Source organism: Saccopteryx leptura, chromosome 2 (genome assembly GCF_036850995.1).
Source record: "Saccopteryx leptura isolate mSacLep1 chromosome 2, mSacLep1_pri_phased_curated, whole genome shotgun sequence".
Taxonomy (NCBI): Eukaryota; Metazoa; Chordata; class Mammalia; order Chiroptera; family Emballonuridae; genus Saccopteryx; species Saccopteryx leptura.
The window spans coordinates 359,373,690-359,614,579 of record NC_089504.1 but is presented as its reverse complement, the minus strand read 5'-3'; the positions used below and the strand labels follow the sequence as shown (position 1 = coordinate 359,614,579).

At 54.6% G+C, this 240,890-nt stretch overlaps 1 protein-coding gene and 1 pseudogene across 1 annotated transcript; one reads left to right on the top strand and one right to left on the bottom strand.

Annotated features, from left to right (window-relative positions):
• Window positions 1-2,729: 2,729 nt before the first annotated feature.
• On the bottom strand, window positions 2,730-203,130 carry LOC136392592 (netrin-1). Its single transcript, XM_066364869.1, has 7 exons — window positions 202,834-203,130; window positions 201,326-202,407; window positions 75,661-75,849; window positions 60,912-61,061; window positions 57,495-57,548; window positions 26,941-27,015; window positions 2,730-7,065 (listed from the first exon to the last, which is right to left on the bottom strand). Exons 2-7 carry the CDS (start codon window positions 202,341-202,343, stop codon window positions 6,737-6,739), a joined length of 1,815 nt encoding a protein of 604 aa, XP_066220966.1. The 5' UTR covers window positions 202,344-202,407; window positions 202,834-203,130; the 3' UTR covers window positions 2,730-6,736.
• Window positions 117,674-122,770, top strand: LOC136394496 (multiple coagulation factor deficiency protein 2 homolog pseudogene; annotated as a pseudogene).
• Window positions 203,131-240,890: the final 37,760 nt, after the last annotated feature.

Sequence of the window (240,890 nt, the reverse complement as noted above, 5' to 3'; positions counted from 1 at the left end):
GGACGCTGGGCAGGAAGGGTCCCCTGCTACTTAGCTTTCTTGGGGTGGGCTTCTCACACGGGGACAGCCACTGCACTCTGAACCAAAGGCCAGACCAGAAGTGGCAAGGCCACTTTGGGGGATCTGTGGCGTCACGGTTAACATGAAGTTGGCATTTCTAGCTGCGCTGGGTAAGGCCTGCCTCTCCCCTGCAGAGATGTCAGGCTCACAGCCTCCAGGGCCCCCTGCTCTGACTCGGTGTAAGCGTCAGACCTCACTTATCCTTAAGCATAAGGGGGCAAGACAGGGCTTCCACGCCCATACCTCGGGTGCATTTTCAATCAAAACACACCTTTATTAAAATAATAGGCTAAGTGTTGTTTATCTTAACTGATTATTCAGTACAAGCATTTCAAATCTGGATACCATATAAAGAAAGCCAGATACCCGCTTACAACTGGTACTTTTGTTCATTGAAATATCATTATTATTAATAACTATAACTACACCTTAGTTCTCATTAGCCCCAGGGCAATCTGCTCTCTTCAAGACCTCCGGGGCGCAGCAGAGCCCGGGGACCTCCTTCCACGAGGCTGCTGCAGGATCTCAGGCCTGTCTGCTACCGGCCTGGGGCCACGTATCCCTCCGCCAGCAGCAAGCGGCCTCGGCCCCTGTAGCATCCTCCCTCCCCACCGCTTCACCTTCGAGGTCACAGCTCTCTGCAAACACTGAAGCTCATCTTTTATCAGTGGAGTCTCTTTTCCCTTTTTATTTTAAAAAGTGGGCCAGGATTCATCCATCCTTCTTCCATGGTTGGGACAACTGTCGCTTCTTCCCCATTGACCTCTTTCCTAAATGAGCGGCTGTCCCGGCGAGTCTCCAGTCTGAGGGTCTCCGCCATGAGTAGGCAGTCCCCGTGCCGAGGCCCGGGCTCTGGGGAGGGCGGGCCGGGGACGGTGGCTCTGCACCGGTGAATGCACCTCTCCGAAAGGCGGCAGAGCCTGGCACGCCCTCTCCGCCTGGCACGCAGCGTCAGTCTGGGCTTCTGATTGGCCTGCACTAGACTCTTGACGGGCATTGCCCAGCTTCCGAGTGCCTAACCATTCCAGTCTCTAAAATGGGCTTTTCCAACCACCCGGGGCCAGTACTCCGCAGCAGCCCAGCTTGTTTCCTGCAGAGTTTGACAGCTGTCAATCAATGCCTTCTCTCTCGGGCTAGACAGGGCAGCGCCGCTGCTCCCAGTCCCTGTTCTAATGTGTCTGTCTGATCAATAGAGTTCTCTTCAAGCCTTGGGACCCGGGCTACAGCTGCCAGCCCCGGCCGGCAGGGTGGGGTCCCAAAGAATATGAGTCTCAGTCCCAGGTAGCTTTCTAATGAAGGGCAGAAAAAAAGCCCCACCTTGAGAGTCCTTGAGAACCCGACCCTTGAAAAGAATGACCAAAGTTGTGAGTCAGATTTTCAAGTGTAGCAAACACGTCTCAGCCCCAGTCTCGTGGCAGGCCCGCAATCAGGCAGGCGGTCCGGCTGGGTCAGAACCGGCCTGGGGAAGAGCCCGAGACTGCAGAAGCAGCTTTTTTTTTCCTTCTTCTTGGCAGGTGCAGTCACCTGAGACCTGCATTCTGTCCCCCAGCCACCCAGTGTCGGGAACTACCATTCCAGCAGGGAGTTGCACCAGAGACTGATTGGGACAGTGGAGGCCTTCCCTGTCTCTAATGGATCTGACTTTGGGCCCTGGTTCTGAGAACAAAGCCCCTGTCCTTCGGAGCCAGTCCCTTCAGGAAGGCTGGGCCAGCCCTATTTCTTCCGGAGGACGGGCGAAGCCAGCGCCCCGCGCCGCAAGGAAAGGGCCTCCACGCCTCCCCAGAGCCAGCTGCCTCTGCGTGGCGGAGGAGCCTGCCAGACCCATCACGGAGATTGTCTTAGAAACAGCTGGGTGCAGGAATTATAGCTTCCTGGTGACCATCGGCTCCACTTTGCATAGCAACACAACATGTCGTAATGACTGAATTGTTTATGTAATAGAGAAATCACAACCATTTGGAGATTTAAATACAGTTTCTCAGAAACCCAGTGAGCTCAGCCCCTGCTGGCTGCGTGGCGCTGGCCGCCGCCCAGTCCCTGCACCGCACCACGTCACTAGCGATGGCTAGAAGAAAAATTCTTGCGTTTCACTAACCCTGGTGTCTCTTCTTGTGAGTCTTCTCTTGGTTTTGAATAGAAGGAACCGGTTCTGTGAAAGGCAGAAACCCGACTTGTAGGTTCGGCATCGGATGGGGGCCCTGCAAGGTGCACTGTGCCCGCTGCTGGATTTGGGGCGGGTGGGAAGAACACGGCCTGGCCGTCTCTGCCCTGCAGCGCCCCTGACGGGCGCCCGAGGCGTGGCAAGGAGGGGGGCCAGGGACGGCTCTCCTTGGGCACTTAGAGGTAGCTTGACCCGTTTGAGAGACTGAGCTGAAAATCACATTTGGAACCAGCAAGCCCCTAGGACTTTCCAAGCGAAACTGCCCTTTCTTTCCTTCTCTCTCTCTCTCTCAATCTCTCTGCCTCTCTTCCTCCCCGCCCCCTTCTTTTCCTTTGGTATTTGGAGCTCCGTCTCAGGCTTTGTGAAACACCAGTGACTCTGTCTTGCTGGAGAAGTCTTAGACCAGAAGCTATATTCCATAAAGGGCATAAATACCGTCCACCCTTGTCTCTCCCTGCGTGCCCAACACCCACAGCTCAGACCCGCCAGTCAAGACCCGGAGACAAAGAACAGTGTACAAGAGTTTATTTAAATTGATATCTGAATTTAGTTCTATCATGTGGCGCCCACGTTACAAGTTCCATCTGGGTCCATTACAACTCTAACCGAAGGAAAAAAAAAAAAACTTAAAAAAATCCACAACTTTTTCCATGTCATTAAATATATTCATATATAATAACCATAATATATTAGTATGTATTGGAAAGGAACACTGACCCAAACAATATGTCATGGTCACAACTAAACATTTACCATTCTGACTGAACAGAATTCCGAAACGCAGGGGCACTTCAGGGGGACGGGTAGTGCACTTGGGGGCGGGGGGGCGGGAAGAGATGTCCAACGACACGGGAGGGGGCTGGCTTGGTTTTGGCAGAGGGCGAGGCCCCAGAGTACACATTTGGATACCCCTAGGGTATGGCATGGCCATGGCCATGAACTGTGGCCCAGAAACCCCACCAAGGAGTCTGGTCTGTCACTCTCAGTCTCTCCTGTGGGGTGGGATGGGGGCTTCCTCTGAGCATGGAGACTCCAACGTTTTTCAGTTTCCGGGAGGGACCATTTCCTGATCCCTCCGAGTCTCCTGGATTTCAGTCTCATTCCAACTTGGGGAGAACCCCAGAAAGTCTGCACGCATTTCCCGCACGCGCTAATATGGAGGCAGAATTCCAAGAGGTCACTAGGAGCCCTGGGGCAGCGCACGGCCTCCCTGGTTGGATGGAAGGTGCCCCTCCCTTCCACTTCCCAGACCCTGAGGACGCTGCCCCCTGCCCTGCCTTCTGGGGAGGGAAGCCACAGCCTGCAGGGGAGCCCAGGGCAGCCCACACCCGCCCCCTCCCGTCCGCTGGTCTTCAGCTTCCCTGTGTGGCAGCAAAGCAGGCACCCTGCTGTCAGGGGCTCTAGAGCACCCAGCAGGTGAGAAGAGGGACAACTGGGGAATCTGTTTGTTTTAAAAAATAATAAGACTAATCTGGTATGTTTTTTTCTTCAAACACCTACACATCACAATTCTGGTTAATACACTCTTCAAAATCAAAACCTAGTTCCATTTTACATCCCTTTCTAACTGTACAAATGGGCCCACCTCGGCTCCCAACCCCACCGCCGCCCCGCACAGGGGTGGGGTGGCAGAGGGTGCTTCCCCAAGGACGGGTCCTCACTGCTGAAGCTGGTGGCTGGACTCAGAGGAGTGCTGGGCGGGGTTCTGGCTGGGTCAGCGAGATGAGGAAGGCCGGTGGTGACTGATCCAATGTTCCCTAGAGGCCGGGCCAGTAGGTACACTGGCTGGCCTTTGCCCCCCGGGTGCTGAGTGGAGGGTGAGGCTGGAGGCAGACTGAATTGAAAGCAAGATGCCTTCATGCTTGGTGGGCTGCTGTCTCCAGCACTGGGGGGCCTCGGAGACCACCGGAGATGGCCCTTCAATGGGCCTGGGGTGACCCAGACCCAGGGTGGGAGGTGGTGGAGCTGCCACGGCCCTTCTGGGCGGGGCAGAGAAGCCAGGCCGGTGGTAGACAGAAACAGGACAACGGCCTGAGCAGGGCCTTTACCGGACTGCGGGCCAGCCAAATGCCAGGGCTTCGCGGTGTTTATGGTGCTCAGCAAACCACACGGGCATCAGAGGAGGGCCGGCTGCTAGGAGAGAGGCCCCTATGCTCCTAACCTTGGGCCTGGGTTTGGGGAAGACAAATCTCTCTTCCCAGGGCCATTCTGTCCTCTCCCCGCCCCATGGTCATCCCTGTCAGAGCCTCTTGAAACCCCTCCAAACACCCCCAGGCAGCCAGATGTCCTTTCTACTGCGTCTTAGCTCGGCCAAGGCCTGCCTTCCAGAACCCGGGGCTTCCAGGGGTTGCCCCGTGGTGAGTAGACAACCAGCCTCACCCACCACTCTTGCTCCAGCTCTGAATATGGTACTGTGCCCACCCCACCACCCACACACACACTTCTATCCTCTAGGCCAGAGGCAATAACCAGGACCAGGGTCTCCGTGGCAACCTGCCTACCCCCCCCCCCAGGAGCACCCCCTCGCAGCCGACTGTGGGAACCGAGTGTACAGTGAGCAAGGGGCAGCGTGGCCGTGGCCAGAGAGCCCGGCTCCAGAGTGTGAATCCAGCCCTGCCACTTGCTGGCCTGGTGACCTCGGGCACCTGTGCTTCAGTTTCCTCACTGGTGGGAGTGGGAGTGGGAGCGAGAACCCCGGCCTCAAAGGGTTGTCATGAGCGGAACAAGAGACCACGTGGGTAAAGTGCCATGCACAGAGCAGGTGCTCAGCAGACGGCGGCCTGATGCCGGCAAAGCAGAGGACGCAGAAGGAAGCCAGACCATGGGGGCCACGCTTCATACTTAGTGTAACCCTCCGAGCCCGCCAGCTCCAGCAGGAAAATGAAACCAATTTCCTGACTGAGAAGGAGCCAGGCCTCGAACTCAGTGTGCCGGGTGTGGCCTCCCTCTGGGCAGGGCGGAGTGCAGGAGCAGAGGCAGTAGGCCCCGGGGCACAGGAACAAGACTCTGTGTGAGGCCATCAGACCCAAAGGTTTGGGCTGCCTGCTTGAAGACAAGTGTCCCTAGGAAGCTTTGGAAAGGGGGTCAGGCCACACCTGGGGGCATGGGAGTCCTCCAGAAAGGGGGCTCTTGGGAACGTGTAGGCGAGGTGACGCCCAGGATAGACCAAGACAGCTGCTTGGAGGCAGCAGCGGCGAGCTTGCTTGGCCTAGCAGCTTCTGCTCCTTCCCTTGGGGAGCCAGGAGTGAGGGCAGCCAGCGGAAGTGGTCGTGGTTTCCTTGGTACCCAGGAACCTGGCGGTCGGGCCCTGCCCAGGGCTGCTCTGGCTCCTTGCTGAGCCAGCAGACCCAGTCCCGCAGGGCAAGCCCCTGCCCCCAGCCAGGCCCAGCCACCTCTGCGGCCTGCATTCCGTGCCCAACCAGGCCTTCCCCAGCTGTTGACACTGCGGAGGGGCCTCGTAGGAGCTGATGTCATTACACAAATAGTGTCACTGCCATAAACCCAGCCGGTGCCCCTTCCCCCACCCCTGGAAAATGTCATAAAGAGGCTGGTTCCAAGTTTCCAAAAAGGAAACTCTCTGGGAGGTTTGCCTTCCCAACGCCTCTTCCAACAGGCAGCTCCAGTGTGAGGAGGCAGTGGCCACCCGGCTTGAGCTGCTCAGGGGTGTCTTTGGGTCCCCTGCCCTCTGCGTGGGCCAGAATCCTGGGCCTGCACCCAAACCCCAGCGGGGTGGGCGTGGGCATCACCCAGGGGTGCCTGCTTGTCCAGCTCCAGGACTGCAAACCTCCTCACCCCACCCAGAAGGGCCAATTCAGCAGGTGGCAATGGAGACCCAGCCTGCACAGGGAATCCTGGTGGCACAGGCGCTTCCGCTGGCCCGGAATGCCTGCCTAGCCCCTTCAGATGGCGCCCAAGATGTCCCAACCAGGGGTCCTGGGACAAAGAAGGTTCAGGGGGAAAGGAGGGGATTTTCGGTCTTTTATGTTTGGGGTGATGGTGTGGCCGGGTTTCCTCAGCCCCCGGCCCAAGCGGGGGCCTGAGAATTCACAGTTCTCACGTCCCCTTCTCCCTCACCGTACACGGGCCCCCTGCGCGGTCCTGCGCCAGTCCCTGGTGCCCAGGTCAGGCTGTGCGTCCCCGCCACAGCCACCCCACCTGGCCCTAGGGAAGCCCGTCCCTGCTCTGGAAGGAGCCCGTGAGGTAGCTAAGTCTTGTCCTCATTTCTCCAGGGCCTGGCCTGCTCCACAACCCTCCCCGCGCATGGTGCTGCGGGCGGGCGGCGCGCAGAGTGGGGCGAGGGGCGGGGCCGCCAGGAGGGGGGCCGCCGAAGCCCCGCCCCGCGCTGGCAGCGGCCCCGCCCCTACCCTCCCCCCACCTGGGAAAGCCCTCGCGGGCCAAGTCCTCGCAGCGGCGGTGGCGCGCCGCCCGCTCGCGCTCGCCCGGCCTGCGCCCCGCCCGCCCGCCCACCCGCGTGCCCGCCCGGCGCCCGGCGCCCGGCGCGCCGCTACCTCCGCGCTAGGCCTTCTTGCACTTGCCCTTCTTCTCGCGCTGCTGGAACTTGCGCAGCCTCCGCGCCCACGTGTCCCGCCACTGGATCACCAGGCTGCTCTTGTCCGCCACGATGCCGCTCTGGTCCGGCGAGTCCTCTGCGTTGCCCAGCAGCAGGTACTTCTTGAGAGGCTTGATTTTGGGGCACTTGCAAGCGATGTCCCGCGAGCGGATCCACAGGCTCTGGTCACCGCGCCGGATGCGGCTGGTGCCCTGCTTGTACACGGAGATGATGTTCACCGTGAACTTCCACCAGTCCCCCGCTTTGTCTGCCTTCAGGATGTGGATCTGGACGGCTGCAAGGAAGCACAGACAGGCGGTGGGCCGCGGGGCGGGGAAAGCCTCCTGCACCCCCAGCTCCTGCAGCCAGGCCGGCCCTGTCTGCCTGGACCCTCTCTGAGGCTGCCGATCGGGCAGCCTGTTTGATGGCGAAGGAAAAGGACACATAGAGCTGGAAAGTAACTGCACAGAGTATCCCACTGGGCCGTGGGTGGATAAACTGGAACCCTACCTCCTGATACCTGGGCCCGGGCCACCGCTTCAAGACGACTTACCTCCTGACTACTTTGAAGGTGCCAGCCAGCCCTGCCATCGGAGACAAGCTCCCTCGGGTCCCGGAAAGCAAGAAGAAACCTACAGGAACTGACCCCTGTCCCCAGTACTCGTGTGGAGTTCACTTGCCCAGGGCAGGTGTCTTCAGAAAGAGTTGGCCGCTCCTCACAGGCAGGAGGAACGGACACAGTGGCCCTCCTACGCATTTCCAAAGGCCCCGACCACGTGACAAGCCTCAGGACACCCCCAGACACACAGCCTTGCACTTGACACAATGTCGGAAAACCCTATGGGATCTCAGTGCCCACCCCAGCACCGCTTCCGAAGTCCAGGGTTCTGGCACCGCCCACTTCCCCTCCCTGCCAGGCTGCGCTCGCTCCATCCACACCGTTCAGATTCCCCAGGTCATTCCCCTTCCTCCCAATTCTCCGCGAACAGTACAGTTCCCCTGGTACAGGGTTCTCAAACTGGAGGGCTTGTCAAAACAGGAGTTTCAATAAAATAAATCTGGGGGGGGGAGGGGTAGAAGATGCATTTCTCTTAAATTCCCAAGAGCTGCTGCGGTTGCTGACACAGGGAACACAGTTTGAGAATCAGTGCCCTGGTCAATGTTACCAAATATTATTTCCACAAAATATTATGTTAAAAAGACAAAACAAATAGACAAAAAAAAACAAATAAAAACCAAAACAAATAACAACCAAAAATGAGGAACTGCTTCTTTTTTTAAAAAAAGAGAGAAAATCTTGCCCAAATAGATATGTCAAATACTGTGTTGAGGCCTGCCCAGGCGGTGGCACAGTGGATACAGCGTCAGACTGGGACACGAAGACCCAGGTTCAAAACCCCAATCGCCTGACCAGGCGGTGGCGCAGTGGATAGAGCGTTGGACTGGGATGCAGAGGACCCAGGTTCGAGACCCTGAGGTCGCCAGCTTGAGTGCAGGCTCATCTGGTTTGAGGAAAAAGCCCACCAGCTTGAACCCAAGGTCACTGGCTCCAGCAAGGGGTTACTCGGTCTGCTGAAGGCCCGTGGTCAAGGCACATTTGAGAAAGCAATCAATGAACAACTAAGGTGTTGCAACGTGCAATGAAAAACTAATAATTGATGCTTCTCATCTCTCTCTGTTCCTGTCTGTCTGTCCCTGTCTATCCCTCTCTCTGACTCACTGTCTCTGTAAAAAATAAATAAATAAATAAATAAAAGAAAAAGAAAACACCGAGGTCACCAGCTTGAGTGTGGGCTCATCTGGTTTGAACAAGGGGTCACTCAGTCTGCTGTAGCCCCCTGGTCAAGGCACATATGAGAAAGCAATCAATGAACAACTAAGGTGCTGTAACGAAGAATGGATGCTTCTCATCTCTCTCCCTTCCTGTCTGTCCTTATCCCTCTCTCTGTCTTTCTCACACACACACACACAAATTTTTCAAATACTGCGTTAAATAAAGTCAAACGATTTCCTTATTGCAGGACTTTTGAGAGCTTTTCATCTACAAATGCTGTGTGTGTGTGTACACACACGAGCACATGCCTGTGTTTCCTAAACAACCCTGACTGCACAACCTTTTGGTTGGTGCACTGCAGGTCACCAGAGCCCCTTGGGGGCTACTCGGGGAACTGCTGCTGGTAGGGGCACATATGCATTCCCAATCCCACCCCCACCCCCCACCCAGAGGGTTCAATGGAGAGGCTTCCGCCACAGTGACCTCCATTCATGGGCTAGTCTACTCGGGTCCAGGAAGACTAGAGGCAGTCTGCAGGAACTGCCCGCGCCCCCAGCAATCTGGGCCAGGTTCCTCTGCCCAGGGCCATATCCCCATTCCCTTGGGCAGAACAGGGTGACTGCCCCTTGCTGAGCCCCACCCAGCACGCCCTGTACTCTTCAGCCTGGACCAGGCCGAACATTGCTTCAGCAGCTGAGTGGCCCTGAGCCCTCCTGAGAAAGGAGCAGCAGCTTGTCTCTCCAGATTACAGGTGAGGAGACTGAGTCACCGGCCAGCTCGGGGACTTCAGCAACCAGAAAGACATGTCCCCAGGGAACGCCTAGCAGCCATCACCTGCCCACCGACAGCTCCCAGCACTGGGCCCACCCACAGTTCAGCCTGATCCCCCATGCCGGCCAGCTTCCTTCAAGGGTTCTGGGTGCTGCTCTGCCGCCTTCCTTCCCAGGGCGCCTCCCTGTGCCCCCCACCTCCATGCTAGGGCGATGGGGAGGGGCAGGGATGCGGGGCCCAGGGGAGCATCAAGCACCATCACCTCATCCCTCTGGGGTGAGAGCAGTGGCGGACTTTCCCGGACTCTCACTGCAGCTGTCACTGGGCATCCTGAACTTTGCACTCCAGTCTGAGGGCTCCAAAGAATGGCTGCCATGGCAACCGTTTCCATGTTTTTGTCACCAAGGGACTCAATACTCAGTGTGAACTCTGGTGGGGAGGTGGGGAACCCTCCAGCCCGAGAGAAGTGGCTGGGTTGTGTGTGTTTGACTGTGCAGACAGAGGTCACCGTGGCAACAGAGTGCCCCTTAGCTAAGCAACCAGGAGCCGCCCCCACTTCCCTGAGAGCCCTGGTTTCCTCTCCTTGGGACTGAGCTGAATACAGAATGAGCCTCCCTCAGGATGTGGCTGTTTCCTTGCATGGGACCACAGACCCCCGGGGCAGCCACGGTGTCCCCAGCCGGGGGTGGGGTGTCGGGGTGGCTCGAAGAGGATGCTACAGAAGGAGCTTCTGACTGGGGCCCCTGGAGAATCTGACGTTGATCCTAGGCACTGAGCATCTATTGGTGTGCTGAACTGTGACCCCCAAAATTCATATGTCGAAGTCCTAACTCCTAGTCCTTCAGAATGTGACAATATTTGGAGACTGAGCCTTTTAAAGAGGTGATCAAATTCAGATGGAGTTTTTAGGGCTCGACTCCAACACGACTGCTGTCCCCATAAGACGAGGAGCTCGGGACATGAACACACACAGAGGGGCGACCACGGGAAAACAGCGAGAGCGAGAGCGCGCTTTCTGCAAGCCAAGGATGGGGGGGGGGGGTCTCGGAAGAAAGCACCCCTGCCGACACCTCCGCCCAGCACTTCCAGCCTCCAGAATTGTGTGGAATAAATGTGTGTTGTTTAAGGCCCCCGTCCCGCAGCCCTAGAGAACTAAGACAGCTGGAACCCGTGCCCTGAGATGCTGGGCCCCAGCCCTGAGCCAGGTGGGAGGCAGGGCCCCCAGCTCTCCTGAGACCTTCCTCGGTCTGGAGCCCCCACCACCCCTCAAGGAATGTGCTGGAGCACCAGGCAGGCCATCCAAAGCAGTGGCCACCTCACTTCCCCAGGCACACCCAGCCCAGCACTACCTGCTTGACACTGAGGACACAGCCCGCAGCCACCCACGGACACCTTGCTGCCCTCGAGAATTCAGAGGTCTAGGCAGGGGACACTGGTTAGCTGGGACAAAGCACTGGCCCTTGCCCTGCTCCCACCCCAGCAGCTGCTGACAGCCCCCTCGCCGTAGGGTGAGACAGCACAGGCCCCGGGCAGGGGCCTGGGAGGGTGGGGGTAGGATTCGTGTGATTATACTGGAAAAACTCCACGTTTCCACTGCCCTTGGCAACACCTCCGCACATTACACAGCCCACCAAGTACGAGCTGCACACGCAGTGCATGGGCCAAGTCCCGCAGTGCACATACAGCGGAGAATACTCACCATCCACCCCGAGACGGTGACCTCAGGCTGAGCTGCACAGCACGCCCCAGACACCGCACGGCACTGTGGGCTGCGGCCCTGCCGCTGGGAGCCGGGAACGACCAGGGTCTCCCTGGAGCCATGCGTTGCCCCACTGGGGCTGGGCACAGTGACCCCGGCAGCCCTGCCATCCCAGGACCATGGCCCCCGAGGGGGGGGGCTTCCACCCATGCCACACTCGCCCCAGGCCAGCCAGTCTCAGACCTTAGGCTGCCTAAACCCCCTTGGCCTGATGTCGTCCTACACTGACCCCAGTGAGGTCAGAACACAGGGCTTCGTGAGGATCCCCACCCTGTACTCAGAACTGAGGGAGCTGAGAGGACCCTCAGGAGGGCAGCTCAGAGGCAGAGTGGCCGTGCTCTGGAGCAGAGACGAGGGGGTGACCGAGGCAGATGCTGAACAGAAAGGTGCGCCTGGCCCCAGCCTGCTGTGCATTGGGCACCCTCAGTGGCAGGCAGCCCGATCTCAGGGTCTGCACCTCGCACAACCCCCCCACCCCGCCTCTGAGCCCTTGCTCACACAAAAACTGAGGACTCAGGCTGGACAGCTACTGTAAGTGTCCCACAGGGCTCTGCTCCCAGCGAGTGCAGATAAAAGCAGGCACTGCGGTGTGGGAACCAGAGGCCACAAGGAGGGGCGGAGGAGGCTGGCTCCACAAAGCCCAGCAGAGCTGGGGCAGCTCGCAGGGCCCCCAGCAGCTGTGGAGGAAGCACACCTACACGATGGGACAGACACCTCTGCAAGAACAAGGTGAGAGGACTCAGGCTCCAGAGAGCTAGGCCGCTAGGTCCCCGGGAGACAGCTGCACTTGCCCTCTGGCCACAAAGTCCCTGAGCTGCCCGTATCTGTGCAGTAAGCCTACCTTCTCTGCAGCTGGCCTGCGCGGGGTTCTCTTAGTGAGACTGCAGGCAGGCCACGCCAGGCCCCACAACACTACCCCCCCGCCACGCCAGCGTGCCCACCCCCCGCCACGCCAGGGCGGCCATCCCCCACACACTACCCCCCCATGCCAGGGCGCCATCCCCCACACACTACCCCCCCACGCCAGGGCGCCATCCCCCACACACTACCCCCCCACGCCAGGGCGCCATCCCCCACACACTACCCCCCCATGCCAGGGCGCCATCCCCCACAACACTACCCCCACACGCCAGGGCGCCATCCCCCACAACACTACCCCCCCACGCCAGGGCGCCATCCCCCACACACTACCCCCCCACGCCAGGGCGCCATCCCCCACAACACTACCCCCACACGCCAGGGCGCCATCCCCCACACACTACCCCCCCACGCCAGGGCGGCCATCCCCCACACACTACCCCCCCACGCCAGGGCGGCCATCCCCCACACACTACCCCCCCACGCCAGGGTGGCCATCCCCCACACACTACCCCCCCACGCCAGGGCGGCCATCCCCCACAACACTACCCCCCTGCCATACCAGCGCGCCCACCCCCGCCACGCCAGGGCGGCCATCCCCCACACACTACCCCCCCACGCCAGGGCGCCATCCCCCACAACACTACCCCCACACGCCAGGGCGCCATCCCCCACAACACTACCCCCCCACGCCAGGGCGCCATCCCCCACACACTACCCCCCCACGCCAGGGCGCCATCCCCCACACACTACCCCCCCACGCCAGGGCGGCCATCCCCCACACACTACCCCCCCACGCCAGGGCGCCATCCCCCACACACTACTCCCCCACGCCAGGGCGCCATCCCCCACACACTACTCCCCCACGCCAGGGCGCCATCCCCCACACACTACCCCCCCCACACCAGGGCGCCATCCTCCACAACACTACCCCCACACGCCAGGGTGGCCATCTCCCACAACACCCCCCTCGTAATGCCAGTGTGTCCACCCCCCATAATGCCACTGCTAACGTCACCCCCACCCCTGCAACACCAGGGCGGCCACGCCAAGGTAGCCATCCCGCGCCACACCACCACCCGCCACGCCGGGGCTCACAGGAAGGCTTCTCATGCGCAATCCTTCTCAGCCCTCAGGCAGGGCTCTAACTCAAGTCTGCCACGCTGGCTGGCAGGGGCACTTGCCTCTCTGTCCCTTGGCAGAAGCCTGTGCCTCGTTCCGGAGAAATGCTGTGACCCCCAAGGGGACCAAAGGGGAGCCCGACTCAGCAAGAACAGCCTGTGCCGGTTCTGGGCTGGTTCTGGCTGAGGGGCAGGGGGCTAAGAGGTGGGCACTGGACACTGGGAGCCTTGCCCAGCCCCGGAGCACCCTCTCGGCTGCTGTCTACTTCACCCCCTGCCACAGGGGGAGCACCTGTGAGGCCTTATGTAGGAACACACCTCTAGCGACCCATCCTAGGGTACCTTGACCTCTACAGAGTCCCACGCTGGGAAGTGGTCAGGCCACCACGGGCAATCTGGGCAGTGGGAATCTCCAGGTCCCTTTCTGTGCCTGGATTCCTCCAAAGCGGTACCTGCTGCCGTGTCCTCTGCCCCACGCATTCAAAGCCTGCCGCCCTCCCCAGCTCCAGCTCCAGCCCTGGCCCAGGAGACCTGGGGCCTGCTCTCACCCCCCCCCCCCCCAGGAACTGGCATTGTCACCACCTCAGGCAGTTAGTGGCAGGAGGCAGCTTCCAGCTGACTGGTGCCCCACATCTGCAGATTCTGGAGACCTCCCCTGCTTCTCTCCCCCACCCCCCGCCCCCCACTGGAACCCAGCTCCTGGCTGGCCCTGGGGCCAGGTTCTAGAAAAGCCAAGTAAGTACACAGTTGTTGCTCATTCATCTGCGGGCCCAGCCCACCTGAGACTGACAACCTGCCCGGCCTGGGGGCGTGGCCTCGGCGCGGGCTCCTGGGGGCGTGGCCTCGGCGCGGGCTCCTGGGGGCGTGGCCTCAGTCCGGCTCCTGGGGGCTGCGGGCTGTGCTCCTCTCCCCACGAGCTCTGAGTGCTGGGACACCTTTGTAGGGAGGCTTCCTGCCTCCTGGAGGTCTCCTAGATTTATGGGCTGCTTGGAGCAGGCCCCAGGGGCTTCTCAGCAGCTGCCCCTCCCAAGGAGGCTTGGGTGGTCAGCCTCTTGCCTCCCCCCACCCCCGCCCAGCCATACCTTCCTGTTGGGCCAGTCCAGCTAGGGAAGGCTTGTCACCCATCTGCCTCAGAGACAGCGGCCAGGATGAATGGGGGGAGGACACTAACCCCGCAGAAACCATTAAAACCATGCAGCCCCATAAATCTCCCGGCAGAGAAAGCATGTCATGAGCTGCAGCTGCTTTCATAAAATGCAGCTCTGACCACATGTTTCCCAGGCCCCGGGCGAAGGCAAGGGACCGCCGAGCAGGGCCAGGTCTGGTTCTTAGGGACGCTAACCTGCCCCAGGGCTGGGTGGACACAGGGGGCTTGTGGGTGGGGGGCAGGGCCCAGATGGGTGTCACAGCAGCACCCCTACCCCGGTTTTCATTAAATGAGGTGGACGGCTGGAGTCTCACTGTGGCCAGATCTAGCCAACAGCCACACGTCCCCTCCCACCCCCGAGTCCCCTCAGGAATCCAGGGCTGCCACCCCCTCCCACAACCCCAAAGGCCTGCCTCAGACCTTGAACAAAGTGGGAGCACTCCACTTAGAGCCCGTTAACGGGATCCTCCTTTCGTCCCCCTTGGCCAAAGGAGAACTGTTATGCCCCTCTCTCTCAAAACCAATAGCAACACGAGGCTGCCTCAGTTTCCCCGGCCCAGTCCTGGTGCTTAGGCTCTGTTCTTAGGGGTGTCAGGTGAGACCATCTGATTGCATGGGGCTCTGCAGAGGAAGGGACATTAGAACACCTGAGGATGAAAGAGCCACACTCCAATCAGCCCCGTTCCCTGGGAGAGGACCTTGGTTGGGCAGCCCTGCCTTGCAGAAGGCTCAGACAGGAGAGTGGACCTGGGTGGGCCCTGCCCTGCCCTAGCCAGGCGCTCTCAGAGCTTGTGGCCGTCCTGAGAACCAGACACCCAGGGAGGATGCCTCGGGCTGTCCCGTCTCCCAGTCAGGAGGGACTGAGACAGCTTGAGGGACTCCCCACCACCACGGGCATGACCAGAGCTACCAGGGTGTCACCCTGGAGGCGAGGTGAGACTCCCCTCCCCGAGGGCCTCACACAGCCTCACAAGATGCCCGGTCACCCACACCTGCTCCCCACCACACACACACACAGGGCAAGGCCTGCTGGCTATGCCGCTGAGGACCACCTAGCTGGGAAGGTCGACAATGAGCATCCCGCCCCACCCCCCGGCATTAATGGGGTCTCGGCATCTGGAAAAGAAGGGAAGAGGGTCGTCTCTGCCCACATGGCATCAGTCCAGAACCCTCAACACCCTGAAGTCCCCCAGGGCCCCTCAGCCTCCTGAGCTCAGAGGGGGTTCTACTGCTAAGTCATACCTCCTCCCCATGGGAGTGTGACTCTGAGCCTGCCCTCCCAGACAGCAGTCTGTCCACACTCACTTCCCCAGCAAGCCCTCCGCTCCAGAGCGCCCCTCTGCAGGAGATTAGAGAGCAGCCCCTCCCCCCAGCGGGGCTGGTGCTTCGGTGTGCCCCCAGGATGTCGGGGTGCAGCCCTGGCCCTGTCCTGAGAGGAGCAGCCCACCTCTCCACAGCTACTCTGCCCCTCCTGTGCCTTCTGAACATCCCACTGGGCTCTAGCTCCTCGGAGTCAACCCGTCCTCAAAGAAGGAAACTGCTTCTCCAAGGAAACCCAAAGGAAGGGCCTCTGGTCCAGACACAGGAAGCAAACAGAGCAGGGTGCAGCCCTGCCACGCAGCCCTGCAGGGGAGGCCGCAGCCCTGGGGGGTGAGCCCTAGCCTGCCCCTTAACCTGGGACCACCAGGTCACGTGTCAGAGTACTTGGAAAGGTGTTCCCGATCTTAAGTGCCAGCTGCCCCAGCTCGGGGAGGGGGGCCTCGGGTGCCCCAGCTGTGGGGGGGGGCCCAGCTGTGGGGGGGGGGGCCTGCCCGGAGCCGTCCCTCTCAGGCTGAGCCCCACGCAGCCCGGTGCAGCAGCAGGTGTGGAGACTGCCTCGCTCAGACGGCAGGTCTTGGGGAGGAAACCCCAGGAACAGTGACTGGGGTGCCAAAGGCACTCATCTCAGGCACTGGACCCCACTGGGGAAAATGCCCCCTGGAGCACAGCATGGGTGGGCCAAATGCTCTGTGACTCCGGAGGCAGGTCCCCGGGGAGCGGGGAGAGGAGCAGAGCAGTCTGGCTGTCCAAGAAGCACGACCTGTGTCCCCAGCCACAACGGCACCGGCTCTCCAGGCACCTTGGACAGACCCCCATCTCCCCCAGCCCCACTCTTGGCCTCAGTGTCCACATCTGTGAAATGGGAGGGATACCATTCATTAGATGGTTTTTGTGGCCCCTTAAAGCCTTCCCTACCCACCCATCTTCCTAAAAACAGGATGTTCAGAGGAAGGAAAACAGTGTGAGAACAAAGCCAGAAGAAAGCTGTGTGTGGGGGGGGGCAGACGAGGGCCGGGAGCTGCCAGCCCCCCAAGTCCCGGAGGCCGCTGGGAGGGGCAGAGGTACGAAGCCTGACCCTTGGCTCCTCTCTCCGTGACGATGGCAGTCGCTGCGCCAGGAAGGATGGCAGTGCACCCCACCCGCCCATGGCAGGAGGCCCCCTGTTAACGCAGCTCCCTGTGGGCTTTTGTGTCGAGCTGTCCCCAGGCCCATCAGCCCTCCCTGCCCAGCCTGGTGGTCACCCGCATTCGGAGACCCTAGGCTGATTCATGTGGTCCCAGCTCCACATCTGGCCTCCATATGGGGCGGCTACTCCCGGGGGAAAGGGGGAAGGTCACATCTGGTGGGTAAATCAGAGGACCCCAGGGGGCAGTGACCCCCAGGGAAGGGTCAGTGGGTCTCTGAAACTCCATGACACGTGCTGCTGGCTGGTCTGCACTCTGCTCCCTGGAGCTCGGGCCCTGTTTAGGAGTAGGGAGCTAGCCTCCCCTAGGCACTGTCGCCAGCTGCCCCCTGGCCGCAGCCAGGCTCCTGCCCACCGCCTGGCTCCCCAGGCGGACCCCCCTTTGGGAAACAACACCCCCAGAGCACTCCTCTCACCTAAGTCTTCACACCTCGGCCCTGAGGTCACAGCCTGCCGCCGACCACGTTTCCAGGACACGGCTGGTAACCACCCATTTCCCCGCTCTTCAAGGGATTGGTCCTGATCAGAACAGCTATTAACCCCGAGGTCAAGAAGAGGAAGGGGAAGGGGTGCAGAGAGGGGGCAAGGCCATCCCTTGTTGAGAGGCCCCAGTACCCGGGGCCAGTGGGAGGAAAGAAGGCCTGAGTGTGAGCCTCTCCCGACTGCACTGCGCATCTGAGTCCCGGCCTGAGTATCTGGACGAGGGCAGGGCAAGGGGGGCATCGTCAGCCGTCGCCACCAGCATCACACCCCTGACACCGGACAGCTCCCCGGCACCCTGCGGTCACTCCCACCACCAGCATCACACCCCTGACCCCGGACAGCTCCCCGGTGGTCACTCCCACCACCAGCATCACACCCCCGACCCCTGACAGCTCCCCGGCGGTCACTCCCACCACCAGCATCACACCCCCGACCCCTGACAGCTCCCCGGCGGTCACTCCCACCACCAGCATCACACCCCCGACCCCTGACAGCTCCCCGGCGGTCACTCCCACCACCAGCATCACACCCCCGACCCCTGACAGCTCCCCGGCGGTCACTCCCACCACCAGCATCACACCCCCAACCCCTGACAGCTCCCCGGCACCCTGCGGTCACTCCCACCACCAGCATCACACCCCCGACCCCGGACAGCTTCCCGGCACCCTGCGGTCACTCCCACCACCAGCATCACACGCCCGACCCCTGACAGCTCCCCGGCACCCTGCGGTCACTCCCACCACCAGCATCACACCCCCGACCCCGGACAGCTTCCCGGCACCCTGCGGTCACTCCCACCACCAGCATCACACGCCCGACCCGACAGCTCCCCGGCACCCTGCGGTCACTCCCACCACCAGCATCACACGCCCGACCCCTGACAGCTCCCCGGCACCCTGCGGTCACTCCCACCACCAGCATCACACCCCCGACCCCGGACAGCTCCCCAGCACCCTGCGGTCACTCCCACCACCAGCATCTTCACGCCCACCTCCCTGCTGGCTGGTGTCCCCTTGCTCCACTGTGGTCCTCCCATGACCTTCCTCTATCACAAGGCCATGCGCCTCACCAGAATGGTTGAGCCAACCCCACCTCTGCCACCACCACTGACATTCCTGCTGTGACACCCATCACTCGGCCCCATCATCGCCCACAGCTCCACCCCCATGAGGGTCACCTCACTAGCATGGTGACCCCAATGGAGATATCTCTGTGATCTGACCAGGCGGTGGCGCAGTGGATAGAGCGTTGGACTGGGATGCAGAGGACCCAGGTTCAAGACCCCGAGGTTGCCAGCTTAAGTGCGGGCTCATCTGGTTTGAGCAGAGTTCACCAGCTTGGACCCAAGGTCGCTGGCTCGAGCAAGGGGTCACTCGGTCTGCTGTAGCCCCCCAGTCAAGGCACATATGAGAAAGCGATCAATGAACAACTAAGGTGCTGCAACAAAGAACTGATGCTTCTCATCTCTCTCTCTTCTAGTCTGTCTGTCCCTCTGTCCCTCTCTCTGTCTCTGTCACACACACACACACACACACACACACACACACAAGATATCTCTGTGGTCTCCCTTCCGAGGCTTATCAGGAGCAGAGTGTCAGGGTCCCATGAGGGAATGAGTCCTTGCCGCCTCCTAAGGGACCACGGTGCCCACTCTGTGCTGCCAGAGGCTCGAGGCCCTGGCACAGGGGAGGAGAAAGGCCTCGGCTCTGGGGTGCCTGACTTTGGGCGAGTTATTCCATCTCTCGGAGTCTCAACATCCCCGGCCAGACAGCACTTTCTGCCTCACAGCACAGGTGCCTTTGAGGGCTCATTAAGGATGAGAGATGAGAGTGAAGGCCAAGGTGTCCCGTCCAGGGCCTGTGGGGGAGGGAACAGTCATCGGCCTGGCAAGGCTCTTCTCACGGGTTCCCACTGCCCCAGGAGGTGCCAGGGCACGTCGGGGTGGGCTGTTACAAACTGGAACTCCGCTTGGGTCCCCAGGCCCACCTCTGCCAGGGGACCCCAAGAAGGCCCACGTGAACCCACACAGCCCCACGACCTCGGCTTCTCCCTGCAGGGGCCTAGAGAACTCCCCCGGAGCTGTGCCCTGGGAGCTAATCCTTGTGGGATCTCGGGAGGAACGCTCAAGACAGATCATCTTGTGAAAGGCATTTTGATTTTTCCATCTGGTGGTGCCAAAATGTCTTTCAACAAAAGGGGTGACTAATAAACATTTCTGGGAATGAAGAATTTTTCCAAGAACTGGTAGAAATGAGATGATCTCACCTTTCAGAATGTGAGCTGTCTGTCTTCCCCCCCTTTCTGAATCTCGGGGGGAAGGAAGAAGCCGGAGGCAGCACCCGAGGCACCTGGCGCAGCGGCTCAAGGAGTGGCGGGAGCCCCCGGGGCCACCAGGAGCTGAAACGGACTCTCGGTGGGGTCAGGGCGGTTTCTGGACATGAACATGTCCAGCCAGGCCTCTCTCGGACTCTCACCCCTGCACCCCTGCGCCCCACACTGCTCTTCTCCCATTTCCTGGGCCCGTTTCTACTTCCTGCTTAGAGTCTTCTCTTTCTGCCGGGGCTCCCTCCTCCAGGAAGCCCTCCCCCCTACCCTGTCAGAGGACGGGCTATCTGTCCTCTGCCTAGACTAGCAGGCACTCAAGTGAGTTTACCAGGAGGGAAGGACAGGGGTGGGGATGGTGTGTGAGTGTGTGCGTGCGTGTGTGCGTGCGTGCCTGTGAATGGCAGCTGTGTGAGATGAGGGGAGGCCGTGAGCACCGGACAGGGCAGCTCCCACGGAGCACAGGGACACAGAGTCAGGAGGAAGGAAGGGAAAGGGAAGAGAGCTCACCAGGAGGCGGAGGGGCAGGACCTGGGAGGAGGGAGGAGGGAGACTGCGGGGCCACGGGGGCTGCCAGGCCCAGCCTGGGCGGGGTGAGGGTGTTCACAGCAGGTCAGGGGAACAGGAGAGTCAGGCCCCCTTCTGTCCCCTCTACTCCAGGCCAGCGGGGAGGCCACCCGGGGGTGTTTCCCGATCCAGCAGAGAGGCCTAGCCTGGGCGGGGTGAGGGTGTTCGCAGCGGGTCAGGGGAACAGGAGAGTCAGGCCCCCTTCTGTCCCTTCTACTCCAGGCCAGAGGGGAGGCCACACAGGGGTGTTTCCCCATCCAACAGAGAGGCCCAGCCCTTGCTCAGGCCTGGCCCAACCTCCCCACGCCACGGATGCTTGGGAACAGCGTGTCGTTCTGTCGTCCTCATCGCCTCGTCACCGGCGGCAGAGGTGCTGGAGCCTGGATTCCAGGCCCCGGGTCACGGAGCAGGCGACTCCCGCAGGGGTGGGCCCTGCCCCCGTCGGAGCGGCGGGGACTCTGACTTGGGACCCGCACACACGCGGTCACACCAGCACGCTCGCTCGGAGCTGCGACGGAAAGGCAGGGCCTCCTCCGTGGGACCCGCACACACCCGCGCACACGCGGTCACACCAGCATGCTCGCTCGGAGCTGCGACAGGAAGGCAGGGCCTTCTCTGTGGGACCCGCACACACCCGCACACACGCGGTCACACCAGCACGCTCGCTCGGAGCTGCGACAGGAAGGCAGGGCCTCCTCCGTGGGACCCGCACACACGCGGTCACACGTGGTCACACCAGCACGCTCGCTCGGAGCTGCGACAGGAAGGCAGGGCCTCCTCCATGGGACCCGCACACACGCGGTCACACCAGCACGCTCGCTCGGAGCTGCGACAGGAAGGCAGGGCCTCCTCCGTGGGACCCGCACACACGCGGTCACACGTGGTCACACCAGCACGCTCGCTCGGAGCTGCGACAGGAAGTCAGGGCCTTCTCCGTGGGACCCGCACACCCCCGCACACACGCGGTCACATCAGCACGCTCGCTCGGAGCTGCGACAGGAAGGCAGGGCCTTCTCTGAGGCTGGATGGCCCGAGATGTTGGCAGGCATCGCTAACACCCTTGAAAATACAAAGCGTCCCACACTGCGTTTCTCACGGGCGCTCTGTCGGACGTTTGCAAGGTGGGCCGGATTCCCCTAGGTGGCAACAGAGGGCTGAGGCGGCCCCCGGAGAGGGAACTGTGAGGACAGCGTCACTGTGGACCCCTGCCCTGGGGGCTGGCTCCTGGCACGGAGGAGGAGTCGTGATCTGTCTCGTCTAGAAGGACGTCGGGTCCCCCGGGCCACACCTCCACTCCTCAGCTGAGGACGCTCAGCTGGGGGGAGGGACTCCCTGTCCAAAGTCACAGAGCAAATTAGGAATCTGTATGTCCACATGTCCGGATTCTGGGGCCGGTGCCCCTTTCCCTACAAACAGAACGGGCCACCCTTCCCTGCACGGGGTCTCCCGGGATGAATGAGAAGCATGGTGGGTCCAGGCCCCGACGCCTCCCAAACCCCCCAATCCCACCCCAGCTGGGACCCCTCTCAGTGGCAGTCATGCTGGGAACAACACAGGCAGGACGTGCAACCCCCACTCCAGCCCCGGGGGGCTCCTCCCGTCCCCCGCGGCCCCAGTCCTCAGGTCGCTGGCGGAGACCCAGCTCCGTGCTCTAGGGCAGCGTCACGCCAGGACTCCCGCGAGCTGGCCTTCGAGGGGGGCCGGCTGGCTCTTCACCCAGCAGGGGCAGCAGGCCCAAGGTCCTAATTAGCAGCTACTGGAACGTCCCAGTGCCCTGTCTGTAAGTGAAGGGAATGTGTTTCCTAATTGGCCACCCGCCGGGTGTCAGTCAGAGGCAGAGATTAGGCAGTCCCTGTCCCTGTCCCTGTCCCTCCGTCCCTTTCCGCCTCCCGGCCTCCCCCACTCAGCCATCCCCAAGAGGCACCTCCTCATCCCCTTCCTGCTCATCCCCCCCCCAGTGGCCAGTGTGGGGGGGACTCCTCTGCTCACACTTCCTTCAGGGGCCCAGGGGCCCAACAGGATACAGGGAAGATTCTCCACAAGGCCTCACAGACCGAGCCCGGACCTGCGCGTGGGCCCAGCCCAGACCCGGTGGGAGCCCCTCACTCCTTCCTTACTGAGCCTGTCCCTGAGGCCTGGCCCACCCACCTTGCTGGGCTCTTTCTGCAGTCCCGTTTCTAATTCTTCTTTTGCCCTGCCTCCTGTCTGAATAAACAGGCCTCGATGATGTTGAGCTGGGCGGGGATGCTTCCAAATTTTAGGTGACTCCCAAGAGTATCAGGGACAGTCCTGGGGCCCAGAAGCCCCCCAATGCTTTGAGAAGAATGGGAGAGGCATGCCAGTCCTGCCCTCGGAGACCGGGGACCTAGCCGGACATGCAAGTGACAGCACAGTAGCTTCAGACCTCGTCCGCGCCCTGAGGGGCACTCCAGGTCTCCCCTGCATTTGGCGCTCCTCGAGTCTGGCCACAGAAATGAGGACGCTGGACCGGGCAGGGCGCCTGGCAGCGGGTGTGGGGGGCAGGAGCAGGTGTGGCCCCCGTGACGTCTGCAAAGGCGAGCATGTGAGGCCGTGCCTGGCCCCTCTTGCCCTTGAACAGGTAGGGCCCTGGGGCTCAATGTGATGCGGGGAGGAGCAGGGGAGGGGGGCCTGGGGACAGATCTGAGGAAGGAGCAGGAGGCTGGGCCCCCACTGGGCAAGGCACCTTCCACAGCTGGGCCGAGGTGCCACCTGTGACTTGAGGAAATTGAAGCCCACCTTCTTTGACAGCTGCTTCATTCCGATAACCCACGAGGGAGTCGAGGAGAGGGGAAGACAGGGCTGAGGCAGGGAGCAGAGGTCACCTGAACCCACAGACTGCGCCCCGCCCGCCGGTCGCCACCAGCAGGAGAGAGGCCCTGTGGCTGAGGGCGCCCTCTCGCACGGAGGTGGCTCAGGAGGGGCGGGGGTCCCGCTGGGTCTACGAAAAGAGGGAATCGGTCTCCCTTCGGCACAGAGAGGGGCCTGCCGGTGAGCTCTGGAGGGCCAGAGTGTCCCCAGGAATAGCAGGGCCGAGGGCGGTAGAATCCCATTGAGGACAAGAAGTCAGAAGAGAATAAAACAGGACTGAGTCAAATAGAACCAGGGGTCCGTTTTGGTAACTTAAATAAAAGTCCAATTCATCCTTTTTCTTCCCTTAACAAACAGAAGGGGGACTGTGGGTCAACACCTTACAGAAAGCCTGCTCAGTTCTTCTCCCCTCCGAGCCCTCTCTACATGGCCGCGTCTACTTGAGGATGCTTCCAGACTCAAGAGAGAACAACCCTTCCCGAGCAGGCCACCTGTTCCTTCTCCTTCCTGCCCTGCTCTGGGCAGGGGGAGGGGAAGAAGGGAGACATGGCGAGGGGGGCGGGGCCCTTCCCCGTGACTCTGGGCTCTCTAAGCCTGCAAGGATAGCCCCCAGACCCCAGCCTGTGCCCATGGCAGACCCCTCAGGCCCTCCTGCCTGAGTCCTCATCCCACAGGAGGCTCCCTTGAGGCCCCCAGCAAGCTCACACACCTAGGGCCACACAAGCTTCATCCAAAACCACCGGGGCCCCTCCTGTGGCTACCCCCCACCCCCAGGCTCAAAGACAGCGACTCCTTTATTGCGAATCTGCTTCAAAGTTTGTTTTCAAAATCAAGGTTTGCTTTCCAGTGTGTGTGTGTGTGTGTGAGAGAGAGAGAGTTTCTGCACCGTGTGTGTGTGTGTGTGTGTGTGTGTGTGTGTGTGAGTTTCTGCACCGCCATGGGACGCAAACCCTTTGAGGAGCTTTGAGGAACTTACTGTGGGAGCCCAGAGAGGTCTGAGTGGGAAGACCTGGCCCCTTCTCAAAATTCCCTTGAGTTCCTTTGGGTCTCATCATTCATTTCATTCTAACTGGTCCTAGTTATTGTCCTTATTAAAGAAAAAAGTCCTCACATTTAGTTCAAGCACTGCCCTGGTCAGGAAGCCCACGGGGCCAGGATTCTGAGGTCGGGCTGCTGGACCCCCTGGGGTCAGGAGGCTGGGAGTGTGCACCTGGGAGAACAGGCCTCCTCATCAGGGGGCCTCACTTCCGGCCCACGCGTCCCATCTCCATCACTGCCCTCCTCCCTTCCCACCCGGCTTCCTGTGGACTAACAGGTCATTCTACACTGGGAGCCTGCCAGACACCGGGCCCTGTGCTGGGTGCTGGGGCTGCCTGGGCGTGCATGCTGAGTGCGTCACGTCTGTGTTACACCCAGGTACGTACAGTACACCCATCATGTCTGTGTTACACCCAGGCACACACAGTACACGCATCATGTCTGTGTTATACCCAGGCACGCACGGTACACGCATCACATCTATGACACCCAGGCATGCACGGTACACGCATCACGTCTGTGTTACACCCAGGCACACACGGTACACGCATCACGTCTGTGTTATACCCAGGCACACACGGTACACACATCACGTCTGTGTTACACCCAAGCACGCACGCTGAGTGCATCACGTCTGTGTTACACCCAGGCACGCACACTGAGTACATCACGTCTGTGTTACACCCAGGCACACACGGTACACACATCACGTCTGTGTTACACCCAGGCACGCACGGTACACGCATCACGTCTGTGTTACACCCAGGCACGCACGGTACACACATCACATCTGTGTTACACCCAGGCATGCACGGTACACGCATCACGTCTGTGTTACACCCAGGCACGCACGGTACACGCATCACATCTGTGTTACACCCAGGCACACACGGTACACGCATCACGTCTGTGTTACACCCAGGCATGCACGCTGAGTACATCACGTCTGTGTTACACCCAGGCATGCACACTGAGTACGTCACGTCTGTGTTACACCCAGGCACACATGGTACACGCATCACATCTGTGTTATCCCCAGGCACGGACGGCACACGCATCACATTTGTGTTACACCCAGGCACGTACGGCACATGCATCAAGTCTGTGCTACAGACAAGGAAACTGAGGCTCAGATAAGCAACTGGACCTGCGGCAGGTCCCACTGGAGGGGCAGAGCCAGGGCAGAGCTGGGACACTGGCTAGAACAAAGAGGCCGCTCTACTTTCCAAGAGGAGTCCAGAGCGAACGTGGAGTTGGCAGGGCCACGGAGACCCTGGGGGGGAATTCGCCCCCAGGGACCAGTTGGAGAGGGGACAGGTGAGATCGGGCAACGTTCAGCCGAGTGCAGAGGTGGCAGAGTGAACTGTCAGGGGTTGGAAACAGGAGGGCCCAGGCCAGCCCAAACCAGCCCGACCTGCCAGGTCAGGAACAGCCCGCCCCCGCCCCCGGGGGACAGCACCAGGCCTGGGCTCAGAGCCCCTCGGCCTGCCTCTAGGCTGTGCAAGTCCTGGCTAGGGGAGAGGGCCTGGCCGCCCAGGCAGGCACCCCGTCTCTACCCGGGGCCCTCTCAGCTCTGCCAGCGGGCAGCTGGATGAGTGATCCTCCCGGGACTTCTGTTTGCACGTCCCACTGAGGTGCCCTCTCAGCTCCTGTGCCTCCTGCAGGCACCCCGGTGGCCTCCTGCCCGCCAGGACCGAAGTCACGCTGTGAGCACCCTCTCAGGAACCAGAAACTACACGGCTGGCTCCTCACCTCCCACGGGGCGGGGCTGGCACAAGGGGTTTCTCAGCAAGTGCTCAAGGCAATGGGGGGGGGACACCCCACGAGACAAGGGTGCTGAGAACGGGGGATGGGACAGCCCCTTCCTAGTTTAGGGAGCATGAGGGCTCAGGGGACAGGACTCTCTGAAGGTGGTTCACAAGGCTGTGGGCCCCTGAGCTCCCTGCTGGGAAAGGCCCAAGGAGAGCCCCCTTTGTTGTACTCAAATTCAGGGGCATCAGAATGACCAGTGAGCTGTTTAAAATGCAGATGCCCCAGCTCACCTCAGCCCCTTCTGGAGTCAACCCACCCCCAACCCCCACCTCATCCCACGGGAGGTCACTTCAGGAATCTGCATTCTAGACATTCCATGGACCTCACTGTGAGCAACAAAGACTCAGGCTGAATGTCCGCAGAACGGAGGGGGGTCACTGAAGGCCGGAGGCTCGCCTGGGAGTCCAGGGCCCGGGTGCTGCCCTCACGGGCGCCCTGCCTCCGAGGACTGAGTCCAGGGCCCGGGCGCTGCCCTCACGGGCGCCCTGCCTCCGAGGACCGAGTCCAGGGCCCGGGCGCTGCCCTCACGGGCGTCCTGCCTCCGAGGACCGAGTCCAGGGCCCGGGTGCTGCCCTCACGGGCGCCCTGCCTCCGAGGACCGAGTCCAGGGCCCGGGTGCTGCCCTCACGGGCGCCCTGCCTCCGAGGACCGAGTCCAGGGCCCGGGTGCTGCCCTCACGGGCGCCCTGCCTCCGAGGACCGAGTCCAGGGCCCGGGTGCTGCCCTCACGGGCGCCCTGCCTCCGAGGACCGAGTCCAGGGCCCGGGCGCTGCCCTCACGGGCGCCCTGCCTCCGAGGACCGAGTCCAGGGCCCGGGTGCTGCCCTCACGGGCGCCCTGCCTCCGAGGACCGAGTCCAGGGCCCGGGTGCTGCCCTCACGGGCGCCCTGCCTCCGAGGACCGAGTCCAGGGCCCGGGTGCTGCCCGGACAGGCGCCCTGCCTCCGAGGACCGAGTCCAGGGCCCGGGTGCTGCCCGGACGGGCGCCCTGCCTCCGAGGACCGAGTCCAGGGCCCGGGTGCTGCCCGGACGGGCGCCCTGCCTCCGAGGACCACGGTGGGAGAGAGAGACTCCTGGGCGTGGGATCGGCCCCGCTCAGCTCCTGTTCGGTCACGGGGTCTTCACTACCCCCACCCGCTTGGGGCCACTTGCACCCCAAGCCCGGCCCTCCCCCCCCTCCCTCACTCACCATAGTCCTTCTTGCAGTACTTTTTCATGTTAATCTTCAGCTTCCCTTTGGAGGCCTTGCAGTAGGACTCGCAGTCTGCAGGGGAGGGGAGAGCACAGACAAAACCTAATTAAGCGGGTGCTGAATAGGCCGGCGGTCTGGCGGGCGGGAGGCCGCCTCCCTGAACACCCAGGGCCTGCGATACCCACGGGCCTGGCTGGGCGGGCGGGCGGGCTTTCAGGCAGGCCTGGCTTCTAAAGAGGCGCTTGGGACAAAGGGCCTTGCTGACCCCCCCCCCCACGTCCTGACGAATGCTTTAGCTGCTGCCTGTAGCCCCCTCCACCCCCCAGCCTCCGTCAGGGACTCTGGGGACTCCTGTTCTGTGCCACCCAGGGCTTCGGAGCACCACACAAATCCCCCCGTTCTTAAGACACAAGTGGAGCCTGATTAAAGCCAATAGAGGCCTCATTGTCACCCCGTGCCCCAGGTCTGTGTCAGGCGCTGGCTTTCACGGCGCGGAGCCTCTGGCAGGGGTCAGCCCCCAACAAAAGAGGTCACAGGGGAAATTAGCAGCCCATGAAACATTAGAAAGCCCCTTTGGTGTCCACTCTACTGGAGTGTGCAAATAAAATGCCCCCCAAAGAACAGTTCAGTTCTAATGGGCCCCACTGCTGCGAGACGGGACCGGACGGCCTGGCCAGTGCCGCTGGGTATCACTCTGGGGGCTTCCCACAGTCCGAGTGTGAGCGGGCAGGGTGTGCAGGGCCCGGGGCCTGCCCCTCCTGGGGGTGGCTGTGGCCCCCCACCCCCGCCCTGGCCCATCACGCCCTCTGCTCCTCCTGGGGGTGCCTGTGGCCCCTCACCCCCCGCCCCGGCCCATCACGCCCTCTGCCTGTAGCGCTCTCTGCTCTTTAGACGAGGTGGTGGCACGACTCCCTCTCTCGGTCCACGCCTGGCGGCCAGCCTGCCACAGGGGCCTCGTTCATCCTTCCAGCCTGCTCTGCCCCGCTGTCTGCCATGCTGCGTCTCACTCCATTCTCACAACCATTCTTGGACGTGTGGGTGTGATTCCCATCCCGGAAACGCAAGAGCTGAGGCCTGCTGCCAGCCAGCACCCAGACGGGGCCGCGAACGCCAGGCCGAGATGTCGAGAGGCCTGCGGCCAGCCAGCACCCAGACGGGGCCGTGGACGCCAGGCCGAGACGGCGAGACCTCTGCGCTCCTGGTACGACACGCGGTGTCTCTGTAAACACCGACAGGCCCCCCTCAGTGTGAGCAGGGTGCTGGGCTCGGAGTTGGGGCGAGGCGTGTCCTGAGCTCCAGCAGCTCTTGGACCGCTCGCTGGTGGGAAGACCAGCCAGGCTGGCCGGGGCCCCCAGGGCAATGACACGACAGCGCGGTGTGGCGTGGCAGAAGTGGGCTGGGGACGTGTCCCAGTGAGGGCTGGGGACGGGGGACTAAAAAGGTCACGGGGACCCAGGCACAGACCCAGAAGTAACCGCCGGGAGCAGCCGCCAGCCACACATTCTGCAGAGCGGGACACCGAGGCCAAGTTTGGGGTAAGAAGTGATCTGCATGGGGGCCCAGGACGAAGCCAGAGGATGAGGTCAGGCCTCCCGCCCCACCCCCACCCCGAAACCATGGCCGAGGTCTGCAAGAAACATTCAGAGTTCACCCAAGAGTCAGTCCCGGAGCCCGCTGGTGCCTCAATTCAAGTCCAAACAGCCCCATCCCGCTGTTCTGGGCATCCGAGCCTAGCAGACCCCTAGTGCCTCCTGAGTCAGCTTCCTGGGGCACCGAGCGAGGAACCAGCCTCAGGAACTGACAGGGAAACAGCCCCCGGCCTGCTCTCCTGCGGCCCAAGCCCCCGACCCGCCTGGGCGCTGAGAGGGGACAGCGACCAGACGCACACAGACGAGTGGCAGCGTCACCATCGTCGTCACCATCGTGTCACCATCATCGTCACCACCGTCATCGTCACCATCGTCACCATCGTCGTCACCATCGTCACCATCATCGTCACCATCGTCACCGTCGTCACCATCATCGTGTCACCATCATCGTCACACCACGACGCGCCTTGCGGTTGGGAATGGCCGCTCCCGGCCGCGTCTCTGCCAGCTCAGCTCAGGGACAGATGACGCCCACAGCAGAGCCACCGCAGCGGCCGGACCCAGGCGGTGCGTCAGCCCTCGTGGTCGTGAGCAAGCGGCTGGAACCCGGCCCCGCTCTCTCCGCTCAGGGAAGCGGATTGGAATGCAAGCAGAGCCAGGTGACGTTATTACAGGGACAGCCCTGACTCCACTCTCGTTACCTTTTCGTCCTTTTTTTTTATGAAAGTCACGGGCCTACCCCCTGCCTCCACTGCATGGGTCGAGGCCTGTCCCTTCGTCTCGGCCCGGAGGTGGTCAGCCTGGGAGGGGAGACGGCCCTGCCACACGTCAGCTGTCAGAACCGCAAGGCAACACCCCCCCTGAGTGGGAACTGGACCCCTCCTCAAGGCAAGGAAACCAGAGGACAGAGAGGTTCCCGGGCGCCCGCCCCGAGTAAGCTCCGCACCATGGAGCAGAAGGGAAGGTGGCTGGGTCCTGCGACAACCCACCCCCGCCCCTCGGCCTCCCACTGCCGCTCCACCCCTCTCCCGGGCGGGTGGGTCCTGCGACAACCCACCCCCGCCCCTTGGCCTCCCCGGCCTCCCACTGCTCTCCCGGGCTCCTAGTGACATCGACAGCTCTTCTCCTCAGAGCCAAGTGTCCACCCGAGACAGACGTGGTGATAGACTGTGTGGCATCCGCCGCTGCCTCACTAGCTGCAGCTCAGACCCTGCCGGACCGATCACAGCCGCCCCCGCACACACCCAGAGGGCGCCCCAGCCGTGGCGCTAGTGAGGCCCTCAGCTTGGCTCTCTGTGTGCCCATGAGCCCCATGTTACAGCAGACTGGCTGCAGAGTCTGTCCTCCTGACCCCCCCCCTGGCTCCCAACCAAACACTGACACCGAGCCCCACCCCCACGACATCCGGGCATCCTTGGTTAAGGGGGCAGCCTGAGTGTCCAGACTGTTCAAGTTCCCCAGGTGACTCTAACGGGCAGCCAGGGTTAGAGACCACTGTCTGAACCTGCTGCAGCTATGGAAGGAGGGGGCAGGTCCCTGCACCCATGATTTGCACAGAGCACCCAGCCTGGCGGAGGAAAGGACCAGAGAGGTGACAGCAGACAGGTGTCTCACACAGAGGAACTGGCTGGTGCCCCCACAGAAAATGCTGCCAGCTTTCGAACACCGTGGCTATGCGTGTGCATGTGTGTGCGTGTACATGTGCGTGTGTCGGCCGTGGGGGGGGGCGGGGAAGTCCTATGTCTTTCCTTTCTATCTGGTCAGTGTGTGTTTGTCATAAAATGTCCCCTCCTCTCTCCAGATTTGCTGCTTCCAACTGAGCTGTGAGCTAGGACCACAGAAAGGCCCGGCTCGTTAGGATGACGCTCAACGTGGGTCAGTGGGCTTGGAGGAAGAGACTGAGACTGTCCCTTTGGGGACAGGGAATAACCCCCGGAGCGTGGACGCTGCGGCAGCTCTCGGGCCGCTGCTGGACTCTTTGTCTTGGTTGTGTTCCAGAGAACTGAGGTCATTGGACAAGTGGTCCCTGGCTGAGGAAAACGCGCCTGCGTTTTCTCTTTCTTAGCAAACGCACACAAAGCTACAGAGACTGCTTCAAGACGGACAAACCACAGCCTTCCAACGCAGCGTTGAGTCCTTCAATGTGGCATCTACTTGGCAGTCACCCATGCAGCCCCTCCTTGCTCTGTTCCAAAATAGCTATAAAGACAATGAAAAAAAGAAAGAAAGAAAGAAAGAAAGAAAGAAAGAAAGAAAGAAGAAAGAAAGAGAGAGAGAAAGAAAGAAAGAAAGAAAGAAAGAAAGAAAGAAAGAAAGAAAGAAAGAGAAAGAAAGGAAGAAAAGTCGCATGAATGCCAAAAACTAAACTGATAGATGACCCAATGTTGGAATCTGGGAGCAATCTCTATTAATTAAAGGCAGATGGTGGTGGAACAAGCTAAACCTGTCCAGGTTTTTACCTCTGGACACAGTTCTTTGTCTGATGAACAGAAAGAGCCTTTAAAAAAGGGGGGGAGGAGGAAATGACAGAGAGACAACAACCAGAAAACAAATGGGCAGGAAGTGGGGGGTGCACTGGAGGCGCTGGCCCCGCCAGGGAGGGGAAGCTTGAGGAAGGGCAGGGACTGGAAGACCGTGTTTGCAGGAGGTATCCGAACCCGTGTTTTCATCTCCGTTACTGATGCAGAGAATCAGACGCTCGGGCAGCAGCCACAGAAGAACAGCACGTCTGCAGGGCAGAAGCGGATCGAGGCGAGAGGCTGGACAGAACCAGGAGCTGGAGAAGGAGCCACACACATCGTTCTGCTGTGCAGCTCGGAGCGAAGACGGGAACCCAGTCGCCAGGCGGGTACAGGGATCTGCAACTTTGTTGTTGTTGTTTTTTTGTTTTGTTTTGTTTTGGTTTTTTTGCAAAGTGCCAAAAGTAAATATGTTAGGCTTTGCAAGTCATACGGTCTGGATCACAACTGGTCAGATTCTGTTGCCATGGCTGGAAAAACAGCCGCAGACAATATGGACCCGAATGAGCATGGCAAAGTAAACAAAAAAAAATAATTCTAAAAAGACGCGTCCTCTATGACATGGAAGAAAGTCGTAAGGGAAGACGAGGCTAAGCTGAACAGGCCCTAGGATGACACAGAAAAGGTGACACATAAGAGAGAGAAGAGCTGAAAACACAAACACCTAAACACGCAGTAGCACCATTAAAATGCACTTCGGAGGCTAACGAAAGGAAAACGAGGCTGTGGGAAACGGATGCAGAAACATGCAGAATCCACCGGAGAAGCTCTCCCCACACTCAGCGGCAAAGGGGAGAGACGTGGAAAGTATGAAGAGAAAACGACCAGGGTGTGAGGGGGAGGGGCGGCGAGGTGACGCCCAGTGGGCAGAGAACCGTGGCGGAGGCCAGCGGAATAGAAACAATAAGCAATGGCAGGTTCCTCAGCTAAAGACTCACCTACACATGCACAGGGGGAGGGCTCACTGAAGTGTTTTTTTTTTTTAAGATCAAGAAAAAGAGGCCAATACCCAGATACATCTTTGCAAAACATATGCAATAACAGGATGAGGGAAAAAAAATACATACAGATTAAAAATCAAGAGGAAAAATATACATACAGATTAAAAATCAAGAGGAAAAAAATACATACAGATTAAAAATCAAGAAGAAGAAAAAACTGGCCAGATGACCATGGGGCAATTGTCCACAGGGTCTTAAATGTTTGTGATCCAAGAATTTTATACCTAGCTAGACTGTTTTATATGTATGCGGGCCATGATAAACAAAACGCATTCTCAAAAGGCATAGGCAAGGGTTGAAACTATTCCAATCATGTCTCTTGGTTGAGAGAAATATTGGACAATATTTTCAAACCGTGAAATGGATCAAAAAATAAAGAGTTTCTGAGGGGAAAGTCATAGCACGAACAATACCAGTGGTGAGCACCGAAACCAGTGAATGTAGAGATTTCAAATTTGGTTCTAAAACTGAAGGCAAATATCAAAGTAATTTTCAAATGTTTCAAAGGGAACATCAGACAATGCATATGTATGTATAAATAATTGTGGACACTTAGGTCACATTCACTTTATGTTAACAACCTAAAAAGTAAAATGAGGTAGAAAATACAACTCTTTCTCTTAAGAAGGTAGAATGCAAAAGATGCTATTTCAAACTTTACTCTGACAACTAAGAGCTATTAGATAAAACAGTGATTCTTGAAAAACCACAAAACAGCAGAGAAAATAGCAAAGAAATAATAGATAATATGCCAAAAGAAAAAAATAAAGCAGAAAAGTCAATACTATATAAAAAACAATTGTGATGATATTAAGATCACAGAGGAGCAAGTATCTAAAAACAAAACAATGATTATAAATAGATGCAACTCTATTGAAAAACTGATCTATATATGAATATATAGATATATATATATTAGAGAGAGAAAGAGAGAGAGGAAGAGGGAGACAGGAAGGGGGAGAGATGAGAAGCATCAACTCATAGTTGCTTCACTTTAGTGGTTCATTGATTGCTTTCTATTATGTGCCTTGATGGGGGGGGGGAGGCCTCCAGCTGAGCCAGTGACCCCTTGCTCAAGCCAGAGACGCTGGGCTCAATCCGGCGACCATGGGGTCATGTTTATGATCCCACGCTAAAGCCGACGACCCCACACTCAAAAAGGTGAACCTGCGCTCAAGCCGGAGACCTGGGTGTTTCGAACCTGGATCCTCAGTCTCCAAGCTGATGTTCTATCCACTGCGACACCACCTGGTCAGGTGAAAAACTGATCAAAATATATTAAATAAGTTTTTCAGAGGGATATAACTGAATAAAGCCAAATTTTTAAGTTTACAAGTTTTAAAGAAGACATTGTAAGCTTCTTTAGAAAGTAAGTTTGTCACTAGGTAATAAAGAAGTTCACCCAATAATAATAATAATAATAAAAGAATGTTTTGTGTGGAAAAACATCTTATTGAAATATATTAAACAAATACTGTTAGAAATACAAAAATGAATGGACAGAAACATGTAAGTATAAATTAATATCAAGGATCTAAAATTGTTCAGGCCACACTTCCTGACCACAATGTAATAGTATTTATTTTAAGCAAAAAAGAATGAAAATAAATGAAGGGTATTCAATTCTAGAAGTTAGAAATGAGTAAAAAACAAACAAAACCCCCAAAGAAAGCAGGAAGAAAGAATAACAACAGATGTAGACATTAATAAACTAGAATATTATGAAAAACTGAAAACTTACAAATGCACCCTAGAACTGAGTGTCAATAAAGCCCCCAAACCAACAAACTAAAAACAGTAACAACAACAAAAACCAGATAGTACCCTGTCATGTCTGATTATGAATAAAAGAGAGAACACAAACCCACCAGGAAGGAAGGAGAAAAGGTGTACAACCACAGCTGAAAGGTTTCCTAAACTGTGAGGCTCTTGGACATAGTGTTAGGCTGCAATCTTGGACATCTGAATGAAACACATCACAGAAATGACCAAGTTGAACTACTTAGAAACCATCTCAAACCTGAACAGATAAATAATCTTAGGAAATCCGTTTCAAAGGACACGTCCATGTGAACAGTTAAAGGACCCATCCTTTTCCGGAAATTTGTTCTGGTGAGAAACATAGAAAAAGACAGAAAGCTATTAAGATGAGCCATATGAATGTGCCTAAAATCAATCACTTTTCAACTTAAAAAAAAAAAAAGTTTCACGTGGCTTCACCCCAACAGAAAAGCTAGCACAACCTTAGACACACACAGACCCTGCAGACCAGACGACTGACCTCCTTTACCCACTGGGTCTCAATATTTCATGCCCAGTCGGTTCCTGTCCTTGCTGGCTCGGCACAAGGGCAGTGAGGAAGGGGTGGGCGGGCAGCTCCCTGCCCCCTCACTCTGGGGGACGCTCTGGGGGCGCTCCGGGGCTCCCATCAAGGGTGCAGGTAAATAAATACTGGAAGACCTGCAAAGCCACCTGCACCAGTGTCACCTCCGGTCCCTCCTGCCTCCCCGACAAGAGGGAGCTGCCCGAGTGGAACCTGGGGACGCCTGGCTCCCCACTGGGATGGCTCTGTCCCGGAGAGAGCCACTGAGACCTGGAGGCCGCCATCTGCAGCTCACAGCAGGCCCATCCTGGCTGGCTGGCTGGCTGGCGTCCTGGCTCCTCCGGGGAGCAGCCAACCCTCCCTTTTCCTCCCCCCACCTGCTCCGCTGACCAACCCATAGCCAAGAGCCAAGAGGGGGCCCTGCAGGCCCAATCCCAGCGGCCAAGCCCCTCCCTCCCTTCCTCCACCATGGGCAGCCGGCCCCTCTGGTCTGTCTCCTGTGCCCAGGTGCCAAATCGCCCGCTGGGCAGCCTGCTCGGCTGATGGAAGCTCATCTGCGAGCATATGGCAGGCGGTGCCCAGCGTGCCCCGGTTGGACGGGGGCGCGGCATCTGGCACCTCCCTTGAAGCAGGGCGGGGAGCTGGCCCGGCCTCACTCTCAGCAGCACCCCTGCCTCTCTGCTCGGGGCTGTGGGGTTGGGGAAGGTGGGGCTGTGCGTGCAACGAGGAGCAAGGGACCCAGCTACCACGGTCCATCCCAGGACCGAGACCTGGAGGGCTGGGCGCAGGGGAGGGACCCAGCTACCATGGTCTATCCCAGGACCGAGACCCGGAGGGCTGGGCGAGTCTCAGACTCCACTGGCTGAGCGCAGGGGAGGGACCCAGCTACCACAGTCCATCCCAGGACTGAGACCTGGAGGGCTGGGCGCAGGGGAGGGACCCAGCTACCACGGTCCATCCCAGGACCGAGACCTGGAGGGCTGGGCTCAGGGGAGGGACCCAGCTACCACGGTCCATCCCAGGACTGAGGCCTGGAGAGCTGAGCGCAGGGGAGGGACCCAGCTACCACGGTCCATCCCAGGACTGAGACCTGGAGGGCTGGGTGAGTCTCAGACTCCACTGGCTGGGCGCAGGGGAGGGACCCAGCTACCACGGTCCATCCCAGGACCGAGACCTGGAGGGCTGGGCGCAGGGGAGGGACCCAGCTACCACGGTCCATCCCAGGACCGAGACCTGGAGGGCTGGGCGCAGGGGAGGGACCCAGCTACCACGGTCCATCCCAGGACTGAGACCTGGAGGGCTGGGCGCAGGAGAGGGACCCAGCTACCACAGTCCATCCCAGGACTGAGACCTGGAGGGCTGGGCGAGTCTCAGACTCCACTGGCTGGTCCTGGTCCCCCAGCTGGGGGGTAAAAGAGCTCAAGGCGCTGGGGCGAGGCGAGGTGCCCAGCTGGCTCCATCCATTGTGGCTGGGCCACTCTGCCCAGCAGCCAGTGACAAAAGACAGGATAGGCCGGTCTGCCCGGAGAGTGGGTTCGGCTCCATCGGACCTGGAGCTGCTGAGCTGCTCGGAACTCCTCAGGCCAGAGTCGGTTTTCCAGTGCGTGCAATTTCCACGACGCTAAGGGTATCCATAGGCTTCCCAGTAGCCATCGTAGGTAGGGATGGCGGAGGCCTCCTCTGTGAAGCCACCTCTGACCTTGTGGTCCTAGGATACAGGTGACTGAATGACTCTCCCTCTGGTGAGGTTACCTTGTGTGAGCACCCTCACCCATGGGAACTTTGCCCAGGGCACAACCACCTCTCTAGGAGAGCTGGGGTCCAAGGCCCCTCCTGAGCACCCACACATTTCTCCAAGCCTGTGCAGGTCTCACCCAGCCACTCTTATTACTTCCAAGCCCTACTTGCCTCCACAGCATAATGCCCACATCACTCTGGGCTCTGGCACAGAAAGGTCAAGGATCCCCCAAATGAGGCGGCCTCTATACCAGTTTACTGGCAGAGCAGCTGGGTGTGAGGTGCCTTGCAACTTATGGGGGCAAATGACTGGGGGGAAAAAAGCCCCAAAGTGTTTGCAAAATACATGGCAAAGGACTAGGGTCTTTCATATATAAAGAGCTCTCCTGAATTAACAATGACAATAATAAAAAAAGACAGTGACCTAAAATTGAATTGGAGAGGAACAATTTACAAGAGAGGAAAAAAGGGGGATAAGGAGGAATAAAAACGTTCTATCTCAAATGATCAGATAAACGTAACTTAAATCAACAGAAACTCAGGACTCCGTCTGGCGAACTGGCAAAGGCAAGCACACTTATACAATGTGGTTGGGGTGGCAACTAACACCAACTTGTCTGAGTGCAACGGGTACAGAAGAAAGTGACACTCCTAACATGATGACATTTGGCAGGTAGAGCACAGGGAGCAAGCAGGGGGAGGAAGCAGGGGGAGGTAGAGAAATACTGAGGTACAAAGACCAGAAAGGAGGTGTCCTTTAGGGTGACAAGGCATCAGACCCCTCAAACAGCCAGGGCTGGAAAGGGGCCAGGCAGGTGTGAGGAACCAAAAGGGGAACCTAGGGCTGGTGGTGGAGGTCGCGTGGTTTGCAGGGGCCCCAGGGGGCCGGTCAGCCATGGCTGGGGTTTTATTCTACAGGAACATACCACACACCGAGACGCTGGGTGGTGGGGCTATGTCTGGTTTTTATACTGTTGCTTCATCTTATCTCTATTTTTAATTTTACTGCAATGAGGACACCCTTGTTGTGTTTAAGTCCTGAGGGGAGTCTCTCCTCCGGTGAGAATGGGAACCACAGACTTAGGGGTGGCGAGGGCAAACGCTATAATGAGGTGATCTCTGTACCCCACAAGGGGACACTTATGTTCCTAACCCACGGGAAGTGCTGCATGCGTGTGTGTGCGTGAGCGTGTGCATGCAGTTTCACCCTCTCCCAAGTCCACAAATGCCAGTGCCGAGGGACGAAGGAAGAGGGAGCTGCCAGCCCCAGCGTGCACGGCAAAGGTTGGGAGTGAGGACACAACTGTAGTTAGGACGGTCGGGAAAGCTCCCTGGGACGCGAGGGGTAACACAGGACCGAGACCTCAACAGTGCGAAGGATGCAGGTTACGAAGGTCTGAGGCAAGAGGGTCCCAGCAGGAAGAACAGCTCGTGCAAAGGCCCGGAGGCAGGGTCAAGCCCGGCACAGTGCAGGGACTGAAAGAAGGCCGGGGTGTTTTGCAGAGTGACAGAGGCGCGGGGCAGAGAGATGGGTCACACAGCCTGAGTGGGCCGTGCGGGGCCGGATATGGTTTGGGTTCTTTTCTAAATAAAACACAAAGAGAGTTCTAGCAGGCCTGCGTCACTGGGGGCTGCTGGGTGCAGGGTCTGCAGAGGCATGGGCTGAGGGAGGGGGGCTTCCACTGTCAGAGATGGGTCCCTGGGCTGCACGGGCCCAGCGCACACCTGAGGTCACCGGGAACACGTTCTCTGCCCTGTCGTTACTGAGAATCAGTGTCCACGTTCTTGGGAAGCTACATCGCCATTCTGCCCCACGATCCTCATTCTTTCTCAAGGACCGCAAATAAATATTCCAGTGGAGAAGTAGGCATGTGTGCGCTTTAGGCTAGTGAGCCGGGCACTGGATTCTCTTCCCAGCTCCAGCAGGGAGCCCAGAGCTGGGCACTGGATTCTCCTCCCAGACCCAGCAGGGAGCCCAGAGCTGGGCACTGGATCCTCTTCCCAGACCCTGCAGGGAGCCCAGAGCCGGGCACTGGATCCTCTTCCCAGCCCCAGCAGGGAGCCCAGAGCCGGGCACTGGATTCTCTTCCCAGCTCCAGCAGGGAGCCCAGAGCCGGGCACTGGATCCTCTTCCCAGCTCCAGCAGGGAGCCCAGAGCTGGGCACTGGATCCTCTTCCCAGCCCCTGCAGGGAGCCCAGAGCCGGGCACTGGATCCTCTTCCCAGCCCCTGCAGGGAGCCCAGAGCTGGGCACTGGATTCTCTTCCCAGCCCCTGCAGGGAGCCCAGAGCTGGGCACTGGATCCTCTTCCCAGACCCTGCAGGGAGCCCAGAGCTGGGCACTGGATCCTCTTCCCAGACCCTGCAGGGAGCCCAGGGCTGGGCACTGGATCCTCTTCCCAGACCCTGCAGGGAGCCCAGAGCCGGGCACTGGATCCTCTTCCCAGACCCTGCAGGGAGCCCAGGGCTGGGCACTGGATCCTCTTCCCAGCCCCTGCAGGGAGCCCAGGGCTGGGCACTGGATTCTCTTCCCAGCCCCTGCAGGGAGCCCAGAGCCGGGCACTGGATCCTCTTCCCAGCCCCAGCAGGGAGCCCAGAGCCGGGCACTGGATTCTCTTCCCAGCCCCTGCAGGGAGCCCAGGGCTGGGCACTGGATCCTCTTCCCAGACCCTGCAGGGAGCCCAGAGCCGGGCACTGGATCCTCTTCCCAGCCCCAGCAGGGAGCCCAGAGCCGGGCACTGGATCCTCTTCCCAGCCCCAGCAGGGAGCCCAGAGCTGGGCACTGGATCCTCTTCCCAGCCCCAGCAGGGAGCCCAGGGCTGGGCACTGGATCCTCTTCCCAGACCCTGCAGGGAGCCCAGAGCCGGGCACTGGATCCTCTTCCCAGACCCTGCAGGGAGCCCAGAGCCGGGCACTGGATCCTCTTCCCAGACCCTGCAGGGAGCCCAGAGCCGGGCACTGGATCCTCTTCCCAGCTCCAGCAGGGAGCCCAGAGCTGGGCACTGGATCCTCTTCCCAGACCCTGCAGGGAGCCCAGAGCCGGGCACTGGATCCTCTTCCCAGACCCTGCAGGGAGCCCAGAGCCGGGCACTGGATCCTCTTCCCAGCTCCAGCAGGGAGCCCAGGGCTGGGCACTGGATCCTCTTCCTAGACCCTGCAGGGAGCCCAGAGCCGGGCACTGGATCCTCTTCCCAGCCCCTGCAGGGAGCCCAGAGCCGGGCACTGGATCCTCTTCCCAGCCCCTGCAGGGAGCCCAGAGCCGGGCACTGGATTCTCTTCCCAGACCCTGCAGGGAGCCCAGGGGCTCCGCTGGCTGGAGCAGGGGCCGGAGCTCCTGCCAGCCCAGTGCCCCCTCCCGCAGACCCCCCCTGGAGAGCCACCCACGGTGAGAGCTTCAAACCGCAGGCCCCGGTCTGCCAAGTCTACCGCCTCCTCAGAGTGTAGCCTCCTTTCTTCCCCAACGAAACCTGCACGTTTCCACTTCCAGTGCCCGTCTTCAAAGACCTCCTTGAGCTCATCCTGGCCACGTGCCCACCGAGGCCCCCGGGTGGAAGTCGACTTGAGAGGGGCCTCCAGAGAAAGTGGTTGTTTCTGGCATAAAGGAATCAGGTCATCAACCCGATGATCTGACCATTCCGAGCCTCAGTTTCCCCATCCGTGAAATGGGAGCAGTAATTATACTACATGTCTTACCTATTCATAAGGTTTAGGAGGACATACTATGGTGTGGTGACGGTGATGAGGGACGTCAGAGACGGTCTCTCAAGGAGATGACCTTGGGGCTGGGACCTCAAGGATGAGAAGCTGCTGCTAACTGGGTGGGGTGGGTTCCAGGGGGCCTCAGAGGGCCCCAGCGGAATGATGACAGGTGGAGGGTGAATGATTGGAGCGGTGGGAATGTGGGCCCAACCAGGGGCCTCACGAGGCAAGGCGGGGAGCTGAGACCTGAGACGGAGTGAGCTGGCCCAGGCCCTCAGCAGAAGCCAGCGGGCGTGGTGGGTCTGAGCAACGGAGCTCCCAGGAGAAGCACATCTGCCCGAGAGATCCTTTCTGGGCCACGCTGCACGCCCAGAGCAGGCGGCAGTCTGGGGAGAGAACGGTCCAGATGAAGAGGACAGCAGATCCACAGCTAGGACCCGGTCTGTCCCCGAGGCCCATGGCCTTGGGACATTTTCTCCGTTCACATTCCTCCTCCTCCACGCCAGCGAGTGGCACCTGAACCCTAGTGTGTGCAGGATGTCTGGGAAGGACAGAGCCACAGCCCCTGCGTCCTGGAGAAGGCAGAGATGCCACTGCCACTGATCCACCGGCTCAGACTTCAATGCCTCTCCCCACCTTGGCGACATTCCTGGCAACCCACTACCATGTCATGTCCCTGAGAGGGCTTCCTCCCTGCTCCCAGCACGGCTGGGCACCTCTGTGTTCTCACCACCCCACCTCAGGGTCTGGGACCATCTCTTTGCCTCCTCTCCCAGCAGGGAATCCAACTTTGGTTCCTGGCACAGTGTGGGTCACTTATGAGTGCCCACGGAACTCACTGGAACATGCACTCAGAGCCCCCGTGTGACCACGAATATGGTGCTGTAAAATACAGCTGAATGCAGTTGCTTCCGTGAGATGCTAAGACAGCTCGGACCAGCAAGCCCGCAAAGCCAAGCTCCCCGAATGCGATGCAGTCGGCCCACCCGGCACTCACTCTGGGCGCACCTGTGCGAAGGCTGGGTGATGGGCTTGGGCATCTTTGAAACCTGCTATGCTTTCTGGACTCGCACTGGACATGATGAGGTCCTGACTCCTAGGCGGGATGTGCAGCTCACATTGGAAGAGCAGCACCCTCGTGGTCTGGGTCTCGGGGCTTTTCTGCACTCAGTAGCCTGCTGTTCTGGGGGTCTGGAGTATCCACCTGGCAGATCGCCTCTACCGGAAGCCAGGATACAATCCACCGCACAGGTGGTAGAGGTCTGTCTCAGAATGGGGATGAACTTCAGGGCTGCAGGGGGCCGGGCGGCAGTTAGCAGACAGGCTATGGAGGAGCTCAAAACGCTGGTTCTGTGACTTGCACGCTGTGTGTCTGCGAGCACGTTACTGCACCTCTCTGAACCTCAGATTCCTCATTCCTTCAATGGGGGTGAGAGTGTGCAAATTCCCTGAAGTTCTAGTGAGATGAAGCCTGATGGGATAAGCTCTAAAAAGTGTTAGCTAACATTATTTTTACTATAATTTGGGAATGATGAAAGGAAGCCAATCCCGGAAAAAAAAGAATTTTTTTTAAAAATTTCTCACCCAAGTACGTATGTGCTGACTGAGCTTTGGAGGTCTTAAAAAGCAAACTCATCTCTAGGGGACCTGGTTCCTCCCCAGCACTGGTCACAGAGGGGCCACACATTTTTCAATTTCGTTTCTTTCCTCCTTACCTCCCTCCCGAAGACAGAGGCCACTCCCTGCCTTGTTCACTCTCCAGAGCCCAGGACACATACAAACTCTCAGCAAATATTTGTTGAATGAGTTGAATAAAAGGGGGACCCAGCTGCCACCATCTGGCAAAGGTGGCCTGTGGCCCTAGCCGTCCCCTAGGGCAGGAGACACCAGGACCCGCAAGGGAGCCCGCCCAGAGGAGCGAGCCTGTCCCAACGGCAGGAAGGCGAAGGCCGGAAGCGGGCTTCCGAAGAAAGAGAGGGTGGAAAGGGACAATTTGGGAAAAGGAGCGAAACGAAGAGCTGACAATTGGGGAGGGCAGCAGGAGCCCATACATCTCCCGTCTCCGGGGAGGTCTGAAGGGTTCTGCTGTTTTCTTTGGACTTTAATAACACAGATTCTAAATCCCTTGCCTTAATATGAAAATGCATTTGCAGATTTAACATACTGGGCCTGGAATTCCGAGGGCAGGTCTTACAGGACAAGCCAGGAAGGCTCTGAGTCAGGCGACCTCAGGGAAGGCGCGGTCCCTGCCAGGTTGTCTGCCTGGGAAGCCCACCCTGTCCCAGTCCCACCCAATGCCTGGGACTCCGGGGACTCGGGGGTGGGAAAGAACACCAGCAAGCCAAGCCTTCCCTCCCTTTGCAGATGAGAAGGGGTGGAGCAGCCCCAGGGCACTCCGGTGGGGCAGGGGCAGACTGCAGCCGGTCTGAGGGTAGCGTGGCCGGGCTGGGCAGGGCGGGGGGTAGCGTGGCCGGGCTGGGCAGGGGCAGCCTGCAGCCGGTCTGGGGGTAGCGCAGCCGGTCTGGGGGTAGCGTGGCCGGTCTGGGGGTAGCGTGGCCGGGCTGGGCAGGGCACGTGAGGGGGGACAGCAGCCCCTCTCCTCTCGGAACCAGAGGGTGCCGTCAGTCCCCAGCATGCTCTTTCTTCTTGCTGAACAAGATGGATTGGGAAACAAATTGGCTCAAATAAAGCATGTAATTAGATTAAAGCCTCTTGCCCAGAGCCTTCAGGACGGCAGAAAGTCCTCCTGACTAGAGGCAGGAGACCTCTGTGGGCTGGGCCGGCTCCTGGGCACCCAGAGTCTTCTCTTGACCCTCGGCTGCCAGCCCGGTCCTCCCCGGCAGGCGTGAACTAGGCGGAGGGAAGAGACCCCCCACGGAGACGGTGGCAGGCCCTGCCCCCCCACCAGCCCCAGCCGCGGGGCCCGCCCAGCGCCCTGCTTGCAGCCACCACCTCCTCCTGGGGGGAGACTGTGTCCCACCACGTGGCCCAGCTGGAGCTCAGCCCATCTCCAGGGGACACTGGTGAGCCTGCAACCGGGCAGCCCTCACCAAAGCCCTTTCCACCCACAACCCTATCTGAGCAGCACAGGGGCCGATGGGGAGGCCGGCAGGCGGAACTGGGACTGCCTCCTCCCTTACACATAGAGAAAACGGAGGCCCAGGATGTTCAGTGCCCAAGGTCACCTGCCAACGGGGGCAGCTTGGCCAACACCAGCGGCCCTTCATCTCAGGTCAGGGCCATCCAGAGGGGTCTTTGTCCCCAAAGCCATGAGCAACCCTGGCAGTCCTTCCCGAGAGCCCCTGAGGGGCCTAGGCACCGGAGGTCACCAAGGAACCTCATCCCTGCCCTGCACGCCCCACCTGGACACATCCTGGCTTTCACAAGATGACCAAGTTGATCTTTTATACCAGTCGACTATTTCTTAACCACCTTTTCTGTCTCCATGAACTCCCCGGATACAAGATTCCCAACTGGTGCTCCATCCAGGCTTCCGGTCACAGAGGAAACCCTGGGAGTCATGTCCCCAACCCTGCCCACCACCTGCAGACCAAAGGCAGCCAGAACGAGAGAAGGACGGGCCTCGGGAGCTCAGGCAAGGCCGTGAGCCCCACAGAGCGCCCCAGTGCCGTACCTGCCCCGCGGCAAGTTCACACACCGGGTCCCTGGAAACGCTTCCAGCACAATTCAGGTGGACAAAAACCTAACCAGCTTTCACCCCGAAAGGAGGCCGTATGTGTGGGAGAGGCCATTTAGCTCCACTCACATCACCCGAAAGCACCTGCTTCTGTTAGAAACTGCAGAACAGCTACCTGGGCCCCTAGGACAAGTGCCCTCCGAGCCTTCAGACTTCCGGTGCCCCTGCCCTTGGTGAGTCAGGCTTTATGGCAGCCCTGAGATTCAAATCAGCCCCCATGTCCTTGTCTCCACTATCACATGCTCATCAAAACTCTGAGCCACGGGACAAATTCAAACATCTTCCGTCAGAGTCAAAAATCAACACTCTTGCCCCAGAAACGAGCTCTGTAAGCCTCGGTGGGGAGCAGACGGGACAGAGGTTTCTGCTTGCCAGAGAGGCGCTGCCCAGCCCGAGGAAGGGTCTGACTGGGGTGAACAGGGGTGTCCCCAGCGCTACGAGGGGAAGACATGGAGACCGAATCTCCATCAGAACCCAAAGAGGGCAGCCCCCTAAGCTTTCTGCAAGATGCAAATCCTGGCCCATAAGAAAGACTTTGCAGAAGTTTTGCTCATGGATCCCAAATAATTTCTAGCTCCACCACTGTCTCTCCTTCCCTGCCATCCGTGCCGTGAGGAAACAGCAGCCTACCTGGAGAGGTGACGAGCCACCTTGGACTTAAGGCATCATGGAGTGAGGGCAGAACAGGGCTCGCAGCCATGGCTGATTTTGGGGAGCCCACAGGAGGCCACGCGGGCATCTACAGACATGTGTACGCCGGCTCTATGCTACCAGGTAACAGTCTGAACTAGAATCACCTCTTCGTGTGTCTCTCTTGCAGAGTAAATGATGGTCCCTTGAACTCAGGGCTCCATGTTCTAGAACAGGGGTGCCCAAACTACGGCCCGCGGGTCACATCCGGCCCCCTGAGGCCATTTATCCAGCCCGCACCACATTTCCGGAAGGGGCACCTCTTTCATTTGTGGTCAGTGAGAGGAGCATAGTTCCCATTGAAATACTGGTCAGTTTGTTGATTTAAATTTACTTGTTCTTTATTTTAAATATTGTATTTGTTCTTGTTTTGTTTTTTTTTTTTACTTTAAAATAGATATGTGCACTGTGCATAGAGATTTGTTCATAGTTTCTTTTATAGTCCGGCCCTCCAACGGTCTGAGGGACAGTGAACTGGCTCCCTGTGTACAAAGTTTGGGGACCCCTGTTCTAGAACCATCTCTTTAACCCCAGCACCTAACACAGGCCCTCAGTGAATGTGTAGCTGACGATGAACACATGATGAGAAAATGAACAAATAGACAAGGAGCAGAAACCGTCGGGTCAGAATTCCCCAGAAATGCTGAGAGCAGGGAGAGGGAGGGGGTGTCTCAAAACCACTACCAAGGCCGGCTGAACAAGAAATCCCCACTCTCAGCCCGTAGCCCGGATGAAGCCAAGAGAAGGATTTATAGAGCACAAGATCAGTATTTCATAAACCCTTCCAAGTTGCAGAAAAGGCTGCACCTGCTTCCATCAGTCTGTGGCCGCTAATCCGCTGTAGCAGCTCTGTGCCCTCCATTCTGTGTCCCACTCGGAGGGCAGAGTTATCCTGTGTAGTCGCCTTTAATAAGCTGAAGCCATTCGGGCGCTGTATTCACTGGTATCTGCTCCCACAGGGCCAGCCCCACGGGGTCTCCTTGTTGGCTCTCCAAGGGAACAGGGGATTTTGTGTTCAGTGGGGAAAACAAAGCGGTCCCAACGGGGATCCAGTTGGCTCTCGATATGCTTTTCCAGCGAGAGCCAACGATGGGCACAGCCTAGGGTTGCTGTCAACAAGAAAGGGTGATTCAGCGAGGCGGAGGGGAGAGAGAGGTTAAGCCGCAGCTCCCTGGGAAGGTCATGAAAGACAGAGATGCTTGTCACCCTGCAGCATACCCCCAGCTGCTGGTTGACCAGTTAGCCCAGCTGGTTGAGCCAGTGCCAGTGAGGTCAAGCCTTGGACCCTGGGGTTGTCTACACCTCAGACCCTCACAGCTGCCATGCTGGGCATACATCCCTTGGCCAGGACTGCTTCCTGCACGGAGGAAAGGCCCTTTGTTCACCACCATCACTTTCTGATGCCAATAACTGTGGCTCCAAAATGACAGGCCAGAAAGGTCTATGGCAAAGGCTATGTGTAGTTACCAAATACCATTTCATTGTCCTCCTGGGCTTACAGACTACATTACCCAGCACCCTTTGTGGTGAGGTGTGGTCACGTGATGACGTTCTGACCAATGGGATGTGGGTAAAAATGACGCAGGATCCTTTCAAAACTATGTTTTACTCCATGTGCTCTCTTTTCAAACCAGCATGAGTCCAAGGCCCTAGGGGACGGCAGAACCACCTGATGAGAGAGTCCTGAACCCCTGACTCGCTGCTTGGAACAGAGCCATGCAACCAGGACACCTGTGTTGCTGTGACAGACGGTTGGGGCTGCTTGTTACAGCTTGTAGCCTTCCCTGGCCAATCACGGAAAGGTACAGAGCGTCTGACTGAGGACACCACCAGCCGTGGTATGCACAGCAGAGGAGATATCATAAGACTGGCCGTGCCGTGACTGAGTGACTCATTGCACATCAGGAGGAGGACATGGGGCCCCAGAGAACAGCCACCAGGTCTCTCTACAGTATAGGGCTTTTGGAGAGTGGAAAAGTGATGGTCCCTAAATCCCAATAAAACTCGCCTTCCCCTCAGTAAGTTACCAAGTGGAGCAGATGTGGCTGGTGCCCTGCCCAGAGCCCCTGTCCCGGGCCAGCGTGCCTCCCGCCAGCTGCTGCCGGCCCTGGCGGCTAGCGGCTCACACCAGTCCTTCCTCTGAAGGCTTGCCCTTGGCTGAACAAAACCGCTCTGCTTGGAAATGTCTGGGAGCTGACACATACCCCTTCCCGGGAGGCAGCCCAGAGCCAACGGCCAGCTCCATGGACAGCCCTCAGTAGCAGCTCCATGGACAGCCCCCTTGCTTCGCAGCGGGACACTGGGGCGCGGCTACCTCTCCAGCTCCCCACGGGGTCCTGTTGAGACCTGACTTCTCCTGACCACACAGGCGTCCCTAGCCCCCCCCCCCCCAGCCCAGTCCTGCTTCCCTTACTCCCTTGTTTCTCCTGAGAACACCCCCTCAATAAATCATCTGCACAAGAGTCCCTGTCTTAGGGCCTCTGGGGCCCCTTAGACACCAGGGCCCCGGGCAGCCCAAATGAGTGGCTGGATTTCCTCCCCTTGGCCCGTCCACAGTGGTAAGTTTGCCACAAAGAGGAAGAAGGACAGGGTTGAGGCCCAGAGCCAGGGCAGCCCGGGACCATCGGCCCGAAGAAGCTCATTGCCCCCTCAGAGACCTCTTCAGCCGGTGAAGGCGGGAGCTGCTAGACAGACGTCATGGCCTGCAGCGATACTTTAGATGCTAAAGGACCTCTCATCCTGGGACTGGAGGCGGTGACCTCATGGGACAGAAGGCATGCTTGGCCAGGCAACCAGGGAAGTGTCCCAGCCTGCCTGGTGGGTGGGTGGGTGGAGCAGGGGAAGAGGGACGGCAGTGGGTAGAAGCCGAGCCCATTTGGGCTGGAAGAAAATTTTAAAGCAGTTTCACTAAAGTGGCTCCCACAAACATCCATGACCTTCTAACCTCATCAGCAGGAGGACTCTTTTCTAAGCCCCCAGCTCTGACTTCTCTGTACAACTTAGCACTTGCAAGGATGCTTGCCTGGGGCATTCTGGTTAACACAGCTGAGAAACCGGGTGCTCACGATGCCATCAACCCGCGGGCAAGTCACTGCTCTCCTCTGGGCCTAGACTACCCGTCTGCCAAACGTGCCGACCAGATCGTATCTCTAGGTTCCCTACTGGTCTCAAGATCCTAAAGCCCACTCCCAGGATGGCTTTTGGAAAAAATACTGACAAATAGTTAACAACCAGCTCTCTGGAAAAAAGAACCTTGATCTGTAGCATCTGCCAGTTTCCAAAATGTAAATATTCCCGTCATGGCCAATGTCAAGGTACCAGCACGACGCCCCGAAGGCAGAGCTGTGAAGAGATGCCCACAGGCAGCTATCATGAGCCGGTGTGAACAGGTGCATGCTGGCTCCAGCACACCACTGGCTTCCAGATACCTCACTGCACACAGTACATTCATTTTGGACCCTGGCTCTAATCTACAAACAAGAAGGCTTTCTCCTTTCCTCAACCCTACAATACACTTTACAGTTGGACAGAGACCACAGAACAGTGTGAACGACACTTGTCACCATCTGCCCTAGGGAGAAGCTGGCCTCCCAGTGGAAGGAAGAGGAAACAGACACGCCCCCACTGCTCTTACTGAACGAAAGCTCTGTGCTCTGCCCTGTGCCTGGACACCACATTGGTGCTTCCGACCCTGCAGGTCTGCATCCACAGCAGGGAGGACACCTGGCAAACGGGCAGGCGGCGTTCCCAGTCCACTCTCCTCTCCTCCTTCCCTCCCCTGGGCTGGGCACCCGTCCCGGTCCAAATCGCCCACAGTCCTCTCAACACAACCCTGAAAGAGCCTGTAAGGCCCGGGTTCTGTGGTCACCAGGCCCCACGACCAGTGGACCTCCCAACCAGCTTGACACTCTGAGCTGGGACGGGATCAAATCGATCATTTAGCCCAAATCCCTCATTTCAGAGAGAAGACTGAGACCAAAGCTACCGAGTGGCTTGCAGGACACTTTAACTGGGGTGGGGTAGGGCCATGAAATACTCCAAACCCATGCTCTTAAGTAAATGATTATATATAGGATTGTTGCTATTACTACTAACTGTGAACTGAAATGTGTCCCATCAAAATTCCTGTGTTGAAGCCCTCATCCCCAATGGGATGGTATCTGGAGGTGGGGCCTTGGAGAGGTAAGTGGGGTTAGATGAGGTCAAGAGGGTGGGGCCCATGAGGATAGAATTAGGGCCCTTCTAAGAGAAACCAGCAGAGATCTCTCCCTCAGCAAGAAGTGAGCAGTCTGCCAGCCAGGAGGAGGGTCCTCGCTAGAACCCAACGGGGCCCACAGCCTAACCTTGGACGCTGTCTCCAGAACAGAAATGATTCTGTTGGTTAAACCACACAGTCTGTGGTGTTTTGTTGGGGTAGTTCGGGCAGACGAACATTTTCCACATCCGGCAGGGTATTTAGGAACTCAAAGGGCCCACTGTGGGTGCTGCCAGCCCCCACCTCTGGGGTTGAGGACTTGATTCAGTCCAGTGCGGCGGCTGTTGAAATTCTCCCCATGACACGGTGACAGCAGTCGGACAGGAAGACTGTGTGCTGGGACCTCGGGCCAGGGCGCCCGGCACGGCCCGTTCACCGTGCACCCCTTCCCAGCAGCGCCCAGCCCAGGACCTCGGCAGAAACCCTCAAGGGAGGCGTCCCACACAGCTTTGGGCAGGGGCCACCTCCGGGGTGGGGCGGGGCGTGGCGGCCTATCTCTGCATCCACTATGCTTCAGCCTAGTTCTGCAGCCTGCCACCTCCCCTCCTCTGCCAACAAGGACCCTGTGACAAGTGTGTGACATGGGGCAGGTCCTGGGATTCCCATCCTCTCTCTCACTGACACCTGTCACTTGTCCCATTCCCATCAGTCACCCCCCCCCTTGAGTCCCCAGTGGGAAAGAGCTAAAGATTCCACCCCCATTTGCTCCTCTGGCCTCCCAGCTTGCCCTTTGTCCTTCTCGGGGCTGGTGTCAGCCCCACCTGCAAAGCCTCCCCCACAGGGACACAGCGGGGGGCCTGAAACACGCAATGCAAATGGCTCCTTTGTGCTCCCTGGGGGGCCGGGCCCCTGGAGGGGTGGGAGCCGCTGATCTGGCCCAGCCCTGCTCACGCCCAGCCTGACCTCTGCTCTGGCCTTTTGTGCAGCCCCTAAAAAGGGGACAGAAAGGCGGAGGGGGAGGGGACCCGGGAGAGTGAGGGAATAAGAAAGAAAGGTGGTGGAGAAGGGTGGAGACCAAGGACAGAGGGAGCCGAGGACACAGAGAAAGGCAGAGAAACAGTCAGAGAGAGATACAGGGTGAGGAGGGGTGTAAAGCCAGTGTCCACGGCCACCATCACAGCAGCCCGGCCCATGCAGGTTCGCACTGGATTCGGACAGTCAGTAAAGAAACAATGGAGCCAAAAGCTGGTGGGCCACCACCTTTAATCCTAGCTTGCACCCGACGGGCAAGTAAAAACACACACTGGGCTCCAAAACCCACTCATTCAGTGCTCACAAAGCCACTGACTTATCTGAGTTTCCTAGAATCAAAGGTTTCTAGCTCACCAGCCTTATTCACCTCTGTTCCTCATCTCCTTCCTTCTCCCTGCACAAACTCTGCACAAACTCACTTTTCCTTTAGCACTCTGCCATCTTGGCTGCTTCTCCTCTCCTCCACATGGCCTCTCTGCTCTCTAATGCTAATCTCAGGAACCGAGAAAGCAAGCTCCTGTTCTGCCCCCATTTTATAGTGTAGAAATCAAAACCTTTAATACAATATACAAAATAGGGAAGTCTCTAACACAAAGTCACTTATCTGGGGCATGATGGGATTGCACCCCCCCCCCATCAAAAAGGGTGGGAAAGGCTTAGTCCTAAAACTAAGCCCCAGGCTATAAGGATCCTGCCTGCCCACAGCCCGCCCCCAACACACATTAATATCACCTGGGTGATGGACTTCCATGTGGGCAGCACCATCTTTAACAAAGTGAGCATAATATATTTTATCTGCCCAACAAGGAAGGACAGACAGACCGCCCCTGCAGGCTGCCCCGCACAGGGCCACCTGGCCAAGGGGAAGTAAACAGTCCATTGGGCCATGTGACGCGGCCATTTCTGTAGGTCACAACTGGTCAAATAAAATGGCAGTTCCATTCAGCCCAACCTAATACGAATGGGATCGTCTGGTCTCCAGCCAGGGCAGAGTGAGCAGGTCCCACTCACAGATCTCTCGTTCCCTTGGCGAGGGCTCTAGCTCCTTTTCTGGAGCATTCTAGGGGGCTGGGTGATGCCAGGAAATCTGAGCCGGACCCAGTGGTTCCCAACCAGGGGCTGTTTTGCCCGCAGCGTGCATTTGTTTATCACAACTCTCCAGCTGCACAACATCCCAAATGCACAGGATCCCCCTCCCACCCCTGCCCCCCCCAGCTGGGCTGTTAGCAGGGCGGGGGGGGGGGAGCCCCGTGAGCACCTTCAGTCACTGCTGAGGGTCTTGGCGTCAGCACCCTCTGCTCCTCCCGCCGCGAAGGTGTGGCCAGGATTTACGAAGGTGTCTCACTGCCTTGTCCCCTCTGCTGTGGAGCTGCCCCTTCCCCAAAGGAAGCCCAGAACGTGCCACCCTCCACCCCCGAAACCAGAGGCTGGGCCCGAGCTGGGGCTGGATGTGGCCCCACCTCTACTTTAACAGCGTGAGATCAGTGACGGTCACATGTAACATGTGGGTAGCACGTTTGCATCTGGCATGTCACTCCGCGTGCATTCCATCCTCAAAAGCAGCCCCTGCCCGGGGACCCAGACGTGCTTCTCAGTATAAGGCTTTGTCAAGCACAGCATTGCCTAACGCTTTAATAATTAAACTGCCGAGCAAACTCGCTATAAAAGACGTTGCAGGGAGAACCGAGAACGCCTGAAGATGAACTCGTATCAGATGTTACTCCAGAACTGTTCCTTTTGTTAGGTGCAAGGACGCGAAGGAGCGGAGACGTAGGAGAGTGTTATTTTTCACGATGGCACTCTGAAGGATTTAGGGGTGAAGTGTCACGTGTCACCTTCTCTTTAAAATATTTCAGCAGAAGGTAAGTGTTGAAGCAAATGGGACAAAATGTCCATTGTGACGTCCAGATGATAGGCCTGGGTATCTACCACTATTCTCTCTACTTCTCTGAGTTCTTTTTATGATAAGAATTTTAAAGTTAGTTAAAGCAAGTTAATTCAAAATATCGTAACTTAACAATAAAACTTGGAATTTGGGATAAATTTCATCTTAGGTTGGGCTACATTTCACCATGGAAAGAGGACCAGGCAAACATGTCCTCTGATCACATAGGAACTGCTTCCTGATTCAAGAAAACACAGCTTTCTAAACCTTCCGCTACATCCGCGCCAATATGATCTGTAACTCCCCAGGAGCTGGTTATCTACGACCTCAGTGGCATTGCTCAGTACTGTTAGAACATACAGATTTTTACCCTGCATAACTTTGCAAGACTTCTCAGACTCAGCACTATTAACATGTGGGGTCGGACAGCTCTGTTGTGGGTGGGTGGTCCCATGCGCCCTGGGGTGGTCAGCAGCCTCCCTGACCTGGACGTCAGCAGCACCCTTCTCCAAGTTGAGACGAGCAAAAATTTCTCCAGAAATGGCCAACTGTCCCTTGGGTGCTAAAGAGCCACTGGCTAAGAATCACAGAAATGTATGAATATAATACAATGATTTCTTTGAATTACTCTGTGAACCAGTCTTTTCCCCAGTCAAAGCTGACCCAACTTTTGTCCTGTTGTGTCATCTGCTTTGGCGAGATACTGTATCTTTCCGTTTGCCATTTAAATATTCTCCTACAAGGCAACATCATGAATCCATGAATCGCCCATAACAGAGTAAATAAAAATCTTACTGCAAGATGTTTCTGCTGTTTCCCTCTTCTGTAAACAATGCTGCAGTGAGCAACTCTGTAGCTAAACCTTGGCACACACCGTTCTTTCCTTAGCCTAAATTCCTAGAAGTGAAATCATGGGGTCAGAGACACATTTTGATACATGCCAAATCACCTTTCACAAAAGTGGTACCAAATTACCCCTCCATCACCAGAGCAGGTGAGCGCCTATTTTCCCAACCCTGTGTTCAATGACATCAGATGGGGTGTCTGAAACCAGCCACGAGGGAGTGTTTACACCAGGAAAAGTGGCAGTTGCTAGACAGTGGGCTGTACCCCAGCCAGGTGTTAACAATTTACCAGCGTCTCTGCCCACAGAGACCTCGGCCATGGACTGCAGGAGGAGCTGATCACCAGGGGCAGAGGAGAGCGGGACGCATTTCTGAAGAGGAAAAAAGCTTACTAGGAGGAGAAATGTCGTTCCTACCCCGAGAAGCAGAGCAAGGAAGCACCCTCCCCACCCCGGGGGCCCAGCGGGCCCACCCCTTCCTCTTCAAGGGGTGTCCAAGGCCTCAGCCAGTAGAGAATCAACCCCAGAACCCCAGGTCCAAACCGGGACTCATCCCACTGACCCAAGGGGCCTCCACAAACCCAGACAACGTGCAACCAGCAACTACGGCAGAGCTGATGGAGGCCGAGGGAAGCAGGGGCCTCTCTGAGCCCAGCGGGTGGAGGTGGGTTTGGAGTAGGTGGTCCTTAGCACCTTCCAGCCCGGTCCCCTCCTGGGCCCCTGGCCCCAGACCTCCCACAGTCATGGCGTCCCTCGCCTCCCCGCCCCGTGACGGGGTTCCGGCCAGCTCAGACAGCAGGTGGACGGCATTCCCTAAGTGAGCTGGCCCTTCAAGGGGGTGGGTTCAGGGCGAGGTTATGTCCATCAGCTTTCAGGCCCAATTCTCAGTTTATTAATTCTCCCCCGTTACGCAGGCAAAAGTAAATAAGCTTTTCTCAGGCAGCCTGGCACAGAGGCCTTCCCTATTCAAACACTGCAAGAATTGACAGGCTTGGAAGGGCTGTGCTCCCAGGCCCGGCTTCCCAGGGGGCCCCCTGGCCTCCTGCCCACATGTCCCGCCTACCGAGACAAGGCAAGCCCGTGTGGTGGCAGGCCCAGCGTCCGGTGCCGAGGCCCCGGCACGGCCCCCGTCCTCTGGTGTGAGCGCCAGAGACCCTGGGCATCCGCAGACCGCCAGAGGGGACCCACAAGGGTCCGGCCGGAGCTGTAAGCGTCACACCTGCTCCACTAGCCCGTCTGGGAGCAAAGCACTTTGTAAGGATTTATTTATTGCTTGTTCCCCTTTAAATCATGTTTTTAAAGGTTCAGAAGGAAGAAAGGAAATAACCAGTTTACAAAACCAAAAGGAGTCAGAAAATTGACTAACCAAGAACTGCTTAAAAAAAAACAACTCAACAAAAAATGTTTCCAAGGAGGATGCTACAAGAGTTTGCTCAGACATCTTTCGTCCGGTTGAACCAAGGTCGTTGCATGCTGCACACCAGCTTCTTGTGACCTGGATAGAAACCTCACGAGGGGTTTTTCTTTTTCCTCCTTTATTATTTTTCCATTTGCCCATTTCTGATTTGCAAGGAAAAGCCAAAAACCACAGGGAGGAACGTGCAGTCAAGCCGCCCCGGCCCCCGGAGGAGCGGGGTGCACCGCCCGCGGAGACCGCCCAGCTGTCAGGACTCCGAGGATGCGTCAGGACTCCACTGAACGGAAGTGTCTCCTTGCTTCAGAACTGCTCGGCCCCACAGCTGAACCGGGGACGTTCCTTTGAACTGTACTTTCACAGAAAGAGTGTCCTCGTCCCCTGTGTTGAATGCTGTCCCCCCCCCCCCAGGTACCTGTGACGCACCTTCCTCCAGCACGACCCCTCCTGTCAGTGCCCCTCGCAGCTCAACCAAAGGTGACGGGAGACTCTACCCCCCTACCCAAGACCAGAATAGCTTTGGTTTCCCCGGTGTGGCCTCAGCTCGCCCCGAAATGCTTTTCTGTCCTCTCCTGTGTGGACTGACGGCGCATCTATGCAAGTTTGAAATCTGTTCTCTCTCGGGTTCTCGATGTACTTGCCAATACTCACAATGTTCAGTCTTTAGTCTAAAGCAGGGGTCCCCAAACTACGGCCCGCGGGCCGCATGCGGCCCCCTGAGGCCATTTATCCGGCCCCCACCACACTTCTGGAAGGGGCACCTCTTTCATTGGTGGTCGGTGAGAGGAGCATAGTTCCCATTGAAATACTGGTCAGTTTGTTGATTTAAATTTACTTGTTATTTATTTTAAATATTGTATTTGTTCCCGTTTTGTTTTTTTACTTTAAAATAAGATATGTGCAGTGTGCATAGGGATTTGTTCATAGTTTTTTTTATAGCCCGGCCCTCCAATGGTCTGAGGGACAGTGAACTGGCCCCCTGTGTAAAAAGTTTGGGGACCCCTGGTCTAAAGTATTCAGGCAACCGCCTGGGTGGGCAAGCCTCTCCCACACCTCCCGACAGTCCTACCTGGAGAGGAGCAAAGGGGTCCTCAGAGTGGGCACTGACGTCCATGTGGGGCAGCAATGTCACTCTCCCTGCCCCCCCACCCACTCCTACTCCAAGCACCAGTACACAAAGGCCCGGGTGGCCCCAGGACCAGGACGCTGGGGACAGCCTGGCCTGCTCTCCGCATGGGGCCACCCCCAGCCAGGCTGCTGGCCGTGTAACCTCTCTCGTGCCGAGGGCTGGCGGCTCCCACAGACCCTTTCTCACAGGGATATCTCTAAATACAAAAACAAAGTAGCCTGACCAGTGGTGGCGCAGGGGATAAAGCATCGATCTGGAACGCTGGGGTCGCCCGTGTGAAACCCCGAGGATGCTGGCTGGGGGCAGGAGCTTGTCAGTGCAGGGTCGCTGGCTTGGGCAGGGGGATCGTCCACACGATCCCAAAGCTCGCCTGCTTGGAGCCAAAGGTCGCAGCATGAAAAGCCCAAGGTCAGTGGCTTGAGCGAGGGGGACACTGGCTCTCTTTGAGGGTCCTCCCCCATCAAGGCACACGCGAGACGCTCAATGTGCAACTAAAGCAAAAGCAACTATGAGTTGATGCTCCTCACCCTCTCTCTCCCTTCCTGTCTCTCTCCTTGGCTCTCTCAAAATAAATAAATCAAATCAAGTACACAGCACAACTATAGATGAAAAAAGGGCCACACACTAACCCTGACAAGCCCGAGAAGGTCTGCACAACAGCCTTGCAAACTCAAGAGACCGAAAACAGCCACAGAGGATGATCTGAACACACAATTCCCAGCCCCAAGCGGTGGCGGCAGGTGTTTCTGTCCTCAGCCCGCTTCCTTGGAGATCAACCTTCGCCTTCAGGGGGCCTGCCTGTCGCCTTTTCACACCTAAGATAACAGGGCTTTGGAATATCAGAGTCCGCTCCTTTCCTTGACCCTGCCAGGGCACACCCACCCCGCCCGAGCCCACAGCACCCCTCGCTGTTCCCGTGCCCCACACACCGTCTCCGTGGGCTGTAGGCGTCCATTCTCCCTCTCCCGTGCCCCACACACCATTTCCGTGGGCTGTAGGCGTCCATTCTCCCTCTCCCATGCCCCACACACCGTCTCCGTGGGCTGTAGGCGTCCATTATCTCTCTCCCGTGCCCCACACACCGTCTCCGTGGGCTGTAGGCGTCCATTACCCTCTCCCGTGCCCCACACACCGTCTCCGTGGGCTGTAGGCGTCCATTCTCCCTCTCCCGTGCCCCACACGCCGTCTCCGTGGGCTGTAGGCGTCCATTACCCTCTCCCGTGTCCCACACGCCGTCCCCATGGGCTGTAGGCGTCCATTCTCCCTCTCCCGTGCCCCACATGCCGTCCCCGTGGGCTGTAGGCATCCATTCTCCCTCTCCCGTGTCCCACACACCGTCTCCGTGGGCTGCAGGCGTCCATGATCCCTCTCCCGTGCCCCACACACCGTCTCCGTGGGCTGTAGGCGTCCATTCTCCCTCTCCCGTGTCCCACACGCCGTCTCCGTGGGCTGTAGGCGTCCATTCTCCCTCTCCCGTGCCCCACACGCCGTCTCCGTGGGCTGTAGGCGTCCATTCTCCCTCTCCCGTGCCCCACACACCGTCTCCGTGGGCTGTAGGCGTCCATGATCCCTCTCCCGTGCCCCACACACCGTCTCCGTGGGCTGTAGGCGTCCATTCTCCCTCTCCTGTGCCCCACACACCGTCTCCGTGGGCTGCAGGCGTCCATTCTCCCTCTCCCGTGCCCCACACACCCTCTCCGTGGGCTGTAGGCGTCCATGATCCCTCTCCCGTAACCCCCAGTCCATGGAGCCTGTGTCTCTCCAGTTCCCTTTCTCCCCCATTCCAGAGACTCCCCGGGTTTGCTTCCCCCCGCCCCGCCCCCACCGCGGGGGTGTCACCTACCGCTCCTCAGTTCCTCTCCTCTGCTCCTCAGGGATAAAGTCAGGGGCCAAACTGCCCTTCCCCACTAAAGCGTTCTTGCAACCTGTTGGGATTGTGCTTTTCCGGCAACTGTCGTCTGTTTGGCTCCAGCAAACCCTTACAGGACTTTTTTTCTTAGGCTGGACGTCCCTTCACTGACATCACAAAGGAAACTAATATACTAAAGTACACTTATGCAAACATTTCCCCAAACCAGGATTGACGGGATAGCCGCGTAAGGTACGCACTTCTTTATTAAGGGTGATAAATCAGGGCGCAGCGCCCAGGTCTGGTGACCCCCGTCCTTTGGAAGCCGCAGTGAGCGCACACAGTATTTCATGCTCTCTGCACAACTCTCACAGGATGGGAAAGTAGCCGTGATTCCTGCGGGGGTTGGGGGGGGAGTCCCCAGGGCTGCGGGCCCCACCCGCCCGCCTCGGTCTGTGACCCACCTTTGCAACAGAGGGAATGCTCAGTGTCGGTGCGAGGGGAGGGGCAGAAAAGGTGGAACTCCCTTCCAGTCCCAGGTCACTGTCCCCCCGCCCAACCCTGATTTCTGTTTGTGGACCCCTGCCCTGTGCTTGTGCTCAGAGCTGCCTCTGTCGTCCCCTTCCCAGATCTTCTTTCTCGGCAACCCCGGGAGGGGCTGCACGGCCCCCCACTCAGGACGGTGCTGGGTGGGCAGGCAGCTTCTTAGCCTCCGCACATGAGCAAGAGGAGCAGCTCTGAGAGTCCTGGGCGTGAGAGAGGCGCACGGCCCACGTCTCTTCTACAATGGGAAGGGGCCTCCCCGAGAAGTGCCCTGTGGCTCCTGGGGGGCACTGCTCCCACCAAGGGCTCCCTGAGGGTGGTTCAGGGGGTTCTGGCCCCTCTAGCCCCCTCCCGACCCCCCCTCCCCACGGCAAAAGCGAGAGGTGAGTGGGAAGGGGCAAGCCTACCTTCGGGTTCCTCCACGCTGCTGGCTGCAGTGGTCGGCGGGGCCACGGGGATCTCTGCGAGGTTCAGGGCGGGAGGAAGGAGAGCAAGGTGAGACGACATTTCTGACCTTAGGGAAGGAAGAGCACGGCGCAGACCCCTCCCGCCCTTCCTGGGCCCCCACCGGGCACGGCGCAGACCCCTCCCACTCTTCCTGGGCCCCCACCGGGCACGGCGCAGACCCCTCCCACCCGTCCTGGGCCCCCCCGCCCCCCCATGGCCCCCCACAGCCCCCCAGCTCCGGAGGAGGCTGGTCAGGGCGGAGGAGAACGCTGGCGTGGGTGCCCGGGCACACGGCCTTGTTCTCCCACAGAGCTGGTCCCTCCACCGGGCAGGGACGTGCCTCCGTGTTAAAGAAGGACAGGAATGGGAAGGAGGCAAGACGGCAGACAGTGAGGAGAGCTGAGCCCGCCCCTGAGCCGGGGCCAGCCTTGTGTGTGCGCGCACGCACGTGCGCCTGCGCTGTGGCTCGCTCGACTTTCTGCTCAGCCCCTGGGGTGGCAGAGAGGGGCTCTGGTCACGGTGTGGCTGTCTCGGCCCTGCTCACATCCTTGGCAGGGGAAGCGCCCACAGCAGGGGTGGCACGTCCGGGGGTTGGGAGGGGTCTTACACACGCAAAGAGGGACCTACCCCCCTGCCCAGGTTCCCAGGGGCACACCTCACAAGCTAAGGCTCAGTCTCGGGGGGCAGTACAGACTGACGACACACGGAAGACCTAGGGGCCTGATGGGAGCGTGCGCTTATGGGGGTCGCTCTGTTTCTACCCAGAATGGCAGCTGGTTCCGACAAGCTCCTGGCTCCAGCTCTGCACTCCCAGACAGCAACGGCAGGCAGCACTGCCCAGTGTCCTCTGTCTGCAGGAGGCCAAACCAAGGACCACAGGCCCTGAGGGGCAGGGACTCCCCTGGCGGGTGACACGTGAACAAGGGGTCACAGAGCCCTCCCTCCACAAGTCCTGATGATTCTGGTCACCACCTCACGGTTTGGGTAAGCCCTCCCTTGGACCCCCAGATCAGCAGGGGCTGGTGCCTGGGGGGACGGAGATGGACACACAGCCTGGGTCAAACCTTGTTCTGGAGGGACACCTGCCCAGCAACAACAGCCCACAGCGCCCTGGTGCAGCAGCCCATCAAGAAGCCGGCCCTGACACCAGGCCCTCTTTTAATCCCTACGTGCTGCCCGGTCCCGGAAGAAACACTCCCTCCGGAGGGAACGTCCGAGTGGTCCGGCCTCACCCTGCAAGTCCACTAACGGAGTGCAGGCCAGCGGCAACGGGGCCACACTGTCCTCAGGCCTGGCACCCGGGTGTGGGCAGGGGGCCTGTGGCTCTCAGGGCTGTGACCGCACAGGGCACAAGGCCTCCAGGCCACATCTGGGCGCCTGCAGCGGGCGCCCTCAGGAAGAGCTCACGGAAACCCCAGAAGGGAGACCCAGGTCTGCGGGCTGTTGGTGGGAGAGCTCTCCTGGCCGCAACCTGCCCTTTGCAAGACGCCGGGAGAAGGCCCCGAGCGTGTCAGGAAGCAGGAGCTCCCGCTGTCTGTCTCTGAGTCCGAAACACGCGCTCCACTGCGGGGCCTGCCTCCAGGCAACTGGCAACATGGCTTCCCGCCACCTCTGAGCAGCCTGACAGCCCTCGGCCCCCTGCAGAAGGGGACCTCCTCATTTTTCCCCGTGTTCGTAATCCCGGATGGCGGCACTAATTTCCTCCCAGCACCCTGAAAGTGGTCACTTTGCAGCTTTTTGCATGTTTGGCAAAGAAGGATTTTTGGAAGTTGCGAGATTCTGGCAATCAGACGTTGTTGTGAAAACCAGTTCACCTGGGTCTGCCCTGGATGGACGCTGAGCTCAATTCCCCGGGGCTGGGACTCGGATTACCTGCCGTTACTGGATCCCCGTGAACACCTGCGGACACATGTCCTGAGGTAGGAGCTGGTCAGCCTGCTGGCAGGGCCGCAGCCCGATGTGTGCTGGAAGTGAAGGGCACACTGGCTCGGGCGGGGGAGTGCAGGGTGTCGAGGCTCTCGCCGCTGTGTGTGTGTGCCCGCTGTGAGTGTGTGTGTGTGTATGTGTGAGTGTGTGTGTGTGTGTGTGAGTGTGTGTGTGAGTGTGTGTGTGTGAGTGTGTGTGAGTGTGTGTGTGTGAGTGTGTGTGTGTGAGTGTGTGTGTGTGAGTGTGTGTGTGTGAGTGTGTGTGTGTGTGAGTGTGTGTGTGAGTGTGTGTGTGTGAGTGTGTGTGTGTGAGTGTGTGTGTGTGTGTGAGTGTGTGTGTGAGTGTGTGTGTGTGTGTGTGAGTGTGTGTGTGCTGGAAGTGAAGGGCACACTGGCTCGGGCAGGGGAGCGCAGGGTGTCGGGCTCTCGCCTGTGTGAGTGTGTGTGTGTGTGTGTGTGTGTGTGTGTGGCGGGGAGGAGTGTCCTGCAAGGTCCGTGGGGACCATGCCAAGGACCTCAAGGGGCTGCTGGGGTGGGTCACCCCAGCCTCCTGCTTGCGTGCACAGTTGTGATTGGACATGGAACTTTCCTGTCATTTTCACATGTCACGGAACAGTGTTCTCTGGGGGTTGGTTTGTTTGTTTGTTTCAATCATCTGCCACACAAAACCAGGTAGCGGCCGACCTCCCAGGCCAGGTGTGCTAACCCGGGTCTAGAGAAGCAGACTTCATCTCAGGATGAGATCCCGGGACCATTCTGGGCTCAGGACGGTCCCCACAGGGAATCAAGAGGCCGAGGCTGGGTCCGGCTATCAGCCAGGCTTGACGTCCGCCCAGGGCTAATTCTCGGCGTGTGCACCTGTGTGATCCTACCAGTTACAGGGCACTAGCCCAGTGGAGCCAGGGCCCCTGAAAGACCTCTGCCACCTTGCTCACTGCGCTTCCAAATCCCAGCACTAAGGGGCAGTGGCTGGCCAGACGGGGCCCCTGGGACCCTCAGGGCTGCTCCATCCTTCATCAGGCCCACGGGAACCCCGTCCAGCTCCCCTCAAAGGCTTTGTGTGGGTCAGTCCTTTCTGGTCTGAATCTGCCAGGGGCAGGGGTGTTGGAGTTCCCACAGCAGAAAAAGCCCGGGCGTGGGCCGTCCCCAGGTCCAAGGTCAAGGGGGCATACGGAAACAGGAGCTAGGCGTGGGGGGGGGGGGGGCTTGCTCCTACCCAGAAGCAGGAGACTCAGTTTTTGTCAGAATAGCCGGGCTGGCTCTGCTGAGCTCCGGCGGCTTCTGTAAGAACCCCACGGGCTCAGGGTCTCACACGGGGACCCACGGAGCACAGGAGCCGTGTCCATGAATGCTACACTCCCCGGGGGTCGGTGACCAGCCTCTGAAAAGCCCCCCAGCCCCGGCCGCCCGCCCCCAAGCTGGAGCCTCGGGGAACAGGGGCCGCGCACATACTTATGCAGGGGGCGATCGGAGAGCGGCTCTGCTGGTAGCCCTTGGCACAGCGGTTGCAGGTGATGCCCGTCACGCCATCCTTGCAGGGACACTGGCCGGTGGTCTGGTTGCAGGTTTTGCCAGCAGCGCCCACGGGGTGGCAATCGCAGGCTGTGGAGGACAAACAACCGGAGGGTCGGAAGGCAGGCAGGGGCCGGGGCACACCCTCCCCCGGGCCTCTCCCCAAGCAGGGGCAGCCCGTGCACCCCACCCCAGGGGGAGAGCAGGAATGGGGGAGCAGGCCCAGCCAAGCCCACACACATTCCAGCAGCTCTGGTCACTGGCCACCTGCCCACCTGGAACTGGGGAGTGGAAATCAGAATGGACGGACTTGAAAGGACTGTTCTGGTGCAGGAAAGTGAACTTGGGGGCCTTGCCAAGGGCCAGAGATGAAGGCCTACGTTCAAGCACGCCTTCAGGAGCCAAGGGCCAGAGATGAAGGCCTAGTTCAAGCACGCCTTCAGGAGCGCAAGGTCTGACCGTAAGCATGACCGTGGGCGGAGACTCAGAACTGGGAGGGGCACCTTCTCTCCACGGGCTAAGTTTGCGCCTTCTCACTCCTCAGCCCCTGCCGGCCCTGGGCCCCCGGGGAACTTCCTTGCTGTCCCTCTGGGTGGGAGGGACAGGCTATGGAGCAGAGGGAGCCCTGGGCTTCGCCAGGCCAGAGGGACTCACCAAGGAGGCTGCTGCCCGCCCCCCCCCAACCCCTGCTCTGCCCACCCTCCCTGCTTTGCAGCTGGGCTGAGGCTGAGGCTTCTGGATCACAAAACCCGTAAGCGGTGGGAAGAGTCACAGTAATCATTTATTTGAGCATCTGATTACATGTGCAAAGACCAGGAGGTGAAGGCATCCTCCCCCCAGGGGTCTCACAGAAAGGGAACAGCCAAGCTGGGCAGAGAAGGGAGGCCTTGATTCTCGGGCCAGTGGCCACTGCACCAAAGAGCAGGCCCCACGCCCACCCTCCTGGTTTGCAAAGGGCTGGAGAGCTAGGGCTGCACATTCTGTCACCCTGCACCCCTAAAGCTCCCTCCCTGTGCTCCGAGGACCCAATTCCAGTGATGCAGCGGCCAGAGGACACTAGAGGGACATCCCCACTGCTATAAACTGAACATCTGTATCCCCCCAAATTCATATGTTCAACCCCTAACAAATTCATATGTTCAACCCCTAACCCACTATAATGGTATTAGGAGGCAGGGCCCTGGGGAGGTAATTAGGTTTAGATGAGGTCACCAGGGCGGGATCCTCCTGGTAGGATTAGTGCCCTTATAAGAGGAGGGAGGGAGGGAGGGAAGGAGAGAGAGAGAGAGAGAGAGAGAGAGAAAGAGAGATGGGGAGAGAGAGAAAGACCTTCACAAGCACACAGCCAGAAGGCAGCCATCTGCAGACAAACTGCAGGCACCTTGGTCTAAGCCTCACTCCCCGTCTGCAGTGCTTTGTTACAGCAGCCTGAGCCAACCGAGACACCCACCCGCCTGACGCAGGACAAGAACTGCTGCAGCAGCAACACAGGACGGGAGTCCCTGCGGGTCTCGACCCCTGATCCAGGGAGCAGACTCAGTGTGAGTGGGGAGGGAAGACGGGCCAAGGAAGCAAATGTTCGCCTCGCCCCCCCCTGCCCCTCCCTCGCACCCCCCCGCCCCTCCCTCGCCCCCCCCGCCCCTCCCTCGCCCCCCCGCCCCTCCCTCGCCCCCCCCCCGCCCCTCCCCTAAGGGAAGGAGAGGCGGCTGTCTTCAGGAAGGGTGCCTCCAGGGAAGTGGAGGTGGGTCTGCCCGTGGAAACAGGGCCTCTCGCAGCCAGCCCCGGGGGCCGGGGTGGCCATGAGAATTAGGAAGGGGAAGGAGGGAGGAGGGGGGAGCAGAAAGCTGAGGAATGTGAGGAATTGTTTGTTGAAGTTGTGTCTGGACACATGAGACCTTCTTGAAAACTCTCGTAGGAGTGGCAGCCTGGTCGTGGTGCTCCCTGACAGGTGAGGGACAGGCCGGGGACACAGGTGCAGGACGGCAGGCCCTGCTGGGCTGTGTGTGGGCTTCTCATTGCTGGGTCCACAGGAGCAGGACGGACGGTCCAGTCTTGTCCCTGTAGATGCAGTGATGCTGCCCGAAATTCAGGTGCATCTCCTACTGCTGCTTTCTTCTTGGGTTTTTTTTTTTGTGTGTGTGTTCTTTTTGGGTTTTTGTTTTGTTTTTCGGTTTTGTTTGTTTGTTTGTAACTCGGTATGAAAAGACGCAGCCTGGATTCAGGCTGTGGGTGATGTGAGGAGGGAAGGGCTGGAAGACCCACACTGACCTTTCCCTCGGGGCCCCCAAACCCATCCCTGTGACGGGGACGGCGGTCAGCACGGGCGGCACCTCTCAGCTGGCCACCTGGAAGCAGATGGCCACTGCTCAGGACCCTATTATCCGAGCTCCTGACCCGGCCAGCACCAGCCGGATGTGGCCCTGAGGCTCCTGCCAGCCACGCCCCTTGGCCTATTTTCACAGGTTTGCTGGCAGCGCTCAGACGCACGCCAAGACGTCCTCCCTCCCAAGCTGACAAACAAAGCTGGGCCCCCTTAACTTCAGGATCCTGGGACTTGGCCGGACGGAGGTCACTAAAGGCTGCTGGGCACTGAAGAGTCAGACCGAAGTCGTCCACGAGCACCATCATCGGTCCGGATGATCTTGAACGTGGCAGAAGCTGGCCCAGAGCAGAAGTGGGGGGAGGGCAAGGGAGGACCCCGCCGCTGGTGACGTCTCAGCTGCACCAGCTGAGGTCAGGTGGAACTGACGGCCTGGCAGCTGTGTCCACTGGCTGGAACCTTCCTAAGGGCCCATCCTTGGATTCAAGGAGGGGATGCTTTCATCTTGGCTTCCAAATCTTCTTCCCAAGATTCTGCAAAGACTTTGACCAGCAGGCCCCTTAGCCTGGTCTACCGGAAGCGGTGAGCTAACTGTGCTTCCACACAAACCAATGTTCCGGGAAGAAAAGCCATCCAAGTCCCATAAGGTAGGTGGGTGGAGTGCTCGAAAGTTACTCTGGCCACTTCCAGGCAGTGGGACCATCAAGAGGCGGAGAATTTCTCCAGCATAGCGGCACCACCCAGACAACACCTTCCATGTGTCCACACTCTCACAGCTGTCAGCTCTGTGGGTCACATCTGCCTGTGAAACTGGCATGGCCACTCGGAGGAGGGGACGCGGGCTGGCAGGAAAAACTGCAGGCAGGAGGAAGGCCACATGGGAGACGGAGAGTGCTGATCTCTGGGGGGGGGGGGTCACAGAGGCCCTCGCCCTCCCTGGACGCCCCCTCTTACTGCTCATTCTGCAAGGAGAAATTCATGCTTAAACTTGTGGAAACCAAAGCTAGATGGTTTTGTTATGCACGGCCAAAAGCAATCCTAACAGGCAGACCTGCATTGCATTCCAAGTAAGGACTCTTCCCATGATCCTATTTATAAGGAACGTCCAAATTATCCCTTCGCGCCAAGAACTGATGGATGGCAGTGCCTTACCGTGGGTCCTGTACAGCCTGGGACAAGAGAATTTGGCAAACAGTATCAAAGGGGGAGGGGGTGGTTCTGAGGTACCCAACAGATTTAAAGGAGGCCCCAGGCCCTGGCCCCTAGGGACAGAATGCCAAAGGAACCCTGCTGTATTTCTTCAGCCCTGACACACAGACACACACACATAGAGGAACCCAGGTGAGGACAGAGACTCACACTTGCACCGTGGGGAGGGCCGGGGCTGGGGTGCAGAGAACGTGGAACTCAGCTGAGTGGAGGTCTTCCTTGCAGGGGGTCTGGGGAGGGGCCGGAGAGAGCCCCCCTGACTCCAGAACCTGGTCTGGCTCAGAACCTCTTCCGCCACAGGACAACGAGTGACTCCCATTTCTCCAGAAGTCGGCCACCTGTCTCGGTAGAGGCCAACCCCGGCACGGCAGGTCACCTTGTTTGCACAGACCAGGCAGCGCCTGGTCACGGGGAACAACCTACTCCAGGGTGTTTCCATCAAGAGGAAGGTGAGCCCAGGCGGTAGCTCAGGGCCCTGGGACGGCGGCAGGATTCGGTGTCTCACCAACGAGGCGGGCCGGAGGCCTCCGGGTGCAGAGCAGCCCGACTGCCCCAGCTCTGGGCCACCAGACAGGGACAGACGCTCGGGGCACACGGGGGGTTTCAGACGGGCGTCGGAGACCCAGGGCCAAGCCTGTCCTGCCAGAAATTCCGTGTGACCCTGGCTTTAGTGTGTCACTTGCTCGGGACCTCAGGTGGCACATCTGTAAGGACAGAGGTCTACACTCCCACTAATGTCACTTCCAACGTAACAGCCTAAGGCTCGGTGTCTCTATGGCTCCAAGGACCCAGGGCGGCGGCCCGAGCCCTGGACTGCCACCCCCTCAGCTGCAGTTCACGGCAGCGTCCTGGCCCAGGGTGCAGGGGAAGTGCTCACTTACGTCGCCGGACACGTCAGGCCTTCCACCCACACCCAGGCTCGCCCCCGGGGAGTGCCAGGACCTCCTCGCTGAGACTCGGTTTCTCCGTCAGCTGAGAGGACAGCCAGGGTTTCTGAGAGCCCTGGCGGAGCTGACCGGGCAGGCAGACGGTGCTGACCCCAGGCCGCTGGTCTCGATCCCGTTCCCCCCGACGCTCTGCTCCGGCTCCCCAAGGGCCCAAGGCCTCCTCAGGGAGCGACGCAGGCCTGCGGCTGGCCCCTCACCACAGCCCACACCGTGGCTTTTGGGAATCCATCCCGGGCTCCTATCAGGAGGTCTGGCTACTTTTTTTTGAAGACCTGGTCCCAGGGGCCTTTGGGGACAGGCAGGACTTTGAAATGGCAGTGATTCCAGGACATAAGAGAGGGGAGCTACCCCCTGGAGCAGGGGGGTGGGAGAGGGAACAGACAGGAGGGTGGGAGACGGAACCACCAGAGCACCGGTCCTCACTTCAGACGCCACCACCCGGACCGCCAGCCAGGCGTGACGCAGAGCTTTGGGCCTGAACTCGTGCTGTGGGCTGAAAATTATGTACCCCCAGAATTCAAGTGTCTCAAATCCTAACCCCAGTATTTCAGAACGTGACTCTATTTCAAGATAAGGCTTTTAAAGAGGTAATTAAGATGAAGTCATTAGGGTGGGCCCTAATCCAATTTAATTAGTGGCTTTCTTGTCCTTTAGGAAGAACGGGTCCAAACACCAGGTGCTGGAGGCAGGCCCTTCGCAACCACGGTCCCATGGGGAAATAGCCTTCCTAGTACTCGCTAAGACACCAAAGGGTAGAGGAGTTAGGCAGAGATGCTGCCCTGCCCTGAGTCCTGGGACACAGCTCTCAGTGAATGTCGCTGCTCCCTAAATCCTGGGACATAGCTCTCAGCGCATGTCGCTGCTCCCTGAATCCTGGGACACAGCTCTCAGCGCATGTTGCTGCTCCCTAAATCCTGGGACACAGCCCTCAGTGAATGTCGCTTGCTCCCTGAATCCTGGGACACAGCTCTCAGTGAATGTCGCTGCTCCCTAAATCCTGGGACACAGCTCTCAGTGCATGTCGCTGCTCCCTGAATCCTGGGACACAGCTCTCAGTGCATGTCGCTGCTCCCTAGAGCCAACCCGGAGGCTGCCTGGGACTCTGAGGCCTGCCGGTCATCCCGAGGTGTGTAACTGCCCGGGGAACTCGGTTAGGGTGCAACATCCTTCTCCGCTTTAAGTAAGACTGGTCTGCGTATCCGGACATCAGTCACAAAGAAAACAGGAGTGTGCGACAGCGTTAGGACAAATCTTCCCATGAGCGGGCCCCGCCCTCCCTCGACCCCCACCATCAGCCCACGGGCCCAGCAGCCCTCTCCTGCTCTGGACGTTAGCGCTGCTCTCTCTCTGCTCAGACTCCCCATCACTGTTTACCCTCAGCCCAGGTCTCGTCTCAAATGTCCTGTCCTGTCCTCAAAGAGGTCCTCCCGGCCACCTTGTAGAGCGGCTCACCCACTCACTCTCTCTCTTTCTGCTCTCTTCCCTGCCTCCATGTAACTCACCACAATTTATAATACTCTTTTCTTCTTCTTCTTCCTCTTCTTCTTCTTCTTCTTCCTCTTCCTCTCCTCCTCCTCCTCCTCTTCTTCTTCTTCTTCTTCCTCTTCCTCTCCTCCTCCTCCTCCTCTTCTTCTTCTTCTTCTTCCTCTTCCTCTTCCTCCTCCTCTTCTTCTTCCTCTTCCTCTCCTCCTCCTCTTCCTTCTTCTTCTTCTCCTCTTCCTCCTCCTCCTTCTTCTTCCTCTCCTCCTCCTCCTTCTTCTTCTTCTTCCTCCTCTTCTTCTTCCTCTTCTTCTCCTTCTTCTTCTTCTTCCTCCTACTCTTCTTCTTCCTATTCTTCTCCTCCTCCTTTCTCCTCCTCCTCCTCCTTCTTCCTCTCCTCCTCCTCCTTCTTCTTCTTCCTCTCCTCCTCCTCTTCCTTCTTCTTCTTTCTCTTCTCCTCTTCCTCCTCCTCCTCCTCCTCCTCCTCCTCCTCCTCCTCCTCCTTCTATGTTTACGGTCAACCTCCCCCTGCCCCCGACCAGGGAGCAGGCTCCGAGGGAACGTGTCTGTCTTGGCCTGCACTGTCAGCCCAGCTCCCGCATATAACAGGTGTTGGATAAATACTGGCGACCTGGATGAACAGTCGGGGCCGACATGCCATCCTCTCCACCCTGTGACTCTGGAGAGAGGCAGCGGGCGCGCGAGGAAGAGCGGCCCTTCCTATCCTAGATCAGCGCAGCCGAGCTGCAGGACACGCCCTGCTCCTAGCTTCTCCGTGCTAACGAGGGGCCAGAAGCATTCAGATCCGCAGGTAATCCACCAGCTTCGTCCCAGCTGTCTGTGTCCACCGCCTCCCAGGCCATGCTCATCTTTCTCCCAGCAGTTGCTAACGAGGCACAAAAGAATAAATGTTTCAAGTCGCCTGCCACTTTCCAAGCAAGATGCAGACAGCGGGAAGCAGAAGGGGAGGGGAGCCCCGGAACCCCACACTGGGTATCGGGTCCTCCTGTCCTAGTTCACGCTAGTCCTCCTGCACCTGACTTACAGCCGAGGGGAAGGGCGTGGTTCCTACAGCTGGTTCCCAAAGGGGCAGGGGGCAGGTGAGGGAGTGGGCGTGTGCCCACAGACCCACCCCGCGCAGGCGGGCAGGGGTTGGGGCTCTGGCACTGGCACAACCCCGTCTGTACACACACAGCCCTCCCCAACCTCTCCGCACGGGGCCTCCACAAGCGCATGCTGGACACTCCCCTCCGCTGTGCAACCCACTTCTCATGTTTGCTCCCAGTGCGTGTAACTCCTTCACCCAGAGTGTGCAACAGCATCAGGACCGATCCCGGAGGCCTCGCCCTTCACCCAGAGTGTGCAACAGCATCAGGACAGGTCCCGGAGGCCTCGTCCTTCACCCAGAGTGTGCAACAGCATCAGGACAGGTCCCGGAGGCCTCGCCCTTCACCCAGAGTGTGCAACAGCATCAGGGCAGATCCCGGAGGCCTCGTCCTTCACCCAGAGTGTGCAACAGCATCAGGACCGATCCCGGAGGCCTCGTCCTTCACCCAGAGTGTGCAACAGCATCAGGACAGATCCCGGAGGCCTCGCCCTTCACCCAGAGTGTGCAACAGCATCAGGGCAGATCCCGGAGGCCTCGCCCTTCACCCAGAGTGTGCAACAGCATCAGGACAGGTCCCGGAGGCCTCGTCCTTCACCCAGAGTGTGCAACAGCATCAGGACCGATCCCGGAGGCCTCGTCCTTCACCCAGAGTGTGCAACAGCATCAGGACCGATCCCGGAGGCCTCGCCCTTCACCCAGAGTGTGCAACAGCATCAGGGCAGATCCCGGAGGCCTCATCCTTCACCCAGAGTGTGCAACAGCATCAGGACCGATCCCGGAGGCCTCGCCCTTCATCCAGAGTGTGCAACAGCATCAGGACTGATCCCGGAGGCCTCGTCCTTCACCCAGAGTGTGCAACAGCATCAGGACCGATCCCGGAGGCCTCGTCCTTCACCCAGAGTGTGCAACAGCATCAGGACAGGTCCCGGAGGCCTCGCCCTTCACCCAGAGTGTGCAACAGCATCAGGACCGATCCCGGAGGCCTCGCCCAGCCCTGCGGGACGCTGCCTCAGAGCCCACGCTGGGGCCCAGCCCTTCAGGGGAGAGGGGCGGTTCTCCGTGCACCACGGCTCACTGGGAGAGGGAGGTGGCCGAGGGCCAAGGGAACGGCCTTTGCCCTGTGCACGCCGGCGACGGCGGGCCTCCCGGTGTCTCATTTTCTTCTGATTACACAAACAGCCGCACCAGCTGACAGGTACGGAGTGAGGCCACGTGCCAGGACCTCCTCAATGTCACGGCATGTCATTCCATCCACACCACAACCCTCGGAAGGGGTGGAACTATCACCAAGCCCATTTCCAGGTGAGAAAACCGCGGCACTGAAGAGCACGCGCCTTGCCCAGGGACGGACCTTGAACCCTGGCCTCAGAAACGCCATGATCCGTGCTTCTCAAAGCCAATAATCTTCCCAAGGCTGTTGCCCGGAGCCCACCTGCTGCTCTTCTGGTAGAAAACGCCATTTCCCAAGCGAAATGCCCTGCGTTCCTAGGGGAGTCGAGATCGGGGGCTTTCCCGCTCAAGACCAGGGGATGGGGGGCGAGCGGAGGCTTCAGAGGCGGGACTGGCACACGGAAAGGTGGAGAAAGGAGCCGTGGATGCCCCGAGGAAGGCGCCAAAGGGCGGGGCCTGCAGGTCTGGCTGTGGAGCAGGGCGCAGTGTGGGGCGACCTCATCTGTAACGCCCGGGAACAGAACCACGGCCGCCTGGGTCCTGCTGGCTCCTCCAAAGCGCTCAGGCCACACACTCCACTGATACAAGATTCTGTCCCGTTGCACCAAGAACCGATACAATGCTATTTAACGAGAGCACATGGAATGTGGAACAGCAAAGCTAGGCGGGACTCAGAGTCCATAAATTTGAGTACGATTCACAGATGCAGGGACTGCGGTCTAGGGAAGGTCACGTGTCTGGCCTGAGGCTCTCTAGTCTCTAAAGCTAGAGCCAAATCTGGAGGCTAGGATTTCCGGCCCAACCTTCCACCCCCCTACCCCACCCCCCAATTCTCCAGGGAACAGGAAAGGAGGCGCCCACAGAGGCCGGAGTTGAAGTTGAGTGTCATCGAGCTTCCACGAGGATTTTTTTCTTCCAACTCCCTCTATTCCCGGGGGTGCGTCTTAAGTGCACCCTCATCGAGGTCACTGCTTGAGCTGGTGCAGCCACTGGGTACCCTCCCTGCCTGAGGTAACCCCTCTTTTCCCTGCAGCTCCTAAAATGATGAGAGGAAATGAAAAGGTGACAGGGGACCCTCTCAGTGAAGGGGAACGTCCGGACACTTTTAGGCTTCCGTGAGTTTTACTGACACGACCTTTGAGTCGGGAAGGGGTGAAGTCCCGGGTTCCTAGCTCTGCTCTGACCGAACACAAAGACGATCAGATCTGGATACACACACACACACACACACACACACACACACACACACAGTCTAGCCGTGATGTCCATGTGACCCCATGCTGTCCTCTGGACCCTAGAGCATCACCAGGCTGCCCTCGCTAAGCTCCCAGCCTTGCCTGGTAAAGATTTAAATTAAAAAAAAAAATTTTTTTTTTAAATACACACCCGCCTTCCACCTACTTTTCATCAGGAGAGCCATAAAGAAATTTTTTTTTTAATTCATTAATAGTAAGTCTCTCCCTTTGAAAGAGTAAACCCTGGGGCCTAGAGGCCACGTCTCTCAACCCAAGAGCAGCTCTCTGTCCTCATTTCCTATGTTCCCTGGTTCCCAGCCTTGGCTGCACGTCTGACCCACCTCGGGAAGCTTTCCAGGTTCCCAGTACCCCGGTCTCACCTGGACCCACTAATTAAACCCAGATCTCTGGGGGCAGGACTCAGGCGTCAGCATCTTTGAATATCCAGCTGACTCCAAAGTGGGAGTTCTCATCCAAACGATGAGAACCCCAGGGCACTTTTGAGAAGAAGATCAAGACTTCCTCCATAGCTTCTGTGACTTTGAGTGAAACAGTGTATCACAAAACCAGTTTTACCGCAAGCTAGTTGATATAAGCAAGTCAAGCTCCTAGGACATCTCATCAACACTGTAACAAACATCATTGGAGGAGATGGTGTTATTGGACAACCTGTAGTACAGCAGCACAGGGGGGAGGCCCTGATCTGAAGGCAGAGAATCAACAGTGAGAAAGGAACAGAAAGCCACACCCAGCGGAGCCACACTCCAGGGGGTGGCCAGGAGGTGAATGCCTCTTCCCCAACCCCTGGCAGAGCTGCCTGAAAAAAATGGGGTGGATAGGAGCAGCGTGTCTGCACTGGACGTGACAGTGAGGACCATGGCGTTCCTCGGCTCTGCTACCGCCCGCGTCCTCTGGGTGACCGCACCTTCCCGGCCGGCGGCCTGTGTTCAGCCACGCTGACTGTGGGCTGGAAGGGGGCAGAGCACCGAGTGAAAGGAACAGGCTGCTGTTGAGAGAACAGGCTGCTGGGTGAGACAGAACGAAAACCCTTTGTGCCTGGATGCTAGGATGGGCCGGTTCACTTCCTAATGCTCATCGCAATTCGGTTCACGGGGAGACTCCCAGAATGTCTTTATCCATCACAGATGGTTTGGGAAGATGATAAATTAATATCGTTTAAATGGAGGCATGGGTTGAAATGGTTAAATGGCCATGTCTTCTTTGCTGGCTCCAAAGAGAAAGCGCTCTGCCCACCCCAACCCACCCCGCGGTCCACAAAGAAGACAAATGGTAAACAAAACCGCCTATCTTTTGACAGATTCCAGGACGAGTATCATTCACAAACCATTCCACAGAGAAAAGGGAGAAATTCATCTCATCTGACTTTGTATAGGACAACAGCCCACGCCATAATGAGGCCTTCCCAGCGCTGTGAAATTGCGCTGAATAGCGGGAGAGTGCAGCGGCCTGTTCCCCGGGCATGTTTATTACAGCCCTTTGTATGCACTGGCCCCGCCAGGCCCGGGTTGGTTCTGAACCATGACAGAGGAGAAAGAACCCAACAAATTTGTTGCTACGAAACTTCCCAAACGGGGGACTACATAATAACGTTTGGAATCCACTGCCCCTGCTCCAAGCTGTTCTTGTCTGGGTCCACCCCGGCTCTAAGCTGAAGAAGGCTGGGAGTCAGCCAATCGCCAGGAGTGTCTGGGTGGCCTCAGCCCCCTGCTGGTGCTCCTCCCAGACCCTGGGAAGGCAGGGGGTAAATGCCCTCCCCCATGCCATCGCTAACCTTCCTCAGGTCAACTGCCAACTTGAGCCAAGAGCCGCTGTCCATTGTCCCGGTTCCCCTGTAAAAAAGCATCTAAAATAGAGCATGGATGCAGCCTTCACCTGAGGGCTACAATGGGGCTCCCGGGGGTCAACCCCGGGAAGCCAGGGCCTGGGGATAGCTCCTCACGGACAAGATTTTGGAAGCCTCTGAGAGCAAACCATCAGAGATCAAAATACTGGGCCAAATGCTTCCGCTAAAGGAATCATTTCCTTACCATCCAGCTCTGGGAAGACAAGATATCGGACCCCATGGAGGTGATAAAGGGACTCCCCCAGCCAGCATCTAAATTCCTATAGCTGGTTCCGGACAAGATTTAGGGGTCTCTCGGTGGGAAGTGTCCTTGTGAGGACAACTGGGTATTCAAAGTTCCCATATCCCCTAAGCGGGTGACACCTGGCAAAGCAGAGCAGAGGGAAACAATCAGGAACCTTCAGGAGATGCCTTTCCTCACCAATGAAATGGCAGGACCTTTCAGGTCACGTTCTTCTTGCTCACCAATCAGAGAGCAGTTCTTTTAGGCAGTGTCTTTTCTCACCAATCACAAGGCAGGGCCCTTTGAGTAATGCTTTTTCCTCACCAATCAGTGTTAGGACCGGCCAGGTAGTGTTTTTCCTCACCAATCAGGTGGCAGGGGCCTGGAAGCATTGTTCTTCATGACCAATCAGGTTGCAGGGTCCTGGAAGCATTGTTCTTCATCACCAATCAGGTTGCACTGACTGGTCAGTCCCATCCTTTCCAGTCACATTTCCCCAGCACAATATGTAGGCATCCTTCTGAGCAGAATCCATCCATACACCTCTCCTCCTCTGTGGGTTCTTCCCCGGATGTCCCCACGAAGGCCAGGGCAGCTGCTGTCCCAGGCTGAGAGGGAAGACGCCACTAAGGCTGGCCACAGCATTAGAAATAATAAGAAAGCAACACGCCCTTGTCTGCCTGCCCCTGTTCCCTGTGGAAGCTGGGTGTCTCCATGTCATTTAGCCAGAGGGGCGGAGCCCCAGAGGATGATCTGCAGGTTCCTGGAATCCTGAGGCTTCCTGACATCCCACTGAGAGCTAAGAGGCCACACACAGCTAGCTCTCATCTCTCCTCCCCACTGCAACAGAGCAGAAGGAGGGGAGGTGAAGAGCCACATAGCCAAGGCCTGGCTCCTTCCTGTCATACCAGGGGACACGCCTTTCCCGCTCTGACAGCAGAAACTGGCACGACAGTACACAACCACTGCCCCTTCTACCCAGAGCCCAAATCTCACCCACCAGCGGATTTTGCCATTGATCCAGCTGAGTGGCCACCTTTGATTAAAATTTCTTGGCCACATCCCCAAGTACACTATGTGCAAGCAGTTGTTTACAAAACCCTGGTTTCAATTTCTTCTGTAAACGAAATACAGTGAACACTTGGACACAGGTGAAGGAGTAGAATTACCTTCCAATTATGTTCTCTGAAAGCGCAAAGGTCTCTCTCCCTGGTCATGTCCCTGCTCAGGCCTTCCTGCCACTGTAAGCCTTTCTTCCATCCCTTTGCTCAGGCCACCTTCTCAGTCTCTGTTCAAAGCCTCCTGGGAGATTCCCGCCTCCATGAGTTGTATTTTGATGTGGAAAGAGCCCAACGACCTTTATGTTTAAATTTCTCTTAACAACCACCAGAGGCAGCCTTAGGTCCACAGATGTGAAAGGAGAGCTAGCTTGGAGCCACCTGTTCCTGTGGAACCGAAGGGATTTCTCCTGGAAGATGCAGACTGGGAACATATTTTTTTAAAGGAAAATGTTCCGTATAAGCAAGGCCAGCTTCACGGCGCCGCATGCGAAAGGCCCCGGGTTTGGTTGACGCTCTGCTGTTGCCATTTTGAAATTCTTAGTAATTCCTAAAAAGAAACTCTATATTTTCTTTCTTTCTTTTGTGTGACAGAGACAGAGAAAGACAGAGAGAGAGAGACAGATAGGAACAGACAGACAGGAAGAGAAAGAGATGACAAGCATCAATTCTTTGTTGAGGCACCATAGTTGTTCATTGATTGCTTTCTCATATATGCCTTGGGGGGGGGTGACCCCTTGCTGAAGCCAGAGACCTTGGGCTTCAAGCCAGCAACCTTTGGGCTCAAGCCAGCACCCTTTGGGCTCAAGCCAAAGACCATGGGGTCATGTCTATGATCCCATGCTCAAGCCAGTGACCCAGTGGTCAAGCTGGTGAGCCCAAGCTCAAGCTGGCGACCTCTGGGTTTCGAACCTGGGTCCTCCGCGTCCCAGTCCAATGATGCTCTATCCACTGCGCCACTGCCTGGCAAAAAGCTCTATATTTTCTTTCCGCAATGGGTCCCACAAATTATTATTTGCGGAACCCAATGCACATGAGTGCCCAACATGGACTTCCTGTTAAGATGGTACTTCGGCTTCATCCAAAGGCTAAGCAGTGGCCACACAAGGATTCCTCTACTGTACCTCCCCCCGCCGCCCCCAGAACCTGTGTCTGCCAGGGCTGTGGGGCCTCTCAAGTATCACAACCCCATCCACGCAGGATTGTAGTCTAAGAGCCCTCAGAGACGCTGTCTTGGGAAGCCATGCGCGCAGCAAGCCTTGGCTCCAGGCCCCAAATTCTGGACCCAAGGAGCCCTAATGCCGAGAATTCCCAAAAGCTAATGTGCAGTGGGGTGGGGGCTCCACTTCTTCCCCAACGTCATTCAATTCCCTGGCAACTTAACCAGCTCCTGAGTCATCTCACAATTGCTTCATTTTCGTTAGTGGAGAAAACAAACAGCAGAAAGTTAAAATATTAGCATTTGCTTCAGTGCATGAAAATAGAGTCTCCCATCTCCCTCTAATTTTTTTTTTCCTGAGAAGGAAAGCTATTTGCAGGTGGATTAATTGTTCCTTTCTGAGACCCTGCCCCTGGAAGCTGCGTGCGACCTTGCAGTGTCTGAGCGATTGGGGTGGGGGTGGGGGTGGGGGTGGGCAGGAGGTGCATGCACACATCCAAAGAAATCTGTCTGCCTGGTTTTTGGTAAAATAGAGTCCTTTGTGCCCACAACGGTAAGCCTGGCGAACATGACCCCCTGGCCCTGTGGTATGCGGCACACCTGTGCGGAGGAACAGGCAGCTGGGAGGGGGCGGGGCGACGCGCCAGGAGCCCCGCACCCTCGAAGTGATCACACCTCCTTTCTTCTCCTTGGAGTCATTTCTCCATCGCCCCTTTGTTTCAGCCTCCCTGCATCTCCGAACACCAGGGAGGCCTGTGTGCCTGCGCGCGCGTGCGTGCGTGCGTGCGTGTGTGTGTGTGTGTGTGTGTGTGTAGAGAGAGAGAGAGAGATATTACAAAAAAAATAAATGCAAAAGGAAAAGCACCCAGGAAAGAGAGGGCGGCTGGTGTGCCGCCGGCCCCGCCCCCACCGCCTACCTTTGCAGGCCTTCCGGTGGGTGATGGGCTTGCCCATGTCGCGGTAGTAGCCCTCCTTGCAGTAGTGGCAGTGGCGGCCTGCGGTGTTATGGCGGCAGTTGAGGCACACGCCCCCGCTCTTGCGCCCCGACAGCTTGTACAGCTCCATGTTGAAGCGGCAGCGGCGTGCGTGCAGGTTGCAGCTGCAGGCTGTGGAGGGGGCAGGGAGAGGCGTCAGGAAGGGGCACGTGGGAGCCCGGGCAGGCTCTGCCCCCCGCCCCGCTCCCCCTCTGGCGCTGCAGCCCAGGGAGGCCGTCTTGGTTCTGGGGGCATCGCCTTGCTTCCCCTGTGTGTACCCACCTACGCGCTCATAGACCACCTTGCAGTCCCTGAACGCGGGCAGAGACTCCTGCTCCTCCGCCCGTGGAGAGTTCGTTCTGTCAGCACCCCTGCCCCTGGCCCACACCTCACACTGGGGGGTGGAGCTGGCACCCTCCTTGTTAGGGGCAGAATTGTGCCCCCCATTCACAGGCTCCCCAACCCGAGGACCTCAGAATGTTGCTGTATTAGGAGACAGGCCCCTGAAAGAGGTGGTTAAGTTAAAATGAGGCTGTTCAGGGTGGGCCCTAATCCAGTTGGGCTGGTGTCCTTATAAAAGGAAATCTGAACACAGAGAGACATCAGGTGTACATCAGCACAGAGCAAAGGCCACTGAGGACTCAGGGAGGAGGCGGCCACCTGCAAGCCATGGAGAGAGGCTTGATGGGAAACCTGCCTGCCAGCACCTTGACCTCAGCCTGCCTCTGCCCGCTCCTCCCCGCAGCCTGCTCCTACCTGCCCCTCTGGACTCAGCCCCCTTCTACCCTGGCGCTCTGGGGCTCTGCAGGTCGACCCCTCGCAGCCACAGGACCCCACGCTATTGACTCCCAAATCCCCATTCCATTTTCCGCTTTGGGGGTCCGCCCTTGGACCCTGAGGTGACTCCTCCAGGCCTCAGCCCCTCTGTCTCCTGAGCTGAGTCCTCTAGGCTGTTGTCAACACTGTCACCAGAGCGGAGTTCTAAGCGCTGATCTGAGGATGTCCTTTAACTACTGAAAGCCTTTCAGTGGTTCCCAGTTTGTGCTCTGGATAAAAATCTCAATCGTTACCCATGGCCTCCAAGGCTCTGGATACACTGATTCTGCTTCCCCCTCCAGCTTGTAAACTGCAGCTACAACAAACTTTTCCAGTCTCTAGAGCATCCCCCCCACCCCCCCGTGTGAGGACCCCTGCCTGCCCCCCGTGGCTTTGCATCCGCTGTTCCCTGCCTCCTAGGACCCTCTTCTCCCAGGCCATACTTCTCATCCTCCAGGTGGATCCCAACCACTCCCACGCCCATTTTCACCTCCCACCAGCCTGGCTTAGGCAAGAGGGCCAGGGGCTGCCCACACACCCAGCACGCCGCCCCACCGGGCCCCCCTCGACCACAGTGAACCTGCTGCCGGCCTTCTCCCCCAGGTCTCTAACTCCAAGATAACTGCAGTTTAGCTTGGGCCAGATCTTGCTCACCCTGTAACACAGTTTACCCTGCTTTTGTGCTAAGCTTGTTTTAAATTGCATTTTATGCAATTTCTAAGGAAATACATGTTTCATGCCAGACACTTGAAGAAACAAAAGCAGAAAGGAAAAAAAAAAAAAAACGGCACTGAAATTTCCACCAACTGCCATTAAAACCTGGAGGTCCCATCCTTGCAGGCTAATCTTTCCTACACACACGTGTCGTGGACTTGTACATCTTACATTCATAACCTATTCCCTCACCACGGCGAAGGCTTCTTAGTCTCGGACAGTGTTCTTCCTGATTTGGGAAGGCTGCCTAGTCCACCGCTGTACGGACCTGCGTAATGGGCTGCCTGGATCTGCAGTGGGCACTTTGAAAGGCAGAGCCTCCCTGGGTGGGGTAGTTAGGTTGTTTCCTGCTTTTCACTATTAAAAACAACACATTGATAACCATCTTTGAAGTCACAAATTTGTATTCTGCTCTGCTGACTGTTGAATAGTAAACTGCTCAAGACAGAGTAATTGGCACTTAAATTTTGACTCCACATGTTTTCATTCGGATCCAAACTGCCCAATTCCCCCCAAGAAAGGCTGTCTGAGCTTACACTCCCATCAACAGGATATGAGCACTCCTATTTTGACACACCCTTGAAAAGAATAACAATATGCATTTGGTATCAGCATTCCTTTTTTTTTTTCTTTTCTGTTTTTTACCTTTGCCAATTCGTCTGGAAAACACACACACACAGATGATTTTAATTTGCATGTCTTTGATCACCAGTGAGGTTGAACATTTCTCCATGTTTGTTTTTCTATTTATATTTCATTTTTTGTGCATTGCCTGTTCATGCCATTTGCCCAGTTTTGAATTAAGGTGGGTTTTTTTTTTCCACGATGTCTAGCGCTCTTAAAGATGATGGATTAGGCCCTGGTTGGCTGGCTCAGTGGATAGAGTGTCAGCTTGGCGTGCAGACTTCTCGGGTTCGAGACCCAGTAAAGGCATACATCAGAAGCAACCATCTGCTTCTCTACCCTTCTTGCCTTGACCCTTCTCCTCGCAGCTGGTGGCTCGGTGGGTCTGAGAATCATCCTCAGGCGCTGAGGATAGCTTGGTTGATTCGAGCATCATCCCTAGACTGGGGTTGCTGGGTGGATCCCAGTCGGGATGCATGCAGGAAGTCTGTCTATCTACCCTCCTCTCACTTAAAAGAATGGATTTAAAACCTTTGTCTTTTCTACTATACAAGCTGCAAATATTTTTAGCAGTTTCTTATTCATATATTACTTTTGTGAGAAAAAATACATATTTGCCCCAACCCTAGCCAGGTAGATGAGTTGATTAGAGTGTCGTCCCCAATATGACAAGGTTGCAGGTTCAATCCCTGGTCAGAGCTCATACAACGTCAACTAATGAATGCATAAATGGGTGGAACAACAAATGGGTGTTTCTCTCTCTCTCTCTCTCTCTCCCCCCCCTTCCTCTCTCTGAAATCAATAAAAAAATTTAATATTTGCCCTTTTAATTTTTCTCTGTGATACTATAATAAGCTTCTTTAAATGTTCTTCTTGGAGTCACCCTCCAAATCATGCACCCATTAGTCACTCAGTTGACAAGGAGAGGTAGACAAGTGCCTTAGAGGAGGCTCAATGGGGACACAGAAGACTCAGCACCCGCCCGAAGTCTGGCAGCGCGTGGGGTGGGTACCACGTTAGGGCCGAGAAGGGCTCCTGAGAGCTTCACAAGCATCCCTCAGCTCCTCCAGCCCTGCGACTGAGCTCAGCTAAGTGCACAGAGAGCAGCTTCAGCCCCCAGCCCTGGAGACCACCGTGCACACCCGAGTTCACTGTCCCTCTGGACTCGCGCAGGCAGTCCAGGATGACAGGAGACTATTCCGAGGGGTTGAGGGACCCAGCCCCGCAGGATCACCAAGCTCCGGGCCTGCTGCCCAGAGAGGACCTGCCTTGCGGAAGGAAGACCAGCGGGGTCTGGACTACAGCCTGGAACCGGGTCCTTCCGGCAGGCACAGAAGTCACGGGCCTGGCACACCTGCCCAGGGACAGGGATCTGGAAAGCTCGCCCAGACCGCACCTCCTCGAGCCTCTCTTGAACCAGGAAAGGCCTCAGGAGCTGCCTCTTCTTGGTCCTTCCTGGAGGCAGATGCTGATCCCGTGACCTCCTCTAGAAGGGTGGCTCCCGCTGCCCCCCGCGCCGCAACAGGGCCGCCCCAGCCTCTGAGCTCCGCCTGGGAGCTCAACTCTCACCCCCACTTTCACCCCAAAAAAACCTCGGGCTGGTATCTCCCTTCCTTATGCAACTTACACCAACACAAGGTTTTTCCCAAACAACTGGCCACACAGAAGAGCAGCCAGAGGCTGCACATCAAAAGGCAGGGCCCCTCCCGTCACCCTGCTCCTGGGCTGTCAGGGGACAGCAAGTGCCAATTGCCCACGCTCAACCTTCTGCAAAGGGTTTTACAGCTTGTTTTCTTTTCTCTTTGTTTTATTTTCTCTGCACAAATGGAAAAATGCAGCGGGCGAAGTAGCACACATCTGGATCCCGGGGCTCCACCCAGAGATGTCACCCAACGCCCAGCCTGTCCCCAGCCTCTTTCTCACAAAGACACCTTAATCCCTTGCACCTTCCTGTTTATCTCCTGCCTCTCGCGGAGGAAAAATATTGGGTATTAGTTTCATTATCGGATTTCAAGGCGGGAAGGAAGGGACAGCTTTGTGAGAACAGAGAGGTCGGCCCCGGAGGGAAGGGAGGGGGTGGAGAGTGAGGTGGGGGGGACACAATCTCTGAGGAACCAGCATGGCTGCCTCGTGAGGCGCTACATCCAGCCCAAGGGTCCCCCAGCCACCTAGAGGGAGCTGGCCTGGTCTAGACTCCGAGCTCTATGTCCCCCTCAACTGTCATGTGGGGATCACCAAGGATGCATCAGGTGTGGCTGCATTTCAGACGCAGGGGTATGACATGGGCAGGAGGGCGGGGAACCCCCCCCCACACACACACACACACGGGGAGGAGGGCGGGGAACCCCCCATACACACACACACACACACACACACACACACACACACACGGGCAGGAGGGCGGGGAACCCCCATACACACACACACACACACACACACACACACACACGGGCAGGAGGGCGGGGAACCCCCATACACACACACACACACACACACACACACACACACACACACACACACGGGGAGGAGGGCAGGGAACCCCCCCCACACACACACACACACACACGGGGAGGAGGGCGGGGAACCCCCATACACACACACACACACACACACACACACACACACACGGGGAGGAGGGCGGGGAACCCCCATACACACACACACACACACACACACACGGGGAGGAGGGTGGGGAACCCCCCCCCCCACACACACACACACGGGGAGGAGGGCGGGGAACCCCCCATACACACACACACACACACACACACACACACACACACACACGGGCAGGAGGGCGGGGAACCCCCATACACACACACACACACACACACACACACACACACACACTCCCTAACCAGAAACCCGACAGGAAATGGGGCCCAGGAGAGGAGCTCTGTTTTCTTCCCCCTGAAGAGTTCTTCTCGGTCCTATTTTAACATATACCAGTCACCACGTTCCTTAAGCTTTTTTTTCCTTCCAAATCTCTCCCCCCAACCTGGACCGTCTAAACCCTAACCACCCCCAGGCCAGTTCACATCAGCACACAGTTAGGCACCCCAGCTCCATGCCAGGCCCTGTGTCCGAGCCCCCAGGGAGCCAAGGATGGACAATGCACTCTCCACTGTCCAGGGCTCCTCTCCTGGCGGAGTGTGGACGGACAGAGGGGCACTCTCAGCAGCAAGCTCTCAGATAAAGTGGGACAGACGGCCTCCTCGGCGGGGTCGGTTCCTGGACCACAGAATCAAGTGTTTGCCCTTACCCCTTCCAGCCCACAGCAGACCGCAGTCTGGTTTTGTTGCACAAATGAGAGCGAGCAAAAGTAAGTCAGAGAGAGTATGAATGGATGGATAGCTAGATGAATGGATGGATAAGTGATGGACGGGTGGGTGGACAGATGGATGGATGATGAACAGGTGAGTAGGTGAATGGATGGATGAGTGGATGGATGGTGGGCGGGTAAATGGTGGGTAGATAGACAGATGGGTGATGAGCAGGTGAGTGGTTAGGTGAGTGGATGGACGGGTGGATGGATGGGCAGGTGGGTGGGCCCATGGGTAGGGGAATGAATGCACAGGTGCATGGCTAAGTAGGTGAATCAATGGATGGGTGGATAACTGATGGGCGGTGGGTGGGTAGGTAGTAGGTAGATAGAGAGGACGAACGGGAGATTGTGGGGTCTGCCTAGACTACACCCTGACAAGGCATGGTCTTGTGATATGTGACATTTCTTTTATTGTTGTTTTGAAGTGTTTAACACTTGTATTGCTGCTTTAACTCATCGATGTAGCTTCTGTCTGCTCAGGTAGACCGCAGGCCTGTAAGGAGCAGAACCCGTATCTAGCATGCCCTGGGCTCCTCCCAAGACCCTGAACAGGGCCTTGCGCACAACAGGCACCGAATCTGCATGGGTCGGTGTGATGAGTTTACCACACACGGGCGTTGGCCCTCTCTCCCTAAAGACCTTCATGCACTAACCCCCGATCCCACCAGAGTCTCCCAGGCCCGGGAAGAATTCGGCAGATACAGGTAAGCCGTGTCTCGATCCTGTCATTCAGGATATCCTGGCCTGCCCCCCCCCCAAGCTTCACGTGATCCAGGAAGGTCACTGGTGTGGCCCAGGGACCCTCCTCTGCCCTTCCAGCACACAGGGTCACCACCAACATTCTTCACCCCTTACCAGGGCAGTTCTCTCGAGAAGGTGGCCCCATGTTATTCCGGCAGCTTAACAGGGAGTTTCGGACTGGTGTATCTGTAGCTCTGCTGTCCAGGGTGACGGGCCCACGCACGCACCGTCCACAGGCTGGGGGCTTTGTGTGCAGGAAGTCAGTCCCCCGCCATGGGCTTCCACTCTCGGCCTGCCATGTCCACGTGTCCAGGCCACAGGGGCGGGTTAGGTGTGACAGGCACTTGCAAGGTTGGGACGGGTGCTGCTTCTCTAACCAGGTCTTCTGCTAATGTCACCTGTGGCTGCTGCGTGAGGACCATGAGACCGATTCAGCACACAGTGTTCCCAGCTTCTGGGGGGCAGTGAGGAGTAGAGCAGCGGTTCTCAGCTGAGGGTGACTTTGCACCCCCACCTCCAGAAAACATTTGGTGATATCGATAGTCACTTCCTTGTCACAGCTGGGGAGGGAGGTGCTCCTGGCATCTAGGGGACAGAGACTAGGGACGCTGCTCCACAGGGACAGAACAGCCCCTCCACAACAGAGTTCTCCAGCCCAAAATGTCGGCAGCGCCATATTTGTAAAACCCTGTGGGAGGAGACTGTGTCATCCCTGCCCCCAGGGAAGTGGCCAAGTTCTCACCTTGTTCCAGGTCTGATGCTTTCTCCACTACACCACCACAGGCCAGGCTAAGTTCTCACCTTGAACAAATGCTGATGGAAGCCTTTCAAAGGACCAGAGGCTGGTGTGAGTGCAGAGGATACAGTCAGTCCTTGGGGGAAGCCAGGCCAGGATATCCTGGTGTGACAAGTCAACAGACCAAGACCTGCCCTCAGGGCACTTCTGTCTCAGAGGGGAGGTGGACAGGGCTTCGACCGCGCAGTGATCTGGGATTGCCAGGTGGACCGAGTGCTGCTGGGACGGATGGCTGGAGAGGCCAGTGCTCTTCGCTCCCTCCAGGGGGGACGAGAAGAGAGTCCGAGCAGGGATGGGACAGTCTCATCAGCACTGCTCCAGCTGCAGCGCGGTCACCTTGGCAACCAGTGGACAGCAGGTTCTGATCCAGGAGATCTGGGCTGGGGCCTGGGGGTCTGCATTTCCAACAAGCACCCAGGCGACTGGCCGCTGCTGGTCGGCAGGCCAGCGTAGGTCAGTGGGATCGGAATGAACTGAAAACACGTCGCTGGAGAGAAAGTCCCCAGGAAGGGAAAGGGGGGAGTTTGTGGCCGGGCGTCTCGATGGAGCAGTGGGCAGAGGTCTGGTTTTCAAAGAGACATCTCCTTAAACGATTGTCTCGGAATAACAAAAATATCTGAGTTATTTTTAAGAGTTCGGGGTAGTTCGTACATCCTTTCATTTATTGCTCTATTTGGTATACCATTTATCTAGAGACGGTTTGACCCCTGTCTATGAACTGTAAGTGTTCCGCCCCCAGGGGTGTCCACTCTAAGCCCAGTTTGTAGCTTCTCCTGAAATGACCGAGCTGAGCCTGAGTCACCGCTCCCCACACACCCGGCTCCTGCCAGCACCCGGGGACACTCGAGCGTGGCCCCCACAGGGCTCCTTTGGGGAAAGGTGTGGAGGCAGGGCTGGCCCAAGCACCTCCGGGCCCGGACCCTTTCATGTCCACAGGGGAGGTGAGCATGAGAGAAATAACTGCACATGAGGACACACTGCAAAACAAAGGCTGCTTTACAAATGGCAGGTCTGGCAGCTCATGGGTTTATCTTATTCATTCAACAAATACTCACGAAGCAGCCATGTCCCAGGCGTCAGGCAAGGCACTGGGCCATAAGAGTGAGCACGACAGGTAAAGCCCCTTCCTTCCCTTACGGGGTCTTTGGAGACCTGGTGTGACAAGTCTGGGGAAGGTTGCTGCCACAGCCCCCTCACTCCGAGGTCCACCCCCGCTGCTGAGCGCAGGGCTCAACGTGTGTCAACAGAGACATCAACTGCCAGATACGAGGCGGTGGGGACCAGGCAGGGTGATCGGGCAGAGTGAAGACACTCGGGGCACCACACAGGACCAGTCTGGTTCCAATCCAGGCTCTGGGCTTTGTGATCATTTGATCTGGGCGTTTGAGTCGATTTTAATTTTAAATAAGCTGTACAAAAGCATCACCGAGACCCGGCCAGGAGACCCGGACACCTTGTTCGTCTGAAAGAAGAGAGGCAGTAGCCCACGCTGAGTGAGACAGAGCCCAGGTGGGGTTGAGGCTGTTCTCTGGGACTCTCGGGGGTCCCAGGAAAGACAGGGCACCTCCAGAGGAAGATGAGGCCGCCAATGACATCCACACAGGACCGGCTTCTGCCGGATAGCTCGCTTTTCTCTCATTCAATGCATATAGAGAGGGTCGCCCACCACAACAGGTCAGCTCTGACGGGGAAGCCCGGAGTCTGCAGGGCTAACACCCTGCATTTCTCTCTCAAAACTCTGTCCCCGTCCCCCTCCTCTCCAGCTCTGGTTTGCAATTCAAGTGGCCATCAAGTTTCTCTTAGGACTCCAACACCTGGCGGTTCTCCCCCCTAGTGCACAGAACCACCAGGTTTGCCCGTGGAAACACAGACAGCTGAGGCCCAGCCCCACAGGCCTCTGATCGGTGGGTTGTGCGTGGGCCACGAGATTGCACTGCTAACAGGTGAGGCCGGGCTGCCTGTTTGAGGGACACACTTCGAGAAGCGTCGGTAATAGCAACCGCTGATCACGCAGAGGAGAGAAGAGATGACGGCTGAAGACAAGGACCTCGGAGCCCACATGGGATTAAGTGTTATTGAGTCACAATGAAACGGCACACAAGGCGGCAAGGACGAGCGGAGAGAGAGCGGGACCTGGTCTGGGAGACCGGGGACCGGGACGCTGGTCCTGGCCGTGCGCCTCACCCGGGCGTGCCAACCCGGACAGCCCACGTGGTCTCCCTGGGCCTCCCCGTTCTCACCCGCGGAATGAGAATCGGGTCTGAGGATCTCCGCGTCCTCCTCTGGCCTGCAGGCCACCAACGCTCCTGGGCAGATGACAGCAGGGAGGCTCTGGGAGGGGACCTGGGAGTTCGGGAGGGGAGCTCCAGGTGCAGGCAGGTAGCAGGGCCACCGCGGTAGGACCTCCACCCGAGATGGGGCGCGATGACACCATGGCCCCGAGGGGGCGACATGCAGGCTTTCAATCAGCCAAGGTGAAGGTGATGGGGGGGGGGGGGCTTCTTCAGCAAGAACAGGCTGAGAAGGGGAGGGGCCGACCCCACTGGGGACCACCGGGGTCTTCCAGAAGGAGAAGGTGTGGCAAGGACACTCTCTAGGGTACTGGGCAGAGGAAAGCACTGTGAAGGAGAAAAAAAAGTGGTCCCTTTATTTAGGCATGTGGGAGGTGGGGGTGGGGGGGTGGGGAGGAGTGGTGAGAGGATTTCCCGGGGAGGCCCTTGGCGACAGGGAACGCCCCCAGTGGGCCTGCGGGCTCCTGCGGCCAAGCTCTCGAAACGGGGAGCCCCCTGACCCCTCTGGCGGCACCTCTCTTAGGAAGCAGCGGCCTGCAGAGCCTCCACATTGTTTATAAAAACTCCACCTTGAACTCGAATCTCTTCAACACCCCCCTGGACCGGTGCTTTGTATCTGAGATGAGAAACAGAATGGACAAGAGGCAGACGAAGGTGGTAGGGAAAACGAGGAAAGAACACACAAAAACCCCGGTACATGCTTTAGAAACCCAGTCCCAGGCACCAGGCAGGCCGGGGGCTCCCTGGCCACGGTGGCTTTAGATGGTTTCTGATAAAGTCCTGGGAGATAAGTGGCCTGTGTTTGTTGAGGGCTTAGAGAGCTTTGGCCCGGTCCCCACACAAAGGGGCCCTCTGTCAACAGCCCCTCAGGCCACTAAGAGGGCTGAACAAACACTAGAGTAACAAGCTCTTCACACCTGTGGGGCTTGGGAAAGGCCTGGTCCCTTTGTCAAGATGTCAGACAAAAGAGCTGCTGGGAGCCCAAACCCAGCCAGACCCTCTGGGCTTCTGAAGAAGGGGCTGGGGGGCGGGGGGGGGGGGGAGAGAGCTGAGAGGTCTGTGTGTTTTGCCTCCTTCCAGCAGACACGTGAACTCCATCCGGGCTGGGCTGATTGGTGGACAGAGAACATTCACCATTCATGGGGCTGGGATCAGGGCCACAGGAAGGATTAAGGGGAGCAGGGAGTGGCCGCTCTCCCCAAAGCACAGCCACAGCCTGGTGGCTTTCTCTCCCCGCCGCGTGGGGTGACCGGCCCCTCCCCAGTTGACTGCGGAGCCATCCCCCAAATCGGCTTGACCTCACCATCATATTTTCCACTGACTCTCTCTCTGTAAACATCTTAGCCTTTTCTTTTTCCCCTGCCCTTTTTTGGCTGCTGCACCTCCCCCTGAGGCTCTGAAACAATCCCCTCGGAAGGTCTCCCAGGCCTTTCCCTGGTAAGGAAGAACTCGGGGCTCCCGCTGCACAAACATCCCGCGCCTTGCCTGCCGGGTAGGCCCCTCCGGCGGCGGAGGAAATGCCGGGAAGGCTTTGCTAAGCCCCAAGCAGGCAGCCCTCCCTGTTCCTCAGATCCTCCCTCCGCAGGGCCCACCCCAGGCAGCCAGGCAAAGGGGGCCCTGCCCTGCCGCCTCCCCTGGGGGCTGCAGCCCTGGCCCACGTGGGCGGCATTCCCAACTCCAACCCACCCTCCACCTCTGCTCCTCTCCAAGTGCTCCTCTGACCTGGTCACTGCCCTGTCCTGGAGCTCTGGGTGGCTGTCTACTGACTACCAGATGTAAACTCTCTTGTCCTCAAAGGTACTGGTTTCAACACAGAGGTCCTGAGACGAGGGGTTGTAAAGCCAGAAGGCAGGGCCAGGGCCACCATCAGAGCAGCCTGGCCAGTGCAGGTTCGCATTGGATTCGGACAGTCGGTAAAGAAACAACGGAGCCACAAACTGGTGGCCATAGTCTTTAATCCTAGCTTGCACCCGGCGGGCAAGTAAAAACATACACTGGGCTCCAAAACACACTCACATTCAATGCTCACAAAGCCACTGACTTATCTGAGTTTCCTAGAATCAAAGGTTTCTAGCTCACCAGCCTTATTCTCCTCAGTTCCCCATCTCCTTCCTTATCCCAGATACAAACTCTGTACAAACTGGCATCTCACTTAGCACTCCACCATCTTGGCTGCTTCTCCTGGCCACATGGCCTCTTTCTGCTCTCTGTTCTGCTCCCTCTGCTCTCTCATGCTAATCATCCCAGGAACCAAGAGAGCAAACTCTCATTCTGCCCCCATTTTATATTGTAGCTTCACAACCTCTAATCCAATATACAAAATAGGGAAGTCTCTAATACAAAGTCACTTCTCTGAGGCATGATTGGATTGTACTGCCCCACATCAAAAAAGGGTGGGAAAGGCTTAATCCCAAAACCAAGCCCCAGGCTACAAGGATTCTCAACAGACATTAATATCACCTGGGCAATGGCCTCACGTGGGCAGCGCCATTTTTAACAAAGTGAGCATAATACATTTTATCTGCCCAACAGGGGTCTTGCTCCTTTCTCCTTACCATAGGACCCTAGGTGAACACCCTGCCCCCCCACCCACCCACACACAAGGTCTCTCAGCCAATAGGGAGGGGCTGTTGTCCTCCAGGGGCGGAAGGGGGTCTTGGGGCTGATGCAGGCTTCCACCGTTTCCAAGGTTACCCTCTTGTGGAAGAGATAAGATGAATGAGGATCCCAACAGGCAAGGCGACCTTGCCAAGGACCTGCAGCTAGTTAGGGGGCACTCCTCACTCGGGACTCTCCCCAGGCCTCCGCCCCGTGAGGTGAGGTGCGGGTAGCAGGGCCTGGGCCGAAACAAGTCCGGTAAACCCGCACGGTGGCCGGAACTCGTTTTGGAAGGCCGAGAATTTTCCAAGTAGAAAAGGTTGTTTGAGCAAAGCTCCCACCGTGGCTTGGGTGGCCATGAAATCCTCTTTGCCTGTGGCTTGTCCACCCTGCCCGGATGCCTGTCTGGCAGCAGGGGGCTTCCTTCCAGCCCTGGTCCCCAGAGGCGGGCACACGCTCTGTGTGCTTTATTCAGCAGACATATGAGCGCTGATCTGCCAGCCGCGCCGGCCAGGTCCGCCCCCGGCTCCCATCTGCACTGGGTCCCGTCTCTGAGTCTGGCTCGTGCCAGGCTGGAACTCTAGCACAAGTGGGCGCGGAGTGCGACTCACAGTCGAGGCGGTGCCCCTGACAACAGGCAGGAAAGCACGCCGTGCCCAGGACGCAGCTCGCTTCCTGCACGACTGCCTCACGCTCGGCCTCCCTCTGCGCCACCGGCTGCTCCATCCGACCCTGCCGTTCACTTCGACTTGGGCTTCTAGGGCTCGGAGACCAACCTAACCTGAGGCCCAAACTGCTCCAGAAATACGGCACCCCCCCCCCCCCCCCACACACACACACGCGCGCGCGCACACACACGCACACACAGCCAGGTGAGCCCAAGAGTTGGAAGTTCCTGCTTGTGAACGGAGACGGGCTGAAACCCGGATCCCCTGGGCCACGCCAGGTCAACACCGACATGCCTTCTCGTTTTCCTAATTCACGTGCCAACGGAGGTTGCCGGCTTTAGCAAATAAAAATACAGGACGCCCAGTGAAACCGGAATTTCAACAAACACGCTTTAGTAACAGTGCGCCCCAGGTGTTGCCTAGCAACCCTGCCTCCGACACCTCGTAGACCCTGCTCAGACGTGCGCTTGGCCTAAGAGGTGTGATTTTACACGACAAGTTTTAATCGAAGGAAACGCCAGTCATCGCAGCAATCTTCTGGACGTCACAGAAGAGGTGAAGAGGGCCCTCCACTGAAGAGGACCCCAGGAAAGAGGCCAGTTTGGGCTTTTCTGAACCCCAGGGGCTGTCTGTTCTCCAGGTTCCGTTTGGTCAGTGTCACCTTGTCCTCCCTTGATCACTTGCCTTCCTCTTTCTGCTGAATGAGAACAGAAATCCCTGAGACCACATGGAAATGTGACAGAAGGGGAAGGTCCTGCCCATCCGATGACCCAGAAAGGGTCCTCCTGGCTGCAAACGCCGCCCTCAGTGCTGGGCAGACAGACCACCTCACTGTCCCCACCAAGCTCTCAAGGGGCACTGATGCGCCCCAGAATGCCTCGGTTCTGCAGACACATCTCCCTCTGGACCCACACTGTTGCTCAGGGCGAGACAGAAGGAGTAAGGCAGGACCCAACATCTTTACCCCTCCCCCCCCCCCAAAAATAGGCCATTTTTATCAGGACATGCTTTGTGGTGAAACTGGTCCAACTCTGAACCCCAGTTCTGAACCCAGTTATTTTCATCGAACCCATAGGTAACATTTATTTAGATATCAGGAAGGCATGTATGAGACTACCACTAAAGACTTGAATCAAACATCACCATGTCACTGAAGACTGCAGGTGGCTAGCCACAGAGTTGAGAAAGTGACAGGGAAAGGCAGGTTCCAGCCGACCGAGAAGAGAAGGGGCCACCGAGAGAGAGAGAGAGAGAGAGAGAGAGAGAGAGAGAGAGAGATCCTGCCATTCTCAGAGGCATTCAAGAAGAGGGACACAGAACGGAGATTCCAGCCCTGGGGAGGAGGTCGAAGCGGATTGGCAGAGTCGTGTCCATCTCAGAGGGCCTCACAGGAGAGCCGCTGTCATCCGGGGGCTGTGCGAACCTTCCAGGTTCGAGGTCAGCACTGTTCTTGTTCCTTCTCCCATATCTGAGTGTGTGAGAAGGTTCCGAGAAGTCTTCCAGTCTATGAAGGGCCCGCAGTCCTAGGGATGGGGACTGTGTGTGTGGGAAGAAGACAGCAGGGGACGCCCTTACCCGTGGGCAAATGTGGGGGATTTATTTGCAGAAAATGAAATTCTGGAACAAAAGCCCCAAGTGACCAGCTACAGCTAGAGGATGCGGCCTGGGGGCCACAGCCCCACCCCCTCACGGCGAGGAGTCGGGCGCAGGGACCGCCGACAGCAGCGGCTTCATTAAAATACTACCCAGTCCTCCAGGGTTTCAGAGGCTTGAGGCCAGACCAACCTTCTACCAAAATGCACCGACACAGCTGGATGCCGAGGACCCTCGGGGGCTCTCAGGGGAGTCTGAGAACAGTGCCCAGCCTCGGCCTGCAGGGGGAGGTGGGCGCGTGGTGGGGAGCAGGGAGAGCAGAGGCCAGAGGTGAGGGCAGTACCGAGAGTTGGGCTAGCTGGTCATCTCAGCCCACGTTAGCCGTCCCACGGCGGTGGCGACGAGGTGACCCACCTAGGGGTCGTCTCTTTGCACCGAGGTGAGCACCCCACGTCCACGATTACATGTGCTCTTCACAACGCCCCCCCCCGCCCCAGAGGCGGGGTCACAAGTGTCTCACTTGCACCTTACTAAAACTTCCTCCCTTTCGTCCTCACGAAGCTGTCACCGCCGCCCTCGAGGTAAGCTGTGGACCACAAATGAGAAATGTGCGTGAAAGGGTGTGGCAGCCCCCCGAGGGGCGCTCCCAACCCTGGACAGCTGAAGCCCCCCAACCAGTGACTTCAGAAACACAAAACCCCACCCCTCCTCCTCTCCACAGGAAGCACTGATAAAAAACAAACAAACAACAACAAAAAACAGAGCAAACACATCTGCTCTTCTTAACACCAAACACTGCACAACTTCACATGATCCTCACCAAAGGAAGCCAAAAAGTAAATATATATATATATATATATATATATATATATATATATATAATAAAATAAAATGGAGGCACGAGGGGCCCACTCTGATACGCTCTATCCACCCAACCTTCTCACAGAGTGCCCCGCCCACTTTACAGGTGCAGCCGGCCAGGCGCGGGCTAAGCTCACACAGCTCACAGTGTGGCCGGGAGCCGGAGCCCCCCCCAGCTCTGCTCAGAACCCTGCCCACTCCCCCTCTCCCGGCTGCGCAGGGTGGGGGCGAGCCCTCCCCCCTGGACCTCCACTGGGGGCTTGGTTGGCTTTGTGACCAGAACAGAACTATTGAAGGCACAAGCTGGGCCAGGCAGGGGTTGTTTTATGACAACAGTTCCCCTCAGGTATAAAGTCTTTGGAAATGTCTTTTCTTGCCCTAAAATTAGGGGCTTTGGGAACCAGACAGGTTCCTTCCACGAGTGTGTGTGTGAGGGGGGAGAACCCACATGTGCACGCCCCGCATTTCTTGGCCGTGGTACTTCTGGCTGCTTTGGATTTGGCTAATTCCCTAGGCGTCCTCTGTAATTCCACAGTAATATGGCTTTAATTGTCCCCGAAGCAGGTCATTCTCCCTTTATTGTGCAGTAAACTCCCCTCCAGAGTTCAGATTGCATGCGCCTGCCCCAGCTGGGGGACAAGGGGTCCAGCCAGTCACCACTGTAGTCATGGGCAGCCACTCGTCCTGGCCAGCTAGCCCCTTCTTGTCCCTGGGCCCAGAGCTAGGAGACAGAGGATGGCCCAGGGCAGATGTCCGGGCCCCCAGGGGTGGGGCCCATAAGCAAGGAGGCAGGGACGCTGGTCTGTGGTTCTGTCTGGAAAACGAATTAACTTAACAAATGCAAACAAGCTGCAACAGCAGGATTCATTAGGCCCAGTGGGGGCTTGGTTTCATCCACTTGCTGGTTTGTTCCATCAGCAAACGCCACTGAGGCAGGAGCCCACGCTGCCCGGAGGGGCCTGTCCACGCTTCCACCTGTGCGAGCCGGGCCAGGTCTCCCGGCCTCCCTCGATCTCTAAAGACACGGACATTATTGCAAGCATCCCTTTGTCAGGCGAGACCAGGCGAGCGAGACAGCGCAGCGGGCAATCCCGGAGGCAGGACGCACGAGTTCAATGCAGTCCGTCACAGACCAGCACGGCGAACTTGACCTTGGGCAGGCTCCTTAACCTCTCTGCGCCTCGGTTTCCCCATCTGAGAACGAGGACGATGCTGGCGCCGACCTGTTCGCAGCAGCTGACGTAGGGGATCAGCACCTGAAGTCGCGATGATCATTCTTGACAACACAGTGCTGGGCACGAGGAAGGTCTCCACCGAATGCTGCTGACCCGAGGCTGAGCCGGCCTGTGTCCTGGGTGGGGTCCTCACGGGGAGACGGACCCCGAAGCAGAGAGCAGGCCACTCAGGACGCTCTGCCAGGGGAACACTACGAACGGGGCTCACCTCAGGGGGGCCCCTGGGCCCCTGCCGGCCTCTGTCCCTGGGAGAGCGTGACGGTCTCCAGGTCCACCCCCCGGTCGCAGAAGGTGAGATTGCCTCCTCTTCTGTGTGTTGCATTCCAGCGCACACGCACTTTACATATCTGCTTATTGACTGTGCTTCCTTCACTAAATGTAAGCTCTATGAGAACAGGGATTTTTTTATTTTTGGTCTGTTTTATTTACTGATACACTCCCGTGTCCTAGGCCTCAGTGGCTGATACACAGCAGGTACGCAGCACTGTTGGTGGGGATCAGTGAATGAACAGGACCTGAAGACTCGTCAACACTCCCTCCCACTCCCTGGAAGGACTCCTCCCTTTCAAATACTCTCCACCCTCCCCACACCTCCAGCCCCGGCTTCCTCCTCCTCGTCTCCCACGACTACAGTTCGTGGCCTCACCATCTATTTCTCAGAGAAAACAAGTCGTCACACGAGAGCTCCTGACCCCCGCTCCCAACCTTGAAGCCACCTTTCTTGAAGCCACCTTCAGGAGGGCTGGCAACCCCCCCCCCCTGTGTCGAGGGCTGGCACCCCCTCGCCCCCCCCCCGCCATGTCGAGGGCTGGCACCCCCCCCCGCCCCCGTGTCGAGGGCTGCCCCCACCCCCACCCCGTGTCGAGCCAGTCCTTCCACAGCTCTTGTACTCAACCCTCTTCTTCCCCTGCAGGAGAAATGAGCATCACCTCTCCCTCCTCGCTCAGGTGCGCAGCCTCTTCCCTCTGCTCCCCTGGCCCTCTCTCTCTCTTCTCTCAGCATCCTCAAACTGCTTCTCTCTTTAGAAGCCCTCCCTCCAGCCTACCCCCCCCCCCAGGCACCCCCTCTCCTGGTCTCCCCAGCTCAGTTTCTCCATTGCTTCACCTCCGGCTCACTCTTCAGCCCACACCTTCTGCCTCCTTTGTGCCATCATGCTACCAGAGTAACCATGCCAAGGTCACCCACGACCACCGCCATGCCAAGCCAATCAGACCTCTCCGGAGTTTTGAGAGTTGGGAGCGTCCATCTCCTCAGCGGCCCGCCTCCTTTGATGTGCACAGCGGCACCTGGTTTTCCTCCCGCGGCCCCGCCTCCCTCCCGTGCACTCCCCTAATCAACGCCGGGTTCTTCCAGGAGAACGCGGGCCTTCTCTCTCTGCTCTCACGTGGCTATCTCCCTTGATAATCTCACCCAATCCAATGACCTTCTGGCGGAAAAACGACTCCGAGATGGATGCCTCCAGCCCAGAAACCTGCTCTGAGCTTCAGACACGTGCCTCCAACGGCCTGCCCGCGGCCCGGATCTCTCAAAAGGCACTTCCAACTTGACGTGGTCCAAGATCAAAGTCGTGAACGTGCCTCCCAAATCCAGCCGCTGTCCAGGACAGGATGCTTTCATCTCCCCACCCAGTGCCGGCTGGAAACGTGGGAGTCACCTTCGCCATCTCCCACTCCCTCAAGGCTGTGATCTGATTCATCGCCAAGTGCTGTTTACTTTGAAATTCCCCAGCGAGTCTCCGTATCCCTTCACTTCTCCCCTCGTCCAAGTCGCAACCATCGTTGACCCGCAGGGGAGTCAGGAATGTGGGTGTTAAACCCATCCGAGAGCTGGCTTGTGGTTACGAACTGCCCGGAGACCATCTTTTTCCCTCCCTCCGGTCCAGGGAGAAGGTCAAAACAAGCTGGTTGGTCTCCCCGCCCTCCTCTCTGCACAGCAGGTCTATTTCCCCTGAGCCTTTATACCGAGAATGTAGCCCGTCAGGGTGGAAGCTCTCGTGGCCATCCCTGTTAGACTTCCTGCCTTTATCTCCAGCCCCGCGCCCCACAGAGCTCCTGCTCCAGGTCCCGAGGGTCTGACACGCGCCCTCACGGCTCCGGGTCCCGAGGGTCTGACGGGCGCCCTCGCGGCTCCGGGACCCGAGGGTCTGACGGGCGCCCTCGCGGCTCCGGGACCCGAGGGTCTGACGGGCGCCCTCGCGGCTCCGGGACCCGAGGGTCTGACGGGCGCCCTCGCGGCTCCGGGTCCCGAGGGTCTGACGGGCGCCCTCACGGCTCCGGGTCCCGAGGGTCTGACGGGCGCCCTCGCGGCTCCGGGTCCCGAGGGTCTGACGGGCGCCCTCGCGGCTCCGGGTCCCGAGGGTCTGACGGGCGCCCTCACGGCTCCGGGTCCCGAGGGTCTGACGCGCGCCCTCGCGGCTCCGGGTCCCGAGGGTCTGACGCGCGCCCTCGCGGCTCCAGGACCCGAGGGTCTGACGCTCGCCCTCGCGGCTCCGGGTCCCGAGGGTCTGACGGGCGCCCTCACGGCTCCGGGTCCCGAGGGTCTGACGGGCGCCCTCACGGCTCCGGGTCCCGAGGGTCTGACGCGCGCCCTCGCGGCTCCGGGACCCGAGGGTCTGACGGGCGCCCTCGCGGCTCCGGGACCCGAGGGTCTGACGCGCGCCCTCGCGGCTCCGGGACCCGAGGGTCTGACGCGCGCCCTCGCGGCTCCGGGTCCCGAGGGTCTGACGCGCGCCCTCGCGGCTCCGGGTCCCGAGGGTCTGACGCGCGCCCTCGCGGCTCCAGGACCCGAGGGTCTGACGCTCGCCCTCGCGGCTCCGGGTCCCGAGGGTTTGACGGGCGCCCTCACGGCTCCGGGACCCGAGGGTCTGACGGGCGCCCTCGCGGCTCCGGGTCCCGAGGGTCTGACGGGCGCCCTCGCGGCTCCGGGACCCGAGGGTCTGACACGCGCCCTCGCGGCTCCGGGACCCGAGGGTCTGACACGCGCCCTCACGGCTCCGGGTCCCGAGGGTTTGACATACGCCCTCACGTCCAAAGTCAGTCCCGCACCGGCTCCCAGCGCAATTCCACTTCCGCTTTCTGAGCCTCAGCGCGTGCCTTTCCTCTCTTGTCGGCTCACTGGTGCTTTTTTATTTTTTTAAGATTTTATTTATTGGTTTTACAGAGAGCGGAGGATGGGGGAGTGATAAGTATCAACTCACAGTTGCTTCACTTTAGTTTGCTCCATGGCTTGCTTGTTGCTCCTCACACGTGCCTTGACCGAGCAAGCCCAGGGGTTTGGAACCGGCCACCTCAGCCAGTTCGAGTCAACGCTCTATCCACTGCGCCACCACAGGCCAGGGATTGGTGCATTGTGTTTTCAAGTTTGTGTTTTTGTTTATTTAGAAAGTTTTGTCCTATAGTGTGTTCTTGCTATTTTCAGAGGCAGGCATGCACCCCACCACACCGGCGGGAGAGAGAGAGAGAGAGAGAGAGAGAGAGAGCAAGACACTCGGCTGGCACCATGCCGATCTCTGCAGAGCCCCGCCCTCACCGCGGTCCGCGGGGACGAGCCCCCTTTCCCGTGAACCCGAGCACGTGCGGCCACATGCCGGACGGCTCTTCAAGCAGCACGCAGCTCCCCAGCCTGCCTGCTACCTGGTGTACGTGTCTCTGCTGGCTCCCACTCCCCAGTGTGGTCAGCACTTAACAAAGTGAAGGTCATAGCCCTTTAGCAGGTCATGAGGTCATTGAGTGGGTTGTGGAGCAGCCTTTAAAAAAAAAAAGAAGTAGAAGCAAATAGAAAGTATCAAAGTGAACCACACATCGCAAGGGTTCACTAAAGTTTTATTTTGGATGGCGGGATAGATAGATTACTAGGTCACGGTAAATATATTTTTACTGTGTGTCACGGTCCAAAAATGTTTAATTTAAATTCCACTGAATGGGATTATGGTTGGTCCCCGAGGACAAGGGCCATGTTTTATTTCTCTCCGGTTATCTTACCGGACACAGAAGCACGCTGTGCTCACAGAAGTTCTTGGCAAACACTGGGAGACATGGGATTTACCGAGTTTCTGCGGAGAGTAAGGAAACCATTTCTCTTGGAACTGAAACCGGTCAGGTCCCAGCATGCTCTCTGCCTGGACCTTGCCAGGTGAGGGCCTAGTCTGTCCCTGCGACAGCCTCCCATCAACCCTGGAGTCGGCGCCTGGTGAGAGTTGGCTTCCTCCATACCACCTCAAGGGAAGCTGCTCTGTGGGGGTGGCAGGTGCCAGGTCTGAGAACTCGGGGCTGCCAACTGGAAGCTCCCTCTGCCCTCACTGTGCCCACGTCCTGCCCACGGGGCAGCAGGTCTGAGCTCCTGCCCCACGCGCCTTCCTCTTGTGCCCACACCACTGCCCAGCTGACAGGTCTGAAGTGTCTCTTTCATCAGTCCCCTTGTCTGATCAGGAACCTGCGCTGCCTCCACGGAGCCGCAGGGACACATCTAGACCCCAGAGCTCGGAGTTTAAGGCTCCTCACTCCTCCCCAGTCCCTGTGTCACCCCACCACTCCATAGCTCTCCCCTCCCCCGTGCTGCAGGCCGGGCTACGGCCCCACCCACCGGCTCGCTCTCCCTCCAAGACCTCTCTGGCTAAGCCCCCAGCCCGTGGCATCCACCGACTCGACTGAGAGCAACCACGTCACACGCCACATCAAGGAACAGCACATGCACGTCCAGCTGCGGGGCTGCAGCCCTGGACAGCTTGGCTCCTGCAGGAGGCCGGCCCCGGGCACATCCGGTGGGAAGCTCAGCCCCACCGAGCTCCTAGGCAACCTCCACAGCCCTCTTCCAGCCCCGCCTTCAGCCTTCAGACCAAGTTCTCCCCCATCCCCCAACCCCCACCCCCCACCCCAGAGCTCTGCCTGTCCCCCCCGGACTGGTCCCTAACACGGCTGCCTTGTCCTGTCCACACGGCCCCCGCAGAGGGGTCTTATCTCCCTGTGTCTTTCGCTTCTCCGTCTGCCCAGGGCGGCACCCAGAGCCTGGCTGTCAGTACCCCGGGGGCGCTCAATGAGCCGGCGCGGATGGATTGACTGATGGGGAGGGGCCGCCAGGGCCCAGGTGGGAGGGAGGGCCTGTCTGGCTCCGTCTCCCTCCTGGACAAGGACCTCTGGTGACACTGTGCAGAGAGTGGGGGATGGGTACGGGCCAGGGCCAGGCAGGGCCGGGGTCCCGGGCCTCCTGGAAGCAGAGTGTGGTCCTCCCTGGCAGCGCCCGCCCCGCGGAGGAAGGCACAGCCCACGGCCCACGGCCCACGGCCCACGCCCCCGCCAGGCCGAGCCCTGCCCGCCTCTCCGCCGGCCCATTATGAGGCTGATTTGCGCTTCCTAGGCCTGGGGCATTATCTCACCACTAAAATTATGCAAGTGGAATAATGAACAATTTGGGGAAAGGAATGAAATGCAGAGCAGGATCCAAACCGCCACAGACACCGCCGGCAGGGGCTCTCGAGTTGAGCAATCATTTCAAAGACGATTTAAAGTCACTCAACGGGAAAAAGCACACCGGGATTCCTGCACACCAGCAGGCCTTGCGGCTTCTGGAGGCTGCTGGCCTCGCAGTGGAGAGCGAGGGAGGCTGGCCGAGGGTGGGCGGACGTGGAGCCTGTCCCGGGGGCCCACGGTGCTCTCCGTGACGGGACCAGCGGGACTTCAGTGGGGCCCGCCCCGAGCGGACTGCAGGGACGCAGACCCTGGCCTGGGCATCCTGAAACACCTATTTCCTTCCCAGACCCCAGACACGGGGGAAAGCTTCGGGTCCAGCCCAGGACACCCAGCATGCTTACCAACTCTGCACAGTAGACGTCCTCGCCCTGGCGATGGGGCACGCGGTGTATTCACCCATTCGTCCATTCACTCATCCCCTCGACAAGCCTTCGTGCCCACCGGCCTGAGCAACGGGGGCGGAGGGGTACAAAAACAAACAGGAATAGACAGGAGACTCAGTCCCTGGCCCCCGGGAGTTTACAGTACGGTGGGAGGGAAGGACAAAGCATGCACGAGACTCAAATTCCAGCACCGACTGACGGTGTGCAAGGCGGGTCTAGAAAGCGCGGGGACCGTTCTCGGTGGGGCTGCCAGCGAAACCTTCACAGAGGAGGCGTCACCTGAGCCAGGCCTCCACAAAGACATCCAGGATGGACACGTGGGGGAGGGGAGAAGGGCGGCCCAGGCAGAGGAAAATACAGACCACCACGGGGCTCGGGTCACCAGCCTCCTGACACCTGGAGCAGAGCGTCTGCCGAACACAGAGGAACTGAATTTTTTTCTCACCACCCACACACATTCCTTCTTGACTCCTAAAGAGACAGGCCTCCCTCTGCCCTCGCTCCACCTGCTTTTTGCCCACAAGTGAGAAGGAAGGCAGGGACAAGCAGGGGAGGAAAGGTCGGAGGGACAGGGGTCCCGCCATGGAAGAACCCTAAATTCCCCAAGGGGCACGTGGCAGGCCCAGAGGGGAGGGTGTGGCCACCAGTTCCCGGGCCCTTTCCCTGTCTCCGCACCGCCTGTACTGTGCAAAGTGGGGGGAAAAGAATGAAACCAAAAATGAGAAGCATAGTGTTGCAATCTGATCAAGCTAGGGGTGGATACATAGGCGTTCTCTACACTATCCTCTTTATCATTTTATTATCTTGTAACTACTTCAGAATAAAATAAACTTCAGTCCGGTTTGGTAGACTGAAGAATTGGGGGCCAACGTTCATTTTACTGACCCCAGCCATTAGCCTGGTGACAGAAACCTCCCCGTCCACGCCTGTCAGGGTCAGCTGTCCCTTCTGTGGCCTGAGACAGCTTCTCCTCCATGGGGACCGTCTCTAGAAAGAGTCCGGAAAGCAGCATGGCTCAGAACCCCAGGAGAACGTGGGTAACATGGGCTGAGAGTCTGCAGCAGGAAGTGAGGAGAAAGGTGTCGTGTGTGCGGGCGCGCACGTGTGTGCATGGGCTGTGACACAGACTTGACACAGACTGCACGCTGATGGGGAGTACACGCTGAGTGGGGTCCAGGGTTCAGGCAACACTCAGTTATACTCAGGCTGGCACGGGTGGGCCCAGGGCCGGAACTCACATCTCCCAAAAGCAAAGCCAGCCCAATGCCCTGTAACCTCTGGGTGGCAGATCAGATGGCTGGGGGCAGAGCTGAGGAAGGGCAAGGACTCCACTGCCACCATCCATCGATGACAGGATGGTGCCGGAAGTCCGAGTCCAGTCTCTCCATAAAGAAGGGGCTCCACACACATGATCATAACCCACCAGTGTCAGGGGTCCTTACAATGCAGGAGGAATTCGCTGGGCCCCAGGAGCAGGGGAAAGGTGCACAGGCGGTGGGGTGGCAGCGGAGAAGGCACAGGGGTGGGCAAAGCCGTGCTGGTGGCAGGGGCACTCTCAGACCCAGGTGGCAGCTGATCTCACACACTTTCCACAGGACAGTGACCCCTGAATGGCCAGGAAAGACCACATCAGGGGGTGGTGAGGGTGGAGACGCAAAGACCTGGAGAAGGCGGGCAAAGACGAAGCCCTCAGGGCAAGGAGAGGGGACGAGGAGAGGGTGGACTGGGGGTCGGGAGTTGGGGGTACTGTGTCCCACTGGGTCCCGGAGCAGGTGGGGACGGCGAGGAGAGGGTGCACTGGGGGCCGGGAGTTGGGGGTACTGTGTCCCACTGGGTCCCGGAGCAGGTGGGGACGGCGAGGAGAGGGTGCACTGGGGGTCGGGAGTTGGGGGTACTGTGTCCCACTGGATCCCGGAGCAGGTGGGGACGGTGAGGAGAGGGAGCAGGTGGGGACGGCGAGGAGAGGGTGCTCTGGGGGTCGGGAGTTGGGGGTACTGTGTCCCACTGGATCCCGGAGCAGGTGGGGACGGCGAGGAAAGGGTGCACTGGGGGCCGGGAGTTGGGGGTACTGTGTCCCACTGGATCCCGGAGCAGGTGGGGACGGCGAGGAGAGGGTGCACTGGGGGCCGGGAGTTGGGGGTACTGTGTCCCACTGGATCCCGGGGCAGATAGGGATGACGAGGAGAGGGTGCACTGGGGGCCGGGAGTTGGGGGTACTGTGTCTCACTGGGTCCCGGAGCAGGTGGGGACGGCGAGGAGAGGGTGCACTGGGGGCCGGGAGTTGGGGGTACTGTGTCCCACTGGGTCCCGGAGCAGGTGGGGACGGCGAGGAGAGGGTGCACTGGGGGCCGGGAGTTGGGGGTACTGTGTCCCACTGGGTCCCGGAGCAGGTGGGGACGGCGAGGAGAGGGTGCATTGGGGGCCAGGAGTTGGGGGTACTGTGTCCCACTGGGTCCCGGAGCAGGTGGGGACGGTGAGGAGAGGGTGCACTGGGGGCCGGGAGTTGGGGGTACTGTGTCCCACTGGGTCCCGGAGCAGGTGGGGACGGCGAGGAGAGGGTGCACTGGGGGTCGGGAGTTGGGGGTACTGTGTCCCACTGGGTCCCGGAGCAGGTGGGGACGGCGAGGAGAGGGTGCATTGGGGGCCAGGAGTTGGGGGTACTGTGTCCCACTGGGTCCCGGAGCAGGTGGGGACGGGGAGGAGAGGGTGCACTGGGGGCCGGGAGTTGGGGGTACTGTGTCCCACTGGGTCCCGGAGCAGGTGGGGACGGCGAGGAGAGGGTGCACTGGGGGCCGGGAGTTGGGGGTACTGTGTCCCACTGGGTCCCGGAGCAGGTGGGGACGGCGAGGAGAGGGTGCACTGGGGGCCGGGAGTTGGGGGTACTGTGTCCCACTGGATCCCGGAGCAGGTGGGGACGGTGAGGAGAGGGAGCAGGTGGGGACGGCGAGGAGAGGGTGCACTGGGGGTCGGGAGTTGGGGGTACTGTGTCCCACTGGATCCCGGAGCAGGTGGGGACGGCGAGGAAAGGGTGCACTGGGGGCCGGGAGTTGGGGGTACTGTGTCCCACTGGATCCCGGAGCAGGTGGGGACGGCGAGGAGAGGGTGCATTGGGGGCCAGGAGTTGGGGGTACTGTGTCCCACTGGGTCCCGGAGCAGGTGGGGACGGTGAGGAGAGGGTGCACTGGGGGCCGGGAGTGGGGGGTCCTGTGTCCCACTGGGTCCCGGAGCAGGTGGGGACGGCGAGGAGAGGGTGCACTGGGGGCCGGGAGTTGGGGGTACTGTGTCCCACTGGGTCCCGGAGCAGGTGGGGACGGCGAGGAGAGGGTGCATTGGGGGCCAGGAGTTGGGGGTACTGTGTCCCACTGGGTCCCGGAGCAGGTGGGGACGGTGAGGAGAGGGTGCACTGGGGGCCGGGAGTTGGGGGTACTGTGTCCCACTGGGTCCCGGAGCAGGTGGGGACGGCGAGGAGAGGGTGCACTGGGGGCCGGGAGTTGGGGGTACTGTGTCCCACTGGGTCCCGGAGCAGGTGGGGACGGCGAGGAGAGGGTGCACTGGGGGTCGGGAGTTGGGGGTACTGTGTCCCACTGGATCCCGGAGCAGGTGGGGACGGTGAGGAGAGGGAGCAGGTGGGGACGGCGAGGAGAGGGTGCACTGGGGGTCGGGAGTTGGGGGTACTGTGTCCCACTGGATCCCGGAGCAGGTGGGGACGGCGAGGAAAGGGTGCACTGGGGGCCGGGAGTTGGGGGTACTGTGTCCCACTGGATCCCGGAGCAGGTGGGGACGGCGAGGAGAGGGTGCACTGGGGGCCGGGAGTTGGGGGTACTGTGTCCCACTGGATCCCGGGGCAGATAGGGATGACGAGGAGAGGGTGCACTGGGGGCCGGGAGTTGGGGGTACTGTGTCTCACTGGGTCCCGGAGCAGGTGGGGACGGCGAGGAGAGGGTGCACTGGGGGCCGGGAGTTGGGGGTACTGTGTCCCACTGGGTCCCGGAGCAGGTGGGGACGGCGAGGAGAGGGTGCACTGGGGGCCGGGAGTTGGGGGTACTGTGTCCCACTGGGTCCCGGAGCAGGTGGGGACGGCGAGGAGAGGGTGCATTGGGGGCCAGGAGTTGGGGGTACTGTGTCCCACTGGGTCCCGGAGCAGGTGGGGACGGTGAGGAGAGGGTGCACTGGGGGCCGGGAGTTGGGGGTACTGTGTCCCACTGGGTCCCGGAGCAGGTGGGGACGGCGAGGAGAGGGTGCACTGGGGGCCGGGAGTTGGGGGTACTGTGTCCCACTGGATCCCGGGGCAGATAGGGATGACGAGGAGAGGGTGCACTGGGGGCCGGGAGTTGGGGGTACTGTGTCCCACTGGATCCCGGAGCAGGTGGGGACGGCGAGGAGAGGGTGCACTGGGGGCCGGGAGTTGGGGGTACTGTGTCCCACTGGGTCCCGGAGCAGGTGGGGACGGTGAGGAGAGGGTGCACTGGGGGCCGGGAGTTGGGGGGTACTGTGTCCCACTGGGTCCCGGAGCAGGTGGGGACGGCGAGGAGAGGGTGCACTGGGGGCCGGGAGTTGGGGCTACTGTGTCCCACTGGGTCCCGGAGCAGGTGGGGACGGTGAGGAGAGGGTGCACTGGGGGCCGGGAGTTGGGGGTACTGTGTCCCACTGGGTCCCGGAGCAGGTGGGGACGGCGAGGAGAGGGTGCACTGGGGGCCGGGAGTTGGGGGTACTGTGTTCCACTGGATCCCGGGGCAGATAGGGATGACGAGGAGAGGGTGCATTGGGGGCCAGGAGTTGGGGGTACTGTGTCCCACTGGGTCCCGGAGCAGGTGGGGACGGCGAGGAGAGGGTGCATTGGGAGCCAGGAGTTGGGGGTACTGTGTCCCACTGGATCCCGGAGCAGGTGGGGATGGCGAGGAGAGGGTGCACTGGGGGTCGGGAGTTGGGGGTACTGGGTCCCACTGGGTCCTGGAGCAGGTGGGGACGGCGAGGAGAGGGTGCACTGGGGGCCGGGAGTTGGGGGTACTGTGTCCCACTGGGTCCCGGAGCAGATGGATGGGGACGGCGGCTTCCACACAGAGAGCTCAGAGGGTTTGGTTCAGAGTAACCGGGTTAGACATGCTGGGGGGGCAGGCGGATGGGGTGTTCGTTCAGAAGGATGTGCCTCTGGGCCAGGGACCAGGAGCCGGCCTCTCAAACTAGCCCGTCCAGTCCTGGAACAAGTTTGCTCAGCTCTGCGGGGACACAGTACCAGCGAGGTTCACTTCAGGTCTGCAGATATCTAGCAGGCAGCTACCATGCCAAAGACCCCAGGCCTCAGGCTTAATCTCGGCACTTCTGTGCCACGGGGGCTGTCTGCACAGTCACTGCACCTGGACCGACCCGGCAGGGCGGGAAGGGTGAGGATCCGTGCGCCACACCGGGACCCGAGAGCACAGGGCTGCACAACAGGGACCGGCTTTACCCGCGAGTGACCGCCTATCCGGACGGTGTCCACTCTGCTGCATGGAGGATGCACCTGAAAAGCTTTAGAAAGGAAGAAGTCTGCCTCCTCTACCCCGAGAAAGGGCACCGATGAATCAGGCCAAGGGGGGGCCTGGCTGGGCTGTTCTTAAAACTCCCTGGGTAGTTGTAACATACGAGGAGTAAGACCCCCTCCCCATAACGTCAACCTCTGTTCTTCAAATAAGATCCAGGGAGACTGGTCTGAGGAAGAGGCCGCTGCAACCCCAAACACGGGGAGCAGCGGGGGACACCCAGTTCTCACTGAGGAGGAACTGGCGAGAAACCCGTCTGCTGAGGCGAGGGCAGAGTTCTCAGCGGCCGCAGCACAAAGGGGCCCATGTTTCAGGGAGATCGCCATTTCTGTGAGGGGTGCAGCGTTCCAACACCTGCTCGGAAGGTCCTCTCGCAGAGTGGAGGGCCTCAGCCGGCCCACGTGTGTTTCAGCTCTGACGAGAATACAGCGAGGACCCCGGCTCACAGCCACGGGCCCTCCAGGTGCAGACAAAACCTGCGGAGTAGACCTAAGGCCCAGGTTCAGACACAGCCAAGCACAGGGACTCGGGGGGCAAGAGGCAGCTCTGCCCACGCTGGGCAGCCCAGATCCTGGGGCAGCACGGCCTCGGGCAGGCGCCTGACCTCCCGGCCATGGTCCAACAGGCCCAGCAAGCAAGGACTGCAGCCAGACCACCTCTCAGGAGGACAAGCTGGGTGAGGAGAGACCCCTGGAGCTGGAGCTGCCAGCTCGGTGCCCCACACCTGCCCTCCCAGAGGATGAAGTTAGCTGCACCCTCAGACTAGTACAGGGGAAACAGCGGACCTCCCCACTGGAGGGGTGCGCCCTCGGAAGCCCCCAGGGAGACACGAAGGGGCTAAATGGGAGAAGCTGGCGTGGCTCTGGGGAGTGACCACGTGCTCAGCAGGTTCAGGGGAGAAAGAACTGCTATCAGGGTGTGAGCGTTCACAGTCTGTGCAGGGGTGTGGCCACAGCCCTCACCAAGGGCACTGAAAGCACCCCGGGAGCCCCGTGGGCTGGCACTCACGCCGAGGCTGTCAAGTGGACATGTCATTCATCTCCTCGCTCAGTCACCTGACCAACACACAGGTCAGCCTCATGCCAGAAACTGCCCTGGGCCAGAGGGGCGCAGAGGGGCGCAGAGGGGCGCAGAGGGGCACAGAGGGGCAGAGGGCGTGGCAGCTGGCTTGAAAAGTCCATATACTAGTGCAGAGGTAGGCGTGCTGTAGGGAGACCCCTGCCAGCGGGCAGGGACCCCGGGGTGCACAGAGAGGCAACGAGGGGCGCGCAGGAGCCTCTGCAGGTGGCCAAGGGCGAGGGTGTTCTTGGCAGGGGGGAGGGAGGAGCAAAGGCTCGGGGGCGGGCGGGACTGTGGAGTGTCCTGCCAGCACACAGCTTGTCAGCGGACAAAGGGAGGGGACAGCCAGCCCAGAATGTGAGCCCGGGGGCTGGAGGAGAGAAGGGAAGTGGGCACACGGGTTGGCAATAAAAGGAAGAGTGGGCACCGTGGAGAAAACCCTCTCCCAACAAAGAGCCAGCCTTCCAGAGACCAGAGTGGCCTGCTCAGATTTCTACTCAGGGACGGAATTCAGACCGAGGCTGAGACAGCTCCCGCTCATCAGAAAGGAGCCCAGGAAACGCTACGGCCAAAACAAAGACAAACAGAACACGGCCCCGCCGTCTCGGGGGGCCAGAGTCTAGTAAAGGAGAGGCCAGAACGGACCATGGAAAAAATGGGGTACACGCTCTCCATTCATTCAGCAAGTATGTAATGAGAGCTACAGGCCAGGCACTGTGCCAGGCCCAGGAGACTCAACAGTGAACAGACAGACAAAGGTCCCCATCGCCCGTAAGCAGGGACAGACAACCCACAGGCACACATACGTTGCACGGCGTGCAAGAGCATGAGAAGTACTACGAAGAAAAATAAGGCAGCAAAGGAAGACGGGGGACTGGATGTCAGAGAAGTGTTGTGACTTTAAACAGGGCGCTCGTGGAGGCTTCACCGAGTAGGTGACATGTGAGTAAGAGACTAAGGGACAAGCTATGTAGACAGACTGGAGAAGAACCTTTCCAGAGCAGAAACGGACCGTGCAAAGGCCCTGAGGAGAGAGTGCGCCTGCCAGTGTGGAGACACAGCCAGGAGACCACAATTGTAATAATACACACAAGAAATCAAGTCAAAGGGCCGAAAGGGGGTGAACCTAACAGCCCCAGGCAGAGGGAGGTCAGGGAGAGCTCCCCGGTGGACATAGCGCACCCTGCCTCAATACTGATGAGAGAATCCAGAGCCCAGGACACGAAGATGATCGGGCTACAATGCTCACGGTAGGTAAGAACCGCCATGTGCCAGAAGGCTTTGCAAACTTGGGGGGTGGGATAGTACAGAGCTTGGAGGCCATTCAGGTGTGGGAGGGGGGTCCCGGTCAGGGTGGGGCCAGGGGGAGGAGAGAAGAAAACCCACTGGAGGGGGTGCTTAGTACAGAAGGGGAAGCCCCAAGGTATTTAGGGTTCAAGAGGTATTAGGGACCAAAGGAAAAAACCAGAGCGGGGGCGGGCCTGGGGGAACAGACGGACCTGACGCTGGCTGGCCAGGCTGGAGGGGCAGCCGATGGAAGCCGCCCTCTCCCGGGCAGCTGCCCCACAGCTGCGGTTTGGAGAAAGGAGAGATCGCCAGACAAGACTGGACGCTCATGGAGGATAGGTTCTGAGCCACCTGCTCGGTCTTGGATCACCCCCCCCCCCAGCACCTAGGAAAGGGGGCAGGGGAGTCTCCCTGCCACCTCCCTTAGTCCTCAGGGTCACCTCCCTCTTCCAGCTCAGGGGACAGGCACATGAAGACCTGAACTGTGGGAACGATTGAACCGGGAGAGAACCCATGTCTGACCCAGCCCAAAGCCTCCACCCTTCCCACCCCGGCCCCTGACCTCCCGCAGGTGAGAAATCCACACTTGCTACCGAGCTCACACGAAGGCAGAGAGCGGGAGACACAGCCACCGACCAGCCTGACCCAGGAGTCACCAGGCCTCCATCATGGGTGTTGAGACAAGCCCTTGATGGCTTTCAGGGACAAAGACAGACCGACTTAGAGATTGGGGGCACCCACATGCCAAGAGCCTGCTCCCAGAACACGGCACCGTCTGCTCGGACTGGTGCTCAGCAGCCACGTCACTGGACGGGGTGTGGACACAATCACTGGCCCAGCCAGTGAGGTCCCAGTTTCCAAACTCTTTTTACTGAACCGAGATGTCATCAGTCCTGAGGGGCACACTCTCTTCTACGTGTTGCCGTTTCTGGAACCTGTGAGCCGGGCCGTCGGGGTGGCACCGGAGCCTGCGGTGTGGGCGCGGACGGCCCAGGAAACAGGCACCGACGACTCGGTGTCAGCCGAGATTCGGGGCAGATGCTGAGTGTGACGTGGTTGGTGGGGGGGGGGGGGGCGTTCCTGATCTCACTTCTCTTTTTCCTTTTAACGTATGCACCAACCCCCCCACGCGGAAGAGCCCCAGACGGGATGAGATCCGCTGGGTCACGCAGAACACTGGCGCCCGGAGGGACGGTCTCCTCCCGGGAAGCTAAGGCGACCGGGGAAGGAAAGGCCTGGGCGAGGGGCCGCCGTCAGGTCGGAGGGGGCGGCCGAGACCCCCGGGGCGGCCCTGCTCCCGCCGCCCCGGGCCGCTGGCTGTGTCCTCTGCCGTCCTGACTCTGCCCCTCCCTCCGCGCGGACCGCCCGCCTCTCCGGGCCTTCCAGAGAGAGAGCCTTTTAAACAGGCCCGCCGGCCTCTGCAGCGAACACCCTGTAAACCCGATTCCACGCTGGCTGGAGCGTTTTTCAATTTCCTCAGGTCTGAGCTCTGCAAAGACGTAACCGGGGTGTTAATCTCGGTCCCTGCTTTCTCGGCCGGGCCAGGTAATGAGAGCGAGGAGCGCGCGGGGTAGGGTTACTGCCGACGGGGCCTGGAGCTGGGTAGGAGCCAGGCCTGCTGGGTTTGCCGGCGGAGAGAGGAGTCCCCGGCCCCGGTCGGTCCGGGCAGCGTCCGAGGTGGGGCTGCAGGCCCCCGGGTTCATTTCTAAATTCTCTTTCTTCTGTTCGACAGGACCTCGGATAAACCTCACGTGGGAGCTGGTGTTCTAGCTCGAGGGACCGTTGCTTCCGGTTCCCTTGGCACCTGGGAATTCCAGGCAGGTTCTGATCTGGGTCACGACTCGGCTCTCGGCTTAGGGGAACCTCATCCAGGCAGCCCTGGACGCGGGGCAGGCAGGGTCACGACTCGGCTCTCGGCTTAGGGGAACCTCATCCAGGCAGCCCTGGACGCGGGGCAGGCAGGAAACACACCAGAGGCCGGGAGAGCCGGGTCAGAGCACTCCCTGGTGATAAGCCGAAGGGACGGCCAGGCCGAGAGCCCTGGCTCCAAGCACCGACTCCAGGGACAGCATCCAGGTGCGGCCTTCGGTTTTAGATCAGGGGTCCTCAAACCACAGCCCACGGGCCGCATGCGGCCCCCTGAGACCATTTATCCGGCCCCCGCTGCACTTCCGGAAGGGGCATCTCTTCCATTGGTGGTCAGTGAGAGGAGCATAGTTCCCATTGAAATACTGGTCAGTTTGTTGATTTAAATTTACTTGTTCTTTATTTTAAATATTGTATTTGTTCCCGTTTTGTTTTTTTTACTTTAAAATAAGATATGTGCAGTGTGCATAGGGATTTGTTCATAGTTTTTTTTATAGTCCGGCCCTCCAACGGTCTGAGGGACAGTGAACTGGCCCCCTGTGTAAAAAGTTTGGGGGACCCCTGTTTTAGATGAAGAACATTCATCTAAAAACGGGAGTCTGAGGCCAGTGGGGTTAGCAGGAGAGTCAGGGGGTTCCCTCCACTGCGCACCGGGGACAGGAAGAGATGCAAGGGCCACGTAGAAATGTCCGGCCAGGGCGGGAGCACCTCCGCCTCCCTCCAGCTGGGCCCCTCGGCCCAGGGCCGACGCCCAGAAGTACCGTGTTCATGGCCCACCCTTCAGGACCCTCCCACTTCACTGGGAGCCCCAGGAAGGTTCTGGAGGGGGCTGGTGGATCGGATCAGAAGCTCCCGCTCCCAGACCAGAGGCCACGGTAGCCTAGGACATCCCGAGGTCAACTTGACATTTCTTTTCCCGATTCTTAGGAAGATAAACTCCACCCTGAACCACTCCTGTCTCAATGAAATTGCTGGTAAGAGCAGCACATTCTCTCGGGGGACTTCCCCCTTCCCCGGGACTGGGCTGCAGGCACAGGGCACTTGCCTCTCCGGCCCCCGGAGCCCAAAGTGGTGTTTAAGGCCCAGTGTGCCCAGGGCCGGCTGAGTGCATCCAGGGAAGTCAGGCCCTAGAGCCCGGGCCCCCCTCCTCCATCTGCCGCCACCTCTGAACGTCCCCCTCTCCGGCCTTATGCCATGCTCCCCAGGATCACAAACCAGGGACAGAAGCCATTGTTGTCACCCTTCACCACAGCACCCATGTCCTCCACCAAGTGGCACCAAGCTTCCGAGTTATAAAACCACTTGAGAAGAACTGAGAGTCATTTCTTTACTTCTGTTTCCTTCTGCAAGTGGCCCTTCTGCCATGTTGTGGCGGCACCACCTGCCACAAGGGTCCTGAATGTGCAAGTCCTCTCCATCACCTCATCCCTACCCAGCTCCACCAGCTCCGACCCGGAAACTCCCGTCCTCTCCCCGCCCTGACAGAGCAGCCTCATATCACAACTCAGCTCATCACACCCCCCCCCCCCCCCCGTCCTCCCTCTACATGCGGGAAATAAGACCCCCGTCCCCACCTCTGAGAACTCCTGCATCGAGCCCCTGCCCGCCTCTCTGCTCCCGTTCCCACCCCCCCTCCCTCCTCTCACTGGCCCCGCCCACCGCTGCTGTCCCCAGGTCCTTCTTCAGGATACACAGGGGACACGTGTCAGCCTGCTGTAAGCCCTGTCCCCCCCCCCCCAGATGAAAATAAGCCCAATGGCTCTTCACATAAACACCCACCCTGGCTCCCCACTGCCTAACACCAGCTCTCTGGCTGGCACCTCTCGCCCCACAGAGCGATGCCCTCAGGGCCACGGCTCCCGCTGTGATGTTCCCCAGTGCGTGCTCGCCTCCTGTGGCTCCCGCTGGTCCCTCTGACCACCTACCAGTCGTAGGAGCTGGAGCCCAAGCCCTCCTCCTTCCAGAACAGCCCCTCATAGCTCCAGGCCCCTGAGCCAGACAAGCCGCAACGGGCAGACGAGCACCCTGGGGGTCAGCTGAGGGTCTAGGCCCTTCTACGCGCCACCCGTGCTTTCTTCTCCTTCACAAACCAGATGTTGCGGAAGCCACTCGTGTCCTCTCCTGACCACCCATCAACCCTTCCCCGTTACGTCACCCACACCGACAGGTCCCGCTGACTTCCTTAAATGCTATGCTGTCCTCTAACTCTTTCACAGGAGTCTCCCTTGTCCTCCGTCCTAGTCATCACTTATTCATACTGACTCCGCTTTGGGGTCAGGCTGACTGGGGGTGACATCTGGCCCTGTCACTCGTTGGCTGGACAGCCTCTGGCCAGTTACCTAGACGCCCTGCACTCCGGGCTTCCCATCTGTGAAACAAACATCACACCTCATTTAAAAGCTTTCTGAAGATTAGATCCTATAATGTGACGAAGAGCCCAGTACCGTAAGGGATAATAAGAATTCATACATGAATATTATCAGTAGCAGATACTTCCTGGGTATCTAGTCCACGGAAGGTTGTGCAACGGTGACTACAATACAGGACCGTATGGGACTGGAAGTAGGGGAAAGAAATGCACACACACAACCCCAACCACAACCACAACCGCACCCCAAGCACACAGCCCGGGCCCAGCACTGTGAAACGTGCACGCATGCCAACTCATCTCATTCTCACCACGACCCTGGGAAGCATCATTCCCACTCGACAGACGCAGAGACTGAGGCACAGAAAAGTGAAGTCCTTTGTCCAAGTATCACAGGAGAGGTGGAGTCAGGGTTCAAACGAGGCAGTCGGGCCCCAGGGCCTGGGGGCTGGAAGCTCAGCCACGTGACCCCTGCCTGGTGGGTGGAAGGAGGGCGAGCTCAGAAACGTGGGTGTCGGTTAACCCCCCCACAGCACCGACTCGCACTCAGGGCACGAAGCAGGCAGGCAGGTGCTCAGGCACTCAACTACCACCTACGAACAGGAGACCTCGGTGGGATTTCCACTCGATCATCCGGCCACTGCCTGGCCGCCGCTGGCCTTTCCTCCTCGTCACTACCATCGAAGCATCCCTGGAAAAAGGGAGCAGGGCTGAGTGTGGTCTGAGGGCGGCCCGGGCCCATCGTAGGCCCTGGGTGTGGCCAAGGACGGCTTGGAAGTCTGGGCAGACCACCCAGCAGGCTTCCCACCCACACACTCCCTCTGAGCTCAGGAAGTGGAACCAGAGAGAAGCTGCAGGGAGGAGAGAGCTCAGGAAGGGTATGTCTGTCCGACCAACTGCCATGGCAACCGCCCAGCCACGGGAGAGAGGACCGGGGCATCGCTCAGGTGCCTGAGCTCCGTGCCCTCCACATCCCCACCCTGAATTCCCCACCTGTGGAAGGAAAAGGCAAGGATTGTGCCCGGCACACCCAACGATGGAAGAAAAAGAGGCAAAGCACGTGAGTCAGCAGAATGGGGTTGCTAACTGAAAAACAAAACAAAACAAAACAAAACAGGCCAAAATAAAATAAATGGACGCGATTATGACAAGGAGGTGGGACAGAGGGACCTGGGCTGACAGACAGACTGCCCGCCTGTCCTGGGTACCGAGCACGGTGCAAGGCTTAGGGACAGGGGCACAGGGGACAAGCCAAACATTTCCTAATAGAGCTGGGCACTCACACTCACTGGTTCCAAGTCACGATACTCAGGATCCCCGAATAAAAGCTTTAAAAAACTACGGATGGTTTACTCTCACCAGGGAGGACAGCGGCCCTAACAGACACGACAACTTGGAACGACAAGGTGAACAAGCCTTGCTTTCTCCGCGGTGCTGGGCCATTCACAAAGCTACCCAGGGCCCTCGTCATCAGCCACAAGAATCAAAACAGTATGAACTGGCCTAGGAACAGAGAGAAAATTTAATCAAATGCAAAGTCTGAAGCGAGACCTGTTTATTTCATAAAATGAGGGGGAAATTGGGAAGAGAAGGACGGACGGAGCAGGAAATGGTGCCAAGCCAACCAGTTTACTGCCCGAGAAGTGCAACAGTTACACTCTTCATTTCTACCAAGATATTTCAGACAGATTAAAAGTTTACATGGACAGAGCAAAACTGCAAAAAAAAAAAAAAAAAAACCCAGAAGAAAATGTAAGTAAGTATTTATATAATCCTGGGGATAATAAGAAGGCCTTTCTACAGGAAGGCACCAAAAACAAAGATCATAAAACATGGGTCTGGATCTGTGACAATTTTTAGACTTTCTATGTCAAAAAAGCACCACAAGTTTTAAAACTTAAGCAACAACGAAAGCAGTAACAATCTGAGAGAAGTATTGGTGAGACCAAAGATGGACAAAAAGTTACAAAGTTACAATCTTTAATATAGAGTTCTTTAAGAAAAAAAAAAAAGAACTCTTACTAGAAAAAATGGGTAAATACCCCAATACAGAAAATAGAAACTTATAAAAATAATCAACCTACCCTGCTAGTTTCCAAAGACATACAAATTAAAACCACCAAAATGCCACTTTTCGTCTTCCAAATTGGCCAATATTTTTAGAGTAACTAATGCCTGATACATAAAAGGAAACAGGGACAAGCATTTGGGGGATAGCAAACAATAACACCTGTATCAAAAGTCTTCAGCATGTCCTTCCCTTTGACAGAGCAATCCCACACCTAGGAACTGACCCTCGGGAAACACTGAGAGTGCCCCGGAGATCAACTCAGAAGGATGCGGAGCAGAGCGGAGCTTAGTGTGCCAAGGATCTGACGACAGCCCCCACGTGCACATCGGAATGCCTGATTAATTGAGTCACGGGGCCTCCACAGACGCAATGCTACACGGCCCCACCACAACCACAGGTTGGAAGACTATTCAGTAACACGGGAGATGACAAAACATACGAAGGAAAAGACGGTGACTGCCCACGTAATAGAAACACACAACGCGTGTAAGAGGTCTTCAGGCAGCAGACACTCTGGCTGCTGGCACGGTCCCTCGGGCTGGCGGCATTCACAGTGACTTGCCTTTTCTTCCTTTTTCTTTCTTTCCTAGCCTATTACCTTCTAAGTTGCCGACAACTAACAGGTCTTGCCTTTATAGCAGGAGAAATACAACAACAAAGAAGCTTGATCAGACTGAAACAAAGGCCCGAGATGAAGGGGCTGGAGTTCAGCGTTGATGACCGCCCCCCTCCTGGGTATGTGACCGTCCCTCCGGACCCTTTCAGTGGCTCTAGGTCAGACCTGACAGCAGTCCCGGCCCTTGGTCAGGAGGATCACGGCCAAATGAAAGCCATCGCCCTAACCCCAAAGCCTCTCGTCCAAGTCACCGTGCGCTGGTTATGAATCAGACGGGAGGGGGCGTCAGGGTGTGGGGAGAGGACTGCTGTAACTCTGAAACTAACTCTGTAGATGTGTCCCCTCTCCAAGTGCATCCAACTGAGAAAGACACGCCCCCTGGGCGCTGACCGGGGCACATTCCCGGTTTCCCACGTGAAGAAGAGGGTCCCTAACAAACTGGAGGGTGTCAGGGGCGGTGACTGGGACACACAGAGGTCTGGAAATGGCCACAGGAGGACTGGTTTAGGGACGCAGGTGTGAGCCCCTGATCGCAGGGGCAGGAAGAGACTGGAGGTGGGCGATGGAGGGTCCGGCGTTTTGTGGAAGTGGAAGGGCAGCTGTTTTGTGTCCGGGGACAAAACGTGTTACTGACCCGGAGCTGCCAATCCTGGGCTGGGCCCTGGTGTGGCTGACCAGATGGGGGTGGCGGGGGTGGGGTGGGGTGGGGGTGCTGCAGATCACATTGCTCAGGGGCACAGACGGGGTGGGAAGGGGGCAAGGCCTCCCCTGAGCGCAGGTGAGCCGGCACAAATGACCCCAGGGCCCGAACAGTCACTGTCGCAGGCTCGCGCAGAAATGCCGCGGGTCCCAGGGAGAAAAGCGGTGTCGGAGCCGCGCAGGGAAAATCTCAGAGGAAGCCTGCTCTGAGCAGGTGTGGGTTAATGGAAAAGATGGGAGAGGAAATCAAAAATAGGAGGAGGGGCCATCGCTAGAGAGTGTATCGTAGAAGGAAAAATCAACTGTCCCCTGTCCCCGGCACAGCGAGGAGAGGGAGCAGGGAAGTTCAAGGGGACCACGGTGAACTCAGCATCAATAGAAATGGCCGTTAGGAGAAGAAGGAGAAAACCATCTTTGGGGCGGGGACAGGAGTCCTATCACCGGGGGGGGGGGGGGGGGGTCATTAAGAAGCTGGCCGTTGGGACCCAGTTCCCTGTACGATCGGCTCATCCTCATGGGGATCTTAATGAGGACATTCAGCTATCTGCCCAGGGTGTCCGTCGGGACCCTTGCATCCTGATTTCTTCTCGCTCTTCATGACCCTGCACTGCCACAGGCTTGTCCGCCCTCCTCGTCCCACCACACGGGGTGACACAGAGCCTGGTCGCTTCACCCTCAAGGTCCCCGGGTGTCTCGTCGCCTGGAACTCACAACATGTCTCCGAGGAAGAGTCAAAGAGGTCCTCACCTTCACATCAGTAGGTTCTTGGAAACTTCGAGTCGAAGCAGAACTAATTCACCATAGGCTAAAGTTGATATAAACAAGCGTGCAGTTCCTACAGCGTATTCCTGGTCACAAAAACATCACCACCCTTCTCAATAAAGACTTAGAACATTTCTAATATTAAACCCTGAAATAAAGGTGAGCTATGCATACACTTAAGAAAGATTAATAAAAACAAGTCAAATCATTATTTTTCCAACCCGCTCATTTCCATCCCGGGTCACGGGTGCGCGGCGCCCCTGCGGCAGGCAGCTCAGGCGAGCGCAGGCGGAGATCTGCCCCGGACAGGAAGCCGTCCATCGGAGGGCCACTCACACACACCCTCCTGCTCACTCTTCCCGGGACAATCTCGACTTGCCAGTCACCATCCACGCACAGCTCGGGGATGAGGGTGAAACGGGAGTCCCCAGCGAACGCCGCAGAGACCTGGGGGAATGTGCACACTCCCCACGGGGGCCCAGGCATTCATGTTTCTTCTCATCAACGCTACAACGGTGTCGAACAAAATGGTGTTCATTCTTGGAGGACCTGCTGACCTTGAGAATAGCTGAGGTCAAACCAAACCTTTGATCAACTGATCCACTCTTCGAAAAAAAACCTGAGTTATTTTTTTTAACGTTTATTTATTGATTTTGGCAAGAAAGGAAGGGAGAAAGACAGAAACATCTGTTCCCATATGTGCCCTGACTGGGGATCGAACCGGCAACCTCTGAGGTCCAGGGCGATGTCCTAACAGCCGAGCTGTCCGACCAGGGCAAAACCCGAGTATTTTTAAGCAAAAAGAAAATGGGAAGGAAAGCTTATGCGAAGCCAAACAGCCACCCGAACAGCAAGCAGCTGGTACACGACAACACGGGAATGATGTGATCGCAGAAAACCCAGCCCGAAGGGAGCTGCAGGGCCTGGGGGGCGGGGTGGGGAAGGACACGGGATGTCTCGGCGTGGCCACAGGGCCTGGGGGGCAGGGGCGGGGAAGGACACGGGATGTCTCGGCGTGGCCACAGGGCCTGAGCACCCTGCCAGCAGCCGCTCAGGGGCTTGTGGGTGCACAGAATTCAAATGCTGAGTGACAACGAGGTCACCACCAAAGGCAGCCAGGGTGGGCAGGCCTGTGTCCTGCCACAGGGACTTCGGAATCTCCCCCCCCCCCCCAAGCGCACACACACACAAAGTCTGGTGGGTATTTGGCCCGCGGTGGGGTCACAAATGTTCCAGCCTCTCCCTGAGTGGGGAAATACTGGAAGGAAACATAAAGCCACCAGCTTCTGCATGTTTGGTCAGTGATGAAGCACCCCACCCCCGAAATCCTCAGCACAGGTGGGTGAGAAGTCAGGCGTACCAAGTCCCGGGGACCCTCCCAATCCTTGACACAGCACTTGCCACGTGCAAGACCTTCCTTCAAGCACTCCTAAGCACAAACTTACCAATTTCAACTGGCAAAGGGTCTGAATGGACATTTTCCCCAAGAAGATATACAGATGGCCAATGAAGTGCGGGAAAAGAGGCTGAACACCAGCAGCCACCAGGGAAATGCAAACCCACACCACGAGGGGACACCAATGCAGACCTACTAGGATGTCTAGGCTCACGAGTGCTGGGTGAGGATGTGGAGAAGGTGCAATTCTCGTTCCTCCAGATGTGAAACAGCAGGGAGAGTGAACACCCGGCCCCTCTGGTCCGGCCTGGGGTGAGGACGGGGCGGGTGGAGCTCCAGACCAGTAGGAGCACCCGGAGGGGTGTGGCATCCACGGAACACCTGCTTCTGTGTGAGGGAGTCCTGACAAGTCATTCCAACTCCAGGACTGTCAACACGAGGCTTGCTGTTGAATGAACCCCTTTGCCAGTGGCCCTATTCAAGCTGTCAACACCTCCACCCGCCTCCCAACAAGGCCCCCAGGGTGCTCACCGCCCACTGCCCCCAGAGTAAGCAGCTCCGGCCTCTGCCCACCAGACTCGCTTGCTGTTTTGATCTACATCTGCACCTGATTCATGAGTTATGCTTACCACAATACCATGACAAATTAGAAAGGTACCCTGATTTTAGTTTATTATTAGTTTTAATCAACTCACAGAGATGTCTAGACAAGGACATTTTAGTAACCAAAGTCCTTTTAAAAGGCCGTATGCATCAGGGGTTCACAAGGAAATGTCACCCCCCCCCCAACACTCTGATTTGACAAGGAGACAAACACAGAAGGGTACTTTAAACTAATATTGATGAGTTAGCGTCTTAAAAGTTGGGGAAGTTAACAGATAACAGTCTGTTTAGGGTATAAATGAAGTATTGACATAAAGAGAAAAGAAGGCGGGCAGGCAGTGACAGTGACCTCCTTTCACAGGGGAGGAAGCCGGGGGCCCCTGGACGGCGGCGGGGGCCGGATCTGAGGCTGGCAGAGCGGGCCCACACTCCCAGGCCCTGCAGGAAACCGCCTGCAGCCTCCGACGTGGCCCCTGTCTCTCTCCGCTCACAACGTGGACGGGACCAAGGGGGGCAGATTCCATGCCTCTCCTTCCCTTCCGGAGGGTGTCTTTTGGACAAGATGACTCCTTTCTCCTGCTGTGGACCCTGTCCCCCAGCCCAGAGGAGTGGGGGTCGAGGTGAGGGGGCGCAAGCATGGCCTCTCCTGCAGGCACAGACCAAGGGCCAGGGGCTGTCTCAGCTGTCTGTCCTGACCGCTGCAGAAAAGCACAGGCCCGGCTCCTGGTACGACCGCCGACCGACCGGAGCCGCCGACCCGCCATGGGGCTCGGGCTCCACCCCGAGGCTCTGCTTTCCCTGGAGAGGCAGAGCGCCTCCGCCATGCTCCCTGCAGCCCGGCCGGGCGCGGGCCCCTCACCCCAGCTCCCGAGGACAGTCTGCTTTATGTCCTCTCTGCCTCCCTACCCCGTCTCCGGCTTTCTCTCTATCCGTGCGCCATTTCCTTAGACGCTGCAGTTTTTCCTATAACATCATGTCTGATCCAGACTTTCCTAAAAGCACCCTTTCAGGCCGGGCCGCGGCCCCGGTGTCGCTCCCAGCTGGGCTGGACCTGCACCGCGGCCCGCCCTCCCCTCCAACGAGTGGGAGCCATCCTGGCCCCTCTCCCATTCTCCATTCAAGGGAGTCACAATACACATTTTCATATCAAAAGCCACCCCTTGTACCTCGGCCTTCCTGCAAGTAGACAAAATACACTCAATCAACGTATAAATAAAAGAGAAAGGATGTGCTCAGTGCTTAAAAATATGTCTACCCTGGGCTTGGACTTGAATACGGCATGAATTTCCCCCAAACTTCTACTTCTTGTTCGACCTTCAAAATCACACATTTCTTATCACCTCTTCTGGGAGGACAAGGGGTGTTTTTCCACGGGCTCTGTGAAAGGGCGGTCCCCCAGCAAGACAAACAAGACTCTGTGCTGAGAGGCCATTGGAAGCTGACCTTCTGGGACCTTCTAACGTGACAATGAGGACGTGATGGATGGCAGCGTCCTCGGGGCCCCGTTTTCAAGCTAAGGCAAGCACCATCTTCCTCCGGCCGCAGAAAGGCCTGGGATTTCAGCTTTAGAAACAAAGTAGGGGCAAGCGAGCCGTGAGCCATGGGAGAGAAAGGGGCCGGAGAGGAGGGGCGTCAGGGGGATGCCCCCACCCCCACAGCGGCTCCTTCCACGGTTCACGAAATCAAACAGCTAGCAGAGAACCCAGGAGTCATCCAGTTTGACTGGCTGGGGAAGCTCAGGCCCGGTGAGGCAAGGACTTGTGAAGGCCACCCAGCTAGAGGGTGGGTGGGCCACAACTGGGGGTTCCTTCCTGACCCCATGAGGGCTCTGCCCACGGTCCCACGCCGCCTGCCCTCGCCGCCGAGCACCTGCTCTGTCGTTCTGAGTTCTGGGCTCTGCTGAGCCACTTGCCTGTGTGGACAAGGATCTGAAAAGCTCACAGCCCCTTGTCCAAAAACAACAGAGCCCTGGCCAGCACCGGTTAACCAAGTGGGATGATGAGACCCACAGGCGGCTCTCCGGGCCTCTAAGAGGCTTCCACAATCTGTCCCCTGGAGAAACAAATGCCAAGAGGTTGAAGAAAAGGCCACCCAGCCTGCCTCTGGGGCCTCCTCCCTATCCGCTCTTTGTTTTGTTTACGGGAGGAAAACTCTTCCACTGTTCAGAGAGGGAGACATGAGGTACCTTCCTCTGAGGACAGGGCCCAGGTCTCCCTTCCATCACACATGGGGGGGGGGGCACCCCAGAGCCTCCGGGGACCACACCACAGCCTGTTGTCCCTGGGGGCTGCAGCCTCAGAGCGTGTCAGAGCCCTGTGTCAGGGCCCTGGGGGAAACATGAGTCAGAGCAAAGAGTGGCCTCGCCTGTCTGTGTTCCTCCCGGGCCTCCCATTGTGTCTGCGGAGCCGGGTCGAGGTGAACTCTGGCGCACGCACAAGTGGGAGCAGTTAGAGCGTTTACGGAACCCTCCTCCACATCTCCGCCGAGGGATCTGTCCAGCCCCAGGAGCCCCCGTGGACACGGACCCCTACTTCAGCAGAGATACGGCTTCCTTTCCCTGACGTAGGTGCTGTGAAGGGAACCACTAGCGGACAGCAGGGAGCTGCCTGTGCCCGGCCCAAACCTGGGAAGATGGGCTGGGCTGACAGCAACATAGCGGGCCTCTGCAGAACCCCACGAAACTGCCTCCGTTGTCTGAGCTCCATCCAAAACACAACAGTTTTCTCAAAAGCCTCGAACGTCCTGAATCGGTCTCGACACACCTCAACATACCTGGATGCATGAGCTCAAGTTCATGAGTGTTCCATTTCACTGGGTCCCCCCAACACGTGTTCCGGTCCCCACCCTTAGGAAGCCTGGGCTGGGGCGGGGGGCAGGGGTTCCGGTTCCCACTCTTAGGAAGCCTGGGCTGGGGCGGGGGGCAGGGGTTCCGGTTCCCCCCCTTAGGAAGCCTGGGCTGGGGCGGGGGGTAGGGATTCCGGTCCCCACCCTTAGGAAGCCTGGGCTGGGGCCGGGGGGGGGGGGCAGGGGTTCCGGTTCCGGTTCCCACCCTTAGGAAGCCTGGGCTGGGGCGGGGGGCAGGGGTTCCAGTTCCGGTTCCCACCCTTAGGAAGCCCGGGCTGGGGCGGGGGGCGGGGGTTCCGGTTCCCACCCTTAGGAAGCCCGGGCTAGGGCGGGGGCAGGGGTTCCGGTTCCGGTTCCCACCCTTAGGAAGCCGGGCTGGGGCAGGGGTTCCAGTTCCGGTTTCCACCCTTAGGAAGCCTGGGCTGGGGCGGGGGCTAGGGGTCCACCAGAGGAACAGAAGGGCTCGGGACAGAGCTCTCTCTGACACAACCCCAGGCTGCACACTGAAGCCTCCCCCTCTTCTCCCCAAGAAGAATGGCCGTGCCCACCACCCATGCAGCCCACTTTGTCGGGTTTTAGAAACACAAAAACTGCCCCCAGGCCTCCGCATTCTGCAGAGGGAGATGGTCACAGACACAATGTGGCAGGGGCTGTCAGTCAGGTGGAGCCCGGAGCAGGAAGTGCTCCCCAGCAGTTCACATGATCACCCCTGTTGCTCCCCACCCTCACCTGACCGTTTGTTAACTCAAGTTAATACCATGTTTCCCCCACGGATAAGACGCACCTTAATTTTGGGGCTTGAAGTTTGGGGGGGGGAAATGTATTACATAAAGTTACTGACCTCAACTTTTATTCATCATAAAATTCATACAGCTCCTTATCACTGTCAAAACTCCCATCCATTAGCTTGTCCTCACCTGTGTCTGATGATGTATCACTGTCTTCAACGAGTGCAAAAACAAGCGAGAAAAAGCGGGAAATGCAAGTAAAAAAACTACAACCACTGTATAAAACGCACCCGGTTTTTAGACCCCACGTTTTTCGGAAAGGGTGAGTCTTATACATGGGGAAATATGGTACATCAATACATTTTTGTTTGCAAAAACTCAAACACCACAGACACATATGCATGCGGTATACGAAAAGTAACATTTACCCCACCTTAGATGCCCTAATGCAGTCATCCAGACTTTTTTCTAAGTAAGCATGTATATTTAGAAAAAATAAAATTAAAAACATCATATACTCATGCTACTTTAAATTTTTTTTCCCCCTTACTTCTTGCAAGTCAATAAATAAGGCACAACATCATCATAACTGAATCATACCTAGTTCACTTTATGGCTACATTAGTGTTTGTTTAACTTATCCATTATTGGACACATTTTCTGCTCTTCACTGTGTGCTGTATGGATTTTGATCTTGCAATTGACTTTTTAGTTTTCTTGTCATCTTTCCCTCTATTCTATCTCCATTTCCATCATATCCCGATGCCTTCTAATCTCAGATTGTCCTCTGCTGAAGAATGTGGCTTCAGTCGCACAAAGTGTCTTCTCACCGGGTGAGAAGAGGGTGCCAGTTTCCAGACAATTGCTCCTGGATCTTATGGTATAATTATCTTCAGAGGTGGGTACTTTCAGATTCGGTTGGTTCTCACTATTCATGGCGGCTTTGGTCTACTCTAAAGCTGCTGTAACACTCCATTAGCTTAGTCTGAACCGAGGCTCCTAGGGGAAAGACAGAGGTTCCTACAAGTCTCTGGTCACATTTCCACCAACCGATCAACGTTAAACTCCATTTTCTGTGTGTTCCTGTTTAGAGACACCTTACTTTATACGCATGGTCGCTTCATTAGCATTGAACTCAGGTCAGAGAAAACAGAGGACAGAAGGGAAAAGTGGCAATGACAGACTAGGAGAAAATAATGGCACCACATATAACAAAGTGTTGCATGCAGAATATATAAAGAACTCCAACCGATAAACAAGAAAAGACAACCCAACAGAATACACACACGCACACACACACACACACACACACACACACACACTATGAATACTCAGGTTACAGAAAGGAGGCAGGAACAGCCAAGACACATATGAAAAGATGCTCGGCCCCACTAATAATCAGAACATATGCAAATTAAAACAAGACAAATGCAAATTGAAACCATACGTCCATTGGACTGGCGAAAATATACAAGTCCGATCGTATGGAGTGTTGGCTGGCACAGGGCAGGAGTGACAACTTCCACGGAGAGCTGGTGGGGACCGCAGCACTCACGGTAGACAGCAGTGGGACAGGATCTAGTAGAGATGGAAAGAGCCAAACAATTCTGGTCCTCGCTGTCTATGCTGGGAAGTGTCACACGCGACCCCACCAGGGGCAAACAAAGGTGCTGACTGCGGCCATGTTTATCCTGAGAACAACAGCAGGCAGGCTGAACGGCCATCCCTAGGAAATGGACGGCCGCACTGTAGCTCGATTATACAGAGTCCTTTCCTAGGACCCCGAAAATGAACGAGGTAGAGCCCAATGAAGCAACATGGGTCCATCCCCCCGAAACGCAGCAAGTTGCAAAATGACCCACCTGGTGTGACAGCCTTCCGATAAACTCATGAACCCACAGACAACCCTCTGCATCGTGCAGAGACACAACATGCAGCGAAAGTTGCAAAATACGGAAAGATAAATCATCTTTGGGAAGAAGGCAGTTCAATGGGACTGAACAGGAGAATGAAATGTACTTCCAAGGTACTGTATCGACAATGTTCTCTTACTTAAAACACAAAAACTGGAAAAATAAAGACATAAAAAGAAAAACAGCATGCAAGCACATAACTATGCCACGAAGCTGAATATCACAGCTTCTTGGAGAGCGGTCCCACGGTGTTCTGAGAATGCGGAGGACAGAGACCCCTGCCTCCCTCTACCTGAAGGGGGTGTCTCTGGAGCTTTGAAAGAGAAATAGGTGGGGGAAGGGGTGGAGAAGGTACCAGTGACTATAAAGCCTCTGCAGCTGCTCAGAGGCCCCTTCCTGCGTGGCCTGCTCTGGGCCTTTGCGCCCCAAGTACCAGAGGCCAGGAGCCCCGGGGCTGGCTCCTCCCACCCGGGCAGTGTGGGCCCGGAAAGGAACATGGAGCACACACAGAGCATGTAACGAACACCCACACCAGGGGGAGTCAACCTGTTTAAACCTACCGCCCACTGCTGTATCTCTGTTAGTGGTAACATTTTCTAACCGCCCACTGGTTCCACAGTAATGGAAGGGGAAGGTAACAAAGTAGGGAAGTAACTTTACTTTATAAAATTTATAAAGCAGAGTTAAAGCATATAATAATAATTTAATAATTACTTACCAAGTACTTTATGTCGGATTTTCGCTAAGTTTGGCAGAATAAATCTTTATAAAACAACTTACTATAGTTAAATCTGGCTTTTTATTTATATATACTTTGGTTGCTCCACTACCACCCACCATGAAAGCTGGAATGCCCACTAATGGGCGGTAGGGACCAGGTTGACTACCACTGATCTAGAGGGTGTCATCAACACAAACCAGAGGCAGAGAGATCCCCACAAGAACTGAGCTCCGTTATTTCAGAATGCAGGATCATGATGGCGACAGTGTGCCTGATGGCCTAGAACTATCCACGACCATCGCCGACTTCCGAGAGGAGGTAGGCAACGAACAGGCACCACCCATGGGCGAAGCGGAGCTGGTTCACTTAACAGATGGCGGCGTTTTCAGAGATGTGTCAAGAACAATGATGGAGACGTCCACAATGCTGAACATGCAAAATCACCACAGGAGACCTTTTCTGACCATCTCCTAGCTGTTATGCAAATGTAACCCATTATAATGCAATCGAACACTTTCGGTAATGCAAAATAACTCATGTCCAACCACTGCTGAAAGATTGTGGTTAACAACTTGTAGCAATTATTACTGGGGCGAGGGCAAGAGATAGAGAGAGAGAGGGAGAGAGAAATAAATGATGAGAAATGGAACGTGTCATCGTTCCCTAGTTACCGTTAAATCTCCTGCTGGACAAGGGCTTGATGAAAGAATCTTTTTAAGGATGCATGTTGGATAATTGGAGCTGAGTACCCGGGAGCTGGACTGCAGAATACTGCTGGGCTCTCGGTTTTAATTCACCCTAACTGAAAGGTAAGACGAGCTTTGCCAAGTGGACACACTTTCAGTAACAGTAAAGGAAGAGACCGAATGCCTAATGTTTCCCCTTCTGGGTCCTGTCTCCCCAGGAAAACGTGGCCAGTGTTCTGTCAAGTTCCCCTGGCTTAACTGACTGCTTGCTTTGGGCAAATGAGTATTGATTAAGCTATTTTAAAGCCAACAGCACAACACGGACGTCAAACACTGAGTCTGGGCAGCCACAGAAACTGTACCTTCCGGCACTTTGGGTAAGATACACCGCTGACCTTATGTGGTTTGTTTTGTTCCAGTTTTTCAATATTTTATAAAACTGCTGCCATGTCCTTATACTTTATTTCTTTTATGTCTTCTCCAACCGAGGAGAGACCTTGGATTTATAAGCGTTTTCTGCTCTGGTCAATAACAAACGCTTTCGCTTTCTTAATATTTCTGTTTAACTCTTACATCTGTGGTTCCCTTTTCGCAGTTTAGAAACTTAGGAAGGTAAGGACTGATCCCTTCTGCTTGACACAGCGGAAGTGAAGCTACTAGCTGCCGTAGCCCAAGTGAGAAGTGAAAAGGTCATCCACCAAGAACAGGGATTAACGTGATACAAGTTATAGGGTAGGAGTGCTGTTTAAATGACCAACCTCTTCTAGTCGAAAACATGAATTCTTTCAGCTCAGGCAAGATTAGAAAAAGAAGCCTAAAAACTCTTAATAGAGTGGCTCCCAAGAGTAGCTGAACAGGAGCAGCAGCATCAGATTGTCACTCGGTCTGTTATTCAGGCGATGGACATGCTGTGAGAGAGAAAATGGTCACTGGATGGGGGGAAATGGCATACATTTCTCTGTAAGAAGTACAGAAACTTATTTTCCGTTAATGCGTTCTTACAAGAAAACATGTGTTTGTAAAACTGGTTTCCTGGATCAAGTGTTTATGCAATCAGAGCTGAACCGTAAACTATTCTTATAAGATCTTGTTATTTTGAAACATGTATATAGTGAATTCTGTAGCACAAATAAAACTGATGAAACAAAATTTAAAAAAAGAAAGAAGGAAAGATAAAAAGGTGGGACTGCAAGATGGGTCTGAGAATCACTTCCTGCTCATTTTGGTATTCTGGGCCAATCTCATTTGCTATCTTTACTGAATAGTGTCTGAAGTTCTCAAACTTTAATACAGTAAGATAGACATAAAGGAGCTGAACACTATTACTCACCTTTCAAAGCAAAACTATAGAGATAGTAGTTCTGCGGCTGTGGACTGTCTGATCGACACCCCGAGGCCAGAGAGCCAGAAACGCTTCTCAGACTCCCTTGCAGCTAGCTAGGTTCTGGGTATGACTCGGGCTTTGTCAATCAGGCCTTCATGTGACTCAGTGTGGAGAGAAGAGGGGGGAGGCAGGCTGGGGCACCGTTTGAGGGGATGGGCTGCGTGGGAGGTGTGGTTCTGGAGCTGGCAGAGATGGCTCGCTACCTGGTCCTGCAACTTCCCGGCTGTGGCAGAGGCGGCCGCTCCCTTAGTGACTTGGTCTGGGAGTGGTTTGGGGATTTTGTTCCTGAAAGTCCACCTGAAGTTGTTGGGTTTTTTCCTTCAGTCCTCCCAACAGTTCTGAGAGTTATCTAAATTATTGAAAAAAGGAATCCCTTTCTGCCTGAGTGAGTGGATGCTGTTCTTGGCAGCCAAGAACCCTGACCACAGCAAGTTCACTGAATGTTTCTTCTTACCAAGCCTGTGGTCTTTGACTACATCTTTTATTTTCTTGTGAACCCACAGTGCCTGAGCTAAGATGTCTTACCACTATGATTATAACCCATGCTTGACAAATAAATTAACCAATGAATGAATGAGTTTCAAACATCTGCGACACCCGGCAGAAAGAAAACTTAGAAAATTTTCAAAAGATAATATTAGGCCTGGGTCTGGCAAACTTTTTCATGTCAAGGACCAGGTAGGAAACGTTGTCGGCTTTGAGGCCGTACGGTTTCTGTCTCACTGACCCAGTCCCGCCACGGTGGTGTGAAAGCCACCAAAGAGAGCGTGTAAACGAGTGAGTATGTCTGTGTTGCAATGAAACTTTATTTACCAACACAACCGGCTGGCTGGATTTCACCCATGGACCACAGCTTGCCTACAACACCCCCCATGACCACCATCATAAGCTAGAAATACCATAAAGCAATCACCAAAGTGACCCCAACCTGTGGGGAAGTTGAGAGCCGTCAGCCATCCCCTGGACATCTCTGTCCCATTCCAATGTCCTCATGTTTACACAGGACTCCTCTCCACTCCCGGCTTTCTGTTCCAGTGTACAATCTGCCAACAGTTGTAACTGAGAAGAGAGTACCCCCGTGTCTTTCATTTTTGAGAGGTGAGGGGAAAACAGCAGAGATCACACGTATTTGAGCAAGAGGGTTCTATCCTCTCAACTGGCTGAGATACAGAGAATTCCCGCTTCCATCCATAATTAAAACGCATGTGGAAACTTGAACTGATACAGACATTAGCGTTTATACTATAAAATATCTTGATATATTTTAACGTATGGCAATAATAACTAAACAGATTTGCCGCTTATCAAAATAACTTCTGCCCCAGAATCATAAAAGTTGGAAAATGTCACAAATACAAAATGTACGATGTTGTACATAACTTCCCCAGTGGAAATAAATGTGGTGGAGAAGTCACATGGGCCTTGGTCCAAACCCCATCTCGGCCACCATCCACACGAGTGACTGCACATTACTTCTCCTTCGGAGCCTCAGTTTTTCCTCTGCTTTAAGCGAGTATGTGGTTGGTGTGACAAGTGAGATAACCTGCGTACTAAACACAGGGCACAGATCCCAGTAAACGCTTGATAAAGGGTCAGTGCTGCCTGGCCACGTGGTGGCGCAGTGGATACAGTGTCGACCTGGGATGCTGAGGACCCAGGTTCAAAACCCCAAGGTTGCTGGCTTGAACACAGAGTTGCTGGCTTGAGCGTGGGATCATAGACATGACCATAAAGTCGCTGGCTTCAGCCCAAAGGTCACTGACTTAAAGCCCAAGGTCTCTGGCTTTAAGCCCAATGTCGCTGACTTGAGCCCAAGGTCACTAGTTTGAGCAAGGGGTCACTGGCTCAGCTGGAGCCCCCCCCCTTCAAGGCACATATAGGAAGCAATCAATGAACAACTAAGGTGATACAGTGAAGAACTGATGCTTCACATCTTCCTCCCCTTCCTGTCTGTCTGTCCTTGTCTGTCCCTCCTCCCCTCTCTCTTACTAAAAAAAAAGGTCAGTGCTGTGATGATGATGATGATGATGATGATGATGATGATGATGTTGTTGTTGATGGAACAAAGTATGTTTTGAAACGTCAGCAACCAATGGAAACTGCTGATCAGAACCAGGTCCACAGCTCTGTGTGTTAGCCCTGAGGCAGGTCTCCAACTTCACAATTCTATCATCTTTCTATGTAACAGCTCATGCAAAGCCTCTGTCCCCACAGTACACGACAAATGGGCTGGCCCAGGCGCAGATCCTCAGTGCCAAGAGTCGGGTGCTAGCTCTGCCCCACCGCACCTACCCAGTCAGGTAGAAAGCCCCACCGCACCTACCCAGTCAGGTAGAAAGCCCCACCGCACCTACCCAGTCAGGCAGAAAGCCCCACCGCACCTACCCAGTCGGGTGCTGGCCCTGCCCCACCGCACCTACCCAGTCAGGTAGAAAGCCCCACCGCACCTACCCAGTCGGGTGCTGGCCCTGCCCCACCGCACCCACCCAGCAGGTAGAAAGCCCCACCGCACCTACCCAGTAGGGTGCTGGCCCTGCCCCACCGCACCTACCCAGCAGGTAGAAAGCCCCACCGCACCTACCCAGTCGGGTGCTAGCTCTGCCCCACCGCACCCACCCAGCAGGTAGAAAGCCCCACCGCTGCGATCTCCCCGAGCGAGGTCTCACAGACAAGCCACCTCGCAGCCCTGGGCCAGGACGTGCGGCCCATCCCACGCCTCTCAAACTTCAAGGTGCATGTGAGTCCCCTGGAGACTACCGCCAAAATGCAGGTGCTGGTCTAGTGGGTCGGAGGTGAGGCCCAATAATTTGTATTGCTACCAGGTTCCCAGGGGGTGCTGATGAGTCCTGGGGCCACACCTCGGGCAGCACTGGCCTAGAAGGTCTCCTGGCCCCGCCCCCCACCTCCCAGACGCGCTCTGATTGGAACACCGGCACATAGCTGCTCACCATTCGTTCATTCCTTCCTCCTTCTCTTCAGCCCTCTCCCCTCTATCTGTGTGCCGCCTCCCTTTCTATCCTACCCACGGGGTGGGGAGGGGTCGTCTCACGATTCCTAAAGAACCAGAAAGAGGGTGGCTGCTCTCCATCAACAGCATGGAGTAGAGGCAGGGGTGAGAGAGAGAAAGGGAGAGAAAGATGTGGGGGAGGGAGGAAGGAAGGGAGGGAAGAAGAAAGCGAGATTCCTGAGGAACCAAAAACAAAAATACCTTTAAGGGCAAAGCCTGTTTCTTTTCAGCATGGAGCCCTCGCCCCCACCCCTCTCTCCATGCAAAAGCCAAGGACCATATCACCAACACCCAAGAACTCCCGTGTCTCCATCGATTTATAACAGAACCATCAGCACAGGAAAAATCATTCTGGGTTAGTGCCTCCTACATCCACCTGCCGACTGAAAACATTCTCTCCTCGGCCCAAAAATGTTCTTAAGCCTTTCCAGGCCACCATTCACACCCTCCGGGCTCCAGGTTCTTCAGTGAACGCCCGGAGCGGTGGCTGGCTGCCTAAATGACAAGTCCGTGGGGCGGTGGAGAGGGAAAAGCCGACCTCCTAGGACCAGGCAGGCAGAGTGGCCAGAGCCGACCAGCCAGGGGACCTCTGAAGTCCAGGTGTCAGGAAGAAGCTTTTCTGGGAACCCAGTCTCTGCTGGTACAAGAGGCATTAACACCGTGTCTTCCCATTTCAAAGTGTAGACACGCAAAACAGAACACCTGACTGCACAGTCCCCCAGGGCTCTGTCCCAAACGGGGCACCGAAGCTCCGTCCTCAATGGGCCCAGAGGACAATGGGCGCCTCCTCGGGACCCAGGGTGCTGGGTCTCTCGCGGGCCCCGCGCGATCAGCAGGGCCTCTATTGCCACAGTGAGACTTGGCAACAGGTCGCCCCACCCTTGCCCCACTTGGAGGCCTCCCTGCTGTCCAGGCCCGGCCCCGAGACAGTCCAGCCCCGCAGCGTGGAAGAATTCGACTCTGAAATGTCCTGTGGGCAGCAGGCCCTGGCTGGCATGTCAGGACTGTGGTTCCGGCCTCTCGCCATACAGAATAAAGCCCACAAGGGACGTCCCGCCCGTCCGCAGGCCAAACCGCCCCCTCGGAAGCCTCCCTGTCTCCAGGACCTGACGGGAAGGCTGTGCTGATTTCAGAAAACAGCCGGGTCGGGGTGTCGTGGGGGCAAACGTTCTGCCTGGACGTGTGAGCAAGACAGAAGTCTCACTCCGGCTGGCACGGACGCCATCAAGCGTGCCAGTGTCGACCTGGCAGCCTGTTTGACTGGTGCTTCTGAGCCTGCTGTTACCTTCAAGGTCGTGCGGGGCCTTCTCCAGCCCTCGGCCCATTTCCAGACCCCTCTGCGCTCAGAGCGCCCTTCCTGGGCTCAGCAGCTGGACGTCCCGGGGGCTTCTCTGCGGGGCCCTCCGCAGAACTGGCTTCGTACTCTCAATAATCATTGGCAATCATCTATTTGTTTATTGTGGAAAATATGCATAACAAAATCTACTATCTTGACCATTGATTTTAGAGAGAGAGGGGAAGGGGGGAACAGAGAGAGAGAGAGAAAAAACATTGATTTGTGGTTCCACTTATCTATACATTCATCGGTTGCTTTTTGTGTGTGCCCTGACCAGGGATCAAACCCATAATCTTGGTGTATTGGGACGATGCTCTAAGCAACTGAGCTATCTGGCCAGGGGCCTTGACCACTTTTTAATGTAACAACTCCAGTGGCATTAAGTACATCCACACTGTTGTGCAACCATCACCAGCATCCATCTCCAGAACTCTTTCATCTTCCCAAACTGAAACTCCGTACCCATTAACCAGTAACTCCCATCCCCTCCTCTTCCCCCAGCCCTGACCACCACTGCTCTACTCTCTGTCTCTATAAATCTGACTACTATATAAAGCTCCTGTAAGGGAAATCATACAGTATGCATTCTCTTGTGTCTGGCTTATTTCATTTAGTATAATGTCTTCAAGGCTCCTTCACGTATAAGCATGTGTCAGAATTTCCTTCATTTTTAAGGCCGAATAATATCCCATTGTATATATGCAGACACCACATTTTGTTTATCCATTCATCTGTCAATGGATACTTGGATTGCTTCCACCTTTTAGCTATTGTGAATAACACTGCTGTCCACATGGGCGTGCAAATATCTATTCAAGTCCTGTTTTCGATTCTTTTGGGATACATACCCGTCAATTCCTCTTCAACTTGTTCTTGACATTTAGTATTTGTCAGAACACTGCTCAGGTAAGTGTACTGTTTATGGAATTTTCCCAAAATGAATACAGCCATGTAATCAGCGCTCAGGATCAAGAACCAGAGCACCGCCGCCCTCCCCCACAGCCATGAACCCCCACCCGACCAGGGAGGGTAACCAATAGCCTGACTTCTAACAGCACGCATTTTGCCTGTGTTTACACTTCATATAAGTAGGCTCATATAGCACGTGTCTGCCTTTCTGTAAACTCAACGTTACGTGTGTGAGGTTCAGACACCTGTTGCATCCAGTTCTGGGTTATTCGCACCCACTCTTGTATACCAATCCACTGCATGATACATCACAATTTATTTTTCTATTTTATTGTTGATGGGTATTTATGACTCAGGTTCAGGCCGGGACGATTACAGAGAGTCTTGCTACGGACATTATAACACATGTCTCGTGGTAAGCATAGGTACAGGTTTCTTACTGGCAAACAGCGAGCAGTAACATTCCTGGGTTGTTCGGTGTGCACGTATCAACCTCAGTAAATAGGGGCAAAGAGTTTTCCCAAACGGGCTGTACCACTTTACACTCCTGCCAGTGGAGTAGGCCACCAGCGCTCGCTGTCCTCTTTTTCATTTTAGACATTTTAGTGGATAAGCAGTGGTAGTGCCTTGTGGCTTCTGTCTGCACTTCCCTGATGACTAATGAAGTCAAGCACTTTGTTATGTTTATTATCTTCTCTTATGTGTTAGAGACAGCTCACAAGTCTCCCAATAAGAAGGCACAGAGGGACCTCAGTGTCTTACCAGGCGGTCTCCCAGTCTCCCACCCAGCCTGGCCCCATGATGAAATCTCAGCTGGAGCTCGGTTACATAAGGTAAGGCAAAGTTCTCCACTCACCTGGCCAGGTCGCTGTCAGCGGCCCTGAGCTGGATTAGACATGACCGGCCTGCTCCTCGAGCACTGTTTGCTCATAACAGTGTCCCAAGGGCTGGGCCTTTTGCCAAGAGAGCCAGATGTCACTGGGTCAGCATGTGTCAAAAGCCAACAAATAACAAGTGTGCAATTCTTAGGAACAGCAGACCACAAATATGGAGAATTCTGCAATCAGTGAAGGAACTAAGAGAAACCCATGTCTGGTCTTGCTCAGGAATCATGCCAATAAACTCCTTGAGCTAGACCTGATCTGTCAGTCCACCCAGAGTCAATCCGATCCAATCTCGCAAGTATTTACTGAGGCCCCGCTATGCGCCAAGCATAGAGTTGGATGAGTCTAGAATCACCGACTTGGAAGATTATCCTAGCCCTCAACGAGCACAACTATTAGGGGCCCTGGACGGTTGGCTCAGTGATAGAGCATCAGCCTGGCGTGTGGAAGTCCCGGGTTCAATTCCTGGTCAGGGCACACAGGAGAAGTGACCATCTGCTTCTCCATACATCCCCTCCCCCTTCTCCCTCTCTCTCTCTCTTCCCTTTCCGGAGCCATGGCTGGAATAGTTCAAATCAAGTTGGCCCAGGGCACTGAGGATGACTCCATGGCTTCAGCCTCAGGCACGAAAATAGCTTGGTTGCCAAGCAATGGAGCTGTGGCCCAGCCAGACAGAGCATCACTTGGTAGTGTCTTGCCAGGTGGATCCCAGCTGGGGCACATACAGGAGTCTGTCTCTGCCTCCTCACCTCTCACTTAATAATAATAAAAAAAAGAGCATAACTATTAGGAAAAATGTGATAAAAGTCCCTAGTGAGATATAAACATAATATAGGCGGGATATTGTGAATTTAGTGGAGGAAAAAATGCTGAGTTATAGAGACTCAAGGAGGCTTCGTGGAGGAAGAGAAGTTTGAGATAGACTCTGAACAATGGATAGGGTATCTCAACAATTGGAAACTGGTAGGGAAAGCCTGGCAGATGGGGAAAAGCATGTATTAAAACATATGGTTTGGGGAAAGAGAGAAATAGTTTCAGTGTGGCGGAAGAATGACAAAGGCAAAGTCATTGAAGAAAGAACTGACATACCATAAAAATTAACCTTTAAATGAAAGAAAATCCACACATGTAATTGAAAAGCAAACGCCACAATGGAAAACAATAATTTACATCATGAGGTCGGCAAATGGAGTTGTTCACATGAATTATAGCAAGCCACATAACAAGCTATTTAAAATGATGACCTAGAGCTACTTGTTGACCAGTTCAGATATTTATGACATATTGCAGAGCAGATGGTTGTTTCTCCCTGATTGGCAATCAAACCTGGGACATCCATATGCCAGGCCAATGCTCTCTATCCACTGAACCCACCAGCCAGGGCTGAAAATCCATTCCTTATTTACCTACATACAGCAAACAACTAGGAAATATCCCGGGAAGAGATAACATTCACCTTGGCTACAAACAATTCACAATGCCCACACATAAACTTAAGAATGTACAGGGGCCTCTATGAAAAACACCATGGGAATATCTGATGGGCATCCCGAAGTTCTGAATGAGCAGGTCCAACCTGACAAAGCTTCCAAGTCTCTCGACATCCCTCCACACACGTAATGCGATTTCAATCAGAATCACACAGGAATTTTTTTTTTTCCCCAAGTTGGCCAAATCATTCTAAAATTCATTTGGAAATAAAATGCAAGAGAACAGCCAAGAAATTTTGTAATCATGGGATCCATGCCCTAAAATAATTAAAATATTAAAACAGTGTGGAACTGGCAGAGGAACAGAGATTCCTATCATTGGACAGAAAGAACTCCAGAAACAGAACCGAAAACATGTGAGAATGAACAGATGACACAGGGAGCCGTTCTGAACCAGTAGGAGAAGGACAGTCTCGGGAAAGCGTCAAGGCTGGACTCCTCACAGCCCACGAGACATCAGGTCATTTCAGAAACGAATTCAAGACTGAAGTGTGAAAAGTGACTCAAAATTTAAGTACGGCAGCGTGAATATAAACTAAAACGTAGATGAGTATCTACAACACCTGAGAGACACGTAGTCACTAAGAATGACGCCGACTGTAGAACATCAGAAGAAAAACACTTAGAAACAGCTCTGCGTGGAAATAAAAGCCTTTTTTTTTTTTTTGTATCAATAAGCCCCGGCAGCGAAACAGAGAGGCCCAGGGCAAGCCAGGGTGAAACTGTTTGCAATTGATAGAGCAAACAGTTTACATCCTTGATATACAAAAATTTCTTACAAATGAATACGAAAATATTAAACCCCCATGGAAAAGCACACGAAGGGCAGGGATAAGCAATCCCCAAAAGAAGGAATACAGACAGCTAACAAACATAAGAAAACGCTCAAAGAAATGCAGGCCTTTTAAACCAAGAAGCTATTTCTTACCATTCCAATTGGCAAAAAGTTCTTTAAATGATAATACTCAGTATCTGTGAGGGGGATGGGGAAAGCACTACTTTCTCTTCAATGTGGCTAATTAAAAATGCAACTAAGAGGCCCTGGCCGGTTGGTTCAGTGGTAGAGCGTCAGCCCGGCCTGTGGAAGTCCCGGGTTTGACTGCAGTCAGGGCACACAGGAGAAGCAACCATCTGCTTCTCCACCCCTCCCCCTTTCCCTTCTCTCTCTTTCTCTCTTCTCCTCCCGTAGTCATGGCTCAATTAGTTGGAGCACATCGGCCCCAGGCACTAAGGATGGCAATATAGAGCTTCCACCTCAAGCACTAAAAATAGCTTGGTTGCCAGCAGGGTCCCAGATGGGCAAAGCATCAGCCCCAGACAGGGGTTGCCGGGTGGATGCCAGTTGGGGCGCATGTGGGAGTCTGTCTCTTTATCTCCCCTCCTCTCATTTGGAAAAGAAGAAGAAAAAATTCATCTAAGTCAAACTCATCTGACAAGCAACTGGCCAATATATATAAAAGACTCAAAAGATTAAAAAATATACACCAGTGGTCCTCAACCCCCAGGCCGCGGACCGGTACCGGTCAGTGGGCCATTTGGTACCAGTCCGCAGAGAAAGAATAAATAACTTACAATTATTTCCATTTTATTTATATTTAAGTCTGAACAATGTTTTATTTTTTTAAAATGACCAGATGCCCTCTGTTACATCCGTCTAAGACTCACTCTTGACGCTTGTCTCGGTCACGTGATACATTTATCCATCCCACCCTAAAGGCTGGTCTGTGAAAATATTTTCTGACATTAAACCGGTCCGTGGCCCAAAAAAGGTTGGGACCACTGATATACACACCTTCTAACCCACCAACTGTGCTTCTAAGACTCGATCCCAAAGAAAGGACTAAACGGGTAAAGACACTGAGCTCCAGTGGAGTCCTTCATGAACTGTTGGTGACAGGGACACACTAGATAAGTAGTGTTAGGAGCTGTGGTACATTCATTCATGTACTAACATGCTAAGCAATTATAAAAATCATATTTTGGCAATAGATGTTACTGGTTAGTTTTAAAAAGCAAGTTACAAAACAGTGTATGCTTGAACATAAAGTTCTATTTTTAGAAACTGAATGTATATACACACTAACAAGTAAAACAGAAGTGCATATACCAGAATGTAAACACGTCTACACACCCAAAGTCTCCCTGGAGAATGCGATTATGGGGAGTCATTTTTCTTCTAACTGGTCATTTTTTTATTCTCAAATGTCCTTCTTTTTTTTTTTAAATTGCCCTTTTCATCTTTGAGAATTATTACGATATATAATGTTTAGAGCTTTGCAGAGTTTAATTGACACTAAGTAATCTATTATCATTTAAAAAATATTTTGAAGTTTTCAGTTACAACTGATGTACAGTGTTATATTAGTTTCAGGCATACAGTCTAATGACTAGACATTTATGTAATTTACAAAGTGATCACCCCCCTAAATCTCATACACATGGAACACCATACAGTTATTAGAATATTATCGACTATATTCCCTACGCTGTCCTTTCCGTCCCATGACTGCTCTGTCCCTGACCAATCTGTGCTTCTTCACCCCCTTACCTCTCTCACCTAGCCCCCCAACCCCCTCCCCACTGGCTACCTTCAAAATGTTCTCTGTATCTATGACTTTGCTTCTGTTTTGTTTGTTTGTTAATTTTGCTCTTTAGGGGGGATATATTTGGGGAGACACTAGAATCTCTGTAAACACAATAAATAAATAAATAAATAAATAAATAAATAAATAAATAAATAAAATTTTTGCTCTTTAGATACTGCATATATGTGGAATCATAGATATTTGTCTTTCTCTGTTTGACTTACCCCATTCCGCACACCATCCTCTAGGCCCATCTGTGTTGCAAATGGCAACATTTCATTCTTTTTTATGTCAGAGTAATATTCCATTGCCTATATGTACCAAATCATCTTTGTCCATTTGTCTATTGATGGGCACTTAGATTACATCCACATCATGGCTACTGTAAACAATGCAACAATGAACATAAAATCAATGTGTCTTCTCCAATTAGTGTTTTGGTTCCTTTGGATAAACACCCAGAAGTGGAATTGCTGGATCCTTCTTTGTCTCTTGATATAGTCTTTGTGTTAAAGTCTAGTTTAACTGGTAAATAAGTATTGCTACCCCAGTTTGGTTTCTTTGTTTCCATTTTCAGGAAATACGTTTTTCCATCCCCTTCCTTTCAGTCTATGCATGTCTTTTCATCTGAAGTGAATCTCTTGTGGACACCATATGTACAGGTCTTGTATTTTTATTCGTTTAGCCACCCTGGATCTTTTGATTGAAGCATTTAAACCATTTGCATTTAAGGTAATTGTTGATAGATATGTACTTATTGGTATTTAATTACTCATTGTTTTTCTATTTTTTAATTTTTTCTTCTTTTAAAGACAACCCTTTAACTTTTTTTTATTATACTGGTTTGAGGGTGATGAACTCCTTTAACTTTTTTTTTTGTCTGGGAAGCTCTTTATCTGACCTTCAATTCTAAGGGTTCTTTAAATTTATTGATTTTAAAGAGAGATAGGAACGTAGAGAGGTAAACAGAGAGAGAGAGAAATCGATTTGGTGTTCCACTTCGTTATGCATTTATCGGTTAATTTTTGTACGTGCTTCACCAGGGACTGAACCCACAACTTTGATGTATAGGATAATTAATGCTCTAACCCAGTGGTAGCCAACCTGGTCCCTACCCCCCACTAGTGGGCGTTCCAGCTTTCATGGTGGGCAGTAGTGGAGCAACCAAAGTATAAATAAAAAAATTTAACTATAGTCAGTTGTTTTATAAAGATTTATTCTGCCAAACAGTGAAAATCTGACATAAAGTACTTGGTAAGTAATTATTATTATATGCTTTAACTTGCTGTAACTCTGCTTTATAAATTTTATAAAGTAAAGTTACTTCCCTACTTTATAAATTACCATGACTGTGGAACCAGTGGGCGGTTAGAAAATGTTACTACTAATAGAGATACAAAAGTGGGCGGTAGGTATAAAAGGGCTGACTACCCCTGCTCTAACCAGCTGAGCCACCTGCCTCCCGGTGTCTGTTTCTATGTAGTCAGTAGAGCTGCTATGTCTCCCAGTCCTGGTAGAGTGGCCTTGTGTAGAAGTCTTGTGGGGCCCAGTGGCACAGCCTCCCTGGTTGAGGATCAGCCACAACTACCAGGGAGGAGCTGCTGTGCTAGGGCCACCCCCCGGGGCAGAACCCGCTTCCGCAGGGCTTCAGTGCTCACCAAGGCTGCCCTTTGAGTGTGTCACTAGTGGAGGTGGTTGGTGGGGTCCAGTGTGGTCTGAAGCTGTCCACTGGGCGCCCCGCTCAGGGCCACTCAGCATGAGCCACCAAGCGATCTGTAGATGGTTGTCACTTGTGCTAGGCTTGGCGGTGTTCCTCGGGAGAGGCCAAGCTGTGGATGAAGGCTGGCAGCTGCCAGTACAGGGCTTGGGGCTGCTTAACCAAAGGTACACGGCCAGATGCCAGCCAGATGCTGCTTGTCCAGGGTTTGTGCACCTTTGAGAGATCTTAGAAAAGTCTAGCAGGCATCCCCAAACTATGGCCCACGGGCCACATGCAGCCCCCTGAGGCCATTTATCCAGCCCCCCCCCCCCCCGCCGCACTTCCGGAAGGGGCACCTCTTTCATTGGTGGTCAGTGAGAGGAGCACTGTATGTGACGGCCCTCCTCAGTGAGAGGAGCACTGTATGTGACGGCCCTCCAATGGTCTGAGGGACAGTGAACTGGCCTCCTGTGTAAAAAGTTTGGGGACCCCTGGTCTACTGCGTGAATGAAGACAGGCCACTTGTACGGAAGCACCACTGGAAGGGGCTCAGATGGACCTGCACGCCCGGCGGGGCAGGGTCTCAGGAAATAGCCAGGCAGGAGAGGGTCACGCTGTTTATCAGGTTGTAGAGACTCAGATCTGGCACCTGCCAGTACCTATAGCAGGAGGGCTCAGCAAAGAAACCATGGCCTCTGCCATGGGAGGCCTCCGTCTGGGAGGAAGCGGCCCTGCTCGCTCTCTCCTGAAGCCAGACAACTCAGTTCCTCCCTGAATGTCCCTGGCATCTTCCAAGCTGCCGCCCCAGGGCCAGTGCTCAGAGCCAGTGAGTCTGGGGTAAGTCTGTGTGCAGGCCCTTTAAGAGAACTGCCTGGGACCCCACAGTTCTCCATCTCCCTCAGACACAGTGGCTGCTGGTTTCCACAACCAGGGGTGAGGGGAACTTCCCTTCCCGGCTCCAGAGCCCTGGGCTGGGAAACCCTGATGGGGGGGGCTGGGAGTCCTTGCTCCTCAGGGGGGGCTCTCCCAACACTGAAATATCCCTCCCGATTCTTAACCAGCACATGTGGGTGTGGGACCAGCCCGTTCCGCATCTCCGCCCTGCCCACCCGTCTCCACACGGCTGCTTTACGTCCTTAGTTACAGAGCTTCCGTTCAGCTAGTTTTCTGGTGGTCTCAGTGATGACGCTTCTGTTGTTTAGCTGTAATTTTTATGTTAACTTTTTAAATAAATACACTTCCGACGAGAAAAAAAAAAAGTGTTTGAAAGTTATCTGTAAGAGAAAGCTTGAGCGTACCCATATTCATAGCAGCAACATTCATAAGAGCCAAGAGGGAGAAGCAACTCAACTGTCCCATCAACAGCTGGATGGATAAACAAAACGTGGCCCATGCACGTAACAGGATACTGTTCAGTCTCCAAAAGAAAGGAAATTCTGATACATGCCACAACATGGACGGACACTGGGGACATTATGTTAAGTACAATAACCCAGTCACAACAGGACAAATCCTGTATGATTCCACTGGTACAAGGTACCCAGAGCAGTCACGTTCATAGAGACAGGAAGCAGAATGGCAGTTTCCGGGGGTGGGGAAAGGGAGATGGGCAGTTCTTGTTTAATGAAAAAGGAAAAAGGAAGGTTCAGCTTGTGATGATGAAAAAGTTCTGGAAATAGATGGTGGTGATGTCTGCACAACAATTATGTAAATATACTTAACACCACTGAGTTATATACTCAAAAATGGTTAAGATGGTAACTTTTTGTTATGAGTGTTTTACCACAATTAAAAAAAAAAAAGGCCTGACCTGTGGTGGCACAGTGGGATAAAGCGTCGACCTGGAATACTGAGGTTGACGGTTCAAAACCTTGGGCTTGCCTGGTCAAGGCACATATGGGAGTTGATGCTTCCTGCTCCTCCCCCTTCTCTCTCTCTCTCCTCTCTCTCTAAAAATCAATAAATAAAAAATATATATATATAAAAAAAGCATCAATCATCAGTTTAAAATAAAAAAAAAAAAGGCTTGAGACACGATAGTTCAATTTTTGAAGTTTGGGGGAGGAGCTTCAGTCCTTCGGATGTCACTTAGGAAGAACAGCTTCCTCTCGGAAAACACAAACGCACGAGGAGTTATCGTAGAAAGTGGGATGTAGCCAGCACTCTGGGGGCCTTGCACCTGGCACCGCCGACTTCTCCGACTGGCATCCCATCCCCTGCTCAAGCTGGCCCTTTTTCAGCCCCTCTCCCATCAGGGGACTCCGCCCCGCTGGCCTCAGGACTACAGAGCACGGTGGGGGCGGCAGGGCCTCCTCTCGGGCCCTGGCCGCCCCCCCCCCTCCCCGCCGCAGTCCCCGGATAGACAAGCACCCTGCCTGTGGCCGAGCCTCTGCCAGGCCCACCAGTCTCCCTGCCCCCTTCTCTTGGCTCCCAGTCCACAGAGCATTTGACTGTCTAATTCTCTCCTCCTCGCAACAAAAAGCTAACTGTTCCCCGTGCACTTGGCCTGGTTTCCGTCCCCGCGCAGAGATGACCGGAGGAAGCCTGGCAGCAAGGAGTCCGCCCCAGAAAGCTCTCGACACCGACTGCCTCGCACACCACCCGGTGTTATAAACCAACATCTACGTTCCCACCTTCTGGCTCATCGATGGCCAGAGACATCAAATGACTATCTTCCTCAGTGTCACAAGGTGAGTCCTTAATTGCTTGGGAAAGTGAGAAAAATCAACAGCCTTCCGAGGGCACAGGCCCCTGGTTCCCACCAAAAGCTAAACCGATGAAGCAGGTGCTAACACACCACTCTCTGCTCACAGGACACGGCCTGTCCTGCAGCCTGGGCAAGTCCCCCAACGTCCTCAAACGCCATCTGCACCCTGGACCTCAAAAGAATGGGTGGACACATGGGCCTCAAGATTTCTGGGTGCAAAATGAAGGAGTGTTAATTCTGCTTAGTAACTATGCTGTTGTGTCCAGATAGCTTTGTTAGTCTTTTTTTTTTTTTAATATGTTTGGCCACCCTAACAAGGGCTCGCCAGCAGTTGCAGGAAGCTGGTGGCAGGAATCAGGTTATAAAAGGGACATGAAACCCTGGACTGGAAAATCCCGCCCAAGAGGCTGCAGCTGTGATCTCAGCCCCTGTCCCCAGCACCGCGGTGTTTGGGGTGAGCGGACGGAGAAGGTCCCCAAGTGACTGAGGTGCCCGGGCTCAGAGGGCCTGTGTGGGCAGGGCAGGTGGCAGAGTGGAGCTTCTCAGAAAGGGACAATCAACACTCAGGTCTGACCAACAAGAGCGAGAAAGCCACCAGGGACCTGGCGTCAGAGACTTACGCAAAACTTTCACGAAGGTGTGTGTTCTCGACAAGAGGTCATCATTTTCACGGAAGCCTCTCCAGTGCGTTTACCGAGGTACAAAGAGAGTAAAGACTGGCGAGCAGCTCAGAGATTGCGGGAGTTCAATGATCAAGAGTGTGCACATCAGGCTCCTCATGCCTGGCTCTCTGAGGTCTGCACGGCAGAGAAGAGCCTCCCGCTGGGCCGGGCAAACCAACCCCACATCCATCACCTCCGTTCTGATGGCGGCCACCCAAAGTCCAGGCATGGGGCCGCGGAGAAATTAATCGGTCAACCCAGCCATTTAAACAGACCAGACACATCGCGCTCGGCGGGGTGCACCGGTGCCAGGGAGGGTTTCCCGGTGGCTGGCCGCGAGGAACCCAGAGAGAGGGCGTTTCTCTGGACTTGAAATCATCCAAGCTCCTGATCCTGGGAGGGGAAGAACAGATTTCCAACCCCGAGGTCCTCCACGCACGCGTCCAGCCAGCTCGGAAAGAGTCACCATGGCTCAGCCGAGCTGCCAACCCCGACTGAAAACCCAAGCCCTGCAAAGAAGGTCACTGAAGCAGAAAAATCCCACATCTGAACGTGTCCCAGGCTTCCGGGTCTGCCCGAGGTCTCAGTCTCCAAACGCCCAACCCGCCAGGGAGGGGGGAGAGTCTGACCTGGAGCCTGTCCACCACCCACCTGGCCGGGGCCCCTATTTAGCGTGGGTCACCGGGGTGCGGGGCTCTCCGGAGAGCCGTCCAGCTCCTCAGCCGAGAGAGACCTTAGATGAGGTCTAAGGCCAACCTCTTGTTTGTTTCTTTATTTTTTTAATTTTTCCACTGATTTGAGAGGGGGTGGAGAGACAGGGAGAGGAGAGAGAAGCATCAACCTGTTCCACTCAGTTGTTCCCTTTAGTTGTGCACTCATTGGTTGCTTCTCGTATGTGTCTCGACAGGGGATCGAACCGGTGACCTCGGCATGAGGTCCACTGAGAAACCCGGCCAGGGCCCAACCCCTTGCTTCTGAAAAGGGGGAGTGAAGCCCAGAGAGGGAGAGGTTTGGTCCCCCACTGCCCAGTGAACCAGTGACACACCCGGGCCTGAGACTCACAACTCCTGGCCCTACTCGCGAGGGGTCCCTCCCGATCTTCACCAGCAGGACGGCAGGAAATTTCAAGCTGCAGAACAGGTGGCCAGAGGACCCCGGGGGCCGATCTGCAGATGGGCGGCCACCTGGGTGCCCCCAGGACCTCTCGGCACGGCCCTCAGCTGTCCCCTTGCCTCCCGCCAGTCCGCGCTGAGACCACCTGTTCATCAGCAACGCCAGCGTGGGGTTCTGCCTCTCCCCCAGCCTGGCGGTGCAGCCCTCAGCGCTGGATACAGCAGCCCCAGTCTTCAGGAGAGGCACCAACAGCCGCTCGGTGGTGGCAGGGAAAGGGGACGCAGCTGGGAGCAGGGGACAAAATGGCTTCACTTAGCCTCCTGGTAGAGCGGTGTGGCTCCATCTGCTCCTGCGTAGGTTTTAAGCTCCGTGAGGCAGGATGCCCAAGGAGCTGTCTTTATTACCCTGGGACCCAGGGGACTTTACACCTCGACCTTCCTGGGCCAGACCCTCAGCCTTGAGGGGAGGGGCGTGGCTCAGACGCACTGGGCTCTCCCTGGGCCGCAGGACCCGGTCGAAGGGTCAAGGGGCCATAGCACAGGAGCACTCGGGGAAGCAACCGGACGTAACCCCTCCTCTGTGTGTCCTACGAGGTCACAGTCCTCAGAAGGGTCGCCTCTCTAGGAAGGACAAGTTTGCTTCATGCCTGACTTCAGCCTTCAAAAAGGAACCCTGTGAAGGCAAAGCTGCTCCCTTTCTTCATCAGCACGTGGACTCACTGGAAAGCTACTGGGCAAATTCGTCACAGACCCGGAGCCCCAAACAAGAGGGGGGGCAGCTGTCCTGAGGAGAGAGAGGGGTGAACTGCCTCCTCCACTGGACTCTTCCTCGAGGGGGTTGGGAGGGGCGCCCGGAGGGACCCTCAGGGTAATCGCCAGTCCAGAGGGGCAACGCCCACTTTCAGCCCCAGGACTTCCCCAGGCGGGAAGCAGGCAACCTCAGACCTCCCCCAACCACCAGCTCCCTGCCTCAGGCTCCACTTCCTCAGCCTCTCTGTCCCCTTTGCGACTGGGGTGACCCTCCTACAGCACAAATCCAAACGAGCCCCCCATTCCATTTAAAGCTCTTCGATATCTTCCTCTTATTTTCATCGAAGCGCAAATGCTGCACACGGCCCACCCATGGAGCCTCTGTGGGTCCCTAACCTCCCCCAGCAATGTCACCTCTTGGGCCCTGTGCCTGCAACTTCCTCTCCCTGGAATGCTCCTGACCCCAACCCACCGGGCCGACTCTTATTCCTTCTCCTAGTACGGTGGGTAAAGGTGGGTAAAGTAAGGTCCCAGATCAGATGGCCCGACTTGGATTCTGAGTCCCGACCCTGCCAACTCCCCGCGTGACCTTGGTTAAGCGGCTTCACCTTGATGAGCCTCATTTCCCTCGCGTCTAAAATGAGAATAATAATTCGATTTCATGTGGTCGTGGTGAGAATTAAATGAGGTAGTGCAGGCGCAGAGCCCTGCACAGTGCCAGGCACACAGAAGGTGCTCAGTAAATGCTAACTGCACGCGACCAACCGCCTAGAAGACTCTTGCAAAGAGCCCAACCTGGAAGTCCCGTGCTTGGTAACAGTGAGAGCCAGGGCGGAGGGCGGCCAGGGAGTCGCCAGTTCTCCCCGAGTACGCACCGCCGGCCCCCACTAGAACGTGAGCTCCCCGAGGGCCGCGGCTTCTGGCTGGCTGGTCACTGCGGACCCCACCCCCCAGCACCCTACGCACAAAGCCTGCGTGTCGACTGGCTGACAGGAAACAGCCCTAACGGCAGCTCCCACTGGAGCACCCGCCTACGTGTGGCTGCTGCAGAGTCCCTTCCTATGGGTCGTCGAGGTCGGCACTTTTGCTATTTCCGTTTCACAGGTGAAGGGGCTGAGGCTTCAAGGGGTTGTCGCAAGGGCTGGAGGGACTGCTGGTGACCCTGTGGACCTTTGTCCTGTAGAAGCAGGGACTGAGGCTGTGTAGCAGAGACGCTCACTGTCCCCAGCACCCTTTTAGTTACGGGGGCACATGGCCACCCTGCTTGGGACCATACTTCTCAGGATACCTTGCACCCAGGTGTGGTCACGACAAGTTCGAGGCAATGAAAGATGAGTGGGAGTGATACATGCAAGTTCCACATCACTTTCTTGAGGGAAATGGTTCTCTCTCCACTCTCCAGCAGGCTGAAATAAACGAGCATGGGGTTCTGGGAAGTCAGGTGGCCGCACGAAGGTGAGGACAACACCCCGGAGGTGGCAGAGCAACGAGACAGAGGCTGGGTCCTGTCCCGAGTGACATTGTGGCGCAGAGCTGCCTACGCACCCGGCTTTACCCCCCACCTCCGAGTCGGTAGGTGAAAGAGAAAATAAACACCCACTCTGCTTGAGCCAGGGTGTTTTGGAGTTTCTGTGTTACAGAAACAGCCTACAGCTCACCAGGAGGTCCCTACCGGAGTCACACAGCTCCCTCCATCTGTTTGTCTCCCTGGCATCCAGGGACGAGGGAGAGGAGCTGCTGGCCTCGCCCCCGCGGCCCGGAGCGTCAGAAGGAAGTGCTGAAGCTGCACAGCACAGACCCAGAGCCGCAGGAGCCCCACGGGAGGCTGGGGCTGAGCTGCAGCGTGGCCGGGGCCCCCTCCCACCTACGCTTGTAAGCCAGGCCAGAAGAGAGGAGCCAGCTCTCAGGGGATCTCGCTCCCCAGATGGAGACCTGAGCCAGTCACTCTGCGCGCCTTCCAGGGCCACCCTGCGACAGCCTCATAGGAAAACAACACTCTGGTGGCTATTTCTATAACTGGAATGATGACAATTTGGAATCTGGGTTTCCCTCCCACAGAATGACTAGACAAAACAGCTTCGTTTCCTTCAAATTGTCCCGCGCCTTGGTGGAAACGTCCTCTCGCGATTCCCAGCGTGTCCGTGAAGTGCTGCAAGCAGATCTCATCGCACGCGGTACACGCGCCCCTGGGGGTGCGCCATTCCACGTCTCCACAAAACCTTCCCTTTTGTAAATGGACACGTTGAGTTTTCCATTTAAAGAAGTCCCGTTAGGAATCCCTACATAAAAGTGAACCGTTACCCCCTGTTGCGTATGCTTTTAAAACCTGATCCCTCACCCCCTGCTCGGGCCACGCAGGTCCTCAGGGGCCACGCCGCCGTTCCTCGGTGCGCCTCTCAAAGACCAAGACCCAGAAGCACACGCGTGTGTCTCCCCGAGGAAGCCAGGGCTCTCACCTCCGTGGCAACTCAGGTTCTCTATGTGCCAATTAACAGGAACCTCCAGCCAAAATGGATTAAGGGGGTTTTCTGTCTCGGGGTAACTGAAAGGTCTGGAGGGAGAACTGGTTTCATTTCAGATGTCATCAAGAACTCGGCATCTGCTGCCTGTCCTCTAAGGCCTCTCTGCCGTCAGCGTCTTCCTAGGGTGGGTGTTCCTCATGGTGGCAAAATGGATGCAGCTGTTCCACATACCATCCAAGGTGAGAGAGAGAGAGAGAGAGAGAGAGAGAGAGAGAGAGAGAGGCTGGCATCCAGAATCTTCTCTAGACAAGTTAGGTATCTTATGACAAAAGCCCTCCTAAGCCTCCTTGGACCACACTGGGTCATAAACGCCTTATTCCTGAACCAATTTCAGGAGCCAGGGAAATGCTTTATGTTGATCAATTATGTGGCAAAAGAGATGGAGTCATCCTGACTGGATCAGACGAATCACAGGCCACGCCCCAGGGCCACGCGGCTGTACGCGGCTGTACGTGGCGGTACGTGGCGGTACGCGGCGGTGCGCGGTGGTACGCGGCGGTGCGCGGCTGTGCGCGGCGGTGCGCGGCTGTACGCGGCTGTGCGCGGCGGTGCGCGGCGGTGCGCGGCGGTGCGCGGCTGTACGCGGCGGTGCGCGGCGGTACGCGGCGGTACGCGGCTGTGCGCGGCGGTGCGCGGCTGTACGCGGCGGTACGCGGCTGTGCGCGGCTGTACGCGGCGGTGCGCGGCTGTGCGCGGCTGTACGCGGCTGTACGCGGAGGTGCGCGGCTGTACGCGGCGGTACGCGGCTGTGCGCGGCTGTACGCGGCGGTGCGCGGCGGTGCGCGGCTGTACGCGGCGGTGCGCGGCGGTGCGCGGCTGTACGCGGCGGTGCGCGGCGGTACGCGGCTGTGCGCGGCGGTGCGCGGCGGTGCGCGGCTGTACGCGGCGGTATGCGCAGGAGAAGGGGCGGGACGAACCCCGGGGAGATGAGCGGTGATGGAAGATTCTATCAGCCCCCTTTGGCAGCCGCCCCGCAGAGCTGACTCACAGACTTTTCCCTGCAGCTGGAACCCTTAGGTCTCTCTGACAGTAGAATTATCCATCGCACTATCATAGCACCTTCATTTGTTTGAACTTGTGGCAAAGCCTTGAGCTCTGTCCCCACAAACGCTGCATCTGACCAGGTTCGCTCAGTTGATTCTGTCACCCAGACTCAGAAAACGGAACCTCTCGGGACCAATCACTACACACAGCAGTGGCGGCACCATCCACCCCTGCGTTCCCTCCGCGGGACCCTCAGCCCGGGGCCCGCAGCTCGCTGTGCGCTGCCGCCCGCGCTGCCCGCCCTGCACCCTCTGTGCCCAATGCTCTCGACGCCGGGCAGCGCGGTGGGGTCCCCGCTCCTCTGAAACGTCACCAGAAGCACTGTTGTTTCTGTAAGCACGAAATGGGGAGGACTCAGCAAGAGCAAGTCTCCAGATTTACCGAAGGAGAGCCGTCAGCTGAGATGTGGGAGGGTGTCTGGAAGGGAGACAGGAAAGATGTTATAAAAAAACAACTACAAGGTTCTGAATTCAGATAACGTCACAAGCTTCCCTGAGGACTTGCTTTACTCCCTTCAATGACGGGTGTGTGTGTGTGTGTGTGTGTGTGTGTGTGTGTGTGTTAGAGACCATGTTAGAGACCACGTGTCGTGGGCAAGGTTTACTCACAAGAACGAACAGAAAACCCACCAGCAGACCCGAAAGACCCAGACATCAAAGGCAATGTCTTGGCCCTACTTCGAAAGCTTGACAGAAGGATGTAGATCTATGTGTCTGAAGTTAAAAACAAATATTTAAATGTTTGTCTGAGGTACTCGATTATCCAACCAACTAGTGCCTTCCCCTGCGCTGCCCCACTCCACACACTCCCCGGCTCCCTGCGACTCCGCGCCTTGCCGCCTGTCATCCGTCTTTGCTTCGAAGGGGTAAAAATGGTGAGGAAGGCAGGCCTGAGCTGAGAACGCTCTCCGGGCCAGCAGATCCGCTCACGCGCTGACCTGTCACGACGGAAGGAGGGCCTTGGTCGCAGTGAGCGTGGCTCTGTGTGACCGGTGGGCGCTGGCGGAAAGCGGGTGCCGGTGAGGGGACTCTGGGGGGGGGGGGCCGTCAAGTCTCCGGCGAGGAGGACGTGAGTGTCGGCTCTCAGAACGGAAAGGACAGGCATCGAGGGGACATGACAAAGGGACGCTCCCCAGGACTGGGTGGCTGGGTGAGAAGTCAGAGCCCGAGACGGGGTTCCTGCGGGCCCTCAGCCTGGGGGCGACACAGAGAGCTCAAGTGCCCTCCGTCTGAGACACCAATACTGAACGTTTCCAAACAGACCGGAATGGAGACGGACAAGTCGGAACCATCCGCGTCTCACCTCTAAAACTAAACCAAGTACCGGGGACAAGAAGAGTGGAGAAGGTAGGGCTCTCCTCAGAACGCACCCGCGCTTCAGGAACTGCAGACGGAAGGCAGACCAGGGGGGGGAGAGACAAGTCGTGAGCAGGAACGTGGGGAGAAGCCGTGCTCGTGAAGACAGGGGAGGAGGTGTCCCAGGGGAAAGAGGCCCGTGGGGCCAGACGGGCCAGGGAGGTCGAGGAGGGCCAGGGAGTGCGGCTGTGAGGTCACTGGTCACCCCAGCACACTGTCTCGGGGCTGTGCTGGAGGAACTGTGGGAGCCCGTGCAACTCTGGGTATCGTGGTGGCCTGGGGACCACTCTTCCTTCTGGCGCAAGAAGCAGCCAGGAGGGTGCTTGGAGGAGGGGACGGTGCTCAAGGGAAAAGGAACGCAGCTTGTTTCTGGAGCCGTGGACACAGAGGGGAGAGGAGAGAAGAGAAGCTCCCGGCCCACCTCAGGGTGCAACGCACTTTCTTACGAGGCCAAGGAACAAGCGCAAAGCCTGGGAAGAAGCGTTTCAGACACTGAAGAGGCAGCCAGGCTGGAAGGGATGGACCACAAGCCACCACGGCTCAGCCTCCAGGCACCTGCCTCCCCCAAGATGAACAACCCACCCTCGTGGAGCCGGGCCCCACGCCCCCAGCATGGCGCGGAGGCCCGCAGGGACGGCCCACGGGGGAGGCCGCAGGGGAGGCCACGGGGGAGACTGCAGGGGAGGCCCTGGCGGCAGGACCTCCGCTCTGGGCTGCACCACGCACTCCAGCAGCTGTGTCCTGCCCCGCTTTTCCCGCCTGGCCACCTCAGGCCCCCCGGAGCCCAGACTGACACAGGGGAGGGGGAAATGCTGGGGAGACCACAGGAGCCACTGGAGCACCCCTAGATGTGTGATGTCTTTCCAGCCAGATGTACCCCAGACTCCTGAGTCAGTTTCTATGGACCCCAAAGTAAATCAGGAAGGAGAAAAAGGAAAAAGGAGGGAAGAAGGGAGGCAGGGAGGGAAGGAGGGAGGGAGGGAGGGAGGGAGGGAGGGAGGCAGGGAGGGAGGGAGGGAGGGAAGGGCAAAAGTACAAACAATCCTCAGTGTGGACAAGGACAGCTTCGCCCTCATCGGGGAATGGGAACACAGAGTCAGGAGCAGTAATAAAACCTCTCACGGAAAGCATCTCTGGGTTGGCCTGCACACTCCGACGTGGAGCCCGGGGCCCCACAAGCCTTCGTGAACACCGATGACCCGCAGACAGTGACTGAGCCTCTGCCCTTCCATATGCACTCAGCCTGGGCCTCCACCCTCTGCTGGGGCTGAGGTCTGGGTACCTTGTCTCGGCTTAAATAAAGGGGCGGCTTGCCCATCCTCTCTCCTGCCTCAAATGTCCTCCAATGACCTCTCTCCACCATCTTTCCAGTCCTCCCAGATAATTTACTAGCAGTTCAAGTTCACCTTCCCAACCCTTCCCCACTTCGACTCTTGCCAGAGATAGTGTATTAATAACAATATCATCATTATTATTGTGGCACCTTAAAAATAAAGTGTGTCATCTTCCTCTTAACTCATGGGCTGTTCACACCCGCCCTGTGAGGGAGACGGGGCAATTCCCTCCGCTCTGCCAGAAGACACCGGGGCTCAGAGGGGTGAGGTGACCCGCTCACAGCCCTCAGACGGGCTACCGGGAGACCTGAATCAGAAACTGTGTCTTTTGACTCCCAGCCCAGTGCTCCACCTCCAGTATCCTGTTGCCTCTGGACGCCCTCCCTCTCACCTTGGGTGCATCTGAACTTATGTTCTCCTGGGTCTGCTCCTCCAACAACATGGAGCCCAAACTCTGTCCCTCTTCCTGGCCAAAACCGATATCATTTCTTCCATCTTTCTTCCCTCCCTCCCTCCCTCCCTTTCCTTCCTTCCTTCCTTCCTTCCTTCCTTCTTTCCTTCCTTCCTTCTTTCCTTCTCCTTCCTTCCTTCTTTCTTTTTTTCCTAAAAAAAGTCTTTCCATTCCCATTGCCCGCATTTTGGAGACATTTTTATCTCCAGTGGTTGTCAGTTCTTTTCTTCTGTCTTTTCCCTTATTAACTCCAAGACGCCCAAAACAGGAAAGAAGATGGTCACGCGGCTATGCTCCCTCAACGGCCTGAACGGCACCTGCTGCGCAGCAGGGGAGGGGGCCCTGTGGGGAGGGGGGAGAGCAGCGCTGTGGCCAAGGCGGCAGCTTCAACTGCACGTTTCCTCCCCCTCTGACTTCTATGCAGTGGAAGCAGAATGTTAGGACTCGTGCTCTTGACCCCAAACTCAACGTCAAAGTATTCTAAATTACCATCATTTAGGATATGATGATGGCCTACATTGGAGTCCCTAGAATAAGGGCAGGGGAGCCCCATTCCCAGCAAGAGAGCACCTCTGACCATGGGAAGCCAGACAGAGGACATGAGTCCTACTTAGGGACGCCCCACCCTGGGTGGTAGTGGGTGCTGGATAAAGTCACACAAGAGTGACAATAACTGATTGTAAAAATACTTAAGTCACCAATAATAACACAGAACGCATGGCTCTGCATATTCATCTGGGACTCTTAACTATTTGTTGGGCATGCCGAAGGGTGAAAAGCTATAGGACTAGCGGGAGCTTTACAGGACCAGCAGGAGGGCCCTGGCCGGTTGGCTCAGTGGTAGAGCGTCGGCCTGGCGTGCAGAAGTCCCGGGTTCGATTCCCGGCCAGGGCACACAGGAGAAGTGCCCATCTGCTTTTCCACCCCTCCCCCTCTCCTTCCTCTCTGTCTCTCTCTTCCCCTCCCGCAGCCAAAGCTCCATTGGAGCAAAGATGGCCCGGGCGCTGAGGATGGCTCCTTGGCCTCTGCCCCAGGCGCTAGAGTGGCTCTGGTCGCGACAGATGGGCAGAGCATCGCCCCCTGGTGGGCGTGCCGGGTGGATCCCGGTTGGGCGCATGCGGGAGTCTATCTGACTGCCTCCCCGTTTCCAGCTTCAGAAAAATACAAAAAAAAAAAAAAAAAAAAAAGGACCAGCCGAGCTACAGGGCCAGCGGGAGCTACAGGACTAGTAGGAGCTACAGGACCAGCGGGAGCTATAGGACTAACAGGAGCTACAGGGCCAGCGGGAGCTATAGGACTAACAGGAGCTACAGGGCCAGCGGGAGCTACAGGACCAGCGGGAGCTACAGGGCCAGCGGGAGCTATAGGACTAACAGGAGCTACAGGGCCAGCGGGAGCTATAGGACTAACAGGAGCTACAGGGCCAGCGGGAGCTATAGGACTAACAGGAGCTACAGGGCCAGCGGGAGCTACAGGACCAGCGGGAGCTACAGGGCCAGCGGGAGCTACAGGACTAACAGGAGCTACAGGGCCAGCGGGAGCTACAGGACTAACAGGAGCTACAGGGCCAGCGGGAGCTACAGGACTAACAGGAGCTACAGGACCAGCGGGAGCTACAGGACCAGCGGGAGCTACAGGACTAGTAGGAGCTACAGGACCAGCGGGAGCTACAGGGCCAGCAGGAGCTACGGGACCAGCGGGAGCTACAGGGCCAGCGGGACAGGGGACGTGTCTGAGCTTTCCCATCACTATACCCTGAAGTACTTCCCGTCTGTGGCGGTTTGTGTGGTGACAGGAAGGACAGGGGACTCTGCAGTTACTTGCATGGGGTTGAGTCTACTCCACTTTGGCAGGGGGCTCCCTTTGGTTAGTGCTGGAGGTGGCTGTCATGAGTATTAAAGGGTACAGTGGGGTTGCACACTTGCCACAGGGTGAGGCTTCCCAATCAGCTCCTGAGTGCCACCAGGTGAGTGACCGTGGGAGATCGCTCCACGTGTCTGACCAACAGTTTCTAAAGTACCGCAAGATGCCCCAGGATTTGGTGGCATCACCTCCAGGGTTACCCTGGGGCTCATGGGTGGCCCAGACTGTGGGGCCTCCCTAACTCCCTAATGTCAGTGCCCAAGGTCAAAACATCATTAGGTGATAAGGCTGGGATTTGAACTCTGAGCCATCTGCCTCCAGAGCCCATACACTTAAACACTGGGCTATGCTAACTCTCAAAGGGACTCCTGCTACACAAACCAACTAGGCCTGACCTCAACATAGTGAGACTGACTTTTTTTTTTAATTAATTTTAATGGGGTGACATTGACAAATCAGGGTACATATGCTCAGAGAAAACATCTCTAGGTTATTTTGACATTTGATTATGCTGCATTCTCATCACCCAAAGTCCAATTGAGACTTTTTAACAACCCAGAACATTCCACGTCCACACAGTCTGTGAGTAAGACCTTCGGGTGTTGAGGAAGGCAGGCTAGGGCTGTTCACTTATTCCAACAATGACACCATCACCCAAAACATTTCTGGGACTTGCCTCAGGAAGCTGACCTCAGGAGTCACCGACCATCCCAGGTGGTGGCAGCTCCTTGACCCCTGGACCCAGACAGCACTTTCATGTCCAATCCCAACGCTTGGGTGTCAACTGTGGTGACTCCGGGCTCCAGGATCAAGTCCAGGTGATGTTGCTCTTGGACAAAAACTAATCGTGAGCGCGAAGTAACGAAACGGGCCTTTCCCATGGGGCTGATAAAAGGGCTCTACCGGCCAGTGGAAGAAATGGCTCTCCTCCCAAGGTGGCGTCCACAGTGCACAGGACGTTCATCTGGACCTGCCGACCGTGGGCTGTTTGGTGGAAAAAAAAAAAAAAAAAAAAAAAGGTCGTTCCCACCCTCTCCGGTCACACCTCTGAAGCCAACGTGTCATGAACTGGGGAGTTGTTTTTCCAACGGTGGAGACGAATTTCCACTGGTCTGCACACCCGCTCACCCGCGCCACGACCCTGCCTTGTAAGGAATGACACACATTTTCGAGAAGGCTGGCCAGGTGAGGAGTTCAGCCCAAGGCCACGCGCAGAGGGACGCTCAGTGACCCTTGATGAGAATGAGTCACGGCACAGAGTTCCAGCAGGAGTGCGCTGGCCGCGTCCCATCCCCGATCCTTCTGCAAGTGCAACGGCCGGCTTTCTCCCTGCCACCCTCACCAGCCGAGGTCAGCGCAAGCGGCCGGCCACGGTGCCTGCTCTCGGAAGCTCCCTTCCTTGCCTACGCGGTGCTCTCCGGCGCTGGGCGCTGGCAGACCAGCCCCCTAAAGTCTCCACTCAACATACCCACGGTTCCCGGCTGGTTTCTGTCCCCAGACAAAGGGCTCCGGTGCTGGGATGCAGGCAACGAGAACCCCGCTTCTTCCGGGCCTCTTTTCCCAATGGCTTCCCTCCTTCCTGTCTTGCTTGCAAGATCATTGCAAAATGGCGGGGAACCAGCTCAGGAAAATGCCCGGAGAGGGGGTGCTAAGCCTGCCGCACCAGGGACTGATGATCCCGACAGCCTGCCCGTCAGAGACGGCGACAGACACGCCCACAGCAAGCCCTTTCCGTGCCCCTGCCTACCCACCTTGGGGCCAGGCTCTGAGCCAGCCAGACCGCACTGCTCTCTGTCCCCAGAAGGCACAGCGGGGACGCACAGGTGCAAGTCCCGGCACACCTCTGCGAGAACTGGCCTTGCGAGAGAGTGGCCACCGGCCCCTGATGAGGCAGAGGCTGAGCACTCCCACTCAGGGTCAAGGGTGAAGGAGATGCCTGCGCTGGGTGGGAGGCCAGATGCTGGAGGATCTCCCAGAGTCCGCTCAACCCTTAAAATGTATGGAGTCCCTGAAAAAATCTGATGCAAAGAAAGATACACACACACGTGCCCTCCCCCCGCCTGCCCCCCGACGGTCATCGCTTTCCTGGAGAAACCTTAGGTCTCCACCCCGGGCTACTGATCCCGGTAGACAAGCTGCCCAACATCGCGCCCTGCCCCGGTGAACTCCCGGCAGCACGTGATGGACCCCTCTCTCCCAGGGGCTCGCTTTAAGAGTTTCATTTCTTCCCAGATGACTCATGTTCAGGTCCTGCTGCCCAAACCACCTCCCACACAGCCATCACCGGTGCCCACGCGGCTCCCTCCGCGCTCCTGAGGCAGGTGTCGGGGCACAGGCGGGCGGCTCCTCCTCCTCCTCCTCCTCCTCCTCCTCCTCCTCCTCCTCCTCCTCCTCCTCCTCCTCCTCGGCCACCGCCGCCGCCGCCATCCACCTCCCACACAGCCGTCACCGGTGCCCACGCGGCTCCCTCCGCGCTCCTGAGGCAGGTGTCGGGGCACAGGCGGCTCCTCCTCCTCCTCGGCCACTGCTGCCGCCGCCGCCATCCGCAGAGCGGGCCCTTGCCTGGCCGCCTGCTCCTCGCCCGGCCCCCACCGGGCACACCAAAGCACGCCTGCCAGCCTGCTTCCAATATCCGCTGGTCCCGCGCTGGCCTACCAGCCAGACGGTCCCCCCGCCACCGCCACCCCTTTCTCTTTGAAGAAAAGTGATTTAATTTCATGAGACTTGGGGTAATCATGTTATGATCTTCAACATTAACCAGAACCAACTCCCTGCTACAGGAGGGTGGGGAAGGGAAGGGGAAGAAAAAAAGTAAACAGTCCCGCTTGGGACAGCCAGAAAGGAGAGGAAAAAGAACATCACAGCAGCTGCTCGGCTGGTTCCCCCGGTGGAGACGGGCCCCTGCCAGCAGCGGGGCCTCCGTGCCAAACTCTCTGGAAACAAGGAAGTTGGGCTTGGCAAGACCTCCGTTTCTACAGGTTAATCAGCTCAATTCTGGCGAGGGGAGGGATACTGGTTTTCATCCCTTAGCCTCTCCTCTTATTCCCACTCCCTTCCCAGGGCTCTCCGGCCACCCCCCAGCTGAGGTTACCTGACATCCTCTGCCCCCGAGCTCACCCTCCCTTTGCCCACTCCCGAGGCCGAGCCCCGGATGCACAGCTGCCTTAGAGACCAGGTCAAGCGGCCACTTTAGATTTCCCTGAAGGGCCTCACCTCTGCACCCCGCCGACCTCTCCAAGCTTTTTGGACAACAAAAGCAGGCTGATGAGAAGGCCGGGTTTCCGAGATGGCAAGAATAAGTCAGGAGGTGGTGGGGGAGGTTAAAAAAAAAAGACAAGGAATAATTCAGGGCACAACCCCGGAGTAGTGCATCTAAGGGCTAGCTGGAGCCAGCGAGGAATTCTCATGAACAATGGTCCTTCTTGGCAGACAATCCAAGGGTGTGGTGCTTGCTTGAAAAAACAGCAAATAACCCAGGCTCCAGGGCCACCAGGGAGGGGGCTGGCGTGCAGCTGGAGAGCCAGGGCGAGGGGCTTCTTGCAGACACCCAGGAAATGACGGGTCACACAGAAGGTGCTCTCCTCGGGGGTCCAGCCCCAGAGATACCTTGGCAGAGCTCAGCCCCGTGACCAGGGCAAACAGCCCTGTGACCAGGGCAAACAGCTCTGTCTCCCAGCCCTGGCTTCCCTCCCACCTCCCAGGGTTGCCGCTTTCCGGGACGACCACCCCCATCCCCCCACCCGAGCCCCCTCCCCGGCACAGGCTGATGCAGGTTCTCCGGCCCCTCCCTCGGGATGGATGCTGAAACCGCTAGGGGCTATGACACACAGGGACCACCATGCCACCCGAGGCAACTTCTCACACCCCCCCTGCCCACCTCTCAGTCTCACCAGCATCCATTCAGACTTTGGGCTGGAACTCAGAGAGCCTTAGGAAACCCAGAGGGAAATGAGACCCTGGTCGTGACTGTGCAGAGACATATGTTTGCAGTTTAAGTCCCTTTCTAGGGTGTAGGGGAAACAATTCAAGTGAAATTGGCCACCGCGTGACTGCCACATTGTCCCCAGGCCTCCATCCCGGGCTGTTGGCTGGAGGGCATGTGCCGGGTCCCCCTCGGTCCCGGCAGGCAGGTGGGCACCCCCTTTAGACCCAAGGTCAGCTAAGCCAAGTCCTACAGTGCCAGACACAGAAACTACAATTCCTTTTTTGAGACATTTTTGTCTTCGCAAACACGTTTTTGTTTTGTTGGGGGTATTTTTCCCCAACTTCATATAAAAAAAATTTCTTTTTTAAGATAAAGGTCAAGCAAAGTAGAGCAGAGGGATTACAAAGTCTAATTACTGAGTATGTGAAGAGATATTATTGTATTCGAAAAGTGATCAAAACAGGCTTAGAGCGAGCCCTGGACCGTGTCCGGGGCTTAAGGTAGCAGTTCCAGCGACTGCCCTTTATATGCTCGAGAAATACTAATGAAAATCACTGTGTCCAAGGGCGTCAGGGTTCAGGCAATCCGTGTCACATCAAAATTAGATCTGTGTCCCCCGAGAGAGCAGACTCCTCAGGCAGCTAGCAGAAGTAGAAAGGGGCTGGCTGGTGAGCCCTGCAGCCTCCAAGGTTTGGGCTATTCGTTCTCTCTCTACGGAAAGTTCCAAGAGGTTAAGGGAACGGAGGTGTGCAGGGAGCAGGGATAAGCCGAGGGCTCCGGCGGGAAGCAGTGTGGCGGTCACACGCGGCAGGAACACTTGGAAGTAGTGTCCCAGCGGTCTCGGGAAGCCCCAGCGCTGGGTCTGGCCTCACAAAGCACATGTCTCTTTAACTGTGAGCGAGCTCCAAACCAGTGGCAGCTCAGAGTCTTGGTGAACGTGCTGGATGGGGAGAGAGGAGACTTAGGTTCTAAATTTCTCCTCTTCTCATCACATTGTACTTTTCCAGAGTCTCGGGGAGCCGGACGAGAGGAGCTGGGGTCGTTCTCTGTCCGTCCCCTGGGTCTCCATGACCTCTCTAAATAGCAGAGTGGGTTTAGACAAAGCTTCTTCTCTGGGTGCTGGGAAACGAGCCTGGGTGGAAGTTTTGAGTCGTCCTAACCAGCAGCTTAGGGAAAACCTACCCAGAAGGCTCCGAGCGAATGTTTATAAGCACTCGCTATGAACCAAACACTGTGCCAGGCAGTTGAACTCATTTAACTCACAGCGATCATAGGAGGGGGCATTAATATTACCCCCCAATCGATAGGAGTGCCTGAGTCACAGAGTGGCTGAGATCCCCGTCCGATGTCACCGAGTTAGTAAGTGACCAAAGCGACACCTCTGGGCCACTAGAAGACACAGCCTACTAAGAAGAGGCAAGTGTGGGATCCCCAATGTGTTCCCAGCCCTGCGCCTGGGGAACAGAGCTAGGTTAACTCACGCTTTCCCCCCAAAAGCCGTCTGCCTGCATCTGGGTTATCCCAGGAAGATGGTGCACAGCTGACTCATTTGGCCCGTGGCATGACACTAGGTCTCAGGACACACATCAAGGGGAAAAGGGGAAACATATTAGGGTCACCCATAGGGCATCAAAACCTCAAACATTTTCTTAATGTGTGCGTGGGGAGGGGGGTCGACCGGACCAGTCTTTCTTCCTTGGGAGCAATGGGAAGCCCCATGCAACACTTCTGCTCGGAGTCTTCACATTCTTACTTATTTCAACTTGCCGTTCAGCCCTTCTGTCCCCAAGTCCCAAGAAGATAGGTCCCTGAGGTGCAAACAAGGTTAAGACCTCCAACGTGGAGGAAGTAGGAACTCTAAGAAAGGATGTCACTCAGAAGACAAACTCTTCTTGGGAAAAAAAAAAAATGACCTTCTTGGCTCCATTTTTTTTTAAACAAAGTGAAAGTGACTAATCCATATTCAAACTAAAATAGTTTATATGCAGAGTCTGCTGAGGGCTTTTTAATTATGAAACATGAAAGAAAAAAAAAATGTTCATTCTTCTGCTCTGGAATAACAAGCCAAGAAAAGTGGAAATTAAACTGATCTTTAAAGAAGACCAGAAAGAAATGTTCCTAAAACTTAATTTCCACTCATTTTTTTTTAATTCCCATAACTATAAACCAGTTGAATAGACCTTTAAAATGTTTTAATAGGAAAATTCCTGGGAGGGAAAGTGAGATTTTGGTGTCTAAGAGGTTCAAATTTAACAGTTGAGAGAAGTGTCTTAGCAGCCCGCAATCCCCACAGGATTGTGAAATTCATCAGCACGGGCCCTCAGTCCCCAGTCTCCACAAACGGCGGGAGGGGCCGGGCAGGGAGGCCAGAGGCCGTGTGCAGGGATCGGGAAAACTCAGCCTATTACTCTGAAAAGCAGACGAGCTTTCTCCCGTACCAACAGAGGGCTGGGTGGGTGTCCGGAACACAGGCCCTCGGCCAGGCAGGGAGCTAGGGGTCAGCTTGGATTGCTGCCCTTGTCATTTGAAACGAGCCGCGCCCCCTCCTGCAGCTTAGACCCCTCCCTGAAAATGTGAGGTTGACACATGGTTCCTTCTCAAGGGTCTAACGTGAGAAAAAGCTTATAAAGGTGGTGGTGGTGGGGGGGTGCCTTAACTAGGGAACACAATCTAACTATTCACACCAGTGAGGAACTTCATAAGACCATCAATCCCTTTTTAGCTTGGCTGATTTATTTTTTTTTTTTCATTTATCCAGCCAATAAACCTTTATTAGGTGTCTCATCAGAGATGCTGGGCTGGGAGTCACAACCTCGCTCTGCGGAGGCAGAAGCAGATGTGAGTCTGCACCAGGAGCTTCAGCGCCTGGACGGGGAGCATCCTGGCCGAGGAATGGTGGGCTGGGCGTTCATCCCCGAGCCTGGAGCCCTTACCTTTCCCCCATTTCACCTGGTGAGGGCTACACAGTCAGAGAGGCCCAGGAGAGCTCCAGGCCCAGGCCCAAGGGCTCACTGCTGCAGCGCAGACCGCACGGGAGGCCGCCGAACCGGTCGGGAAGACGGGAGTTATGGGAGATCGCGGAACCAGTCAGGAAGACGGAAGTTACGGGAGATCGCGGAACCGGTCGGGAAGACGGAATTAGGGGAGATCGCGGAACCGGTCAGGAAGACGGAATTAGGGGAGATCGCGGAACCGGTCAGGAAGACGGAAGTTAGGGGAGGTTGCGGAACCAGTCAGAAAGTTAGGGACAGATGGAGAAGGGCCTCAAATTCCGCGTGAGGGCGTTTGGACCTAACTCTGTAAAAGATGGAGAACCAGAAGCATAGAGGGGAGGCAGCTCTCCAGGCAGTTTGCCAAACAACAACAAGGGACCTGAATGAATGCAACTAGGGTGTGGCATGAGAAAATGTACCTTATGTCACCGACAAATGTGTTTATTATCACAAAACCATTGTTCTATGGTAGCAGGAATCTCCAAGAATCTAAGATGCAAAATATTCATTATTTTCTACAGCTTGCTCTAAATCTCAGAACATATATACCTTCTTCATACTATACTTCCACACTCTACGACAGACAGGTGTATTCAATCGCTTTAAGAGTCACTGCCGGCCCTGGCCAGCTGGTTCAGTGGTAGAGCGTTGGCCAGGCATGTGGAGGTCCCAGGTTCGAAATCCATTCGGGGCACACAGGAGAAGCGATCATCTGCTTCTCCACCCCTTTCTCTTCATCTCCCACAGCCACAGTTCGATTAGTTTGAGCACACCGCGCCCCCCTGCATTGAGAATGGCTCTGTGGAACCTCTGCCTCAGGCGCTAAAAATGGCTCAGTTGTGAGCACGGCCCCAGATAGCATCGACCTCAGACAGGGGTTGTGGGGTGGATCCCAGTCAGGGCGCATGTGAGAGTCTGTTTCTCTATCTCCCCTCCTCTCACTTAGAAAAAGAAGAAAAATAAGAAGAGTCATTGCAATGTCCATATCTCTACCAACAACCAACAGTGCCATTTTCAATACTATTTACTTACACAATCCATGGGTTCAGTTCAACTATTCTGAATATCTACTGTTGAAATGCCTCTGTTTGAATGCAACCGAGCAAGGCTATGTCTTTAATACAATTAGTGATTTTCTTCATCAGACAGTGATTCGATATTATTGCGTTTTACCCGTTTGTTTAATGTCTTATGAAGACATCCAGATCGGGGTGTTCCTTCTACATTCTTCTACATGTATATACATTGTCCATACGTTTTATACCTTTCTCCAGACACACGACTGTATATAATTCAAATGGAAGATAAATAGCCTGGCCATGAAGCTAAGATTAGCAAAATGAAAAATGAGGACTTTGTGCATTTATGCTTCACTCTGTTCGTTGTAATAATTTACTTAAATTAAGCTTTCCTGCATTCCTGGGAACTTGTCAGTAAACGGTAAAATGTTTAAAGTTCTACATTGTTCCCTTAGCCTGGCGCCCTGTCCACACGCTGACAGGAGCCCAGCACAGAGCCCATGTGGGGACATTCAGGCCTGCCCTCGCCCAGTGCACAGTTCTGCTGAGCTCACACGCTGGACCAAGGCCTGGTCCAGGAACCAAGGAACGGGGTTCTCAGAGTAGACGCGAGGCCTGCCCTAATGGCATCTGCAGCCCAACGGCAGGAGACAGGCATCAAATGAGCGAATGAATACGTAAACAAGACCGTCTCAGCTGGTGGGAACATGACAGCACTATGATGCTATGGGTGTGTGGGTCAGTCCTATCCAGGAGGGCCTCTCTGATGAAGGCATTTGGGCAGAAACCTGAGAAATGAGGGGGAAAGACCAGCCTAAGGGAGAAAGAAGGAGCAAACTGGAGCTCCGTGAGGAAGAAGAAGAAGGAGGAGGAGGAGGAGGAGGAGGGAGGCCATTGGGCTGCAGGACCGGAAACCCGCTTTAAGAGGCCGGTGGTTGCGCCCTCGGCAGGGACGTGATGGGAGCCACTTGGGGTTTAAAGCGGTTGGTCTGTGATTTCCCTGCTGCCAACGTGGAAGTGAATCAAACCGGACGGGCAAGGAAGAGGCTTTGCCTAGCTTGAGAAATGACGAGAAACAGACTAAAAAGGAGGCGGTGAGAGGGAAAGGGATGGAAGGTAACTCTCCGAGGTCTTTGCCTGAGCAGTTTGAGGTCCCCAGAGGGATCCCAGGGGAGGGGAGCCACAGGGAACTGGAGCTCAGAAGAGAGACAAGAGCCAGAGAGAGTAAGACTGAGGGGCTCACCACAGCTCTAGGCAAAGTCAGGAGAAAGGACGGGGTCACCCACAGAAAGAACTCGGGGCCGACCGGCTCGAGGTGAAGGCGGGGCAGAGGAGGAGAAAGCCGGGGAGAAGGCTGGGCGAGAACTGGGTGGATGCTCGGACTCACATGCAAGCAGCCCTCACCGGCTCCTGCGCTCAGCAAAGGAGCAGGACTATTGAATACTCGCCTTTTCCTCCCTCGCTGACTCGGTTTCCACATCCCTGCAAGATGACGGAACCCCCTCTCCTCCTCCTCCAAGGGCAGCAACACGCTGCAGCCAGCCACCCACTTGGTCTCGAACGAGAAACAGCCAAACGAGGGACTGCAAACTGGGACGCGCTGTGTTGCTTACTTGATGATTTAAAAAGCACGTAAATCATCCTGGAAAACCCCGGATCAAGGGACCCAGAAGGAGGTCTGTCCTGCCCAGAAGCAGTGGGCTATGACAATGGCTCCCTCCCTCCACGCCTGCATGGGTCTCGGCTAAAAGAAAACCTTCAGTCCACCACACACGCGTGCTGACCCCCTCCACAGCAAGGAGTGGAACCTTCAGATTATAGCCTAAATCCGGCCTCCGAGCTTGGACCATAGAGAAATATCATTTTGTGTTTATTGTGGCAAAAAAAAAAAAAAAAGCTTTAAAAGTCGATGATATCTATAAAAAGCTACAGGATGGGTGAAAATCAGTCTTTCCTTTAAAAAGAAAGTACACTGATAGTCTCATCTCTGGGGCAGGACTTCTCAGAGAAAACAGAAAAGTAGACATCTGAGGAAATGTGCTTTCAGATTTTAGGCAAGTAGCAAAATCTGGAAATATTTGCCACAACTATGTATTTTTTTTTTTCTTCTAACATAAAGCCATGCTGGCAAATCTGCTAAGATTTCTACTATGAGTTGACATTGTCACACCTACGGACACACTGTGTGCCACAGACACTCATCACATGATGCATGAAGACGTGATGTCCGAACATGACTTAACGTGCTATTTTTCTGAGCTTTCTCTTAAAAAGCAGGCTGACTTCTTGGGTAGCAGCAATCTGCTTTTCACATTTCTGCTCTAATCAAGGTGCCTGATTGCCCTGAATTATATCCCAGGCTGTCAGAATCCTTTCTGGCTGGGAATTAGCATTTCAAAACCTTTTGAAGCCAAGGAAGGGTAGGAGGGCTTATTCCCCCCCCTTAACTAGGACTGGGCTGGCTGCAAAGAAGGACGTGCTAAGGGCACACCTGGAGAAGTCGTATTTCTGCAGGAGACTAGTGGGACAGGGGGACCCAAAAATAATAATAATAAAGTGTCACAACGCTTGCGAGACGTTCTGGCTCAATAATCGTAGAGCCTGAAATTTCCAGAAAGAGCCTGAGTTTAAATATTCTGTCCAGTGTCTCAAAATTCATTAAACCACCCTGACTCTCTCAACACTTTAGAAACCACACTTTCCTCGGCTGTTTCTTTAGCCCAGGAAAGGCCGTACCAATCCTCCGTCAGGCACAGCCGCCCATGCCAACGAAGCCCGTAGTCGTCAAAGCAGACGGGCCTTCTTCGCTGGCTCAGCACCCGCGGCTACGGAGCTGCTGAGATAGGAGGTCGACTGTGGAACAAAACCGCCTGACCTGATGAGTGATTGCTCTCACCGCCACACCCAGCGGCCACCATTTGTACAGTCGCATCAGACCTGACCCTACTAAAAACTGGTCCCCGTTCCCCATCGCCTATTATTAGTGAGTGGTTCTCCACGTAGGTTCCCCAGACCAGGAGGTACCAGCAGCACCCGGGAACTTGTTAGAAATACAAATTCTGGGGCCTTACCTCAGACCTACTGAATCTCTGGGGAAGGCCCCAACCACTCGTGACTCGGATACATGCTCCAGTGTGACAACCACCTGCCTGTATAAATCCCCCACCCACGAACCTGGCTAGCATCTTGCCCGCGCCACCTCTCTGCTCCACCCCCTACGCCTCTCCCATGCCAAGCCTCCTCGGTCCTAGCCAGACCCTCTCACTGATGGGATGTCACCTGAAAATGCCAGCGCCACACCTGCTCTTCGGGCTGGCATCACTCACTGTACCCACCTACCCGGGGTCTGCCTCCTTCCACATCCCGTTCTCCCACCACCACGCAAGTCCTCTGCTTCCGAGGAAAGAGAGCCCCACAAGCCAGGCTGAGCCCTTCCCCTCCCTCTCCTCGCTCCCTGGGCACTAGGGGGTCCTACCAGTTGGGACTAGAGTGTCCCCTCAGACCACCGAGCACGGCTGTCCTTCCCCAGTGCAAAGTAAACCAGCCTGAGGTCACTCAAAGTAACTGTGGCAGAGTAACCAGCTGTAAAGTCCTTGTCTCAATGTAACGCTTTGTCACGGACACACTTCTCCTCAGTCTTTGCTGCCTGCTCGCTGCTACCCCACTTGAGTGCTGGCTCGCTAAGGACAAAACAGACAACCTGGCGCTCTGCAGAGGGCATGATGACCTCCTCTACTGTCTGCTGCTCCTGGCCCGGCGCCCACTGTTGGAACCACAGCTTGTTATAAAATATACACTAGTCCCTGTCCAGCCTCCCCCAGTCAGCATGCTAGTGTTTGGTATAAACATGCTCACGCACACTCCTGAGTGTAGTGTCTCCCATTTCCTCGCACCGCCGTCCTCCTGGGCACCCCGCCAGGCCCTCCTCTGCCCTCAGCGCTCACAGACACGTCCGCTCAGCGGCACGTGACCCTGGGGGTTCAGACTGGCCCTCTGGGGTCTTCTCCTCTGCACGGATCTTTTTTTAAACTAAGGCAAAATCCGTGTAACATAAAATTAACCACTTCAAGTACACAAGTCAGTGGCACTTAGTACATTCACAATGCCATGCTACCATCACCTCTGGCTAGTTCCGAAACATTTTCATCGCCCCGGAAGGAGACCCCAATGCCCGGTAAGTGGTCACTTCCCCATCCATTCCACACCCCCTTGCCCAGCCTGGCGGCCACTAGTCTGCTTTCCGTCTCTCTGGCTTTTCCCACTCTGGGTATTTCATACAAAGGAAGTCATATAACACGTGACCTCTGTGTCTTTTTTCTTTCACTTAGCATGTTTTTATGGATCATCCACGTACCAGTACTTCATTTCTTCTTACAGCTGAATAATATTTCCTATATATACATAGTATAACCACAGCATGTCCATCCATTTATCCACTCAGGGGCATCTGGCTAGTTCCCGCCTTTTTGGCTATTGTTGATACCGCTGACAGGAACACTGGTGCACAAGCTCCAATGAGTCCCTGCTTTCAACTGTCTGGAGTACACACCCAGGAACAGAATGGCTGGGTCATGTGGTGACCCTATGTCTCTCTTTCTGAGCTACCCACAGGAGTCCCTCAGTGTGTACCTGCCCCACTTCTCCCCCCCCCCGGGCTACCCACAGGAGTCCCTCAGTATGTACCTGCCCCACTTCTCCCCCCCCCCCAGGCTACCCACAGGAGTCCCTCAGTATGTACCTGCCCCACTTCTCCCCCCCCCCCAGGCTACCCACAGGAGTCCCTCAGTATGTACCTGCCCCACTTCTCCCCCCCCCCCAGGCTACCCACAGGAGTCCCTCAGTATGTACCTGCCCCACTTCTCCCCCACCCCCACCCCCGGGCTACCCACAGGAGTCCCTCAGTGTGCACCTGCCCACTCCCCCCCCCCCCGGGTTACTTGTAGGCAGGACAGAACCCAGACACCTTCACAGGACACCCTCCCAGCTCGCCCGGGCCCCGGCACACGCAGGAGGTAGGCGCTGCAGTGAATGGTAGCAGAGAGGGCTTCCCACGAGCCAGGCAGCTCAGGCATCTTGCTAAGAGCTTTATGTGTATTAACTTATTTAATGCACATCACGGACCTGGGCCGTAGTACTTACTATCCTCCGCATTTTCCCCATGAGTACACCGAGATGCAGAGAGATTAGGGAACTTGCACAGAGTCGATGGCCAGGAAGCCGCAGAGCTAGGAGGAGAACCCAGGCTGACCCCTAAAGGTGGGCTCTTAAACTACTGCACCATCAGCCCCCCTCAGCAGCTAAAAGATGAGCCCTGGGGAGGGGAGGGGCGTTCCTGACACCTGGGGCTCAAAACTCAAAATCCGATCAAACACAGTAAGCGAACCCACGGTGGGAAACGGCTGGCCTCTTCGCATCGATTGCCAGCTTTCTTGCTTTCTTGCTTTAAGCTACTTTTTTTTCCCCAGTGCCTACCATAAATCAAATATCCTCTGTGGGACCTAATCCTCACCAAAATCCTATAAGATAGGAATAACTCATCCCCATTTTATGGACAGGCAACATGAGACCTTTCATACACAACGTTAATTATTAAGACTCGGGTTGGCCATCTGGAGCCATTGTGAGTCAGGACACACAGTCCCCCACACTTCCGGACACCACGTTCAACACAGCGCAGTAACTGGTGACCTTCACACAGATGACCTGGGTCATGAAGAAAGAGGTGATGGTTGGGGTGCTCTGCTGAAGGCAGATACGTATAAAATGCATTTCAGGAAGATGGTTAATTGAAATGACTTAGATGCCATAAAAAAAAAAAAAGTGTGGCACAAGCAGGAGCCGTGTGTCATTTTCTGGAAGATGTTCTCCCGTGGGAGGCCTCAGACCTGACCATGGCCAGCTGCCAAGGAGCCTGCCCCCGAGCCTGAGCCCGCACCGTGGGCCAATGATCCCGCCTTCCCACCTGACGTCTTTATGGAGATGTTTTGTAAACTACCATCAGCAGGTGAGTTATAAAAACAAGGAAGAAACAGCAAAGGATTATGGAGTAGAGAACATCTGAGAAATCAAGGAAAACAGGGAGAGGAAGGTGCGTTAAGCCAAGTGAGAGGGGGTCACCAAGACAGAGGTGACAAGGCAGGCAGACCACTGTCCCTGGGAAGCAGATCCGTAAGAAGAGCAAATGCAAACAAGACTGACAACCCTGGGCCACCGCCAGGAAACAGACGTGGGGGTCACTGGGCTTGTGTGCAACCAACTGGGCCACAAACCGAGGATTAAGCGATGAAATCATTCCAGCCAACATACCGGATTGGTGCTTGTTTACATAGTAAACTCACGGTGAGGTCAAAAATAAAAGGTTGTATAATTTGGTTCCGGGTCCCTCTCCACAAACCGTTCCCTGGAACCCTAGGGGTGCTCTAGGGGGACATCAGGGTGATACACTCCGGCCACCCCCCTTCACCAATAAATACCTCCTTCAGCCAGAGCAGCTCAACCTCTCCCTGTTTTTCCCACTGAGTTCCACCGAAGATTCTGTGTGAAGAAAATCTTGAGGATGAATGGCATCTGGAAGGCACACGGGGCAGGAAGGAAGCCCTGCAGTGTCACAGAGGGGCCCCTGCGGTGTCACAGAGGGACCCCAGGGTGTCACAGAGGGGCCCCACGGCATCACAGAGGGGCCTGTGGTGTCACAGAGGGGCCCCGCGGTGTCACAGAGGGGCCCCAGGGTGTCACAGAGGGGCCCCTGCGGTGTCACAGAGGGACCCCAGGGTGTCACAGAGGGCCCCGCGGTGTCACAGAGGGCCCCGCGGTGTCACAGAGGGGCCCCTGCGGTGTCACAGAGGGACCCCAGGGTGTCACAGAGGGCCCCGCGGTGTCACAGAGGGCCCCTGCGGTGTCACAGAGGGCCCCTGCGGTGTCACAGAGGGGCCCCTGCGGTGTCACAGAGGGGCCCCTCACAGACAGACCCCGCAGTGTCACAGAGGGACCCCAGGGTGTCACAGAGGGCCCCGTGATGTCACAGAGGGACCCCAGGGTGTCACAGAGGGGCCCCGCGGTGTCACAGAGGGGCCCCAAGGCGTCACAGAGGGGCCCCCGCGGTGTCACAGAGGGACCCCAGGGTGTCACAGAGAGACCCCAGGGTGTCACAGAGGGGCCCCAGGGTGTCACAGAGGGCCCCACGGTGTCACAGAGGGACCCCACGGTGTCACAGAGGGACCCCAGGGTGTCACAGAGGGGCCCCACGGCATCACAGAGGGACCCCCGCGGCGTCACAGAGGGACCCTGCGGCGTCACAGAGGGGCCCCTGCGGTGTCACAGAGGGACCCTAGGGTGTCACAGGGACCCTAGGGTGTCACAGAGGGACCCTAGGGTGTCACAGAGGGGCCCCTGCGGTGTCACAGAGGGACCCTAGGGTGTCACAGAGAGGCCCCTGCGGTGTCACAGAGGGACCCCAGGGTGTCACACAGGGGCCCCACGGTGTCACAGAGGGGCCCCCACGGCATCACAGAGGCGCCCCAGGGTGTCACAGAGGGACCCCAGGGTGTCACAGAGGCGCCCCAGGGTGTCACACAGGGGCCCCACGGTGTCACAGAGGGACCCCAGGGTGTCACACAGGGGCCCCAGGGTGTCACAGAGGGACCCCAGGGTGTCACAGAGGGGCCCCAGGGTGTCACACAGGGGCCCCGTGGCATCACAGAGGGACCCCACGTTGTCACAGAGGCGCCCCGCAGCGTCACAGAGGGGTCCCTGCGGCGTCACAGAGGGGCCCCGCGGTGTCACGGAGGGGCCCTGCTGTCACAGAGGGACCCTGCTGTCACAGAGGGGCCCTGTTCGGTGCTGAGGGGCACATGGCAAGCACATGTGTGCACAGGGCGTTCCCCAACTTTCGACTTCCTCCGGCTCCCCTTCATCCTTGCTGCTGACCGGCCCCCGACTCTCATTAGAAGACCGACTCCCTGCTTTCCCACCCCCGTGGCCATCAACCGGACACGATGCCCCTCTCCTGGATTCCAGCAACGGCCTTCCTGCTGCCGGTGGCCCGGTCCACCCCCACCCCCGCACCGCTCACCTGCGTGGAGCACGCCTTCCTGACGTCACCTGCGGCCCGAAGGTCTAAAGAGCCCTAGCTGACCTTAGAGAGAGTCTCAGGGCACTCCTACCCGCTCGCTCGTTCATCAACACCAGCCAGGGCCCAGAGGGGAGGTGTTCAGGACGACTCCAGCGTCTCAGACAGCTGATCTGACTTCTCCCTGGCGACCCCCGCCCCGACAGCGAAGTGCGCCAGGCCCTCCCTACTGGCCACTGGGGGTGTGCCGTAGGGCACGGGGGTGTCGATACGACAACTGCTGAGTGTGGGTACGGCCGGAGAAGGGGCACAGGCTGCAGGCTGGCCTCTGCCGGTGTCACCATCCCGGCCTTCGGCGAAAAGGTCCCCTCCGTCAGCGCCTGGTCACTGCTCCACCAGTTCGCCCCGGGCTCTGGGGCCCCTGTCCCCTGCTGCCCTCCCTGGTCTTACAGAGTGGAAATCCCACTTCTGGACTCGGAGCAGGGACTGGGCAGGCCGGGGTAAGTGCCCGACTGCGTTGACTATCCCACTCCAGGACCACGGGCATATTCCCGACGGCCTGGGCTATAATGGGCGGTGGCCCACACCACAAAAGTGCCAGTGTTCGCGCTTCCTCTGCCCCAGACTACCCCAGACTGCCCCAGGCTGCCCCAGGCTGCCCCAGGCCATCGCTCACCCCACACACTTAGGCTGAGCAGTCCCGGGATCCCAGCCGTAGGCCCTGGGCGGCTGGCCTCTCAGATGTCCAGCCCAGGGCCCTTCTCTGAATTATCCACCAGCAGCCAGACTGGCCACCAGCCTACCTGAAATCCTACAAGTTTCCCATGGTCCTCAGAATAAAATGTAACCTTTTTCTGATCCCCCAAACCTTGTTCTGTGGGCAGCCCCCTCCTCCCCCTCCCCCACCTCCCCCCACCTCCCTTCCCAGTGGCTCTCCTCTGCTCCTCACACCCAGCAGGCTCCTTTGGGCATCAGGACCCCTGCGCCTGCTCCCTGCCAGGACTGGCCTCTGACCTCTGCATGGCTGGCTCCTTCTCCCCGTTCAGGTCTCAAGCCCAAGCGCACCGCCTCAGAGAGGCCGATCCTGCGCCTGGGCTGTCCCTGGTTTCTCTCCCACCATTCCCTGGCCTCCCCCCACCCCCATCCTTTCCTTTGCTAACATCTGTCTCCCCGACGGACGGAACATCAGCTCTGTGAGAGCAGAGACCCTGCCTGTCCACCAAGGTGTGCCCCGCATTCAGAACTCTGCCGGGGTGCACAGGGGGCTCAGCCTCCGACTGTTGGTGGAAGAATGAATGGATAACTGAATGAATGGATGGATGAGTGAATGAATGGGGGAATGGAGAGTGAAGGAGGGCGAGCCGGAGGGAGTGTTTACAAGAATGCAACAAGGCAGACAGGAGTGTCCGAGACCAGACAGGCCCCCGCCTCGCACTCCTCCAGCAAATCTGCGGCCCTTCGCCCAGGGAGGGCCGCGGCCCAGCACACCCCAGTCCAGCCTCCCCTGAGCCACGCTGGGGCCCGTTTAACCCGACCACGGTGCTGCCAAAGGGGGGCCTGTGCACTTGATTCTTCTTTTTCATAACACAGATAAAACTTTTTACACTGTCCATTTAAACCGCCATTGTTCCGTCCTCCCCCGAAGGAAACTTCAAAACTAAAATTCCTTTCTCCCCTCATTTTGCCCCCTTTGTTGCTACAGAAATGCTCCATTTAGCATTCCTAAAGGGCCATTAGCATCCCAAAGCTCTCGCTGTGCTGCCCAGCTGGAGGCTGATGAACGGAGGGCGGCCCGGGGCGAGATGCTCGGGGCCCTGAAAGGCCGCCGCTCGGTGTGATCTCCCCGCGCACTGGCCAACCCCGACTGCCCCCTCATTTCAGTTGGGGCGCGCTCTCCTTCGGCTCTCCTCCTGAAGGACTCACTCTCTCCCCACCGGTTCTTTCTGCTTCCTGAGGGCACCTTTTAATAAATACTGCATGGGGGAACTCCTCATTCCAATGAAAGACCCCCTCCACAAGGCAAGATGAATATCCCCTTTATAGAACAAAGAGGGGGGGTTAATCCTTCCTGAGCCCCCACACACACACACCAGGTCCCCCTCCATCCTGGTGCAGAGAGAAAGCAGGAGGCACCTCCCGGGAGGCAGGTGGGACCGTCCTGGGCAGGGCTGTCCTGCGTCCTTCCAGGCTTCAGATGGGCCTGAAGGACTAAGTGACTCTTCCTGGAGTTAACAGTTCAGCGTGCGGTCGGGGTGGTCCCTCGGTGCGGCACACGGTTCTAGATAATCACTCCGCTGCTGAAACCAGCTTGTGCCTCAGACAAAAGCACGTCTGGAAATGCGAGCCCAGCTGCTAGGTTCTCAGGGAGAAAGAACCATGTTCCCCGGTTCCCCTTAGCTCCCATCAGGTCGGATTGTCCCTTCTCGGTCCGGCAAGCATCAGGGGATCCCCACCAAAGCAAAAGGGTGGCCACCTAGGCCCTGGGGGAAACGTCTCAGCAGCCCTGACAAACACGATGGGCGCGCGTGTGCCTGGACCAGGTGGAACGAAGTGTCTGTGGCAAAGACGGCCTGCTCCCCGCTGCACCAAGCCCCTCAGCCCCGGGGAAGGGAGGCAAAACACCCCCTTTCCACCCGGGAAGCACTACACCCGTGAGCCCTCTCCCTGACCACAATGCAGCTGGTCATTTCATTGAGGTGAATTTATTTCTTCGCTTTTTGGTGGATACTCCCTAAACCAGCCCATTCCAGGGGCAAGAAGAGACTACAAAGATGACGCTGCTATCTTTTTAAAAAATACTTTTCGCTCCTGTATTTATCCACTGTCTATTTGTTAAGCACCTGCTCTAGGCCAGCATTCTGCTAGGCTCTGAGGACACAAAGATAACAAATAGCAGAGAGGCCCCTGTCCGGTCTGCTGGGGGGGAGGGGGGTAGGCCAGGGGATGCAGCAACTTTCTTAATAATTAATTCATAATAAAGTAACCTTTAGTCCAGGCTCTTACGGAGCCATACCAGCAGCAGCGGGAAGGGCCAAAGGCTCGCACTGTCCCCCAGGTGCTGGGAGAGACGGGGCTGGTCTGGGGAAGCATGCAGGACAAGGTTCAACGAACTCCTTCAGTAAAGGGTGGGTAATGACTAGGTTAGGCTTTGCGGCCACTGGGTCTCCTGCAGCTCCTTGGCTCAGCTGTCTGTCGCAGAGAAAGGGGCCACAGACAAGCCACAAACACAGGGGCGTGGCTACGTTCTAATAGTTCATTTACAAAACAGGCAACAGGCAGAATCTGGCCCATGGGCTCCACTTGGCCAATGACACAGTCCAGTTCCAGTTCCGCACCAAGAAGGAATCCACCCTGGGCCCGGTTCGCCACTGATGGCGTGAGTTAAGTGAATAGGACACCTAGTCACGGCAAACTCAGCTTAGTCACAAATTCCCTGAGATCAATGCTATCGCGAAAGCGGGCAGCCAAAGCGGTGACAGGGACAGAGCGGTGGCAGGGACAGAGAGGCAAGGAGGTGGGAGCCCTCCGCTCAGGGGAGCCGTGTGCATCAGTGACAGACGAGGCGTGACTTTCTTGTGATACATGATTGCTATCATACTTTGTATATCATGGAGTCCTGCCCTTGGGCAAACACACAGATTTATGATTTTACCTGCAGTATTGAATTCTATGGTGTGACTATTCCGGTTTATTTAGCCATCTCCTCATTGGTAGATACTAAGACTGCGTCCTCTGTGTGTGTGTGTGTGTGTGTGTGTAATACAGAGACAATAAACAAAGGTAACAGAAAGATCGATCTAGATCTCTATAGATCTGAGACAAACACACCAGCACACGCTTTTCTGTGCACGTGCGTGTTTCTCCAGTGTGAGCACCGAGAGGAGTTGCCACGTCACGGGAAAAGCATGTTTAAAAGGCACCCGGTCATTCCAATGCTCTATAATGGTGCCTTTAACTCTGGCTCACCCTCTTGGGTCCCTCTTGGCACACGGGGGTCCCCTGTGACAGAAACATGGAGGGGCCTAAGTAAACACATGGCCAGAAAAGCTACCCAAAGTACTTGGCCCAATGGGAAGCCCACCCTGCCTGCTTTGTTTTTTTAAATAAAAAGAAGGGGGCAGAAAGGTACAACATTCCAGTCGTAAGTACTAGGGATGTAACATACAGCACGGTGGTGATTGCTGACGCCGCTGTATGGTACACAGGAAAGTTGTTCAGAGAAAAGAGCTGGCCCTGGTCGGTTGGCTCAGTGGATAGAGCATCGGCCCAGCACGCGGATGTCCGAGATTGGATTCTCGGTCAGGGCACACAGGAGAAGCAACCATCTGCTTCTCTCCTCTTCCCTCTCTCTCTTCTCTCTCTCTTCCCCTCCTGCAGCCAGCGGCTAGGTTGATTTGAACATCGGCCCCAGACAGGGGTTGCCAGGTGGATTCTGGTCGGGACACATGCAAGAGTCTGTCTCACTATCTTCCCCTCCTCTCGGTTAAAAAGAAAGAGAGAGAAACAGAGAAAAGAGCCTAAGAGTACTCATCACAGGAGATTTTTTTTCCTCTTTCCTTTTTAGAGTATCTGTTATATATAAGATGATGGGTATTAAAACTAAACATATTGTGGTAACCATGTCACAATACTGTGCGTAAATCAAACCATCATGCTGTCTGTATGTACACTTTAAGCCTTAAACAGCAGGTTATCAATGACTTCTCAATAAAACTGGGGAAGAAGTTAGTTCAATCACTGGCTAAGAAAAGCACCCAGCACCCACAGCCACGGGCGGCAGAGCGGAGAGGGGCCGGACCCGAGGCAGGTGGAAGGACGCACACCACCTTGCAGCCTGTCCCCCCCCCCCCGCCTCAGCTGCCTGTGGAATCAACGCCGCGGGGGAACCGGCTCTTATTTAACTCTAATTAATTTGGACCCGGGGTCAACCATGGCAGCAAGCCCCGGAGGAGAGCTCGGCTGCATTCCTGGAGGGGGGCAGAACTTCCTCCCGGGATGGCCTGGCCAGTTGGGGCGCCCCGAGAACGTGGATTTCTGAATTCAGATGCCAAGCCAGGCCTGGCACTGGCCAGGTTGAGCCATTCTTTGTGTCTGAAAACTCTTTTTGTTTGAAGTCGGTGTAACTTTAAGCAGCCTGCCAAGGAAGGCCTGTGAGAAAGCTCCCGGGCCAGGCCGTGGTCCCCAGCCCTACCTCGGTCACATGGCCCTCTCCCATGATGCACCTGTTCTCCGCGGCCGGGCCAGGGAGCTCAGAGGGCGCCCTGCCAGGCCCCCGCGGCCCGGCCCAGAGGGCTGGCTCCCTGCAAGGGACTTGAGCGGGGAGAATGACTGTGAGTGCAGCACCGCTGGGGAGGGGTGGCGATTCCTGAGCGCCTGGCGGAGGCAGGCGCTGCCCTTCACGTTCTACATACATCACTTACCCATCCACCATCTCTGACAGAGACATGAGTAACTCCATTTCACAGATGACAAACTGAGGCTCAGAGCGAGGCTCAAGGTCTGGCTGGCAGGCTGGCAGAGCTGGGTGTCCAGCGGAGGTGTGTCCAATTCCAAAGCCAGTGCTTTGCAAACTGGGAACCACGGTGCTCTGGGGTCATGACTTCTTTTTAATCTTTCAATGTGAAACAATTGTATAGCCTTCCAGAAAAGTTGCAGAACGGTGTGAAGAATTCCTGTATGACCTTCACTCAGCTTCCCCAAATGTGTATACCTAACACACCCACCCACAATGATCAAACCCAGGAAACGGGAAATCTACAGACCTTACTCTACGGTTTTGCCAACCAGCCCACTGACGTCCTTTTCTGGTCCAGGATCGCTCCAAGCCATATCAGACCCTGCACTGAGGTTTCACATCTCCGTCTCTCACTCTGTTTCAGTGATCCTGATACTGTTGAAGGGTCCTAGCCAGTCATCTTATAGACCATCCTTCATGCAGGATGATCTAAATCCGTGGTTAAACCCTTCAGGGCCCCGATCAGGCGGCCCGTGGCGCCAGTGTATCCTAGTGACATTCATTCTGATCACTTGGTTAAGGTGTTAGCCGCCTGGGTTGGCGTAAGGCTCCTATTTTCCCTGCAGAAACTGTGGGGAGCTGTCTGGACACTCCGTAAGTTCCGTATTTCTCACCCTACCTTCACCCACTGACTTCAGAAACACATTGTGATTCTCTACAACAATTATTAATGGGATTCCCACCACCACCACCACCACCAAATAGTGATTTTCCATTTCCATCATTGGAAATGGAATGTACTATTGGAATTCTACTAAAGGAGAAAGTGGGCGGTGATTCTTGAATCTCCCTGTGCGCTGGTTTCATCTAAACTATTTATATTAACAAAAGGAGAGCTTTCTAGGCCTTTCCTCCAAAGATGGGACTTCATTAAGCCAGGGGAACACGCAGAAATACACAGTTTAATAAGCATTCTCCACTCCCTATGAGGTTTTCTTTTTAAAATTTATACTTCACATACCCATACAACTTATCCTTTGAAAGTGTACGATTCCATGGTTTTTAGTATATTCGCATGGTTGTCCACCAACACTACCTAATTCCAGAACGTTTTCACCATCTCAAAACAAAAAATCTATATCCAATAAATGTCACTCCCCATCGCCCCCTCCCTCAAGTCTCTGGCCACCACTCATAGGCTCCCTGGATGGACCTGCCAATTCTAGACATCTCCTAGGAGTAGAATCACACAGTACGTGATCTTCTGTGACTGGCTTTCCGTTATCAGAAAGCTTTCCAATGTGTACACACATTGAAGCAAGTCTCCGTCTCAATTCTGTTACACGGCAGAATAATATTCCTCTGCGTGGAAATACCAAACTTCATTTAGTGGTTCAATAGTTGTCTTGCTTCCACTCGGTGCCTATGAAGAATAATGCTGACATGGACCTGTATGTACAGGCTTTTATGTGGACATGTGTGTTTTACTTCTGTTGGGTATATACCGGGAAGGGAACTGCTGGGTCCTAATGAGACTATTTAACCTGGTGAGGAACTATGTTCTAGAACAGCTACATCACTTTGTGTTCCCACCAGCGGGGTAGGAGTAAAGGTTCTGATTTCTCCACAATGTTTTCAACACGTGTTATTACCTGCCTCTTTGATTATTACCTGTCCTGGTAAGTGCGAAGTGGTATCTCATTATGGTATTAATTTACATTTCTGTGATGGCCAATGATGTTGACATTTTTTTTTCATGTGCCTATTGGCCACCTGTACGTCTCCTCTGGAGACATGTCTTGTTAGTCCTTTGACGGAACACCAAGTAAAAGCAGGGGTCACAAAACAGTATCTGAAGTGTAGCGTTCGGGGCAGAATGCATGAACCAGGACAAAGCTGTCCGTTTCATACTGCCAGCAGGAAAAGCAGGCTGTACCGAGAACGTCAGTGGACCGTCCCCTGGCCTCGCTCGACTCCTGGCTGCAAAGGGGGAGTGGACAGATCATTTCTCAGGTCTCTTCCAGCATTCCCACTCCACGACAACGGTTTTGGGGTTCCCTCCCAAGTGGTGCCAGGGAGGGAATTCTCTGGGAATGAGGATTAGAAGCAAAGAAAGGTCAGGATGATTCCTAGCTGAAACTGGAACAGTTTGAGCTGACAGCTGGGGCTGAAATTATTGCTTTGGCTCGTTCCTGTCCTTACACGAGCATCTGCCTCGTTGCCTTTTGTCCTGGCAAAGGAGATTTGCCAAAATAGAAGTCAGTCTGCAAGGGCAAGACGGTGAGCCCAGACAAACTCGCTGATACGGGGTGCCACCTCCTGTCATGAAATCTGACTCCAAAGGGCTGTCTCTGGCTCTGGGATATGCCATCGCCACACTTCAGGGGCTCTGGCCCTCGGAGGAGCATCTCCACAGGTGGCTTCCACCCGGAAACAGCAGGTCACCCAGCCCCACGCCTGCCTCTGTTTCTCCCCCTTCTCCTGCCAACGGGGCGATTAACTCATGGAAGAAAGAGGGAAGGTTAAAGAGAGGCATGTGTTCCACAGGATACCAGAACCACGAGAAAGACTGGAAAATAATGAGCTAAGTATCTAATTTAAGAAGTTTTTTATAAAAAAATTGACAGAATAGCCCAGAAAAAACTGGGGTGGGGGTGGGGGATAAAAATAAGAGAAGTCATTGAACCAGAAAACAAATATTCAAGAAAGGCTCAGCCAAAGCCTAAAGCTGGCTGCTTGGAAAGACTAGCAAAATAAACAGATATCCGGAAAGATTGGTCAAGGGGGACAAAATGAGAGAGAAGGCACAAATAAACCACTTCAGGAACGCTTTGCACATCCCTTCCTTCTGAAGAGGCTGGATGATCTGGTCACTTCACTTGTTAAAATAGTGAGCGGGATAGGTGGGTCTCCCACTAATATTGTGGGTTTTGCTTCAAGCGGGCAAAACTAAAAACGAGAAGACATTGTACCTAAAGAACGTCACCAGTGAGACTGATGTGGTAAATATAGTGAAGTCTGTACCCTAAACACAGAGGTCTCTATCAGTTCCCATAGAATAGCAACCAAATGGTCTTCACACACACACACACGATTATATATATATATATTAAAGGGACCCAAGGTAATAAAATAGAATGGGAACTTAATAACAAAATATATATATATTTGAGGACCTAGTCTCCTGAAAATAAAAATCCAATTCACAAAATAACCCCAGGAGCAAAAAAGATCAAAACTACTATGTGCAGTTATTGTAAGGTAGCAACGAGAGCAGCACAAATCAAAACTAATGGGAAGTGGCCTGGCCAGCGGTGTCCACCTGGAACGTTGAGGTCACCGGTTCGAAACCCTGGGCTTGCCGGGTCAAGGCACATACGACAAGCAAGCAGTGAACAACTGAAGTGAAGCAACTATGAGGTGATTCTTCTCGCTCCCCCCTTCTCTCTCCGTAAAATCAATAAATAAAATCTAAAAACAAACAACCAAAAACAAACAAACAAACAAAAATGAATGGGAAGTGGTCAAAGCAACTCTAGAAAGAAAAAAAAAAAGTCATTGCCGTCAACGGCTTTACTGCTAAACAGCAGTGAGATTACTTGAACTCAGCATTCCAGTCAACTACTCGGAGAACCACAAAAGCCTAAATAACTAACTCATAAACATAAAAAATAAGTTAGAAAATTAAAAACATTCAAAAATAAGGGGCAGCCTAAAACAGGAGATAAGATTTCCCAGATCTGAGAACAGAAAGATCTGATTCAAATTACAGCACTGGGCTTTGTAGCTACGTGACATCCGACAAGTCAAAGTTCTGTTTCTCAACCAGCTGTATAGTGGGAACAACAATACTCAACTCACAGAGTTGTCAAGATTATAAAAATCTGACTGTGAAGAGGAAGTATTTAGCACAGGGCCTGGCCCTGCTACGAGTGGTCAATATTATCAGGTATTTTCATGATCACTCCCAAAAATGTCAATAAAACAAAGTCAGGCAAAGAAGTAGTGAAAATAAATATTCACTATTTAAATTAGAAAGGGGATAGAGTCACACAGGGAATTTTTAAAAAATATTTTTAGCAATTACTATTTACATTTTCATGCTTAGGAAATGAAAATCTGAATAAATTATTATTTTCTTGTAAAAGAAATGACCAGCCTGACCAAGTGGTAGCACAGTGGATAGAGCGTTGGACTGGGATGTGGAGGACCCAGGTTCGAGACCCCGAGGTCACCAGCTTGAGCGCTGGCTGGCTCATCTGGTTTGGGCAAAGCTCACCAGCTTGAGCCCAAGGTCGCTGGCTCGAGCAAGGGGTTACTCGGTCTGCTGTAGCCCCAGTCAAGGCACATATGAGAAAGCAATCAATGAACAACTAAGGAGCCGCAATGAAGAACTGATGTTTCTCATTTCTCTACCTTCCTGTCTGTCCCTATCTGTCCCTCTCTCTCTGACTCTCTCTGTCTCTGTCACCACAGGAAAAAAAAACAAAAAACGAAATGACCAGATCTGACTCAAAACACAGTTGAAATTTTCCTAAATAAACATACAAGCATGCAAAAAATTGAATGGTTATCAAATAATTACTTCCAAAAATGGCACAGGGCCCAGAGGGGTTAATTCTAACAAATCTTCAAGGAACAGATATTTCATGATAACTAAATTATTCCAGAGTATAGAAAAGAATGGAAACTTCTCACTTCATTTCATAAGGTTACAACAGCCCTGATATAAAAGGCTATATATAAAGAGAAAAAAAGCTCAGAAAAATCTCACTTTTGGACATAAAAATCAAAAATAAAATAAGAGCAAAGAATAATATATCACCAAAGAGACTATATCCCAAGAATGCTAGAATAGTTCAAACTTCAAAAATCACAAAATCACACACAGCAGAATGGCTATAACAGGGATAGTCAACCTTTTTATACCTACCGCTCACTTTTGTATCTCCGTTAGTAGTAAAATTTTCTAACTGCCCACCAGTTCCACAGTAATGGTGATTTATAAAGTAGGGAAGTAACTTTACTTTAAAAATTTATAAAGCAGAGTTACAGCAAGTTAAAGCATATAATAATAATTACTTACCAAGTACTTTATGTCAAATTTTCGCTAAGTTTGGCAGAATAAATCTTTATAAAACAACTTACTATAGTTAAATCTATCTTTTTATTTATACTTTGGTTGCTCCACCACTACCCACCCTGAAAGCTGGAACGCCCACTAGTGGACCAGGTTGACTACCACTGGGCTATAATAAAAAAGTCAGAGAATAAGTAAGTATTCATGAGTGGCTTGAGCCCAAGGTTGCTGACTTGAGTCCAAGGTCACCAGCTCAACCCTGAGTTCACTGGCTTAGCCTGAGCCCAAGATCACTGGTCCAATCACTGGTCAAGGCACATATGAGAAGCAATCGATGCACAACTAAGTGGAGCAACAAGTTGATGCTTCTCTCTCTCTCTCTCTCTCTCTCTCTCTCTCTCTCTCTCTCTCCCCCTCCCTCCCTCTCTCTTTCTCTCTCAAAAAATAAGAGTATTGATGAGGATGTGGAGAAACTGGAATCCTCGTATGTTGCTAGTGGGAATGTGAATGGTGCGGCTGGTTTGGAAAACAGTCTGGTTAAACAGAATTACCGTATGACCCAGCAATTCCACTCCTAAGTATAAAACCAAGAGAAATAAAAACACATATCCATTCAAAAACCTGCACATTGACGTTCATAGAAGCATTATGCATAATAGCCAAAATGTCTATCAATTGATGAATAAATAAATAAAATGTGGCCTATTCATACAATGGACTATTATTCAGCCATTTAAAAAATAAAGTACCAGCCCTGGCTGGGGTGTTTAATTGATTACAGTATCGTTCTGATATTCCAAATTTGTGGGTTTGATCCCTGGTCAGGGCAAATACAAGAATCAACCAATGAATGCATAAATAAATGAAACAACAAATCAATGTTTCTCTCTCTCTTTCTCTAAAAATCAGTAACAACAACAAAAATTAAGTACTGACACAGGCTAAAACATGGATGAAACCATGAAAACATTAAGTTAATTGAAAGAAGTCAGTCACAAAAGGCCATATATTTTATAATTCTATTTATACAAAACATCCATAATAGGTAAATTCATAGAGATCAAAGTAGATTAGTGGTTGCCTGGAGCTTGAGTGGTGATACAGAGAGGAAATGGAAAGTGACTGCTAATGAGTACAAGGTTTCTTTTGGAGATGAGAAAACTAGGATTAATTTTAGTGATGGCTGTACCATTCTAAACATACTAAAAACCACTGCATTGTATCCTATAAATGGGTGAATTGTATGATATGTGAATTATATTTTAATAAAGCTGTTAAAGAATTTAGCAAATCAATTAATAGAATGCATTACATTATTAGTTGAAGCAGAAGTATTGTATGATCATTTTGACTGATATACAAAGGATTAACATTCTACCTATTCTTGATTTAAAACAACACTAACAACAAAAAGGAGCAAGCCACCTGCTAAACCAAGAATGGAGGTCACTCCATTGAGCACAATAAGGAGCATCTATCTGAAACAAGTAACAAAGAACATACTTACTGATGGGACTCTAGAACATTCCCAAGTAAGTCAGGATCAACTCAAGGGTTTATCCTACCATTATTATATAATGTAACTTTGAAGTTCCAGCCAATGTAATAAGACAAGAAAAATTAAAATGCAGATATTGAAAAAGAACTAAAATATTCATAATTTGTGGATTATAGCTGAACATGAAAAAGGTCCAAAAGAAGAGCATTAACAGAAACACTGTGAGAACTAATTTAAAGAGTTCACTGAAGTTGCAGGTTACAAAATACTTATATAAAAATCAACAGCTTTCCTACAGCAACACTCAGTTAAAAAATAAAATGAGAAGGTAAAAAAACCTTTCCATAATAGTAATAAATATTATAAATACACAGAAGTAAATTTTTTAAGTGTAAGGGTAATACAAAGAAATTTATATACTCTACAGAAGGACATAAAAGACAAATAAATGAAAATGTTCAATTCTTCCAGCTTGTAACACTTACAAGTGTAAAGCTATCAGCTACATACCTATTGGAATGGCTAAAACTAAAAGACTGACCATATCAAAACTGATGAGGGCCCTGGCCAGATAGCTTGGTTAGGGCATTGGTTAGAGCACTGTCCTAATATACAGGGGTTGCCAGTTCAATCCCTGGTCAAGGCACACACAGAAACCAACTGATGTTTCCCTCTCTCTCTCTCTCTCATTTCTTTCCTCTCTCTCTAAAAATCAATAAAATGAATTTGAAAAACAAACTGATGAGGAAATGGAACTGGAGAAACTGTAATTCTCATACACTGCTGGTATGAATGGAAAGCGGTACAATCATTATGGAAAAGTTTTATTACATAAGACAAGGGTCTCAAGGTCTAGGTAGTTCTACATGTTACTGTTAAATGTTCCTTTTCCTACAAGTTAAAATGTAGCACAGTATTTGGCAAATGCAGCTGTAAACAGAATGAGCTTGACAGGAACTCAACAGGATCAAGTGTAGCTAACTGCAAAGGAGAAATCAATGTGTAACTGACTAAAATATATATAAGCAATGGCTAAGCTTCCCTTCCGGAAGACAGCTTTGGATGTGACCCCCACCCCATCTCCCTTGCTGCAAGTAAAAAAAAAAAAAAAAATGACCTTGCTACAACCACCTCTCATTCTTGAATAATGAAGCAAACTCCTTGAGTTCATTAACAAATTTGAGGACTCAGATTTGGGACTCTCCTGAAAGGACTCCCTCTCCGCCTGGTGTGGGTGCTGAGCCCAGCGGTCAGTCAGGGCAGCTGAAAGGACTCCCTCTCCGCCTGGTGTGGGTGCTGAGCCCAGCGGTCAGCCGGGGCAGCTGAAAGGACTCCCTCTCCGCCTGGTGTGGGTGCTGAGCCCAGCGGTCAGCCGGGGCAGCTGAAAGGACTCCCTCTCCGCCTGGTGTGGGTGCTGAGCCCAGCCGTCAGTCAGGGCAGCTGAAAGGACTCCCTCTCCGCCTGGTGTGGGTGCTGAGCCCAGCGGTCAGCCGGGGCAGCTGAAAGGACTCCCTCTCCGCCTGGTGTGGGTGCTGAGCCCAGCGGTCAGCCGGGGCAGCTGAAAGGACTCCCTCTCCGCCTGGTGTGGGTGCTGAGCCCAGCCGTCAGTCAGGGCAGCTGAAAGGACTCCCTCTCCGCCTGGTGTGGGTGCTGAGCCCAGCCGTCAGCCGGGGCAGCTGAAAGGACTCCCTCTCCGCCTGGTGTGGGTGCTGAGCCCAGCGGTCAGCCGGGGCAGCTGAAAGGACTCCCTCTCCCTCTCCGCCTGGTGTGGATGCTGAGCCCAGCAGTCAGCCGGGGTAGCTGAAAGGACTCCCTCTCCCTCTCCGCCTGGTGTGGGTGCTGAGCCCAGCAGTCAGCCGGGGCAGCTGAAAGGACTCCCTCTCCCTCTCCGCCTGGTGTGGATGCTGAGCCCAGCAGTCAGCCGGGGTAGCTGAAAGGACTCCCTCTCCCTCTCCGCCTGGTGTGGGTGCTGAGCCCAGCGGTCAGCCGGGGCAGCTGAAAGGACTCCCTCTCCCTCTCCGCCTGGTGTGGGTGCTGAGCCCAGCAGTCAGCCGGGGCAGCTGAAAGGACTCCCTCTCCGCCTGGTGTGGGTGCTGAGCCCAGCCGTCAGCCGGGGCAGCTGAAAGGACTCCCTCTCCGCCTGGTGTGGGTGCTGAGCCCAGCAGTCAGCCGGGGCAGCTGAAAGGACTCCCTCTCCCTCTCCGCCTGGTGTGGATGCTGAGCCCAGCAGTCAGCCGGGGCAGCTGAAAGGACTCCCTCTCTGCCTGGTGTGGGTGCTGAGCCCAGCCGTCAGCCGGGGCAGCTCATCTCGGGCTTACTCCTTCTCCACTGGACGGAGGGTCCATTTATAGGAGACTCCCCTGTGGCGTCCACCGCTGGGGCAGCCGTGGCCTGTCTCAACAGCCTGAAGCGGAATGGTCACCTGAACCTGTTTCATTCAGCATATTGGAAGGGAGGTGGGTAGGTCAGCCCCTGCGGTCACTTTAATTAGTGTTTCTATTCCCAACTGGGGCATAGGGTTGTCAGAAAAATAGTTTTCAGTTCTGATGTGCACCTGGGGCCTGGCCAAGGTTTAACTTTGAACGGCCGAGGAACGCCTGTGGGACAATCCAAGACATCCTCGGGTGACCACCTCTGGTCTGGTTATCTGTCCCGCAGCAGTCAGATTTTGTTCTTTGTGCCTGTGGGTTCGCCTTGTTTGTTCTGCATGTAACTGTGCCGGCCATGGGAAACTCAAAGTCTACCACTCGATGCGGCCTCCTGGGGTGCAATCTCCAGAACTGGATCTGTTTACTGGACTTACAGAAATTAAGCACTTCTATAAATTAAGAAATACAACGATCGGGTCAATGGTAGGAAACTGCCGGTCTGCCCAGGGCCGCCTCGCTCCGGGCTGGGAGTCTGTTGTGGGTTTGGGAGGCACTGGTTCCTAACTGCGGCCTCTCTGCCTCCTCAGGTTTCAGCATTTCCCCGGAGGTCGGAGGTCGTGTAGAACCACTTTTGTTATATACTAGGTTTTCGCACAACTCCTGCCCTGCTTCCTCCCAAGGAGTGCGCTTTCTGGAGCGCCCACAGCCGGGGCGGAACGCAGGGCAGGTCACGGGAATGGCACCCGGCAGGCCCCTGAACAGCGAGGTCCCCATCACACGGGCCGCACCGCCTTCACTGAGGACAGCAAGCGAGTCAGGGTCCCCAGCGGAGGGGAGCTGGGGTAGAAGAGGGGATCTCTCACAAGCAAGACTGAGCAGCCAAGGTCTGGCCGGGGGGCTTGGTGGCCGGTCTATGGCTCAGGGCGTAGAGATAGACGTCCGGGGTTACAGGGAAGGAGTTACCGGTTTTACCTACGAGCTCTCTGAGTGAGACTCCCACTGCTCCCCTTCCTCTGAAGGATAGGGAAAAATAATTACATGCCACATCTCTTCAAAGAGCCTCCCTGATACAAACAGATGTTCCCCTAGCAGGCCGAGGTGAGAGAGCTTGCTGCCTGTGCCCACAGGGAGGGCGAGGGGCTTCTAAGCTGTGTCCCTTCCACGGGGAGGGGCCCCCACTCGCCCTGGGCACAGGCCCCTGTGGCTTCGGCAGTCTGCCGCCTGGCCATGAAACGGGCTGAGCGGTCACCTGCCCGGCCGTGCAGGCAGCGGGGCGGAGCCGTCCAGCGCTTGCCACAGGCAGAGGCCGCCGCGAGGTTCAGGGACAGAACACTGCGCTGCGGAGGGTGAGCTGAGGGAAGGGAGACAGGTGCGTGGAGGCCGCGCCACCCAGAGCCTGCCCCTTAGCACTTAGCGTCCTGTGAGCCATGGCGTCCTGGCTGGCCTCGCCTCTCAGTCCCACCCGCCGGGGACAGGGCAGGACAAGCCCTGGGGAGGCCCCTCTGCCCCAGAGGCCCAGAAGCCAGCGGGCTGGGCGGAGCTGGGACGGGTGACTGCTGTGTGGCCGTCTCTGCCCAGAGAGAAGAGGTGAGGCCGGATGGGGACTGCTGTGTGGCCGTCTCTGCCCAGAGAGAAGAGGTGAGGCCGGACGGTGACTGCTGTGTGGCCGCAGCGGGCGGGGACTGCTGTGTGGCCGTCTCTGCCCAGAGAGCAGAGGTGAGGCCGGGCGGGGCCTCGGGCGAGGGGCCCCCCAGGGTATCCCTGGCTCCCCTCACTTTCCCCTCCTGTTTCGTGACAACCTGTGCCCACAGCTGTTTCCCGTCTTCACTGTTTCCTGTCTTCACTGTCACTCCTGAGCTCCTAATATTTTCAATCTGGAACGAGGGATGCAGGAAGCCACAGTCTGTGAAAGATGGAAACTGTGGGATAGCGAGACCTCAGGTGGTCTGCTGGTCTCAAGGCTCATCCCAGGGCCTGCTGGGCAGTGGTTTTTGGGGGACAAAGAGGTAGTGAGTGGTGCTTTCTCCCTGAACCCTGATTTTCAAAAGAACGTCTGGGCTGCAGCTGTGTCGCTGGCTAATTAGAAATGGTGTCTAAGGGGATGTCTGATCACAGAGGGCCTTGTGCTGGGGTCTGAACAGTGTGGCCTCATTTTGGCCTTACCTTATAACCCTCCTCCAGTGTGTGTGCCTGTGATGTACACACACATGTACCCAACACACACACACATCTGTATTCCCAGGGATGCCTGCCTCCTGCCACCACAGGGGACTGCTCTGTGGCCCACTGTTCCAAGACAGCAGGTGCAGAGAGCCGTGTCAGGGCTCCTCCAAGCTGCCCGCCCCTCCGGCCAAGCTGCCCGACAAGGCACAGCTCTTTCCTTGACCGCATGGCAAGTATTACTGTGCCTGAGAAACCCTGGGACACCAACTGGACACCGGGTAGGACTGTCATAGCTACAATCCCTCCGACTGGACACTGGGTAGGACTGTCATAGCTACAATCCCTCCGACTGAACACTGGGTAGGACTGTCATAGCTACAATCCCTCCGACTGGACACTGGGTAGGACTGTCTGTCATAACTACAATCCCTCTGACTAGACACTGTGTAGGACTGTCTGTCATAGCTACAATCCCTTCGACTGGACACTGGGTAGGACTGTCATAGCTACAATCCCTCTGACTGGACACTGCGTAGGACTGTCTGTCATATCTACAATCCCTCCGACTGGACACTGGGTAGGACTGTCTGTCATATCTACAATCCCTCCGACTGGACACTGGGTAGGACTGTCTGTCATATCTACAATCCCTCTGACTGGGCACTGGGTAGGACTGTCATAGCTACAATCCCTCTGACTGGACACTGGGTAGGACTGTCTGTCATATCTACAATCCCTCCGACTGGACACTGGGTAGGACTGTCATAGCTACAATCCCTCCGACTGGACACTGGGTAGGACTTTCATATCTACAATCCCTCCGACTGGACACTGGATAGGACTGTCATATCTACAATCCCTCCGACTGAACACTGGGTAGGACTGTCATAGCTACAATCCCTCCGACTGGACACTGGGTAGGACTGTCATAGCTACAATCCCTCCGACTGGACACTGGGTAGGATTGTCATATCTACAATCCCTCCGACTGAACACTGGGTAGGACTGTCATAGCTACAATCCCTCCGACTGGACACTGGGTAGGACTGTCATAGCTACAATCCCTCTGACTGGACACTGGGTAGGACTGTCATAGCTACAATCCCTCTGACTGGACACTGGGTAGGACTGTCTGTCATATCTACAATCCCTCCGACTGGACACTGGGTAGGACCGTCATATCTACAATCCCTCTAACTGGACACTGGGTAGGACTGTCTGTCATAGCTACAATCCCTCCGACTGGACACTGGGTAGGACTGTCATATCTACAATCCCTCTGACTGGACACTGGGTAGGACTGTTATAGCTACAATCCCTCTGACTGGACACTGGGTAGGACTGTCATAGCTACAATCCTTCTGACTGGACACTGGGTAGGACTGTCTGTCATATCTACAATCCCTCCGACTGGACACTGGGTAGGACCGTCATATCTACAATCCCTCTAACTGGACACTGGGTAGGACTGTCTGTCATAGCTACAATCCCTCCGACTGGACACTGGGTAGGACTGTCATAGCTACAATCCCTCTAACTGGACACTGGGTAGGACTGTCTGTCATAGCTACAATCCCTCCGACTGGACACTGGGTAGGACTGTCATAGCTACAATCCCTCTGACTGGACACTGGGTAGGACTGTCTGTCATATCTACAATCCCTCCGACTGGACACTGGGTAGGACTGTCATAGCTACAATCCCTCCGACTGGACACTGGGTAGGACTGTCATATCTACAATCCCTCCGACTGGACACTGGGTAGGACTGTCATATCTACAATCCCTCCGACTGGACACTGGGTAGGACTGTCATAGCTACAATCCCTCCGACTGGACACTGGGTAGGACTGTCTGTCATAGCTACAATCCCTCCAACTGGACACTGGGTAGGACTGTCATAGCTACAATCCCTCTGACTGGACACTGGGTAGGACTGTCATATCTACAATCCCTCTGACTGGACACTGTGTAGGACTGTCTGTCATAGCTACAATCCCTCCGACTGGACACTGTGTAGGACTGTCATAGCTATAATTCCTCCCCACTCTGGGATTATGGTGCTTCCCCCACTGTGCCCGCCCTTCCTGTGCCCCCACTGTGCCCGCCCTTCCTGTGCCGTCACTTCCTGCCCGGACTCTACCTGTCTGTCAAAGACCTGGGTAGACCTAGCCACTCAGTAAGTGATGGCTGAATACAAAGGATGGCTTGGTGTCCTGGACCATATGGGAAGAAGAAGACTCAAATATGACAGCCCCTCCCACTTCTCACCCTGGGTGGCATCAATTCTGAGAGGCTTAGAGCTCTTTGTCCTCAGGGGGGTTGGCACTCTGGTCCATCTTGCTCACTAGATCTCCACCAGACTGTGCGTTTCTAAGAGGCAGTGTCTCCGTCTCCCTGTTTATTCACCTGCTGCGGCCTCACCTCTCGTGGGGCGTCCGTCCTGTTAGGAAGAGTGCTCTCTTCATGCACCCTGTTCTCAGGAACCCCAGAACTTACGGGACCCCAACACTTTCCTAAGTCAGGCAGTCAGAGAATGTCACTCCCCTGACTGAGAGACATACTCCATCCAGGTTCAGCAGGGAGCAGTTAGAGAAGTATGACCCTCAAGAATTCCACCTTCCTTAGGAATGAGGAATGAAGGATGAAAAAGCTCAGGGGGGGATTGTTAAGATAAAGCAAGGGTCTCAAGGCCTAGACAGTTCTAAACATTATGACTAAATGTTATTCTTGCTAAATGTTAAAAAGTAACATAGTATATTGCAGCCCCAACTTTAAATAGGATTAGCTTGATAGAAACTCAAATGGGTAAGTGTAGCCAACTGCAAAGAAGAAATCAATGTGCAATTGACTAGATAGTGTCTATGAGCAATAGCTAAGCCTCCCTTCTGGGACACAGAGCTTTTCCCGTCTCCTTTACTTGCTGCAAGTAAATAAAACTACCTTGGGACATCACATCTGGTTCTTGAACACAACACCCCAAGCAACAAACCCTTGAATTCCGTAGGTTTGGTAGTTTCTTTAAAAGTTAAACATACACCGATCAAATCATCCGTCATTCCTCTCCTAGGTATTTTAGTCAAGAGATGAAAGCGTATGCCCGTGCAAAAATGTGCACAGGAATGTTCATAGCGGCTGTATCTGTACTAACCCCAAACTAGAAATAATCTAAACGGCCACCCACAGGAGAATGGATAAACTGTGGTATATCCATACATGGACTACTGCCTGCAGCAAAGAAAGGGTGAACTACTGATGCACATAACATCAGGGAGGAGTCTCAAAAGAATCACGCAGACTGAAAGAAACCAGACCAAAAAAAAGAATACCTGATTCCATGGATATAAGAATCTAGTAAAGGCAAACTAATATAAAACGACAGAAAGCACAGTGGCGGAAAGGAGCAGGAGGTGTGGGCGGGGTTACCAAGGGGCATTCCGACACTTGAGACCGATGGGTGTATCCTTTATCTGTAGTGTGCTAACGGTGTCACAGGGATATGAGTATGTCATACTTACCAAATAACTATTTAAATACGTGCAATTTATTACATTTTTTGAACGTGAATAACAGCTTTGTTTGTAATTGGGCAAAATACTGGAAACAATACAGTGCATCAATATTGGAATAAACAAATTGTGGTTGAGTGCAACAACAGAATACTATACTACTTAGTCATTAAAAAAAAACAGATGATTAACACGTACAACAACATAGGTGAATCTCAAAATAACGACGCTGAGTGAAAGAAGCTGGAATCCCACGAAGGGTACACACTCTACTGTTCCATTTTACATAAAACTCTAGGGAGTAAACACTATCTCTGACGGCGGGAAATAGATCTATGGTTTCCTGGAAGTGGAAGAAGGTACAAGAGGAATGGGGGGGGGGACGAGGGATGGGGGAGAGAGCTGCAAAAGGACAGGAGGAAACTTTGAAGCATAATTACCTTCACTGGGTGATTGTTTACAGGGACACAGCATTCACAATCTATCATGTTGTATATATGTATTAAGTATGGGTTATTTTCTTACGTGTCAATTACACATCAATACAGGTTTTAAAAAAAGAGTAAAATTCATCCAAAGAAGCCACAGACAGTTGCTCCTTGTTTACTGTTCCTTACCAGTGACATCTAGCTCTTCTCCTGCTGCCTACAGAGCCACGGGTGACCTCCCTGATCCCTGAGCCACGTTACTTCGAATTGGGACACTGTCCTAGTCGCCTGCTATAAGGTGTGCACTAAGGCTGATGGGGCGTTTGAGCCCTGGAGAAAATAAAGCCCAACATCCTCACCAGCACTCTACCGGATAATCCCCCCCAGAGGTAAAGCTCATGCCGAACACACACCAGCCAATAGTTAGCCTGAATTTTACTTATACCTCCGTAAGACTGCTGCTAAAGTTTATCTGGAAGAATCGAAGCAAAACACACAACTTGTGATTCTCACCAGACTTACATCCTCCCCGTTTGATACCCTAACAACCCTAATGAAGACATGTACATAGTCAGATCTAAGGACAACAGCTGTATGACACCGTTACAATTCAAAAAGTATCAGATTATCAACAACCACCAAGTTTATTTTAACAACACTGCCATCCCATTACCAATGAGCCTGACCAGGTGGCGGAAGTGCGTGGACCTGAGAGGTTGGGGTCCCAGGTTCAAATCCCCGAGGTTGCCTGCCAGCTTGAGTGGGGACTCATCAGGTAGAGCATGATTATCGACATGATCCCCTGCTCGCTGGCTTGAGCCCCAGGTCGCTGCTTGAGCAAGGGGTCACTGGCTCAGCTAAAGCCCCCAGTCAAGGCACATATGAGAAGCAATCAATGAACAACTAAAGTGACACAGCTATAAGTTGATTCTTCTCATCTCTCTCCCTTTCTCTCACCAAAAAAAAAAAAAAAAAAGAATGACCAATGACTTTTACATTGACAAACTCGTTTAAAACCTATGCATAAACAAATAAAAACAGCAATGAGAATAACTGGGAAAGAACCACTGAAAAAGAGTAAGTGAGTCAATACTGAACCCATCAGATTCTGAAATGCACTATCCAAACAGATAGGAAATAGCAGGAAAACAGACCGGTCAGGGAAACAAAATGGAAAATTCAGAGGACAGATCCAAGTTTACACAATGCTTAAGCATTTAATAAACGTGGCATCTCAAATCAGTGAGAATTTTTTTTCAGTAACTGTCATTGACTAACCAGCTAAATATTTGATGGAAAAAAATGGCAATCTTTACCCTTCACACCGTAGGCCACAATTCCAGATGGGCGGAAGATGAGAACACACGACGTCAAGTTCTGGCAGCCAAGTGGGCTGAGCTAAGGCAGAATTCCTACCTCTGCACACATCTAAAAAATACGAGATGAAATGTAATTTTAAAAAAAAATAGTTAATGTGTAGCAGATCTCACAAGAAATAAAAGGAAATCCCCAAGTGTTAGAGGAAATAAGAATCTGAAAGCCAAAATATTAAAAGAAACACTGAGGCCGCGGTGAGCATGAGGTAGGAGTGAGAGGGGGAGGGTGGGGAGGGCGGGGACGGAGGGACAGAAATTCTGGTTCTGAGACCGGGAGGCAGGCCTTAGTGGCTGTGGGCTTGGGCTCCGGCACCGACACACACGGACATAAGATGAGGCCTTGGTTCTAACAAGGCCCAGGGGTTAGCGACGAGACCCTACTCACAGGCCGGGCCCCCGTGAAGGAAACCGACAAGGATCCCTGCCTCGGCATCCATCCATATTCTAACAAGGGTCCGAATGCGGCAGGTGGGAGGCTGGGAAGACAGAATACATCAGGAAACTACATAGGGTGTTGGAAGGTGATGACTATTAGGGGAGCAGAAAATAAAGCAAGACAGGGTGACAAGGAGGGTGGAAGTGTGTGCGTGAGAGAGGGGGCAGGGGTGGGAGGGAGTGACAGACAGACGGGCACAGAGAAGGACATTGTTGTAGGGTATTCAGTAGGATGGTCAGGGCAGGCCACACCGAGAAGTGACAACTGGCCCCAGACCCGGAGGACCCGAGGAAGCCCTCCAGGCAGGTCTCTGAGCGAGGGCACCGTGAGCAGAACAGAGCGGAGGGCTGGGGACAAGGGCAGAGGCAGGAAGACCCGTTAGGAAACGAGCGGGAATCCAGGTGGCAGAAAGCCGGGGCCTTCCAAGTGGAACCTAAGTGAAAGGGAGACGAAAAATCTTTGTCCCTCAACCTAAGATGACAGCAAAACTCTTGAGTAAAGGGAGAAAAAATCTTCACTGGGGAAACGAAGCTTAGGCCTGCTAGCAATTAAGAGGCAGAATGCATACTCCTCATTTGATACGAGAAGTTCCAAGATAGTCCATTAATGGAAAAATCAGTCCCAGGCCAATGATAAATCTAGGCTACTCAAATGAGAAACCTGGCAAACTCAAATGCAAAATCACTCAACAGAAACATTTCCAGAACTAAGACCGGTAGGATTGCCACGAGTTCCCCAATAAAGATAAGTTCACAGTCGGAGAGTACAACACACACAAGGAAGTCATCACGCAAGGAAGATCAGAAGACACAGCAAGCAGGGGCATCGAGTCCCAGCAAGAAACTGAGACCACCTATCAAACTAAAACATACTACAGGACAGGCCCTGGCCTGTTGGCTCAGCAGCAGAGCGTCGGCCCAGCATGTGGAAGTCCCGGGTTCGATTCCTGGCCAGGGCACACAGGACAGGCGCCCATCTGCTTCTCCATCCTTCTCCCTCTCCTTTCTCTCCCCTTCTTTCTTCACCTCCTGCAGCCAAAGCTCCATTGGAGCAAAGTTGGCCCGGGCGCTGAGAACAGCTCCATGGCCTCTGCCTCAGGTGCTAGAATGGCTCCAGTTGCAGTGGTGCAATGGCCCAGATGGGCAGGGTATTGTCCCCTAGCGGGCATGCCGGGTGGATCCCAGTCACCGGGTGCATGCGGGAGTCTGTCTGTCTGCCTCCTCCCCCCCACTGCTTCTCACTTCAGAAATATTAAAAAAAAATTTTTTTAAATACTATAGGATAAATTATACTGAAAAATCTCTCCAAGGAAAGAAGGCTGAACAACAGAAGCCTGGTAGTGAAGGATCCCACACTACGATGTCATTAGCATGAAGTTCAAGAACCAGCAAAACAAAATCTGTGGTGTCAGAAGTCAACACGGTGGTTACAGTGGTGGGGGTGGTGGGTGGGCTGATGACTGGGAAGGGTGTGAGGGGGCCTTATGAAAATATCTATTTCTTGATGACTGAGCTCGTTACACAAGGGAGTGGACTTTGCGAACATTTCACCCAGCATGTTGTGAGGAGCGAGGCCCAGCTAGCTAACATGCCAGAGGGCAAAGAAGGAACGGGTCCCTGCGCCTTTCCACACCCACACGGAAGACCTGGTGAGCGCACAGCAGTGGGGAGGCTCCCAGTAGTCTCGGAGGGCGGGCCCAAGGGAGGTCCCCCAATCAGAGCCTGAGCAGTCTTTTGAAGGAGCCCTGATGGGGTGGAGGAAGGGGGGAAACACATCATTCAAGTTTCAGAGCTGTTTCCGGCTGAGATGGGCTTGAAGGTGGGAGGGTGATGAAGACCGGACAAGTCCTCCGGAAGCAGGTGCATTCCATCGAACAAAGAACATCAGAGCTGAAGATGGTCTTCGTGGCCCAACCCCTCACTTTACAGAAGAGGAAAACAAGGCCCAGAGAAGTAGAGGAACCTACTCAAGCCCACCCCCCGTGTTAGGTTTCCCTTGGTGGCGGATGTACAGATTCAAGATGACAGGCAGTCAGGTAAAGTGGTGGAAAAGCAAGACTCCAGAGACATACGGCTTAGATTCTAATTCCAGCTCTGCCACTGGCCAGCTAGCTGTGTGACCTTGGACAAGTTATATATCCTCTGTGTGCCTCTGTTTCTTCACCTGTAAAATGGTGTACAGGCCCTGGCCAGTTGGCTCAGTGGTAGAGCGTCGGCTCAGTGTGTGGAAGTCCCATGTTCAATTCCCGGCCAGGGCACACAGGAGAAGTGCCCATCTGCTTCTCTACCCCTCCCCTTATCCTTCCTCTTCCTCTCTCTCTTCTCCTCCTGCAGCTAAGGCTTCATTGGAGCAAAGTTGGCCCGGGCGCTGGGGATGGCTCCACGGCCTCCACCTCATGTGCTAGAATGGCTCTGGTTGCAACGGAGCAATGCCCCAGATGGGTAGAGCATCGCCCCCTGGTGGGCATGCCTGGTGGACCCTGGTCGGGTGCATGCAGAGTCTGTCTCTCTGCCTCCCCACTTTTCACTTCAGAAAAAAAAAAAAAGTGTACAAAACTTTCTACAAAATGTATAACCAAATAGAACCTTCTACTACAGCTGAACAGACAGCTACACTGGGACCCAGAGATTTCACTGCTAGACACGTCCCCACAGAAATGCACACATTTGCGCATCAAGACACGAACCGGTGTGGCCACAGCAGTGTTATTTTTAATAGCTAAAATGGTTATTATAGTTAACCACCTGATACATTGAAAACTACTGTCCTGGATCACTATGAAGCAATCACTATTAATCAAACTACAATGACCCATGGATAAATGCCACAGGTTTACTACTGAGCAAAAGAAACCAGCATACCATTCAATTTATACAAAGTTGAGAAACGGTCAACATCAGTGTATGGTGGGCAGGGAACATGGTGACCGGGAGGGGGCACAAGGCTTCTGGGGCACTGGTATGCTCTTGATGTGGGTATCGGTGACACAGTTATGGTCACGTGGTGAGAAGTCTTTGAGGTGTATGCTTATGAGGCACATGCCTTTCTGTATGTGTGTTATATTCAGTAAGGAAGTTTACTTAATAACAATAATGGAGCCTACCTCACAAGGGCATAATGAGGACCAAAGGAGGTAATACTATCTATAAAACGTTCGGAACGGAGTGTAGCAGCGACAGGACGAGCTAGGGAAATGTCTGCTGACATCAGCCAAAGCGGAGGATGAGCCCTCTGCTTCTAGGTGTCCTTCCTACACCCGCCTCGGAGCCCTCTCCAAGCAAAACGGAAGGGTTCCTCTCTCCCCACATTCTGCGCCATCTACCACCACGGTCCTGAGCACAGTCCCCGGGACACTGAGACAGGGAAGGTCCCCAGAGCTCACGCAGCCTGCCCAAGCTCTCGCACTGGGGGCGGAGCCTGGCGTCACCCAGGCAGTCGGCAGCAGCAGCGAGCTCTCATCCCTGACCCCTCGTAAATTACATCTGGGTACTTCATACATTATTAAATATAGTTGCTGCGCTCTCTGATCTTGATTTTAGAACAATCTCCTAGGGCTCAGAAAAAGTCATCCTTGCTTTTCACTTTTCCTGGATCATATTCTGCAGAGAGCTTTTGGTTTAAAACAACAACAACACCCACAGCGGTCAAACTACGGTTCCATCAGTTAAGTACAGTGGGAAAATACAGGGGGTGCTCAGTCTCTTCTTCCCTCGCACGTCTGGGTATCAGAACGGCGAACCCGCCTGAAAATGTGGTTTAAAGAGGACTGATGTCTGCGGACTGGAGAGAGAAGAGATTTCCTCCCTCGCGGCAGCTGGGAAGGCCAAGCACTTTCTCGCCCTGAATTCTCTCCGGGTCTGAGCCGCGAAGTGAGACAGGGCCGGGTCTGGGAATAAAGAGTTGGCCGGGACCAGCCTGCCCACCTCTGAGGTCTGGCTTCGAGAAGAGGAAACAAGTTGGCCGCAGGACTCAAGAGCAGGGGGCTGGTGTCCAAGAGCCCTGCCCTGGGGCGCCCAACCCAAAGGTACTTTCATGTTGCAGATGCCAAATTCTGTATCTGTAAACACAATGTGTTTCCTTTTCACGCTGGGCTTTGAGGCTATTATTGTCCAGCACTTTCTGCACCACAAGCCCGAACGTAAGCAGAGCAGTGAGGGGTGTGGCCTCGTTCCTCAACGCCACAAAGATGTGGTTTGGGGTCCCGGGCCCAACTTCTCAGGTGAGGAAAATGACACCCCATGCTGGGCAGGGCCTGGGCAAGCCTGATGCAGGGGGAAGGAGCCTGACCCAGGCTGAGGTGGGATTTCCTTCCTGTTCTGGGGCTGTGGGGAGCTTTGGTCCCAGAAACCCAGGCAGTCCTGGGACGCTCCAGTGCCCAGGACCGTGCTGGGGCTGCAGAGCTGGTGCCCCCAGGAGGGGCACTCTTTTCAGGGAGCTGTGGTCCCTCTTGACGATCATGGTTTGGAAAAAAACAGGAACACCCTGACAGTGCAAAGGCAGGAGGAACACGTGAAGTGAGCTCCACCCCAATTCTTCCCTGACACGGAAGCCAAATCAAAAACGCCCTCCAAGACTCTCGGCACCTCCCCAGCGCCCCAGGCGTCGGGCACATGTCCTCAATCTGGGGGCCCACCCAGGCTGACCATTAGGGCAAGTTTTCCCTTTTCACATGGACAGCCTCCCAAATGAGAGTCCATTCCACCTGCGGGGAGGGCGTCCAATTCCCACGTTACAGGCCAGAGCCCACAGAGCCGCCCACCCACGGAAGGCTCCGGAACCCCCACTCACAGGGCACGTCCGCGTCTGCAGGCTGGGGCAAGTCCTCTGACGCTCAGGGGGGCATGTGGTTCTCATCTCTTCGGCTAATTCTGAATAACTAGGAACGACTGCCTAGGGTTTATGTGGAGAGGGATTCCAAGATCCTAAAATCATTTCGGGACTTATGCGCAGAGTGCTGCGATGGATTAGCAATGCCTGCCCTGGTTTCAGAACCGGGGAGTGGTGGCAAACTGACTAAGTCCTCCCCACTGGCCACTCCAAGCCCTGACCTTGGTCATCAGGCAGGCAGAAAGTGTCCATTGCCTTGCGACCTCAAATATGGAATGGAGCACACAACACAGAGGGCCCCAGAAACTCAAAGAGATATCTTATTTCCTTGTTACCTAGGACTTGGTTATCCAGCTTGGCCCCTTTAAGGATCCCTGAGGTCTTACAGATTGTCTAACGTTGGCATGGAGCCTCTGGAATGTGTAAAAATTGGACATGACAACCTGTAGACAGAAAGGACTATGGAGAGTGGGGGGTGTCTAGAAAATCTAGCAATGGCAGCAGCCAGGAGGGGACATAGATGAGCCTCCAACTCAAACCCAACACCTCATACAGGCCGGTCTTGAAGCCTCCACAGAGACAGGTTTCTGGAGCTTTAATTCCAGGCTCCAGCCAAGCGGGGAAGATTCATTAGTTAACAGTGGATATAATGACCTCGGGTGTTACTTTCTACCTTGAAATATTCTCACCCAACAAATGTTCTTTGATCTCTGGAAAGCCACCCCTTTTCAAAAGCCTGAGAAGTCTACCACACCTCAAGAGCCATCCCTTTTCTGGGCCGTCTTTATATGCAGAAATGCACTGCCACGTGAATTCACTGCCGCTTAACTGTAGCTACTACGCTGATCCCAGCAGCAGAAGGGTCGGTCATCTCTGAGGATGACAAAGCCCAATTCTCCCTTCCTTGGCAGGATCCCTGTACACCTGGTCCCCTCAGATGACACCTTCCCTTGGTCTCTGAGTGGCAGTGGAGACGCCTCCGATGGAAATGTCCATCGCAAAGGAGGCTTGGGGCAGGCTCCGAGGTGGTAGAAGGGACAGGCTCAGAGAAGAGGCACTCCGCATCTCATCCATCCACAGGACCACAGTCCCTTCTCCCTGCCAGAGGGTAGAACTGGCACAAAATGACGTAGCCAGGGCTGAACACACACCTAGCTCGGGCCTCCCAGAAGCTGGTTATGACAGGACACGGCTTTTCCGTTGACCTGCCTTCACAACAAGCACCGCAGATACCCCTGCTCTCTGTGTAGGCAATGCTGTCACCGAATGCTGTGACCAGCCTTCACAACAAGCACCGCAGATACCCCTGCTCTCTGTGTAGGCAATGCTGTCACCGAATGCTGTGACCAGCCTTCACAACAAGCACCGCAGATACCCCTGCTCTCTGTGTAGGCAATGCTGTCACCGAATGCTGTGACCAGCCTTCACAACAAGCACCGCAGATACCCCTGCTCTCTGTGTAGGCAATGCTGTCACCGAACAAGCCAACATGTGCCCTGCAGACCTGTCCACCTTAGTTTAGTTTGTGTAAAAACTGCCCTTCAGTGGCAGGGACATCTGTTTTTGAACAGCTTCCATTCCTCGTGGCACGCTGATTAATTAAAACAAAGCACACACAAGGCACCGCGCACACTGCTTGGCACTTAGGAGGGGGCTGCATCTGTTCAGGATGCAACCCAACAAGCACTGCTGACTGACACCCTGAACTCGGCCGTTCCCCAGCCACCCGAAGCCATGCCACACCCCCCACGCCTGCGGCGGCCACAGGGCTGACGTGCGTCTTTCCAAATGACAGGGGGAAAGGTGGGCTGCTTTGCAAGTCTTTGGCTTAAATCCTGAGTGTTTCGTAAGGGCCTCCTACACCTCCGGTCTCGCACTAATTTAAGGCGCTGCAGAAACACAAGGTATGATTATCACTTCTGAAAGGAAGAAAAAAACAAATACTGGCCCACAAACTATCCATAGTTGTACAGCAACAGATAAGGCTGTTTTATAAGCCAGCTCCCTAGAGGGACATTTATTATGGTGAGGCCAGTGTGCACAGCAGAAACTATAGAAGCCATCAAGATAACACGAATACCAACCCAGAGGACTTTTGAAGTGTAAACATAAAAGTCTATTAAGAATACAATGTTGGTTTAATCCCAAGACAAAAAATCTGCTTAATGAAAAGCACAACTCATCTCAAGAAGGAAATATCGATACCAGCTGTGAGCAGAAAATGAGGGGATTCCTTCCAGGGAACATTTGAATTTCAACCCACTGCCTTTCCAATATTTTCTCTGGACATAAAGTCTCAAATACTTTTCCGAGGATCTCATTTTTCTCCAGGAGGAGGAGGTCAGAGAGAAGTCTGGGCAGGGCCCGAGGAGAGTTTGGCAGGGCCCGGCAGGGCAGAGACCCACCCCTCAGGGATCACCCTGACCCAACTCCGGCTCACTTCTCTGGAGACAGCAGGGAGCAGCCTCCCTCCCTGCCCACCAGGCACTAACGGGGACCCCAGAAAGACCCTCATTCTGGCTGCTACAGGGGCAACAGAGACAAATAGCAGCCCTGTGCTGCTGACACACACAAGCTGCACCTACCAGCAAGACGCTGGTGACCAGGATACGCCATTCAACTCCTCTCTTTAACAACACTGCTTAGCCACTGCCTGATTGTTGTTGTTGTTTTTTGTTTTTGGGGGGGATTGTGGGGGGGTTTTTTTGCAATATGTTCTGGAGAAGCAAAGGGAATCCAAGCATTCGGGAGAAAGGAGGCCTTATTTGAAAGGATTTTCTGATGATGAGCTCTGTCCTACCACCTTTGAGAGGGATCACAGACCCTGGAATCAAGACAGACTGATTTATCCTGACCAGGCAGTGGTGCAATGGATAGTGTCGGCCTGGGATACTGAGGACTCAGGTTCAAATCCCAGAGGTCACCGGCTTGAGCATGGGCTCATCCAGCCTGAGCACAGGGTCACCGTCATCTTGAGCGTGGGATCACTGACACGACTCCACGGTCGCTGGTTTGAGCCCAAGGTCGCTGGCTTGAGCCCAAGGTCGCTGGCTTGAGCAAGGGGTCACTGGCTCAGCTGGAGCCCCCCAGTCAAGGCACTTAGGAGAAAACAATCAATGAACAACCAAAGTGAAGCAACTATGAGTTAATGCCTCTCATCTTTCCCTTCCTGTCTGTTTGTCTGTCTCTCTTTCTCACTTAAAAAAATAAAATTAAAAAAAAAAAACTTGTTCATCAACAACACCCGTGGGTGCTGAGCACTCATAAGGACGTATTTAAACCCTCCTTACTCGGCCCTAGCCAGTTGGCTCAGTGGTAGAGCGTCGGCCTGGCGTGCAGAAGTCCCGGGTTCCATTCCCGGCCAGGGCACACAGGAGAAGCGCCCATCTGCTTCTCCACCCCTCCCCCTCTCCTTCCTCTCTGTCTCTCTCTTCCCCTCCCGCAGCCGAGGCTCCATTGGAGCAAAGATGGCCTGAGGCGCTGGGGATGGCTCCTTGACCTCTGCCCCAGGCGCTAGAGTGGCTCTGGTCCCGGCAGAGCGACCCCCCCCAGAGGGACAGAGCATCGCCCCCTGGTGGGCGTGCCGGGTGGATCCCGGTCGGGCGCATGCGGGAGTCTGTCTGACTGTCTCTCCCCGTTTCTAGCTTCAGAAAAATACCAAAAAAAAAGATAAAAAAAATAAATAAATAAACCCTCCTTACTTAAACTCCTAAGTATATTACTTATAGCTCCCACTAGGCCCGAGGACTGAAATAAAGGACAAGTTCTTATATATATATATAACTTCACATTTAAGCATGTATAAACATAATAAATATAGTAATATAACATAATATTATGTAATATAACCAGAAACCACCTGTAATGCTAGCAAGAAGTAACCAGTTGTGCCAACTCTTCTCTTATACACGGATGTGTAACTACCATCCATCCATCCATCTATCCATCCCATGGGGAGGCCGCACAGAAGGTGCCATAAAAGCCTAAGTTTCAGGCCAAAGTCCCAGCTCCACCACCTTCTAGTGGTGTGTAGTACTAATAGCTAGTAGCCTTTGGGTAAACCGTTTAAAGTCTCTAGATTACGACTTCCGCATCTGTAAAATAACAACAATAACAGTGCCTATTATTAGCAGAGTCACAAAAGATTAAATGACTACACTAATGAGTGCCTGGCAAAAAATAAGCCCTCAAGAGTTCATCATCACAATGACAATAATTATAATAATTACTATGATTATAAAAACACTCGCTGATCTACAGCTCTGTGCCAGTCTCTGGACGAGGCAGCAAATGACGTGGGCCTTCTGATTTTGCAAGAATCTTTAGTGGGGCATGAGATTTCTCACGGCAACACCACCAATACAATCTCCCTCTCTTGCTGGGGACGATAGTAGACCCAAACATGAGAGCCATTTACAGCACGAACAACTCCCTCCCAAAGCCATGTTTAAACAATTATAATAAGCATTATGTTGCCGGTACCCATGACCATAGGAGGCCAGCCCAGCACCGTGCTCATCTTGCAGAGATGTCTTTTGTGTGGGTTTTGGGTTTCAGGCTGGGCTATGCAAAACCATCAAGTGAGTCACAAAACGAGTTTTCACAGGCTCACCCTGTCACAAACCAGGCAGGGGTTCATACTGACATCCCCACAGTAAGATGAAACAGCATGCTTAGTCAGGCAATAAATACTAACACAGCTCTGACATCAGGGGGACACTGATTAAAACTGATGTCAATAATTTATGAAACACAATATGGTCTTCAGATGCTCTTTTGGAGGGAAAAAAAAAGGCCTAGCAACCCAGGTGGTTTAAAACTGTTCATGCATTTCCTCTTGAATGTACACCCCCCCCACCATGCATGGATGCTTCCTTACACCATGAATGTAAATGCACATGTGTATGAGAGCATGTGAACACTGCTGATACATATGGGCGGAAGAAAGTATTTAGAAATTCCACTGAGAGCTGTCCAGGCTGTAACGTTAGACGTAGTCTTGTCTTTCATATTGTTCTGAAGACTTTTTTTTTTTTTTACTTTTTCTCCAGAAGAAATCCAAAATTGCATTTGAGATAAAATTGGGCTTTACAAAAGTTCACATTTATTATTTATTCCGTAGAGAACTCAACCTTATCACAGTACCGAAAAGAAAGCTTGACCAAGAAACACACCTACAGGATGTGTGTATTTCTTAGCCTTCTCAATGTATTTGGGACCTATGTAGAAGAACCATTTAGTGAGATAATATCAAAAAATATTTTCAGAGTTTCAGAGTGGCAGTGGTTGGGATGGGGGCGGGGAGTTAACCTGGGAAAGGATACCATTTTAGTCTATTCTTAATCGTGTCTCATTTTGTAAAGTCAAAGACAGACTAGCACAATGACAATGCTTCGTTTTGATCAAGACTGATTTGTGGAATAAAAAAAACATAGGTACTTCTTTACTTTGCCTTAGTTGTAAATAATCTGGGTCGTCTGACTTGATAGGTCAACAGTGTGAAATTCACAAGATGGGATTATGCTGGAGAAAAAAACATCTGAGCCGCTGACAGCACAAAAGTTAGTGTTTGAAGGATTTATTAATGCTCTTTTCCTAGCACAGTGCCCTGTAGTGTCTCAGAACACCTGTCAAATACTAATTCATTCACGTATCTCCACTACAGGCCCTTTTCATAAAAGCCTCGACCTTTAATTGTAAATCACTTTTAAATTGTCTTTGCTGGTTCTCTCTTTTGCAATAGAATGGAAAAATCACTAAGACTTCAATTAAGAGTTTATGGGAACTTCAACCTGACTTTCCTGTCTGTATCTACAAGGTATCAGAACATCTATTCAGAAAGGAAACTGTAAATAACTTTAACATAGTTGAGTTGGCTCGGCTTTTATCAGATGACTGAACCATTGGCAAGATTTAAAGATACTGTAACCACTGAGAATTGAAATAACCTCAAGTAAAAAAAAAAAAACAACAACAAAAAAAAAAAACAGGAAATACTGTCAGCCTATTATTTGTCATGTAGATTATGTACTTATTAGGCCTAATTAACCTTTTTGAGCAAAAAAAGGCTTACTAATTACATTAGTTAATATGTTGATTGCTCAATTTGGCTTAAAAAAAAAGTCAATCCAATTTGTGCATCGTTAGTGCTTCAGTCAAAAGACAAAATCCTAAACTACAGAGGTTATTTCATGTGCTTGACCATTGTTACAGCAAATGACTGTGGTTTTATGTCTCCACACTGAAGTGACCGGGAGAGAGAGGGGTGCCTGATGAATGTGAACACATCTGACACGAGGATGAATCTTCAAACCAGCAAAACGTTGCCCCGTCCAGTTTATCTGCCTCAATGTACTCACTGGCATTTGTCCAATGAGACCCCCAGCCAGTGACAATTCAAAGGTATCTTTCATATGCACATACAAACTAAAACTGATAGCAGAACCCTGGGAGGCCCTTGGAATGTCAACACAGGGTTTTTCCGCACAAAAGGAAGAAAAGAAAAGAGGAATGGGGGAAAGGGGGAAGAGATGGGAAAAACCAATATTTCTGAAGACCTTGAGCAGATCAAAGGAATTGCATTCTCAAAAGACCACTAATTCCGGTTATAACTAGTATCTCTCACTGTGGAATCCTGAACCGTCTCTTCCAACTGCCAACCAGTTGCCTCTCTTAAAGAAGGGAGGGGGGGTAAGAACAATTAGGTCTGCAAAATCAGGACCCACTGAGAGTAGAAATGGAGGCCCCGCCACGCAACAGGAGGCACAGCCCCTCGCAGACCCGGAGGCCGCCGGGGCCTCAGCGCCCACCGCTCTGCAAGACATGTTTTTCCATTGGATTGCTCAGAAGTCTGCATCCGCCGCCGTCGTGAGGCACAAACTATTCGACAACAACATGACACAATTAATCAGAACCAGACGTCAAAACGTGTGTTTGTGGGACCAGCAAACTGCAATGTCCTCGGAGGGCGCAGCAATTGAAAAAGACTCACACTGGCTGTTGGGGGGGGGGGGTCAGAGGAAAAACCTATATGTTCGCAGAAGATGCACACCAAAATGGCACTTTACAAACTCAAAGATTTTCACTGAAATGAGATGAGCATTTTGGAAATTTCTCTCACACACTGGAAAAGTATTCTTACTACCTGCCCCCCTCTTTCCCCGCCCCCCTCCCCCAGAGAAACTGGTGCCTGAGTTTCTATAGCAGCAAAGTTGTACTATTCAGAAATAGAACGTATCCTTTTCTTTTCCTCTTTTTTTTTTTTTAAGCCTCATTTCTGACACAATGTATTCGCCAGTGCCGGTTTTTGTCAGTTTTCTCTTTCAGGAACTGAATTAAAAAGCAAGAATCTGGACCCTCAGTTAATTCAAAACTGTTTAATTTTACGAAACTCGGACACTAACCAAAAAAAAAAAAAAAAAAAAAAATCTTATATACTTCTTTTTTGAATCAGAATTGAATTAGTTTAAAATGATTACTGAACTCTCCTTTGTAATCTGTAGATAGTAATTAATTTAAATCACATCATTCTTTTGCTAACACAAACACGCTGTCCAAAAGAGAAAAAAAAATTCAAACCATGAAAGACAAATGGGAGGACGCAGAAGTGAGATTCGTCGGGGACTGAACTGGCCGCAAACTGTAAGCCCCTCGGCCGTCTCCCAATGGGTTTAAGGCTGTGGCGCTGGGACTTCCCGGGAACCGGCCGGGACCCCCAACTGCGCGCCCAGCTGCAGCCGAGGGAAAGGGGGTCGGGGGTGGGGCGGAGGTGGGTCCCAGGGTCTCGACAAACTAAGGGGAAGGCAGTGAGTATTTGCATTTGGATCCGAGGTTAGAGGGACCATCCGAGGTTAGAGGGAACTCTTCTGTCTTAGGAGAGCTCACCGGGCGCAACCCCGAGGGTCCACGGCCAGCGCCACGAGCGCGAGTGGTCTGCTCTCTCTGCCCATCCAGGTCCACGACATCCCAGAACGCACCGCCCACCATTCCCTCGGCATTCCCGCAGCGGATGACCCTCCGCGCGGCGGCCGCCGGCGCTCCGGAGAACTCGTGGCCGCGAGGCCCGGGAGCAGCCTCCCGCGCTCCCGCCCGCCGCCCGCACCCCCGCGGCGCTCCACTCACCCACGCACTCGTTGGCCTCTCGGGCGGTGGCGCGCTGCCAGGGCCGGTCGTAGTGGAAGGGCTTGCAGCGGTCGCACTCGGGGCCCGCCGTGTTGTGCCTGCAGTCACACACCAGGCTGTCGTCGCGGTCGCGCACGCAGCGGGCCGCGTGTCCGTTGCACTTGCAGCGGCCGCCCACCTGCAGGTCGGACACTGCGTAAAAGTACGAGTCGCGCGCCAGCTCCGAGTCGTCCTCGTTCTCGTCGCCGAACGTGTGCAGGCGGCTGAAGGCCACGCGGATGTCGGTGGCCGTGACCCAGTCCTGCAGCACGGGCGAGTTGTCGAAGTCGTGCGCCGAGGGCCGCCCGTCCAGCGTGCTGAAGGCGATGAGGCCGCCCGAGAGCGGGCGCATGTCGGTGTGCGAGTCCGTGCACACGGCCTCCTGCTCGTTCTGCTTGGTGATGGGCGCGCGGTGCGGCCGGTTGTACATCTTGCGGCACTGCGTGGAGTAGAACTGGAAGGGCACCCACGTGCGCCCGTAGTCCATGGACTTGTAGATCGCCATGGACTCGGGCCGCGGAGAGCAGAACTGCAGGCTCACGTAAGTCACCTCGAACTTCTTGCCGAGCGACAGCGTGAGCGTGACGTTGTGCGGAAACTGCAGGTAGTTCTCGGACTGCCAGCACGTCAGGTTGTGCGGGTTGTTGAGGTCGGTGAGGAAGGAGGGCGGGTGCGCCTTCTTGGGGTCGGACGCGTTGCAAAGGTGGCAGGCGCGCAGCCGCTCCTCGCCGCGCTCGCTCACCACGCAGTAGCGCGCCGCGGGCCGCCCGCAGGTGCTGGACACGCGCACGTCCTTGCCGAAGGCCGCGTTGACAAAGTCCGGGATGCAGCGGCGCGGGTGGCCGTTCTCGTCCGAGCAGGGGTCGGGCTGCGCCGCCTGGCCCGCGAACATGCTGAGCCCGGGCCCGCCGCGCACCGCGCCCACCAGGCACGCCACCGCCGCCAGCAGCGGCAGCGCCTCCCACACCACACGCATCATGCTGCGTCCAGCTTGCCCCGGCCCCGCCGCGCCGCAGAGTCGGTCCGCCCGCCGCAGAAGGCGCCTGCGGAGAGAAGGGAGCTACGCTCAGCCAGCCTGCCCCGCGCCCTCCACCCCCCGCGGGGCAAAGAGCCGGGGCGCGGGCGAACGCCCGGCTTCCCCACGGCCGACTGCCCGCCTCGCAGCGGAAGGCGAATCCGGAGCCCCCAAGCCAGCATCGCCGGCGCTTCTCCCCGGCCGAGCGGCGAACCGGAGCCGCGGGCGAACGCTGGGCTTCCCAGCCACCACCGCCTCCACGCCGCCCGAGGGGCATGCCCGCGCCCGCCTGCCCATCTGCAGCCAGCCCGCCTAGCACCCCAAGTGTCGGGCGCAGGAAAACGCGGGGGTCCCCGGCCCCGCGCGGCCCGCGCTCCTTCCTCCCGCAGCCTGGGATCCCTCTCCGCTGCCGCAGCTCGCGTCCCCGCCGGAGCCTCTGCATTCAGGACTTTACCTCTGGAGAGGGCAAAAGAGAAAGAAAAGTTTGCCCGGCCCTGGCCGGAAAGCCCGCACGCCGGACAGCGAGAGCCTCTCGTTCGCTGCTAGCAGACGCGTCCTGCTCAGCGCGGGCTTGCCAGCTCCATGCCCGGCGCGGCCGCCGCTACCCAGCCCCGGCCCCGGCCCGGCCGCTGCCGCTGCCGCTGCCGCTGCCGCCGCCGCCGCCTCGCTCTCCCGAGTGACGACGCGGCCGCCCGTCTCCCGCCGCGGTCCGACTGCTGCCCAGCCCGCGCCCGGGGCGCACACACACTCACGCTCGCTGGCGCGCACTCACACACACGCACGCACGCCTCCGAGGGCTGCTCCGCCGCCGCCGCCGCCGCCGCTCGCGCCGGGAGTGGGGGGCGGAGGGGAGCGCGGGGGCGGGGGGCGGGGCCGCCGGGCGGGGCGCCGGCCAATAACGTCGGCGAGCAGCCGCCCGGTCGCGAGCAAAGTTTTCACCCCGGGAAAGAAGAAACTTAAAGGGAACCGGCCTGGGACGCGGAGAGAGCGAAAGGGCGAGCGGGTGGGAACCCGGGAGCCCGAGAAAGAAAAGCGGAGACAAAGAGAAAGCTAGAAGAGCGCCCGGGGAAACCCCGGAGAGGGGGCTGGGCCCGCGCGCACCCCTGGAGGGAGGAGGGGCCGGCCGGGACTGTCAGCCTCGCCCGGCCCGGCGCTGCCCCGGAGCCTCGCCGCTTTCCGCCAGCCCTGCGCCTTTGGGAGCGCGCGGGCGGGGTGTGGGGGAGGGGACAGTTTTCTCCCTCCTCGTCCCGTCCAAACACTTCTGTGTTTGTTTTCTTTGCTGCGCCGAGGTCGGGCCTTCTTCTAACCCAGCCTGATGGCCCCGGTGGCACCTCGTACAGCGCCGTGCCCCTGTCGGCAAACAGCGGGGGCCCGGGGTCATGAGGAGGAGGAGAAGGAGGAAGGTGTAACCTCTGCCTGCTTGCCCCTCCTGCCTGAAGCCTTTGGGGTCTGGTGAGAAGGGGCTGCTCCTACACACCGCGCGCGCGCGCGCGAGCACACACACACACACACACACACACACACACACGCACACAGTTGTCACTGTGCAGTTGGGCCTGTAGGTCGGAGTGTGGCTCCTTTCATGCCGGGGGAGCTCAGGCGGGCAGGAGACAGAAGAGACCTGCACCTGGGCATTGGCCAAGGCCACTGTAGACATGTCTGCGGAGCCTTGGGCTGGGGGAAGCCCAGCCCTCCTCAGATCCCTGGAGGTAGGCTTGTAGTACTTCTTCCTGGCTCAAGTATTTCGGGGTGCTCTATACCTTGTCTTATCACATGGGAGCCCCACAACAGCTTTGCAAAGCAGATATTTACTCCTTTTTGCAGATGAGGACACTGAAGTCTCAGGTGATGAAGAAACTTGCCCAAATCTCTCAGCTAGTAAACATCAAATCCAGGAATAGAAAACTGGGCTCCTTCCTCACCTAACATTCGTCAAATGGATATTCCCACCCCATTACAGCTCATGGGGCATCCTCGGGGTCACCCGGCTTCTCCTTCTTGCTTCATTCTCTGCCACTGTAGCAAAAGGACTGAGGGTGGTGACAGCATTATCCTTTGACCATCTTGCAGCAGCAAAGAGCTTTGGATAAAGAATGCACTGGGCTGAGTTGGGAACTAAATTTGTGATGGCTTATTTTTTTACTAGTAATAGATCTGGATTGAAAGTCCAGGGTCCTGGTTCCAGCCCAATAGCTGACTGGCTGCATTAGCTCCATGAAGTGCCTCATTTTGTCTACTGGCATTTACACAAACTCTGAGACTTGTAAGAAAGGGCCTCAGGGCTGGTCGGGCCCAGCTCAGTCCTGGAAGAAGGCCTTTCTGCGGGTCCTGGAGAGACAACCACCCAAGCCAGCCCGTCTAGGCATGGGAGTTCACTCAGCCCAAGGAAGTAAAGCCGTTCCTTTGCAGGTCGACCTGGGCCCCTCCCATCTTCTCCCCGGGGCAGCACATTAGTTTTGCCTTCTTGTGCTACGACCACTCTACCCGGGCTGTTTATGCCTTATCTTGTGGCAGAGAGGGTTTCAGGTGGCTTACAGGAGTCCTTAAAACACGGCAAAACAGCAAATCCGAGAGTGAGCTGGAAGGTGATAAATGAAACGTTGAACGGCTGTGGACTGTGACACTCCAACAGTGTGAAAGGCAGCAGAGTGGTTGGAAGCACACACTTGGGAGCCAGAGTGTTGCTGGCCGGTTTGCAACTTTCTGTGCCTTACTGTCCTCACTTTCAAAAGGGGTGCAATCATATCTACCTCATAGGATTGTGAGTGTCAAAGGAAATGAGTTAACGTATGATTATTATCAGCTGGTGATAATATGTACACACGCTATATAATCTACAGGAACATACTGGCCCAGGATGTGTATGTAAATAGACATAAAGCCAGGCATAGAGTAAGTGGAAGTGGAAATGTTAGTTCTTAGTATTAAGTCGCTAGATCTTTAAAGAAATTTTAAATTGTTTAATAAATTTAATTCATAAAATTATAAAATGAAATGCTATAGCCCCCCAAAAACACTATGCACATTATAGTCTCATTTAATTTTTTAAAAATTTTTATTGATTGATTTTAGAGAGGAAGGGAGACAGACAGACAGACAAAAACATCGATCTGTTCCTGTATGTGTCCTGACCGGGTACTGAACCAGCACAATGTGTATCAGAACAATGCTCTAAGCAACTAAACTCTCTGCTAGGGCAGTATACATATATATTTTTTTGTTTGTTTGTGTTTGTTTGTATTTTTCTGAAGCCAGAAACGGGGAGAGACAGTCAGACAGACTCCCGCATGCGCCCGACTGGGATCCACCCGGCACGTCCACCAGGGGGCGACGCTCTGCCCACCAGGAGGCGATGCTCTGCCCCTCCAGAGCGTCACTCTGCCACAACCAGAGCCACTCTAGCGCCTGGGGCAGAGGCCAAGGAGCCATCCCCAGTGCCCGGGCCATCTTTGCTCCAATGGAGCCTTGGCTGCGGGAGGGGAAGAGAGAGACAGAGAGGAAGGAGAGGGGGAGGGGTGGAGAAGCAGATGGGCGCTTCTCCTGTGTGCCCTGGCCGGGAATCGAACCCAGGACTTCTGCACGCCAGGCCGACGCTCTACCACTGAGCCAACTGGCCAGGGCCCATATATGTATTTTTTAAGAGTATGCTTACAAAGACAGCACTGTTCATTGTGGTTATCTCTAAATAGTAAGATTAGAGGTGATTTTTATTTATTTTTGCTTGTCTGTCCTCGATTTTGTATAGTAAGAAAAGAAGGAAAGCTAAGAGGAAAAAGACAAAGCAAATGGGAAGACCAAGTAGAAATGGTGACAACCGCACCCCTGGAAGGCCCTACTCACCTGTGGGTGGGCCACAGATTTGTCCCTACGCTACCCCCACCCCCACAGCCAAAATGAAAAGGAGACCGTGTCAGTTACACAATTCCCAGTGTCTGTGAGATAAAAACAGACCTATTACCCAAGAGAATTACAAGTATTCTTGGTACTAAAGCCAGACAGGAATTTCTCCTGAAGGGGGTGGGGGTGGGGGTGGCTCGGAAAGGGAACAGGGCGTGAGGTGTGGGGCAGACTCCCTCAACAACATCCCCCCCCCCCCGTGAGGTGCGGGGCAGACTCCCTCAACAACATCCCCCCCCCCCCGTGAGGTGCGGGGCAGACTCCCTCAACAACATCCCCCCAGAGCAGTCCGGGCGGTGGGCTTTGTGGGCCAGTTTCTGAGATGGCCCACAGTATAAGCTGATGGCAGTGCTGGCAGTGCACCAAAACACGGGGAAAGACTGACAAGGAGAGGCAGAAAGAGGCAGATTGGAGTCCCTCACGCGCCACCCAGCCCATTCGGTCACCCCGGGGTCTCCAAGCCCGACTTCCCGGTCTCCCTGTCTGCAGAGCTTCTGATGGGTCTTGCGCCACGGAAGGTTTGAAATCGCCATGTATTCCAGGGAATCCAGCTCTCCGCAGCCCCTGGGCTTAGGCCAGTGGTCTTCTGGAGGAGGGAGGAGATTTCCACTTTTATTGTGGCCACTGAGGCCTAAGCGTATCCATAGTTAGTAGTTTCTGCTGAGCGGGACTGTCTCCCTTTGCATCTTGGAGGTCTGGAACATTCTGGGACCCGGGAGAACCCGACTACCTTCGTTCAAACCCACCTCTCTATCACTGTGGTACAGTCGGTCCAATTCCACCTCCCCACAAGCAGCCCAGACCAAAGTTCTGCCTCTTCAAAGTTCTGAAACCAGCCCTCTGTCATCCCTAAATGTTGTCTTCTCGGCTAAACATCCCCAGTTCCTGTCAAGATCCCTCCCAGGACGCGGTCTTCTGGCGACTCCGCAGGCGCTCCCAGGCCCTCTAATTTGTCAGTGTCCTCTCCTGAAGCGTACCACCTTTTCAGGGAACAAACGACAAAAACAGATGTCCGAGTGTTGTGAGAGCTTCTCCGTGCAGGGGTTATAAATACACACCTGCAAAGGCATGTCAGGCTGAGCGGCAGGGTCCTGGGGACAGACGGGAGTTCGGAACACAGCAGCGCGGCTCTGGGGCGAGAAAGCCTTTTCCCAGGTGTTTCTGCGAGGAATGCGTGGGGAGGGGCGGCTGCCACTCTGGGCACCCAGCCTCACCTGAAGCCCGAGGACCCCTCTCGGAAGCGGAGAAGGCGGCCGTTGCAGGAAAAACCTACAAGTAAGCAGATGGAAGGAGGAAAACAGGAGACTCAGGTGTCCCTAGACACCAACCGGCAAGTTCCAGGGAGGAGGGGCGCTGAGCGGTGTCACATGCCTTCAAGGTCAAAATAAGATCCCAAAGGAGTCCATTGGATTCAACTACAAGGAAGTCGTTGGTGACCTTGACTAGCAGTGGCTGAGGAGTGGTGAGGACAGAAGCCAGACGGCCTCAGATTATGGAGTGAAGGGAGGTGAGAAAGCGGAAGAGAGTGAGTCTAGACAACTTTCAAGAAGGGTGAGAACAAGGGGGCGGGAAGAGATAGGGCGATAGCGGGGAAGCTGCCGAGATGGGATGCAGGCGAGATTTATTTTTATTATTGTTTATTGAGATAAGGCTCTTTAAACATGCCCGCATGCTGATAGGAAAGCCTATAAGGAGAAAGGTTCAAGACAGATAAAACCAGCCTTGTAAACTCCACGGTCAGGTGGTGGGAAAGCTTCTCTGGTTACACTGGGAGAGGAAGTTGCACCACCTGCTGAGAGCCAGGGAGCAGGTGGGGGCGTTGGGAGTTTGAGAACAGGAGAGAAGGCTGGGCCGGGTCATGACAGAAAAGAGGATAATGTTTGCTGGGCAGATAAAGGTCCTATTGAAGTGGGGGACTATCTATGAGAAAGAATGCAAGCCAGCGAAGTCCCGGGACTCCCCGCCCCGCCCCCCGGCCGCGCTCAGCAGCCTTCTGTGTGGACCTGGAGAAAGCAGAATGGTTAGATGGATCTAGAGCTGAAGGTTTGTTCCGGGAGGACAGCAGGACAAGGGGAAGCGGTGGCTGACGTGACAGACGGCGGAGACGAAGCTGGAGAGAGAAGGAAGGGAAGACAGGACGTGGATGGAAGAGGAAAGAGTGAGGTCGGTGGTCTGGAGCCGTGCTGTCCAATCCCATGGCTAGTGACCACGTGTTCTTCCTTCCATTTCAGCTCGAAGGAATTCAAGTCAAAGGAAATTTAAACTTCGGTTCCTCAATTGTCCCTGATTTGGATAGCACCCATTAAAAACTATTTCTGCCATCCCAGAAAGTTCTGTTGGACAGAGCGGGTTTAGAGGAGTCAGGGAAATAGAAGAAGAAATGTGGTGGTGTGATTATGGTCCAAAACCAGATGTCTGAATGGAGGATTCCGGAAGTGGGTGACGACAGCTCTGGGTGGCGACGGGGCCCACTGAGGGTGAAGGGCGGGTGGTTTTACTGGGAAGCAGAGGTGAAGATGACCAGAGAGAAGGAGGTCAAGGTACCTGATAGGCTGTCCACCTGGGTATTAAACACACTCGGAACCAATATCAGGGTTTGGGGTAGAGATGGAAATTGAACAAGTGCTGGTGTCTTCAAAGAAAGAGAAGTGACCTGGATCAGCGATGTTTAACTGCTGTTCCTCAGGAATTTCTACAACATATAGTACCTGACTATTATATCAGGGGCACTGACCTCTTTTCCCTTAGGTTGTCAAGTTAAAAAAAAAAAATGACCATGGCCAATACAGCAATAGTCGTTCGGTGTGAATGAATCAAAATTGGACCTTTATGCCAGATCGGCAAAAAATACATATTTTTTGGCGTGCCGCAGAATTTCAGCTATTAGTTTATGTGTGCCAGGAGAGGAGAAGGGGTGAAAATCACTGACCTCGGTGGAGAAGAGAGTTCAGGGATGAGCTGCGGAAGGTAGAACGGCTGTGGTTCCGGACACACAGGGAGCAGGGTGTTGCTGGTTTCCTTAACAAAGACGCAAGGACCCCTGGGAGCTGAGGAAGATGGCAGCTCCCGGCCGTCCCTGTCCCTGCCGGGTGTTGGGTCTGTGCCGGGGGAGAAGAGCCCACGGCAGGGGGCAGGGGGCCTGGGCTAGGCATGAAGGTGGGTGGAGCACCAGGCGAACAGGGTGAGGGTGCGTGGGAGGCGGTCCGGGGACGGGGGCAGCAGATGGCACAGGCTAGTGGTGTGTGAGGAACAAGGACAGGAAGAGAGTAAGGGTGCAGGAGGAATGCGGGGAGCCGAGGGGCCTTCATGCTGGGCACGACTGCGGGTCTGCCTTTTCGCATCAAGCATTTATCTAATGCTCACCTGTGCCAGGCACTCTTGTGAGCGCTTTATCAACCGTGAACTCACGATGATACTCATAACCACCTGATGAGGTAAGTACGACTGTCTCCACTTCCCAGAGGAGAAAACAGACACCCCAGAAGGAATCTGTTGGCGACCACATCACTGGCAAGTAGAGGAGCAGAGATGGGCACTGAGACGCCCTGGCTCCAGCGTTGGGAGCGCTCAGCACCTATAAGGCATGGTGGGCTCGGTCGCCGTAAGCTTTCCAACATAAATGGGGCCCAGCCATCTTGAGACAGGGGCAGGGAGTCAGGTCTCCCAGGAATGCGAGCCGTGACCTGGCTCAACTGTGCTTCTGAGCATGTCGAGTTCAGTTAAGAGGACAAACGTGGAATGATCGGATTTCCAGGACTCCCACGGTAGGTTGGAAATTGTAGCAGCAGGGGTGAGCCTCGGGTCTGGCCCCTCCAAAAGGGTCAGGGTGGCCTGGATTGATGGTGTGTCTTCTGGAAATGGGACGAGCTTAACGTAGATGGAGCGCCATTCCGTTTCACCGCGAACTGACCGCATGACCTTCAGCAAGTTGCCTGACCCCTCTGAGCATCCGTTTTCTCACGGTGAAATGGGGGTCGTCACACTCACCTTACTTATAGGCCTGTTAGGGTGGTGACAAGATGTATCTGAAAGGAAAGAAGCTGGAACAGGGCCGAGGCCCAATATGTGACCGTTTACAGGGGGTTTCTTTTATTTGTTTGTTTGTTGTTTCCATTCTCATGATTCTCAGGTCAGGCTCCCAGATCGGTCACCCGGGAGGGATGAGGGGTGTCCTCTCATTTCAAGCCTTCTAGAGCTCAGCCTACAGGGATCGCTCAAGGGATCCGGCCCTGGCCCCTGGGCAGGATTCCGAGAGAGATGCGCCTCTTCTGGGAAAGGTTTTCAGAGCCCGGGAGAACGGCCCGGTAGCGCACAGCGCTGGCGGAAATGTCTGTCTCTCCAGCGCCGCTGACCTGCATCAACAGCTCAGCCTCCCCTACCGCAGGCGTCTTGGCTGAGGATTCGGGAGTTGGGTATAGAAACCATACAAACCCCAAATCCGACAAATCCTTTAATCTACCAGAGCTCTTTGAAGGGGTGAAATGCCTGTGGATAAGGGGAACCAGCAGATGTAATTTATTTTCGTTTGCAAAAAAAAGCTTTTGACAAGGTCCCACCCTGCACGCTATTAAAATAAAGAAAATGGGGCACTGTGGGGGGAAGCTTTGTCATGAACGGGAAAGCCTGGCCGTGGAGGCGGGGGACAAAGGCTCGCAGAGAAGAGGGTGGATCTCTCCGTGGAGGCCGTGGAGGCGGGGGACAAAGGCTCGCAGAGAAGAGGGTGGATCTCTCCGTGGAGGCCGTGGAGGCGGGGGACAAAGGCTCGCAGAGAAGAGGGTGGATCTCTCCGTGGAGGCCGTGGAGACGGGGGACAAAGGCTCGCAGAGAAGAGGGTGGATCTCTAGGTGGAGGCCGTGTGGAGACGGGGGACAAAGGCTCGCAGAGAAGAGGGTGGATCTCTAGGTGGAGGCCGTGTGGAGGCGGGGGACAAAGGCTCGCAGAGAAGAGGGTGGATCTCTCGGTGGAGGCCGTGTGGAGGCGGGAGACAAAGGCTCGCAGAGAAGAGGGTGGATCTCTCGGTGGAGGCCGTGGAGGCGGGGGACAAAGGCTCGCAGAGAAGAGGGTGGATCTCTCCGTGGAGGCCGTGGAGACGGGGGACAAAGGCTCGCAGAGAAGAGGGTGGATCTCTCGGTGGAGGACAAATGGGGGGGGGCGGGGGCTGAGACCAGAATTGGACTCCGACCCACTGAACATTTAGACACAATCTGGAGGTGGCTTCCCAGGGAAACCTCAACATTTAGAGGTGACGCTGCAGTGACACCGAGAGGAGGGGGTGCTGGAGGGATCTCCAGAGGGCGGTGTGGACGGCTGGGGAACACAGGCACGTTTAACGGAAGCTGATGCGTTTGCGGAGAAAGAATTGGAAATATTCTTCTAGGAGAAAAGGTTATCAGTTGAGGTTTAAAAAAAAATACGATTTTAGGAACCGAAGACAAACTATATATTTCCTCAAGGTAGTTTCTCCACAGAGGTGCTCCTGGCATTCGGCATCCACCGGGCAGAACAGTCCTGCCCACTGTAGGACACTGAGCACCCTGACCCCTGTCCACTCAATGCCACGAGTCGTCACCCCCCTACACACACCAGTCATTATGACAACTGAAAAATGGCTCCTCCAATTTATACATCCCCCCTTGAAGAGCCCAACCTCATTCTAATCTACTTGAAATGTAGTCCTTTGTGCTAATAAGGCAAAAAAAAAAAAAAAAAAAAAAGGTAAATGCATTCTCAGGAAGAGAACTGGAAATAAAATCTGAAAATAGTATGCATTTAGGATCTTCTAGGACAGCGGTTCTCAACCTGTGGGTCGCGACCCTGGCAGGGGTCGAACAACCAAAACACAGGGGTCGCGACCCACAGGTTGAGAACCGCTATTCTAGGAAGTTCTGGTTATCACATCTCGAAATGCTTGTGAAGGTAGAGATGGCAGGCAATGGCCCAGAATACCCAACATCTGCCCTTCGCCATGCTGGGGCTCGGAGGAGGGGAAGGAGGAGAGGGGGAAAGATCTGGAATAAGGGGCCCAGACAGGAGAGCCTTCACTGTGGTATATGCTAGGAACACAAACAAAGCAGAGGAAGGGATAGAAGGGGCCCGGAGGAAGGGTGGATTTTAGACAAGGTTATTGGTGTCTGTGTATGGGGTGGGGGTGGGGGGTAGTCTCTGAGAAGGAACCAGTGGAGCAGAGATAAATGAAGAAGGGAACTGTGGGATATCAGCAGTGGCAAACATACATTCTAGACAGGGAACAGCAAGTGCAAAGGTCCTGAGGCAGAGCTTGGCTTGTATAAGGAACAAGAAGGAGGCCAGCTTGATGGGGACTTGGTGAGCCAGGTGGGGACTGGTAGGAGGTGCAGTCAGAAAGGTAAGTACAGGTCAGGCTATGCAGGCCCTTGCAGACACTGATAAGTGTGCATTTGGGATCCATCCTGGGTACCTCTAAGACCCTGGAGTTGTTTTTCTCCATAGCTCTTAATATTATACTGTTTCTTGATTAATTCATGAGCTTGTTGAGGGAGGAACTGTGTTTTTCCCCTCTGAATCTTCCATGTTTAACAGACCGCCTGGCACACAACAGAAGTGCACTACAAATTGACTAAAACTAACCAAAGACCACAGAATTATGGACAATTGATGGTAGGGACCAGCTAGGTTAAGCTGAAAAATGCTCCTCCCAAATGATATCCATCTCTGAATCCCTGGAACCTGTGACTGTTACCGAATATGGCCAAAAAAAGTCTTTGCAGATGCAATTCAGTGAAGGATCTTGAGATAGGACTATCGTCATGTATCATCTAGGTAGTCCCTGAATGCCATCCCAAGTGGGAGATTTGACAAGATACAAGAGAAGGACATGTGAAAACAGAAGCATAAATTCCGGTGGTGTGGCCACAAGCCAAGGAATATTGGCAGCCACGAGAGGCTGAGAGAGATAAGGAGCTCATTCCTCTCCAGAGCCTGTGGAGGGAGCACATCCCTTGATTCCAACCCAGTGATAGTGATTTCAAACTTCTGGCCTCCAGAACTGTGAAAGAATACATTTCTGTTGTTTCAAGCCACCCATTTTGTGAGAATTTGTTATAGTGGCCATAGAAAGCTAATCTGCCAACAATCCAGAAATGCCAGAATTAAGAAGGTACCTTGCAGATGTTAAAAGACAAGCTTGGGGTAAATGAAAGGAACAAAAAGAGAGAAGGCTAACACTCTGGTCTCGGAATGTTTGTCGAGTCTTCTGCTGGGCCTTCCCGTGAGCTGTGGCCATGTCTCACGGTCCTTTACAGCTCAGCGCCTTCAAGGTAAGCTTGCCAAGTGCATGCCCTTAATATTAAGGTATTGTAAACCCCCCTTTTCTGGAGGCCAGAGTTTATGATTCCGATCTTATTCCAGAAGTAAGTCAGTAGCCTCCTGAGCATTGGAGAGAAGAGGAGCCACAATGTCAGGGACTTCAGTCCCCAGGGAGGCCAGGAGTTCTTCACTTAGAAGTGTGTGTAAGCTGAGGTCAGGCGTTTTTGGTTCTTCTAGAATCACAGCTTATGATCGTTGGGGGGATGGATGACTGCTGACCATTGTTACACTGAGAGGTGATGACTGAGAGTAGAATCTACCCCAGCCACCACCCAGGGACTCAGGAGAGATCCCACCCAGACTCATTACTATGCTAGAGCCCAGCGGAGATAGAGAAGAATAGAAGGAGCCCCTACAGAGCATCCATCCAGTGCTCCCCAGTGTACAAGTGGGGAAACTGAGGCAAGGAGGCTGAGAGAATGTTCCCAGGATCTGATGTTCCTAAAGATGGCTATGAGTTATAAAAATAAGTTATAGGTCATCCCAGGAAACACCTGCTATATATTCAATCCTGCTAACTTAGATGACAGCTCACACTTACAATTTTGATGGAAAAATCTTTTTTATGAAAAATTACTACGTAAAAAGTTTCTATGTTTAAAGGAGTAATCTCCTGTTAAATGAAAAAAAAAATGTATGTGAAAGAGCTTATTTTCTCCTCAATAGTCAAATGAAGTATTACTGGTCTGCACATCACACAGGGATAAAACTTAGGGGACTTAATTCCAAGAGGTGGTAGAAGATGGAAACAGACACAAACCATTGATTCCATTCCGATTAGGTAAGTCCATGACTTATCCAACCATAATAAGGTATTAAAGGAAAACAGGACTTGGGGGGAAGGAGGGGACCTCTCTCTCACTAATGCTAACATCAGGCAAGAAGTGCCACCATGCCAGCCCCCAGAATGGTTCCTGACACTAGGTATAGGCTGGATGGACATGACCTAGCCTAGGAGGCTCCTTCCCAGCCTCTCGCTGGGCACCTTGTTCACGGGGTCTCCCCGGGAGCCCAGGTTCCTAGCCCCATTGGCTGAGAGCTCCTTAGGGGACTGGCATGATGGTGCCAGACCCAGAAGCCCACTTGGATTGTGCTCCAGTCACATACACACCCTGACCCTCACACCCTGAGATAGTGGGTGCTACGGGATAAATCAGGGGTCGGCAAACTCATCAGTCAGCAGAGCCAAATATCAACAGTACAACGACTGAAATTTCTTTTGAGAGCCAAATTTTTAAAACTTAAACTATATAGGTAGGTACATTGTTATTAACTTAATTAGGGTACTCCTAAGCTGGCCAAAGAGCCGCACTCAAGGGGCCAATGAGCCGCATGTGGCTTGTGAGCCGCGGTTTGCCGACCACTGTGCTAAATGATTGTGGCCCTCCCCATTTATACTGAAGCCCTGATCCCCACTGGGGATTAGTGCCCTTAAAAGAAGAGATATGAGAGACATAATCTCTCTTTCCATCATGTGAAGACACAGCAAGAAAGCAGCTAACTGTCTGAAAACCGGGGGAGGGGGGAGGCTTCACCAGGAACTAAATCCGCCGGCTCCTTGGCCTTGGCCTTCCCAGCCCCTGGAACTCTGAGAAGTAGGTGTGTGCTGCTCAAGCCCCCAGGCGTGGGTATTCTGTTAGAGCAGCATGACCCAAGAGCGCGGGCAAGTCGCTCCACCTCTCTGAGCATCAGTTTCCTTTTCTGAAAAGTGTGGAGAGTAATACTGTTTGTCTTCTTCCTTCCCCCCTCTCTTCTTCCTTCTTTGCTTCCTTGCTTCCTTCCTTCCTTCTTTTATTCATTCCTTCTTTCCAGCCATCCAAGTCTCCCATGGATAGCAGGCGTCACTGAATAAAAGAGTGTGTTCAAAAGACCCTGAAGTATCTTAAGCCCTAAACAAATATCATCTTTATGAAGTTGTATGGAACCAGCTAACCCAGTGCCACCACCATCACCATGGTTACCATGGGGACACCACCTTCTGGAGAGGATGACAAGCTGTCATAGGCAACTGGAGATTGTGTGTGGGACTGGAGCTCATGTAATGACAACTAGAACTCCAGCAAAACTGGGGTTGGTGTTAATAATACTTGACTAAGTACTAATTCACAAGAGGTCAATGAGCATGAATAATAAGTGTCAATAAAAAGTATTCACTTCAGCTTGGGGTCAGATAGATCCCTCAAGAGTGGAGTGTGTAGTCACAGGCACAGTCACGGTGACAGTTCACACTCAGAGCACTGTATAGTCACAGGCACAGTCACGGTGACAGCTCACACTCAGAGCACTGTATGGGTGGCCAGGCTCAGTCAGGGGACCAGTACTGTGTCTCAGCCAGGGGCTTATAGCGGCAGTGGTGGTGGTGGAGACACCGGAAGCAAAATAGTGACAAGTTTCTCTTCTTAGGGAAGACGGGAAGATCGGGTGGGGGTTTGTAAGCCCCGTGCCTGGGTGCAACATCTTCATTGCTCGCTGCTGTGTACTCATCACCTAGCGAAGAGCAGGCACTCAAAAATGTCTGCCAGATGCACACAGAGGGGCCCAGCCAATGCGTCCGTATGTAAGGAGCAGTGATTTGTCGGTGTCCAGCAGCATAGCTGGGCTCGGGTATAGTGGGTCTGATTCAGTTCTGTGGCCACGGACCTTCGTTTTCCCATCAGTTGTTCAACCACATAGAGAAGGCGGACGGAGCAGGCCATGCTGGCCTTGCTCCAGAGCTTGGATGTTCCTTGGCATCGTCAGGATCTCATCATCAGTGACAACACGCACACACAGTTATACACATCCCCACCACCACAGTGCCTCTCGGCTCCAGAGTGGAAGCCAGCCTTTTCAGGGCGAGCCAAGGACCCTCCCTGGGCCGAGTGCCCTCACCTTGGATCCAAAGGGCTCAGAAGACAACTGCCTCCTGCCTGGGCCCCCCTCAGCTAAGATCTGATTTTCTCATCATCTGGATAGTTTCAGGGACTTGCAGCAAAGGGATGAACCAGGCTGACCTTTCTGGAGGTTTGTTTAAAGCAGAACAATGTTTGTCTTGTCCAAACACTATGAATTACTCCAGAGAATCCTGCCTAGTTTTACAATCCACAGCTACAAACGGCTTACATAAATAGGGACTCATCCTCTCCCCTGCCCCCTTTCCGTTCTTAACAGCTTCTCCTCCTCCCACCCCTTATTCCAGACCTTTCCCCCTCTCCTCCTTCCCCTCCTCTGAGCCCCAGCACGGCGAAGGGCAGGTGTTGGGTATTCTGGGCCATTGCCCGCACCCGGGTTCCTGCTGGCACGAACGCCCCGTGGAGGGCTGCTCTGACCCTGCTGTAGGCAGGCTCTGCCTTGCTAAGGGCCCCTCCGGGCCTTTCTGTGCTGTCCATGTGGGGCCCGTGGTGCACAGTGCCAGGTCCAGCTGTCAGCGTGTGTTGCTAAGAGGAGGCCCTTGGGTTTGGGGCTCAATGTCCGGGGAGCCTCAGCGGTGGTACAGTCACGGAACCCAGAGGTAGCTCTGCGGTGAAACCCACTCTAGTTCAAGTTCTCTGACAAGCTGGTTGACATTGGAAGGCCACTTCGGGTCTCAGTATCACCATCGGTACAGGGGCCCTAGCCTCTGTGAAAGGCCCCTTCCAGCCCTTACAATGTTTAGTTTCAAGGGGACAGGGGACACCGAAACCCAGGAGCAGCGAAGGTAGGTGAAAGTAGCTTAAAAAAATAGGGGAGTCACTAACTCTCCAAGGAGAGGGGGAGGTGCTGGTGAAGACTTGGAGGGAGGCCAGGGCAGCATGTGGCCGGACTGGCGGCCGGGGTGTGAGTGGTGAGGGGGACCCTTCTACCGAGGGCCCTGCACTTGCGGCCAAGCGTGACCTCATCCCACTCTCGCTTTGCAGACAAGGAAAGTGAGCCTCGGGGGAGGTATGACTTCCACTCAGAAGCTGGTGAGTGGCATGGGATTCCATCCCCTGTACATTCTGGGACACCCATGTGGCCATTCCAGGAATGTCCCTTCTGACCAGCTGCGTCCCTTGTCATTCCAGCCTCTCAACCAAGTTGGGCTTTGAACTTAGAACCACAGCACCTTCTCTTCCTCAGATGGGAAGAAGGTCCCACTGGGCCCAGCGAGATGGACACAAGATGAGCCCCGACGGCAGAAAAACCCAGTGCCTGGCGCTTCACCCTGGACACCTAAGGCTGCCACGGGGCCGGGGGCGTCACCAGGGAAAGGTCCTCCTTTCAGTAGACCATTTGTGCCCAACACTCAGGGCGACCCCCAGGTCCAGAAGAGGTCAGAGGATAAAGCCACCGTCACCCTCAGCTGATGCCCCAGGACAGACCCTAGGGTCTGGGCAGGGGTGGCAAGTTGGAGGCCACAGAAAGCATGGTGTCACCTCCCTAACTCTGTCTGCTAGAGCTGATATCGCGGGGAACCCGGAATTAAAGATCAGGTGAGGGTCAGGATGCACCTGCTGGCCCTGCTTCTGTCCTCTGTGCTTTGCATTGGACTCCATTTATAGTTTGGGAGATCCAAAACTTGCTGTGTGGCCGTGGCAAGCTACGGACTGTGCCAGCCCGCGCGGATCATTCTCTTTTGCGAACCGTGGGTTTTTGGACGGACGTTTTCTAAGCCTCAGCTCCACCGTCCGCGCCTAGAATTAGCCTGGCCTCCTTCTAATTTAGATTTGCTTGTCTAATCAAGTTCTTTGTCCCCTGTGGCCTTAACCCGAGCCCCCTAGTTTCCCATTTCCCCGTGGCCCCTGCCCGGGTCTCGCTCTCGCCCGACTTGCCCGTCGAGGACACTCGGGTGAGTGGTTCCCGGGAGCCGGTGCCGAGGCCCGCGGGCCGCGGCGCGGCCGGGGCTGTATGGAAATGGCCAGAGAAGCCGGCAGGCGCGGCGGCGATTTATTCTAGGAGTGACAGCCCCTTTGAGCGCTCGGCGAATGGCATTTTCTATCTGTGAAAGCCTTTCTTCCCACCTCTGTTCAGATTAGCCCGGGGGATGAATGCGCCCATTATCCAGCCCGGTGACCATGCTGAAACGCCAAATTAATTACTAAGCACTGGATCAGGCGCTGGGGCCGGGGCACTGGAAGGTGTGGAAACAGCGAGCGGCTGGAGATGGGGAAGGCGAGGAGCGCAGCGCGGAGAGGCCGGCGCGGCGGGGCCAGGGTGGGCTCGGTCCGCCGCCGAGAGCGACCAGCCGGCGTGACCCGGAGCGCCCGCGGGGCCAGGGGGCTGCAAAGGGACCGGGCGAGCAGGAAGGCGTTGGGCCGGGGGTGGGGGCGGTCCCCGCAGGCTGGGAGCGCCGCCAGAGCGCGCCAAGCGCCTGGGTCGCGGGGCGGGCGCTCGGGCGGGCGCCGCGCGCGGGGTCTCTCCCCGGAGCCCCGACGGCGAAGGCTAACCTCCTGACGGCCCCAGCCCGCGGCCACCCGCGCCACCCGCGCCCCAGCACTGCGACGCTCCAGCTGTCCTCTGGGGCCTTTAGAAAACTTGGGCGCCGCCCTCCAACCGCAGCCCGAGCAGGGTCTTGCGAGCGCCAGGCCGCCCGCCCCGGGCCCCGACCCCGACCCCGGCCCCGGCCCCGGCCGGCGGCGACACTTACCTCCGGAGGCGCGCGCTGGGCGGGAGGCGAGCCCTCGGCGTCTCCCGCTGGAGACTCTTCCCCGAGACTCCGCCAGGTGGTGTCAGGCCCGCCGGCTCTGTCGGCTCCTCTGCCCGCGGCCACCAGGCTTCCCGGGCCGCCCTGGGGAGAGCCCGAGCCCCTCGCTCCCACTCCACACCCCGCCGCGCCCGCTCCTGTGGAGTCCAGCCAGAAGCCCAGGGGGACAGGAGGGGTATCATTTCGGACACACGACTACCCAAGAGAAAGCCAGCCAGCCCACCCACTCCAGCTTGGTTGGCCTGGGGAGAGGGGGCGGGGGTGGGCGTGCGGGAAGGGGCAGGAGAGGGTTAAGAAGTCTTGTCCAAAGACGTGCGATTTTGTCCCCCACTGTCATCATCTCAGGAAGCGCCTCAAGTCCGTGTCAAATGGGTTCTCTCGCCCTTGATCCAAGATGGCGAGTGACACGCCTCCTCCAATCGCCACCGAAAAGGACTGAAAAGGACTGAAGCGGTTGAGAACCGTCGCCACCGAAAACTAGGGAAATGTGTCATTCACACTCCCGAAACAGAAAAGTTTAACAGGACCCAAGGGAAGAGGGAAGGAACTCCACATTCATCAGGCGAGAAGCAGGAGTCGGCCTGGGAAGAGTGTAGAGCAGCCCTGTGCCCGTGCGCCTGCTCCGAGCTCAGGGCAGGGAGTCCGCACCCCGCGGGCCGCTGGGCCCCTCGGCGGAGCTCACCTGCTGCAAGGGGCCGCCGGCGTAAACCACGACTGCGGCTGCCAGTGGTTATTAATATTTTACACCATCTGTCTCCTCTGTCGTACTTATTTTTAATATATGTATTGAGATTTCAAATTGCATTAATAGTTAACTCAGTTTTTCTGTCTTCACTGTTCACTATTTCTTTTATGTAAACGTCTTCCTCATTCTTGAGTTGCCTATTCTGATTAATTTCTCACACACTGAAATGCTACTTTGAATAACACTTGGGGGAAGGGCGTGTGAATGGCGGACATTTTGAATTATTTGCACGTCCAAGAATGTCCCTGTTAACATAGACAGAGACACTAGTAGACTTGGGATCCTATAGGATATAGGATCCAAAACCTTTATTTACACACGCAGCTCTCAAAGTAGGGATCCTGTCAGCAGTAAACAGGGAAGCGAATGGAAAGTGTTTACTTTGCTCTGTGGCTGAGACACATAGAGAATCCATGAGCGAAAATATGTATGGCTATCCGTTATTAGTTATTGATTCATTGTCTCCTGGTTTTTATAGCTGCAAACACTTCTCAATTTAGGGAATAATGTAACTGAGATGCTCGTTCTTCTTTAGACATCTGTCTTTAGTTTTCTTTACCTTTTACAAGAAAATATATATATATAAATCCTGTTACTGCCTCCTTTACTAATTGTGACCTTGGGTTAATCCCTGCTTTCTTCGCCTTCATTGCTTCTCTTGTTAAATGAACAAGTTGGATCACGTGATGGCTGTGGTCCCACCCAGCTCCAACGGTCTGGAAGTCTACAAGTCTATGATGAAAAAGCTACAGCCCTACCATAAGGGTACTGCTTCACACCAACTAGAATGGCCATAATATAAAGACAGATAATAATAAGTGTTGTGAGGATCGGGAGATATTAGAACCCTCGTCCGTTCTTGGTGGGAATGGAAAACCATGGTGCAGCCATTGGGAAACCGGTCTGCTAGTTCCTCAAAAGGTGAAACATACAGTTACTACTATATAACCCAGCAGATCTATTCCTGGGTATATGCCCCAGAGAAATGACAACATCAGTCCACGCAAAAACTTGTACACAACTGTTTGTACTAGCTTTATTCATAACAGCTAGAGAGGGAGAACAACCCAAATTGTCCACCAGCTTACAGATGAATAAATAAAATGTGGCAATCTAATGTAGTATAATTCAGCCATAAAAAAGGAGCAAAGTAGTAATAAACACTGCAACAGGGATGAGGCTTGAAAACAATATGGTGAGTGAAAGAAGGCAGCACCCAAGGCCACATCTTATATGGTTACATGTATCATGAAATGCCCAGAATGAGCAAACCCGAAGAGACAGACAGTAGATTAGTGGTAGCCTGGGACTAGGAATAGGGTTTGGAAATAATGAGAAATGAATGCTCATGAGACTGGGTTTTCTTTTTGGGAGGATAAGAATTGATTGTGGCCCCAGCTGGTGACTCAGTGAATAGAGCATCAGCCCAGAGTATGGACATTCTGGGTTCAATTCCTGGCCAGGGCACACAAGAGAAGTGATCATCTGCTTCTTTCCCTCTCCTTCTCCCTCTCCCTCTCCCTCTCCCTCTCCCTCTCCCTCTCCCTCTCCCTTCCCCCTCCCCCTCCCCCTTCCCCCTTCCCCTCCCCCTCCCCCTCCCTCTCCCTCTCCCCCTCCCCCTCCCTCTCTCCCTCTCTCCCTCTCTCCCCTCTGTCCCTCTCCCCCTCTCCCCCTCCCCCTCCCCCTCCCCCTCCCCCTCCCTCTCCCTCTCCCTCTCCCTCTCCCTCTCCCTCTCCCTCTCTCTCTCCTTCTCTCCCTTCTCTCCCTCTTCCCCTCCCACAACCAGTGGCTCAATTGGTTCAAGCATGGCCCCAGGCACTGAGAATGACTTGGTTGCTCCAAGCACATCAATCTTAGTGCTAAAAATAGCTTGATACTCCAGCATTGGCCCCAAATGGGGTTGCTGGGTGGATCCCTGTCAAGGTGCATGCGGGAGAGTCTGTCTCATTATCTCCCCTCCTCTCACCTAAAGAAGAAAAAAAAGAATTGATTGTGATGATGGTTCCACAACTCTAAATACATGAAAAACCATTGCATTGTACATTTTAGATGGATGAATTGTATGGCGTGTGAATTCTATCTCAATGCAGGTATTATATGAAAAAAATACTTACTGAGCACTGAATGCATGTCAGGTACAGGAGTAAGTTTTACTTCCGACGTAGAAGTAAACAAGGAGATGTGGGCTCTGCCCTCATGAAGCTTAAACATAATTGAGGGTTTAGGCATCTCAGGGCCCAACAATCTGCAGGAGGAGTGAGACCTTCCTCTTATGCACACAGATTTCCATGGCTCATACACACGCAAGAGTTTTCTGCATCTTACCGTGTTCTAATACTTAGGTATTAACCTTCTGTTCTTCCTCTCTCGGTGGTAACCCTCCTGCCCTGAAAGAAATGGCTGCTGGGTCGTTGCCGGATAGCTCAGTTGGTTAGAGCATCATCCCAAAGCACAGAAGTTGCCGGTTTGATCCCTGGTCAGGACACATAAGGGGACAGATGTTCCTGTCTCTTTCCTGCTCTCTCCGTTTCTCTCATTAAAAAAGAAAGAAAGAAATGGCTGCTGGTAGCCCTGCAGATTCAGAACAGTTTTTGACTCTCCAAAGAGGAGCCTTGCAAGGCCAAACCACAATGGTTAAGAAGAGCAACTGTAGAGACAGACACCATGTTCAAATCCCCGCCCCGCCTTGAACAGTCATAGTCAAGCCACTTACCTTCTCTGTGCACAGTTTTCTTCATGTGTAAAGTAGGGATAATGGTGCCTATGTCAGATAGATTGCATAAGGATTAAATGAGTTAATATCTATGAAATGATAGTCTGTGGTAGGCACCCCATAAATGTTAGCTGATAGTAACATTCCGTTATTATTGTTAACCATCAGCAAATTCAAGTGCGTCTCACAGACCTGCTACTTTCCCACGTCCCACTAGGTGGCGTAGGCGCAACATTTCGGCAACAGAAAATGGCCCTAGGTCCCTTGCACAGTTAACTCCGGGCTTTGAAAACAATACAAATCATTTGCAGGTGCTATTGTGGTTCCGTTTGTGAGCTATATATATAGCAATATCACCTATAATTCAGGAAATTGCTCTATTCAGTGCCAGTCGCTGGACAAAAATTTCTTCAATCCAGAGAAACCAGTGTATGTCTACAAATAAAGTGCACAGTTAAGGTAAAATATTTAGCTGCATATTAGGCGATGCCCTGTCATCCAACCAAGGCAGAGAAGCACGTGGGTGAGTGTTCCCACAACATCCTCTTTCTCTTCATCACAAATATTTTGTAACACCCTCTCTCATCATCCTGAAATGAAATCTGTAGACAATACAGTTCTCTGACACACACCACTTTCTCCCCCATATCCGCCTAATGACCTGATTAACGTAAGGAAGAAATAAGAAATAAAGCCCACTTACAGTAAAATACTGTGCATTTTAATATGTAAGTGCGTGGGCACAGCTACCTTAGGTGACATAAGGGAATAACTCCATCTATAAGTAGAATGACCAAGAAGACCACAGTGACAAATGAGGTCAGAGAGAGGTGTGTCATTTTGGAGACTCAAACACCTTGAATGGCGTTGCAGGGAGCAGCGTCACTTTGCCGTGTGGCCAACAGTTCTTGGTCAAGTTGCCTTCCCGGAAACGATGGTGTCTATTAAAATTGCGCATGGAGACAAAATCAAACGGAACCTTGGGATTCACAGACAAAATAAAGTTAAGACTCTGGGCTCCAGTGACTTTTCATCTTTATGAATGTCCACTGGGACTTTGACAAGTTGTACAGGAAGTCGTGCTGTGCACGGCTGTCCCGTGTGCATTATAGACACCTGGCACCTCTGGTCCCTGATTACTGAATAGTAGTAGCAGTGTTCCGCCGTCAGTGTGACAGTCAGAACCTCTTCATCACAAATTCTCAACTCAATACTAGCATCTCCGTTGAGAACCTCTGGTCCGGAGTAAAACCGCTGCGGGCGTTTTCTAGCAAAGTGGATACTTGGTCTGCTCAGGGTTCAACTGATGCAGGGTATTTGCTTTTTTCTAGTCCTCACAGTTACACGTGTCTGGGGCGAGAGCTGGGGTGCACAGGGGACTTCAGAGAGGAGGAGGCTGTGGGGTGGAGCCTTTCCCTCTGTTTCTCTTCGTGTTAGCTCTTTGTCCAGGGAAGGGAGGCCTAAGGGAGCCTGACCTCGCCTGCCCATCTCAGGCATAACCCAGGAGTCTTTCTGAGGCTTTTCCTAAAACCCAGCTGGGAAGTAAATCAGCACAGACATAATCCTGATTTTAGCCAGAGGGGCCGGGGCATCTGAGCAAACCCCTGGTTTGTGCGAATTTCCTGCCGTCCGTTGGCTTGGCATGTCAGTCTCAAGCTACCCTTCCTCTGCTTTCTCAGGGAGGGGACGAGGGAGACCAGGACTCCTTGGGACAAGGTTTTGACAAGCTGGCGTGCACAGGCTCGCTCACTGGGCTCCATTAATTATGTCCCCCTCCACCTGCTACGGGGCTTGTTCCGGTCCGGGCATCTGGCCCTTCCTTTCTCTCGGCAGTCAAGGCACCTCCCCCCACCCCCCACCGGCAGCTTGTTTGTCTTGAGAGGCAGGTATGACATGACCCAATCTCCCCGCTGGTATTCCTGGAATCCAGCCGCTTTAGCAAACCAAGACTGGATCTTTCCTGAGCGGGGCAGCTGCATGTCTCTGTCCACATTCCATCACTTCTGCCAATTGATGTCTCAGGGCCAGCTGGCCATTGACAACACAGGTTTTGATGCCTCAGGAATTCCTTCCCAGAGTCTTTGGTCTAATAAGGGCAGCCGAAGGGTCCAGAAACCTTTCCGTCATCAAATGGAAAGGTCAGAAGCCTGTGACTGTGTATTTCTGCTCTTCATTCAGACAACAGTCCAGATGGCTTCTCACACAGGCGTCCACACACCTGCAGCAGCTGCAAGCCCGTGGGGACTCCACTAGTGCACAGACTTTTACGGGCCACCTCCTGTATGCCAGGCACCGTGGGCACAGTGGGAACAGAGTAAACACAGTCCCTGTTCTCACAGGGCTCACAACCCAACAGGAAAGAAGACATTCAGTCAATAGCACCCAAACGACTGCGTGACTGCAGCTGAGATGAGCATTACAGGGAGAACAGGAGCCCTGGGAGTGATTATGACCAAGGCTAGGGAGGGCCAGGGGCTGGGACACCCGCAGCCCCGAGGAAGTGGCATTTATGTTGAATGCTGAGGGATGACGTCTTATCCAGGGGAAGAGAGTGAGGAGTAACAGCACCGGTGAAGGCCCGGAGTCAGAAGAAGGTGGCCCGATGTGCTCAGGAAATCACAATGGTCAACATTTATTGATTACGCACCATGTGCCCAGCCTGTTCCAAGAGACTTACGGCACTAGTTCTTCTAACGCCCAAAGCGCTCTGAAATTAGGTACTATCAGCTCTGTGTGACAGATGGGGAAACCAGGGCACGGACAGGTGAAACAACGGTCCACCACAGTCACGCAGTGACCAACATGACAGAGCCGGCTTCTGAAGCCAGGCCATCTGATTCTGCAGACTGTATTCTCCTCTGAAGAAAAAGTTTCCCCAGCCTTACTAAGACATGACGTTATCTGAGTTTACGGTGTACAATGTGATGACTTGCTACGTAAATATTCATATTGTGAAGTGATGACCGCAATGAAGTTAGTTTCCACGGGCTGCACTGCGCGTAATTACCATCTTCTTGGTTTTGTCCTAGTGCGAACATTAAAGCTCTGCTCTTATGACAACTGTCAAGGACGTGAATACAGCATTGTTGACTAGAGTCACCAGAGTGTACATTGCGTCCTCGGAACTCATTCATTTTGTAACTGAAAGTCTTGACCGCTGTATCCCTCGCCCTTCAACCCCTGGCGGCCACCATTCAACCTCTGGTTTCTGTGAATTAAGCCTTCTCAGATTCCACTTGAAGTGAGATCATACAGTATTCGTCCTTCTCTGTTGCATTCTTTCATTCAGCATGATGACCCCAAGGACCAGCCGTGTTGTTGTAAATGGTGGGATTTTCTTCTTTTTTGTGTGTGGCTGAATAATTTTCCACTGAACAAACAGACATTTTCTTTATGCACTCATTTGTCGGTGGACACTTAGGTTGTTTCCGTGTCCTGGCTACTGTGAAGAATGCTACAATGAACACGAGATTGCGGACAGCATATCTTTTTGAGGTAGTGATTTCACTTCCTCTGGGTTTATACCCAGAAGTAGAATTGCTGGGTCACATGGCAGTTCTGTGTTTGACTCTCTGAGAAACCTCCACACTGCGTCCCGTAGTGATTGTGCGTGTTTGCATTCCCACCAACAGTGCACAAGGGTTTCCTTTTCCCCTTGTCAGGTTGTTATGTCTTGGTCTTTCTGCTGCTAGCCCATCTAACAGGTGTGAAGTGGCCTCTCATTGTGGTTTTGATTTGCATTTCCCTGATAATTTAGTGATGTCCAGCATCCTTTTCATGTACCTATTGGCCATTTGTATGTCTTCTTTGGAGAAATGTCTACTCAACTCTTCTGTTCATTGTTTAATCTGATTGTTTGGATTGTGCGTTTTTGTTTTTATTTTGTTTTGTTTTATTTTGTTTTGTTTTGTTGGTATTGAATTGTTGGAGGTCCTTGTCTTTTTTCGGCAATTAACTCCTTATCAGATTCCTTCCTATTCTTTTTCTTTTTGCTCCTCTGACTGGATAATTTAAATTGATTTGTTTTCTAACTCACTGATTCTTTCTTCTGCTTGGTCCAGTTTGTTGTTGTAGCTTTCTTAGTTCAGTCATCATAGTCTTCAGCTCTAATATTTCTATTTGGTTCTTTTTTCAGTTTTCTATCTCTTTGTTGAACTTCTCATTTTGTTCTTATATTGTTTACATTAAAAATGTATCTGTGTTCTCTTGTTGCTCTCCGAGTATCTTTAGAATAATTATTTTTACTTCTTTGCTGAACTATTTGTATCTCTTCATTTCTTTGGGGTCAGTTATTGGAATGTACTGTATTCCTTTGGTAGCGTCACGTTTTCTTGAGTCTTCATGGTTCCTGGAGCCTTTTATAGGTGTCTGCACATGTGAAGAAACAGTCACCTCTTCCAGATGTTATGGATGGGCTTCAACAAGAAAAGACTTTCCCTTGTGGTTGGAGAACGCTGGGGCAGGCTGTGATATTGGGTCTAGTGGTGCAGCTTGCCGTGTGCAAGGGTGCAGGGGCCTATGGAGGCTCTGGGCCAGAAGGGGGCATGATGTCTCATCAACTCAGGCCACTGGTGTCCACAGCATCGACACCTGCATGGTTCTTGGTGAGTGCTTTGAGGCATCCATAGTGGCTGTCAGGTCTGTTGGAGTCCTCAGCAGTGTCTCCAGGCCCAGCGTTAGGGACCAAGGCAGGCAGCAGTGGTTACTGGAGTGGGTGGTATCATACAGCTGGGCTGTGGAGGCCAGCTGCAGGTGCTCGTGTAGTGGCAGAGGGCAGCTGTAGACACAGACACATGTTGTGGTGGGGACCAAGGCCAGCAGCAGAAGCCAGGGCCAGCTGCTGGTGGCGGTAGGACCCGGCTGTAGGCGGGCACCGTAGGGTCTCACCTTAGGCGTGCACATAGCAGTAGAGGCTGGTGAGAGGGGTCAGACCAGTAGCATGCAGGTAAACAGCCGGAGGGACTAAAGCTTCTTAAATGAACTAAACTCTCCAAGAGCTATTTTTGTTTGTGAATGGCTGTCTGATTGCGGGTCTCTGTCAGGAGACAGAGGCTGGGGTCTCTGACTTTACCGCTTGGCAATGTCATTCCCGGAGACTGTATCCTTAGCCCCTATGTCAGATCAAATGTCATGGTCATAACAGAAATACACATGTTAGACGCATATAAGGAGACCGATGCAGCCACATCCACAGCAGAAGGGTGAATCAACTATGTTTTCCTGTCTTCTCTATCCTTGATGCTCGGGCCTCTGAGGCCTTGCTCATCCTGGAGGGACTGGCTTCCTGGGAGAGCTCATTCCTAGAGAGAGCAAATCACCCCCCTGTGAGCATGTCCTTGATATGCAAACCAACCAATTCAAAGCCCACACCCAAGCTAGCACAGGTCGGAGCACTATCTCTCCTGTCCTAATGACCTCAGGGCCCTGTTCTGGCTGAATAGAAAGAAAGGTCCAGGAAAGGTCCAGGCCCTCCGACCTCCTTCAGACAGAGACCATCCTGAGCTGGCTCACCTGATCGGCCTTGCCTTCCCCATGAAAACCACGGCAGAAGCTCTTGCCACACATGTTTCCATCCCTGGGTCTCTGGACTGGTCCTGCTGCTTCCCCACGTAGACCAGCACGGCATCGGAACTGTAACAAATGATGCTGGCCTCACCATACCTGTAGAATAATAAAACTTATATTTTAAAATCAGGGGGACTGTAAAGCCAGTGTCCAGGGCCACCATCACAGCAGCCTGGCCCATGCAGGTTCGCATTGGATTCGGACAGTCGGTAAAGAAACAACGGAGCCAAAAACTGGTGGGCCATCATCTTTAATCCTAGCTTGCACCTGGCATGCAAGTAAAACACACACTGGGCTCCAAAACCCACTCACATTCAGTGCTCACAAAGCTATTGACTTATCCGAATTTCCTAGAATCAAAGGTTTCTAGCTTACCAGACTTATTCACCTCTGTTCCCCATCTCCTTCCTTCTCCCGGCACAAACTGTGCACAAACTGGCTTCTCACTCAACACTCCGCCATCTTGGCTGCTTCTCCTGGCCTCCTCCATGTGGCCTCTCTCCGCTCTCCTCTCTGCTCTCTCCTCTAATGATAATCTCAGGAACCAAGAGAGCAAGCTCCCGTTCTGCCTCCATTTTATAGTGTAGAAATCAAAACCTTTAATCCAATATACAAAATAGGAAAGTCTCTAATACAAAGTCACTTATCAGAGACATGATGTGATTGTACCACCCCACATCAAAAAGGATGGGAAAGGCTTAATCCCAAAACCAAGCCCCAGGCTACAAGGATTCTGCTTTCCCACAGCCCGCCCCCAACACACATTAACATCACCTGGGCAACGGCTTTCATGTGGGCAGTGCCATCTTTAACAAAGTGAGCATAATATATATTTTATCTGCCCAACAGGGACCCTTGCTAGTTTTGATAAGGGGAACTCAAGAGTTAAAATTTTAGCTTTAGGAATAGTAGCTTTTAGTTATAAAGAACAGGCTTACTGATTAATGCAGGTAAACTCTTTGTTCCAGGAGCTGGGATACAAGAACGGCCCACGGGACCTCACAAGGGCTGCGAGCCACCCACCTCTGCGCCCCAGGCCCAAGAGATCTGCAAGCAACCAACACGATATCTAAGTCCTGGGGCTCCAGACTCACTCACTGCTGATAAAAGATGTCGATAAAGAATTACTGTGGGTCAGCAGATGAAGAAATGCTAGAAAACTGCAACTTTTATCTAGTTAACTTTTCCCTAAATTCCAAACCCCTCAGCGACCTCTTTCTTCCCTTTATAAAAAAAGGTTGGCTGAGATGAGGCGTTAGGTGATTTGGGGGTTCAGAACCCCCATCTTCTCAGATCACTGGCCATCGGAAGAAAGCTCTCATAAAGATTTCATCTGTGTCCCCACTTATTTGGCTGAGTGGCGACAGGCAGGACGAATTTGTATATTTTTCCGGTCTCACTTCCGGCCACTCTGTGGGGACAGCTTCGGGACTCATTGATAAGTCTGGGTATTTATTTGGTGGGGAGTCCCATTGGCTGCCTGGACTGGGGGTCCCCGAGGTTGTAGATTTAGAAACTCCTTAGCAGCTACGAAGTGAATTCACTTTGGGGTCTCTCTTCCTCCAGTCCTGACACCTTCTATCACCTTCACCTTGGATATAAAATGCTGTCATTTTCAGGTTTACAGTCCCGGGTTGCAACCTAGAATGATCATCAGGTTAAGATGCCTTCTGGTTTTTTGTCTGTGTGATATCAGAAAGACTTCATTCTGGGAAACAGCCCTTTGGGGAGAATTCTGGCTGAATGGTTGACCTATGTTACGAATATATGACCAAAAAGAAGATAGTTTCAATTAAAATTATTCTGTCAAAAAAAATCAGGGAAATGGGATGAAATCTTCAAGGTGGTGCCAGAGGTTAGGGTTGAAATAAGACAGGACAGAAGGAAAAAGGGATGGCTGCTTTTCAACTTTGGCCTCTGAATTAGAACTGCTTTCTGAAGGTCTGCACAAAAAACCTGTTGGTGGATAAATAAGAGTCTGAATACATTTGGCTCTGACGATGAGGGGGACTTCCTCCCCCAGCTCAAATCTCTGGTATTCTCACGTAACAAAGAATCTCCGTGGGGGTGTCCCAGGGCAGCCCTCAGGACCTGCAGGAACCCCATAGGGAATTCCAGCTCAATGTAATTCAATAACTGACTCATCTGGGGACACACACATAGAGGTTGACTACCTAGAGTTCCAAGTCCTCATGGCTGTTCTAGACAGATGCGAGAGAAACCAAGACATGTAAGAGGGTTTGAGAGGACTCGGGAGGTGACACTTCCTTGGAGCTCAACCCACAAGTAGCACACTTTAACCTACTACACAGTATCCCTAGAAATTTGTTCAGACTCTACAGATACCAAAGTAAAACAAAACTTCACATGGAACATCATGCCTCCAAGGCCAGAAACTTTCATTCCCAACCCCCGTTAATACTCCTCCATATATTCAATTAATAGAAAACCTTTACTTGTGAGTACATAACAGAAGTAGAAATTTAGCCATGATATCAACTTAAAGTAGCCAAAATGGAGGTCTGACCATGTGGATGGCTATGTTCTCTCTGTTCATGCTCTCCAGAGTTTAGGGCAGAGTAGCAGCTCAGCTATCAGGCTTGACTGGGTTTTATTTAGGTATTGTACTCCCGTCCTTGTGTTGTATTTGTCTTGTTTGTACATGACATTTGACTCAAGTCTGTGAATAGGAGGAGTCAGTTTTGGTTGAAGAGCTCTTGTCTGTCTATCTGTCTGTGTTTCTGAAACTCTTCGTATTCAGTGCGCCCTGAGAATCTTCTGTCTCCGGACCTTGTAAAGGTTATTCATGACGTCAGTTGGTGTGAGATAAGATTTTAAGACTAGTGCCTCAGCCCTTCCGTTCAGAGGATCTGGTTTGTAGATACTCATTTGTTTAAACTTTGTGTTTTAAATTTTGTTTAGTTTTTAAAATAAGCAGCTGACCTGGGTTCCACCAGAAAACCCATTTAAGCCTTATTCTAGCTGACTGGTCAACTTGCAGCTAGACCTGTTTTGCTGATCCCAGGGAAATGGACCAGGTTCCACACACCCAAGTTTTTACGGCTTTCAGGAACAGCCCCAGGCTATGTAGATCTCTCTGTGATTGCTACAGACCCTGAAAGAGAACTACACCCAGATGGGAAAATTCCGAACTGAGTGGATGAGTTTGTCAGACCTTGGCCAACATGTGAGTGGTAACCCAAGCCCTAAGGTATTAAAAACCACCATCCTTGTTTTACAAATAAAATCTTCGCAGAACCAGTGGTGTGTCTCCAGAAACAATACAAAGCCCACCAAATCGTATCTAAGCCATCTTTTAAAATGCAAGTTTCTGGGAGGAAATTCTTTTCTTTTCTTTTCTTTTTTTAATGTTTATTTTATTGATTTTAGAGAAGGGAAGAGAGAGAGCAGGAAAGAGATAGGAACATCTATCTGCTCCTGTATGTATCCCAACCGGGGATCGAACCAGCAACCTCTGTGCTTCAGGATGATGCTCTAACCAGCCCAGCTATCCCAACAGGGCTGGGAGGTAACTCTGATCGAAAGGAAAAAGCTTTAGCCATCTGAGCAGATCAATTAACTTATTTCAGCGCTTAAACATTAATTGCTAGGTAAGTCTTAAGTTCACCTAATTTTGGCCTTTTTATTACAGAGAAGCTAGGAAATACATTTGAAGCTGTTAATGAATGTCTTAAAGTATGTCCCTTAAAAGTGTATGTTTACCAAGGAAAGAGCCTATTTCTAAAGATCGTGAAATATATTCACAAATGTATCAATCTATAGAATGCTGACTACTCACTTTTGGTTGTCACTGAAAGTTAAGGTTTCTGGGAATTCAGAATTCTAATTAACTGGAAAGAAATTGTATGGTTTTAGTGATAGAAGGTATAAGGTATGGAAATATTTTTTGAAGGAAAAAGAAGAAAATGAGTTGTTCTAAAAGATGGTTATTTATGAATGGGTAAGTGGGCTTGTGAAAACTGCGGAAGGGTTATGCAGAGTGAAGGAGCAAAAAAGAGGAATTAAGAAAAATATAAAAGATAAGGAATACATATTACAGGAAGGAAGGACTTTGGAAGAAGGATCATCCTAAAAGGAAAATGAAAGGAAAAGAGAAATTTTGGACTATTTAATATGCTTGAAATTACATGGAAATCTTCACAAAATATATAATAATAACAAATAACTATAATTATATTCTGTTTAGATACATATATTTTTATTAAAGTAAATATTCTGGAAATTCTGTGAAAATCTCCAGAAGTCTACAAGGTTTTGAGATACTTTCCTTTGTAATTCTGGTTGCTATCCAGCTCCATCCCCACATTTTGAGTTTTCTTTTTGTCATTTAGAGAGAACCACTGTTTTGGTCTAATGCACTTGCAACTGTATTACATCTTCCGGAAGATGCGTGGAAAGGACTTGGGCTTATTCTAAACTATGGGTTTCTGAAAACAAATAATCAGATCGTACCTTTAAATGCACGACTATTTATAGGACTCCGGGGAATCGCTGGATTTATGTAAATGCTGGCAAATAACCAGGAGAAACAAAAATTACCGTATTTTTCGCTCCATAAGACGCACCTGACCATAAGACGCGCCTAGGGTTTTAAGGAGGAAGATAAGAAAAAAAAAATATTCTGAACCAAATGGTGTGTTAAAATATTTAATAAAAAATTGCCTGACCAGGCAGTGGCGCAGTGGATAGAGCGTCGGACTGGGATGCGATAGACCCAGGTTCGAGACCCCAAGGTCGCCAGCTTGAGCGAGGGGTTACTCGGTCTGCTGAAGGCCCACGGTCAAGGCACATATGAGAAGGCAATCAATGAACAACTAAGGTGTCACAACACGCAATGAAAAACTAATGATTGATGCTTCTCATCTCTCTGTTCCTGTCTGTCTGTCCCTGTCTATCCCTCTCTCTGACTCTCTCTCTGTCTCTGTAAAATAAAATAAAATAAAAAATAAATTAAAAAAAAATTTTAATAAAATATACCACATAATATTTCAACAATGTCAACTCAACAGCAGTATCAACAACCATGAGCACTGTTATTAACAAATGAGAAGAGACTTCAGTGTTCAAATACTCTTCTAGTTGTCCGGAAACCCGCAGCAGCTAAAAAAAATGAACATTCTCTCCATAAGACACACGGGCATTTCCCCTCCCCCTTTGGGGGAAAAAATGCCTCTTATAGAGCGAAAAATATAGTAATTATGGGGCTGAATGAACTAGAAATAATCATTAGTTCTCTGACTTTGTTCAAAATATTGTTGGTTTTTAAATCTTTTTGTTTTCCAAAAATAATAAAACTTGTTTTATTTTTTCTTAAAACAATTCAATAAAATATACCATCATAAGCAATATTGGAGCATTTATATTTTCCTCCTTACTTAATCCCTCCAGAATCCGGCTACTCAATGAATGAGAATTATAATTAACGTGGCAAGATGCTTGTTTGCACGCATCCAATAAGACCCTGCTCTCTTTATAAGACGCGTGGAACCAGTTTCCAATTGTGGTTTCATTAACCAAGACTTTGACTGGAATGTCATGTCTGGAAAGGTCATGCCTGGGCTCTGGTTGTCCCCAGAAAACTTTAAGGAATTAAGATGGACTTTAAAGCCGATAAGGGCCTTTGGAGAAGCAGCCGGGCGTCCTGCTTACTCATGTGGCTCACGGCATTTCCAGGTAAGGCACAAAGGCTGCTTTTCTGGGTGACAGCAAGGGAAGACCTCGGGACATGTGGGAACCTCAACAGCTTGAGGAATTCACTCTAACACAGGTATTGCAGGCAAAGCCTTGTAACAATTGCATGGCCTGGCTTTTTTTTTTTTCGCCCTGAGGGGCTCAATCTGACCTGGCCTGTGGTGGCACAATGGATAGATTGTTGACCTGGAACGCTGAGGTCACCAGTTCGAAACTCTGGGCTTGCTGAGTCAGAGCACATATGACAAGCAACCTACAAACAACTTAAGTGAAGCAACTGTAAGTTGATACTTCTCACTCCCTCACCGCCCCCTTTCTCTGTAAAATCAATTTTAAAAATCTTAAAAAAAAAAAAATAAATTAAAGAAAAGCTCAAACTGGAGATTCCTTATGAAATTCCAGCACAGCAGATTTAAAGAGAGCCTATGCAATCAATTGTTGTTCTTATTGTGTTTATGCAAATAATCAAGCCAAATTAAAATGGGCTTTAATACAGTAAATGGGTTGGTCTTAATGTAGCTCTTTGTTAAAAATGAGGGTATTGTAGGAGAAAAAATATGTTTCAATAGAATCTATAACACACACTTTGCAAGCAGATTTGCAAGCAACCAGAAACTAAACTGGATTCTGAATTTTTCTAATTTTCTTAAATGTTTTGGCTACAACCATCTGAGCTATTGTTGCATTTCTCTCCCATCCTTTGATTGGAATTCTTGAGAACAAAACTTTTTTCTTCCATCGAACCGTTCATTATAATTCTGTCGTTCTAGCTTTTGCACCAACAATGCCGAGGTCTGTAACCGTTTGTCTCCACCAGGTTACAAACCCTACTCGTACTCAGGGAATACTGTCCCTGGACACCATGGCAACCTCCTTCTGAGCCGGGTCTCATCACCCCTCTGACCAAGAGACAGGTGCTCTTGTCTCTGAAGGAAAATGTCAACCCTCTTCAGCAGAAAGAAGCTACAGAAGAGACCCTGCACCCATTTAGCCTGAAAGACGTCAGAGCCAGGACCCTTGAGGGGGAATGTGGTAGGCACTTAGACAGACAGGAGCAGAGCAGGGACAATGGGCCACTCACAGGAGGTCACCAGAGCAGAAAACCCCAGGCGGCTAGCAACGGGCAAAACTGGGAAGACAAAATCTTGCTCCGAGGGTAACCTTTCCTCCACTAGCATATTGCTGGCCATGCAGGTCAGAGCCCCTTAGAAGGTGAGTGAACCAGGGGGCCAGAGAACAGCACTTCAGCACTTCCCTAGGGATAACCTCCAGGCCTCAGTAGTGTTCCAGCTCTGGGCCCAGAAAAGCAGCAAAACCCAACAACTGATACCACAGCAGACCTCAGGACCAGCTGCATTCATTGATGGCCTCCCACGAGGCCTTCTAATGCTAAGATACATGCTCAGCAACAAAAGAATTACTTCTGTATAAAACTAACTTTATAAAAATAAAATGGTTAAAATTAGCAGTGGAGAATGATCAGGAGAACTCAAGAGTTAAAAACTTGGCTTTACTAATAGTAGCTTTTAGTTATAATCACTGGTTTAATGATTAATACAAGTAAAAAAGCTTTGTTCTAGGAGCTGGGATACATGAATGGGCGCACATGACTTCACAAGGGCTGCAAGCAACCTACCTTTGCGCCCCAGGCCCAGATCTGCAAGCAACCAAGATGATATCTAAGTCCTGGTGCTCCAAGAACTGGCCAACTGCTGACAAAGACACTGATAAAGAATGACTGATCAGCAGGACAAAGAAATGCTACCGAAATTAACTTTTCCCTAAATTCCAAGCCCGTTACCTACCCCCTTCTTATAAAAAAAAAAAGGTTGGCTGAGATGAGGTGTTAAGATAGCTTTTGGGTAGAGAACCCCCTGTCTTCTCCGATCATTGGCCATCTGTATAAAGCTCCCATGAAGAGCCAGCCCTCGTCTCTGCTCATTTTCTTCTCCCATCATTGGCACCTGAATAAAGCTCCCATGAAGAGCCAGCCCTCGTCTCTGCTCATTTGACTGAGTGCTGGAACGCAGATATGTTTCCGGTTTCATTTTGATCCCTGGTCAGGGCACATACAAGAGTCAAGCAAGGAATGTATAAATAGGTGGAACAATGAAGTGATGTTTCTCTCTCTCTCTCCCCCTTTCCTTTCTTCCTAAAGTCAGTAATAAAGAGAAATCAGTTTAAACCTAAGGGACCCGAGACATCTAGCTGAGGCTCATGGAGGAGAAGCCCCAAAGTGGGGCCAGACGCTGGTCTCTGGTCTCTGGTCTCTGGTCTCAGCTCCTATGCTTGTTCTACTGCTCTGCCCAGAAAAGGCAACGGGGAAGGCTAGGGCAGGCTTGAAAGAAAAGGAATAAACCCTTAAGCAAGAAGAGAAAAAGACTAATTTCTCAGGTAAAAACAGCATCATAAAGGGAGGAAGAAATTGAAATGGATATTTGGAAAAGGGAAGCGAAGAAGAGAAGGGGATAGCCAATGTGTTTTATTGACTTATTTTATAAAACTCGTGCCAATGATAATAGCACAATCTCATTTGACACTTACTGTGACCTGCGCACGCTTCTAAGTGCTTCCTGTAATTTAATCTACATAACAGCCTCACAAGGTCAGGGCCACTGTTCTCTCCGCTTTGGCGATGAGGAAATGGAGGCACAGAGGTCAAATAACTCACTAAAGTCACATGGATGGTAGATGGCAGGGTGAATGTTTCTAATTCAGGCTCTTTGGAGTCTGCTTCTTCCTTTTTTAATTGATTTTAGAGAGAAGAGAGAGAGAAAGGCAGGGTGGGAAGGAGCAGGAAGCATCAACTTCCCATACGTGCCTTGCCCAGGTAAGCCCGGGGTTCTGAACCGGCAACCTCAGCGTCCCAGATCAACGATTTATCCACTGCGCCACCACAGGTCAGGCGTGGAGTCTGCTTCTCCACCACTCCATCACACTGCCTCCTGAGTGATCTCAAAGCCAGCTCAAGTACCAATGGGAGCACAAGATGGGGTGAGCCGACACTTTCCTCTGCTTTGCTTGCGGAGAATGACAGCACTGTCATCAAACCCTGCTCCCAAAAGTTCTTTGCACTCCCGTTCTGGGAGGGGTCGGCCGCAGGCAGCTCTGACTATCACCACATGGCAACTCAAGGCGCAGGCCGCAGACAGGTCATCACTGTTTGCTCCGGAGGGCCCCCCAGATATGAGCAGAGAACCTTCCGCAAGCTTCCTGGCCCCCTGAGACTTCATCAGAATCTGCCCCGTGACCCCTGGCTTCCCACCAGCCACAGAAGAAAGAATGGCAGGGACCCAGGCAGTTGGCCTCGAACCAGAGCCTGTGACAGTCCTGTGAATCCCTCCTGCCTGGACCGACCTGGACTCAGGACTGTGGTGACAGCTGAAGGCCTAGGCCTGTGCAGCTTTGAGCGGTGGCACCATGTTGACAAACCCTCTGAGTGCTGTTTGGCTGGTGCTTCACCCCCCAGGAAGCCTCTGTGTGTGTTACAGATGATTACACCGAGAGTTACTCCTCCCCTGTCGACAGGTGCGTGTGAGAGAGAGCTGGGAAGAGGAGAGGAAGACGTGGTCTGGGGCTGTGATATCGGAGGCCCACCAGAGAAAAGGGCAGGGGACCCTGCCACGGGCAGTTGATTCTCCCTCAGCTAATGGAGTTAACTCCTCTTTCTAAATTACCAGCGCCCCCTAGTGGGAGTAAGTCTTCACCCACACTTCAAGATTCTTAACCCGGAATAGCTGAACTCACAGGGGGAAAATGATCATCTTAATTGCCACTGCCCTCCAACCGAAAACGTGCGTTTCCTTTAGTAATGCATGCATGCAGTAAATCATAGTAGTGTCAATAAACAGTACCTGTGACTTTGTCACAATGAACGGGAATTTTTATTTCATATTACGGTTGTTGCAGATAACTTGTAATATCATTTTCATGAATCAATACGTCAGAATTATGCCAGCTGTTAGGTGTGCCATGGAATCATATTATTTAACACATTAATAAAAATGCACACATGTTACTGGATTTCCTTTTTTTTTTTTTAAATTCACGCTAAACCTGTAATTTAGTATGATTGTTTTTCTTTGTAGTCTACATTCAAAACATTATTCTGCAATGGGGTTCCTAGGTTTACTGAGTCACCAGAGGAGTCCATGACATAAACATGGTTAAGGACCCCTGCTTTAGAAGATGCTGGTTTAATCAGATCCTCTTCTGTCACCGAGGTAGGGGCTGCCGACCCATGGTGCGGGATGGGGTTCAGGGCAGCCAGGGTCGAGGAGAAAGGGGTCGTGGGGAGGAGCAGGGTGACTACAGTGCTTTGCCTGAGACCCTGCACAGTTGACACAGTGGTTTGAGCTGAGACATCAACAACTGGAGTTTCTATATCCTGTTGGTGTCAGTGCATGAAGGTGGCCCTGGGGTCCCTCCCACACGCCAGCAAATGCTAGTGATGAGGTTGCCTTTTGAGAAAAACAGGACAACATGGGGAGACAGGGTTCAGTCTAAGAGAACTAGGAAGAAGTATCTTAAGGAGAGAAAATGGCTTCCGGGTCTAAAAGGAGTACAACAATGCTGTGTATGTTGATATAAAGTAACAAGAGGATGGCCCTGACCGATTGGGTCAGTGGTAGAGTGTTGGCTGGTGTATGGATGTCCCAGGTTCGATTCCTGGTCAGGGCACACAGGAGAAGCAACCATCTGCTTCTCTCCCCCTTCCTCTCTCCCTTCTCTCCCTCTTTTCCTCCCACAGCCAGTGGCTCGATTGGTTTGAGTCGAACCAATGTTTCCAAGGTTCCAAGTGTCAGCCTGAGTGTTGAGGATAGCTCAGTTGATTCGAGCATTGGTCCCAGACAGGGGTTTCTGGGTCGGCCCCAGACAGGGGTTGCTGTGTGGATCCCGGTGTCAGGGCACATGCGGGAGTCTGTCTCACTGTCTCCCCTCATCTCATGAAGAAGAAGAAGAAAAAGGAGGAGGAGGAGGAGGAGGAGGAGAAGGAGAAGGAGGTGGAGGAGGAAGAAGAGGAAAGAAACTGTATTATATTTAATTATATACTGTACTAAACTAGAGAAGAATGAATCTCTTTTATAATACCATTTTCTAATACAATAACATTAAATGTTTTCTATTTATGTAAGACTTCTTTTGTATCCCACAATAAAGCCTATAGCTTTTTGTTTGTTTTAGTGAGAGAGAGAGACAGACAGACAGGAAAGGAGAGAGATGAAAAGCATCAACTCATACTTGCATCACTTTAGTTGTTCATTGATTGTTTCTGATAATGTGCCTTGACCAGGGGGTTCCAACTGAGACAGTGACCCCTTTGCTGAAACCAATAACTTTGGGCTCAAGCTAGTAACCTTGGACTTCAAGCCAGCGATCTTTGGGCTCAAGCCAGCTGGATGACCCACGCTTAAACCAGCAACTTCGGGGTTTCGAACCTGGGACCTCAGCATCCCAGGTCGACGTTCTATCCACTGTACCACCATTCATCAGGTAAGCCTATAGTTTTTTAATAACAGCTTTATTGAGTTACAATTCACATACCACACAATTCAGCCACTGAAGTATATCATTAAATAAGTTTTAGTGTGTTCAGAGTTGTGCAATCAGCCTCACAGTCAATTCTTGAACATTCGTACCACCCTGCCAAAATGCTCTACCCATTAGCATTCACTTCCTCCTCTCCTGCAGCCATCCCAGCCCTGGCAGCCAGCAGTCTACTGTTTGCCTCTATACATGTGCCCATTCTGAACGTTTCACAGAAACGGAATCATACAGTAGATGGTCCTTTGCAAATGGCTTCTTTCCCTGACCATGTTTCCAAGGCTCATCCATGTTGTAGCATGTATCGGAACTTCATTTCTCTTTATGGCCAAATGATACTCCATTGTACGGCTACACCACATTTTATTTATCCATTCGTTAGTTCATGGGCATTTGCGGTGTTTCTACCTTTGGGTTATTATGATCAATGCTGCTATGGTTACCTGTGTATAGGTTTTTGTGTGCACATATGTTTTCACTTCCCTTGGGTCTATACCCAGGAGAGGAATTGCTGGGTCATGTGGCTACTCTATGTTTAACCTTTTGAGGAAGTGCCAGACTGTTTTCCAAAGCAGCTGCACTACTTATATTCCCATTCCCACTGTATGTATGAGGGTTCCAAATGCTCTCCCTTCCTGTCAACCCTTGTTATTATCTGTCTTTTTAATTATGGTGGATGTGAAGTGGTATTTCCTTGTGGTTTTGATTTGTATCTCTCTGATGGCGAATAACGTTGAGCATTTTTTCAAACGCTTGTTGACTATTTTTAGGTCTTCTTTGGAGAAATACATATTTATGTCCTTTGTCCACTTTTCAGTGTAGGTATGTCTTTTTATTACTGAGTTATAGAGATTCTTTATACTGTATTCTAGATTCCAATCCCCTATCATATGTATGATTCACAAAATTTTTCTCCCATTCTGTGAGTTGCCTCTTGTTTCTTGATGGTGTCCTTGAAGCACAAAAGTTTTCAATTTTGATGATGCATATCTTATTTATGTTTTCTTTTTTGCTTGTGATTTTGATATTACCTGTATCTAAAAAACTGTTATCTAATTCAATGTGCATAAAGATTTGCACCTATATTTTCTTCTACGAGTTTGATAGTTTCAACTTCTACATTTAGGTCTTTGATCAATTTTGAGTTAACTTCTGTGTGTGGTGTGAGTTAGGGGTGCAATTTCATTGTTTCATATGGATAGCCAGTTATCTTAGCAATAATTTTTTCCCCCTTTGGATTGTCTTGGCACCCTTGCTAAAAAATCATTTGATCATAAATGTGAGGGTTTATTTCTGGACTCTCAATTTTACGCCACTGACTACATCTACCTGTAGCTTTGCGGTAAGTTT

Bases quoted from the DNA above. Each gene is read 5' to 3' on its own strand.
- LOC136392592 (XM_066364869.1), bottom strand. From the start codon at position 202,343: ATGATGCGTGTGGTGTGGGAGGCGCTGCCGCTGCTGGCGGCGGTGGCG. The intron at 61,062-75,660 runs GTAGGCGGTGGG...TGTCCTCCACAG, and splicing joins CCACCGGAAGGCCTGCAAAG to CCTGCGATTGCCACCCCGTG. The intron at 7,066-26,940 runs GTGAGTGAGGGA...GCTTCCTTGCAG, and splicing joins GTACTGCAAGAAGGACTATG to CCGTCCAGATCCACATCCTG.